Below are 288,358 nucleotides of genomic sequence, written 5' to 3' on the forward strand. Positions count from 1 at the left end.
CAATTTCAGTGCTTGTGATTGGTCTGTTTATATGTTCTATTTCTTCCTGGTTCAGGCTCAGAAGGTTGTGCTTTTCTGAGAATTTGTCCTTTTCTTCCAGGTTGTCCATTTTATTGGCATATAGCTGCTTGTAGTAATCTCTCATGATCCTTTGTATTTCTGCACTGTCAGTTGTTACTTCTCCTTTTTCATTTCTAATTCTATTGATTTGAGTCTTCTCTCTTTTTTTCTTGATGAGTCTGGCTAATGGTTTATCAATTTTGTTTGTCTTCCCAAAGAACCAGCTTTTAGTTTTATTGATCTTTGCTATTGTTTCCTTCATTTCTTTTTCATTTATTTCTGATCTGATCTTTATGATTTCTTTCTTTCTGGTAACTCTGGGGTTTTTTTTTCTTCTTACTCTAATTACTTTAGGTGTAAGATTAGGTTGTTTATTTGAGATGTTTCTTGTTTCTCAAGGTACATTGTATTGCTACAAACATCCCTCTTAGAACTGCTTTTGCTGCATCCCATAGGTTTTGGGTCGTCATGTTTTCATTATCACTTATTTCTAGGTATGTTTTGACTCCCTCTTTGATTTCTTCAGTGATCTCTTGGTTATTTAGTAGCGTATTGTTTAGCCTCCATGTGTTGGTTTTTTTTTACAGTTTTTTTCCTGTAATTGATATCTAGTCTTTTAGTGGTGTGGTCGGAAAAGATACTTCATATGATTTCAATTTTCTTAAATTTACCAAGGCTTGATTTGTGACCCAAGATATGGTCTATCCTGTAGAATGTTCCATGAGCACTTGAGAAGAAAGTGTATTCTGTTGTTTTTGGATGGAATGTCCTATAAATATCAATTAAGTTCATCTTGTTTAATGTGTCATTTCAAGCTTGTGTTTCCTTATTTATTTTCACATTGGATGATCTGTCCATTGGTGAAAGTGGGGTGTTAACATCCACTACTGTGATTGTGTTACGGTCGATTTCCCCTTTTATGGCTGTTGGCATTTGCCTTATGTATTGAGGTGCTCCTATGTTGGGTGCATAAATATTTACCATTGTTATATCTTCTTCTTGGATTGATCCCTTGATCATTATGTAGTGTTCTTCTTTGTCTCTTGTAATAGTCTTTATTTTGAAGTCTGTTTTGTCACTTTCTGGGTGGTGGGGACGCAGGTGGGCCTGGAGGGGTCTGCAAGGCCTCAGGGCTGGAGCCCAGGTCCCCGCCCACCCCAGCACCCGCCGCCAGCCGAGCCCCACATCCTGCACCTCCATCCTGGGTCCCAGTGGCCAGAGGTGCACCCAGGTCTGCGGGACAGGCAGGTGCAGAAGTTGTTTGTGTTGCAGGGGGGTGTGGCGAGGTTCCGGTGCCTCCGCGGAGCATCCTGGGTCTGGGGCTGAGGGCGCCGCAGCTTGCTATGCTCTCTGCACTTTCCTGGCTCTGAAGCCTCGAGAACACGTCTAGGCAGCAGTAGCATAATGGGGAGTTTGCCTGCTGGGAACTAGGGCCTGCTGGGGTCTCAGTTCTTGGCTTGCCCTGGAATATGAGGTTGCCAGGCATGTGAAAGCAGCAGGTAGGAGTCAGCCACTGGTGCAGTGATGAGCAGGAAAGGAAGGATGGTGGCTGTTGGCCTGTGAACCTAGGCAAGAATGATCAGCCAACAGAATCCAGACCAAGGACCGTGGGCCCAGCTCGGTCCTGTGCAGCTGGTCAGTGGAATAGACCTGCAGGTGTGGCTCTTGTCACTCTAGGACTGGATTCAGGACAGATCCTGCTGATGAGCCCAGGGCACCGTCCTCAGTGCTCCAGGAGAGTGCGCAGTAGTGGAGCGAGGGTGGTGTGCCCGACTCACGGCACAGCGGCCACGCACGTCCAGTCTGCTTAAAAGTGCAGTGGAGAGCCGGAGGAAGTCATGGCCTTGGGAATATCCTCTGATGAAAAAGAACCTACAGGCTTATAAAATAATTTTTGTGTGGAATGTTGGTGTGTTGAAAAGCAGTTCTGTGTGCTTTTCACCTCTTGGTGTGGATCAGCAGTGCTGAGGCAGCAGGAAGTGATACAGAAGTGTGAGCAGAGACCGTTTGGAATCCCCATACTTCAGGGAAACTAAAGGTGACAGCAAGCCTAGTGAAGAGGACAGGAGCTGGGGGCCAGTGGCGGTGGCAGCAGGAAGGTGCCCGAAGGCAGTGGCGTCCCATCTGTGGTGGCAGCAGCCCAGCAGGCACCCCTCGTCTCAGGGTCCTAATCCTGGTTCCAGCCGGGTGGTCAGGGGAGCTGCAAGGTCTTCTGGGAGAGCAGAGCCCACAGTCCTGAGCTGTTCTTTGCTGTGTTTGGGTCATCTCCCCCCTCCAAGGGGAGAAATCTAGATGAGGTTTAAGAATTAGTGCTTTAAGAATGTGGATCTCATAGTTGAAACCTTGGAACATGTGTTTTCAGCACAAGGTGTTAAAGTGAACTGAAGGATTTAATGCCTTTTCAAGGAGGGTATCTCCACATGGGCAGAGCTAGAGAATGGGTCTTGAATTAAAAAATAAATAAGTAAAAAATAAAGTCTATTTTGTCTCATGAGAATTGCTACACCAGCTCTCTTGTGATTTCCGTTTGCATGGAATATCTTTTTCCATTCCCTCACTTTAAGTCTGTATGTGTCCCTAGGTCTGAAGTGGGTCTCTTGTAGACAGCATATACACAGGTCTTGTTTTGGGATCCATTCAGCCAGTCTATGTCATTTGGTTGGAGCATTTAATCCATTTACATTTAAGGTAATTATCGATATGTTCCTATTACTATTTCCTTAATTGTTTTGGGGTTGTTATTGGGGTTCTGTAAAACAGAACCCCAATTTGAAAGAGGAAAAAAGAAAAAAAAGCCTTAGCTATGGGGGTGGAGTTTAGGCGGGGGTGGGACTTGGGCAGGGGCGGGGTTTAAGGTGGGGTGGGACCTAGGCTGGTGGTGGGGTGACGTTTGAGTCTGGGGTGGGGCCTTGGCTCAGGACACAGGCAGCCAGAAAAGGCCCTGGGGGCAGGGCCTAGGCAGGGCGATGTTCAAGCGTGGGGTGGGGCCTCTGTTTAGGACCTGTGTGGAAGGGGAGAGACAGCATGTCCAAAGGAGGGCCTCTGGAGTGTGGAGTTCGGTGAGGGCCGAAGGGGGCCCAAGGGGGCAGGGGAATCCTGGACATGCTCCTTTTTGATTCTCTGCCTTCCCAGTGGTTCCCCAATTTCCCCCTTTGGGTGTAGGATCCCTTCCCCTCCCCCAGCCACCTCTCAGGGGCACCAGTCCCGTCCCGCCTCCACTTCTCCTCCCCCTTCACTTCCCCCATGCCCCACGTCCTACCCGGTTGTTGCGGGTTCCTCCCGTCCCCTTAGGTGTCCGTGGTCCCCCACCAGTGCCTGGTAGGTGCCCTAGTCGTATGGAGACGTGAATTCCGCGTCCTCCTGGTCCGCCATCTTGACTCTGCCCTCCGTGCTCTTTTTACAAGACAGATGTGATTATGTTTGGTTTCTCATTGTTTGACATTGTTTGGACAGTCCAGAATGTTAATCATATGGAGAAATCCTGTTGTACATAATATATCCATAATCCCAGACACATAATATATATTGTATGTGTGTGTGTATATGTGTGTGTAAATTTCATTTCCGAATCTTCTAGAACAAAATAGTCAAAACTTTTCTCAGGATAAAATATTCAAAGCATGAAAATTGTAATTTCAAGCATACAAAGGATACATTTATAGTTGCTGAATTTTTTGAAATACCTTATAGAATATATACTTGTATTTCTCATGTCTTTAACTTTGAAGCTTTTATCAAAAGAGCCTATTTGTGGCTTACACTTGAGATTTTGAAAGCAGTTTTTCTCCTAAGACTTGGTTTCTTGTGTTGCTTCTCAGACAAAGCACCAAAAAGGAAGGCAAAGCTAGGATTTCTTCATGAACTGTACCATTCAAAAATGTAATGGGGAAAATGTTTCTTTAGAGCTCTACTGTGTAGACCATTAGCTAACTCTCTTGTGACATTTGTAAGTTTTTTGATACAGAAGAATTATTTTTGTAAGTACTTTATGAATAAAATAAATGTCTATGATTACTGAGATACTTTCTGACAAATATTTATTACAGTAATCTGACAAGTATTATATTACAGATATAACTATTCTAGCCACCTCAAATTACACAGGATGCTTATTTCTGAAATAATAATGGTTCCAGCCAGATGATTTTTTTTAAAAGTCCATTTATATATTTTCAGATTTCATATTGTAACTAGCCTTTAAGAAACTATTCGCTGTTGAGTATTGTATCAAAGAAAAATATCCTCGATTATGCAAAAATGTTATTAGAATATTCCTCACTTTTACAGCTACATATCTAGATCAGGCTGGATTTTCTTTATAAAATTCTACTAAAACAACATATTGCACTCATAGAATGAGAAGATATGAGGATCTTTGTTTAAGTTAGATATTAATCAAATTTGAAAATGTAAAACAATGCCACTGTCCTCACTATTTTTTTGTTTTGGAAAATGTAATTATTCTTCATAAAAATATGTTATGCATGGTAATATTTAATGAATTTATCACTGTTATTTTAAATGCATTAATAAATAACAGGATTTAATCATGACATACATATATATATCTATCTATCTATATATATATAACCTGATTTCCTTTGTTTCAACCATATTATTAAAAATTTTATTATGGGATATACTATTCTTTATGGTATTTATTATTTTCAGGAGAGAAATGGACATGATGTGTTATCAAACAAAGCTTCACCCTTTCTTTTAATTAGCTTTATCAGAGAGACAAATGTATAGCTCTGCTTATATACTTATATTGCTTTCTTTCTTTTTTACTATTTATTTATATTTATTTAGGCTGTGCTGGATCTTAGTTGTGGCACGCAGGATTTTCGTTGTGGCATCTTAGTTGTGGCCCTTAGTTGCGGCATGAGGACTTAGACGACCAGGGAAGTCCCACTTATATTGATTTAAAAATTTTTCTAAATTACTATTTGAATACCACATTTACACTTGAAGGTAATTTGCCTATTTACATATTTGAATATCCAATAAAAATTTCGGGTTCGTATATATTTATTATACGCCATAGAGAAAGATAAAAATTTGCTATCGGGCTTCCCTGGTGGCGTAGTGGTTGGGAGTCCGCCTGCCGATGCAGGGGACGTGGGTTCGTGCCCCAGCCCAGGAGGATGCCGGGTGCCGCGGAGCGGCTGGGCCCGTGAGCCGTGGCCGCTGGGCCTGTGTGTCCAGAGCCTGTGCTCTGCAGCAGGAGAGGCCACAACAGTGAGAGGCCCGCGTACCGCAAAAAAAAAAAAAAAAAAAAAAAAAACAACCAAAATTTGCTATCAAATGATTCTCCTTATATTTCCATTTGCTGCAAAGAACATTCTGGAATTTCTCCTCCTGCCTTCTGCCAATGTCATCAAACATATGGCTTGATACTGAACATCTTGGACTAAGGAGGAAAATTTTGAAATTGAAATTAAACATAATTGATTTCTCTGTCTTTTCCATCTCTTTTTCTTTTATCAAAGAGCTAGATAAGGTATCCCATGAAGCTGTATCCCATCCACTATTCTTTATCTCTATTCCTTGGGATGGTACTAAGTGGTCTTACTCTTTTTTACTGGGATTAAAAACCACTCTACGATAATCTCTCCGTAAGTTCCTAAAGTATACAACTAAAACAACTCAAAGGGGAAAAAACCACTAAAATAATATCAAATAATAATCATTTTCTATGTGCCAGGTGCTTTATATATAGTATTGTTAATCTCACAAGAACATACAAGGTGCGATTTATTATATTATCCATTTTTCAGATGAGGAAACTAAGTTTCAAAATTCTTCTTGAGTTCAGATTGCTAATAAGTGGTAGACCTGGAATTCAAACCCGGGACGCTATATACCTCAGTCAGAGATAATAAATGTGAACAGGACTTGAAATCAAGTCCCCTGATACAGTGCTCTTTCCATTACACCATGTACCTTATGGATAACTTATGTTACTGCAAGTAATAATAATAATCACAATATCAACAGAGTAAAAAAGGCAACCCACACAATGGAAGAAATACTTGTAAATCATTTATCAGATAAGGGATTAATATCCAGAATGTATAGAGAACTCCTAAAACTCATCAACAAAAAAACCATACAGCTCGATTCAAAAATCAGCAAAGGACTTGAATAGACATTTCTCCAAAGAAGATATATAAATGGCCAATAAGCACATGAAAAAAAAGATCAACAACATTAATCATTAGGGAAATGCAAATTAAAAGTAAAATGAGATACCACCTCCTATCCAGTAGAATAGTTAATATCAAAAAACCAGAAAATAAAAAGTGTTGGCAAGGATTTGGAGAAAGTGGAACGCTTGTGTACTGTTGGTGGGAAAGTAAAATGGTACAGTGGAAAACAGTATGGTAGTTCCTCAAAAAATTAAAAATAGAATTACCATAAGATCCAGCAATTCCACTTCTGGGTATGTACCCAAAAGAATTGCAAGCTGCGTCTCAAAGAGATGTTTTGTACAACCATGCTCACAGCAGCATTATTCACAGTAGCTAAAACATGGAAGAAACCCAAGTGCCCAGTAATGGACGCATACATTGTATGTAATATATACACACAATAGAATATTATTCAGCCTTAAAAAGGAAGAAAATTCTGACATATGCTACAACATGAATGAACCTGGAGGATATTATGCTAAATGAAATAAGACAGTCACAAAAAAACAAATTCTATATAATTCTACTTCCATGAGGTACTTAGAGTAGTCGAACTCAGAGAAGCAGAGAGTAGAATGGTGGCTGCCAGCAGCTGGGGGGAGGGTGGAATTGGGTGTTATTGTTCAATGGATATAGAGTTTCAAGAAGAAATAGAACTGTCTTTGTTCATAGATGACATGATTGTTTATACATAAGATGTGAAATAATTGCCAAAAACACCTTTCTGGGACTAATAAGCAATTATAGCAAAGTTGCAGCATACAAGGTTAATATACAAAAGTATATGGCTTTCCTGTGTACCAACAATGAACAAGTAGAATTTGAGATTTTAAAAGATAGCACATACATTAGCACCCCTCCCCACAAAATGAAATACTTAGGTATAAATCTAACAAAATATGTGCAAGATCTAGTTGAAGAAAACTACAAATCTCTGATGAAAGAAATCAAAGACCTAAATAGATATTCCATATTCATGCATAAGAAGACTCAATATTGTCAAGATGTCAGTTCTCCCCAACTTGATATATAGATTCAATGCAATCCTAATAATCTTAATAAATTATTTTTTGGATATCAACAACTGTTTCTAAATGTACATGGGGAGATAAAAACCCAGAATAGCCAGCACAATATTGAAGGAAAAGAACAAAGTCAGAAGGCTGACACAAGCTTACCTTAAGACTTACTATAAACTACAGTAATCAAGACAGTGTGGTACTGGCAAAAGAACAGACATGTAGATCAATGGAATAGACTAGAGAGCCCAGAATTATACCCATATAAATATAATCAACTGATCTCTGACAAAGAAGCAAAGGCAACACAATGGAGCAAACGTAGACTCTTCCACAAATGGTGTTGGAATAACTGCACATTCATATGCAAAAATGTGAATCTAGACACAGACCTTATACCTTTTACAAAAATTAACTAAAAATATATCACAGACCTAAGAGTAAAATGCAAAACTATAAAACTCCTAGAAGATAACATTGGAAAAAATCTATATGACCTTGGGCATGGTGATGACTTTTTAGGTATAACACCAAAGGCAAAATCCATGAAAGAATTGATAACCTGGGCTTCATTAAAATTAAAAACTTCTCCTCTGCAAAAAGACACTGTCAAGAGAAGGAGAAGACAAGCCACAGAGTGGGAGAAAATATTTGTAAAAGACAGATCTGATAAAGGTCTGTTATCCAAAATATACAAAGAACTCTTACAACCCAACAATAACACACAACCTGACTAAAAGATGGGCTAAAGGTATGAATAGACACCTTATTAAAGAAGATACACAGTTATCAAATAATCATATGAAAAGATGCTCAACATCACATTTCATCAGGGACTTGCAAATTAAAACAAGGTATCACCATACATCTATTAGAATAGCTAAAATTCAAACCATTTGATTACATCAAATGTTATTGAGGATATGCAGCAACAGGAACTCTCATACATTGCTTGCAGGGATGCAAAATAGTACAGCCACTCTGGAAGGCATTTGGTGGCTTCTGAAAAACGAAACATAATTTTCCACCCAATCTAGCAATCATAATTTTGGTATTTAGCCAAAGGAGTTAAAAACTCATGTTTACACAAAACCTGCACATGGATGTTTATATCAGCTTTATTCATAATTACCAAAACATGGGAGGAACCAATATGCCCTTTAGTAGGTGAATGGATAAATAAACTGTGGTACATCCAGAAAAAGGAATATTATCACTGAAAAGAAGTAAGTTATCAAGCCATGATAAGACATAGAGGAACATTTATCACATATTACAAAGTGAAAAAAGCTAATCTGGAAAGGGTATATCTTATATGATTGCAACTATACGGCATTCTGGAAAAGGCAAAACTATGGCGACAGTAAAAAGATGAATGGTTGCCTGGGGTTAGAGGGAGAAAAGGATGGATAGGCAGAGCACAGAGGAGTTTTAGGGCTACTATGTACAATACTGTAATTGCAGATACATGTCATTAAACATTTGTCAAAACTCATAGAATGTACAACACCAGGAATGAATCTTAATGTAAATTATGGACTTCGGGTGATAATAATTGTATCAACTCTCCATTTCCGAGGATTTGTTGTTGCTGCTTATTGTAGTTGTTATTGTTTAATGACTTTTCTAAACAGACAAATTCTGTAGTCTATTCTTTGTTTTATGTGGCTCCTGAAGTCTCTGTTATATTATCTTAGTGGTCAGCAAATGATTGGGCAGAGTCCTTAAACAAAGGAATACCTCAGAGAGATTGCAGGTTTGGCTCCACATCACTGCAATAAAGCAGATATCTCAATAGAGTGAGTCACATAAATTTTTTGGCTTCTCAGTACATACAAAAGTCATGTTTACACTGTACTGTAGTCTATTAGCATTATGTCTAAAAAAACCAATGTACATACCTTAATTTAAAAATTTTATTGCTAAGAAAATGCTTACCATCATTTGAGCCTTCAGCAAGTTGTAATCTTTTTGCTGGTAGAGGGTCTTGCCTTGATGTTGATGGCTGACAGATCAGAGTGGTCAGCAGGGTGGTCAGCTGAAGGTTGGGGTGGCTGTGGCAATTACTTTTCTTTTTTTTTAATATTTGTTTTTTGCTGCATCACGTTTTAGTTGTGGCACGCAGGATCATTTTTGCGGCACGCGGGATCTTTCGTTGCGGCGTGCGCTTCTCTCTAGTTGTGGCCTGCGGGTTTTCTCTCTCTAGTTGTGGCGTGCGGGCTCCAGAGCATGTGGGTCTGTAGTTATGGCGCGTGGGCTTAGTTGCCCCGTGGCATGTGGGATCTAAGTACCCTGACCAGGGATTGAACCCGAGTCCCCTGCATTGGAAGGTGGATTCTTTACCACTGGACCACCAGGGAAGTCCCGCGATTTCTTAAAATAAGACAACAATGAAGTTTGCTGCACTGACTCTTCCTTTCATGAACAATTTCTCTGCAGCATGCAATGCTCTTTGATAGCATTTACCCACAGTAGAACTTACAAAATTGCAGTCAATCTTCTCAAACCCTGCTATTGCTTTGTCAACGAAGTTTATGTAATATTCTAAATCCTATGTTTTTGTTCAACCAACTTCAGAGCATCTTCACTTGGAGTAGATTTCATTTCAAGAAAACACTTTCTTTGCACATCCTTAGGGAGCAACTCCTCATTCATTAAAGTTTTATCATGAGGTTCCAGCAAGTCAGTCACATCTTCATACTCCACTTCTAATTCTGGTTCTCCTGCTATTTCCACCCCATCTGCAGTTACTTCCACCACTGAAGCCTTGAACCCCTCAAAGTCATCCATGAGGGCTGGAATAAAGTTCTTCCATACTCCTGTTAATGTTGATATTTTGACCTCTTCCTATGAATCACAAAGGCTCTTAATGGCATCTAGAACTGTGAATCCTTCCAGAAGGTTTCCAATTTACTTTGCCCAGATCCATCAGAGGAATCACTATGGCAGCTACACCCTACAAAATGTTTTTTTTTTTTTTTGCGGTACGCGGGCCTCTCACTGTTGTGGCCTCTCCCATCGCAGAGCACAGGCTCCGACGCGCAGGCTCAGTGGCCATGGCTCACGGGCCCAGCCGCTCCGCGGCATGTGGGATCTTCCCGGACCGGGGCACGAACCCGTGTCCCCTGCATCGGCAGGCGGACTCTCAACCGCTGTGCCACCAGGGAAGCCCCAAAATGTATTTCTTAAATAATAAGACTTGAAAGTCGAAACTACTCCTTGATTCATGGACAGCAGAACAAACGTGTTAGCAGGCACAACATTAATCTCACTGTACATCTCCACCAGAGCTCTTGGATGACCAGGTTCATTGTTGATGAACAGTAATATTTTGAAAGAAAACTTTTTTTCTGAGCAGTAGGTCTCAACATTGGGCTTAAACTACTCAGTAACCTATGTCATAAACAGATAGGCTGTCATCCAGGCTTTGTTGTTCCATTTATAGAGCACAAGCAGAGTAGATTTAGCACAATTCTTAAGGGTCCTAGGATTTTTGGAATAGTAAATGAGCATTGGCTTCAACTTAAAGTCACCAGCTGTGTTGGCACCAGCAAGAGTCAGCCTGTCCTTTGAAGCTTTGAAGCCAGGCATTGACTTCTCCTCTCTAGCTATGAAAGTTCTAGATGGCATTTTCTTCCAATATAAGGTTGTTTCATCTACACTGAAAATCTGTTGTCTAGTGTAACCACCTTCATTAATGATCTTAGCTAGATCTGGATAACTTGCTGTAACCTCTACAACAGCACTTGCTGCTTCAGCATGCACTTTTATGTTATGGAGATGGCTTCCTTTTTAAACCTCATGAACCAACCTCTGTTCACTTCAAACTTTTCTTCTGCAGCTTCCTCACCTCTCTCAACCTTCACAGAGTTGAAGAGAGTTACGGCTTTGCTCTGGATTAGGCTTCGGCTTAAGGGAATGCTGTGGCTGGTTTGATCCACTAAAACTTTCTCCATATTAGCAATAAGGCTGTTTTGCTTTCCTACCATTCATGTGCTCACTGGAGCAGCACTTTTTTTTTTGTTGTTTTTTTGCGGTACGCGGGCCTCTCACTGTTGTGGCCTCTCCCGTTGCGGAGCACAGGCTCCAGATGCGCAGGCTCAGCGGCCATGGCTCACGGGCCTAGCTGCTCCGCAGCATGTGGGATCTTCCCGGACCGGGGCACGAATCCGTGTCCCCTGCATCGGCAGGTGGACTCTCTACCACTGCGCCACCAGGGAAGCCCAGAGAAGCAGTTTTAATTTCCTTCAAGAACTTTTCCTTTGCATTCACAACTTGGCTAACTGTTGGTGCAAGAGGTCTAGCTTTCAGCCCAGCATGATTTCCTCACTAAGCTTAATCATTTCTAGTTTTTGATTTAAAGTGAGAGACATGTGACTCTTCCTTTCACTTGAACACTTAGATGCTAATGAAGCGTTATTAATTGGCCTAATTTCAATATTGTTTTTTCTTAGGGAATAGGGAGGCCCGAGAAGGAGAAAGACAGGGAACAGCTGGTTGATGGAGCAGTCAGAACACACATGGCATTTATTGACTATGTTCTCTGTCTTATATGGGCATGGCTCGTGGTGCCCCAAAACAATTACAATAGTAACATCAAAGATCACCGGTCACAGATCACCATAAGTATAATAATAATGAAAAAGTTTGAAATATGGTGAGAATACTAAAATGTGACAGAGAGACATGAAGTAAGCAAATGCTGTTGGAAAAATGGTGCTGATAGACTTGCTTGATGTGGGGTTGCCACAAACCTTCAATTTGTAAAGAATGTAGTATCTGCAAAGCACAATAAAGTGAAATTAATAACATGAGGTATGGCTGTACCTGGAACCAAAAAATCTTCCAGTCTTTGCAGAGGGCTCATACGTGTTTGTTTTGGCCTGCTTTCAACACTTGCCAAGAACTTTACAATTCTACCTTAGCCATTATTTCCAGCTTTCTTAGACCCTTAAGGTCAGCGGGAGGTGAAATTTCTGTTTTTTTTGGTTTCTCCTGAACACGCACACAGCCCTATGCATGCATTTGGCTTTCTACATTCTCAGGACTTTGTCAGAGCTTTGTAAGCCCTTACTGGACACTCATTCCCCAGCCTCTCCTCACAAGCTTTTTGTTTAGTCTGTTTGCCCCTGCTGTTAGTGATCACCACAGGCAGTAGTAACCTAAGATTATTAGACTGTAAATATTTTCAACCAATACTCCAGGGAAGGAGATTTAGCACTAGGCTAGTTTGTAGCTAGGCAAAATAAAGACACGCCTTTAAGCCACTATTCTAGGAAGCCACCAGGCAGATGAGAACAAATAACTAACCACAATTCTTTACTCACTCTGGTACCAGGAATGCAGGCTGTTATTCTCACAGCTACCACTGATCTAAGGAGAGGGGGATGGGACTGGAATCACATTAGTACTTATTAAGAATCAGCTATTTTCCTTAAATAAGTATTTTTGCCAGGTTGTTGCAGGCCTTTGGCTAATTTCCAGAGTTCAAAAAATGTTGATTCTGACAGTTGTTTGCCCATTTTTCATTGGGAATTTTGCCTAATAATTTTAAAAAATGTTTGTTGAGATACAACTGATTAGAAAGTTCAGTTTTGTGGCCAGGATTCAATTGTTGGTGGAACCTCTATCTTTGACATCTTGAGGAATCTTAGTTTATGGCAGCTGTGCAGCTAAGAAGATGTCCAAAAGAGGTCGTACAAGTCTAGGCAAGGTCAGATCCTGAGATGGTTTAGCTCTAATATGACCCTCAACTTTTCAGATCCTTAAACTCTAAAGAGTTACCTCTAATTCTGAGAAATGATTCATGCTAACCAAACTAATAAGAAACTAATTTATAAATCATAATGTCAATAAATTATTTCATAATGCAAACTATTTCTGGCAAGATAACCAATATCAGACCATTTTTTGGTCTCTGTTTCCCAGTGTGTTAGTAGCCGTGGAAGAGACCAGGTCAAAAAATTGCCTGGGGGCTTCCCTGGTGGTGCAGTGGTTGAGAGTCCACCTGCCGATGCAGGGGACTCGGGTTCGTGCCCCGGTCCGGGAAGATCCCACATGCCACGGAGCGGCTGGGCCCGTGAGCCATGGCCGCTGAGACTGCACGTCCGGAGCCTGAGCTCCGCAACGGGAGAGGCCACAACAGCGAGAGACCCGCGTACCGCAAAAAAAAAAAAAAAAAAAAAAATTGCTTGGTGAGCACAGGGTAGAATAATGCAGTTGGGTGTTACTGTAAAATATTTCTTCTAGGCAGGGTACCAGGGAGAATTTCCATCTCTAATTCTGAGCCTCATTTATAAAATGTCAATTACAGTAACTACTTAAAAGTATTGGTTAGGATTAAATGAAATTACACATGTGCATGAATCATGATTTCACTATGACAGAAATCAATTCAACTTTAGCTTAGACAAAAAGGAAAACTTCATAATTCACAGAATCCAAGGAATGACTGAACAACCAAACCATAGGAAGAACAGGAATAATACCTTCCTCTCTGTCCCTGTTTGACTTTACTCTGTGTGTTGGCTCTGTTCCCTGCAACTGCAGCTTAGTTTCCTCCATATGGTGAGGAACATGGTCACTGATAACTCCCACATTTTACATCTTACAATTTGGCTACCAAGATTCTACTTTTTTTTTCCTTTCGTTCTCAATTCCTGTTAGAAGATGTTTGGGTTACGTCCTTAACCCTGAAGAAATCAATTGTGGCCAAAGGAAAGAACATGCAATTTTCCCACAGGTGCTACAGGGTTTAAGCTGACAGAGGAACAGTGTGGTAAATTGTATTATTGCCCCCAATTATTTGCTCCTCACTTTCCATGTATATGTGACTTGAAGCTTCCTTTCCTTGTGGAAAGAGTATATATCCCCTCTCCACTGAGGTTGAGCTTAGCCATATGATGTGACACTCGTGCAGAAGCTTTAAGAGGCACCATGATCCTCTGGCAGCTCCCTGGCTGCCCCACTCTGCCCTGAGATTGGGCAAGTCTCATGTAGGAGTTGTTTCTTCACCCTGGAATCCAGGATGAGACAGCACATGGTGCACAGCCATAGTCTTCCCAAAGCCTGAAGCAGCACTGTAAGCAACTTGTAGTCTACATGTAACATAAGCAAAAATTAGTCCTTTGTTTTCTAAGTCACTGAATTTTCAGAGCTGTTTGTTATATAGCATAACCTGGTGAAAGCTAATACAAGCAGTTCCCAGAAAAAGAGAGGGGAGATGCTGGCTGGTGAAACATTATTTAAAACAGTGCCTACAATACAGAATGCATTCAATATAGACTCCCCTGAGAAACATCAATAAATCCTAACTTTCCAACTCCCATGTTTAGTGAGTCATAAAACATTCTCATCATAAAGGTGAATTATAATATATTGAGAAAACATAATTTATTCATATTTCTTATATATGCTGGTTGCCCTGATTGCATTTAGGAGAGACCCTGGTCCTACTGGCAACTCATTTTTTAACCATTCCTTAGAATGATGATCCACTTTATGCAGTATCTTACTTTCTTCCACTCTCAATATTCAGAAGATTCTCCCAATCAGAGGCTTTGCTGCTTCCTCTCTGGTCTACATTTTTTTTCCCCAGTCTACATTTTGGTTTGCATATTTCCTCCCTCTGCATACTTTCCCTGGAGAACTATAATCGTTCATACAACTTCAACCTGCCAACGTAATTAAAACCTCCAAATATATTTCTAGGCCAGATCTTGTTTCTGAGCTCTAGACACACCTACCCATCTGCCCACTGGATACCTTCACTTCATGTCCCATTGAAACCTCAGACACAGCCACTTTACTCATCATCTTTCTTTTCAAATCTGTTTTCTTCTCCTCCTTCTTTGGGCCTGTACTGCCTATCCTGGTTAACGGCACCACCATGTACCTAGTTGCTCATGCTCAACATTTTGGCATCACCTTCATTTTCTCCCCTTTCCTCATGCCCTTGCTATTCCAATCATGTAACTGTTTCAACTCCTGTAGTCTGTTCTCTACACGTGTGTCAAATCGTCCTTTTCCTCTGGTTCTCCTGCCATGGCCTGCAGCTCAGTTCCATCAGACATTTAATGACTTCTTTAATACTAATTGCTATTCTAAATGCTGCAGATAAAGAATGAATAAGGCATACTCCCTGAGGCCCAGGAACTCACTTTCTAGTCAAGAGGATAAACAGATCATTTCATGTATACAACAGGGTAAATGCTAAAACAGAGTTATGGATAGGGGACTACGGGAAATCAGAGAAAGAATGCTTTACCTAAACTAGCCATTTGGAGAAGTGGAGAATTTTGAACTGAGAAAGGATGACATGGAGTGAGCAGAGCAAACTAAAATGGAACACATTATATACAGGGAGGGAGAACTGCCTTAGCAAAAGTGTGAATGATGATAGCGAGAAGGAAATATTGAAGACTGAGGCTAGAGGGAGGGGTTAAGTGGGAGCCAAATCATGTAACATGGACTTACTTAAGGAGCTTAGACTTAACCTTACAGGGCAGTAGTTTCAAACTGGGCTAAACAAAGCTCCTCAGGGTTCACTGAGTGGGCGGGGGCATGGAAGGCCAGCTGGGCTTCACAGCTTTGGTTCTGACACCTACTTCAAGGGGAACAGCTCAGCTAACCTTTATCCCATCATTTGCATAATAGTTCCCTGACCTAAAGGTGTTGGGTGTTTATCAAAATCACACACATAACGGGGTTGGAGAGGGTATCATTAGCTTGGAAAGCATGAGCGCTGAACAGTTTAAGCCAACTGCTCTGCAGACAAATCACAAGATGAGACATTCAGTTATTATTTCCACATAGCTTTCTATGATCTTTCACATCCAATCAGTACCTTGCACAAAAATTAGGTGACAGGAATCTTCTGTGATCACTTGCTTTCCACCAAGTTCAAAACACCTTCTGTGGGCTTGTTACCACAATTTAAGATCTATTGTACCAAGAAAAACACTGTATTTGCTCCCTTTCCTTAACTCAGCTGTGGGAGAAAAGAATTAAGCACTTATTGTTCAGCTCTGAAGGCAGATGTCAGTTTATTTGGGAGGCAGCAGGCAGAGGAGGAAAGACTTCTTGTCTTCTTTCCCCCCAGTTAGAGGTCTCAAAGTCCAAGCATTGTGTAAGGCTTCTGTAACTGGCAGGAGATACGGCTCCTCTTGGGTGGAAGCCTGGCTCCTCTGAGAATCATCAGAGTTCTGCTCCAGGGGGAGCTGGAGTAAGAACGGCAACTCACCGAGGGCTTAATATGTTCTGGGTACCATAACTGCATTAACTTATTTAACCATTACAACGAAGCTAAGAGATAGGTACTGTGTGATCCTCATTTTAAGTATAAGGAAATTCAGGTATAGAAGCTAAGTAACTTGTTCCAGATACCTAGGTGGTAAATGGCAGGGCCAGAATTCAAATTCAGACAGCCTGGCTCCCGTATTTGATCTCACAATCACTGAGCTAAAGCGTCTCCTTAAAAGTGGGTCTTACACAGAGTCCTTCAATGCAAAGGGTGTAAAAGGCCAACCCCAGCAAGCCTAGCCTGGGACCAGGGCTTAGTCTTTTTAAAGTCAATTTATCTCATCTCTACCATTTGAAAAGAAAGCCTGTACAGTAAGTCCCCTACATACGAACTTCCGAGTTGCAAACTTTCAAAGATGCAAACGTGCATTTGCATGTCCAGTCACGTAAGTTAGTTCACATGCCTGGCATACATTGTCACGCACGTGCATCCTCTGCAAGTGGTTGTGTTTTTGTGTACTTTACTGTACCGTACTGTATACAGTAGTGCAGTATCTTTATTTCAAGCCCAGGATGTCCGGAAGCAAGTGTAAAAGCAGTGGTGATGTAGCTGGTACTAAGAAGCGCCAGGAATTGGAGGCCCAGAGAAAGGACGAAGAGAGACAAGAGGAAGAAGGAACTGAAGAGCCAAAGAGACTCACGACGCAGGAAATGGCAAGGGGATTTTCTTTATTTGAGGAGGCACTGTTAGTTTTTGAGGCACAGGACTCAAATGTAGCACGGTACACGAAGTTTGCAGCAGCTGTTCAAAGTGCACCCAGTGCTACCGTGTCATCTATGATGAGAGAAAAAGAGCTACTACCCAGACATTATTAGATCGTTTTTTCAAGAGGGTAAATAGAATTGAATCCAGCAAGGAACCAGAAACTGTGCCATCAACGTCAGGTGTGAGTGAAATTGCAGCTTACCCTCCGTCTCCTATTGCTGACGATCCTTCAGCTCTACCATCTCCCACCTCCGCTCCCTCCTCCAGTCAGTAACTCTCTTGCCTGTTCATTTGATGCCAGCCCCTATATTCCAGCTGTTGTACTGTACTACTGTACCTTTCAAGGTACTGTACTGTAAGATTAAAAAATGTTTTCGTTACTTTTTGTTTGTTTTTTATGTGTTATTTGTGTGAAAAGTATTATAAACCTATTACAGTACTATATAGCCGATTGTGTTAGTTGGGTCCCTAGGCTAACTCTGTTGGACTTACGAACAAATTGGACTTATGAACACACTCTTGGAATGGAACTCGTTCGTGTGTAGGGAACTTATTGTACTTTGATGGTCCAGTTCCCCCAAGGTTGCTACAAAAGAAGTTGAGGCTGTGTCCTTATCAACTCGTTTACTAACCACGGGTCAATTCTAATTGGGTCAACTATTTTATTTTGCTCAGGGAGGACACTATAAGTAGAAATTCTTGGGTCTTTTAACCACTAAGGAACCCCACATCTTTAATACATTTTTTCAAATGTACATTCTAAACCAAACAACCTCAGTGTGTAAACTTACACATTCAACATGACTCTTGCTTCCCCTTTTCTAAGGGAAATCTTTAATTAGGATTTAGAATTATTCTCCACACAAATAATTTTTTTTAAGTTTATAATACACAGCTATAGGCGTTAGGGAGCCACTGAACGGGAAATTTGCTTTTTAGATTGTTCTAGCTTCAGCATGGAAGGTAAATTTAAGGGGTGCATGACTGAAGGCTCGATGATGAAAAGGCCATTATAACAGACAAGGTGAAAGATTAAAAGAAGATGAACGCAGGCAGTGGTAATAAGCATGGAGAGGAGAGGGCAGATTTTTCAAAATTTCGTAAGTAAAGAGGTAAAACTTGGTAATTATGTTGGTTATTCTCCATTTGCCCTACAGCACCATTTTCTACCTTTCTTTGCCCACCTCTGTGCCCTGGAGGGTGGCTGACTCTCTGGACTGTATCATCCAAAATCCCTTACTGGCTGGCTTTGGATTGGGTTCTGCTAGTAGGAGGCATTAGTAAGAGACTGGTGGGCAGGGGGAGAAAAAGGTCAGGGAATTCTCTCCTCTGCTTACGGCTATAGTTCCATCTAGGTGGTCCCTCTTCCATAACTACAACTTTCTGGTTCTGGTAATACAGTCCTCTCCTGCTTCTTCAGGTCTGTGGGTACCTCTCAAATCTTGCTGACTCCCTTAACTTCCCTGACCTCTGTAAAGAGTCCTTTGGCTAAACTCTCTTTAATTAATAAGCCCTCTGAGTCTTTTTCCTTCTGGGACCTGGACTAGCAGTGATTGATGGGGAATGGGGAGAGGAGTACAAAGAGTTGAGGTGACTCCCGGGTTTAGATTCTTTCCTCTCAAATGGATTTTTAGCGTTTTCCTGAGTGTCTTGTTAGGACATGCTCTATTCAGATTACTTGGAATCCATCCCTGGCACCACCACTTTGGTTGGCATTTCCAGCAGGAGATTCAGGCAGGTTCTCCAGAACCAAGCATGGTGCCTGGTGTAGAACGGCACTCCATACATGGATTTTCTCTCTCAGTGTCTCTGAACTTTACTGTCACATTATTATAGGCCCCCATACACTCAGAGTTTGAACTCAGCATTGGTCTGGCCATTCATTGTTAGTTTTATATCTAACTTTGAGTTCTAGATTTTGAAATGTACATGGGACAGTTAGAAAGGGCTATGTAAAACAACAACAACAAAATTCCCAATTATAGTAAAAGCTTTGAAAACATTGAAGAAACTGGGATTATTTAGCAGTGAGAATGCATTAGTGCACATTTTAATACCCAAGCAGTTGGCCTATGGCTGTAGTGTTCTGTTGATTAAATTATAGAATTTTCTCTCCAACAAGTAATTCAGTATGATGAACAATCTATTCTTCATCATATAACAATCACTCCAACTCACAAGAATTTAGTTTTAGTTGAGAGACTCTTCATAATGCTTGTATAAGTCATTAATTGTATCTCTACTCCCTACATTGCCTTTATGCCTATACTGCATACGCTAAATACTTCAAATACCCTAACAACCCCTATAGAAGACTGCCCCAAACCCGGCACCCCTCGCATGCACATTAGACTCACCAGGGAGCTCTTTAAAAATACTCATTCCCAGACTCCACCCCATGCCAATTAAATCAGCAATTTGGAAATGAGGCCCAGTTGAGGATATTGTTTTAAAGCTCCCCAGGGCATCCCTGGTGGCGCAGTGGTGGCGAGTCCGCCTGCCGATGCAGGGGACGCGGGTTCGTAATCCCGGTCCGGTCCGGGAGGATTCCACATGCCGCGGAGCGGCTGGGTCCGTGAGCCATGGCCGCTCGGCCTGCGTGTCCGGAGCCTGTGCTCCGCAACGGGAGAGGCCACAACAGTGAGAGGCCCGTGTACCGCAAAAAAAAAAAAAAAAAAAACCTCCCCAAATGATCCTAAAATGAACAAAGTTGAGAACAACACTCCAAACCATAAAATAAAACCACCAAGATCACACAAAAAGATATGACTCTCCACAGAATGTATAAACCCAAGATAACTTGTGTCTGTTTATCCCTTGTTAATGAACTTCCTGTGAGCCTTTTCCCCCCATTAACCTTCAGTTTTTGCACACTGGAAAGCTGATTGAGAGCCCCTCCGTTGGTTTTGCTTCCTTGTTTGACGTGTGTGGTTTGTTGACAAGCTGCCCAGAACATGGTGAAAGACAACCACAATTAAACCTACCTCTGAGTCAGCAGTGGTTTTCTCCATCAGTGAGGTTTTTCTTAGGACCCTAAAAGAGGGTGAAAAAAGAGCATATAAATGAAGGAATCAAATAGACTCTCAACAGTCGTTAAAGGTAACAGTTTGGGTTGGGGAGGGGGAAGGCTATTGTGAACAAAAGAACGATGCTTTCAATATTTTCAAAGAAAGCTTTGACTAAGGATCAAGAAGTAAAATGTGTATTCTGCATTGGTTTTGCATCATGCTTCAGGGTTCTTCGTGATCAAATATAGGGTTCTTTCAAAAGTGAAAGGTAATTGCAATAAATACAGTTACTTTCAATAAATATACATGATCTTGAGTAATTCCAAGTCTTAGTTAGGAATGAGGTAATAAGAAAATAGTTTTTAAAATGTTTTCTGTCTCAGTTTCTTACGGTGAGCAAATGTTCCATGTTATTTGTGTCAGTTCCATTTTTTCTAAGTGACTTTCCCTATGTAGAGAGTGTCCTGAGTTATAGATAAACTACACAGGAATGCAGAGAACCTGTGATTTCTCTATCTAGGATAATTGCAATGTAACTTAGTGAGGCCTAGTAGCTCACAAAGTTATCTGAAGTATTTCAGAAGGGACAGGAAGCATCCCTTGCACTTTTTTAGCAGTAGTCACTGCCCACAGGTTGATACTGTAGATGATGAAACAACCCAAGTTGGCTTCTTTTATTTCTTCTCTGCCCTTTCTCCACTTCCTGTCAAGTTTTCCCTCCATCTCAGCCTATGTTGACTTGGTAATAATATGTCCACTTTCAGTTTCATGCAGTCTAAATGCTTTAGGTAGTTTGGTTATCTCACAAACCAAACAGACCAAAAAACAAAACAAGGCAAAACAAGACAAAAGAAACCTTGCCCTGTGGAATGGGAAAGCAGACCCTGGAGTTCAAGATAATCTGTAAAATGTATTGCATAACTCAGAGCAGGGACTCAAAGAGGTGATTGAATGATGAAGTCTAAAGTGATTTCTCCAAACCAAAATCTCTGGAGAGAATGATTGGGAGGTCTCCCTCTGCTTTCTGGAAAGAGATTCCAGCCAATTACATCTGACTCTTAAAGGATATGAGTTGCATAGGGTTCTGATCAAATGATTAAAGGTGTTAGTGACTTAATTTTTAATAATCCAGCTAAGTTTTAAATGACTCTAGATAATAGTAATAACGCATAGCATTACATATGTATATATTATATATAAAATGCTTTTGTATATAGTATCTCATTTGATGGTCACATCAATCTTGTGTCCAAAGTAGGAAAGGTAGCTTTGTTAGGCCTTCTTACAAATAATGACTCTTAAGGAAATGTTCTTAAATGGGCCAGAAAGGACCAAGCTTGGACTAGAATGCATGTATTTTTTTTTTAAGTCTTTTCACATTCTACCACATCGCACTGGGACTCTCTAAGTCCTTAGCATTTCAGTTGTGTGAGGTGATGAAGGAAGAAGTTTTCATATACTGAGGTATGGGGAACACATTCTTGCTTACACGTGATTTAACTTAAACTTTATGCTAACCAGAACAGCCTGTTTTGTGGCCTATTAAACATACATTGTACATTTGCTTTAACCATTAAAGAAAAGGGTGCCTTGTCCATTAGTAATATGTCCATTTTTAAGATAGAGATAAATGTCTTCCTCTTCCTGGGACGTCAATGGTCAATGCTAGTACTCCTTAGATGACAAAGCTCCCTTCCCAGGCACAAGGCCATACTGACTCGCTGTGTGCGTGATGCTGTCTTTTATGAAACCTTGAAAGAATGTACCTCTCTCGCGTTTGATATTCTTTGTTCCGACAAGATATAAAACTGTGCTGAAACCATGTTTCCTTGGAACAGTTCCTCAGAGCTACCCAAGAGGCTGTTTGTCAGGCTATACTTCTCAGTTTGGCTCAAAACTCTCTTCTATTCTTATTATAGATCAGCTATTGATGACTTCCCTCTACACAGTGAAATAAATACAATTCAATCTTAAATTTAGTAAAGCAGCAATTGAGGTTGAGAAAGAAATAAGGACCTTAAATGGTTGGGAAAGTCTAAGTGCAAAACCTGGGAGTTGGGGGATGTAGTTTCCACTAAAATTTAAACATATGAGTACTTACTTTGAGCCAGACTCTGCTAGGTGCAAAGTTAAAAGATGGTTAAGAACAGATCCTGCCTTTGAGGAACTTTCTGACTAGGGCAGCAGGTCACAATCTAGTGATCTGGACTTTGAAGAATTGATTAGGATTTACATGTGTGCTCAGAGGAAGGGTGGTTCAGATAATCAGGTCAAAAGGCAAAAAGGCATATAAATGATGAACTTTTGAGAGTGAAGGAGACCCCAAAGTTTGTCAGTTTGATACGGAAAATTGCTCTATTATTTTGTTTCTTAAGTAAAATACTCACCATCAGCATGTATGAAACCAGGGGCAAAAGAGACTTTTTTCAGCCGTAATTCCTATGCACCACCCCCTCCATTTAAAAGTTCTCAATCTACCCCTTAGGGTCCACACTTGAATGCAAAAAAACTTTTAAAATGTAACCACTATACAGTGGTGATACACCAAACAGTGAGATAAACCCTAAGCTCGTTTGAAAGAAAACTGAACAGGGAGCCAGTGACTCGGGTTTGAGCTGTGCCTATGCTACGAACTGTTCTGTGATCTTGGGCAAGTAACTTCTCAGGATGTCCCTCTCGGTCTGTAAGATGAGTATGACCCAAAGGTCCACCTCACCGAGCTCTGTGAGGATGATTTTTAAAATGCCAGTGAAAGCATTTCCTCTACTCCATTTAGGGTGCTTTTGCTATCTCCGGGCTCCTTCCACTCTCGCCACTTTGAGATTTGGTGCGTCACGACCCAAAGGCCTTAAGCATCACCACAATTGCCTGACCGTCTCTCCTCATACACACCCACGTCCCTCGCGGTAACTGAGTCTGCCGAAGGAAGTCTCGTAGCTGAAGTCACACACTCCTAAAGGCCAGGAGAAAGGAACAGAAAGCTCCGATTCCAGCCGGAGAGACGTGAGGGACGCCAGCATAGTAGAAGGTCAGGAAAGATCCTCTACGCGCAAGCGCAATGGCCCCCCCGCGCCTCCCCTCCCACGGGAGGGGGCGGGCCACGACGTGCCCTCGTCGGACGCACTGCCGTTCGCGAAGCGTGCGTCGGCGGCGTAGGACACGCCCCTTGGGGAGGGGAGGGGTTTCTGCCTGGCAGAGGTGGGAGCTCTTGCAGTCGTAGGGGAATAGGTTTCCTGTTCCGGTTCTCGGGCTCTGGTTAGTCACGTGGAAGTGCCATCACCTAGACAGTTTGCGCTTTCCGTTCACCAAAGCATCTTCCCTTTGGAGATACAGGTGCAGATTTCGGCCGGTGACTCTGCCATGCCGAACTTGCGGCCCAGGCCCCGCCGAGGCGCCGGACGGGGCGCCAGGGCAGCCGGGCGGGACGAGCTGGTGTCGCGGTCCTTGCAGAGCGCAGAGCACTGCCTGGGCGCCCAGGACTTCGGCACCGCCTATGCCCACTACCTCCTCGTGCTCAGCCTGGCGCCGGAGCTGAAAGACGATGTGAAGGTGAGGAGGGCCCTTGTTTCTCTCGCTTGCAGGCAGATCCTGTGTTCTCGTATAAATAAATGAATACATAAATAAATTGGAGGGGGGTACTATAAGTGATTGGTGGTGGTTATTAATGTTTACTGTTCACCCTTGACTCTTCTTTTGTTCGTAACCACAACCAGCGTATCAGAAAATATTGTCTGCTGCACCATCGAAATATATATCCAGAATCGTATCCCTTCTTACCACCTTCTTTTTTACTGCCCTGATTCAAGCTTCAGTCATCTCCTTCTGACTTTTGCAATAGGCTCAGGCTCGAAACTAGGCTTTCTCCTGCAGCCTACCGCAACACAGCCAGTATGAGCTTTTCATAATAAAAGCCAGATGATGTCATTTCTCTATTTCAAAACTTCCATTTCATTCAAAATTCCGAAGGTTATATTGCATGAGGCCTCAGGTGATCTGCCACCTCCTATATCTAATTCTAGCAAGTCCCTGCCCCAGGCCCTTTGCACTTGTCTCTACTGTTACGTGGAACGAATGTTGAATTAAGTTTTGGATTAGCCTAAAGTAATCATTCGATGATGCATTCTTTAAGTTTCAGTTACTGGATTATTTGTGAGTTATTCTGTTGAAATGCTGTACATTTTTTCCAAGTTATTTCAGAATCTAAATTTCAAAAAGTGATTTAACTTAATTTTGCATTCAACTTTCAGCCTGAAGCTACTTTGCTTTATTTCACCCAGGGTTTCTCAACCTCAGTACTACTCATATTTTGGATGGAATCTTTGTTGTGGAAAGCTGTCTTGTGCATGGTAGAATGTTTAGCAGCATCCCTGACTTCTACCCAGTAGATGTCAGTAGCATATAGACATTTAAATTTCAGGATCAGCTGGCCTCAGGGAGGAGAACGTGTTATGCTGAGATACAGTTTGCTCTTTTAGGTAGGCAGAAGTAGAATAATGGATCAATCCAAGTGCTTTTTCTTCAATTCTTTGTTCGTTAGTTTCCTCTTTAGTAAAACAGGGAAAATATCTTTTTTTATATTTAGTGTGTATTAAAAGTATTATCTAAAGTTTGTATTTCTTTGCCTGGTGTTCAGTAGGGTTAAGTAACTAGCTCTGTTTCCTGCAGAACAGAGTCCCATATTTCTTTGCAGGGTCCTCTGCGAAAGACCTATCTCTTTAGTCTTATTTCCTTCTACTCTCCATCCTTACACCTCAGCCATACCAAGTTGCTTAGCTGTAAATTCCCTGATCCATTTAATATAATCTGTGTTTTTTCCCCTCACATCCTAGAGTCTTCTTCCTTTCCTTGACTCTCTAGTAAAATTTATCAAAATTCAGTTTCAGATATACACTCTTCTGTATAAAATATGTGAAGATGATATAAAATGTGTTCCTGACTACAGCCTTCTGTCTTTGCACTGGGTTGCAGTGTGGAAAATGTTTGGTGGAGGTGTAATTAGAGCTAGGGTGACAGTGGGAAGACTCTTCCTGTAGTCCAGCAAGTGATTACAAGGACCACGTTGTAACAGTGTGGGGGAGAGGAGGTGACAGATTTAACTATAATGAGAGAGAATTGGCTGGGTTTCAAATTAATTGTACTGGAGTTAAGGTGGCGTTCTAAGGTGACTTCTTAGTCTGAGGTTGGGCGGTACCTTAACCTTCTATCCTGTGTGAGAGAATACGATGGGTTCAGTTTAGAACATTTTGAATTTTTTCAAAATTGTATGTTATATTTCTCTCTATGAGGCCTCTCTGAGGATAGGAACAGGATTTATGTTATGTTGTTCTTTGATATTTGCACACCGATCAGGAAATATTTGGGTTGAGCTGAATTTGAGATGACTGAGGGTCCCTGGTTGAGATGACCAATAGGGAGTGGTAACTATGGGTCTGAGGTTCAGGAGAGAGGGTCTCAATTGGAGATGTAGATGTAGCATCCATTAACACATAGGTGATAGTTAATGCACTGGGGATGCGTGAGAAGAGAGAAGCCGGTCAAGGAAGTACCGCTGAAACATAGGAGCCCACAAAAAAGAGGTTGGTGGAGAATATGATATGGCAGCCAAGTACGGACAGATTTTGCAGAGTGGTCAAGCTGTCTTAATTCTGCATGTTACTGCCATGTAGGTGGTAAAATTTATGCATTTATGTATTTATTTAGCAACAGGGCCTATTACAGCTAAATTAAACTTATGGTGATTTTCAGTTATAACTAAGTTTTATTTTCTGTGGAATCTTCAACCAGTGTTGAATATTCTTTCATCTTTTTTTTTTTTTTTTTTAATGGCCGTGCCATGCGGCTTGCGGGATCTTAGTTCTCCGACCAGGGATTGAACCATGCCCTCAGCAGTGAAAGCTCAGAGTCCTAACCACTAGACTGCCAGGGAATTCCCTCTTTCATCATTTATGTTACTGACTAATTTACTGTTTTCTCTTTTGTAAAGGAAACTTTTCAGTATACGCTCTTCAGATGGGCTGAAGAACTTGATGCACTCAGTCGAACACAAGACCTACTTGGTTGCTATGAGCAAGCCTTGGAACTGTTTCCTGATGATGAAGTGATTTGCAATAGTATGGGGGAGCATCTCTTCAGGTAGGTAGTGGTTTCAGTATTACTAGTTAAGGATTATTCTGCATCAGTCCAGATCGGATAAATTGTTGTACACTAATTCGAACATGGGAAGTTTAATATAAACAATTATTAATTATAACAGGGGATCAGAGTAATGAAGGGTTGGCTAGTAAGAAGAGAACTGAAAAGAATATAGGAATAGCAGATATAATATGTAATAATATTATATGTTATACTACGTAATAGCCAGTGCCCCTGGGGCTGAGATCGAGCATCCGTGGAAGAGTTCCTCTCACTGGGCTGAGATCCACACCTTGTTGGAGAGGACATAGCCCTCATTCACAGGATGGCAGAGAAGTCACTGTGGTCCCTTGCCAGGGAATTTGTTGTAAATCTGTCCTCTGGAGCTTCCTGGAAATTTGCTGTTTCCTTTTGTAAGAGTGCCGTTCCCTGTTTGGGTTCCAGAACGTCTTTTTTGCTTAAACCATACCCAAAATGAATAGTCCAATTCAATCTTTAAAACTGGCAGAATGCTTAGAGGTGCTTGTGAAGAAGTATGAGTGTAAAAGGGTCCTACTAGCTTAGTTCTCTTCAGTGTGTGGACCACACACTGGTGTGATCCACAGATTACCAGTCAATGACAGAGAAGTATAAAAACTGTGAGTAAACAGTTAGAAATCTATGTAGCAGTTTGACATTGCTGTAAATCCAAGCATGTGGTCAGGGAACTCCCTTGTTGAAGAGAGCATGGACCACTCTGCTGCTGAAATCTGGTGTGGGAGTTGCACACTAACTAATCATGTGCAGTACAAGTATGTTGGTCTACAGATACTTAGATATTTTAAAAGGAAAGGGAGTTCTTTATCATAGATAGTTTAAGAAATACTGTTCCGGATGGTTTGATAGTTTTCTCCCCCTGTCTTTTATTATTGATTTGCTCACATCTAATTTAGTAGTAGTTTTTTGGGTGACTCACCTTTAACTTTTTTCCTTAGACACAATGCCTCTCTTTTTGCAGTCATATTTATTTGGTTTCTTTTGTATTTAATTAAAATATATAACAGTAACAAGTGCGACTGGTGTAAACTGGTCTGGCAGCGAATACAACTGACTTTTTTTTTTTTTTTAATTTAGACTTATTTATTTACTTATTTTTTACTGAAATATAGTTGACTTACAATATTATATTACTTTCGGGTATACAACATAGTGATTCTGCATTTTTATAGAATATGCTCAACATAAAGTTAATATAAAATATTAATTAACTATATTCCCTGTGCTGTGCATTACATTGTTGTGTCTTAATTATTTTATTATTATTTTTTAATAGATCTTTATTGGAGTATAATTGCTTCACAGTACTGTGTTAGTTTCTGTTGTACATCAAAGTGAATCAGCCATATGCATACAGATGTCCCCATATCCCCTCCCTCTTGCGTCTCCCTCCCACCCTCCCTATCCCACCCCTCTAGGTGGTCACAGAGCACCGAGCTGATCTCCCTGTGCTATGCTGCTGCTTCCCACTAGCTATCTATTTTACATTTGGTAGTGTATATATGTCGATGCTACTCTCTCACTTCGTCCCAGCTTACCCTTCCCCCTCCCCGTGTCCTCAAGTCCATTCTCTATGTCTGCATCTTTATTCCTGCTCTACAACTGACTCTTGATGACCATTCAACTCAATTGCTGAGGGAAAAGGTATGCAGGTACAGCGAAGAGGCACCTCTTAGCCATAGGCGTTAATATCTTTTACAGAGGGAGTGGTTTTTAGAAACCACTGGTGTTCTAGAAAGTTGTTTAAATGGAGGATGGCTAGGAGAGCCTCTACTCTACCATAGTAAAGTAGTAATTCATAGTCAGTCAGTTGTTAATGTCCTGGAATGCATAAATATAAAAGCGATTCAGAAAGGAAAGAAGTGAATGAGAATCGCAGTCCTCACAGAAGGCTTCCCAAGGAGATGGCGCTTGGGTTGGGTAGGATCTGGGGTGCTGGTGAGGGGTTCTCAGGCCAGATAAGCGGCACGAACGAAGGCACTGTAATTGATAGTATATAGTTGAATATCTTGTCTGTTATGTTTTACTCTAGAATGGGCTTCAGAGATGAAGCAGCCGGGTATTTTCGTAAAGCAGTGAAGCTAAACCCGGATTTCAGTGATGCAAAGGAGAATTTTTATCGTGTTGCAAACTGGTTGGTGGAGCGCTGGCACTTTCTCATGCTTAATGACACCAGGAGGAATATGATTTATAACGCAGCGATCCAAAAGGCGGTTCGTTTGGGCTCCGGAAGCGTTTTGGACATTGGAGCAGGAACTGGAATACTAAGGTTTGTTGGAATTGTGTTTTAATTATGTATACCTATATACTAATGTAAATTAAGGATTGTACCAAATATGGAAACTTTAACAGCAGAATTTAAAAGTAGAGTTTATTTCTCATAATCTCGTTATGATTATTCATGGAACTATTATTATTATATTTTTCACTATAACTTTTACTTAATTAAAAACTCGACATAACCACCAAGAAAAATTGGGGGTCATCATTGAAATTTTAAATAATGAATTTTAAGAGTACTTTTTACATTAACATTCTGGTTGAATCTGGTTGTTTAAAGTCTGTTAGCATCCTGCATGCCAGTTGTGTTTTAATAAGGTGAATGTCATGATTTATTGTGTGATTTATTGCTTGACAAGAATATTAGTTCATTTCTTAAAATGCAGAACGAATAATGGTTGTGTTAAAAAATAAAAGGAAAACCTCATGTTTAAGCATTATAATTCCACTAAAATTTGAAAGATTACAGTAGATTATTTTTTCCTGATGGAACACTTTTTCCTCTTGTAGCATGTTTGCTAAAAAAGCTGGAGCGCACTTGGTGTATGCCTGTGAGTTATCCAAGACCATGTATGAACTTGCCTGTGATGTAGTGGCAGCAAACGAGATGGAAGCAGGGATCAAACTCTTACATATGAAGTCGCTTGACATAGAAATTCCAAAACACATTCCTGAAAGGTATTATAATATGAACTAATTTTAGTTATTATAATCCACTATTTTTTTTAAAAAAATTAAGATATTCACATTTCTAGCTTCTAGTCCAAACAAAAATGCTAAAACCCTTATATTGTAAAGATGCAGATATAGGATAGTTTAGCCTAAGATTGATTTCATAGTAAGATCATTTTCTTGGTAAAAAAGATTTAAAGATCTTGAGAAAAATTTGTGGCAAGGGATTTAATACATAAACTTAAGCTTTAGCAAGTTACTTGACCTTTGTTAATTTCAGTGTTCTAGTTGTCCTTCTGTGTGGTCAATAACTATTTAAAAATTGTACTTAAAAATAACGCGTGGGTAGATGAAGCTTGATGGGCTTAATCACATTTGGTGTTAATATCCCTGGCTAAAATGAAGGATAGCCTTTGGCTTTGGAAGCGTCAGCTGTCAATGTATTTTGGCTTGGGCCCTTCAAATGCTTTGAATATTATCTCATAAGTCTTAGCTTTTTAGTAGTTATTTCACCTTGATCCATATCACAAGGGGATGGAATTTTAGAGCTAGAGGGGATTTAAAAATCATCTGGTCCAGTAAACTATCATTTTAGATACAGAGTTTTCTCTGAGTAGCACTTGCTCTACTACCTCTTCTGGGTAGTCTATCTTTTCATCTTAACTTAAATTCAGTTTACATTGAAACAGGGCTTTTTTATGCCCTGTCATCATTGAGACTATGATTTTAAAAAGTCTTTTGCCATATATGTATGATAATATTTATATTTACATAATAGTTATGCTTTTCAATGGTCTCTACATATGTTCTCATGAAAGAAGTCCTGTTAGATTGTTGAGGCAGATATTATACCATTTTATAGAAATAAACAGTGTCCTCAATTGTCTTAGTCTGCTCAGACTGCTATTAACAAAATACCAGACCAGGTAGCTTAAACTACAGACGTTTATTTTCTCACAGCTCTGGAGGCTAGAAGTCCATGATCATGGGTGCTGGCAAATTTGGTTTCTGATGGGCGCTCTCTTCCTAGCTTTGCAGATGGACTTCCTGTGCGTCCTTACATGGCCTGTCCTCTGTGCATGTGAGGAGAGAGGGATCACTGCTGTCTCCTCCACTTTTATAAGGACACATGCCCTATCAGATTAGGACTTCACCTTTATGACCTCACTGAACCTTAATTACCTCGTAAGGATCCTATCTCCAAGTATAGTCACGCTGGGAGTTAGGGCTTCAGCGTGAATTTTGGTGGTACACAATTCAGTCCAGAGCATGAATCAAAGTTATGTTAATTCAATCTACATTTTTGTCACAGATGGTGTTGTAGAAGGATCTATTGGCTTTGAATTAAGAGATACGGTTCAGTAATAATAATTAATAATAATTTATTTTGACCTTGAGCAAATCTAGAGACTTGAAGATCTTGGAATAGATGATTTGAGATACCTTCCATGTTCTAAATATTTGCAATCATAAATATTGAAAATTTTGTGAATATATATAATACTGGGCTTAGGCACTGTAGGGGATACCAAAGTCTGTCCTCAAGGCACCTACAGTCTAGATAGGAAGATAAGGAATATTCATGAAAATATCTTTACCTTCTAATTACACAAATGAACAATACTGGCAGTAAGTAGTAAAGAGGTTGAGAGAAGGGAGAAATTTTTTTGGTGTGTCTTTGAGTGAACTTTTCTAGAAAGAAAGAATGGACAGAAGATCAGAGCTCTGTGGATTAGGCTTTTGTGAAAACTCACAGGTGTGGGTAAAGCAAGAGAAGTAACAGGAGAGGGACACTCAGTGTGTAGAGGTAAACACACCAGAGGTAGAGGAAGGATTTTGAGGGGCAGGCCTCCTCACCCGCACTAAATGTTATTTACAGATCAAGGAAAATTAGAACCGAGAAAGAGTATTCATTTTGGTAAGTCGGGGAGTCACTGATGATAGAGAGTACTTTTATAGTGTTGGGGATAGAAGTCCAGTTACTCAGGGTTAAGGAGGGGGACTGGTAAAAAGGTAATGGGTATGAACCACTCCTTAGGATTTAGGCAATGAAAGGATAATCCGAGAGGCAGGGGGTCAAGTGAAGGTTGTGGACTCCCACTACTGTCCCCACCAGGAAGCTGCCGGTGGAGGACAGAGGAGCCTGAATCTTCCTCAAGATTCCAGGGTAGATATTAAACACAAAATGTATTAGAAAATTTTACATATGAACTGTTTCTATAATAAATGCTTCCTTTCTGCTCTCAGCTTTGACATCTTTTATATAAATAGCATGATATTTTACTTACATATATTTTTAAAAAATCATTCTATAGAGTGTCCCTTGTTGTAACAGAAACTGTCGATGCAGGTTTATTTGGAGAAGGAATTGTGGAGAGTTTGATTCATGCATGGGAACATTTGCTTTTGCAGCCAAAGGTAAGCAGCATGAAAACACTTACATCTGATTAAGAATTCATTATTCAGTAGATAATTTATTGAGCCCTTAGCATAATTGCAAATCAGTATGAGATACATCCCACTCTTGAGGTGCATACTGTACTGTTGGAAAGAAATCAGTGTGAAAAAACATTTAATAACATAGTGCAGTGTATACTTGTGTGCCCAAATGGTGTATATAGGCAAAAAACACTCCAGGACAGAATTCTTAGGAATTGAGATTACGTTATGAAGGGATTGACTCTGGAATTCTTGAGCAGGGTTGAGAAAGGGAAGTACTTTCAGTCTCACAGCCTTCACTGCTTGTATTTTTTGGCAGATTATCAAAAGGGAATATAGTGATAACTGGCATGGTATGGTTTTAACGTATCAGTTGGACCCAGGCTACTGCTTGGACAGGACTGATTCTTATAATTGCCAAGTTATATTTTGCATTGAAATCCTCTACTGTGGCCCAGTAAATTGTAGATTTGGTTTATATATATGTATTATGAATGAAAGAATTTTAACATTTAATAAGAATTTAATACTTACAGAAAATGATTTGGATTTAAAATAGCTAATGAAAGGTTGAAAGAAGAGCAGTTTGTTTTTCAAGTAGGTAATGGTGATTTTGGCCTCTAAGTTAAAGTCATACTGAATAGTCTTTTGTTGTATGCAGACTTAGAGATTTCTAGCTCCCCACCTCCCTCCCTCCCTTCCTTCCTATTTGTACTGGAAAAAAAGAAAAAAAAATATGTATACACACAAACATACATATAGCAATGAAAATAAAAGAAACTTTTTAAAGGAAAAAGACCGCTTAACCTGCTTATCTTTTTTTTTTATTTTAATAAACTTCTACCTTTCCCATGATGAGTACTTTATTTTTTAAAAGTTATTTATTTTGGGCTTCCCTGGTGGCGCAGTGGTTGAGAGTCCGCCTGCCGATGCAGGGGACACAGGTTCGTGCCCCGGTCGGGGAAGATCCCACATGCCGCAAAGCGGCTAGGCCCGTGAGCCATGGCGCTGAGCCTGAGCGTCCGGAGCCTGTGCTATGCAATGGGAGAGGTCACAACAGTGAGAGGCCCACGTACCGCAAAAAAAAAAAAAAAAAAAAAAGTTATTTATTTTAATTTATTTATGTTTGGCTACATTGGGTCTTTATTGCTGCACGCAGGCTTTCTCTAGTGGCAGCAAGTGGGGGCTACTCTTTGTTGCAGTGCACAGGCTTCTCATCGTGGTGGCTTCTCTTGTTGTGGAGCATGGGCTCTAGGCACACGGGCTTCAGTAGTTGTGGCACATAGGCTCAGTAGTTGTGGCTCACGGGCTCTAGAGTGCAGGCTCAGTAGTTGTGGCACACAGGCTTAGTTGCTCTGTGGCATGTGGGATCTTCCTGGACCAGGGCTTGAACCCGTGTTCTCTGCGTTGGCAGGCAGATTCTTAACCACTGTGCCACCAGGGAAGTCCTGCTTATCTTAATTATTATTTTTTTGAGTTCTTTTCTGATAAATTTTCATAGCTTGCCATCATACACACATATTTTGACATAAATATAACAGAATATAATTTTTATTGTTATATTTTTAGACCAAAGGTGAAAATGGTAATTGTGAAAAATATGGGAAAGTTATACCGGCAAGTGCTGTTATATTTGGGATGGCAGTAGAATGTGCAGAGATAAGAAGACATCATAGGTAAGTGATTATTTAAATAGTAAATATTAAAAAATAGTAATTTTAAGGCATAGACTGTACTCCAGAGGTTATTTAGTGGACATTTATTCAGATGAGAATGTGTAGTTTTCTGACCTTTAAATTCATGATGTTTATTCCAGTCTTAATTTTCTTTTTGCTTTTTTTAAACTTTCTTCGAAAATAGAACTCTAGGATTAAAATCAGCTTTCAGTTTTCTAGTGGAAAATTAATTTTGATACAACTTAGTATCCTTTCGATGTGTGATAGATTCATGAGAAAAATACTAAGTTAAGACTGATTTTAGAGAAAGGGAAGTAAAAATTTCCAATGTGAAAATAATTTTATTTCTCCCATTTTTCTCTTCTTAATAACTATTGACATTATAATATTTTCTGGTTGGGTGGGATGAAATTTTAGGATCTTTCTACCCTTGAGATTCTGAGATTTATCACATGTGATACAGGTGAAAAATTTTTTTAGTTATAGAAGTTTCTTGGTTACATGTTTTTCTTGAACATTAATGAATTTTTTTATTTTGCTAAAATATTGATCCATAGTTTTTTGGAACTTTTTAAGGAGGCCCTCCATCTGATAACTTGATAGTGTTAAATGTAACATATTTACATTTTAAGAAATACTGATGAGTATTTGAAGAAAATAAAAATCATCCTAAAGCCTCACTAGTAGGCAACTACTGTTCATCCTTGTTGTATGAATACACCGCAGTGCATTCCTCCGTTTTGCTGGTGATGGACATTTAGGTTATATCCAGTTTTGGGAGTATTGGAAATAAATAGCACAGCTATAAACATTCTTGAACATTCTTTTGTTGGTGGTATGTATGAATTTCTGTTGGTTGTGTTCCTAAAAGTGCAAATGTCAGACACTCTGAGGTTCCCATATTAAGAGTGAATCTAGAATAGTCATGTTCATCTTGAGCAGGAACTATGAAAGTCTTCCAGAGTGGTCTTGTTAATTTTCTATTCCTACCAATAGTGCATGAAACTATTCTTACAACACTTACTTTCCCCATTCTGGTGGTTGTGTAGTATGGCTTTAACTTCATTTCCCTGGTGACTAAATTTTCATATGCTTATTGGTCATTTGGATATGTTCTTTTGTACAGTGTGTAAGTCTTTTGCCTATTTTTGTGTTCTTTTATTGTGGGAATTTAAAAATATATTTTGGATATTTGCCCTTTGTTGAGTAATTTATTACAAATCTCTTTTCCTACTCAGTGGCTTGCCTTTTTACTTTCTTCCTGGGTATCTTTTGATGAGCAGAGTTCTTAATTTTAAGGTACACTTATTTATCATTTGTTTTCCTTTATAGTTAGTGATTGTGTTTATAACTGCGTTTAAGAAACCTTTGTCTATGAAGCTTTATTGCATTTTTATATTTATTTTTGCTGGATTCAGTATTAGATGGTGTTACTTGATTCTTAAAAAAACAAAAAACCAAACCTGTCTTTCTCCTTTTCCTCTCTTATTCCCCCTCTTACCAGGGTGGGTATTAAGGACATTGCTGGGATCTGTTTGCCAACCAGTGTGAAATTTCAGAGTCCAGCGTATTCTTCTGTAGATGCTGAAGAAACAATTGAACCTTATACAACCGAAAAGATGAGTCGAGTTCCTGGAGGATATTTGGCTTTGACAGAGTGCTTTGAAATTATGACAGTAGATTTCAACAATCTTCAGGTAAAAATGAAAGTTCAATTACTGTTTTTTTTAATATATATAAATTTATTTATTTACTTAGTTTTATTTTTGGCTGTGTTGGGTTTTCGTTGCTGTGCGCGGGGCTTTCTCTATTTGTGGCAAGCGGGGGCTACTCTTCCTTGCGGTGTGAGGGCTTCTCATTGTGGTGGCTTCTCTTGTTGCAGAGCATGGGCTCCAGGTGCACGGGCTTCAGTAGTTGTGGCTCGCGGGCTCTAGAGCGCAGGCTCAGTAGTTGTGGTGCAGGGACTTAATTGCTCCGCAACATGTGGGATCTTCCCGGACCGGGGCACGAACCCGTGTCCCCTGCATCGGCAGGCGGACTCTCAACCACTGTGCCACCAGGGAAGCCCCAAACACTTTTTTAAAACAAAATAATCTCTATTGCTTTGCCACTCGCTACCTTCATTCAACACTATGTCATGGACTTCTTTCTACATCAGTAATATGTGTCTGCCTCATTGTCTGTAATAACTGTATGGTACTCACTACCATATACCATATATCAGAGCTTCCCATCCAGCATGCCTTAAATGATTGTAGGTGTGCCAAGATACCGATCCCCTAAGGGCGCTGGGCAGGACTGAGAACTTACAGAAATGGGAATTGATATGATATTGGGGCAAGTATATAATGACTGTCTAAAATCCTCTTATTCCTTTAACATTTTTTCAGGAATTAAAAAGTCTTGCAACTAAAAAACCTGATAAAATTGGTATCCCTGTTATTAAAGAAGGCATACTCGATGCCATTGTGGTTTGGTTTGTACTCCAGCTTGATGATGAACACAGTTTATCCACAAGTCCTAGTGAGGAAACATGCTGGGAACAGGCTGTCTACCCTGTACATGACCTTGCAGGTATATCTTGTCTAATTTTTGTTGTTGTTGTTTTTTAAAACTTTTTGTTTTAACCCTCTAAGCATTTGAGTCAGTGTCAGAAAATTCACTATGAATATGAAGTTTCTAGTCAAGGGAGATTGGTTAAATCTTTCAGAATTTTCTTTTTCTTTTTTAAAAGTAGTTTTAAATAATTAATATATGTGGTTAAGAAGAGAGACTAAAATTGACATGTACACACTGCTGTATTTAAAATAGATAACCAACAAGGACCTACTGTATAGTACAGGGAACTCTGCTCAATACTCTGTAATAACCTAAATGGGAAAAGAATTTGAAAAAGAGCTAAATACATGTATATGCATAAATGAATCTGTCTGTTGTAAACCTGAAACTAACACAGCTTTGTTAATCAACTATATTCCAATATTAAAAAAAAAAAGACTAAAACACAACTCTGCTGCATACCACTCAAAAATATCTATCATTAAATCATTTCTTCAGCTCTGATTACTCTAGTTATCAGTAAATAAGAGAAATGCTAGTCCATTTTTTATGGAACACAGTGGAAAAATACTGCTTTTAGTGCAGGAGTTCTTACCACTTACAGAATCTGATAGCATCTGTGGAGCCCCAGGTCCTAGAAATATGCACACTCATAGAAGTACAGAATTTTGCAGTTTAGAGTTCATGAATCCATGGACTTACTTAGGGATGTCCTATATTAAAGATATTTTTTGTATAGAAATTTTTTACTAGCAATTTTATGGGTTTCAATATAGTTTACAGCAGTTGTATTACATAGAAAAATTCTACCTTTTTAAAACTGGAAGGTAATAAATATTTACTTCTATATAGTCTCTATTTACTTCTATGTAGTCTCTTAATCAGGGATCTAATTTGGCAAGGTCATTAAGTCATGGAATCAATATAGTATTGTGGCCAGTATGGGTTTTGGAGTCAGTTAGGTAGATTTCTTTTTTTTTTTTAACATCTTTATTGGGGTATAATTGCTTTACAATAGTGTGTTAGTTTCTGCTTTATAACAAAGTGAATCAGTTATACATATACATATGTTCCCATATCTCTTCCCTCTTGCGTCCCCCTCCCTCCCACCCTCCCTATCCCACCCCTCCAGGCGGTCACAAAGCACTGAGCCAATATCCCTGTGCTATGCGGCTGCTTCCCACTAGCTATCTACCTTACATTTGTTAGTGTATATATGTCCATGACTCTCTCTCGCCTTGTCACAGCTCACCCTTCCCCCTCCCCATATCCTCAAATCCGTTCTCCAGTAGGTCTGTGTCTTTATTCCTGTCTTACCCCTAGGTTTTTCATGACATTTTTTTTTTCTTAAATTCCATATATATGTGTTAGCATACGGTATTTGTCTTTTTCTTTCAGTCAGGTAGATTTGAAATTGGGTCTTGGCTACTTACTGACTTCCTGGCAGGCCTTGCTGGTTATTTCTTAGAGCTTTTGTTATGTGATTATAAAAATGGGAATGATGCTGGGAATTCTTTGTTGGTCCAGTGGTTAGGACTCTGCGCTTTCACTGCCTAGGGCCTGGGTTCAGTCCCTGGTTGGGGAACTAAGATCTTTTTTTGGCGTGGCCAAAAAAAAAAAAAAAAGAGAGAGAAGATGCTGCCTATGTTGCAGGATTGTTGTAGGAATTATTAGACATACTAGGTATAAAATGCCTACCATAGTGACTGGCACTCAATAAAGAGCACTTACTTTAAAATTTTGTTTATTCTAACTCTCTTTCAGTAACTTAGATGGTATTTTTTTAAAAAGTCCTTCTTTGGGAAAGGATATTTTAAATGTGTAAACACAAGAATAGCAACTTGTATTTCCAACTGGCTCTATGGCTAATGAGAAGGAATTGCAATTATACATTTACACTTTAAAGTTTTACCACGTGTGAAAGCTCATGGATAAGAGCATGATACAGTCTTTATTGTAGGACTTAGTCCTTCCTTATATTCTCAAATTCCTAAACATGCAAGAATATCTAAGTACTTACAGTTAAGAGATATTACTGACAAGGTGCTACTGAATGCTGCCTTGTTCTTTGGGAAATTTCTCTTAGAGAAAAGAATGTCCCTTTAAGCTAAAGTGAGTTTTGGTGCTGATCCCTGAGTTTCATCTATCTTTGTTATTGTTGGCTTCATTACCAAAGATTGAGAGTCCCCTGAAGTCCTTCCCCCACCCTCCAATTTGGGGACATTGATGGTACCTAGTGATTACGGTAAAAGCACTATAATAGTGATAGTTAAGTTCCAATAATGATCTCTTGAATCTATTATGCTGTAAGTCAATTGGATCTTCTAACCTCAGTTTCTCCCTATGTAAAGCTGGAGGGATTTTCCTAGTTTTGTTTTTTTGGGTTTTTTTTGAACTGAATAAATTAATTCACTTAATTCTTTTAAATCAATAGATGCAATCCTTCCTGTCATGGTTTAAAAAATGACAGGAGGACAGAGGTGTTTGTGTGATCCTCAGACTTATAAACACTCGTATTCATCAACTACAACTTTTTTTCTTTCTTCTTGTTTTATGAAGACTACTGGATAAAGCCTGGGGACCAGGTGATGATGGAAGTGTCTTGTCAGGATTGTTACCTAAGAATCCAGAGTATCAGTGTCTTCAATTCGGAGCATGAAATGGATGTTGGGAAAAGTTTTACCAAGAATAAAGACTTGCTGCCTTTAGGAAATGAGGCTGAGCTCTGTAGTGCCCTGGCCAATCTTCAGACCAGTAAACCAGATGCTGTGGAGCAGACTTGTGTTTTGGAATCCACAGAAATTGCTTTGCTTAATAACATCCCATACCATGAAGGCTTTAAAATGGCAATGAAGAAAGTGTTGTCTTCACTGACTCTGGAGAAACGGGGTCAGGCCATGGATACCCAGTGTCAGAGTAACGAGATGAGCTGTGAAAGTGGACAGAATAATTCTGCACAGAGCATCCCTGAACCTTTGTATGTGTTAGATGTGTCTGAGGGCTTCTCTATTCTGCCTATAATTGCTGGCACACTCGGGCAGGTTAAACCTTATAGTTCTGTGGAGAAAGACCAGCATCGTATGACTCTGGACCTCATATCTGAAGCCAATCACTTTCCTAAAGAAACACTTGAGTTTTGGTTGAGACATGTGGAAGATGAATCCGCTGTGTTGCAAAGGCCAAAATCAGACAAGTTGTGGAGTATAATTGTACTGGATGTCATTGAGCCATCTGGGCTCCTTCAGCAGGAAATAATGGAAAAAGCGGCAATATCCAGGTAAAACACAAAATACAACCTTTGGCTTATTTGAGCTTAGACTTCACGTAAGTTCTTTTAGTTCTTTAATGGTGTCACTGCACAAATGAGTCGTGATCATCGTGTGTTCCTCAAGCATTGCTTTTCAGGACCTGTGACTTCTTGTCTTTCTCTTTCTGTGCATGTCATTACTGAATTTTTTTTTTTTTTTCTTTAAAGGATCCTCTGCCCTGCAGGTGTGAAGAGAGCCTGTGTTGGGATTGGACTGCCTATGTATAATATAGGGAATTAATTAGAGCTCTGTAAGAACAGATAAGACATTCAAGGATAAATAAGGAAAAATCAAATTTCATCTTTATAAGAAAAACTGATGAGAAACATATAGTATGCATCTGATGGTGTATAGGGAGAGCAGAGTGCTGCTTGGGAACAAGTCCTAGTCCTTTTAGGTCCTAAAATCTCTATAGTACAGTTCTGTGCCTAAGGAATTTGCCCTTCAGTTTAGGTTACTGGCGACAAACTTGACCCTAGTATTTAAAATTGAAAGCAAATCTGGCTAAGCTTCCAGGTTCTTCAGTTGTGCTGCTCATATCTGAAAAGATGGCAATATTGAATATTTGGGGGCCCAAGTTTAAGTAGAATGAATTTATAGGTTTTAAATTGTGTGGTATATGAACAGGGCTGGTTTTGTAGTACAGGAGCAGTGGTGGAAATGCAGACCAAACTGCAATAGCAAAAGGCAAATTGTTCAGGAAAAAAAATTTGCTTATATAGTTAATTATATTTTAGGTTTTATATGCATTTTCTTTTGTTAACCACACTTATCTTTTCTTATGAGGTAACTAGTAAAAATCACTGCCATTTTCTAGTCTTTAAAACAATCTTGTACATATCACAAATTATGGGGATATAGAGGTCTGACATATATAAATAGAAACATACACTCTTAAAATTTTAAACAGATGTACTTTAGGTAGAGTATAGAACAAGGAGCTGGAAGGGTGTGTTTGAATCTAGTCTCAGATTTGTCTGTGAATTCCTGAAGTAGTAAAAATTTTTTTAAGTCATTTAATATCTCTCGTCCTCAGTTTCCCTCATCTATAAAATGAGGGATACTGGATTAGATGCCTTTGAAGGCATTTCAGCCCTACGAATTTCTGACACAGATGAGGTTTGACTTATTTGGTAGAATCACCTTGGAAAGGTGTACAATTTACCTAATGGTTTATTTATTTTTAGTTTTGATTTAATTCTTTTTCTAATTTTTTTTATTGTGGTAAAATGCACATAAAATTTTTTGTCTTATACGACTTGAAGTGGATAGTTCAGTGGTATTAAATATTTTTGTAGTGTGGGGCAGTCGTTTCCCCAGCCATCCTCGGAACTCTTTTCATCTTGTAAAACTGAAACTTTATACCCATTAAACAATAACTCTTCATCCCACCCCCACCCCCCCACCCCACCCCAGGCCCGGGCAACCACCATTCTACTCTCTGCTTCTATGAGTTTGACTCCTGTACCTCATATGACTGGAATCATGCAGTATTTGTTGGTTTTGTGTGTGTGTGTATGTGTGTGAGACTCTTACTTCACTTAGCATAATGTCCTTCAGGTTCATCCATGTTGTAGTATATGTCTGAATTTCCTTCCTTTTTCAGGTGGAATAATCTTCCATTGTATGTGTATGTCACATTTTGCTTATCCATCCATTGATGGACTGATTGGTTATGTTAGTGGGAAACAACTTATGTAAAGCTGCCTACAGTTCCCCTTCAGTGTTTCTCAGCAGAGGGAGGGGTCCTGTTGGCAGTTTGGGTGGGACGGTCTTTTAGGGGGTGGGGTGGGGTCAGTTCTTAGGTAGGACTATCCTCTATGTGTTGCAGGATGTTTGGCACCTCTGGGAGCTAAATGCTAGTAGCACCCATGATCACTGTTTCAGCCAGTGTTCTCCCAGTCCCGCAGAACAGCTCCTGAGCAACAGTGGAGAGCCAGTGCTCTGCCCTTCAGCCGAAGCTCCTGCACAGGCCCCTTACCAGGTGCTCCTGGAGGTGTCAGCTTCCCTTGCTTCTGGGGCCAGAGGTGTGCAGCGACTCCCACCCAAGCCTTTTATTATTATCTTTAGCCGCTGACAGTGGGGAGGCCTCATGACTGGTCAAAGAGGATGCACTTAGGGGTTGGGAGGATAGATTGTATTTAGGATAAGGATAAAGGGCATCTGTCTCACTGGATACCAACCCTCCCAAAAAAACGCAAGGGAAAAAAATAAGCCACTACACAAACTTAAGTATTCCGTTACCTTTGCTAACATTGTTTTAAAATGTTCATTATTAACTTTTATTCAGTCATACTAGGTTAAAATACAGGAGAAAGTTTAAAAGCCTGGTGAGCTTTTTTTTTTTTTTAATTTAAACCCATTTTAAAACACTTTGTGTTGGATCACAAGGCAACAGCAAAGAGTTTCTTCAGAATTTTTGCCATTTATGGTTAGAGTTTTGAGTTGGAACATATATATATATATATTTATTTCTGAAGGCACAGATGTTTCAGAGATATTACTTGGCTTTGCAGAGGATTCCGTTGAGTCTGGCAGCTGCAGTGGTGTAAGTGACAACAAACCACTCAGTGTCAGTAAAGCTAAGCGGAGTTGCAAGACGATTACTGTTTTATGACTAAGAAGCATTCTTGTTAGTAACGGTAACATTGAGTTAAGAAGGATTTGAGTTAAGATTTTAGATTAAAATAGTGTGAACACGGCCTTTTAAAATAATTTGCATACTTGCTTTTGTGTAGTATTTATCTCTGCATGGTTGTTAGTACTTGATTCACCTTTTCTGACTTTACAGGGTTCAGCAGATGGTTTTTTTTGTTTGTTTGTTTGTTTGCGGTACGCGGGACTCTCACTGCTGCGGCCTCTCCCGTTGCGGAGCACAGGCTCCGGACGCGCAGGCTCAGCGGCCATGGCTCACGGGCCCAGCCGCTCCGCGGCACGTGGCATCTTCCCGGACCGGGACACGAACCCGTGTCCCCTGCATCGGCAGGCGGACTCTCAACCACTGCGCCACCAGGGAAGCCCCAGCAGATGTATTTTTGACATCTTGTTTAGCCTGATTTCTGGTTACCCCCTAAATGACCTAATGGTATTTAGTAATACTAATAATACTAGTAATACTAATAATAATACTAATAATACTAATTAGTATTAGTAATAATACTTTATTAGTAATACTAATAAAGTAATATTCTTTATTGCTTTTTTTTCTCCCCAGTCCAGGTTCTAATCAAGGGACATGTATTACATTTTGTTCCCATGTCCTGTTGTTATAATTCAGTGGTTGTTCTGGTTTTAGACATTTTTAAATGGTTGAGATAATCAGTTTACTAAAAGCAGAATGAAGAATTTGAAACTAACTTAAGAGCAGAAGGGCCAAAGTGGTTTTGAGGAATGGGGTGTTTTTATAGTTTGTCAAGATTTCAGTGATCTATTCAGGGAAACCGCATGGCGTACAATTTTAGAAACTTGCAGCAACTATTTTTTTAGATACGCATTGGTCAAACATTTAGTCCTGTATTTTTATAAATAGATCCTTACTGACTAGAAATATTTAAGACTGAAAGCTTAAAATGAAAGATACATACGATAGATAATACAAAGTCCAGCTGTCTGTAGTAGCCTGTCCTCGAAGTTCAAGTGGAAACCGACTTGGAATGTTCAGTAAGAATGAGGGATTTAACGTTTGATTGTAAATGTGGCGAACGATGAAAGTGCCTTACAGTATCCTCCACGTCCGTTTCCTTTGGTGGCAGTAGGTGACCCACCCACCGCTCTCGTGCCTCCCACACAGCTCAGGTGTGTGGAAACAGCCCTGTGCGTGTGGGCGTGGGAGCTGCCTTGGCTCAAGAGCCTTACATCTCACATAGGAACTTCTCCCCGGGGCATAGCTTCCAAGTCCCAGCAATAGGAACACGTGGTTACAAGTCATCCCACACTCAGGGAAGCCCAGAGGTGGTGTGGCTTCCCATCAGGCATTTATAGTTTACAGTTCTCTCAATCCAGGTGCATCTACCTATTAAGAGGCATTTAAAAATTTTTTAAATCATAAGCAGTGTTGCTGATAACACAGCTGACATTCCACCTTTTTGGGATTTCCAGGGAAACAGAAGGTGAATCCAGGATCAACTGTAGGAGGAGAAAGGGTTTTGTTAGCCCTTTATTCATACTTTTAATAGAGTGTTTGGATTTTTAATCACTTTTTTTTTTACCCTTTCAGAGGGTTTAACTTTTTATTTTGAAAAAATTTCAAGCTTACAGAGATGTTAGAGAATAGTACAAAGAACCAAACATGTACCTTACACCCAGATTCACAAATTGCTACTGTTTTGCCACATGTGCTTTAGTATTCTCTCTGAACACTTTAGAGTAAGTTCCAGATATCGTATTCTTTTACCCCTAAACACCTTGGTGTGTATTTTGTAAGAAAAAGGACACTCATTTATATATTCATCACACACTTAACAAAATTAGGACATCTACATGGACACAGTACTGATATCTAAGGGAAAAATCTTACTCAGATTTCACCATTTGTTGGAGTAATATCCTTTACAGGCTTTTTGTTCCTGGTCCAGAATTCAATCTAGGATGGCACATTGCATTTAGTTTCTTTAGTCTCCTTTATTCTGGAACAGTTCCTCAGTCTTTTTTTTTTTTTTAAATTTTATTTTTTTATACAGCAGGTTCTTATTAGTTATCTATTTTACACATATTAGTGTTTATACATCAATCCCAATCTCCCAATTCATCCCCCCCACCCACTTTCCCCCCTTGGTGTCCATATGTTTGTTCTCTACATCTGTGTCTCTGTTTTTCCTTTGCAAACCAGTTCATCTGTACCATTTTTCTAGATTCCACATATATGCGTTAATATACGGTATTTGTTTTTCTCATTCTGACTTGCTTCACTCTGTATGACAGCCTCTAGGTCCATCCATGTCTCTACAAATGACCCAATTTCGTTCCTTTTTATAGCTGAGTAATATTCCATTGTACGCATGCACCACATCTTCTTTATCCGTTCGTTTCATTTGTCGATGGGCATTTAGGTTGTTTCCATGACCTTGCTGTTGTAAATAGTGCTGCAGTGAACATTGGGGTGCATGTGTCTTTTTGAATTAATGGTTTTCTCTGGGTATATGCCCAGAGTTCCTCAGTCTTTCATGAGATTCGCAGTTTTCTAAAGTGCAGGCCTTTTATTTTGTGGAATGCTTCTCATGTTTCTTACTAGAGTCAGATTACCCATTTTACAGAGGAATACCACAGAAGTTTTGTCACAAAGGCAAATGGTGTTGCTTTATCCCATATTGTTGTTGTGAATTTAGATGAGTTAGTTTAAGTTGTATCCATTAGGTTTTTCTACCCTAAGTTGCTATTTTCCCTTTGTAATATGTTAGTCATTTATGGAGGTGATACTTTGAGACTATGTAAATATCCTTTTCCTAATCAAACTTTCACCCACTAGTTTTTTGGTTTTTTTTTTTTTGGCTGCACTGCGTGGCATGCGGGATCTTAATTCCCCAATCAGGGATCGAACCTGTGCCCTCTGCAGTGGAAGTGCAGAGTCCTAACCACTGGACCACCGGGGAAGTCCCTCACCCACTAGTATTTTTTTTAATTTATTCATTTATTAAATTTATTCATTTAATTCATTTCATTTATTCATTCATTTATTTATTTGGTTGCACTGGGTCTCGGTTTTAGCAGGCGGGCTCCTTAGTTGCAGCTCGCCAGCTCCTTAGTTGTAGCACGTGGGCTCATTAGTTGTGGCAGGCAGGCTCCTTAGTTGTGGCTCTGAGGCTCCTTAGTTGTGGCATGCAAACTCTTAGTTGTAGCACGCATGTGGCATCTAGTTCCCTGATCAGGGATCGAACCCTGGCCCCCTGCATTGGGAGCGTGGAGTCCTATCCACGGTGCCATCAGTGCCCTTACCCACTAATTTTAATAGCCACTGATGATTCTTCCTTAATGTAAAAACTTGTATCCATCCAGCTGACCCGTTACTTTTCAAGCCGTCTGCCATTCTGAGCTACCAGCCAGCTACCAGTCTAAAGTGTGTTAGATTATATACTATCTGTAGCTCCCCAATTAGTCATGATTTAGTTATTGATACTTATAGAACGTGGAGAATCAGGATGCTTTTTAAAGCACTTTTCCTTCCTCCAGGTGTTTGCTACAGTCTGGAGGTAAGATCTTTCCCCAGTACATGCTGATGTTTGGGTTGCTCGTGGAATCGCAGACACTGGTGGAGGAGAACGCTGTGCAGGGAACAGAACGAACTCTTGGATTTAATATCGCACCTTTTATTAACCAGTTTCGGGTAAGTGTTTTGAAGAGAAGTTCAACCACTTGGCTGTCGCCCACAGTCTGCCTTATCTCTCTGTAGTTTTATAGTCACTATGTTTAGCTGGACTGGGATGGTAATCAGTTTTCTGTAGCAAAGGAACTTACTACTGGTAAAAATCAACCTAGGGGTTAGTATAGCTGAGGAATTCTGTTGTTCCTACTGACAAAAGTCTATAGATTTTGCTCGGAACCACTGTTGTAAATGGAAAATAGGGTACTGGGTTTAGTCTTATGAAAAAGTGTGCTCCTTGTCTATAAAAGCAGCCGCCAGAAGGAGACATCTGTTCTAAACATGAACCCTTAATCACAGTGAGACTTCCGGCTGGCAGGTGTCAGGTGTGAGCAGTTAACGTCTGGGCGGTCAGGCTGCAGCGAGCCGGAATGGAGGAGCCTAGGAAAGGGGTTAGTTGCTCTTTGGGAAACAAGGATTTAGTGCTGGCAGAGCTACTAGCAGCAAAATAAAATTTGTGAGTTATAACTGTGGGAGTGGATGGAATGTCTAGGGAAGAGGTGTGGGGTTGGAAATAGGTGGGATCTGCTGTGTAAGCCAAAGCGACATTTTGGGAAGTGGGATGTTGAGTACCGAATTAAAGGAGTGATATCTAAACCTTCTATCAAAAGGCTATAGATGGTAAGCTCTTGAATACGCATTGTTAGATCTTCCATGAACAATACTTGCTAAACAAATATAAATTTGTTGAGTAAATGATTTTTTCAGAGCAGACTAAGGTTTTAGTTTATTTACTTAGTTTTTCTGGAGAGTTTAATAAACAAAATACACTTAGCAGAAGACAGAGAAGTTTAAATTATTTCTTTGTGTGGTCCCAAAATACTACCATCTCCTATCTTTCTAGCTTATTCTCTCCCGATCCTGACATCAGCAATTCTTCGATTCCATCAGAATCTATGATATTTTAATCCTGCCATCTTTTCACCCTGCCTCCCATCTCATAGCCTCCTTTCCTTCACAGCTTATGTTTCATGGTTGATATATTTTTCACATATCATGGAGCTAACATACAAATTGCCGATAAAGAGACAAGAGATGGACAGTAAACAAAGGAGTAGAAAGATTAGTATGATAGATGGTGAGAAGTGAGAAGGCTAGAGGAGAATGGGAGTTGGAGGGATGGGATATTCTATTTTATTTAGGTAATGCCTAAGGAAAGGACTCAAGGATAAGTGATATTTAAGCAGAGACCAGAGAGAAATAAGGAAGCAAACCATATACAAGTCAAAGGATCAACAAGTGCAAAGACCTGAGGCAAGAGCATGATTGGAGTATTCCGAAACAGCAGGAAACCATGAGGGAGAGTCGGATGAAGGATGCAGTGAGAAAAGTATTAGGAGCCAGATCCTGTAGAGCCTCCTGTAGAGGTCGTGGTGAAGGTTTTGGCTTTTACTCTGAAAGGTGTGGAAAACAACTGGAGGGCATCGACCAGAGGAGTGATAAGGTGTGACTTGTTTTGAAAGGCTTGCTATGGCTGCTGTATTGGGAGTAGACCACCATGGAGAGCCGGCAGAGGCATACGGTTACTGCAGTAATCCAGGAGAGAGGTGGTAGTGACTTAGACTAGAGTGGTAGCAATGGATGTGTTGCAAAGGGGTCAGATGGTTGATGTATCTTGAAGGTAGGTTTTGTGATAGATGGGACATGGGGTATGAGAAAGCGCCTGGAAGGATAGTTGCCATTTACTGATATGGGGAAAATAACAGGAGGATCAGGTTGTGCTTCACGTTTTTATGGGGTCATTAAGCAGTTGGATAAGAATTCAGAGAAATAGCTAGCCTGGAGATGTAAATCGGGCAGTCAGATTTGGTAGATGATATTTAAAGCCAGAATAATGGGATGCAATCACCTTGGGGATGTGTAGAAAGAGAAGAGGGCTGAGAACTAAATTCTAGAGAACTCACAAAGTTATGAGCTCTACATTGGAAATCTAAGAAGGAATTAGCAAAGGTGACAGGAGTGTCCAGTAGGCTAGGTTAAGAAACAAGTGAGGACAGATTATGAGGGATGGGTACAGCTGTGTGGGGATTAGAGTGCAGGTGATGAGAGGTGACACAGGAATCTAGGGCTGTTCTTCTGGTGACTGATACAAATAGGGATACAGGGCAGGAGTCCTGGAAATGGCATGGCATTGCTGTTTTTATGTGGAGGAAAGGTTGGATGCCTTCAAGGATGCCCAGGGAGAGGTTGATATATGTGTCCTTTCTCACCATGAACAGTTGCTCTCTAATATTTAAAGGAAAGAGAACACTTTTTAAACAGTTTCCTTTCTATTTCAAATGAGAAGGCTAAAAGTTATTAGTAGGAAGTGTCCATTGCTACTAAAATTGATGGAACAGTTTATAGCAGTGGTTCTCAACCTTGACTGTACTCAGAACTACCGGTATCTGGATCCCAACTCCAGATGGATCTGAGGTGTGGCCTGAGCAGTTGGACTTTTTAAAAGCTCCTCAGGTGATTTTAATTTGCAGTCAAAGTTGAGAACCACTGCCTTCTAGATAAATAACCTATTTTCAAAATGAAATCCACTATTAGCTGTTTGGCTGAATTTGGCATATTTGCTCAAACAGTTCAATAATTAATGTTGTACAGTAAGTCCCCTACATATGAACCTTCAAGTTGCGAACTTTCAAAGATGCGAACGTGCGTTCCCATGTCCAGTCACTTAAGTTAGTTCATGTGTCTGGCGTACGTTGTCACGTGCGTGCATCCTCTACAAGTGGTTGTGCTTTTGTGTACTTTACAGTACTGTATAGAGTACAGTGGTACAGTATCTTTATTTCAAGCCCAGATGTCTGGAAGCAAGCGTAAAAGCAGCGGTGATGTAGCTGGTACTGTTAAGAAGGCACCAAGCGATAACGATGGAAACAAAAGAGAAAACAGTTGAAAGTGGAGTGAGGCGAAAAGATGGTCGACGTCACTCATTCTTATACCGTGAATCGTTCAACCATCAGCATGATTCTAAAGAACAAGGACAAGATCGTGGAACATGTGAGGTCTGCTGTGCCGATGATGTCAATAATATCGAAGCAGCAGCGTGGGAAAGTGATGGAGGAGATGGAGAAACTTCTCAGCGTGTGGAGGCAGGATCGGCATCAGTGTCGAGTCCCCCTCAGCTTAATGCTCATGCAAGAGAAAGTTAGAAGCCTTTATGAAGACTTGAAGAGGAAACATGGCGAAGAATCAGAGGGCACATCTTTTAATGCCAGCCATGGCTGGTTTCGTCGGTTCAAGGCTAGAGCCAACCTTCACAGTGTAAAAGTGGCAAGGCAGTGAGTACGGATACGGTAGCTGCCCGGGAATTTCCTGAATTCTCTTCGACCCAGAGAAAGGACAAAGAGAGACAAGAGGAAGAAGAGACTGAAGAACGGAAGAGATTCACAGTGCAGGAAGTGGCAAGGGGATCTTCTTTATTTGGGGGGGCACTGTTAGTTTTTGAGGCAGAGGACTCGAATGTAGAACGGTACCACGAAGGTTGCAGCAGCCATTCAGAATGCAATCCAGTGCTACTGTTCATCTGTGATGAGAGAAAAAGAGCTACTACCCAGACATTACTGGATCATTTTTTCAAGGTACTGTACTATAATATTAAAAATGTTCTCTTTATTTTTTGTGCTTGTTTTTTATGCATTATCTGTGTGACAAGTATTATAAACCTATTATAGTACAGTGCTATATAGCTGATTGTGTTAGTGGGGTACCTAGGCTAACTTGGTTGGACTTAACAAATGTGCTTTTGGAACGGAACTTGATCATATGTAGGGGGCTTACTGTACTATCTGCTTATTAGTTCATCTTTCACACATAAGCACATCCTTGGCTTAAACTTTTTGGAGCTGCCTGGTTAAGTAAAAATTTGCTTTCATCCAAGTGAAGAATCTATAGATAATTGAAATCACAGAAAATTATTTAACCAGCCTCAAACCTTGGTTTGTTCATTCTTCCTGTAAAACGGAATCATGGAAGTCCTTATGCCTTAAGGTTGATGTGGGAATTAAATGAGGTAATAGATGTCAAAAGCACTATATCATACTGAGCGAAGTACAAAGCAGGAAACTTAACGAGACTTGGTCAAAAAAAGAATTGAGTAAAGTGAAAATTTTATACTTTCTTTAGGTACCTATACGTGTATTTTTGGACCTATCCTCGCTGCCCTGTATACCTTTAAGCAAACCAGTGGAACTCTTAAGACTAGACTTAATGACGCCATATTTGAACACCTCTAACAGAGAAGTAAAGGTAATATAAAATGATTACTCTTGTCATATTCAGAATTATCTTAAACTATATACTACTTTACATACATAAAATAGTTTTAGCCACTTCCTTTGAAGACTTAAATTTTCTGAACAATATCCAAACATGGGCTTGGGTAAATATTAGTGAATAAAACAGGTTGGTATTAATTTGAATTGGGTGATTAAATATATTCCTTTATAAAATTTGGATCTAAAGCTACAAAGACAAAGACTTATCCAAGTCTGCTCTGTTTACTCTGATGAAATTTTCATGATTTCTTAATTTTCCTAGGTATGCATATGTAAATCTGGACAAGTGACTGCCATTCCCTTTTGGTATCATATGTACCTTGACGATGAGATTAGGTTGGATACTTCCAGTGAATCCTCCCACTGGAAACAAGCTGCAGTTGTTTTAGATAATCCCATCCAGGTGGAAATGGGAGACGAACTTGTACTCAACGTCCAGCACCACAAAAGCAACGTCAGCATCACAGTAAAGCAATGAAGAGCAGTTTTCTAATGAAAAAAGGTGGAAGTAGAGCAGCAAGTACACAGTTCTAGTCTGAATTAGTAGTGGGATTGTAATCATAAAATGGAGGTACAAAGATTTAAGTCCTTGTAATGGTCAAATATTTTTTAAAAACTGACATTAATAAAGTGTATTTAAAAGATCCTAAATTAAAGAGTAGCATGATTACAAAAATATTGCAGCAGACTTCCTTACTGGAAAAGGCTGTCATTAATTTTTCAAATTAGGAAACTTTTTATTGCTTGGTTTTACTTACTATAGATTAAATTTTGCCAAACCTGTTAGTTTGTACTCTAGAGCTATAAATATAAGGAATTTTGAGGCTCATTTTCAGTTTTTTCACATCTTGGCTATTTTTCTCAAATCCAAACTTATAGTGGGGATACCTCAAAAAGTTGGCTTCCACTTTAGATTGAGGGTTTATGGTTATCTGTAAATTCCAAGCTTGCTTCTTGTAAATAGTAAAATACTTCTGAACCTCCATCTCAGTTTTTGTGTTTTGGGTATGCAAACCTGAGTAAGAATTTAAGCTCTAGACCAAATGTAATTAAAAGAGTAAAAGAGGGACAAAATAAAATCTTAGGAGGCAGTATTTTTCGTGGTCTACGTTTGGCGAAGAAAAAATTTTAAGCTGATAAATTAAGTTCAAGGAAGAGTTAAACCTAAACCAGTTATTTTTCAAAGTTTTGATTTGAATACACAGAAAGAAAAAAATAATTAGTCCAGATTTTAAAGACTTGAAATAGGGAGATTAATAAGGAAGAAGATTATCATGCCTTGTATATACTGTGTGCTCTCTGTAGGTTAGCCACACAGAAAATAAGATGTACCTTCTCTTCACACTGCCTGTTCTCCTTGCCTCTTATACTGCCCAACTTTATTTTCAATAGAAATGTTTAGTTTATAATAATGGACAGAATAAAAACTTTGTATCTAATGACTGTGAACCAGTAGGTATGTTTGTGTATGTGTGTGTGTGTATGTATATGCGCTTAAATATATAAAGCATAGGTTTTGAGAAATGATACTTATCCTTGCTATTTGCAACATACCGCTCTGGCCCTTTCTGTATTTATTTTCAGTGTAAAATGTTAGACCCAATGGGCTGTGATTAACAATTAGAGGAACTCCATCCTAAGTAATAAATTTCTCCCAAATAGCATCTATAAGCCTTCTGACTGTGGTTTGATAAATAATTAAGACGACTCAGCTGAGATTTACATTTGCTGACACCTTTAGTAGCACTGAGGAAAAGCAGACTCTGTTTCTATCACAAGTTTCTTATTTATTCTTCCACTCTTCCATCCACTTTATTCTTTTCATCTCAAAGTCCTGGATAACGTATTAATCTGTTCACATTGGTGCAAATATGATTTTTAGACAGTAGTTGTTTTAAGATTAATAGATTAGGTCAGATATTTCTCCTAGTAGGAATGTAAGATATAGGCCTCTTTCATTGTAGGTATATGATTTTCAACCCTTTAATTTTTTGGACTTAATTTTTTTCTGCTGTGCCTCTCATCATGAACTTTTTGTGATAACATTAAGGGTCTATGTTGAAAGAATGAGAGATATAAAAAGTTGCAGAAAATAAATGATAAATTCTTATTTATTGAAAGACATCCAGTTGAGAAATAGAGAAATAATTGTTAGGTAAGCAGATATGGCACATGATTATGATTAAGTTCCACTAATTCATATTTCTGAATTCACTTTCTGCTAATTCCAGAGCATTATATTCATGCAGCGGTGGTAGAAAGCACTTTTTTTTTTTTAACGTCCTCCTCTTGATAGAGCACTGTAATGTCAAGAACGTTTAGTAGTCATTTCCTCCATTTGAGTACGTGATACTCTATAGTGTTAAGAAGTCAAGTCTAAGTCTAGGATATTTAGACTGGTTATCTGTGATATACAAAACCTAGTTGTATGAATCCAGTAGTTGTACCTGGTTTTCGCCGTTTTGTTGAAATTTTCCATCATTAACGGCTTGTCCCAAGCACAAAATCCTGAGCAATGGGATACCAGGTAATGAAATAACGTGGTAGTAGCACAGCTTCTGCACACTGTTCAGGAGGCCACGGACTTATCTGAAGGGTCTTTTTTCTCTCCTGTAGTATCATTACATATGTCATCAGATACATTAGCTGTAGTAGGTGTAGTCTGGGGAGTCACAGTGTGTCCAAACCCTTGATAGTGACCCATGGGTGAAGGTGGCACAGAAGAGGCAACGGAAATTGCATCTTGTGATGACGATGATAACAGGCTTGTGTGTTCATTTTGATCTTGATCCTCAGGAAAAAACTTTTTCCTAGAATGTCCCATGACTGTCCTTCCTTTAAAGTAACATAAAGGTTTCTGAGTTAGCCAAAAGTTTGGTTATTTTTACCACTATAAACTTGCCATGCTAAAAATAAGCTCCCCGCTTCCCTCCTCCCAATTTGGAGAGCCTTACTGTGGTACTGCTTTACACGAAGTCTTTTCACCTCTTAAACAAGACCTGATAGGAGAACTACAATAGCCTATTCGAATGAATTAAATGGCTGGTACTTACCAACATGCCTTACTTGTTCAGAAATATCATCCCTAATATCTGAAACATCCCACATGGCAAGAAAGGAGTCAAAGCATGAGCCCTCTTCTGCTTCTTGGACATACGGTTTATATGAGAAAGTGTAGTGATGAGCAATAGCAGCAAGGAACATCTCAATACAGATAATAAAGTCCTACAACAACAATATCAACAATGTCAGCCATGTTGGAGTTTAAATCTAGTTTTGCAGGTCAAAAGGGAAAGCACTATCTTTCTCTCTTTTCAAAAGTACTTAAGTACCAACAGCTGTTTTTTTCCCACAAGACTGTATTCATTTTTTCATTTTCCAAAATTATTTTTGACCTCTTCAAAAAAAAAAAAACACAAAACACCAAAAGTTTAACTCTATTTTGCACTACCTCAATCAAGTACTTCTTTGCCAAGTACAATGCATTCTCTTCCACTGTCCAAGGACTTAGAGGAGAAATGCATAAAGTGAAATAGAGTAGGAATAACAAAATCTAGGTTCTGTTCCTGGTTCTACTACAAATTAGTAACTGTGACCAATTTTTCTAGGGCTCCCCCATTTCCTCACATGTGAAGTGAGGATAGCAGTAGCTCCATAGCCTGCATGTGGTCAGGCTGAGGAGATAACATGTAAAAATGCTTAACAAATAGTAAAGTTCTGTTGAATTCAGAGAGAGCATTACTTACCTGGAGTCCTGTGGCCACAGCTTCTACTGTTTGCCATTCCCACGTATGCTTTTCAGAAATAACGCCAACTTTTACCAACAAAGCAATAACTACTGCTTGCCTATATGTTAGGAAAAGGTAAACGCCAAATCTATATCAAGCATAAAATGAGCAGTTGCTTTAAAAATATGCCATTTAAAAAGTTAAACCCCAGCACAACCTGTGGACCACCGCCACCCTGCCTTTACAGTGTATTCCTGAAGACACTGTGTACCTATATTAAATATACTTGTTTTACAAATTTACTTCTAGTACAGTTTCATCACATGAATTTTGATTATGTGTTCTTAGAACTTCAGTACGTGGTTTATAGTCGTTTTTTGTTTTGAAAGTGTGCACAGTAATTAGGTTTTAAGTTCTTCCTACACATAGACAATGCCTAACACCTTGTACAACTGGAATTTAAAATGAAATAAAGAACAGATACTTATATGTTATTTATGCATGTATCAACTGATTACTCAGATTATTTTAAAGAACATTTTGAAACCAGTCTTGTTTGAAGTCCTGGAACTAGAGACAAACTCAGAAGGGGTCTCTGACTCCAAGATGGGGAGTGATATTGAGCATTTCAAGCAAATCTAGGCATCTGCCCCTAGGTTAAATTTAAACAGCTAAAATGAGATAGATAAGCTTTCATAGATCTATATACAAGAATATTCACTTCAATATTGCTTGTAATGGTAAAGAAAAATTAGGAACAACCTAAATGTCAATAGGAGATTGGTTACAAAGTTCTATCCACATATCAGAATACTATATGAAGTGAAAACAAAAGACCCAAACAAAATTACATCCTCACTGTACTTACAAAGAACTATGACTGCAATCTACTGAATGTATCATTGAGTTCTACAAGTTTTTATAGTATGTATTTGTGTTTCTGTGGAGTTATATAAAATGATGGGGACTACAACGTCAATCATTCATGCTGGGTGGTAGGATTTCAGGGATTTTTCTTTCCCCCCTTTTTGTATTATTTGTATATTGTTAAATTTGGTGTATTTGTTTCTAGGCCCCTATCACCCACGCCTTTACTAAATTGGGACCATGTATAGTTTTGCCCTCTGTTTTAAACAGTATTTTTACTAATGAACATTTCCTCACATTAAATATTCTACATGATGTTTATCTTCCAAACTGTATTCTCTTATATAAAGAGACCATGATTTTTTTTTTAGTGTTGAGACATTTAGTGTCTCAAACTGTTTTCTTTTTATAAATGTTACAGTGACCATCTAATTATTTCTTTATGAAAAACCAAGAAGGGCTAAAAGAATGAACTTTTTGAAAGCTAAGTAGACATTTTAATTCATCTTCCATATTAAGACTTTTAAAAATCCTTCCAAATCAACAGTTTTATTGCCCTTTAGAAAATGAGAACATTTAAGAGAAAGCAACACTTACCAAAAAGAAACAAAAACCACCAGCTTTACACAAAGAAATTTGCCAACAGGTTGGATTGGACTCAGTTCTTCCTTCAGTACTTTATAAAACAGGAGGAGACAATACATGGCAAACTAGAAACAAACAAAGTTCTTAAATAAGAATAACTAAATATGGTATTAGAGATATTGATATTAAAGTTATAGACCAGAGACCTGGTACAGAGTAATGTTTCAGGCAAAATTTTCTACGCTTTATTTTGCTATTTTTAGATTGACAACAAGCTTTTATATTTTACTGTGGATGAATATATACAGTATGAAATTTCTCAGAAGAGATGTATAACATCTTCCCTGAAAATGGTTTTAAGTGTTCACTTACAGAAGCCCACAAAGAACACAATGAACAAGTGACTGCCATGAGTGGAAGAAAAGGCTCTCATTCAACCAAAATAAAAACATCTATCTGCTTGTTAATGGCTTTTATACACAAATTACCGTTCATTGTATAAGGGCTGAGCTTACTAACTACTAATTGTATGCATATTATTTATAAGTGAACACATTAAATAAGTAATACTTCAATAAAACTGTGACCATGAAATCAGAAAGTAAGGAATCAGGGAAACCATTTTTCTTGAGGGCAGTATGTTAATCCAGCTGAATTTACTTTTTAAAGATAAATGCTCAAGACATTAACTATTTTTAGAAATCAGTTGTAATTAGCGTAGTGTTGCATAACAATGAACATTTCCCTAAAAGTTTACTTTTTCCTATTATAAAATGCTCATTTAAATTATTTTAGAATATGAAAGCATGGTCCCATCATCCAACCATTTCTTTCTACACATAAGGTGGGTTTTAGCAGGTATAACCAACTAAATATGAAATTTTGTTGCCTGATTCTTTTTTCCACTTAAAGTGCCCTTTTCCATATATTTCATTAAATAACAGCCTAGTGTTTTGGCCAATGGAAGGTACATAGTATATTTAACTAGTTGGACTGTTTCCAGGCTTTTGCAATTAACAAACAATAGGCTTTATATACAAACACACTGAAAGCAAAAGTACTTCTGGCCATTTCTTGAGGCATTCCCAGAAGTGGAATTACTGGTTCCAGAGAATATGAACATATTGAAAAGCTTTGAATACACAAGCATTTGATTTTTATTATAAATTTCTAATACCACACATGCATGCCATTGCACCTAAACTATTATTTTGCTGAAAGCATTAATGAAAGATTTTCAATAAAATGCACATTCCTGTTTTGTTTTTTTTTTCGGTACACGGGCCTCTCACTGTTGTGGCCCCTCCTGTTGCGGAGCACAGGCTACGGACAGGCAGGCTCAGCGGCCATGGCTCATGGGCCCAGCTGCTCCGCAGCATGTGGGATCTTCCCGGACTGGGGCATGAACCTGTGTCCCCTGCATCGGCAGGCAGACTCTCAACCACTGCGCCATCAGGGAAGCCCCACATTCTTAAGTTGAAAGGATCCAATAGTTATATCTTTGGAGCATTTCAGTTTCTATAACATCATTTTTAAAAACTTGGCATTCTCAATTTTCAATTCCAAATATATGAGAGAATTTTATTCTCCCATTTTAATTCAAACCCTGTACTGTCATATACCAATAAAACATTTTTCTTACTCAATATGCCTAGGATATGTGCTTTTTATTTAAAAGGAGAGCACTGTGTTTTTATTTATGACATATCCATATAACTATGCAATGAATACCAGAATCAAATGAAAAAACATAATCAACGAGTCAGTGTATAAGTCACCAGATAATCAACAAAGATATTATATCTTTATATATGTATAAAGATACATGTTAAAGTTTCAAGTTCTTCCTACAGATGAAGTTCAATATTAAAGTTACAATTAAGCTTTATTCCAGAAGAGACTTTCCCTAAAAACATTTAGCACTATAGATCTAAATTTAGTACAGTTAAGATGAGTATTTACTTACCAACTGTGACATATTATTTATTATAACCAAGTAAGTCCAAGCATTTGAAAAGCTAAAGTTCCCTTCATCATATATACCAAGCAGCTCACAGATTCTAAAAAATGGTAAAAATGAGACAACTTTATGAATAACTAAATCAAAAATACATTTTAAAATACAGCAATGACAGCAATACTTAAATTTAGAAGTCAGTTTATTTCAAAGATCCTGTAGATAGTCACTTGATTTTGGCCATAGAGGTTGTTCAAAAATTAAAAGAAAAACATTTTTCTAGAAATGTTACCATATTACTATTCCTCCAATTTGAAGGAAATCCAAGAGACATAACATTGAACTAGAAAGGGTAATTATTAGATTCAAAAAAATGATGCTGCCTAATTTTTAAAAGATTGTTAAAAACATATAATGCAGGTCTATAACTACAACTATAATTTTTTCTCCCAAATTGTCTTGGAGGCAACTTTTATGATGACCCAGATCTAAGTATTAACTTGTCTTGATTACCCAATTTCTAAACAGCAGAGAAATAAAGCATGCCTTCATAAATAAGTGAATTAGTTTTAATTCCAAGGCAAAGTCACTAAAGAATTGCTAGCACAGAAGCAGAATAAAGAATGCTTCTTTCACCTTTCTTTCCATTCTTCCTCTGTTAACAGACAAAATGCTTGTATAGCTAGCAGATAAAATATATACTCTACCTGCTTTAAACTATTTGATGTTCTTAAATTTTTAGGGAATAGTTTTACCAGGTAGCTTAATGATACCCCATTTTACCTGAAGTGCTAAGACTTGACAGAATTTTTTAAAAAGAAAAATGTTTTCTTCTTTAGAATACAGTACTCATTTAGAAAATAAAAGCATGTAATGAATCTATAGTGGTATACTTTAACTTCATGTACTAGATGTTTCTGTAAAGCTGTGTGAACATTAATACTTGAAAAAGAATATTTGATAATGCTTTCCAGAAATCTCCAGAGAATATTATTTAGAATAATCCTGTGGTGATTCCTTGTCTATACATGGTCACCTTATTTATTATAATATAGTAGGATTTCTATATACTGTGTTTTTATACCAGACTAGATGTGTTATAAACAAGTAATGCTTTTTACATGCTTTTCTACTCAGTTGTCCCACTAAGTAAAAGCATGAGAATTTTTGAAAAATAAATAATAATATAAGTTCTGTGCACTTACAAAGCAACGATGGTGGTGAATGGTCTGACAACTGTATATTGTAATACACCCAGTTTGCATCTGAACAGCAAGACTCTGCCAAAGAAAAAGAACTTAGCATTTCACCTACTCATTTCACTAGTATCAAGCTTTCTCCAAAGCCCCCAAATTAAATCACTTTCACAAATGATGCCACATTTATACTTAATTCTTTTAATTTAGTCAATCTAAATGGCTACTTGAGAAGAATGGGGATGGTAGCATACAAATTATCTAAATACTATTTTTTAAATTGTGTAACAACTACATCTTCTGAAAGATCTCCCTTCCTATGTCCAGTCTCAAATTCCTGAATAGTGCAGCACAGATCAGGAACAAAAAGAATGAAAGTGGGTCCCTGTGTATTTCTGGAAGAAAAACCAAGTAACAAATAAATTACGTGTAGGGTTGAATATATGAAACCATATTCAGAAAATATTATTTACAGTTAGGATTCAGTTTCAAGTTTGGATTTATATATATATATATATATATATGTAATTCCAGAGAGTATCACTGACTAGATACTCTGAAAGAACAAAACAGAGAGCCTATCCTACATAAAACAGTTTTTATCACTGAGGTCACTTAATGTAGGGGAAAATTCACAAGGAGTAACAAACAGAAACAAAGCAAAAAAGTCCCAAAACAACAACTATCAAAAAAGGCTCTCTACGTGACCACCTTGTGTAAGCCTCCTTAGGAAACAATGATGCTCTGAGCGCAAATGTTTATTTAGCACTCCTCCGTCAAGTTTATGTATTATAAATCCCCTAATTTAAGAACTACATCTAGACTGAGAAGAATGAGCCTGACATACAGACCCTGAGGCATTGGGTTACTAGGACTGAATGAAAAACTGATCAGGTTCTATGTGCTGAGAGCCTTCTCTGTGCTGAAGCGGCTCACTCCCACTGACAACTAACTGTGCCCCTGTGGAGGTGGGTGTGGCAGCTGCACTTGGGCTTGTTGTAAGACCTTTTCATGAACATGCCTGGGCTACACTGTGCTTCTGGTCCCATACTCTTTACAAAGCTAAATTAAGTAGAAGTTGGGTTAAACCTGTAGTGTTCTATGAGCTGATTGTCAAATGAAACCTGAGACCAGTAGGGTGACTATGCAAATGTATTAAATAGTCAATTAGATACCTTTGAAAGCTGTGGAGAATTAATGAACTGGAAGATGTATCTGAAGAAATTGGCCATAATGTAATAAAGGCTGAGACAAAGAGACAAACATGAAAGAGAGTTACAAAGAATAGAACAGAATCAGAAGGTCTAACATACTTAAAAGTTACAGGAGAGTAGAGGAAGGGCAAAAGCAGAAGTTTATGGCTGAGAACTTTTCAGAACTGATCAAAGACACAAATCAACAGATTGAGGCACCCTGTAAATGAAGCTGGACTAAAAACAAAAAACAACTTGGTAGGGAAACTACAAAACATCAAAGACAGGGAGGGTCTTAAAAAATGCAGTTAGACTCCCTCTTGCGAGAGCACTGGAATCACAACTAACTGCTGAACAATCATCAACAGGAAGACACTGGAACTCAGCAAAAAAGTTACCCCATTTCAAAGACAAAGGAGAAGCCACAATGAGACGGTAGGAGGGGCACAATCACAACACAATCAAATCCCATAACCTCTGCGTGGGTGACTCACAAACCTGAGAACACTTATACCACAGAAGTCGACCCAATGGAGTGAAGGTTCTGAGCTTCACATCAGGCTTCCCAACCTGGGGGTCTGGCAATGGGAGGAGGAATTCCTAGAGAATCAATCTTTGAAGGCTAGTGGGATTTGACTGCAGGACTTCGACAGGGCTTGGGGAAATGGAGACGCCACTCTTGGAGGGCACACACAAAGTACTCTGTGCATCAAGACCCAGGGGGAAGGAGCAGTGACCCCATAGGAGACTGAACCAGACCTACCTGCTAGTGTTGGAGGGTCTCCTGCAGAGGCGGGGGGCAGCTGGCTCACCGTGAGGACAAGGACACTGGTGGCAGAAGTTCTGGGATGTACTCCTTGGTGTGAGCCCTCCGAGAGCCCTGCATTAGCCCCACCAAAGAGCCAGGTAGGCTCCAGTGTTGGGTCGCCTCAGGGAGGGGACCCAGTCCAACCCATCAACAGCCAAGCAGATTAAAGTTTTAATGAGCTCTGCCCACCAGAGCAACACCCAGCTCCACCCACCACCAGTACCTCCCATCAGGAAATTTGCGCAAGCCTCTTAGATAGCCTCATCCACCAGAGGGCAGACACAGAAGCAAGAACTACAATCCTGCAGCCTGTGGAACAAAAACCGCAATCACAGAAAGACACCCAAGATGAAAAGGCAGAGGGCTATGTAACAGATGAGGAACAAGATAAAACCCCAGAAAAACAACTAAATGAAGTGGAGATAGGCAACCTTCCAGAAAAAGAATTCAGAATAATGATAGTGAAGATGATACAGGACCTTGTAAAAAGAATGGAGGCAAAGATCAAGAAGATGCAAGAAGTGTTTAACAAAGGCCTAGAAGAATTAAAGAACAAACAAACAGAGATGAACAATACAATAACTGAAATGAAAAATACACTAGAGGGAATCAATAGGAGAATAACTGAGGCAGAAGAATGGATAAGTGACCTGGAAGACAGAATGGTGGAATTCACTGCCACAGAACAGAATAAAGAAAAAAGAATGAAAAAAATGAAGACAGCCTAAGAGACCTCTGGGACAACATTAAATGCAACAACATTCACATTATAGGGGTCCCAGAAGGAGAAGAGAGAGAGAAAGGACCCGAGAAAATATTTGCAGAGATTATAGTCGAAAACTTCCCTAACATGGGAAAGGAAATAGCCACCCAAGTCCAGGAAGCACAGAGAGCCCCAGGCAGGATAAACCCAAGGAGAAACACACCGAGACACATAGTAATCAAATTGACAAAAATTAAAGACAAAGAAAAATTATTGAAAGCAACAAGGGAAAAATGACAAGTAACATACAAGGGAACTCCCATAAGGTTAATAGCTGATTTCTCAGCAGAAACTCTACAAGCCAGAAGGGAATGGCATGATATACTTAAAGTGATGAAAGGGAAGAACCTACAACCAAGATTACTCTACCAGAAAGGATCTCATTCAGATTCAACAGAAAACTCAAAAGCTTTACAGATAAGCAAAATCTAAGAGAATTCAGCACCACCAAACCAGCTCTACAACAAATGCTAAAGGAACTTCTCTAAATGGGAAACACAAGAGAAGAAAAGGACCTACAAAAACAAACCCATAACAATTAAGAACATGGTAATAGGAACACACATATCGATAATTACCTTAAGCATGAATGGATTAAATGCTCCAACCAAAAGACACAGGCTCGCTGAATGGATACAAAAACAAGACCCGTATATATGCTGTCTACAAGAAACCGACTTCAGACCTAGGGATACATACAGACTGAAAGTGAGGGAATGGAAAAAGATATTCCATGCCAATGGAAATCAAAAGAAAGCTGGAGTAGCAATACTCATATCAGAAAAAGACTTTAAAATAAAGAATGTTACAAGAGACAAGGAAGGACACTACATAATGATCAAGGGATCAATCCAAGAGGACGATATAACAATTATAAATATATATGCACCCAACATAGGAGCACCTTGATACATAAGGCAACTGCTAACAGCTACAGAAGAGGAAATCGACAGTAACTCAATAATAGTGGGGGACTCTAACACCTCACTTACACCAATCGACAGATCATCCTGACAGAAAATTAATAAGGAAACACAAGCTTTAAATGACACAATAGACCAGATAGATTTAATTGATATTTGACATTCCATCCAAAAACAGCAGATTACACTTTCTTCTCAAGTCCTCATGGAATATTTCAAAGGTTAGATCATATCCTCAGTCACAAATCAAGCACTGGTAAATTTAAGAAAATTGAAATCATATCAAATATCTTTTCCGACCACACGCTATGAGACTAGATATCAATTACAGGAAAAAAAGTCTGTAAATAATGCAAACACATGGAGGCTAAACAACACACTACTAAATGACCAAGAGATCACTGAAGAAATCAAAGAGGAAATCAAAAAATACCTAGAGACAAATGACAATGAAAATACGTTGATCGAAAACCTATGGGATGCAGCAAAAGCAGTTCTAAGAGGGAAGTTTATAGCAATACAAGCCTACCTCAAGAAAGAAGAAAAATTTCAAATAAACAATCTAAACTTACACCTAAAGAAACTAGAGAAAGAAGAACAAACAAAACCCAAAGTTAGTAGAAGGAGAGAAATCATAAAGATCAGAGCAGAAATAAATGAAATAGAAACAAAGAAAACAATAGCAAAGATCAATAAGACTAAAAGCTGGTTCTTTGAGAAGATAAACAAAATTGATAAACGATTACCCAGACTCATCAAGAAAAAGAGGGAGAGGACTCAAATCAATAAAATTAGAAATGCAAAAGGAGAAGTTAGAACAGACACCACAGAAATACAAAGCATTCTAAGAGACTACTACAAGCAACTCTATGCCAATAAAATGGACAACCTGGAAGAAATGGACAAATTCTTAGAAAGGTATAACCTTCCAAGATTGAACCAGGAAGAAATAGAAAATATGAACAGACCAATCACAAGTAATGAAATTGAAACTGTGATTAAAAATCTTCCAACAAACAAAAGTCCAGGACCAGATGGCTTCACAGGTGAATTCTATCAAACATTTAGAGAAGAGCTAACACCCATCCTTCTGAAACTCTTCCAAAAAACTGCAGAGGAAGGAACACTCCCAAACTCATTCTATGAGGCCACCATCACCCTGATACGAAAACCAGACAAAGATACTACAAAAAAAGAAAATTATAGACCAATATCTTTGATGAATTTAGATGTAAAAATCCTCAACAAAATACTAGCAAACAGAATCCAACAATATATTGAAAGGATCATATACCATGATCAAATGGAATTTATCCCAGGGATGGAAGGATTCTTTAATATATACAAACCAATCAATGTGATACACCATATTAACAAACTGAAGAATAGAAACCATATGATCATCTCAATAGATGCAGAAAAACTTCTGACAAAATTCAACACCCATTTATGACAAAAACTCTCCAGAAAGTGGGCATAAAGGGAGCCTACCTCAACATAATAAAGGCCATATACAACAAACACACAGCAAACATCATTCTCAATGGTGATAAACTGAAAGCATTTCCTCTAAGATCAGGAACAAGACAAGGATGTCCACTCTCGCCACTATTATTCAACATAGTTTTGGAAGTCCTAGCCATGGCAATCAGAAAAGAAAAAGAAATAAAAGGAATAAAAATTGGAAAGGAAGAAGTAAAACTGTCACTGTTTGCAGATGACATGATACTATACATGGAGAATCCTAAAGATGCCACCAGAAAACTACTAGAGCTAATCAATGAATGTGGTAAAGGTGCAGAACACAAAATAAATGCACAGAAATCTCTTGCATTCCTATACACTAATGATGAAAAATCTGAAAGAGAAATTAAGGAAACACTCCCATTCACCATTGCAAAAAAAAGAATAAAATACCTAGGAATAAACCTACTTAGGGAGACAAAAGACCTGTATGCAGATATAAGACACTGATGAAAGAAACTAAAGATGATACAAACAGATGGAGAGATATACCATGTTCTTGGATTAGAAGAATCAATATTGTGAAAATGACTGTACTACCCAAAGCAATCTACAGGTTCAATGCAATCCCTATCAAATTACCAATGGCAGTTTTACAGAACTAGAAAAAAACAAATCTTAAAGTTTGTATGGAGACACAAAAGATCCTGAACAGCCAAAGCAGTCTTGAGGGAAAAAAAGCGGAGCTGGAAGACTCAGGCTCCCTGACTTCAGACTATACTACAAAGCTACAGTAATCAAGACAGTATGGTACTGGCACAAAAACAGAAATATAGATGAATGGAACAGGATAGAAAGCCCAGAGATAAACCCATGCACCTATGGTCAACTAATCTATGACAAAGGAGGCAAGGATATACAATGGAGAAAAGACAGTCTCTTCAATAAGTGGTGCTGGGAAAACTGGACAGCTACATGTAAAAGAATGAAATTAGAACACTCCCTAACACCATACACTAAAATAAACTCAAAATGGATTAAAGACATAATGTAAGACCGGACAGTATAAAACTCTTAGAGGAAAACATAGGAAGAACACTCTTTGACATAAATCACAGCAAGATCTCCTTTGTTCCCACCTCCTAGAGTAATGGAAATAAAAACAAAGATAAACAAATGGGACCTAATGAAACTTAAAAGCTTTTGCACAGCAAAGGAAACCATAAACAAGATGAAAAGACAACCCACAGAATGGGAGAAAATATCTGCAAATGAATCAATGGACAAAGGATTAATCTCCAAAATATATAAACAGCTCATGCAGCTTAATATTAAAAAAACAAACAACCCAATCAAAAAATGGGCAGAAGACCTAAGCAGACATTTCTCCGAAGCAGACATACAGATGGGCAAGAGGCATATGAAAAGCTGCTCAACATCACTAATTATTAGAGAAATGCAAGTCAAAACTACAATGAGGTAGCACCTCACACCAGTTTGAATGGGCATCATCAGAAAATCTACAAACAACAAATGCTGGAGAGGATGCGGAGAAAAGAGAACCCTCTTGCACTGTTGGTGGGAATGTAAATTGATACAGCCACTATGGAGAACAGTGTGGAGGTTCCTTAAAAAACTAAAAATAGAATTACCATATGACCCAGCAATCCCACTACTGGGCATATATCCTGAGAAAACCATAATTCAAAAAGACACATGCACCCCAATGTTCACTGCAGCACTGTTTACAATAGCTGGGACATGGAAGTAACCTAAATGCCCATCGATAGATGAATGGATAAAGAAGATGTGATACATATATACAGTGGAATATTACTCAGCCATAAAAAGGAACGAAACTGGGTCATTTGTAGAGACGTAGATGGATGTAGAGACTGTCATACAGAGTGAGGTAAGTCAGAAAAAGAAAAACAAATATTGTATAGTAACGCATATATATGGAACCTAGAAAAATGGTACAGATGAACCAGTTTGCAGAGCAGAAATAGAGACAGAGACATAGAGAACAATGTATGGACACCAAGAGGGGAAAGTGGCTGGTGGGGGGTGGTTGTATGATGAATTGGGATAATGGGATTGACATATATACACTAATATGTATAAAATGGATAACTAATAAGAACCTGCTGTATAAAAACATAAATAAAATTTAAAACTTCCAAAAAAAATGCAGTTGGAGATAGGTCACCTATAATGGAATGACAACTGGATTAACAGTAGAGGCTTAACAGTAACAATTGAAGCCAGAATTAGGTGGAACAAAATCTTCAAAATGTTTGGAGAAAATTCCTGTCAACAAAGGATTATATCCAGCAAAACTATCTTTCAAAAATGAGGGCAAAATAAAGATATTTTTGGTTAAGTATATCTGAGAAAAGTTGCCACTGATACACTGACACTAAATGAACTTTCAAGGGCCATACTTTAGAAAGAAGGAAATGATCCCAGTCAGAAGATCTGAGATGCAAGAGGAGTAAGGAACAAATAAATTGATGCACTACAGTGAAATCTATAAAAGAATTACCAAAAAAAAAAAATTCTATCCAAAAATTGATATCTAATTTTTAAGATTAAAATAGGGCTTTATATAATCACAATAAGACTAGAAATAGAAACTATAACTTCCAAACTAGTAGTGAGGGGAAAAAAAATGGAATAAGAAAAACAGCAACAAAATAATGTAATCAACTATCAGTGAGATTTGGAGTAGCACCTGTAACCCAACATTGATACAGCTGCAGTGTACTCCATAAACAGTAAGATAGTCACATTAAAACTACAAATAGTCAAAGATTATAAATAAAGTTTTATCACTAGATAAGCTATGAAAAAACTTTTGGTTTTCAAGGCTTTATGTACATATATATACATTCTTTAACAATTGCAAATATGGAATCACGGACCTGTAATGTATTAACTTTTGTTCAATGTGGGTGGTATAAAATAGATTTGTCTATTACATTTATTAAATTTATTTGTATCCCAGAAATGATTGAAAAACTTTAAAATTATTTATTAAATAATTAGAAGGACCTTCTCAAACTTCTTATAGCTTTTTCAAAGTATTAAATGAAAGTTTATATTTTTAAAAAGAGACTAAATGCAATCTGGATTCCTGGATTGGATCCTGGAACAGAAAAAGGACATTAGTGGAAAAACTGAGGAAATCTGAATAGTCTGCAGTTAATAGTATTGTACCAATGTTATTTCTTACTTTTGACAAATGCACCAGGATTACAAAAGATGTTAATATTAGTGGAAGCTGGATAAAGGGTAATAGCAAATCTCTGTCTTGTCTTTGCAACTTTTCTGTAAATTTAAAATTATTCCAAAATAAAAGTTTATTTTAAAAGTGTAATCAATGAAAAAAGGAAACTAGAAAAAGTGAGACAGAACAAAAAGTCCCCAAAATTATAAATGAATATATCAATAATCACAAAAATATAAATAGCATACCTTGTATAAGTGATGTATCATCAGATTAGAATTAAAGAAAACACTAAACTTAAGAAAAAAAGTTATACACCTCATAAGGACACAGAAAAGATGAAAGTGAAAGATAGTGAAAGGTAAGCCAGGCAAATACTAAACAAAGGAAAGATAGGATACCTGTTAACATCAGACAAAGTAACTTTAAGACAAAAAAGATTTTTTGGAATAGAAACTATCTAAACATAAAGCAAAAACTGACAGAAGTACACAAAGAAATTGACAAATTATCAGTGGCAGAATTTCAACGTCTCTTTCAGTAACTGATAGAACAAGTAGCCAAAATCAACAGAAATGTAGACAAACTGAATAACATAATAAAATAAGATTGACCTCATGGAGATAAACACTACACAGCCACTCACTAATACAGCATACACATTCTCTTCAAGCACACAGAGAACCATTATAAAAACTGATCATGTACCAGAGGGCATGAAACAAATCTTAACCAAGTTCAGAGACTGTCTCATACATTCTCTGACTACAATGCCAATAAATAAAATGAAAAAAAAATCCTCATATTTGAAGTTTTAAAATACTTCAAAATAACTTGGGTGAAGAAAAAATCCAAACAGAAATTTAAAAACCTTAAACTGGATGATGATGAAAATGTTAAATATGAAAATGGATTCATGGGGCGATAGATGTTAAATAGACTTATTGTGGTAGTCATTTATTGTATATACAAATATTGAATAGTTATGTTGGACAACTAAAACTAATATAATGTTGCATGTCAATTATACCCCAACAAAAATAGGGATTCAGTGAATGCAGAACATGAACAGAATTATATAGTTTTAAATGCAGTATTAAAAAAGAAGAAAGGCTAGAAATTAATGAGCTAAGACTCATGTTAGAATAAGAACAGAGTAAACCAAAGGAAATGGGAGAAATGAAGTAAAAATAGAGTATAAATTAATGAAATAGAAAACAAACATACAGATAATCAACAAAACCAAGAGTCAGTTCTCAAAAAGACTAGTTAAAAATAGGCAAACTTCCAGCAACACTGTTCAAGGAAAAAATAGAGATACTAGTAACATTAGAAAGGGAAAAGGAGTCATAATGACAGATTCAAAAGAGATTAAGATATAAACTAATATATGCTTATACATTTTATTTTTATTTTTTATTTTTTGGCCGTGCCATGTGGCACGTGGGATCTTAGTTCCCCGACCAGGGATCGAACCTGCGTCCCGCAGTGGAAGCATGGAGTCATAATCAATGGACCACCAGGGAAGTCCCTACCTATACATTTTTTTGGCTGTGTTGGGTCTTTGTTGCTGTGCACGGGCTTTCTCTAGTTTCAATGAGCAGGGGCTACTCTTCATTGTAGTAGGCGGGTTTCCTCATTGTGGTGGCTTCTCTTGTTGCAGAGCATGGGCTCTAGGCACACAGGCTTCAGTAGTTCCAGCACACAATCTCAGTAGTTACAGCATGCGGGCCTTAGAGTGTGTGGGCTTCAGTAGTTGTGGTGCGTGGGTTCAATAGTTGTGGCGCATGGGCTCTAGAGCTCAAGCTCAGTAGTTGTGGCGCACGAGCTTAGCTGCTCTGTGGCATGTGGGATCTTCCCGGCCTAGGGATCGAACCCATGTCCCCTGCATTGGCAGGCGGATTCTTAACCACTGTGCCACCAGGGAAATCCCCTAACTATACATTTTTAAACTTTGTCTATTCTGCTTAATTCCTAAATGCTATAGTTAAAAAAAATTTTTTTCCAGAAACAACGGGAAGCCTAAACAGTTCTATAATTGTCCTCCCACAAAGAACAGTCCAGAACTAATCTTTCAAGGTATAGTATATAATCTCTTTCTGTGATATATAAATAAAATGCAATAACTCCTATTCAGGCAGCAAAACTTGGATGTGAAAACCAGACAGGGCCAGTATAAGAAAGGAAAATCATAACCCAATCTTTCTCATGAACAAAGCTGTAAAAATTCTATAAAGCTTATGATGTAGAAAAGCTGATGATACATCATAACCACTTAAAATTTATCCTCTAAAAGCAAGGGGATTTTAATATTAGAAAAGCCATTAATCTAATTCACTATATTAACAGGGTAAAAGCAAAAAATTATGATTGTCTCAATAGGTATAGAAAAAGCATTTGATGAAATTCAATACATATTCATGATTAAGAACTCTTAACAAACTAGGGGTAAAAAGGAGCTTTTTAACCTAATAAAGGATGCCTACAAAACACCTTTAGAAACATTAAATCCAAATGTGAAATTTTATAAGAATTCCCTTTAAAACCAGGAATGATACAAGAAAGTCTAGAGGTACTCATCAGCACAGTGAGAAGGAAGAGAAATGTGTGGTATAAAGACGAGAAGGCAAACAAATCCTTCTTTTGAAGATGACTGGCTACAGAGAACTTATTAACATCTACAGAATAAGAAGACTTGACAAGACTTTTGGATATAGGCTCAATATGCAAAAATCAACTGCCTTTTTACACACTGGCAGCAATTAAACTAACTTTTAAAAAGATGTCATTTATAATAGCAATAAAATATAAGATGTTAATAAGGTCAACAAAAGATTTACAAGACCTTTATGAGAAAACTATACTTAATCAAAAGATAAATGCAGAGCTAAATAAGTGAGAGTAGACAATATTCATAGATAAGACTCAAAACCATAAAAATGTCAATAAACTGAAGATTGAATTCACTTCCAATCAAAAACCTCCAGGGGCTTCCCTGGTGGCACAGTGGTTGAGAGTCCGCCTGCCGATGCAGGGGACACGGGTTCGTGCCCCGGTCCGGGAGGCTCCCACATGCCGCTGAGCGGCTGGGCCCGTGAGCCATGGCCGCTGGGCCTGTGCGTCCGGAGCCTGTGCTCCACAACGGGAGAGGCCACAGCAGTGAGAGGCCCGCGTACCGCAAAAAAAACAAACAAACAAAAACTCCAATAGGGCTTTTCAAACAACCTGATGAGCTGATTCTAAAATTTATATGTAAGAGCATCGACCCAAGAATAGCCAAGAAAACAGGGGTGGGGCACCTGCCCTTCTATTTTAAGGCTTATTAATAAACTATAGTAGTTAATGTATGGAATTGGTCCGGGGATAGAGAAGTTAACCAATAAAACAGAAAAAACGAAGATCACAAATAGACCCATATATATGGAACCTTTATATACAGCAGAGATGGCTACATAGACCAGTGAGGTAGGAGACAGAATGGTGCTAGGTCAGGAAGGCAATGGAATAAAATGAAACTGCATTCCTCCTACCTCACACAACATATGAAAAAAAAATCAATATGTGTTTATAAGTCCTTTTTTTTTTTTTTGGCCGTGTTGCATGGCACACGGGATCTTAGTTCCCCAACCAGGGATCGAACCCGCACCCCCTGCAGTGGAAGCACGGAGTCTTAGCCACTGGACCATCAGAGAAGTCCCTGTTATAAGCTTTAATGGAAAAAATATGAAATGTTTAGAAGAAAAGCAGAGGAGAATGGTTTTATAATCCTGGGGTCAGGAAGAATTTTTTGAACAAGACGCTAAGTACTTACTATAAGATTGATAAATTCAACAATATAAAAATTCACAACTTTCATTTATCAAAAGATATAGTAAAAGTGCCAAAGCAGGCCAAAAACTAGAAAAAGATATTTTTAACATGCATTAAATAAAGAATTAGTTTCTAAACATATCAAGATCCTGTACAGACAACCCATTAAAAAATGAGAAACAGAAACAATCATTCCTCAGAAAGGAAACACAAGTGGCTAATAAACATATGAAAAGTTGCTCAACCTCACTACTAATCAGGGAAATCCTTTACACCCTCTTAACAGGCAAACATAAAGAAGTCCTGGTAATTCTAAGTATAGGTGAGGCTGTGGTTCAATTAGAAATCTTTTCTACTGTTAATGGGAGAGTAATTTGGTACTGCCACTTCAGCAATCAATTTATCACAAAGTTGCACAAAACCTAAAGACCTAGCATATCCACTCCAAGGTACATACCCTAGGGCAAATTTTTTCAAATTGTGTCAAATGTAATTCAGTAGGCTGTGACCCAAATTTTAGAAACAAGAGGGAGGAAGGGAATACATAGTAAGAGTTAGTACTGTTTCATGAAAACATTTGTTTCATAACGGTATTAAATCACTGGGTAAAATGTTCCCCTCCTCTCACAAACTAACATACATAAAATCTAAAATTCATGAAAAGAAAACTCATTATGCTCACTGCTTATGTCACAGAAATCAGAGTACAAAAAGCAGACTTAATTTTAACATCTAAGGACTAGAAACTTGCCGTGGCATTTGCATCTTAAAACCAAAGCATTATACTGAATTATCCTCAACAGCAATATTCTGAGTAATGATCATATATATAACACCAGTTATCTAACAGAAGGAGACTGGTAACCTAAAATGTACTTATATACGAGAGAATGAGAAGTTTTATATTACTAAAACCATACCCCCAAACGGCATGGATTTGGTAAATGCTTAATGTCTTCAAAGGAAAGAAAACCTGGGTTACAGTTATGGATGCACTGCTGATATTATTCAGGTAGCAGCTGTCAGAACCTAAGCGTCTCAGGGAAAAAAATGAAACCAACACAGAGTCTTAACAAGAATAAATGTAATTGCTTGTGTAGTTAGGAATAAATCAATTGCACAAGCACAGAAAAGGGAAATTCTGACCTATAGCATCATTTGAAAAAGCTCTGGGGTTGACCACCTGCTGTGATAAGCCAGCCTGAAGAGGCAGCTAGAGCCTCATCTCAGGTTCTGTGTTAATAGAAGAGTCCTGCTTGAAGCCAAGCTGCCGCTGCCACCACCACCACCACCATCATCATCATATTAACTGGACCACTGCAATCTCTTGCATCTATGCCCACGTCCAGTTCAGTCTACAAACAGTACAAGTAATCTTGGAAACCAGACCTCTGCTTAACATCCTATAATGGCTTCTCACTTGACAATCTCTCTCCTTGATCAAACTTTAGACAGGGCTCCTCTGAGCCTTCTTTTCAACTAGGCATCATCCTTAGGCCCTGTCCTTGGCCTGTGAAGTCAGTCTGAGCAAAAAATCCTGCTAAGACACCCATCACCAGCACACCCCACCCCCAGTTTCTGATTACCCTGGAAATGCGATCAAGCTCCTCTTCCCTCACCCTTGATGTTTACTTGGCCTGCCTTTAGTAGGATTCTTATCAGGCCAGTTTAGAGAGAATCCCCCTACCCTTGATGTCTCCTTAGTAATTTTCCATCCAGTGACCACCCCAATCTCTTTGGCTATAAATCCCTATTTGTTCTTGTTTTATTTGGAGTTGAGCACAATACCTCTCCCCTGATCCTCAACCTACGTTACTTTTTCCTTACTACCCTCTTTCATAGACTCCTGTTCTTTTTCCTTCATAGTATTTCCTGAAATAAGTAACTATATATTTGTGTCTTCATTTAATTCCTAACCAAGCTGTAAGTGCCATTAAGTTCCACATCTGTTATATGTATTATATCTATATACTAGCACATACTAGGTGCTCCATTTAGTGCTGATGTTGTAGAAATGGTTCCGTACTGCATGGAAGGCAATGGAGCTAACCCTAGGCCATATATCTACACTGATTCCTCCAAGTCATTCCAGTTACACTGGCTTGCAACTTCCACCTACATCCCCTTCTATCAGTGATCAAGTCCTGTTGATTCTCCAGTTGCATTCTCTTATTGTCTCCCTTTCTATTCCAATTTCACACTCCTCTTCAGCTTATCTCACAAATGAACTACTATAATAACCTCCTAATTTATTTCCCCTTCTGGACTCTTCTCCCCCTAAAGTATCCTGTATAGTATTGTAAAATTAATCTTTCTAAAATTCTGGCTTCAAATGTTTCCTGCCGAAAAATAAATTCATAGAGTAAATGCAATCTTAGTTTCAACTTAACCTTTTAGGCTTTATTTTCCTTTACTGTCCTACATGAATGTATAATAAGGCCAACTTACATATTACTAGAATAAACATTGCTATTTGTTGCTCTAATTTCATATCAAATGCTGTTTCCCCACCTAGACTACCTTCTCCTTGAGTTTTAGACCTGATTTTGCCATTAATTCACTGTGTGACTTGAATAAGTTAATCTCTGCAGACCCTGGTTCCCAACTGTAAGAGGATGTTGATTAAATGATTTCTAAGGTTTTTTCCCCACATTTTAATTTTCTATTTAGGGTGAATAATGTAAAAGAAACTATCTTATATGTGTGGGTTATAAAAATGTGTTTTCTTAGTCTTCACACTTGACTATGAACTACATGAGGGTACGGACTCTGTCTTATACTTTTCGTCCTGCATATAGTACTTAACACACTACTTTGCAGAGAAATGATAGTTAAACCCGCTTAAATAAAACCCAACATAAAAGAATTAAAACCAAACATACTTACTCTCCCATAGTCCATGGTGGACAGCAACACAAAGGAGGGAAATGTTTCTGCTGATCTTTGGCTTCAAGGATTAATACCAGATTTGGATACCGGTTAGTTAGGTAATTGGTAAGGAATCCCATAAAGTTGTAAATGACATAAGCTTCATAACATTCTCTGCAGGTATCCACATATATTGCAATGCTGGGATATTTCAATGCTATCCACTATGAAGAAGCACAGATGTTAAAAACAGTTGCAACTACGATAAAATGAATTACCACTCCAATTCATGGTACTCACATAATTAGATCAAACTTTCTAAATTTTATCATTACGAGGGCTACCAATCTGTGAAATGAATTTTTAAAAGCAATAAACATCTTGGATATTGGTAAACAAAAACATTTGTGTTGGGGGTAAATAATGAATATGAAGAGAGAAGTTAAATTATGTACTTGAGTTCTTAAATATAATCTGAAACTTCTTGACACAATCACAGAAAATGATGTTAAAGATATTTTCTTTATATTTAATCAAATTAAAGCAGTTATCTGTAACAACTGCATGTATTAGAATCCACTGGGGAAGATTTCTGTTTTGGTCCAAATAAATATTATAATAAATAATTATTTAAGTATTACATTCATTAAAGGACTAAGAGCTACTAATCTTAAATTTTTAATCTTAAATTTTAAAACATCTGCCTTTTCTATGATTATACTTTATCTTCTCTATTAATATTAAAAACAAGTGAAACTTTTCACGTATTAACCTAACTCCTTATTGCCAAATAATATTCCTTTTATTACCTTAATTACAGTTAGCATCATCAAACAAGTTCTTAGTTAATGAGATAAAATGAAGCATACTTACACTATCTAAACTGTATATGGGTACCATCCAAAGAATCCTATTTGGAAAGCAAAACATAAATTTAAAACAGTTTACATCATATTTATGAGATAAGCCAACACAACACTAGTAGAATCAAAACATATAAAGATTTACCTTATTATTGGTTTCTGTAGTTCAGGTTGTGTATAATGCACTAAATGCTGCAATATCACCCAAAGCGAGATAGGTATAGTCAACAGCAAAAAGATTCCAGCAATAAACCAAGCCTTGGTGTGTATTCCAACCTTAATCAGCAAAGAATATGTTAGTATAAGTTCTCTGATATTGAAACTAAATAAAATATTTGTATTTAAAACTTTTTATTTATTTGATTATTATCGAGGCTCAATATTTTCCAAATGACTAGCGGCTATTTTTATTACTTCTTCAATAAACAGCCCATTTATGCTTTTGTGGAAGGAGGGGGTGGATTTTTCCTCATGTGGCCTTTTGTAACAGCACTGTATGCATTAAGAATATTAACATCATGTCATTTCCCCCTAACTTGTTATTTGCCTTTATATTTGATTATTATGATTGAGGATGTACAAAAGTTTTAAAATTTTCTGCAAGTCAAATCTAAAAATCTTCTTCTGGTTTATTCCTCTGCTTTTATGTCTGGATAAAAATCTGCAAATCAATGTTTTCTGCAAGTTTTACTGTTACCCAACATGTTAGTAAAACAGTTACTGATTGCTGACTATTTGCCTGATAACTTTGCTGAGTTCTTTACATGCATCATGTCTTTTGACCCTCCCATTTGCTAAGCACTGCCACAACTCCTGTCCAAGGGACCCTTGCTAATAGAGGCTGCCCCTCTTATATACAACATTATCAACTCAGGACACTACATTTTCAAAAGATCTTTCTTTTTTTTTTTTTTTTGGCTGAGTTGGGTCTTCGTTGCTGCGTGCAGGCTTTCTCTAGTTGCCGAGAGCAAGGGCTACTCTTCGTTGTGGAGCACGGGCTCCAGGCACGTGGGCTTCAGATGTGGTGCGCTGGCTCGGTAGTTGTGGCTCACAGGCTCTAGAGCGCAGGCTCAGTAGTTGTGGCACACGGGCTTAGTTGCTCTGCAGCATGTGGGATCTTCCCGGACCAGGGCTCGAACCCGTGTCCCCTGCATTGGCAGGCAGATTCTTAACCACTGCGTCACCAGGGAAGTCCCTAATTTCTTTCTTAGGTCAATATCTGATCAACATTTTAACTTCTAAAATCTCAATTTCTAAAAATATACTTTGAATTACCTCATCCTAACATAGAGTTGAAGTAATCCACTCGCTTTCTGGTAAAAACAAATTTAGCTGAAACTCTGTTCTATCTGAGGAGCCCTCGGGAATGAATTTTATGCTAACTTGTACTCCTGCCTTGAAGAATGTGAATCCTTTTAATTAAAAAAAAAACCAGCAAATGCTAACTTTTTAAAGCAAAAAAGGTGGGCATTTATTTTTAGTACTTGAGGAGTTTGAACAGTTAATGGAAAAGGAACTTAAGTCCACAACTTGTAGTTTTTGCTGTTTTAAACAAGATTTTTTTTCATAAAGGGTCAAAGATTAAAGAAGTAGAAAACAAAGTATAGAGAACAAACGTATTTTTACAACAATGAATTTCTATATTCAACTGTATGGAAAACTTGAAAAGCAAATAAAAGTCTTGCTGAATGCTGGAGATTAATCAAAGCAGCAAGTCAAAAGCAAATACGCAGAGGTGAAGATTCTGAAAAGAACGTCTGAACAATAATTTTCCAGACATTTTTCCTTGGCTCAGTTTCATTTAAAATTCAGTACTCATTTTAATGATGACTTAATAATAATATATTCTAGATCTTCATTATAAGGTGATCATTAAGAACAGTAGTGCCAAGTACTTTTAATACCCACATTTGTTTTTATGATTGCCTTAGTGCCAAAAGTTCGTAGAACTTGGTGGTAGAGTTGAGAGAAAAATTATGTGCTCGTGACTAATGATGGTCAAGTGTCCTCCGTGTGCTATAAGAAAGAAAGTTCTTTTTCAAATGATCATAAAACAAGTGACTGGATAAAGAAGATGTGGCACATATATACAATGGAATATTACTCAGCCATAAAAAGAAACAAAATTGAGTTATTTGTAATGAGGTGGTTGGACCTAGAGTCTGTCATACAGAGTGAAGTAAGTCAGCAAGAGAAAAACAAATACTGTATGCTAACACATATGCACATATATATGGAATCTAAAAAAATAAATAAATAAATTAAAATGGTCATGAAGAACTTAGGGGCAAGACAGGAATAAAGATGCAGACCTACTAGAGAATGGACTTGAGGACATGGGGAGGCGGAAGGGTAAGCTGGGACAAAGTGAGAGAGTGGCATGGACATATATACACTACCAAATGTAAAACAGATAGCTAGTGGGAAGCAGCTGCATAGCACAGGGAGATCAGCTAGGTGCTTTGTGACCACCTAGAAGGGTAGGATAGGGAGGGTGGGAGGGAGGGAGACGCAAGAGGGAAGAGATATGGGGATATATGTATACGTATAACTGATTCACTTTGTTATAAAGCAGAAACTAACACACCATTGTAAAGCAATTATACTCCAATAAAGACGTTAAAAAAACCAAACCAAAACAAACAAACAAAAAAAGTGACCGGAGAATTGAGTCATTTCACTATAGTGATTCCAAATTTTAAAAATCTTGCATCATAGAGTTAGTACCAGTTTTACATTGCAAGTGATGAATCGGTTTCAGAAAAACATCACCTGTCCACATTAATGCCACTAATTTGAATCACTGGTCTTATAACTGTTTTGACTTTTAAGCTATTTAAAAAGCTGTGTGCATAAGAACTGAACCTATTTTACGTGTGTACATATTTAGGTGACATTATATATAATAGGTCAACTCTAGGTATCTGTAGAAATTATTCATATGATTATTACATTTATTTTAATTTACATTTATCTCTAAATAAATTATTCACATTTGAGACACACTGATAGAAGGATACGATTAATGTTAAACTTATCAGCCATGAGTAGGGTTTTTTTGGGCTGACAAAACAAGGAAGAGATAAGTAGTGTAGATTTTTTTTCCTAAGGTAACTTGAAGAAAGTAGAGAGGAAAGAAAAAGACCATTAACGACCAGCTTCCAGGAGTGAGTTAACTCACTCAGCCAAAGGCTTTCAGAGCAGAGAGTTAAAGAGAAACAGGAGAGTGCTTTCTGGGCTCACTTGTCCTGAGGGCAAGAAGGGAGCACTTCCACAGAGTAGCTACTTGGAACATAGGACCAGCAGGGCAGGGTGAAATGAATGCAGAGCAGCGTGACATCATGTGTGCATTTATTTTTTATTTTATTTTTTTAAAGATTTTTTTTGATGTGGACCATTTTTAAAGTCTTTATTGAGTTTGTTACAATATTGCTTCTGTTTTATGTTTTGTTTTCTTGACCCCGAGGCCTGTGGGATCTTAGCTCCCCGACCAGGGATCGAACCTGCACCCCCTGCATTGGAAGGTAAAGTCTTAACCACTGGACCACCAGGGAAGTCCCTGACGTGTGCATTTAACTTACATGACCTCACTTAAACATGCTCAACCAAGTAAGAGAATGAGAGAGATGGTTTAAGTAGTGCAGATGGTCACCTGGCCACTCCAGTCATGAGTATATGCCCCATGGACATGGGATGGGCTAGCCGAACCTCCAGTTTTCTACAACCTTAGTTCCCACTGACTTCTAACAGGGTGAGCATTGTGATTCTGATGTTTAAAAGACAAGTATTTTTCATACGAAACTGTCCCTAAACATGTCAATTACTTTTTCTAGTGCTCGATCAGATGCATTATAACTTTGCTTTAGGTGTTCAGCTGTGAAGCTAATCCCAATAAAAATGCTATCCGAAAATGCTATCCCACGAGAACAGAACTGTTGCCCCACTGCAACAATAGTGATGATATTTTAAAAACAATAGTGATAATTCAGGCTTACTGACCACCTATTATGTGCTCGGCACAGTGTTATGCATTTTAGAGACATAAACTCATCCAGTGAATAATGAGAATGATTGTATATTAAGTACTTAGCATAGTGTCACTTTAGCCACTTATCCGTCTCAGTTTTCACATCTGTAAAACGGGGATAATTCCTATGCTTCAGGACTTTTAAGAATATTAAAGAAAATTATGCCTTATCTTAGGGGCATGCTGTGGTTAGTGTCTCTAACACCTTAACAACAAAACACAATGGTTGGGTGGGGTGGGGGTGGGGGACCCTCCCTTAACCCACACTTCTATCTACTGTGCCACTCATTCTCCTGAGTCAAAAAATACTCAAAACAAACAAAATGAACAAAAACTTGTCTTCATATTTTTAAAATTAATTAATTAATTAATTTTTGGCTGCATTGGGTCTCCGTTGCTGCACGCAGGCTTTCTCTAGTTGTGGCGAGCGGGGGGTACTCTTTGTTGCAGTGCGTGGGCTTCTCATTGCGGCTGCTTCTCTTGTTGCAGAGCACGGGCTCTAGGTGCGTGGGCTTCAGGAGTTGTGGCACGTGGGTTCACTAGCTGTGGTGCACGGGCTTAGTTGCTCTGCGGCATGAGGGATCTTCCCGGACCAGGGCTGGAACCCGTGACCCCTGCATTGGCAGGTGGATTCTTAACCACTGCGCCACCAGGGAAGTCCCTGTCTTCATATTCTGATACCACTTATTCACTCCACATTTATTCTTCAAACAACTCCCTTTAGTTTCGGACCTGATACCTCCATAGAAACCATGACGAGGATCACAAATGACCCTCCAATGGATGGCTCCACAGCAGACTGTTCACTACTTTGTCCTTCTGTTCTGGCTTCCACGACACCCCTCTCCTGGCATCCTACTTCCCCACTGGCTGCTGCTGCTTTTTAAAGTTCCTATTCTTCCCTGTGACCTATAGATGTTGGTGCCAAATCCTCTGCTTTTTCTTCTTCTTCTTCCCCTTTATAATCTCATCCATTTTTATGGCTTTCAACACCATCTCTGTTCTGACAACTCATATTTATATCTGCAGCTCAAACATTTCTGAGCTCTAGACTTGCATTTCCAACAGCATATTTGACGTGCCCATGTGAATGGAATGTCTCTCATATACCCTGAACTAAGTGTCCCAAACAGAACTCAAATGCTTTCAAACCTGTCCTTATCTATCAAGTTTCCATCTTGGTAATTGGCATCACCATTTACCTTGTTGTTAAAGACATAAAACTCAGAGAGGTTCTTGATTTCCCCCTTTCTCCCAGTGCCTCTCTTCCCCAATCCAATCCAGTGTCAAGCCCTGTTTCTTCAATTCCAATGATACTTAAAATTCACTTTTCCATCTCTGTTTCTGCTATCCTGACTTGGGCCATAAGTCATCGTAGCCCAGGCACCCACCACCTCTGAACTACCTTAAAGAACTTTCTAACTTCTTCCACTTCAATTTTCCATAGGCTGGTAGAGTTGTCTTTTGAAGATGTGTAATAATGTTGCCCTGCTTGTTCGCTTTTTAGATCTTTTTTAGTTTCCTCAAAGCATTTTACATAATTTTATTTTATTGATTTGTTTTTGCTGGTTGTGTTTGTCTCCACCACCAAGTTCCATGAAAGCAGGTGCCATGCTTCTCTCTCTAACCATACAGAATACCAGCCTGATTTATCACTGGGACTCAAATAATAATTTATTAAGTATCCAATATTTGAGAAGAAGGAGAAAACAAGATAAAAAATGTATCCTGTTAGATGGTGGTGAGTCCTAAAAACTATAAAGAAGGGAAGAGGATATGAAGAGTTGAGGAAGTGAAGCTTGCGATTTTTAAACTGGGTAGCTGGGTGACATTGAAGTAAAAACCTGAAGGACACAAAGGAATGAGAATACCGTCTGGAGAAAGGCATATTATGACATGCAAAGGCCCTAAGGAGGGAGCCCGCCCTGCATTTGAGTAAAGCAAGTGTGGAGGAGACCCAGGAACTGAGGAGAGAGAGTCAGAGGGCGGTGAGGTGGGGGTGGTCTCAGATCATGTTGGGCTCCAATGCCATAGTCAGGAATACTGGCTTTTAATCCAGGACTAGGAGTGACTGGAAAACTTTCAGAGGACACACATAACGTGACTTCTGTTTTAACTGGACACTCTGGCTGGTATGTTCAGAATAGTCCAGGGAATACACGATGAGAATCTGGCTCAGGATGTTAGCAGTCGAGATTGCAGATTAAAATTGTCCTTAAAAGCCCGTACTGAAAAAGTACAGTTGACATCAGTGATGAAATAAAAATTTACATTTTAAGGCAAGACAAGAAATATTCACACATAGAACTTTTTCTCTGCCCTTTGGCCTCCTCCCTCCCCTCTAGATGCATCACGCATCTGCATTATGCATTAACCAGACCTCCTCAATGGCAGAAATACCTGCTCAACCATAGTGATCACTTTTTCTCCTTCTGGTACCAGCCACATAATTCCTTAGAAGATAACATTCCTTTTTCAATTCTGAAAGGTGTCACGGTGACCCACCACTAGCCTTGTCAGTGCAGACATCTCTGGTGAGCTTTATGTGCAATGCCAATATATCACTCCCCTTAAAGACAGCGATTGGTGCAGAACAGACTGGTCAGACGACCTGGGGAGATACCGGGCCATACCTAACGAAGTTCGTAGCTTAATACTTATTTATGACGTTATTAATGTTACTAGCTAAATTACTTGTCTTCTGCCTCTTTTACAAGATTATTGTTTCTTGCATTACCAAATGTGTGACTGAGACTCAGATAAAATTAATGATGATTAGGCCACTTGAAACAACTGACCAAATATATAGTTCTATAAGATCCATAACCGTAATCGTGTAACTTCTTCTATATGGGAAGAGGGAACAACAAGAAGAGGGAACCGTTTCCTGGACAGTAACAGTAAGATAGGTGGCCCAGAGGCTTTTGGTTATTGTTAACAGAGCCTCGTCCAGTAATAGCACATTGAGTGGCCTATCAACAAAATCCTCACCTGACCTGGGAATTGGCATTCCTAGCCACACGGGACAAACTGGTCGAAATGTCTCCCAAACTTTGGCTGAAATTAAGACCAAAAAGGAAGGGACTGTAAAATAAAGACTGCTGCCCACCATCCAGTTCTACAAGAATCAAATCACTAGCCACTGAGGCTATACACCCTGAAAGGAATAATACACCCTGAAAGGAATCTGGGGTGTGTGTTGGGGCAAGATCAGGATGAGGCACTCTGTGCTCTGGGAAAACTTGTCTTCAGGTAGATATTTTCAGGAGAAAATTTTTATGAACCTGGATTCTTGCATCTTCCCATACTTAGAAAAGCACTAAAATCATTAACTTAGATGTCTGTTCCTCATGACCTGTGACCTTCTACCGAGATGTGCGCTTGACTGCACATACCCCCTTTGCCAAAATCACGTATATACTGGTTTCCCCCTTTATCTCTTCAGAACAGTCCTCAGAGCTCTCTGAGAGACTGTCACCCGGGCTATAATCCTCAGTTTGGCTTGAATAAAATTTTCCATCTCTTTCTTAATTTTTTGTCATTGACACCAACAACTAAGAGAAGTCTTAAATTAGGTTATTATACATAGTATTAATCTTTAAAATAGTTCCTATATTTCAAAGTAAGAAATACTCCAAAGTAAGAAATCCCTATTTGTATTAAGATGTCTATATATGAATTCTGGTAGACAAATTATGGAAGTAACCTAAATATCTAACAAACTAGAAATACTTAATGTAGTGTAATATTATAGTAATATTAAGAATAACTATATGGACTATGCTAGTTTAGAAAAGTCAACCAAAAAAAATTGAGTGAACATACAGAAAACAAACATATATTAAATGCATTTCATTTAATTACATAAAGATTGTTCCCACACAAAAGGCCTAAAATAGCCATGGTCTTGTCATAACTCTTGTGAAATAGTTGTTTCTAAGTAAAAATACTTCCCTGGATTTTATGAACTTCAAACTTAAAAGCTCATTACAATTTTTATAAAGTACTTAGTTAAATATTTACCTTGGGTTCTTTCAGCTTATAGTACTTTACTGATGTCATAATAAGAATATGACATCAAAAAATATACAAGGGACTTTTTTCAAAACCTTTGTTAAGAGTTAATTTCTAAAGTAAAAACGAAGTTAAACCAACTCGAACCCTTTAATTCAGGAAGCTAGTTAAATGCTAATAAAATTCAACACCTGGTCTTTAGATCTAGTTAAGTCTTAATATTTAAACAGATCAGATTTCAGAAGTAAAGTTACCTTACTTTCAGGATATTGATGAATGTTTGCAAAACAGTGCTCTCCGAAGCAGCTATCTTAATATATTTTATTTTCTCGGTCCTACCTTCACGAGTAGCATGGTTTGAAAAACGGTTAACAACCAGAAACCAGACAGGTTATGTCACGGGTTCATTACAGGACATGGTTTTCAGGATATCAAGTCTGGAGCATCCGGGATAAAAATAGGCTACCTTAGCTGGGCAGGACGGTAGAAGAAAGGGTAGAGGCGGATGGTGCGGGACCCTCTTACCTCCAGTTTCTGTAATTCCCACACGCATAGGGGAACCGCAACCACTATGGACACCAGATAAATGACCACCGCTAAAGGTCGAATCCACTGTCTCCAGTTCCTCCAGGTACAAGTGCAAGGCATGTTTCCGCATAAATCAGCTCCGAGTAGCAAGGGAAAATAGCTCGAAGGAGATGGTATTGGGGTCTCTGTTCTTTGGCTGTTCTGTCGACTCGCATACTACGGAAAAACAGCCGTGGAGCGACTTCACCAGCTGGAACCGCCTCCTCGGCCCACGCTGTGCTTTCTATTGCTGCTACTGCTGCTGCTGCCACAAACGCGGCGGCTCAGGGTACTACTGGGGAGCAGTGCGGTCAGCATTCTTTCTTCCCCACCTTGCAACTACCCAGTTCTTCCGCGGTGGAATCCCCGGCAGAGCCGCTGCTCTCACCTAGGAATCGCCCGGAGCTCCGCCTGCAGCATGGCCTCGAGGGGAGAGGCGCCAAGCCGGACCGGCCTGTAGAGACCCTTAAATCAGTTCGGTTCTGCCCCGCGGCTGCCTGCCCGCTCACTCTTTTCTTGGGCGGTGAAGTTCCCTCCCTTCCGCGCTCGCAGGCGTCTGCTCGGCCGATTCCGCTGATAGATAAGAGATGAAAACTTAAACCCACCAGCCACAGGATTTCTTCACTGGTTCCCACGGGCCAGTCCCCCAAGGCGGAACCAAGGCCAAACCAGGGCTTCCGCTTCCGCCCCCGCTGTCTGAGGTTGGTGATTCGTGGACAGCGCCAAGATAGGCCCTCCCCATCCGGCTCACTTCCCACTCTCTGATTGGTCATTTTCCGGGGCGGGGCTGTTGGGATGGATACCAAGGGTACAAAGTTGGATGAAGCCGAGGTGTGTGGAAGTTGTGCCGTTGCTGCCGGGTGGCCGGGTGGCCAAGGAGGATTCTGCAAGCTGTATAGGTCGTTTGAGAACACATGAGGAACTCCTGCTACATTGTTCTGCTGACTATATTCCAGCTTTAAGAAAGCCTGGGTAAGAGGCCATTACCTTAGAGCTGAACCTTTATCTGCACGAACATCTCCGATTCTCCCTGGGAGTGGATAGGGGAGTCAGCTGGACTAAGAAGACAGAAAAAAAAAAAAGGGAAACGTCCACCTAGTTTTGTGTCAGTTGCCAGAATCTAGGGGTAGAGCCACTTAGTTATTTCGGGATTGTGCGGAAGGATCATTCTAGGGATAGCTTAATTTTAGAAGCAGTACTGCATTTGGAACTTGTTAAAAACTCGCATACGTTTAAGTTTCAGAGAGTTGACATTACAACTGACAAAGAAGTTTTATGTGCTTAAAGCTTTTAGCTGAACCAGAGCAAACAAATGGCAAATGGGATCTTAAAGCCTTCCTAAACCAATAGAGCAAACAAATATGTACCTCTCAATTAGATACACAAATACGTCCTATATCTGTCCTTTTCTACGCGCTTTTCTTACATTATATTAGTTGATGTACACAAAAATCCCCAAAGGTAGGCAGTTTTCCATGTTACAGGTGAGAAAACGGATTCAAGTGGTTAAGTAGTTTGCAAAGCTCATTGAGCTAGTTAGTGGTAGAGCTGGGATTCTAACCTTGATGTCTGACTCCAGCATTGGACCTGTCAGTACCTGCCACCTGAGAATTTCTGACTAATGACCATATATGGACAAGAAGGCTTGCAGTATTGAATACACCCAGACTAAGATTCTCACAGAAGCACTGAGGGAATGTTGTCTTCCCCAGGGTCCTAGCCAAAGTTTGGAGCTTGATAACATCTCCTTTTTAAAATTTGGCCTCTTTTAATACAAACTGATTTCTTAAAGGGAAATAGGCCTTTTGTTTGTTCTTTCTAAACTAACCTACAAAATTGAAGTCGTTATTTTAAAAAATTTCCTGATCATTAAATTAACACATACTCCATTGTTGAATTTCAAAAAATAGAAGAATAAAGAAGAGAAAAGTAACCCTTACTCTACAACTAAGTATATCCACTACTTACTTTTTTGGTACACAATATAGTCTTCCTTGGATATACTGCATACATAGATTGTCTCTGTGCTTTCAGCCACAGTCACTGCCATCTATAATAATCTTTCCCATTCTTTCTCATGGGCAAATCTTTTTCACGTAATTTGTGAAAACTTCCTTGATCCCCTGTCCCCCTCCCCCCGACCCGTAACCTTATGGCACTCACATGTTATAATAATTTACTTATTTGTCTGTCTTTATTTATTTTTAAAATTATTTATTTATTTATTTTTGGCTGCGTTGGGTCTTCGTTGCTGCACATGAGCTTTCTCTAGTTGCGGTGAGCGGGGGCTTCTCTTCATTGTGGTGCTCGGGCTTCTCACGGGTGGCTTCTCTTGTTGAGGAGTGCTGGCTCTAGGCGCGCGGGCTTCAGTAGTTGTGGTGCATGGGCTCGGTAGTTGTGGCACACTGGCTTAGTTGCTCCGCGGCACGTGGGTTCTTCTGGACCAGGGCTCGAACCCATGTCCCCTGCATTGGCAGGCCGATTCTTAACCACTGGGCTGACAGGGAAGTCCCTGTCTGTTTTTAGTTTGAGTTTCTAGGAGCAAGCTAAAGTTCTAGGACTATTAGAATAAAGCAAGGGAGCGAAGGGACCAGAATGTCAGATGCACAGGTGGTTTCCCACACCAGTGTGTGAACTGGGGTTCATTCATGATGAAGGTTCTACAGGTGAGCAGAGAAATAAGAAAAAAAAATACATAGTGAGTTTTTATTTGGTCAAACTTATTCATTCTAAAGGATTATGCTTTATTTTGAAATTGTCCATTCTATTTTTTTTTTAATGTGATGATAGTTACAGAGTAGTTGTTTTTTAGATGTTCTTACTTTGGAAAATAAAAAGTTGGTAACTTTATTTGCTCCCATTTGTTTTATTCCTGAAATTGTTCTTGGTCCGTGAAATCCTAAAGTCTAGTACTCACTGAGACAAGGATTGGCCGCTGATTTCAGAAGCCATAATGTTGGCATGATCCTGATCTACTTGCTTTACTTGCTCTAGGTGTTCTCTGTATTCTTTCTTAGGATATGACTTAGCCTAAGTCTGAGAGTGGATCTGAGCTTGATCGTGTTTGAAAAATAAGAAATGGTTATAACTAGCAGATGGTACTGGGGTCAAAAGCAAGCTGTTAGTCATTCTTGATGCAATTTACATAGATAAAATGAAGTTTCTGTTTATTACTGAATCACATGAAAATAGGTAGGTGAAATTTTGCCATCCATGGAGGATATGCTTGGATTAGTCTGACTTAAAATAATAGGTTAACAAAATTCGCTTTGAGGGATTCTGGGAGGTGGGCACTGTTAACCCCTTGGCATTTATTACCGTATCTCTCTATGGAAATATGTCTGTGATGGTTTTAAAATGTGGCTGCAACTTCTTTACTCTTCCCATAAAAATATATACTCTGTACCCCTTCCCCTTAAATCTGGGAAGGGTGTGACTGATTTGACCAATAGAGTACAGTGAAAGTGATCATCCTCACCATATGACCTTAGCGGCTAGGTCATAAAAGGCCATACAACTCCACCTTATCTGTTGGAACAATTGCTTTTGGAACTCTCAGCCATTGTGTAAGAAGTCTAACTGTCTGAGGCTGGTGTGCTGTGAAAAGCCCAAGACACATCAGGAGGGCCCTTGAAGGTATGCTGAGTGACAGTCACAGCTGAGCCCAGCCCTCCAGTTAGCCCAGCCCAGGTGCCTGTCATGTGAGTGAAGAAGCGGATTCTAGCTTCCAGCCATTTGAGTCACCCATCAGCATTTTGAGTTTTCCAAGATGAGGTGCTAGACTTATGGACCAGAGGAAGCCATTCTAGCTCTGCCTTCTCCTAATTCCTGACCTGATGAATCAATGAGCTCAAGAGAACTAGAAGAAAGACACAAACTGAGGAAAAAAGTTGGAAAAGACACATCTGTTAAAGGACTGGTATCCAAAATATACAAAGAACTCTTAAAACTCAACAACAAGGAAGCAAAACATGATTAAAAAAGGGGCCAAAGACCTTAACAGAACTCATCTAAGAAGATATCCAGATGTCAAATAAGCATATGAAAAGATCCTCCACATCATATGTCATCAGGGAAATGCAAATTGAAATAACTATGACATACTGCTACATACCTGTTAGAATGGCCAAAATTGAAAGCTGACAACACCAAATGCTGCTGAGGATTTCACCAGTGATTGAACTCTCATACACTGCTGGTGGGAATGTGAAATGGTATAGCTACTTTGGAAGACAGTTTGATGGTTTCTTACAAAATGAAACACACTCTTACCATAGGATCCAACAATCGCACTTCTTATTGTTTACCCAAAGATAGTTTAAACCTTATGTCCACAAAAAAAATCTTCTGCACATGGATGTTTATAGCACCTTTGTTCATAATTTCCCAAACTTGGAAGCAACCAAGATTAGATAATAAACAGTTTAATAAACAGTGGTACATTCAAACAATGGAGTATTATTCAGAGCTAAAAAAAATTGAGCTATCAAGCAATGAAAGGACATGGAGGAATCTTAAATTCATATTACTAAGTGAAAGAAGCCAATCTGGAGAGACTACATACTGTATGATTCCAACTATATGACGTTCTGGAAAAGGCAAAACTATGGAGACAATAAAAAGATCAGTGGTTGCCAGATGGGGGGAGGGGTAAGGTGAATAGGCAGAGCACAGAGGATTTTTAGGGCAGTGAAAATATTCTATATGATATTATAATGATGAATGTATGTCATTATAATTTTGTCCAAACCCAAGAATGTACAGCAACCAAGAGTGAACCCTAAGGTAAACTGTGGACTTTGGGTGATTAGCTGTGATCTTTGGGTGATTATGCTGTGTCAGTGTAGATTCATCCTTGATGAAAAATGTACCGTTAAGGTGAATAATGCTGATAATGGGGGAGGCTGTGTGTGTGTGGCTCTCGGGGGTGGGGGGGATATGGGAATTCTTTGTACATTTCTGTCGATTTTGTTGTGAGCGTAAAACTGCTCTAAAAAAATAAAGTTAAAAATATCCATGAGCATAATGAAAATGGTGTTTTTTTTTTCTTTACTGGATCCTTCCTTTCCATGGTACCAGCCTGTTGAGCTTTATTTAGTATCTTCATTTTTTAAATGGGGACAAACATACCTGTCTTACCATTCATAGGACTGATTTGTGGGTTTAATGAGATATCATCAACATACTTTATAATCTACAAAGCATACATTTATATAATGATAGCTACTTTGTATTGAGCATCCTCAAATTCTACTACCCTACAATTCTAGGAATAGTAGTGGAAGCTTTACGTATATAATTAATAGTATCTCTTAATCCTCAACACAACCCCCCACTGTTGTTATGATTACATTCAATATATAAATCAGTTAATAATCAGCTCAAAGAGGTTGGTTGGATTGGTTTACTAAGGTCAAACAAATAGAAAGGGGAAGAGAGGATTCAACTTAATATTACTTCCAAATAGAGGCCTTCCTTTCCTTTTAGCATACAGCTAGGAAAACATTTTATGTCGTTCAGAACAGTGGGCGTGATTAAGAAAAAGGGGAAATGGGGTTGGTGGAGGGTGGGTAGGGGGTGGGGGAAGAACCACTGAATAACCTGCCGCTATAGCAAAGTTAACAAAGAAAACACCCTGATAAAACTTGTGCTTGCGTTTTACAACAGACCACCTGAAAATCCCTGGACTTCATAATACACTGTTTTTTTTTATGTATCAAATATAAGGTGCAAAGTAAAAAATAGATGTTTTCGAAGCTAGAAGAGCCATCCATCCCTGCCAGATCCAAACTTAGTTACCACGCAAATACACAAGTCAAAAATGACACGAAACCAGAAAAACAGGACTTCCTCTGCTTTCAGAAAAGCCAAGAAGCAAAGAAAACTCTTTTTAGAAATACAGAAAAAAAATTTTTTCATAGTAGCTAATATGCCTTCCTTAGGCATTAAGACACGTTTCTGTTCATAACCTTGATACAGCCATATTTTTACTCTTTATAAAAATCAAGTCTCCCAGTAAAAATGGTATTTTACCACACTAATCTTTAAATTCCATCACTGAAAACATAATACATACCAATTTCTAACCTCTTGGAACATTCTGCAAAATGGATTTTAGTCACTGGAATGAATAATTGCTAGGAAAAGCAGCACTGCCTCAACTGTGGTACGATTCGGTAGTCAATATTCTTGTTTTCCAATAAAAAGGAGATCGCATAAGCAGAAACACTGGACTCCTTGTGGTTTCATCGATCGAGAGAACGTTTCTGAGCAGCTTCTGAGCAAACATTTCTTAACAGGTTGATCACGGATCTGGGGTCTTCACTCCTCGTAATGGCACTGGCAGATACAATCATGTTAGCTCCTGCCTCTGCACATTTATGGGTGGTGTCAGGACCTACTCCACCATCAACCTCAATGTCCAAAGACGGGAACTGGGTCCTCAACCAGTGAACCTTTGGCATCATACCTTGCATGAATTTCTGCCCTTCAAATCCAGGTTCCACTGTCATAACCAAGGCCATGTCTATCTGATTAGCCCATGGTGCCAAATACTCAACTGTAGTTCCTGGTTTGATAGCAAGGCCAACGTTCATTCCATTCTCCTGAATGTCTTTGATCAAAGCCCCCGGATTCTCAGTAGCCTCGAGATGAAAAGTATATTGATCGGCTCCTGCTACAGCCATTGGTTTTACCCACTGTTCCGGCCTGGACACCATCATGTGCCTGTCAAAGAAAGGGTCCTGGCCTAGCTGCTTTCGGAGACTTTCTACCACAGGGTGACCAAAGGTGATGTTGGGAACAAAATGCCCGTCCATTACATCCAGGTGCAGATAATCGGCCCCAGAGTCCAGCATCCGAAGGCACTCCGCCCCTAAACTGGCCAGGTCGCTGTTGAGGATGGACGGGCCAATCCTGCAGCCGGACACCATGGTGCTAGTTCTCTCTGAAAATGTTTTTTTTTACCTCACTGAGTTTAGGGTTGTTTGTTATGCATTTGTTCCAGTGAATGGATAACTGAAACAGTGTCTTGTGTCTATGTGTGTATATACTGTCTTACCTAATCTGAAAGAAGCTTCCTGCTTAGAGTGATTTTTTTCTTTTTTTTTGCTTAGAGCTGACTTTAAGTCTGGATAAATTGCCTCAAGCTTTTCTCCTTTAGGAATATGTTGCCTTCAGAGTCTGAGGTTGTGTCAACCAGTCAAAGAGTTAAGTGAGTTTTAGATTTAAATGTTGCAAGAATGCAGGGTAGAGCTCCTAGCAGATCTTAAACACTATGCTTAACTTTGTAAAGTGTAATCTTTTCTCCTACGCCCAAATGGAAGGAAAATTGTTTACTATGCACCAGATGAGTGGGGAAGAAGATAAAAGTGGTACAAGCTATAATATCAAACTTTCAAATTTGAACTTTGAGTATTTTCACCCATTAAGTTTCAGCTTTACCTACCACATCTTCAGGCTACATTTTAAGCTTTGTTGAAGATGCCATGGTTTATTGATCTCTCCCTCTCCTATACTTCTCTACATCTGTAACAGATAAAGCTGTAGATTCCTGGGTGTATCACCATATCTCTATGTGTCTAGATGTCTTTATGTACAATCTATCTTGTCTTAAAGAGACTCAAGTATGTTTTGGTAGATAAATACTGTAGTTGCATGTATAAGTTTTGGTAAATGTAATAAGTACATTAAATGTGAAACTCTAACATGTTCATGTTAAAATAGAAATAAATTGTAATTTAAAAAATTATTTTATGTCATTTTGTTTATTGGGTCTGATGATTCAGAGCAAACTATGGCCTGCAACCCAGGTGTGGTCCACAGTCTGTTTCTGTATGGCCCATGAGCTAAGAACGGTTTTTACATTTCTTTTTTTATTGTGGTAAAATACACATAACAGAAAATATACCATTTTGACTATTTTAAGTGGTTAAAATTCAGTGGCATTAAGTACATTAACATCGTTGTGCAACTATTACCACTTTCCATCTCTGGAACTTTTTCATCATCCAACTGAAAACTCTACTCATTAAACACTAACTCTCTATTACCCTTTCCCCCCAAGTCCCTGGTAACCACTATTCTGCTTTCTGTCTCTATGAATTTGCCTATTCTAGGTACTCTGTATAAGTGGAGGCATAGAATATTTGTCCTTTATTTGTCTGGCTTATTTCACTTAGCATAATATTTTCAGGGTTCATCCGTGTTGTAGCATGTATCAGGATTTCCTTCTTGTTTAAGGCTGAATTGTATTCCATTGAATGTGTAAACCACATTTTGTTTATCCATTCATCTGTCGATGGACAGTTGGGTTGTTTCCATCTTTTGCCTATTTCAAATAATGCTGCTGTGAACATTGGTTTCCACCTTTTGCTTATTGTGGATAATGCTTCTATGAACATAATTGTATGTACCTGGAGAAGGAGGTATGGATGTGATCCTCCTCTATTGCTGTTGACCTTGACCAGAGCACTCTCCTTCCTGTCCCCTAATGGTGTCCAATGCTGCTATATACACTGGTGTACAGGGGAAATGGGGAATTGTTAATTCAGCGGGGGTAGAGTTTCAGCTTTGTAAGACGTGGAGAGATCTGGAGATTGGTTGGTGACAATGTAAATGTACTCACTTCTTTTTGGCTTTTACATTTTTAGAGTTGTAAAAAAAATTAAAAGAGTATTTTAAAATATTTACTATCAGGCCTTTTATAGAAAAAGTCTGCCAACCCCTAATTTAGAGTAAATGTTTAAAATTTTATAATGGGCTATTATAAAGTTGCTAAATGAATCTCAGTATACAGTTCCCTCATTTCTTTTTCTTTCTTTCTTTCTTTTTTTAAAAAATTTTTGGCCGCACCAAGTGCCTTGTGGGATCTTAGTTCCCTGACTAGGGATGGAACCTGTGCCCTCAGCAGTGAAAGCACGGAGTCCTAACCACTGGACCACCAGGGAATTCCCAAGTTCCCTCATTTCTTCACTAGGAATGTATTTAAATTTCAGCAGACTTTCCCACACTAAGTATTTGGGGAACTCTAGTTCCATCCCAAAATCAACATCGAAAATCTCGGTTTTGTTTTTGTTATTAAGATTTACTGATTTAAAAGCAAGATTCACTGATTTTTTAATACAGGGATCCTGTAGTAAATTCAGAATAACAGGGCACAAGAGTTCTTTTCTTTAGAGCCAGGATCACATGAAAGAAAAGGCCCCACCATGTATATTAACTATGTAGAAACTGGAGATGCTGTCATTTCCACTTTTAATGTGCTTCTCTGATTCTCCTCTGAGCAGTCTCTCAATGTCCTTTGAACCTTAGCTTGTCCCTAAGGCAGAGATTCCCCAACTTTGTTTCACAGCACCCTTAGAATCTCAGTAAGTTTTTCATGGTGTCCTTAGGCCAAAGAAATTTCTAATAGTTCCATTTAGTAAATAATTAAGTCCAAACAACCTAATTGTAGACATTCATATAATGTCTGACAGATGTTTCTGTGTTTCTCTGAAAAATTTAAACTATCCAATCCCTGCGGCCTCTGAATCCACTCCAGTGCTCTGTGGCCCCTCAGCACACAATTTGGGAATTGCAGTCCTAGGGTCTCATGCCTGCGTTTCTGACTTGGACTAGCCTTTGTCCTTGGCTTTGCTTCTTGTTTTCAGATCCTACTCCCCACAATTCCAGGGTTTGCCTAACAATTTATTTTTTATTTATTTATTTTGCCTAACAACTTCTGATGGCTTTCTTTGCTTAACAGATTTAATTTTCACATTCTTGATTCGGGTCTATTCCCTCAGTACATTAACTTTTTTTTTTAATTTAATTTAATTTATTTTTTGGCTGCATTGCGTCTTTGTTGCTGTGCGCAGGCCCTCTCCAGTTGCAGCAAGTGGGGGCCACTCCTCACTGCGGTGCGTGGGCTTCTCATTGCGGTGGCTTCTCTTGTTGCGGAGCACGGGCTCTAGGTGCACAGGCTTCAGTAGTTGCGGCTCACGGGCCCTAGAGCACGCAGGCTTCAGTAGTTATGGCTCGCAGGCTCTAGAGCACAGGCTCAGTAGTTGTGGCGCACGGGCTTAGCCGCTCCACGGAATGTGGGATCCTCCTGGACCAGGGACCGAACCCGTGTCCCCTGCATTGGCAGGCGTATTCCCAACCACTGCGCCACCAGGGAAGTCCCAGTACATTAACTTTTATATTGGATTTTCTTAATAAAGGCTCTTTATTTAAACTACTGAAATAGTTAAATAGAACATTTGCCCTCCTCTTCAAAAGTGTGTTATTGGCATTACTGGATTAATGACTGTCAGGATCCCCAATTACCTCACAAGAAAGGTGATAAAGTAAAGGTGATTAAGCCACCTGTAATTCTTAGTAGTGTATGTTATCCTTTGTCATTCGAGTGAAGAGGATCCTGTGAAAGGTGCAAGCGACTCGCATAGTAAATAATAAATCACCTTTTCTATAAATTATTACTCAGTGGATGAACTTTCCAGTAACTCTGATGAGGAAGTTTTTTTTAATTGATATTTTATTTTCAGACTGATTTAAGATACTTCTGGCATATCAATTTACAGGCTAAAAGGAATATGAAAAACCTTAATAATTGTAACAGATTCAAAACTAGATAATTCAGGAGACTTGGGAGAGAAGGTATTTCTGGTTAGGAAGAAGATTCTGTGCATTATCTGTTAGGATGATCTGTGCACTGAGAAAGGAAATTATTTTTATACTGAGACAAATTCTTTTAGGATTTAAACAAAAATCACTGTGTCATTTAGTGTACTTTAGATGCTAGGCTGTGGTGATCCCCACAGAAAGAAGGCTTGACTTACATGAAGTAAGGAGAATTCATGGGAGGATTTCGCCCCTGTGTGGAGGAAGTTTTCTCTTTCACATGTGAGCAGAGCTCTCTATGGAGCTTGAGTTTTACCTCTTACTTTTCTCATGTGTTTTAGGCTGTCAGTTGCCCTGTGTAAACTCATGAGCACATGTCCTGCTTGGTTTTATGTGGGTCAGATCTGGGGGTGGAGTGAGAATTGATTCCTCTCTCGCCCCGTAGAGCGATATTCTGTGCATGCAAAGCTCTGATTGGAGCCCACCAGGCTTTACTTTGTAGATGCAGAACTAGACTTTTTTTTTTTAACTCCTTGGGTGTGAATCGTATGATTTGTGCTTTCCCAATTTTCTCATTTGGGAAAGGAGAGGAAAACAGGTGAGCAGTGTCTTTGTTTTTCCCCTTCCTCCTTGACACTCTCCCTAGGAGGGTCTCTAAGTCAGGATATAAGAATCAGGCAAGTGTCCCAGAACTAAGTTTTTTAACTCTCCTTATTCTCAGGAACCCTGGGTTTGTGATCAGTGATCCCAGGAAGGAAGACTTAAGTAGAAAAATACCTTGCCTAATGTATTTTCTTTTTTCTTTTTCTTTTTTGGCTGTGCCTTGTGACTTGTGGGATCTAAGTTCCCCACCCAGGGATTGAACCCGGGCCGTTGGAAGTGAGCGCGGAGTCCTTACCACTGGACCGCCAGAGAATTCCCGCCTGATGTATTTTCTGTTGCTACCGTAACAAATGACCAGAATGTTAGTGGCTGACATAGAAACACATGGCTTCAGGATGGTGGGCCACTGAGCTAGGAGTTCTTGGACTGTTAATATCTGTGAAGGGTCTGAGATTTGTACCGTATTTGCAAGCTAACAGGTTAGCCTGCCACAGTTTCATGGATGCTGACAAGACATGAGACATTTGAGTCAGAGGCAAAAGACTTTTCTACTAACAGCACAGCAGGCAGTAAGAGCTTCGTGTTTGCATTGATTCCTCTTGCCTCCCAAGTCCTATGGGGCGAGGTGGAGAGACCCAGGTGTATGCTGTGTAGGAAGGAGTTTGCACCACAGCCGAGCAACTCTGAGCTTAGAAAACGCTGTCTTTTATAATGACCTGAGAGTAAACCTGTCAACCTTTGTCCTGGAGAGAGACATTGTCTTTATCATCCTAGTCGGGAAACAAATGTGCTCTTTGCCCTAGAAGGAGAGGCTATCTCTACCTCTCAAGGCTGCTTGCTATATGAATATCCTTGAAAAGATATTCCAGAACAAAAGATAGAAAGATAGTATACAGAATTACCATGGGGATTGGCTCCCAGTAAACTGGATAACCAGGTGATTTATATCACCAAAAATTACACATTTGGTGAATGGAAGCCTGACTTGAGTCAACCTGACAGAGTTACTTGCTTTCCCTCCCTAAGACTGCTCTTAGACCCAGAGACATTTTAATAAAAGCAAGGCCACATACCCTTGAGGAAGGTCTGAGATAATATTGAAGGTACATTCCACGAATCTTGTCTCAGGTGTATCAAGGAAGCTATGCACAAGGTAAAGGGAAACAGCCACACCTTTTGTTATTATCACACAACTGTTTTGAATTAAGACTGTCAAATAATTCTAAATAATGATTACCATCATATGATTCAGTCAAGGTTACTCATGGTTGGTCAAGTTGGGCGATTTGAAGAGTGTTCAGTAGGGGACTTCCCTGGTGGTCCAGTGGTTAAGACTCCTTGCCTCCACTGCAGGGGTCGTGGATTCTATCCTTGGTGGGGGAACTAAGATCCTGAATGCTGCAGCGCGGCCAAGGGGGAAATAAAAAAGAGTGTTCAATAGAGGGACTGTTTACAAAGGTTTGGTCAAGGAGCATGGAAACCACTTGGGATGGTGAAGTAACAGCAAAGAGGAACACGATGATGGAGAGGCTGTGTGGAAGGAATGGGTCATCTGAAAAGAGCTATGAGATATATATGGTACATATATGTATTGTATATATATATATCATATATATATATATATACATGATACATATATCTAACTGAATCACTTTGCTGAGCCCCTGAAACTAACTTTGTAAATCAACTATACTTCAATTAAAAAAAAAGATTGACAAAGATATGACCATGACGATGTGAATCAACTGTAACTCTCATAATACATCATTTGATGGAGTGTAGAAGAATTCAACTACTTTGAAAAACTAGTTGTTCCTTCTAAAATCACTTACAGTGTTTTATTAGTTCCTTATAAAACTATGACCCAGCAAGTATTAGGATTTTATCCAAGAACAAAGAAGACACATATTCACAAAGAAACTCAAACATATGTTGGCAGATACATAAACAAATTGTGATATATCCATATAATGGAATACTAGGTAGAAATAAAAAATGAACAAAGTACTAAAACAACTTAAATGAATTTCAAAAATGCTGTCTTAGAAGGAGGTTAACTTCTGAATGGTAGAGTAATGGCCACCCCAAACCTGCTCCTCCATAAAAGCAATGAAAACGCTGGCAAAACTTGTCAAAATTACCTTTTCAGCATTCTGGATATTAACTAAAGACTTGCAACAACCCTAGGAGTGTTAATTCAAGTAAGAATATTGGAATCCTGCTAAAAATTAAAAAACATAAAAAAGAGCTATGACTGTCTGTGGAGGGATGACCCCACCAAGGGAAGCAGAAGCCATTAGTGCTGGACCTTGCTCTCTTCCCTTCCCTGATCTTGCGTTCATGTCCCCTATTGGCCAAACCCACTGGAAGCCAGAGGACAAAGGAGCCTTTTGCTGTAGTCCAAGCAGATCAGCTTCCCGGGGCACAGAATACAGCAAAGAAGGGCAGAGGATGGATTCAGAGTGAAAAAGAAAGCCAGCCCAGCATAACATAGCAGAAAGTATTCAAAATAATAGCTTAAAATATTCTGACTCCCCAATGCTTCCATTACTAACATTTTTATTATGAGAGGAAATGAGCTGGAAATTTGATGTTTGGGACATAAATCTGCCTACATTTCTATGAAAAACAGTATTGTTTATTTTTACTCCACACCCATATAAATACATCATCTACATCATTTTACTTGCTAGTGTCCCTCTGAAATTAGCTGATACTTCACTAGCATCACTCCTTTTTTACCTGCAGGGAATGATCCATTATGATTTTTGAATATGCCCTCATTTTTATGTGACCAGTGAATTGGCCTGCTGCAGATTTGACCCAATTATTTCAGCCATCTTCATGTTTGATTCTCATCACTATGGGTTGAATGAACTGTGTGGCCATCTATGCTGATAACGAAGGGGCTTGCAAATGATAGGATCAGTGGTGCCACAGCCTGGTCATGCTGCACAGAAACATTCTTCTCGAGAATCAGTTTTTAAAAATCAGCAGAAGGAAAGATGCTGACCCTTTCCAATCCTTTTACCATTTGAATTTTCAGCTACACTGTCACCAGCATTTTTAAAAGCTGATACAACAGGACAGGTGTCCTGAAATAAGTGCCCTGTCTTTGGAAAGAGCAAATGGTTGACAATATCCATATCTGAAGTCTACAGCAACACCGAACTGACCATACTAGCTATCCTCAGGGAGCCCAAGACTGCACGACATATATTTTCTGAAAAGAGGTGAAGCCAAGCAGAGTGAGAGCAAAATTTGCAACTGAAGACTAGTTAAAATTTTATGCAAAAATCTATAATACCAAAATGAGGCTTGGTGGTCTAGTTTTCTTTCCAATTATAGTTAATCCTTAAAATCTCTAATAAAGAGCTATCATCATATATTGCATCAGCTATATCACTGTCATCTTTACTCACAGTCTTAAAGAATTTCAGCTTTAAGGGGGGACTATAGTTTCTTAATCAGATTATTTTAATCTTGGGAGATGTGTGTGTGTGTGTGTGTGTGTACAGTTACAAATTCTTAGATCTAGCAGGATGTTGTTTTTGTTTATCCCCAAAGACGGTTTATAAAGCTAGACACTTTCTTATTATGGAAGCCTATTGATATGAACTCATATTTCTAACATTCATATTATTTATTTATATGTTATGTATTACATATATGTAATATATAATAATATCTATTGTGGAGGCCACATAATCCAGTTTACTGCTGATTTAATAAAAAAGATTTCTTTAGTCTTAACTGGCAACACTTTCTTCAAGAAAGAGTTAGGAATCTTACGATTTGTCTCTTAGCAGCTTTTTTCATCACTTTTCTTTTTCCTTTTTTTTTTTTTTAACTTTTGCTCAATAGGAACCTGTAAGCAGATAGGGCAGGGGGTCCCCAAGGGAAGAGAACCAGACACAACTTTCTTAACATAAGTTTGTGATCTAAGCCTGGCCACAATGCTTGCCCTTGCAGAAGAATAGGTCTCTGGAGTTAAAGATTTTAAGGAACAAAAGAAGGTAAAAAACAAACAGCTATTACCAGGCCAGGGTGATAACCCAATCAGGAGACAATGTATCAGTTGTAAAGACTCCCAGTTCTGTTTCAAAAGTAAAGATTAGCCTGAAGCTCATTCTTGGGCTGTTTTGCAGAATTCAAACCCCCTGGAGCGCTCAACCATCAGATTAACTGGAACCTAAGGAATGATGCTGCTGACCTTTATGACCCTTATGACTCCAGTCGACCCAAGCCTGGACTCTGTCAACCTTTGCCCCAGTTCTATACTGAATTCTCCTCTGATCAAGCTCCTTCATAATATGCATACACCACCACCCCCTCATGAATATGCATGTACCCTCAGCTTAAAACTTCCTTCTTAATCTTGTAAGGGGCCACCATGACCCGTGACCCACTAGTTGCTAGATTGTATAAACTGTCAAAAATATGTCATTTAATGTACAGCCCTCTGTCTCAAAAACTTATATAACTGTGGTTTGACCTCTGATGGACGGAACAGTTCTCAGAGTTTTGTGAGAGGCTATTCCCAGGTTGTAATCCCCAAATTGGTTCAAAAATTTTTCCATTTCTTTCTTTGATCAACTGATTAATTTTTTTGTTGACAAGTGGAATAGTATGTTTTATGATTCTCTGATACCTCTTATCCAGCCTGTACACCATTGCCTGTTTACTCTTTTAAAAATTTTTTATTGAAATATAGTTGATTTACAATGTTGTGTTAGTTTCAGGTGTACAGCAAAGTGATTCAGATGTGTATGTATATAGATATCTATATCTATGTAAAAAACGTTTTCTCATTGTTCCAGTCCTCAGTGATTATTCCCTATTCTGTATCATTCATGTAGTGGTTAGAATAGGCTATCAAGAAGAGTTGGTTATGTATGCTATGATTGTATTCTATACACTCAACCATATTTTAAAAGGGTAAGACTGAGACTTCCCTGGTGGCCCAGTGGTTAAGACTCTGCGCTTCCACTGCAGGGGGCGTGGGTTTGATCCCTGTTTGGGGAGCTAGGATCCCACGTGCTGCGAGGTGAAGCCAAAAAAAAAAAAAAGGGTAGGACTATGTTTTATGCACTCACTTTTTTCTGTTATGCCTGGTACAGTGCCTTATAATAGCATGCTCAATATATATTAGTTTTTGTTGATAATGAAATTCTGAAAGGAAAAGAAACAATGATCTTCCAAGCTATTGTTCCATTTTGCTTTGACCTTTCTTTCTGGTTGAAGGTTCTTAAGTCTGAAATAGTGTCAATAGCAATTTACATGATTCTATCAAGTGTGGGTTTTTGTTTTGATTCTGTTAAACTAAATGTACTTGAGAGTGAACACAGATTTTTCTCTTGCCACAAGTAAGAAATTAGAAGGAGCTTTGATCATATTTACTGCAGTGGATGATCAAGCGTGCAGGGCCAGTGTTGCACAGGGAGAAGAGCTCTGTACCAGGAGTCAGGGCGGGCTTTTCTCCAGATGTACAGACTGCATCGGCATTTTGTGTGTTTTCTAAGGTCCTAGTCATTTAGGGCATGCCAAGACATCCCTCCTAAGGTGAAGGGCAAATTGTTGCATCTAATCTGTATCAGTTTTCTATTGCCAGCTAACAAATTACTAGAAACTTAGTGGCTTACAACAATCTGAATTGATTATCTCATAATTGATGCTGAAACTCGGCCTCTTTGCATGGGTGCTGAATCGAATCTCGGCGACAGAGTTTTGGGTGAATTAGAAAAGGAAAGCTTTATTGCTTTGCCAGGCAAAGGCAGGGGACACAGTGGGCTAATGCGCTCAAAAATGTGTGTCCCAGCACCAGGGGGATTTGGTGAGGAGTTTTATAGCACTGGTTCAAGGGTAGGGTTGCTGATAAGGATCAGGGTATGTGCAGGACCTGCATTCCTTTGATCTGGCCTCACACGGTCTCCTGATGAGTTTCTGTGATTCTCGAGGTTATCAAACTGTGACCTTCTCTCTGGAAAGAAAAATGCTTCATCCAGTAGTTAACATCTTCCATTTGTTGGGGCTTTTAGTTCTGCAGATAAGCTGAAAAATATTATGTATCCCTTGAGGTGGAACCAGGACCCTGCTCCAAGGCTGCACTATTGTTCCTTTTTTTTTTTTTTGGCCACACCGACCCTCCTGTGGGATTTTAGTTCCTCCACCAGGGATCAAACCCATGTCCCCTGCAGTGGAAGTGTGGAGCCCTAACCAATGGACCGCCGGGGAGTTCCCTGCACTACTGTTCCTTGACTGCTCCTCCCTTGTCTCCACATCCTCTCCCTTCCCTGATTAGCAACTGTTTGAACCTGCTCTTTGGAACTCTGGGAAAAGGTCATGGAGGCTGAAGCCTATTCCCTACAAACAGGAAATGGGGGACACAGAAAGGCTTCCATGCCCAGGAGCCCCACAGAGTCCTGCTCGGTTTCATGATTTCAGTAGGTCAGATGGTGGATTCTCTGCTTGGATTTCCCTGGGCTGAAATCAAGGTTTGGCTAGGACTGCAGTTGTCCTCTGGACCTGGTCATTTGCTGCTCTCCTCGTTTTGGAGATCCTCCTTTGTTAGTGACCACATAAGGGAGGGTGTGCTGCTAGAGCCAACTTTTAAATGTTTTTAAAGTACATCAGATACGCTGGATGTGGGAGGCAGAGAGAGGGGAGGAACGGGTGGCCAAGGAAGGAGGAACTTTAGTAAAATGATTTTTAAGATTGTGGGGGCTGTTGGCACAGGCAGGACAGATTTTAATAAAAAAGCTAATAAAATTATCTGCACAAAGACTTTTTTGGGGGGTAGCAAGTGATTGGAAATCTAATTGTATTTTTTTAAAGAAAACAACATGAAGAGAATTTGTTGATGACGTAGTTGGAAAGTTCAGAAGTTCAGGGAACCTCAGATATGGCTGGATCCAGGGGTTCAAATGATTTTGCTAGGACTCTGGTTCTCTCCTCTTAGCCCAGCTCTTTCCTAGCCTTTATGCCACCCTTTGATTTTTTTTAAAAGTAAATTTATTTATTTATTTATATTTTAAATTTTTGGCTACGTTCGGTCTTTGTTGCTGTGCGCGGCTTTCTCTAGTTGCGGTGAGCAGGGGCTACTCTTCGTTGCGGTGTGTGGGCTTCTCATTGCGGTGGCTTCTCTTGTTGTGGAGCACGGGCTCTAGGCGCGTGGGCTTCAGTAGTTGTGGCTCACGGGCTCTAGAGCGCAGGCTCAGTAGCTGTGGCGCACGGGCTTAGTTGCTCCGCAGCATGTGGGATCTTCCCGGACCAGGACTTGAACCTGTGTCCCCTGCATTGGCAGACGGATTCTTAACCACTGCACCACCAGGGAAGTCCCATCCTTTGATTTTTAACCCTTAATTGATTATACAACACCTAACTCCTCCTATGGACTCATTGTAGCAGAATGTTATTTCTGTTATTTCTGTTATTCCTGTTATTTCTCAAGAAGGATTTCATGGATAAGGATTGTCTTGGCTTCAGCCACATGCCTCTTCCTGAATCACTGCAAGGGGGCTGGGGTGGCCTAATCGGCAGGTGGGGTTATATGCCCATTTTTGTAGCTGGGCGAGGGGTGGGGGGGTTGGTGGGGGTGGAGTGGTACAGGGCCAGCCCCACCTGTCCTGCATGGAATGAGATCCCTACAGGAAAGAGTGCTGTTACCAGGTGAAGGGGGTGGCTGGTGTCGGGCAGGCAGAAACAACCAATGTCCTCTATAGCATTCCTCTGGGCTTAGGTACAGGCAAGGTCATAGGGTGGAATCAGGAGGGTGGAGAAGAGATACTGACTCATCCACAGGTTTGAGTTACTTCCTTCTGGCAAGTGGGAACAGATCCACGGTTCCAGATTGTTCAGAGTATCTTGAGTATAATTTTTAGAGGAACAGTCTAACACCCTGGGAGAGTGATTCTCTTCATCTTCCTATATCCAGCTTTTCAGTATATTGTTCATGGTGCCATTTCCCTCATTACTCTGGGGCAGTGAGTGAGCTTTCTTCATTCTTCCTTCTCTTTGACTCTTCAGTGACTCGGGTTTGAAAACCGCTTCTTTGTACCATCGTCTACACCTTCCTGTTTGCTACTCTTGGTTGGGTCTTTATTGTCATGGGCAGGGACTGTCAGGTGTCTACTCACCAATCTCTGCTTCGAGCCACTGTCAGATGAATCTGATTAAATCTTTTTTGTTTGTTTGTTTTTGTTTTTGTTTTTTTGCGGTACACGGGCCTCTCACTGTTGTGGCCTCTCCCGTTGTGGAGCACAGGCTCCGGATGCGCAGGCTCAGCGGCCACGGCTCACAGGCTCAGCCGCTCAATGGCATGTGGGATCTTCCCGGACTGGGGCACGAACCCATGTCCCCTGCATCGGCAGGCGGACTCTCAACCACTGCGCCACCAGGGAAGCCCTAAATCTTATTTTGATCATGTCAATTTTCTTCTTTTAACAACCTTCATTTGCTGCAGATAAGTATTTAGATGCACTCCGTATTTCTTACTTGGCATTCCTAGTCCTCTGTGATATGGCTTTGTCTCCTATATCCTGTCCTCAGGCCACCTGTCTGTGTGTAGTCAGTACACATGCCCAGCCCTGCTTCTGCACTGTGCTCACCCCTCCTTCTCACCCAAAACTGTCCCCTGCCCTCCTTCCCACCCCTGAATCCACCACATCCACTAAGACTCACCCCAAGTCCAACCTCTCCCTTGAAGACTTCCCTAATTTTTCCAGTTTGCTATTATTTCTTCAGATTGTTTCAGAGAAGAATCATGGGACTTCTTTTCTGAGCTACCTAGTATACACTTCAGCCTACTCTCTTGAGTTGTTAGTTATCTTTTCATGATAAATATTGTTTCTCAACTCACCTCAAGGCAAAGGCATTTGCCATAGCTGTGTGACTTCAGAAAACCTCTCTGAACATCCATTCCCCCCCCCCCCCCCCCCCCCCCCCGCTTTGCAATGTGAGAGATAGCTACCATGCAGAGTGGTTGAAAGGATTAGCCAGGATGCCTGTAAAGGGGCTCTCCCCGTGCCTGGTACACGAATCGAGTGTCACAATTGTTAGCTGGAGGCATTGCTGAGCAAGGGAAAGAAGTCCCATCCCGATGCACCTCCACACCCTTCAGCATCTGGTATGTCCCCTGAACCTCGTATCTGAAAACGAGGATTTAATTCAATAAGCATTTTGTTTTAGGTTGAGTTCCCTCAGACGCAGATCCTGAGACAAGGATGTACATGTGAAGGTTTATCTGGGAGGCGACCCCAGAATAGCAGAAAGGGAGTGAGAAGGGGAGATACTGAAGGAGAGGAAGCCAAGGCGGGACACATTCACAGACAGGTTACCACTGAGGGCAGCTGGGCTCCAACCCACTGGGAACCTCTGGGATGCTTTGTAGAACATGTTTAGGGTTGTCTGCCAGAGAGAGAGGAAGCTGATACCTTTGTCCACCAGAGTACATCCATCATTGACTGCTGGCTGCTAACAGGGGCCCTAACTTCCCCACACTTCCGGCCGATTCCTGCCCGTGGCTGAGTTGCTGCAGTGGAGAGAGTTCTCAGGCAGGGAAATCCAGGGTGGGGTTGCCAGATTTAGTGAATAAAACTACAGGATGGCCAGTTAAATTTGAATTTTCGATAAAAGACAAATCATGTTTTAGTGTGTGTTAGGGGCTGAATTCTGCCCCCTCCCTAATTCATATGTTCAAGTCCTCAGTCTCTCAGAATGTGACGGTATTTGGAGATAGGATATTTACAAAGGCAATTAAGATAAAATGAGGTCACTAGCGTGGGCCCTAATCCAATATGTTTGGTGCCCTTATAGGAAGAGATTAGGACACTGTTGCACACAGTGGGAAGACCACGTGAGGACACAGTGAAAAGATGGACATCTATCTACAAGCCAAGGAGAGAGGCCTCAGAAGAAACCAACTCTACCAACTTCTAGCCGTCAGAATGGTGAGAACATACATTTCTGTTGTTTTTATACCCCCTAGTCTGGGTTACTTTGTTATTATAGTCCTAGCAAACAAATACAGTGTGTTACAATATTGCGAGGGATGCAGTTATACTAAAAAACTACTTTTTGTTTATCTGAAATTCAAATTTAATTGAGCTTTCTATATTTTATCTGACAACCCCAATTCAGGGGCTTGTTTAAGGGATAAGAACAGAGCAGTGTCTTCATTTATTGAGTATCTACCATGTGTCTGGAGTGGGGTTTATTGTGGGAATATGGAATTAATGAATGTCTCCAGACCCTGTTTGCTTACCTCTCAGTGTTGTAATTAGGCTTAAATGAATGAAGGAGGTGTTTAGAACTGCTTTGAAAATTATAAAGTACTACACAAACAAATGAAATAAAATTATTCATTTTTCACCTATTTCCTAAAACTCCCAGAATAGTGTCTGGTACATAGTAACTGCTCAACAAATATTTGGTAAGTCAAAAGGAATTATTATTATAGGTCATCAATAAATAATTATTTATTTCTTGATGAATGTCCTAAGACTCAGGTAAGACTATTTTTTAATATCTTCCTAGGTCTTAGGCATGCTTATTTTTAGAGCCTTGCCTCACATCACATCATTCATATTGAAGTGAATATCTCATGTGTGAATTAAGGGATTTTATATGTATATGATGTATATATTTGCTGTAGGCATTTTTGAATTAATTTTATAACTTTTTATAAATTATGATTTATAATTTAATTTTTGAAAAGATTTGTCTATGAGTAATTCACTTCAGATTGATTTTTCAATTTAAGAGGGTGAGGGGCCCATGAACCTGGATGAAAAGAAATTCTTATTTTCATTAACTTCAAACTGAAATTTGGCATTTTCTTTAATTATGAGTATAAGCTACATATTAACATTAACAGTATCTCTCTCACCAAAAGAAGTCACAGATACATTAAAAGCACATTACAGGGGTTACAGATATCTCAAAATATCATTTATATTTATTGTTACTTTAAAAATATAGTAGTTATTAAATCTACTGCTACATCTCATCATTTAACACATTCATAAATGAGCACATAAGTTGCAAAGTAGTTCTTAAAAATATTTTGAAAATTTTATTTGAAAATAGTTGATTTTCCTTGTAATATGCTTAAAAGGATTTTTTTTGGCAATGGGTTCCAGAAACTTCACCAGACTTCCGAAGGGATATATGGCACAAAAGTTGTAAAGATCCCCTGTTAGTGCTTCATGGCTGAAACAGCCTAGGTGTGAAGCTCAGGTGACTCCTGCCTGGCTTTTCTTCTTTGTTCTTTTCTGGAACAAAGGAGGCACTTATCGGACTCAGAAGAATTGCATGCAGAAGCAAGAGAAAGTCAAAGTATGTCTAAAGTTTACTGGAAAAATTACTGGGTGTGGAGTAAAATGACTTTGGCTCCAGTCCAGGCTTAACTTTACCATCCTTGCATCAGGTGCATTTGTTCACTGTCAACAGTGATTTGCTGAGGGCTGATCATCCGCCAGACCCTGAGCATGGGCCTTGGAGAAGGGTTCAGTCCCTCTGTCACTCACCAGCTGAGTGACTTTGAATAAGTTATTTCATATCCCTAAGCCTCAGTTTTCTAATCTGTAAAATGGAGACACTGATCCTTAATTTATAGGGTTGTTGACAGGATTAGATAAGAGAATGGGTGTAAAGTACCATAAACACATAAAAGATGACAAGTTACTATGAATCACCATTTTGTCCAAGTCCTGCATCAGTGGTGTTGCTAGATGTGAAAGAAAAGCAGATAAAACTGTCTTCTCTTTTAGGGAAAAAAAAAGCCAAACATGTCCTTTCAAAGAATGGAACTGAACTTAACTGAGTTCTTGTTAGCTAAAATTTCAAGGTTAGGAGGAAAAGTCTTATGACAAATGCATCTTTTTTTCTTTTGATGGTGCTTGTTTTACCTGAGACACAAAGAGAAAAAAATCCTCAAAAGACTGATAAACTATTTAGTTTACTTTCCTTTATTACTTATTGAAGATATTTAACCTCTTAAATGCTTTTGAAACATTGTTCATATAATTTCATAAGTCATGATAGGGATTACTGTGAACATATATGAAGGCTAAAATTTGTATCCCTCATCAGCAACCTAACTAAACTTTTCTTAAAAGGTATATTATATTAAAAAATATAAAAAGCTCTACTCGCAATTATGATTTAAGAGAGCCACTCCACTGTTCTTTTTCTTGATAGTTTATTTTCTAAAAGCCTAAATACAAGGCATTCTTTTATTTCCATTTGTATTGTAACTTCTGCCCTTCACAGGTGTAAACCGTGTTAATTACAGTAATCACCACCAGGTTGCGCTGTAGTTCCACAATGGAAACAGACTAGGGTCTATGAAGAATTCTCGGAGGTCTTAGTTAACCATATTGTTTCTGTTTTTTGAAGCGAAGAGGGGTGGAGACAGATACTTAAAAGGAAAAAAGGAAAGACTATGCTGAAAATAAAGAATTCCAAATTCACTATGATTAAAAAATGTGATATTCAGCAGAAAAGATTTTCTCTGAGAATATTGTTAAGGTTCTTTTTAGAAAAAATTGCTCAGTACTGTTAGTTAAAACTATTTTCCTGATGGCAAACAAAACAAAACAAGACAAAGCAAAACAAAACTCTGTAGAAAGTTTTGTTTCCTATTTTCTCTAGTTGATGGATAAGACTATTTTTTAACATACCAAGATAAGGTGTATTTTATTTAAAAATCATAATGGTATCTTTGATATAAATCAGGCTTTGGAAAATATATGTACATTCCAACTTGAAACAACTTCAAGAAAAGTAAAGCTCCCCCCCCCGCCCCGCCCCTTTTTCTTTTCTGCTCTTGTTTTTCCCAAATGTCAATATTTATGAGTCAGGGGTTGTGGGAAATGTTACCTAGAGTCACAAGGGTCCAGAGTTTGCCCTCTTTTATCCCCGGGGAGTTGAGTATGAGTGCCAGAGGGCAACATTTGGCTGGAAGGACCCAACCCCTTCTTTCTTTGCACCCTGTAGTATGCCCTTTGAAGTGAAGGAAAATTCTGTACTCAGCTCTGCTTTATAAGATGTCAACTCAAGATGAGCAATGCATACAGGTTTCTGTATATCCCTTTGGCATAAAAACAGATGCTGATGCAGACGTACAGAAAGCAAAAATGCCAGAATTATGCAAGTAATTTTGAGATTTTGAGAACTCCTCAGATAACATATTCACAAGTCTAAATTTCTGGGTATTGCCTGTCAAATTTATGCAGTTAAAAAAAATATTCTGAAAAAAAAATTCTGGATAAGACCTTTTTTTTTTTTTTTTGTCATACCGCTATCAAAACATCAGTCACTTTAGGTTTAACCCCTTTTAGGATTTGGGTGGCGTTAGTTTTAGCAATGGTAAAGACAGAAGGCAATGACAATGAAACACTCACAGAAATAAGGTAAGAATCTCAGAAAATATTAGGAAATTGTGGAGCTTATATTTATCATATAGTTGAGTTGCTATCCATCAAGATGATGAAAACAATTCATTATTTAGTCCAATGCCTTCTTTTAGTTGGTTTCCTTTCAAATTGTCAGTCATTAGGGGCTGAACAAGAAAATAAAAGCTGAAAATGAACAAGCTTTAATAGGCAGAATACACTGGGAGATAAACTGGAAAATTGGGGCCATTAACAAATGAAAAAAAAATCAAAAACAGTTTTAAAAACAAAAAAGTCACCAGTAAAATATGTTTCTAAGGTCAATTGAAATGCCCTGACATTGATTCTCAGCTTCCTCTTTGTTTTATTTGAAGGCTCTTCTCTTTATTTTTTTCCTAATTTAAATCTTTAACTTATTACCTCCATAGGTGGTTAAGTCTCCAAGTATCTTTTAACTAAGGTTCATTTTTTTGTTTATTCTATTTATTTCAACAATTCTTTATTTAGCTTGCTTTATTTTTACATGTCCCACCCAAACACTTAACTGGTTCAAGCACTTAACTGGTTTCCAAAGGCTCCTTGTAAAAATAACAAGATAAAAATTCATAGAACATTTTATTTTCCCAGATTGGGAGATAATTACACTTTCATTTTGGGGAAAAGTGTGGCAAAATAATTATTGAGATTAATGAAAAAAGTGATTGGGGGGTATGTTAACATCAGTTTTTTTGGGGAAAAAAAATGGCTCTCTGTGGAAGATACTTAACATTTCATTTTCCAAAAGCTGTTGGCTTTTTTCTCAGTGGTCAGCTAGTTCTGAATGCATTTCTCCCACTTGCCAGTGGTGTGCCAGTGTTCTGCTGTTTAAATTCCTCACACCTCAGTTTCTTTATCTATAAGTGGGGATAAACTATTTAGCTCAGAGATGCTGAGAGAATTAAATTAGTACCATGTTCAGTTTTTCATGAACAGTAGGTGCCCAGTGTTTGATGATTTCCTTCTGCCTTTCATCATCAACAGGAATACAAAAAACAAAATGCAGGTTTATCCACATATTAAACACCTCTATGGGGGCCAAATAGGAAACTTGTTTAAAGTAATTTGTATGGCACCTAACATTCCAGGACATGCCATGCTTGCAACCCCATCATAGACATGCCTAATGAAATTAGCTTTGGAAACAAGACTTTGAAACCAACATTATAAATTCCCATAGGTAGACTTAGTATTTTAATATTTCGTTAATATTCATGTGTATGTTTAACGTATGTTTATCTGTTGTGCATAGCATATATGTTACCAAACTTAGGTTTGGCTGCTTGTGGCTCGAAAGCCCATACTTGAAGCCCATAGCTTTATTCAGGAGGCTGGCAAACTGGGGAGAAGGTGGACTCGTGTGCAAAAGCCAACTCTGAAGATTCTGTTTGACCATGAAAGTTTTTAAGGGGAGAATCATTTGGGGAGGGAGGGGTCAAAGTCTTCATTATCTTCCGTTCTGTGCATACTTTATTCTGATTGGCTCGTGGTAAGGTAACAGGATGGTGTCCCAGGCATAGTGTGCTCAGCCTGAAGTTACCATCCTCTACCTGGGTAGGGACTTTAGATCCGGCAGAAGAACTCAAAGGTATTTTGTGTATATTCCTTGAGGAGGAACCAGGACCCTGCCCCAGGGCTGCAATAATGTTTCTTGACTGCTCCTCCTTTGTTTCTGCATCCCCTCCCTTCCCTGATTAGCAGCTGTTTGAATCTGCCCTTTGGAACTCAGGGAAGATCAAGGAGGCTGAATGAAGCCTATTTCCTAAACAAGAAATGGGAGAGAGAGAAAGGATTTATACATGGGAGGGTCCCACAGGGTCCTGCTCTGTTTCATATACACTGACTTCCAGATTGTATATCCATGTGAATGTTTTAAGTTTGTTTGGGGAGAGATCAGTAAAGTATAGTTCTAGGAAGTAATTTCAGATTGCTTCAAAAATGGGATTGTTAAATAAAAATGTATCGTGTAGCAAGCTAAAGAACAGCCAACTCCCTTCATCTGGTCACCAATAGCATGGAATACCTGTGGAAAATCAAAGTGAGGATAGCCTATTTTTCTTTAAAAAATAAAATAAAATAAAAATATATATTCTAAACATATTTAATTAGAAATAAATGTAAATAAATTTATTTATTTATATAAAATATATATATATAGAAAAAAATATAAAATATATATATTCTAAACCTTTTAAGAACTTCTTTTGGAATTACCTTTGGGACTAATTAAGGAATCATATTAAAGAAAAAGCTAGTCTTATTACATTGTAGTCACTTCTTACTTAGGCTAAAGCAGTTCTATTCAGTCAATTACCATCTGCCTTATTGAATGACTTGATTGTTTCTGAAAATGAAACTTACACAGATGAGAAAAAGATTTTCTTTTAATCGTTCAGGAAATTTAAAGTAATTCCCTCAGCGTGAGGAGGAAGGCAGTTACTAACTGGAGTCCCAAAGCTGTTTCAAACAATAGCAAAGTCCTTGGAATATTCCTACCTATTTGAAGGGGAGAGCGTTTAACAGCATGGATAAATTCAGGAATGTTTGTTAAAAGCCATTGGCCTTGCCTTGTAGTCAGGTCTTTTGAATGTAAATATCTATGGGGTCAAACAGGGATCCTTTTGGGTTAACGGACTTCGTTTAAAGACAAATGCCTTTATTTAAAAAGGAATCTGTGAATTTTTAACCAGCGTCCTGTGTTCAGTTGTACACTTTAGAAACTTCTGAAAAGGAGAAAAATATAAAGGCCTTTGTGCCCAGACCAGTCTGCCATATTCCTTTTACCCACACATGGATTTGTTTAGCGAGTTGCTGAAGCTCTGTGTATATGATTAAATCTAAACTGGTCACCAGGGAATAAAAAAAATAAGGACTATGTGGTCCATATTTTGAAACAGAAGCAGGAAAACGACATGAACGCATCTGAGGATGAATCCAGACTTTAATCTTAGCAAAAATATTAATAGTAACAGGATAGAAACAAAGACTAAAAATATTTACAACCTTTTTGTGTTTGGTTATTAATAAAATTGCGAGATTGGTTAAAAAAAAAAAAAAAGGAAGGGCTGAAAAGGAAAAGTAAAGCCTCAGCATAGGTACGTATGTCAGATTGTATAAAGCTGAGGAGTTGGCAGCATATAAAATCTGTGCCCCGGGCTGAAGCCCTGAGTGGGCCTCCAGGGTTTGGGTGTTTTGAAGCGGCCCCTGTGCCCTTCTGGCTGCCATTCTCAGACCCTTTATACTGAGGGCTGCCAAGCTGCTCCTTTCCCACAAAACTTCAGCAGGCTTGCAGTCTCGGCTGGCCATCTGTGCAGGACAGTCCCTATAAAGCTATGCCTTCTTTCAGATTACCCTCACTGTAGAAACCAGCATCTAGCAAACCTGGGGTCCTTCCATAGCTCTGGAGCTGTGTCGTGCGAACTAGGAAGGGAGTATCCTTGACTCACATTTGATTCAAAATCTTCTTCTTCTGGAAGTGATTTTTGGAATTGAAATGGCGTCCATTTTTTCCCCTATAAATATGGTCTCTCTTTTTAAATAAAGTCCATGAATAATTTACTTTTCTGCCAGAGACATGCTTGCTTTTTATTTTCCTCAAGACCTAACGTGTTGGGAGACAAACATCTTTGTGCCCCTCAGGGCTGCCTGACCTTATGACCCCATGGTCCTGCCAGGTCACTTTCAGGGAAGGAAGGCCTCCCTGATGGGTGGGGGAAGAGGGTCCCCTGAAGTGACTTCACATTTACCACCCTGTCCTGATGCCAGCTTGTGTCTGGCTGCCTCAAACCTCCATGGAAAGCAGGAATTAATAACATAAAGCACAATGTCTGGGGCAGAGGAATCACAGATGAGTTCTCCAAATCTTGGTAAAACAACGAAATAGGTAGTTGGTGTGATTTTAAAGATACCTCAAAATGTTTACTTCACAAAATATAGTCTGCTTTCCATTTTTCACCTTCCCTTAGCTAAGGAGGCTAACATTCTTCCTTAGTTACGTGAAGGAAGCCAGATACCAAATGCCACATAGTGTATGATTCCATTTATAGGAAATAAGAGAATCGGCAAATCCCTGGAGACGGTTGCCAGGGGCTGGGGGAGGGGGAGTGGGGAGTGACTGCTTAACGGGTATGGGGTTTCCTTCTGAGGTGTTGAAAAAATTCTGGCGCTAGATAGTGGTAATGGTTGTGCAACATTGTGGAGGTCCTTAATCCTACTGAACTGTACATTTTTAAACGGTTAAAATGGTAAATATTATGCTATATGTATCTTACCAAAATACAAATTTTTTCTTCCTTAAGTAAAGTGCAGGTTAAATGCAGTAGTGAGAATAATTGTTAAGTCATTTGCACTTACCAATATCTTAGCAGTAATTTTTAGAGCAATCAAGCAGTCTCTTAGAAAGATTCTGATTATTGGACAAAATCAGAAAATTGTGGTGAACAGGTGAGATTAGGGTTAGACATGTGAGGAAAAAACAGGAAAGCAGGTCAAGGCAGATTGACCTGGTGTGATGGTTAATTTTATGTGTCAATGTGACCAGACCATGGGGTGCCCAGGTATTTGGTTAAACATAATTTGGGGGCATGTCTGTGAGGATGTTTCTGAATGAGCTTAACATTTGCATCAGTAGGCTGAGTAAAGCAGATTGCCCTCCTCAGTGTGAATGGCCTCATCCAATCCACTGAAGGCCTGAATAGAATAAAAAGTCTGAGTAGGAAAGAATTCTTTCTCTCTGCATGACTGCCTTTGAGCTGGAACATGAGTCTTCTCCTGCCTTTGGACTTGGACTCTGTTGGCTTTCCTGGGTCTCCAGTTTGCTGACTGTAGATCTTGAGACTCGTCAGCCTCCATAATTGTGTAAGGCAGTGCCTTATAATAAATCTCTTTATATATTTGTTCTGCTTCTCTGGAGAACCCAGAGTAAGAGAGATTTGGGTACTGAGAAGTGGGGTGTTGCTGTAAGAAATACCTAAAAATGTGGAAGCAGCTTTGGAACTGGGTGATGGGCAAGAGGCTGGAAGAGTTTTGAAGTGCACACTAGAAATATGGACATTAAGGGCAGTTCTGGTGAAGTCTCAGATGGAAGTGAAGAACACATTATTGGATATTGGAGGGAAGGTGATCTCTGCTATAAAGTGGCAAAGAACTTGACTGAGCTGTGTTCTAGTGTTCTGTGGAAGGTAGAATTTATGAATGATAAAACTGGATATTTAGCTGAGGAGATTTCTAAGCAAAGTGTTGAAGGAGTGTCTTGATTCCTTCTGACTGAGGAATGAGAGAAGAGAGGGGAACTGAAGAGGAAATTGTTAAGCAAAAAGGAACCAGAACTTGAAGATTTGGAAAATTCTCATCCTGTCCATATTAAAAAAAGTGAGAAAGCATGTTCTGAAGAGAAGACTAAGGGTGTGGCTGCACTGTCACTCAATCGATAAAAGTTTATGGGATTATAGGAGCGAAACACTGTCGGTTTGAACTGAAGGGCACAGAGTGAAGGAAGGCTCTTGGCCTTCTTGGATCCTACAAGACAGGGACATAGACCTATCTGGCTGTGAGCTTGTGCTCTTCCTGAAGGAAAGGGAAAAGGACACCAAATTAGATTCTGAGTTCATGAGGACTGCTGCTTCCACTCCCAGGGACCCCTGCCCTAGTAGGTTCTGAAGACAGAGCACCAAACCAAAAAGGATTTTTCTCATGCCTTAATATCTGATGGAGTTTGCCTTGCTAGGTTTTGGACTTGCTTAGGACCTGCCACCCTTTCCTTTTTTCCTATTTCTCCCTCCTAGAATGGGAATTCTGTCCTATGCTTGTCCTACCATTATATATTGGAAGCACATAACTTGTCTGTTTTCATAGGTTCACAGCTGAAGAGGAATTTTGCATCAGGACGAATGATCTCTCAAGTTTCACCTGCATCTGATTTAGATGATGTTTAAATGAGCCTTTGGAATTTAGAGTTGATGCTGGAATGAGTTAGGACTTATAGGGCTATTGGGATGGAACGAAGGTATTTTGCATGTGAGAAGGACATGAATTTGGGGGTGGGGGCCAGGGGCAGAATGTTATGGACTAAATGTTTGTCCCCCACATTCACATGTTAAAGCTTTAACCTCCAATGTGATGGTATTTGGAGATGGGGCCACTGGGAGACAGTTGAAGTTAGATACAGTCACGAGGGTGGGGCCTTCATTATGGGATTAGTGCCATTATAAGAAAGAGAAGGGGGGAGGGGAGAGAGAGAGAGAGAGAGAGAGAGAGAAAGACAGACAGAGACAATATCTCTCTCTCTGGGCAAGCACAGAGGAAAGGCCATATGAGGATGCAGCAGAGGCAGCTGTCTGCAACCCAAGGAGAGAGAACTCTCACCAGACACTGACCCTGCTGGCACCTTCATCTTGGTCTTCCAGCCTCCAGAACTGTGAGAAGGTTAAACCATCCAGTCTGTGGTATTTAGTTATGGCAGCCTGAGCTGCTTAAGACACGTGGTGAGTCTCAGTGGGGAAGAGACAGGACAAGAATGAGGTGGGAGTATACTGAAGGCAGATCTGCTCTCTTGTTTTATTCCAGGCTGGTTGTACCTTGGAGCAGGAGATCATAGATTCAGGCAACTGTGTGAGTTTATCAAAATGGCAGTCCTTCTTACCAATCCTCTCCTCCTCATAAGTTCAGCAGGCACAGAGAGGCACGCTGCAGCAGAGAGCCCAGTGCTGATGCTGAAAACTTGGCCTCTGTGCACCGGTGCCAAATTGAATCTCAGAGACAGAGTTTTGGGTAAAGTAGAAAAGAATGGCTTTATTGCTTTGCCAGGCACAGTGGGCTTGTGCCTCTCAAAATTGTGTGTCTCAACCCGGGAGGAGTTGGTGAAGAGTTTTATAGCAATAGTTCAAGGGCGGGGTTGCTGATAAGGTCAGGGTGTGCACAGGGCCTGCACTCCTTTAATCTGGTCTCAGGTAATCGCTTGATGAGCTTCTCTGTTTCCTTTAATCTGGCCTCAGGTGGTCTCCTCTGGAATGAAGAATGCTGACATCTTCCATTTGTTGGGGGTTTTATTTCTGTAAAGAACTTAAAGATATTGTTATGTGTATCCCTTGCACTGTTGTTTCTTGTCTGCTCCTCCCTTGTCTCTGCTCCCCTCCCTTCCCTGATTAGCAACTGTTCTAATCTGCCCTTTTGGAACTCAAGGAAGGTCATGAAGTGGGGGGTCTGTTCCCTGGAAACAAGGAATGGGAGACACAGAAAGGCTTCTATGCCCAGGAGGCCCACAGAGTCCTGCTCGGTTTCAGTGCTAGCCAGGAAACAAGGCGACTGAAGCATCATCACCTGTCCATATGTCCCGCAAGAGACCAAAATCAAAGTGAATATGTATTTGAAATTCTCTGACGAAGAACCATCATGTGCTTTGACCCACATTCCTGAGTCATGAATGTACCATAAAGTATTTGGAGTTATTGCAACTATGCTTGTTTACTTCTATTAATGGTTGCTCAATGACTTCTTAATACTGGAGAGAGGGTGGGGCATGGGGAGAGAAAGATCATCACCCCCATATGTTTGCATGGAGAAGAGCAACAACTCCCAAATAGGCATCCATTTTCCATAGTTGTGCTTTTCAGCAAACATGAGGGTCCAGTGACTTCTTGGTGTTGTGTGTGGGGAAACGCTCTTAGTGTGAATGAGTACCTCGAAGGGGAAGTTTCCTAAGTCACATCTCCATCTTTTGTTGGATTATAAAGAGGCCCATCTGAGGGAGGCCTCCTTTTGTGAGCTCCCTCGTGGTGCGGGGGCAGTTTGGCCCTTGCAGTCCGGCTCTCACTTATCTCTGCAGACCTACCTCCTCAGAATCCCCTTCCTTTCTCCCTCCTCCACCCTACACAGCCCCTTGCTGCAGCCACATTGAACTACTTACTCCCCCTGCCAAGAAAAGTGGGGTCTTTGAAGAGTCTGTGCTTTGCATATGCGTTTCCTTGGCCTGGAAGTCCCTCTCGCCTTCTTTGTTTGGCACAATCTCTCCAACCTTCAAACATCCCGATATTTTATGAGCTGTGAGAAATCTTAGACATCACATCACACTGGCCTGCAATTAAATGTTAGAAACAACTCTTGGGAGAATCAAATTTGGTTTTCCCCCCGGTCTTTTCTTTAGATAGAAAAGGTACCATCTGAATTCTTAACTGAACTTGGTAGAAAAATATACAGGAAAGCATTTTGTAAGAGCAGATTCCCTGAGGGTGGTTGACCTTGAGGACTCTTGTTCTGTTCTGTGAAATGCAGGAAAAGGATCAGGAACTCCTGAGTCTTTGCCATTTCAGGCCTGAGCAGTCAGTCATCTGCTACAAAGAGATCCTCAGAATGTGCATTCTCCTGACCCAGCTGAGCAAGGGAAATGGTAGAGAAGAAAAAAAAAAGCTCATTACTTGTGCTATTATTCATCTAGCTCTGGGTTAAACTGAACAGTAAGATCCAAGTGGTTTGTTTGTTCAACTGGTTTGTTTTTTGGTGAAGTACTTGTTTTTTTTGTTTTGAGGTACTTTCTTTGGGGGGGCTTAAAGGCAAAGCAGAGTGGAAATGATTTGTTTCTACCGTGTAATCCTGTAATAAGTACAGGTTTGTTGTAGTCTTTTGGTTCCCATAAAGGGGTCTGCACCCGTGTGTGTGTGTGTGTGTGTGTGTGTGTGTGTGTAGGGATGTGGGGAGACACGAAGCTGAATACAGGGGAATTGTGCCTTGAGAAAGTAAGAGAAGGAAAACAGGGAATGCTGTGGTGGAAAGTGAAATAAATACAGCAGAACCTGGGTAAAGGGGTGAGAAACTCACCAAGGATAGTGGGGAGAAAACATAAAGGTATGTAACACAGTCAGAAGGAATTAGAGCTGAGTTGGCTCTTCAGAAATATTGGATCCATTCTCTTTATTTCAAAGATGAGGGAACTGAAGTCCAGGGAGGCTATATGAATTAATGAATTGGTTAAGGTCTGAGCTAAAACCAGCACCTGGGTCTCCTGCCCCATGAAGTACATGGCTGTGTGCAGAGGGCAGAGGTCACGGGTGGGGGAGAGCTCTGAGCTAAAGACAGGACAGTGATGTGATTTTCCTGTTCACTATTGTTAGAGAATAGTATTTTTAAGTGGCAAAATCATGCCTCTGATACAAATGTAAGATGAACATGCATTATAGATTTTAACTCATCAGTTGTTGAGGGAACCAGTAGGATGTTATAGGCTGAAAGAATTCAAAGTAACACACATATACATAGGCGGATAAGGAATGCTGAAATGAATTAACAAATAAATGCAACATGGCACAGATTTTATTGAACTCATTAATTATTCAGGAAACTTGATAAGAAACTTGATAAGAAGTTACAACTGTTTGAAAGGAGAATTCAAAGTACCACACACTTACACAGCAACATAAGGAATGCTGAAATGAATTTTAACATTAACAAACACATGTAATACGGATCTATCCACAGGCAATAATCAATTGCTTCTATCTGACACAACTAATTTGCATTTGTGTGGACAAGAATCGTTTGTATTGTTTTCAGCTTTCTACAAATTATAGAGTTGTATAGCTCAGAAACAGTAAAGGGCAGATATAATCAGGAAAGGTACAATGAACAGGACACACAATAATCTTACTTATTTTTTCCAGTCCAAAGTCTTGCATAATTTCTCCCAACAGAAATGTATAATGGGAGCTGAAAAACATGCTCCTTCATGTCTTTCGGCTCGCAAAATTGTTAGCAGTGATGAAACCAAGCTGGTAAAATGGGAGGAGTCAGCGCTCCAGCCAAGGTCCTGCTGCAGGCGCTTTGGATCAGGGTGCTGCTGCTGCCACTGCCACTGACGGACACTTGCCACCAGCATTGCTAGACGACCCATATTGGACTACCCCTCAGGATTTAAAGTCTAGGGCAGGGGCATCAAGTTGGCCCAGGTCCCACGCTCTCACTCCCGCTGCCACAGGCGAGGGAGAAGGAATATCTGGTCATTTGGTTTCACTCTGGCAAGCCGAGGCTCACAAGTGGGGATTTCTCTCCAAATAGGAAGGATATGTGATACGTTGGATAGTAAAAAAAAGGCAAATATTTATTGCAATTACTATACTAGGGATACACAAAACAATTGGAGAGGCTCTAAGCTTTTTCCGGAGAAAGATAATACGATGAAGTGGAAAGAGCAAGGGTGTTAGACCCAGATGTACCTTGGGTCCATGCTGGGCTCCACCATTTACTAGCTAAATTATTGTAGGAAATTCACAAACCACTCTGAATTCCAGTTATCTCATTTACACCACTAGTACTATCTGTCTCACAGATACCTAAGACTCTACATGATCTGGTTAATTGCTGTTTCAGTGACCTTATCTACTACTGCTCTTCCCTTGCTAGCTCTGCTCCAGCCCTACTGGCTTCCTTGATGTTTTTTGAGCATACAAACACCCACCTGCCTCAGGCCCTTTGTGCATGCTGATTCCATATATCTCCCCACATGACTTGTTTCTTCACCTCTTCATTCAGCTCTGTTCTCAAATGTCGTCTTGGCTACAGGAATGCTTTCTCTGACAACCCTATTGAAAATTTCAAAAATTATAATTCCTTCCACCTAGTACTACCTATCCCTTCTTTTGGCTTTCTTTTTCTCAGTAACATTTGTTACTTGTCTGTCTCCCTTCTCTAAACCGTAAGATCCACGAGAGCAGGAAAACAAGTCTGTGTTTACACAGCTGTATCCCCAGCACCTTGAACAGTGTCTGGCACATAAAAAGGTGCTCAGTAATATCTGCTGGATGAATGAATGATTGCAAAGTGCATGGCATACAATAGGCACCAACAGACTATTTTTTTTAATCAGGCTTTTCTTTCTTTTCCCTTTCCTTGGCCAACTACCCACAAGCTGACCTGCTTTCCCAGAGGGCTTCTGATCTAGTAATAGAATTTTACCAGTCCAGGACCTTAACCTCCAAATTTCCCAGCTAATCAACGTAAGACAGCCAGAATATTACAGTACTCATTTTAGCAGTGATGTCTGGGGGTTCATACTCATTCTGCCCCTTTGTCCATTAATGTATCTGAACTATGGTGGTGGTACCAAATGGTTTATATGGAAGCTGTGCAAAAGCTTGTAAAATCACCTTGAAAGTGTATTTTGAGGCACCTGAGAGACACAACATCTGAACATTAGGAAAGCTCACATATTAGTCAGGATTCTCCAGAGAAACAGAATCTTTCTTTTTTTCCTCCCTCCCTCCCTCCCTCCCTTCCTTCCTTCCTTCCTTCCCTCCATTCCTCCCTCCCTTTCTCTCTCTCTCTCTCTATTTATTATAAAGAATTGGCTCGCATGTTTATGGAAGCTGACAGTCCCAAGATCTACAGGGTGCGTTGACAAGTAGAGGCCCAGGAGAGCTGATGGTGTAGGTTCCAGTCTGAGTCTGAAGGTCTAAGAACCAGGAGAACCAGTGGTGTAGTTCTAGCCTGAAGGCTGGCAGGCTGGAGACCCAGGAAGGGCTGATGTCTCAATTAAAGCCTAAAGGCAGGAAAAAAGCTGTTGTCCCAGTTCAAAGGCTGTCGGGCAGGAATTCTTTTCTTAATTGGGAGACGGTCAGCCTTTTTGTTCTTTTCAAGCCTTCAACTGATTGAATGAGGCCCACCCACACTAGGGACAACCACATGAGGGAGGACAATGTACTTCCTTCAGTCTACTGATTTAAATGTTAATCTTATCCAAAAAACTCCCACAGAAACCCCCAGAATAATGTTTGACCAAATATCTGGGCACCCTATAGTCCAGTCAAGTTGACATATAAAATTAACCATCTAAGTCACTCTTTTATATCCACCATTAATTCTTTTTTTTTTTTTTTTTTTTTTTTTTTTGCGGTACGCAAGCCTCTCACTGTTGTGGCCTCTCCCGTTGCGGAGCACAGGCTCCGGACGCGCAGGCTCAGCGGCCATGGCTCACGGGCCCAGCCGCTCCGCGGCATGTGGGATCCTCCCGGACCGGGGCACAAACCCGTGTCCCCTGCACTGGCAGGCAGACTTTCAACCACTGCACCACCAGGGAAGCCCCACCATTAATTCTTTAGTGTCATGGTACAGCTGTTATAAAGAAACTGTGATGACGACAATATCCCAAGTAAAAAGAGATATAGGTCAGCTACCTTATGTAGGTAAACCCTATTTAGTATATGTGTAAAGGCTCTTAACGTTGAAATTAGCACAGAGAGACTACAAGCAACATAAAATCAAGATTGCAACAACTTTATTCTAGTTACTAACTAGAGATTTGGTCTTCAGCAATTCATTTCACCTTTTGGGAATTTGCTCTCTTCTTTTGAAAACTAGGTGATTTTTACTTTTTTATTTTTTATTTACTTTTTAAAAATCCCCATTTTATTAATTTATTTCATGTTCTATTTAAAAATTTTTTTGTTTTTAAAAAATATTTTTATTGAAGTATTAGTTGATTTACAATATTGTATACGTTTCGGGAGTGCAGCACAGTGATTCAGTCATACATATATACCTGTATATTTATATATATTCTTTTTCCCTTATAGGTTATTACCTAACATTGAATAGAGTTCCCTGTGCTATACAGTAGGTCCTTGTTGGTTATCTATTTTATACATAGTAGTGAGTATATATTAGTCCCAGCCTCCTAATTTATCCCTCCCTCCCACCCTCCTGGGTGATTTTTAAAGATCCCCAGTAGCCCCTGGATCTTGGGTTCTTGAAGAATGAATAAAAGGGGTAGTCCTGTGTGTCGGCCAGCAGTGTCACACACAGTGACACATCCTTGAAGTTGTGTGCATGGTGTTACCTGTATTTGCACCCGAATGACAAAAATAATTCAGCCTGGCCTTTATTTGTTCCCAGTCAGTGGAAAGTAAACAGTTCATCCTAGGAAATATCATGTCTTCTTTATGAATGTCCTCACCCCGAGTCTCTTCCTGCCCCAGTTACCCTGCCCTCACACGGAATCCGAAACGGCTTCCCACCTCACCTGATTAACTTTGATCAAAATGTATTTATGCCGCAATATTACCTCAGCCAGACTTTGGAAATTTAATCTTGTCATTTCCTTTTTTGAAGTGAAAGACTTAGCCCTGGTCTGTAAGAAAATGTCGAACTCTGCAGTCCCCAGAATTCACATTTTATTTAAATCAATGGATCAGGAAGACTTGAATACCAGTTTTACTTTGCAGAATGAGAAGAAGGAAGGTCAGAAGGAATGGGGCATAGCTTTCCCACACTGCTTTCCCCAGACCCACAGTGAGGATGGGGGTGAGGGGTCAGGTCCAGATTGCTGGTGGGAGTGCAGGAGCGCCACCTGCAGGCCCTGGGAAACCACACCCTGGGACAATTGAGCCACCCCTCTTTTTTTTTTTTTTGCTGTACGCGGGCCTCTCACTGTTGTGGCCTCTCCCGTTGCGGAGCACAGGCTCCGGACGCGCAGGCTCAGCGGGCATGGCTCACGGGCCCAGCCGCTCCGCGGCATGTGGGATCCTCCCGGACCGGGGCACGAACCCGCGTCCCCTGCATCGGCAGGCGGACTCTCAACCACTGCACCACCAGGGAAGCCCGAACCACCTCTTTTAACTGACTCTGTCCTCCCCTGCCTCTCCCCAGGGTCCTCGGATATGTTCTGTGTTTTCTGATACAACAAAATTCCTTTAGTTTGAGTTTGGGATGGTAACTTAACTGTTTTAAAAAAATGCATCCATGGATCTCTTATATTATTAATCCATTGCTGCATAGTTGGGTCATTGGAACATATTCCCTTTATCAGGAAAGATGTTTTTGCCATATATAGAAAGTCAGTGCTGCTAAATCCGCTAAAGAAGCCTGATTGCTAAGAGGAGTCAGAGTTCAAAATAGAGGAGTGAATTTATTGAAAAGTTTAAAAATTGGCCTAAAAGTTTACACAGCGTATTAACAGTGGTTGTCTCTGGTATTTTAATTTTCATCTGCATTTATCTTCCCCCCCCCCCAAGTATGAGCAGGTGTTATTTTTGTAAACAGGAAAAAACAGCATTAAAACATTTACAGAACAAACCATTTTATTTTAAGCAAATGCACTTCAGTGAACACCAGCACAATGAAACCTTTTGGGAAGAAAATCAAGAATAAGTTTGCAGTTGAGAAGAAGTTGCACGTCCGTTTTCACAGATCTGCTGCCCAGGAATTGTGAAAAATTTTGCCCCCTTGAGTAAAGCTTACATCTCACCTCAGTGCTGAATAAGATATTTCCTTATCACATTTGGAATATTATTAATTTTATTACTTTTCTTGTTTTGCTTTACGTAACTCCTTAGAAACTAAATATTGTATTAAGTGGGACTTAGTTTGCAAATTGTTTTCCTTATTAGGAGAAACCCAATTTCCTTGAAATAATAAAGCAATGATCAGGAAAAAGAAGAATATATTATTTCCCACATTACTGTAACATAGTTATCTTCCTTGCTTTGGCTCATTTATTGTAGAATTGTCTAGATGCCCAGGATTTCCGATGAGTTCAGTTTTACTGTGTACCAAATTTCTGAAGATGGTAATAACAACAAGGACATGTGATTACAACAGCAGTAACATGTGCTTAGTGTTTTACAGTTTACGGAGCACTTGTATACATATTCTCAGATGATCCACAATATTGTTATATCCCAATAAGGAAACTGATTCTGAATGGTCAAAAGGTCGGCCCAGTGTCAGCAATGCATGGTAGGCTGAGAAAAGATTGTGCACTTTAGAGTTAGACAGACTTGGATTCAAAACCAAGGCCAGGCATGGACTAACTGGCAAACAAACCATTTCTCCACTTAAAGACCCGTTTTCTTCCTTTTTCCTAAGGACATCTTGAGATAATCAACGTTAAGTGCCTACAGTAGACTTCCAGGCACAGAGTGGATTCTCGATAAATCTTAGTTCTCCTGCCTCTTTCCTTTTACCAACTGCATCCTGGGTTCAGAGCATCATTTGGGAAATGGACCTCTTGGTCATGGAGTGTCTGGCCTCTCTGTTCTTTCTTGTTAATTATACTGAGGGACTCTCGGGCACCTTCACGCTCTGGTAGACCAGGACCCTAGGAGAACCAGGTGCCTACTCTTGGCACCTTGCACAGTACCTAGCACATAGGTCCTTGATACACATTTGTTGGGTGAATTATTGAGCTATTGAGCCAATGCATGTTTAGCTCCTGGAAACAGCACTTGGGACACCCTAGGGTGCCTGACCCACTTAGGAGTTTGCTCTGGCTGGTTAGTTGCACAGTGGCCAGTGAAGCAATCCCACCCCCTTTCTGCCTGCTTTCTGCCTTTCCAGTAGAGGTCAGATAATTTCTACTCTCCATTCCGTCTCCATTAATTTGAATCTCTGATACTGGTGACAACGGCCCTCTTGCCCATGCCCCAGGGATGGTAGCCCCTGACATGGTGGCAGAGGTGGGATAGATATGAATGTCCTCCATTAGAACAGCCATGAGCAGGAGCTGTAAGAGTAGGGGTTTCTGAGGGTATGTTTCTTCATCCAGGTCTGTTGCCCCTTGTGAGCACTGAGGAAAGGAGAACGTTTTTTGTTGTTAGTTCAATGCAAATCTTTCTTCATTTGCCAGTAATCTCCTCCCATTTTCCACTTCAGGATCACTTTATCAGTTTTGAGACCTCTAATTGAATTACGTCTGCTTTCAGCACAGGGCAAAAGGAGTTGGCACAAATACTGATGAAGTCTTGACAGGGACAACCCAAGAGAGAGACCACTAAAGAGGACAGGCTTTATACAACTCGTTTCGAGATCCTTCTGTTGATGTCTTAAATCTTGCCTCTCTATTTAAAAAAATGTAGTAAGACTTTTGGAACCACTTTTCAGGCTTCTGTATTTAAATGTCTATCATAATAACAGATTTCTATAGCACATTATAACTTATAGTGTACTTTCATACACATTATCTTGCTTATTTTTTCACAGCAGCCTTATGTGTTAGGTAAAGCAAGTGTTACAAAATCTTCACATCGTTGGTGAACAATCTGAGCTTCAGAGAAGTTGGATTATTACCCAAGTTCATTCCACTGTTTTGTAGAGCTTAAATTTGAGTTGAGGTATTTTTCTCCTAGAACCAGGATTACACATCATGCTGTCTCATGTAGTATATAGTACTCAGGATGCATTATCTGTGTTGTTTTGAGATGGCCACCCTTCCTTGTCTTTCTGCCCAAAGTAAAACTAAAGAAAAGTGATAGAACTTTTGAAATCATAGAGAACCTTGTGGAGGAGTTCTGAATCTGGGGGGGGGGCTGAGTATGTGAATGGGAAAAAAACCGCAATTTTATATTCACTCACTTCAAACTAGACAATAAGCATTTCCTTCAATTATGAACATAGGCAACACACCTCCGTAGTTAGCCAAACCTATGATTTTGTGATTAACAGAAATCATGGATATTTTCACGTCATATTACAGTTATTGGTAGATCTTTCAATATATCACCTATACTCATCACTACCTTGAAGTGTTGAAGCCCTAACCCCAATATGATGGTATTTGGAGGTGTAGCCTTTGGGAGGTAACTAGGGTTAGATGAGGCCTAGAGGGTGGAGCCCCCGTGATGGAATTATCGCCTTTACAAGAAGAGGAAGATGGCCCTCTCTCTTTCCACCATGTGAAGAAACAGCAAGAAGGTGGCCGCCAGCAAGCCAGGAAGCAACTCTTACCAGACACTGAGTCTGTGGGCGCCTTGATCTTGGACTTCTCAGCTCCAGAACTGTGAGAAATAATTGTGTTTTTTTTTTTTTTAGCCACTGAGCCTATGGTGTCTTATTATAGGAGCTCAGAGCAAGACAGCCCCTTGCACCAAAAAGAATTAGTCACACAGGTGGAGTTGGTGGCACAGCGTTCATTGGACGAAATAGCCTGTATTCAGGTCTCACAAGATTCTTGTAATACTACTTAGCAACATTTTGATATCAGAATTGTTCCCAACTAGCTATTAGCCCTATATCAGACTCAGCTAGTTCTAAGATATGAGAATTAATAGGTTAAATTATTAAACTATTTAATACAACAAATTAAAGTGCTTTCTTGGGAGCAGGACTCTAGAAAAACTTAACCGAGACCCATTGCCTCATAGGCCTTGGCGTCTTGACAGATAATTCCCCCCTTTGGTAAAGACGCTAAAGCCACAGCGAATGGCTTATGTCTCACTTTTTTTATGTCCTGTGGGTTTGTGGGGAGGGATGTTTCTTCCTTTAAATGTCATTTTATTTATTTTTTTTCCGCACATAAACATTTCTCTTTGGAGAGATCAAAAGATATAAATTATATTGATTTATTTACATTGAATGCTTTTATTTGGCCTTGTATGCATGCTGAGTGCTCACAGAAGTTATTAGATTAATGAGTCTGGAGACTAAAGTCTTCTGTTTATCTGCGTATTTGGGAAACAGAAGATCTCTAAGACATTTAGTGTAAACTTGCCTGCACTATGTAGCTAATTGCCTCAAACTCGACCCAGGAAACTCTAGAGCTTCATCTATAAGTCTATCATAGGGCCATAAAAACACTAGCTACCACTCTAAATCATTGTATAAGGAGGCCCTTCCTTCTCCTGTCATCCTTTTACCCTCTCCCCTGGTGTTACCAGGAGGCCACAAATTGGTATTTTGTGACTTTCCCTCTCCCAGATACTTACGGTGGCCATACCATCTCCTCTCCAGCTCTTCATAAATTCATTTTATTCTTCCCTTTACCTCTTCTCTTAGTCCTCATGTAGCTATTTTGCTCTATATTCATGGTATTTATCCATTGCTTCCTGAACTAAACAGAAAAGTAGAGAAGTGCCAGCTTACCCATAATAATAATAATAAATAGTTAACATATGTTAAAAAAAAAAAAGTAGATAAGTGGATTTCCAGTAACATTCTGTGACGCTCCTTTCCTCATAATCTGATCCAGGATGAGGAGACCCTGGTCCTTCTAGCTCCACTTCTACCAGAGAAATTTTATCTGTTATATTTGTCTGAACACTCCTAGTAAAACTTCATTTGAACAGAGGGTTCTGTGGGTAAAGGAGTTTAGAAACCATTGAACTAGAGAATGTTCTTAGCAAAGTTTACCACTACACTTTGACTCTGGTACAGGCTAGGGGAAAACTTTAATTGTCCAGTTATCCAATGATGTACACCATGATAAGTGTGTAGTAATACCTACTATGTTGGCCCCTGAAGCCGCATGTCTATGTGGACAAAAGGACAGAGCTATCTGGTTAGTTATTCGTCTTTGGGGACTGTACTGGGCTGAATAGTGTCCCTCCAAAATCCATGTCCACCAGGAACCTCAGAGTGTTACCTTATTTGGACATAGGTTTTTACAGATGTTATCGAGTTAAGATGAGCCCATATTGGATTAGATTGGGCCCTAATCCAACAACTGGCATCCTGATAAGAAGACGGAAGTTTGGGCACAGACACATAGACATACAGAGGGAGAACACCATGAGAAGTAAAGATCTGGGGAAAGAAGAAGGTGGATGGACCTATGAGTGTAGGCACAAAAATCTTTGGACTTATAACAGTGTCTACTAGGAAGCATTTATGGCAGAGAAGGCACCGGGCAGTAAGTTGGACAAAATGATGCATCTGGTGGATGTCAGCCAGACGCTGTTGGTGCTTGTGCACTGGGCCCATGAGTGCAGTGGCCATGTGTTCCAATGATCCTTTGCGACGTAACAAACCACACCAAAATTTAAGGGCTTAAAACAAAAATGATTGTTTTGTTTTTTAATTTCTCCTGATTCTGTGGATTGCATAGCTGGTTCTTCTGCATGATTGATTCTGGTTGAGCTAGGCCTATTGTCTAGGGAGCTTCGGAGCTCCTCCACAAAGCCCCTTGATTTAGCCAGAGTGGGCTTCCTCATAGCGTGATGGTCTCAGAGTATCTTCTGGCTTTTTAAATGGTGGCTGGCTTCTGCGAGAAAGGATTCCCAAGAGCATGAAAATAGAAGCTACTGGCTTCTTGCTGCTAGTAAGTCATCCCAAAACTTAGTGTCTCAAACTAAAAGTGATTTATTGTTTTTTATCATCCTGTGGGTCAGGAATTTGGGCCAAGCTGTGATGGATGCTTCTTCTGCTCCCTGTGATGTCAGCCATGCATTTTGCTGCATTCAGTGAGAAGCTGGTCTGGTTTTGTGGTCCAAGAAGTCTTACTACTTGTCTGGCACCCCAGTGCTTTGGTGCTTCTCTGTGGTCTCTTATTTTAGTTCAGGCTCATCATTCATTCACCTAGATCAAGTTTTGTTTAGCAGAAGATGGGTTTACATTCACTGCCATTAGTAGTGTCTTATGACCTACAGTACCTGATTTACTGACATGGATTCTCCGTAACATTGCCTTGGACCAAGTGACCTAATTTGGGGGCAAAGGACATGTGTCCATGGGCTTATGACCATAAGATCCATGAGTACTACAATAGACCACATCACTGGGAAGCAACGGTCTGATAAAATGTTGGAAAAATGTATTAAAGGATCAGATAAGATGAGAGCTTGGAGACAACACCCTGTGGGCTTGGGGCACTGTCCCCCAATTCTGAGATGCATACTACCAGGTTCTTCAGAGGGTCTCCAGCAGGACCAGATTCTAGTTATCTACAGATGTCATGAGCTTAAAATAAACCATTTGCTGACTTTTCTTTCTTCTCTCTCTTAATTTTCCATCTCCTATATTATGTTTACCAGAGTCACCTTTCAAATAAGCCACCTGTCCAAGTCTGTGTCTCAGGCTCTGTTTTAGAGGGAAGCCATATTCAGACCCTACTTAAGATGTATTGCTTTTTGCTAGCATGAAAAAAATGGAAATTGACATTGTTGGTATACAACTTGCTTTTCAGATAACTTTTTGGGTAGATTCCCAGAATTGCAATTGTTGGATCAAGATGTGTAGATTGCACTTAAGGCTCTTGCTATGTCCATTGAAAATAGTGTTATTTCTAGAACAAATTTGATCTGTTATGTCTCGCTTTCCTTGTCAATTTTCATTTCTGAAGTTGCAAGAAAAAAGCTTGGGAAATCACTGGCTTGCTTCAAAAGTCATGAAATAGGAGTACTTGAAATAATGGTTCTCATGCCATGTTTCATTAGTCAAGTCCATTTCTCACTAATTGACAAAGTACAGCGAGAAACAGCTAAATACAGTTGTCCTTCACAAAAGAAAATTCTCAGAAAAAAATATGTTCACATGAAAGGAAATTCTGGGACTCTGAACACTTTCTGGTAAATCATTTCAGTAAAATTGCTGTGGGTGTTAGGGAAACAAATGAAAGTCTCTTCTCACTTAAAGGCTTTACCAGGTAATAAAGTATCACTTAAACCTTTCGTCTTTTGATGGGGGTGGAGTTTATGAAGATAGAAAGCAAAAAATAATAAGCTAAATCAGAAAATTCCTTTCCCCCCTCAGATTTATAGTGTTCATTTATCTCTCTCTATATAAACCACATCCTTTGGCTCAAGAAAAATGGACCTTAAAAATAGTTGACTTTCCTGGTAAGTGATGTTTGTTTGTGCAATGGAAAACTCCACTAACTTTGAAGACTGAGAACTTAATTGATATCAAAGTTGTTTTTAATATGAGTTCACATAAGAAATAATGTGAAAATTTTAAGGGGAAGTTCACAAGTGCCCCAGAAGTGTATTATGTTAGTGTGTAACTTAAGCTCTGGTGGCTATGACTAAGGTTAACAAATTATAGGGGACCAGATTGTTTTAAAATGAGTATACCACTCACATATTTCTGATTACTTAAACATTTGTCATTAAAAGAAACAAGATTTTGGTTCAAATGGACACTAAGTCCTCTTCTTCTCAAAGTTCCAAAATAATAGAAAATATACCTTACAAAAGAATAAGACCAAAAAAATCACTGAAAAGTGAGGACAAGTACCATAAGCAGCAAACTAGAAGAGAATTCCTGGAGAATTCCTGATTGAAAGCAGAAGGTGTTTTATTGATGGAAAAGGCACAACAGAGGAAAAACAGAAAAATGCAATGGCAAAGAGTTTAAGGATATTTATTGGTAGAAAAACTTGGTAAAATGCCCAGTGGGGAGTCAGGGCTGTCTCAGTGGGCATGTGACCTGTACAGTGGCAAAGTGCCTATGCTTGGAAGAGACCTCTACTTGGTTTAATGCTCTGACATTGTCTTGAAATTCTTGATAATTTTTAAACAAGGGACTTTGCATTTTTGTTTTGCATCAAGACCTGCAAATTATACACTGGGTCCTGTTACTACTGTTCTTCCACCTGCTAAATTGGGGCCATGAGGAGCAGTTGCTTTACTCTTAGGCCCAAGTTAACCACGGCTTTTAGTTAACAATGGGCTTGCATGAGGCTCCTAGAGAGATCATTCTGAGCAAAAAGTAGCACAGAATTTAAGATAACTGTCAACTTGTGAAACAAAACAAGATGAAGAAGAATGAGGAGGAGGAGGTGGAGGAAGAAGTTGTTTTCTAGGAGTAAAATAAACTAAGCAGCCCTTCATAATTTGATATTTGAAAGTGTTCTTGGCTGCTCACCCATATTGGCTGCCTGGAAACACCCCTCTGTCCACTTACCTACTGTCAGATTCCAAGGGAGAGCCCACTGGAGAAAGGGACCCACACAACTAGAGAGAAAAACTGTCTCAGTTCCCTATGTTAACTAATGTCATCCACCATTGATAAATATGAATAGATAACAGCTCAGCAGACACAGGAGGAAAACAAACAACGGGCAGGGGAAGACTAAAGTTGAAACAATAACCAATCCTGGAGAAAACAGATAATTCAGGGAACAGAAGAGAATTTTTAAAATTCTAAAGACTATCCTCAGAGATATTTAAGAAAATATTGTGTCTGTCAAAACCAGGCTGCTATATAAAAGGAGAAAGCAGAGTTTAAGAAAGAATACACGTAAATTAGAGAAAGAATGCCCCCCCCCTCAAATGTATGGACTAGCTGAGTTATAAAATTAATGGGGAAAAAGATCATGTTGATAGTTTAAGGATAAAATGAGATAAGCTCTTAGAATTTAGAACCGAAAAGAAAAAGAGATGGAAAATACGCGAAATCTTTTCCTTTAACTCTTATGCCCTGCTTTCTTGAGTAAAATAAAAATACGAGTAAATTATAATTAATACATTTCCCTGAATCTTAAGACTCTATAGTTTTCAGATGGCAAGGGCTCACAGAGCTCCAAGCAAAGAAGAACAACAACAACCAAAACAGAACAGAAAAGAACATTAATCTGTTTTGTTCCCAGCTATATTGCTTGCACTCCTGTATCACTTGTTTGGTAAAAACTTGTCAAGTGAATGAATGAACAGATGAAAATATCCCCATAAAGCCTCAAAATTCCAAGGGAAAAGAGAAGAATCTCGACTGTGACCAGAGAGAATAAAAGAACATCTTACTTCAAAAGAATAAGCATTTGATTGTTAGTAAATGTCTCTTCAACATCTATGGATACTGATGACACAAGCGATACCTTCAGAATTTTGAGGGAAAAAGATTTTGTACCTAGAATTCATTATACGGCAGAATTATCATTCCAATATGAAGAAAAAATAAAGACATTTCCAATACTTTGAAAAGAAAGACTTTTTCTCCCATCTGAAAAAATTACCTAAGGATATTCACTAGGAAAAAAAAAAAAAAAAACGAGAGGAAGATACAGAAGCAGTGGAAGCCAGGAGTTCAATGATAAGTGATTGCAGGATGGCACTTGTATAGAGGCTTAGAAAGCAATAATCCATAACAGAACAGGAAGACAGAGGCTCTGTAAAGAACATCTTTAAGAAGAAAACTATTTCTCACCACAACTAGTGTTATGAAAAACACAGAGCATCTTAATATCATGAAAGCATATTTCTCTTCAGCTGTCAAAATAATAAAAGACAATTAGAAGGTAAAATGCTTTATCCCATACATAGTCCAAATATATACCGAAGCAAATTTTACTCCTCTTTTGTCTTGTAGGGCAATTTCTAGATAGTTCTGCCTGGTCCCATCTTGGCTGGAAGATGAGGCTTTCTCATGATGTTACTGTCATCCCAAAAAGTATTAAAGTCTCCAAAGGTTGATGAGCATTATTGCAACTTGATAGTCACTGATGATGAATGGCGAATGCTCCTCGGTTCATGGCCTGAGTGAATTCATTTTGCTAATATTTTGTTGAAAAATTTTGCGTCTATGTTCATCAGGAATATTGGCCTGTAGCTTTCTTTTCTTGTAATGTCCTTGTCTGGCTTTGATGTCAGGTTTTGCTGCCCTCAGAAAATGAGTTTGGAAGTGTTCCCTTCTCTTCAATTTTTTAGAAGAGTTTGAGAAGAATTGGTGTTGATTCTTTAAATGTTTGATAGAATTTCACCAGTGAAACCAGCTGATCCTGAGCTTTCTTTTGTTAGCAGGGTTTTGATGATTGATTCAAGCTCTTACTTAGTAGTGATCTGTTCAGATTTTCTATTTCTTCATGATTCGTTCTTGGTAGGTTGTATGTTTCTAAGAATTTATTCACTTCTCCTAGGTTATCCAGTTTGTTGGTATATAATTATTCATAGTCACCTATAATGATCCTTCACATTTCTGTTGTATCGGTTGTAATGTCTCCTCTTTATTTCTTTTTCTTTTTCTTTTTGGCCACACTGCAAGGCATTCAGGATCTTAGTTCCCTGACCGGGGATCGAACCTGTGTCCCCTGCAGTGGAAGCATGGATTCTTAACCACTGGACCGCCAGTGAAGTCTCTCCTCTTTCATTTCTGATGTTATCTACTTGAATCTGCCAAAGCTCACTCTCACTGCTGTTGTGAGCATGCACAGGGAGCTGGCCATGGGGTGGAAGGTGCGTGTGTGGGTGAGGTGTGTGGCGTGAGGCATGCTGGGGGTGTCTGAGGGCCACTTGGGGACATCTGAGGCAAGGTGTCCCCGAGTGCGTGTGGGCAGGCTTCCTGAAGGAGTCTGTGACATGGGTGGTAGGATCTGCTTCCCTTTCATGCCCTCTGAGAGTCTTATCTGCCTCTCTTTCTGTCACTCCCCACTGCCCCCAGTCGTGCATCTCACGATTCAGTACTCTTTTGGTGTGAGCAGGAAATGGGCCTCTTTGGCAGCATCCTGCACAGCTGGAGAAGCCAGGTGCTCACTCACCCATTCCCTCTCCCTGCACCGTCCCCTCCCACCCCTCCCCCACCCCTTGTGGGAGGAGTCACAGCCGAGGGCTCTCAGGGCCTTAGGCTGTGCTATTTTCTGGGAGAGGTGGTGCAGATAAAGTCAGGCTGTTCCTCTTACCCTCTCCAGTATGTCCAAACTCGGATTTTTTTTTTTTTTTTTTGGCTTCAGTGGAGTGCTGGCCCTTCTCTGCTGAAAACTTGGACTTCCACGAAGACTCTCCCATCTGTGGGTGGCTGTCTAAGGCAGCGTTCTCCAGGGGCTCCCAGACCGTGTCTGAGAGCAGCTGGAGCTGGTTCATGGGCCACTTCAGGGTCCACAGCTGGGACCAAGATCTACATGCCTATTACCCAATGCAAAGTGGTGGGAGGTGGGGCAAGAGTGTCCCTGGGTCCCTTGGCCTATGGTGCTGAATCCACAGCTCCCACAAAGGCACTTTTGTCTGAGGATGAGTGCTACATTGTTGTTGGAGTAGGCACTAAGAGTGGGGGATGGGTTGTTTGGCCATCTTGCCGATGTCATTCCTAGTTTGAATAATTTTGGAGAGCTCTGGAGCTTAGGGGCTGTCCCAGGTGGTTTGGTACTTGGCTCTGGGATAATTAGGGCAAGGAGTTAGGGTCCCTGAGTGCCAGAGCCAGATAAAGGTGGTGGTGGAGTGTGGGCTTGGGATTAGTTGGCTCGCATATGAAAGGTGTGCTTTGCAGGCCCGTTGTTTGCTATTTCAGGAATTAGCTAACACTAAGAGGGGCAGTAAGAGGAGAATAAAAAACCTCTTCTTTTATTTTACCCAATTAGGTTCATCCTGTTTAGTAAACTGATGAATTCATATGGTGTTGTTTGAGTCGTGGGCCTGGGTTGGGGAGGAAAGGTAGACTTTAATTTTTCCTTTTATACTTTCATAATTATTATCATGTTCATGTATTCCTTTTATAAACCAACAAGTATCATTTCAAGAAAAAAGATAATCTTGCAAAAGAAAGAATAAGAAAGCGAAGGAAAAGGTTGTAGAATCCATATTTTTGGGTTTCCCAATGCAAAAGACTTCATAAAAATTGCTACTGTGTGTCTTGGATGAAAACTTTGCATCTGATCTTTCACCGCTATTTAATTTAGCATTTATCAAACTCTGCAGGATGGAAACTAGTTCATTTCTTTTGCTCTCTCTCTCTTCCTCCCTCCCTCCCTCCCTCCCTTCCTTCCTCCCTCCCTTCCTTCCTTCCTACCTTCCTTCCTTCCTTCCTACCTTTTTCTGCTATTTTTCACTTAAGCAGATTTCCAATGACCTGAGTACCATTGGAAGTAGATCTGTCATACCTAGAGTGATAACTAGGGTTATCATTCTTAACCAGGACACATTTGAATGTGAAAACGAGCACTATTAATTAAGAATTACCCTGGGGCAACAGGCATAAACGGGAATAGTCTTGGTCAAAGTGGAACATATGTTCACCCTAAGTAAAGCTCTTCTTCATTGGATCCCCCTGAGTGGAGGAAGAAACTTCACACTCTGCAGAAAGGCACACAGCCCTGTATGATCTGGCCATAGGCTGTCTCTCATGTCAGTCCGTGCTTCCAGTGCCTACTTGGGCATCATATAACTGCTTGTAGAGCCATCTCTGACCATGTACCATCCCCACCTGCAAGCTACACTCAACTCTATGCTTGCTTTGGGACTTTGCCCATGCTGCCCTTCTCCTGGAATGACCTCTCTCTCCCCACCTACGATGCCTCTTCCTACTTTAAGATTTTATTAATTTCCTTCATAAAAGCTTTGAGTGCCCTCCTCCATGCTACAATGTGCTTATTTATTTATTTTTATTATTGTCTGCCACATTGTTTATACTTGTCTATTGGATTCTTTGTCCCTACACTAGAGTATGAGCTCCTCCAGGGCCACAGCTGACTTTGTCTGCTCCAGACACACTATCAGACACTTAAATATGTGTTGAATGAACGAATGAATAATACACTTCAGATGCATTTTCTTAAAAGCACAAGAGTCTTTAGAAGGCAGTGTGACTTATTCTTGCCCAGAAATCCATGGCTGTATCCACCTAGAACATCCTTTTTACTTTTTCTTTTGATCTTAATGATATCATTGATGTAAAACATGCTACTCAGATTAAATAATTATTTTGGGGAGGATGGGTATTGGAAGCATTGAGATTTGAGACCTAGTTTTCAAGATCAGTTCTTTCTTTCATATATCTGTGTTCTTTATTGGTTTCACTTTTTCTTTTCTTTTCTTTTCTTTTCTTTTTTTTTGGCCACGCTTCGGGGCATGCAGGATCTTAGTTCCCTGAACAGGGATGGAACCCGGGTCCCCTGCAGTGGAAGTGCAGAGTCCCAACCATTGGACCGCCAGGGAATTCCCTGGTTTCACTTTTTCTAGAACCCCTTCAAACAGGGTGACTCAGGACTGGGACTTTGAGTTTTAATTGTTATGTTTTTTTTTCTGACATCTAGCAGCTTGAGTTGCAATATGCTACCCAGAAGCTGAGTTAGCTATGCACATATATGTGGACCCTTCCTGGATTTAAAAGCAGAAGGATTAATGATTCTATAACTGCTTATGGAAGTTGTAAAGATAGGAAAGGAATTATCATAAGAAGGGTAGAAATAACTCCCTTCAGTTTAGAGTAGGGGGAATATTGCCATGTTGCCTAGCCTCTGATTTTATGACTCAGGGAAATTAAAATTCTGACCTGATAGAGTACACAGTCTCTAGAAAGAACAACAACCTAAATATCTATCAGTAATGTGCTACCTAAATAAATTATAGTAAATCCATACAGTGGAATATTATGGAGTCATTTAAATTAATAAGCTTTATCTTTAAGTGCTGACTTAGAAATAGGTATGAATACAAAATGTATTAAATGGAATGTAGATAATATGTAAAGTATGACACAATTTTTGTTAAAAATATATAAATGTGACAAGATACAAACATTCAACTCTTCAAGTTATTTTTTAAAAATTTTCATTTTGGGCTTCCCTGGTGGCACAGTGGTTGAGAGTCCGCCTGCCGATGCAGGGGACACGGGTTTGTGCCCCGGTCCCGGAAGATCCCACATGTCGCGGAGCGGCTGGGCCCGTGAGCCATGGCCGCTGAGCCTGCGCGTCTGGAGCCTGTGCTCCGCAACGGGAGAGGCCACAACAGTGAGAGACCCGTGTACCGCAAAAAAAAAAAAAAAAAAAATTTTCATTTTTAGGTTACTGTAGAGTCTTATGCAGTTGTAAGAAATAATAGAGAGGGACCCCACATGCACTTCCCTCCATCTTCCCCAAAGGTAAAATCTTGTATAACTACAGCACAGTATTGAAACCATGACATTGACATCAATACAATCCACTGACCTTATTCAGATCAAACTATTTAAAATTAATTTCTATTTTAATGAAAATTATACATGTACATTTAAAACATTGGCACTAAAGACTTGCTACTCTTTAGTACTAAAAGACTTAGGTTCTAGTTATCTATCACTGTATAACAAACTACTCCAATATGTAATAAGTTAAATCAACTGTAATTTTATTATGTCTCATGATTTTGCCCATCAGAAATTCAAGCAGGGCTTGGCTGGGTGAGTTTTCTGTTCCACATGGCGTTAACTGGTTGTGGTCCTCTGGTCTGGTCTGGTCTGGCAGTTTGAAGACAAGCTTCATTCACATATCTGGTGTCTTGGTGGGGTGGGTAGAAGGCTGGGCTTAGCTGGTTATTTCTCTCTTAATACCGTCTCAGGGCCTCTGTATGTGGCCTCTCGAGGGAGTGGTTGGTCTTCTTACATGTTGGTTCAGGGATTCATGAGCCACAGTGGAAGCTTCTAATCAGTTATAGGCCAGCCCAAATTCATTCATGGGGATGTGAAATAGACTCCACCTCTCCATGGGAAGAGTGTCAAAGAATTTGTGACCATCTTTAATCCACCAAAGCTAATAATGAAGAAAAGAAGATCCCTGCCCCATCCTTTACCTCTCCTGAGACCTGCTCCCCAGAGGCAACCACTTTCAACTTTTTAACTGTTTTTACTAGTATTTAACTCCATATTTTTGAACAATGTGGTTACACTGCATTTCCCTAGATTTGTCAAATTTATACATTATCTTTTGGCTTCTTTTCAGGGTAAATGAGATCTTACCTCAATCAATCTCTGCACCCCCACCCCGCCCCCATCTTACACACACACACACACACACACACACACACACACAACTATATTTTTCCTTTCTCTGATTACTACAATGGAGCAAGGTCATAATTTGGACAATATTAGATCATCTACTAATTCTGTCTTTTTCCTCTGGAGACAAGACCCCCTTTCTGTCCTCCTGCTGTCATCTGGACTGGTTGCTCTAGGCCAGCTGCTGCTCAGCTGTCATCCTGGGACTTCTCTTCATCTTATTCTGGGACATCTCTTTGTCTCTCTACGGTGTTGGAGCCTCTGTTTTTCTGGATTCCACATTTTATCTTGGTTAACCATCTTGTTTTACTAGTGTCAATCTCTCTTGTTCACCAAACTGTCTTAGGTTTATCTTTTCTATTTGGCATTGGTAGAAGTCATTTGTCTTTCTGGGGATGGGAATGTTTGCGTGACCTTCTCCAGCATGGGAAGCAAAGCTCTCTCTTCCCTTCCAGGAATGGGAGATCTGGAAAAACTGTTCCTGCTCCTGAAAAAAAAGAACTGGTGCTATGGGACCTAGGTTCAATGGATGATCATGACTCTACCTATTAGCCGTTAATACTGTGTTAGAAAAAGAGAAGAGAGAACTTTTCTGTAGTGGCAACAGGAGAAGAGGGAAATAGGTTAAACTGGGAGAGGCTAAGGAAGGGAGAAGAAGTATATGGGGGGTGTGGAGGTGAACACAGGGCTTGGAGAGCCCTGATCACTGCCAGAGAAGTTCAGGGTCACGCCATCAATGGTCCTGGTCATTGGGGAATTTCACATTGCCGGCCTCAAGTGTCCTGCCCGTAAATCACACAGCCACTGTGGGTGTGGAAGCAATGCCCAGCCGAGTCTCCTCTCCTTGACTCCACAGCACATAGAAGAAGCAACTCTCTTATCTGCACCATACCTCTGCCTCCAGGACAAGTAAAGATCAAAGGAATCCTAGGGCTCCCAGTGAGGAGGTTTGTCAGTTGAACTAAGCATGCTTGAGCTTCTCAAGCTGGAACATTAGGAGGGGACACTTGCACTGTACATACAGAGTATGGTTAAACTGGAATCAATCTAAAGTCACTGTGTGACAAGTTTAGCTTCTCTGTTTCTATACCTGACTTCATCTTCCTCTGCACCTACTTAAATTGCTGGTGATTGTCGAATATCATTTTTTAAAGCTTACGATCAGAAGGTAATTTACTCATATTCAAGCAATTTAAAATTCAGACTCCCTCCCAGAGTTGTTTCTCTTCTGGAGAGTTTCCCTTCCTTCTCCTTATACCCAAGATGGTGTCTGGGTGCAAAAGGGAGCTTGTTTATCTTCATAGCTTTGGGGAAGGTCTCCTTGCCCAAGTGTTACCGTTCTCTCTGTTTTCCTATTGCTCACCCCTTGAGACACAGCCTCACCTCTGCAGGGAGTGACTTCTGTCTTCGCTGCGTCCACTGCTGAAATGTCCAGCCTTGTCCTCCTGGCTCTCTGGCAGACTCTGTCTTACCTGTGGTCTTCAGTGTCATTGCAACTCTCTCTAGTGACCCAAGGGCAAGCTCCCTCGTCTTGACTCTTGGCTAGCTTTCGTGACATTCTCTGGGAGCAAGTGGAACTTCTGTGTCCTTTCTGCACTACATAGGAAAGTATGGGAGACTTGAAGATAGTACAGTCCTCTCTCTCTAATAACTCATGCTTATCCCTCCTTTGCTGCAGATACCCATGTTGATTTAGGTCAGCAGACACTCTGTGAGGTGGTCTGTTTATGTGTTCCAAATAGGAGCTGTAATGCACTGGACCTTTTTTCTACACAGGGCACGATTCACCATCCTGAGCCTTCTAGCTTGTCTCTCTTGGCCTGGTTTCTGTCTCCATAATCAACAAACCCCTCAACTGGCTAAGTCTTAGGAGTGTAGGGTAGGAGCATTGAAACCCTGAAGAACCCAGGTGGGATGTGCACATAGTTCCCCCCAGACTTTCCCACTGCTCATCAGAAGAGCATGTATTCTCCCTCCTCTGGTGGATACTTCCCTCATCATGTCTTCCACGTGGTCTTTTGTTCTAGATGGTATCTGCCATCACTTCCCTTCAGTTGATTAAGGCTTAATGGTGGAAGGAGCTTCAGGGACAAAGGAAAAAAAAAATCTGGAATACTACAAAGGAAAATACTCTGGGAGGCATTGAAAATGATTTCTCTCATGACCTCTTTTTAAACCCACTCTGTAAGTTCAGTCCTATACCTGTTCTGTTGAAATCTTGGGTCAAGTCCATAATTTTTGGGGTCACTCTTCAACAGTTAAAAAGCCCTTTGTTAATAAGAACAGTCTCATATCAAAGTAAAAATGAACAGGCCAGTGTAATAATCAAAACCTTTTTCTTTTTTTTGGCCGCACTGTACGGCTTGCGGAATCTTAGTTCCCCAACCAGGGATTGAACCCAGGCCCACGGCAGTGAGAATGCCAAGTCCTAACCACTGGACCGCCAGGGAATTCCTGTACTCTTATCAAATTGTCATTATGTAGGTTTTAACTCAAAAATCGTCTCCCCAGAAAGACCTTCTCTGATCATCCTATATTAAAAGTAGCCTTAAGGTGGTCTCCTAGCCATTTTTTTATTGTTTCGCCTTGGTTTAATTCATTTAACATATACATACTGGGGGCTTCCTCTGTGCCATCCAGAATTATTGCAGGCACTGGGTATATTACAATCAACAAGATAGACCAGATCCTTTATATAATGGAAGGGACTAGACAGTAGGCAACCTTAAATGAGCAGGAAAAATATCATTCAGCGATATGTGCTGTGCAGAGAATTAAAACAGACTGAACGATAGAGTGAGGGGGTGACTAATTTACATTGTGCGGTCAGGAAAAATCTCTCTGAGAAAGTGACCTTTAAGCAATCAGAATGACAACCTTTTTCTTGTTGCATCCTGTGTAATCAACAGAGGCAAGAGCTGGTAAGATCGTACGTCATGCAGCATAAATTTCAGATGAGAGTACTCGAGTGTTACCACACAGTGTTCCCTGGAGTACTGGGACAACCTGGTGGGATGATGACTAATCCCAAGTGTGGTCAGAAGTTATGCCATTATTTTGCCTGAACTAATTCATTGTTCAGTAGAATAGTAAGTTCCCGTGACCCTTCAACTTTTTGATTGTAAGAGACCATGGGATGCTGGGCTGATGACAAAAGCGTGTGGCTGTACCAACTAACTAAGCCCAAGGTATTGTGCAATTTACAGTATAGAGCAATTGCTGAATACCTTCAGGTGATGCGGAATCTGAGAAACAGAGGGTCAACGTGGAAGAAGTACTGAACTCCAGGTCGAATTAATGAATTGTGAAACGGAGCATTCAGTGGAGTGGGAGGAGTTACAAAAAGTCTAGCATTTTATAGATTCTCCATGGATACACAGATGAAGGGGAGGAAAATGTGTTAGACCACTTCAGGGTTTAATCTCCACCAGCCATCCTGACTGATCTATTTGGAAGACTGAGAGAGACTCTTTAATGTGGAACAGCTATGAGATTAGGAAATGTTTGTAAAATAAAGGCTTTAAGGCATAGGTATATGGATAGTATTATTATCCAGCTTAATGAAAACTTATTTGCCCTGATAGATTCTCTGAGAAAGCATGTAATAAAATGATTTTGATTTATCTTAAATATTTATTGCATAACTGTGATGATTAATTTTATTTTTACTTGATTGGGCTAAGGGATGCTCAGATAGTTGGTAAAATGTTATTTCTGAGTGTGTCTGTGAGGGTGTCCCTGGAAGGGATTAACATTTGGTAGACTGAGTAAAGAAGGTTGCTCTCAGCAACAAGGGAGGACATCACCCAATCTGCTGAGGGCTTGAATAGAACAGAAAGATGGAGGAAGGGTGAATGTGTTCTCTCTGCTTGAGCTGAGTGATCCATCTCTCCTGTTCTTGACCATTGGAGGCCCTGGTACTCGGGCTTTCAGACTCAGGCCAGGACTTATGCAATCCCCCTTGATTCTAGGGGCTTTGCACTTGGACTGAATTATACGACTGGCTTTCTTGGTTCTCCAGCTTGAAGTTGGTAGATCGTGGGACTTCTCGGCCTCCATAATCATGCAAGCAAATTCCTGTGATATATCTCTTATGTGTAGCTATGCATGTATGTTCTATTGGTTCTGTTTCTCTGAAGAACCCTGACTAATACAATTGGTAAATTGAAGAAAGTTTAACACTATCATCACCAAAAACCAAAGATAAATTTTCTCTCTTTCTATGTATATGCTGTTTACAGAGCAACACATGTTCATTACAGGAAAGTCATACAGTTATGGTTTCCACTGGCAGCTATGGACAGCCTGGAGTGTGGATGAGATGGTCTGACTCTAGCTGTAGGTCAGTCTTCCCTGAGTCCATCTAGCGAGGAGCTGACCTAGCTGAAGAGTTCATTCAGACAGTGCACTTGGGTGGGTATCTTTCCAGGATGTTCCTGTAAGGTACGATTTAAAAGGGACACTCTTCTACGTACAGTACAAGCAGGCCTTTTCTTGTTCTTAATATGGACAAAGGACATTCATGAGTAGAAACTCATAGGAAATCACATGCCTGAAGAAACAGATGCCGTTGATTATTCAGTGAGGAAGAATCCTTCTTCCTTTCCAAGGCTGCTGTTTGCATCTCCTCTGGGACCTTGATCCATCAGTTATCTTCTTTTTTTCATCCATCTGTGATCTCTTCCTATCACGGGCCTAATTCTACTGTCCTAAAAATGCTGAGGTTGTCTTTCCCTTGAAGAGATAAAAACCTTTCCTTCGGCCCTGCCTTCCTCACGCTGTCATCTTAGCTCTTAGTACCCTCACGGGCAAACCCTTTGAAAGAGTGGCCTGTGCTTGTGACCTGCATTTCCCAACCCACAGCTGACTAATCTTGTTACCTGTCTCATTGATTTCCAGCTTCATAAATGACCTAAACCTTCGTTTGGCGGCCACTTGGGAGAGGCACGTTCTTCTAAGAGCAATAGCAGTGGAATTCTGATATGAGGAATGTTTGGATACACAGAAAAACTTAACAGCCATGCTCCAAAGAGCCTGAAATGGAGTTCCTAAAGTGGTCAATTGGGCCTTCACAGAAAATGGGACTGAGGCTGAGGAAGTCTGGATTGCCGGTTAGCAGAGAGCTCTCATACACGCTCAGCTGCCCCAGACAGAGAAAACCTGAAAGAGTGGTTTCAAATCCCAGATGCCATTTAGTTTGCTAAAGAACCTGACACGTTCAATGTCTGCAATTTGCCATTTAAGTTCAGCAGTGAGATAGAAATGTGTGCCGTCTTTGGTCAGGTTCTTCCAGAAGGAGACCTTGAGCCAGGGATTTGGGTGTCAGTGGTTTGTTAAGGCACAGCCCCCAGAAGAAACCAGTGAGGGAGTAGAAGAGGCAGGCTGGGGAAAGGGAATAAGCTCCCTCACCTTTCTTAGGGTGAGGTTTCAGGTGAGGCTGCTCTCCGGGCATGCTTGCTGTTTACCCCACCAGAGACACAAGAGCTGGGCTTTTGCACTCACACGTTGGTAAGTCCTTGGCCACAGGTCATGGTGGTGATCGAGGTGGATATAAAATTCCCAGTCTCCTCTTCTTCTCCTTACAGGCTAGAGGGCTCCAGCGTCCAAAGGCAGGCCACTGAAAGTTACAGGAGCAAATAGTAGCAGAAACACTGAAGGTGGGGATGGGTGAACAGAGCTGGTATAAAGGATCCAAGAGAATCTGGTCAGGTCTCCAACAGTGTCTGCTACAGAGACCTAGAGGTATGTCCCCCTCCAATGTGATGGCGACCGTGTAAAGAGGAGCAATATCAAGGCACCCAGAGCCCTGAAATCTTTACTAATGGATCAATCCAGGACTGGTGGGGCCATTGTGGAGACAATCTGGCAGGATGTATGATTCAGCTGCAATCCTGCTTCTCTTTAATTTTCCTAAAGAAATCACACACGTCTCCATGGAGACTTGTAAACAGATGTACAGTCAGTGTAGCTTGGCTGTGGTAGCAAAGAACTGGATAAATTAAATGTAAGATATTGAAGGGTAAGATATTATATATATATAAAATGCCCCATGTAGAGGGATCTCTCCCCTTGCATATATGGATCATTCATTAATTATTGTTTTGTTCTGCAAGGACTTTAAATATATCCTACATCCATTTTATATATTATTTTTTATAATTTGAACAGCAAAAATTATTTTTAGAGAAAAGAATACAAATCAAGGGATTAACTGAGCTAAAAATGTGAAAAAGCAGCAGAAAATAAGGAGGAGCAGGATATATGCACAATATCCTTAAAGATGGAGAAAAGAAGTGGTGCAGCTGTTCTCCTTTCCCCCTTTTTCAAAATTAATTAATTAATTAATTAATTAATTAATTTCTGGCTGTGTTGGGTCTTTGTTGCTGCGCGCGGGCTTTCTCTAGTTGTGGCGAGCGGGGGCTGCTCTTCATTGCGGTGTGCGAGCTTCTCATTGTGGTGCCTTCTCTTGCAGTGCAGTACGGGCTCTAGGCGCGGGGGCTTCAGTAGTTGTGGCACGTGAGCTTCAGTAGTTGTGGCTCGCGGACTCTAGAGCACAGGCTCAGTAGTTGTGGCACACGGACTTAGTTGCTCCGCGGCATGTGGGATCTTCCCAGACCAGGGCTCGAACCCGTGTCCCCTGCATTGGCAGGCAGATTCTTAACCACTGCACTACCAGAGAAGTCCCTCCTTTCCCCTTACTAAGGCCACATGGGTTTTCCTTTGGGAAGTTACTCCCCCCTACCCTGTCCCAACTTCAGCTCCAGGAGTTGTCCTTTCTTGGCCTAAGCTGGTCAGCAGAATTCCATCCCTCCCAACAGGGGTTTGATTGAGAGTGAGTGATCCAGGCCTAACCCCATTGGGTTGCCTAAAATAGAGAAAAGACTGGACCTGGGAGATCAAATTTTCATTATGCGCGAATGTTTGCCCTGAAAAGCCTAAAAAGGCACATATGTTCCCCTTACTTGATCGCATTTAGTAGATTTTCTCATTTCAGGATCCTTTAAAAGACAAGAATTTAATTGTAGTGAATCCCAATTGTCATATTCTGAGAGAAATAGAGAGGTATATGTCATGGAGAAATGGCTTATTCTGTAAAAACTTGTGTCAATGGAGGGAGACAAGCTGTGCCTTGTAGGTGCCTGGGGCCTGTGGTTTGGCTGATCACGTGATACTACATAGTCTGGGCAGCATCCAGTACTCTCTCCCATCTGGGACAAATCTGTCACACAACGCCAAGCACACAGTTGCATCCACTGTCATGGAATCAAATTCAAATAAAAGATGATCAGTTCCATGTACATAAATTAGGTAAGGAGACTGTGTGGATTAGGACCAAAAAGGAAAGATCTGTGGAGTTCTCTACATTCCCTTAGGAAGATTCATGACTCTTCTGATTCTATTTAGGGTGGAATTGCTGTTCCTAATTTATTACCTCCCAGGAAGAAACACGGAATCAACTGAATATTATTGATGCTAAAAGCTTGGGAATCCATGAGATATTAGGACTTCTGGCTTCATCAAATCAAAAGTGAACTCTGTTAGCATGCTTCATGGGGAAAGCTGGCTTTGCAGTTATAATGTTATTTTCAGTTCTTGATTATTCCCTGATTCTAAGAGCTGTGGCCTGTCTCCTTTCAGTTTTAGAAACAAAAAAGTAGAAGTATCAGTGCGGACCAAATATAGATGCTGGGTTTTTTTTGTTACTACTTAGAGAAGAGTGTGACAGAAGCTTCTCAAATGTAGGATTATTAAAAAACACTGCGATTTTTCAATGTGAAGACTCCATTGGAATTTCAGAAAAGATCAACTGCATGTGGTGGACTTGTACCTTGATTTAATTTTGCTTGTTTAAAGTATGGAGAAAAATCAATAAGTACAGTACTGTGCTAGGTTATGTTATAGACAAAGGAATAAGAATTTCAGGCCAAAACCTAGAAAGGTTTTGGAAGACTGACTGCATTTTCTTCACTCTACACATATATAGTGTTTAATACACTCTCATGGACTAACAATACTACTAAAAATAACAATAGAGGTAATAGACTAGTGAAAGATTCACATGTGTCTTGGCTGTTTCTTGGACTTAATCTCCAATTTGTTTCACTACTGTAATAATTTAAAATTTCCTGGGTGGGTTTATTTTTGGATGGTGAACAACGTGTATTTACAGACTTTTAAAAAGCTCCTAATGTAGAGACAATGCTATGTTGCTTATTGTAATGCCATTGTCTCAGCAGTGACATGATTATATTGGCTAAAATAAGAACTGTAGAAGCAAGAGCCCTCACACTGTGCTCATTGATGTCACTCGCTGAAGTTTAAAGAATGTTGACTGCTTTTGCCTTTGTGCTATTACCGTCCCCGATGCTGATGGCTACAGATTCACCACTAAGCACTTCAGTGCATGTATTTATTTATACATTCGGTTTTACGTTCCCAGCAACTAGCACAGGGTAATATGCTGTTGCTACATCTGTGTTGAGTGAAAAGATAAATCAAGAGGGAGGGGAGGAGGGAAGGGAAGGTGGAGCACAGGGGATTTTTAGGGCAGTGAAACTATTCTGAATCATACTATAATGGTAGATTAACTGTCACTCTCCATTTGTCAAAACCCATTGAATGTACAACACAAGGAGCGAACCCTAATGTAAACTACGGACTTTAGTTAATAATATCGTTATCAACATCGGTTCATCAAATACACCACACTAATACAAGGGGTAGAGAATAGGGGGGACTGTGTATGAGGAAGCAGGGAAAAGAGGGCATATGGGAACTCTCTGGACTTTTCAATCAATTTTTTTTGTAAACCTAAAACTACTCTAAAAAACATAGTCTATTAATTTAAACAACAGCAATAGGAAGAGATAAATAAAAATAACTTAGATGAGATGTTCTTAGACCATGTGATTGTAAGCAACAGAAAACCAAATTTAACTAGCATGGGCACAAAGGTAAATGTGTTCGTTGGCTTACTCAAGCCACGGAAAAGCAGCAGGGCAAACTAGACCCAGGGACTTAAATGTGCTTTCTCATCTCTGTTACACTCTAGACTGACTTTCTGCACAATGCCCACCCTCCCTGCTTGCAACAGTGAGAAAGGGCTCTTTCTTACTTTAGTTGTTAGTAGAAAACTCCCTAGGGGTTGCTGATCAGCGTAGCTTGGAAATGTGAACACCTTTAGACCACTTATGGGGGTGGAGAGAGAGGCTCCAGTTAGAGTATGGTGTTTCCAAGGCTGGAAACAAGTAGGCATGTAGGATCTGATTGCAGTTATCCTGGCAAGAGATGTTGGTGGCTCAGAAAAGGGAGGTGGGAGGTGTGTGTGTGTGGCAGCGGCAGGGGGTGGGGGGGAGAGAGAGAGAGAGATAAAAAGAGGGAGGGAGAGGGAGAGTCAGATTCTGGAGATAGTCTGAGGATGCGCCTGTCACAATTTATTGAGGAGTTGGGTATAAGCTGTGAGAGGAAGAAGTGGGACAGGACTTCAAGGCTTTTGTCCTGACACCTCAAAAGATGGGCTGTGATCGTTCATTTTCTGTGTAACTTGGCTGGGCTGAGGGACAGACACCCTGTAGCTAGGAATATGTTCTTTCTGGGTGTGTCTGTGAGGGTGTTTCTGGAAGAGATTAGCATTTGAATCAGGAGACTGAGTAAAGCAGATCTGCTCTCACCAGCATGGGCAGGCATCACCCATCAGTAGACGGCCTGAAAAGAACAAAAGGAGGAGGAAGAATGAATTTCCTCTGTCTCTTCTTGGGCTGGGACATCCATCTTCTCCTGCCTGTGGACATCCATCTTCTCCTGTCTGGTCCTCCGGCCTTTGGACCCTGGGACTTAACACCAGCGAGCTGTTCACGGTTCTCAGGCTTTTGACCTCAGACTGGGAGTTATACCAGCAGCTCCCTTGTTCTTCAGGCTTTAGCATTTGGACTGAATTATATTCCTGGCTTTCCTGGTTCTCTAGCTTGTAGATGGCGCATCATGGCATACATATCTCAGCCTCCATAATCATGTGAGCCAGTTCTCACAGAGAATCTTCTACGTATGTATGTATCTATCTATCATCTATCTATTCATCTATCTATCCTATTGGTTCTGTTTCTCTGGAGAACCTTGACTAATACATGAGCAGATGAATATTACAGCAGCACAGGTTAGAAGGATATCAGGACCTTAGTTTCAGATATAGTAAGTCTATTAGTCCTCCAGTTGGAAATGTCAAATAAGCAGTTGTATGTAGACGAGCCTTTCCTCCAGGTATCCACCTGACACATTGTTTATTGATCCTAATTGTTTATTGTCCAACTCCTTCTTCTAGAACACAAGCTCCATGAGAGCAGGCATTTTGCCTGTTTTGTTCCCTGCTATATCCCCAATACCTAGAAGAACTCCTGGTGCATAGCAGATGCTCAGTAAAATTTACAGGAAAGATGAAGGAAGGAAGGAATGGGAGAGTTAAGTGTTCAATACAGCAAAGTTGGTTCAGAGTAGAGTACAGTTAGGAAGCATCTGTGTGAAAGTAAAACTGCTCACCTGGCTATTACTAGGCAGAGGTTTGCAATAGGTATTGTGTAACAAACGTTTCCTACATAGAACTATATACAAATGAAGAGACACCTGCAAGGCTTCTGTAAACTTTTATTTTATATTTATGGGCCACTGCCAGTGCAGGGCCTTGGCTTCTGGCTCATTTCTACAGATTTACTTGAAAAGCTGTGATAAAGGTAGAAATTGGAAATATTCCTACTAGTCAACCACGGTCACTTACTGGTCCATAAACAAAATGCCCATGGAAGCCTGTGTGGTTATTCAGAAATCTATGACTTTTTGAACTTGTAAAATGCATTTTTAATATGCAAGAGACAAAGCATCTTTAAAAAAAGACATCTGTCTAAACAAAATGGTGTGAACATATGGCTTACATTATAGGGATATATCACTGCATGTGACACACCAGTGGGCTAATGGAATTTGACTGCTAACACGTAAAGGAGCCCTGCCATTGGATGGCTGGAATCTGATATCATTTTATACGTGACTGTGCTAAAATACAGCCCAAAGAATCGGCTGAGCTCATTTATCATCAGCAATCTTTCTGGCAAAGCCTGATAGAAACATCTGCCCACTTGTCAGTCTCATCACCACGCTGAGTTGGGAACTGGGACCATATAATACTTCAAATGTTAATGACTTTTGCTCCAGCACAGGAAAAAAATATAACCCCAAATACTGCTTTCTCCTAATGAACCAACCAACGAACCAAAACCCCATTGTCTACCCGTGGCTCGTCCTTTTTCATGCTGCCTGCCACGTTCCATTTGTAATAGTAACACTGTCTCAAGATTTACGAACACAGACAGATTAAAACTGACTGAGGCTGGTTGTCGAGAGGAACATCTACCTAGATTCCACTTAGAGTGTGTGCTTTGGCACAACTGCTGGGCATTAGTATTAGATTACGTGAAGTCCATACAACCATCCCACCACGTGCAAACACCACACCCACGAGTGCCTTCCATAGAGACAATCACAGAAAAATTGGCTAAAAGAACTGTATGGTTGTTTATATATATATATATGTTTATATACACACAGTAAAAGATTTTCTGCTGTACTCACAGTCTGTAAACATCGTGGAAAACGCCCAGCAGAAATCACTGTGGGCCTCTTGAAATGGTGACTATGTGAGGAGTTGGGGTGAGGGAGGTGTTTAGGTGCATACTGGAAATCCAGAGAACCTTAAGTTCATGGTGGCAATTATATTTCACTGACATGATAAACTCAGCTGGCCTCTTTGAAATTATGTTTCCTATATTCCTATGTGAAAAAGGGAATGACCAAAAAAGTCTTACTGCCAGTTAACATTTTAAAAGCAATCAAGAGACGATGAGGTGATTTGCATACATATATGTGTATATATGTATGTACATTTGCATACATACACACACGTATACATGTTACATAAACCTCCATGAAAATTTCCAAATCTTCTAAAAATACTCAGTCCTTTTCTCCTGGCTGTGCTTTGGACTTCTGTGCATTGCACTGAAAGTCTTGGGCATAGTTAAATGACACATACATTTAAATTTTAGTATATGGTATTGATTTTACATAACATGCTTCCATTAAAAAAATTGGGCTCATGAAAAATAGAACTATTTCATTCAAGCATTATTTTTAAATTTAACATAAAAATATGCACAAGGTCTCCTGTAATGAAACACCATTAAAAAAGAAAATACAGATTCTTAAAAGTTGTTTGAATAGCAGCTATTAAACTGCCGTATGTGGATATCGGTCTGTGCTTTAAGATCTTGTAAGCTCTTGCAGCTTGAGAATTTATGTTTTAAAAATAAGCCAGTGACATGAGAAACATTAACCTAATTGCTCACCTGAAGTCCATTTTATGTCTTCTTCTTTTCTGGGGGCAAAATATGTGTAAATAAGCTCAAATCATCATTTGTATAGGCAACTATGCAGTTAAAAAATACTGGCACTGAAGGACATTTCAAATAAAAGAGACTTAAACCCATACCATGTTTGGCCAAAAAAACAAAATTACTTTAAAAAAATAGAAAACCTTGTTATAATTTCTAAGCTTTTCATGGTGACCAGTTCTTACGGAACATTCTACAGAACCGCCATGAAAGCTAGCCACGTACTTGAAAACTCTATTTTCATGCAAAGATAGTATATATCCTTCTGGTTTAACTGAACAATCTCCTTTCCCCCGCCAACTCCCAACATTTTTTAGGGCTGAATATAACATGCAGAATATGTAAATTAGGTAAATCAAAGTAAGATTCGTTGAATTTGTGGGTATAAACCAGTCAACCCTTCAATGTTTTGGAAAACATTTTTCCAGGGGGTGGTACTGAGTCATGGGAGAAGGATGGAAGAAGAGATTTCTGGAGATGCAGTTGTTGTGTTGATTTTTTTTTCTCCAATAGTATTTGAAGTATATTGATGAATGTTCCTTAAGATGTTTAGTTTATACTGTCCTTGTGGCTGCTCCTCTCTGTGTTATGGTTGTTTTGTTCATGGTTCTTCCATTGGATGCTTGTTCCATTCATGGGGACTGAGGTCATCAGACTCTTGGACTGGTAACAGCAGCAGCAGAGGCAAGACTGGGAGAAGGAATAGACTCGAATTAAGACGAGGCTACCAGGGCTTCCCTGGTGGCACAGTGGTTAAGAACATGCCTGCCAATGCAGGGCACATGGGTTCGAGCCCTGGTCTGGGAAGGTCCCACATGCCGTGGAGCAGCTAAGCCTGTGCGCCACAACTACTGAGCCTACACACCTAGAGCCTGTGCTCTGCAACAAGAGAGGTCACTGCAATGAGAAGCCCGCGCACTGCAACGAAGAGCAGCTCCCGCTCACTGCAACTAGAGAAAGCCCACGCTCAGCAATGAAGACCCAACGCAGCCAAAAATAATTAAAAAAAAACCAAAAAAAACAGATGAGGCCAACAACCTGTTCCCTGCAGAACCTGGAGGCCTACCAACAAAGGGTGAATGTCTGTAGGCATTTGAGGACAGAGTGTGAGCCTTACTAGTAATGTAGGGTAGGGAGTTTGTAACCTCTAGGGAGAAGTTAAACAGTTTATTCTACTGCAAAGCAACAGATCCCTTGTTTCTTGTTTTAATTTATTCACCAAGTCAAAGAGGAAGGGAAGGCAGTGTTGGTGGAGGGAGAGTGTTCAATGATTTGGGGTGGGCATGAGTGGAAAGGGCTGGGAGGGTCCTGGCATTTCATTTTTTTAAGTGTTTTTAAAAATCATTATTATTTAAAAAAATATCTATTTATTTGGTTGTGCTGGGTCTTAGTTGCGGCACACAGGATCTTTCAGTTGCAGCATGTGGGAACTAGTTCCCCAAACAGGGGTTGAACCCAGGCCCCCTGCATTGGGAGTGTAGAGCCTTAGCCACTGGACCACCAGGGAAGTCTCCGGCCTGGCATTTCTTCAGTGTGTACCACCTACTTGGCTCTCTGCATTGGCCACCTCACCTGATGCTCTTAACAGCTTTTGGGGGTAGGTGCTATTTTCCTCATTTTATGAATGAGAAGAGGGAGGCTTAGAGAGGATAATAAGAGGCAGAACTGAACTTAGAACCCAGCACTCTCTCTATTGGGCTCTTCCGCCTGGGTATGCTGCCTTTTTATGAAGATCAGTCAAAACTGTGTTTAATGTCTGAGGGTTTGCACCTTGATTTTTTCCCTTCCCCTCTAGTTAATGTGTAAACTAATTAGAAACTGATATTAACTCCAGATTACGTCATGTATCTGTTATGACCTGCATTTTAGTCAATCTTTCTTAGGGCAGAATCTTTCTTAGGGCATTTCATGACTTGTAAACGTGACCCACTAGACTTCAAAAGTGTGGCAACAAGAACTTCCACACCAGGTTTCATCGATTTCTATGATTTTTTAAAAAATATTTGTCTGTTTCCTTCTAGATTATAAGTTCCACAAGGGCAGTCGCTTGTGTTTTTCCTCTCTTCTATCCCTAATAATAAGAAGCTTGTACTGAGCACTCTCTGTTGTCTCAAGCACTTAACATATATTAACCCACTGCATTCCACCTTATGAGATAGATACAGTGAGCATCTGATTTTACAGATGAGCAAACTGAGGAAGCAGGAGGGGTACCACTTGGAACTGATAAGACAGTTAGCTAGTGCAGAGCTGTGATCTAAATCAAGATTGTTGGCTTCCAGGTCCTGCACCCTTGAACTCTATGCTACTCTTTCTAATACGTACCATAAACTGAAGTTAAACATCCTGGCCAAAGATAACAGAATCCAGTTAGGATTAACTTTATGCTAAAATCATTCTAGGAACTGGAAAAATGACACCTCAATAGGAAGTGCTTGGAGCTTTGGGAGGACATGGGTTGGCTTAGCTATGGGGAACTTTGAAGAACGGAAGGAAATTGATTTCAAATTAAATTACATTAGTTCAGATTTCCAGATCCATAAACATTTACTTTCCTTGAAAAGGCTATTATTAAGTGTACTGTTAAATAGCGTTTAGCAAGAGATTTCTTAACAATGAGTTTATGTTTTGTTGAGATCATGAATAAATTTTATCTATTCTGTTGGCCTAGAGCTCAAGTTGGAGTATTTCTTTTTAAAGCAGGACACTAAATTGGCATGTTATTAAGTTAGCTCTTTTTGCTTTAACCTCTGAATATGTTGTTGTCTGAATAGATATTGCTTTTCTGTTATGCTGACAACTTGACCCTCTTTCTGGGTAACAAAATGTGATTTTTCACTTCTCTACTGAAAAGTACAGCTAGTGAAAGTGATATTTACCACTGGAATGAACCATGCCTGTTGGTTACTTAATATACTCATTTGGTTGTTCTTAAAAAATGCTTGCAAAACGTCTTACCTGGAAACAATTTTTAAATTTCTTGCTCACAAAATATAGAGCTATTGGGTTTATACATGAATTCATGGTTGCCAAGTTAATACCGATGTAATCCATGAGCAGCAAGAAACTAGAACAAAAGAAAATAGAGGAGATAGATTAGAACATGTTTTCAAATCTGCTAACTAGCATTTATCTCTAGAATAAGCATTTTTCTTGCCCAGAAGCCATTTCTTATAGGTGGCAGTCAGATTTTTTTTTTTTTAAGTCCTTGTTTTTTTTGTTTTTGTTTTTTTCGGTACGCGGGCCTCCCACCGCCGTGGCCTCTCCTGCCGCGGAGCACGGGCCCCGGACGCGCAGGCCCAGCAGCCATGGGCCACGGCCCCAGCCGCTCCGCGGCATGTGGGACCCTCCCGGACCGGGGCACGAACCTACATCCCCTGCATCGGCAGGCGGACTCCCAACCACTGCGCCACCAGGGAAGCCCTTAAGTCCTTGTTTAAATGGTAATTTCAGTTCTGCAGAACATTTACACATATACCCAGCACTTGGTTAACCCAAACTATTATGCACAGCCCCAGGAGGGGAGCAGCAAAATTACTGATATGGCTTGCGCAAATTTTTGAGATCAGTTGTGGGCTATGTCAGCTAAAGAAAAACAATCAACTTTGCAGTTTTAATTTTCAGGGCTATTGAGAATGTAGAGTAGGTGGTTTTGTAAAAGTCTTATAAATATGAAATCAGAGAAACTCCAGTTTCCTCCTGAGTACAGAGGATCATACCTAAGTAATTCACATCGGTTCGTGTCCATTTCATCATACACGGTTTTCTTCAAAATACGGCTTAAATGAAGAGGGAACCAGCACAGAGCGAAAATTACGACCAAACAGAAAACTGTTTTTGCCACTTCTCGACGCTAAAGGAAAGTGAGAAAAAAAAAAAAAAAAAAAAGACAATAAGTTTAGTGTTTCTCTACTAGAGGAAAGAGCTACACAAAAGGAAGTAGTAAATTGGGGAAGAGTAACTCGAAGAAATGCCAGAGCAGCCTGCCCCTCACCATGCCTCCACCTCTTCAAGATTTGGAGTCCAGGGAATTCCCTGGAGATCCAGTATTTAGGACTCTGTGCTTCCACTGCAGGGGGCACAGGTTCCATCCCTGGTCGGGGAACTAAGATCCTTCACGCAGCACAGTGTGGCCAGAAAAAAAAAAACAAAAAGAAAAGAAAAAGAAAACATTTGGAGTCTAATTTCTAAGCAAGGAGCTGCTAGTGATTCTTTTGGGGCAGCTGCCAGGAAGGATGTTGGGCTCAGGCTGGTCAACAGGGCCAAGACAGAGGTTCGATGGTGGGCAGAGGTGGGGACTGGCTGGGGTTGAGCCAACACCGTGGCTGGGTCTGTGTGTGTGTGTATGTTGAATATGTGGGGTGAGGGTTAGTTAAAAGTCTCAATAGCAGTTAATTCACCAGCATTAATGACAGCATGGCAGTCAAGGTGACTGACCCTAGCATGATAAAAAATGGACAAATCTAGGGAATTCCCTGGTGGTCCAGTGGTTAGGATTGTGTACTTTCACTGCCGAGGGCTGGGTTCAATCCCTGGTTGGGGAACTAAGATCCCGCAAGCCGTGCAGCATGGGGGGAAAAAAAAAAGACAAGTCTAAAAAGATATTTGGAAAGCAAAACAGGAGTAGGAAACAGAAAAGAAAAAGGAAGAACAACGTGTTTTCTCCATTTCTTGATCTTGGAGAAACCTGGCATTGGGATTTTTTTGCTTTTAAAATTCTTTCATTAATGACATGGACATGTAGTTTCCAAGGATATATTGTTTACAAATAGAGGGATGAGGGTAAAGGATTATCAGCAATGACGATTAGAAAAACTGGGACATGTTGACCCTGGCTTGACTCCAATGGCAGGTTTACATGCTTTGGGGTCTGCATAGGATCAGCAAAACCATAGGTTAAGAATTATCTGCAACCAGTCATTTGTGTGCATTGTACTTGAGTATTACAGGGCATGCGTTTGGAAGCCCCACTGGGAATGTAAAATGCAACTTGTCTGTAACTGGAATCACTTAATGTCAAAATAAAACTGATTGAAAACAGGGTTTGGAAGGGTAATGCTGGTTCAACCTGAAGCATATAGCGTTAAGTATGGGAAGCCTACAATAAACCCACATGATTAATAGAGCCATTTAAAAAGATTTCAGGGCAGTTGTCACAAATTGTGGCTCTAGTCCCAAGAACTGGGAGTTCTTTAATCTTTCAGAGTTAGCTGGCTAGTTAGCTGGGCTATGACTTCAGAGAATGTATAAACTGAACGATGATTGAGAGAAATAAAGGATTCCTTTATTTATTAATCTACAGGAATGGGGGATCATTTTAAAGGGCCAATTTTGTATACACAGAAAGACAGTGTGCCCAGAAAAATAGAAAAGGAGGGTATTGGGGAGAGGTTACATCCCCTGTGCACATCCTCAAAGAGGATAACTTTTTAATACGTTGCCATGACAGTCTGATGTTTGGTTAATCAATATCCATTCTTCTGTTTTCCTTACTATCAGTCAGATCCTTGCTTTTGTCATGGCAGCACGGGAGCCTGGCCTCCTCATCTGCATAGTTCTTACCAATTACATTAAGTAGATATCGTTGTGTGGAGTTTCTGGAAAAGTTACTTAAAAGTGGGGGATAGGACTTCCCTCGTGGTCCAGTGATTAAGACTCTGCTCTTCCAGTGCATGGGACACGGATTCAATCCCTGGTGGGGGAACTAAGATCCCACATGCCGTGGGGCGTGGCCAAAAAAACCGTGGGGTATACTCCTTTGGCGCACACACACTAATGTGATCGGTGTTCTTCCCTTTCTTGTGCCTGGATAGAAGATAGAATGGTAGAGCTGTAGCGGCTGTCTTCCAATAAAAATGGAAAGGTCAGTACACCAGCAGAACCCTGGCTTCTGAGTCCCTTGACCACTGAGCCAATGACATCTGAACTTCTTGCCATGGGAGAAAAATAAACCCCTACTTGGTCTCCTCCCTGTTATTTTGGGTTTTCTGCTACCAGCATCCAAACACAATCCCTAAGTGATAAAAGGTATCGTTGGTATAATGAAGAGAAATTTGAGAAAACCACACAAGAAGCAAGACCAAAAGCCATATTGGTTATTGGACAGAGTGGCAGGGTCTTTCACTGTGAGCTAGCTTCCCTGCCATCCCACTTGAAGGCCTTCCAGCCAGGCTTGCTCTCCTGCTGTTAGAACCTGCTCTAGCTTTGAGTGAGACACGAGGGAATATCTATTGCATGGGGACCAAGTCTTGGGTTCTGATCTCCATTTGGTTGAGTCAATCTCTTAAACACCTGTATAATAAGGGTAATGCCTGTCCAGCTTATCTCACAGGGTGTTTGGAGGAATCAAATACCAAAAGGACATGGAAATGCTCTTTAAAAACTTTAAAAAATGCTATGAAAATGTGAAGCAGCAGCATCTTATTACCGCTCCCAATCCCCATTCAATTATTTTTAGAGCAGTTGCCACTCATAGCTTAAATAGGCTCAGTCGTGGTGCTTGTGCAAAATCAACATTTTAAAACACTGTTTTCCACAAATCTATTCTAATTAGTTATCTTCATTGCAGGAATGAGCCATAATAATTGCTTAGTATGTTTCACATCTGGAGTACTTGAAACATTCATGCCTGGATGATGTCATACTAAAGTTTCTCAAGATAATTTTCCTGTTAAATTATAATAAAAGATAATAGCTACCATTTGTATAACATGTTAGATTTTATAAAGTATGTGTATGCACATTAATTCCTTTGATTCTCATAATAACACTGATTCATATATTATTATGTCCAATTTATAGATAGGGAGCTGACGCTCAAAAAGAAATCAGTCCTCTAGCTGAAAAGTGTTGCCAATGAAGAATGATGCTTGTTGTATGGTCATCATACAGGGCAGATTTCCAGGCTCCATCAACAACTCACATTAACTTTTGGTATGGTTCATCATCCTTATATACTTGTCTGTTGAAACTGAAAACTTACCCATAGTCCTAGTTTTACTCTTTGAATTAATATATATCAACATTTTCTGACTAAACTATGAGTTGGGTTCTATTAGACACTGCACATGCCTTAGGTCATCCCTTTGATGTATTATTCTATACATTTCATTAAAAATTTTTAAGACTCAAAATTAAGTTGGTATTTGTACAGAAAAGTGCAGGTATTATTATATACATTTTCTGAAGAACTAGAAGTTCAGAGAGATCAAGCAATTTTCCCAGTGTCACAGAGCCAGCAAATATAAGCTTCACAGTTTTATCTGTTCTGTTTCCTGCCTGGGAAGGACCAATAGCGTCCTAATGACACGTTCAGATTTCTTCTAGAACTTTGAGCCCTCCAAAATGTGGCTTCTTATGTACCCAATCCCGTTTCCTACCATGACTCTTACCTTAGATGTTGCTCTAATGAGGTCCATCTTTTTTTCCAGTTCCCCAAATGCATGGTGCCCATGCTGTGTTCTACTAGACCCCTGTCCACCCACCTGAAATGCCCCCTGTCCTTTTCTTCTTCCCCATGGAACCCATTTATCCTCCATGAACAGTTCAATCCCCCTCATACAATTTCTCCATGACTTTACTCATATCCTCCTTGGCTTTCTATAGCAAAGGCTACTTTTTACCACAACTTGTGATTCTATTTTCCAATTATTTCATGTTTGTGTTTTATTTCCACAACAAGACTGCAAAGCCTGCCCGTGGAGAAAGTCATATACTTCTTTTTTTGTCCTGGCACAGTTCCAACCCCAGTTCAACGTACTGTTAATCACAAACACGCATGTTTGATACACTCTAGGCAAAATAAATGAATAGTTTCTCTCTGTTTGGGCCCTGCCCGCAGGGCCACCATACAGACAAACAAGACAGTATTTTTTTTTAATTTTTTGCTGTACGCGGGCCTCTCACTGTTGTGGCCTCTCCCGTTGCGGAGCACAGGCTCTGGACGCACAGGCCCAGTGGCCATGGCTCACGGGCCCAGCCTCTCCACGGCACGTGGGATCCTCCCGGACCGGGGCACGAACCCGTGTCCCCTGCATCGGCAGGCGGACTCCCAACCACTGCGCCACCAGGGAAGCCCTGACAGTATTTTTATTTTTAGGAAATCAGGCTAAATCTGCGAAATACAGTATTCATAGGCCTTTTGTTGTCAAGGACAAAACAGTCTTGGTCACATCTTCACGATCTTATTAGATTTACCTGTTTCAGGTGTTCACTGAGGGCAATTCTCAGGCTGCCGTTCCTTCTGTTTAACATCTCACAAGTCATGAGGGTGTAGAAGATCGCGGTGCACACCAGGGGCATGCAGAAGTAGAACCCAAACAGCCACCAGTCCTTAACATCTTGGTAGAACTGGAAAGAGAAGAGAAGGGAGAGAGGAAGAGGAGCATTATAATGAAAATTAGCTGTACAGCACCTCTGGTGGCTTCAACATTTTCACGCTTGCAGATATGTTTGTATATTCATGCTCTCTGGTTGTGGTAATGGGCTTGGAGGTGGTAGTCAAAACAACTAAATTGGAAACTCCAGACATTATCTTGGCTTTATAATAGCACACAAAGAAATTGCATTAAAAATTGTCCTGACAAACAGCGCTATTCACCATAGCCAAGACACAGAAGCAACCTAAGTGTCCATTGACAGATGAATATACAATGGAATATTGCTCAGCCATAAAAAGAATGAAATAATGCCATTTGCAGCAACAAGGATGGACCTAGAGATTATCATACTAAGTAAAGTAAGTCCGAAAGAGAAAGACAAATATCATATGATCTCACATGTGGAATCTAAAATATGATACAAATGAACTTATCTATGAAACAGAAACAGATTCACAGACATAGAGAACAGACTTGTGGTTATCAAGGGAGGGGAGGGAGGGATGGATTAGGAGTTTGGTATTAGCAGATGCAAACTATTATATATAGAATGGATAAGCAATAAGGTCCTACTGTATAGCACAGAGAACAATATTCAATATCCTGTGATCAAACATAATGGAAAAGAATATGAAAAAGAATGTATATATATGGATAACTGAATCACTTTGCTGTACAGCAGAAATTAACACAACATTGTAAATCGACTGTACTTCAATAAAATAAATTTAAAAAATTATCCCAACAAAGATATTTTGAATAAACTGAAGTTGGTTTTAATTACACAGGGCAAGAGCCCTAATCAATAAAAAGAGCTCCCTTCCAAAGCTCATAAAACATGATTTTGAGACATACAGACTCTTATCTTTGTTCGTGATTCTCAACATTTTGCTAGTGCCTGGCTTACTTCTGACTATTGTGGTTCGAGTGTACTTAATGTGCCTATCTAGTCTGGAAACAGTGAGGGTTATGAATGGCTTATCTGTGGAGTTCCGGTTACTGGGAATTAACCCTTTGTCTGGTATGTCTGCTATGTGACCTCGCAGCCAGCCAGTTTGAGCCATCAATAACTCTGCCCTTTCTCGCTCTCTTTTAATACTTACCACCTGGAAACCATTGAGGCAGTGTAGCTTATCTGAAGGCACACTGAGCATTATCTTCCTGAGGACAGGATTTGTAAATACCAGGATGACTCAGTTTTATGAGTTCTTGAAAGAGAAAATATAATACCCAATAAAAATGGAAATTAGAAAATTACATCTAAATTCTTCGTCCCACTAAATTAATCACCAGCTTGGGAAGAAATGCTGTTCCTTTTCTTATGCTGTTTCTCCAGATTGTTTATTTACTAAGGATAATGCAGCCTCCTGTAATATCTCAGTTCCCACAGTAAAAAATAATCACACTGCTCTGTGAAAAACGGGAGAGTTTCTGAATATAGAAAGAGGCCCAGTGGGCTGCATTTATAACATGTCTATTAAAATATTCTTTAAATGGTTCCTGAGGAAAAGAAGTTCTGGGCAGGGGTTCTTAAATATTTTTATGCCATGGATTGCCTTCTGGTGTAGACTATAATTCTTTCTGAGAATAATACTTTTATGTGCATGAAATAAAATATGTAAGATTACAATGGAAACCAATTACATCCAAACACAGATATCAAAATATGAAAAAGAAAGTTCTGATGTAGTAATATATGTGTTTATTAACAAATTAAATCACAGATCTAATGGTGGTTCTGTCAGAATGTAGAAGCAATGATGAATGTAAATGATATTTCGAGATTATACAACTGTTATGTGGTATGAAATGTCTGTTATTTCTATTAGTGAAAAAATCATGGTAGTGCTAAATACTACTGTGGTTTGTTGCCTACTTTCATATTAGAAGGAAATGATAAATTTCAGTTAGAAGTTAGTGAAAATAAACATGTAATTTCCTTTCCATTCAAGTTTACAAACCTCTGAATTCTAGCCTCAGGTTAAGTGCAGACTCCCAAAGGAGTTGGTTTATTCAAATCTGTTTATACAAATATATTCCTATTCACATCACACTGTAGAAAGATTTTAGTACTGAACTTAAAAAAACAAACAAAAAATCAGAAGAACTCTCTCTTCATTTAAGTGCAACACAAACACTCCTTGGAGGCCCCCCTTCCTTTGTACCCCCTTCTTCTGGGTGCACTGCTGACTGGGTGTGACTGCCTACAAGCAGCTGCGGAGGGCCTGGAAGCTGACCCTACCCTACCTGGGACTGGATGGAGTTCCTGCCCCTTCCATGGTAGAGGCCTGTTGAGAATGGGGTCACACATTTCTTTTGAACTGATGTCACCAGCAAGGGTATGGAGGGACCTCCCTCCAGTCTAGGTTAGAGCAAAGTTGAGGAGGAAAGAGTGGAAAAAGAGGGGGAATCACATTAGAGAAAGAGAACAGGAGGGGAAAGAGAATCCTAAAACTTTAGACTTGGAATGAAACCTTCAAAATCATCAGTTCAAACTCATACCCTATACTGCAACCCTCCGGGCGCCCGCCAGCCACAACGCTCCCGCCAGCCTGAAGGGCAGCTACTCTTAGCTTCACCTCTAGAAAGGATATGCATCCTTGTGAAGAAGCCCATTTCATTTTGTCCAGCTGGAATGGTCAGTAAGTTCCTCTTTTTTTTTTTTTTTTTGGCCACACTGCGCGGCTTGCGGGATCTTAGTTCCTTGACCAGGGATTGAACCCATGACTTCCATGAGTCCTAATCACTGGACCGCCAGGAAATTCCCAGTGAGTTCCTTCTTATGTTGAGCCTCTTCTCTCTAATGTTTTAGTCAGGGTTTTCTAGATTGCTCATTCACACTGCCCAAATTCTGATAGCCTCCTACTACTTTGTTTTTCACTGTGGAGGTTGACTTCATAAAAAAGTCAGTGGATCAGCAGAAGACTTTAATTTTAAGGTTGCTAGTTTGGCTGTGTTCATGAGCACTTTTAATTTTGAAACCAGAATTTCCAAGCAGGATAACTGGTCAACTGTAGAACCACTAATTGTGTGAATTTTCCATGGAAGGAAAACATACCTTAAGAGGTCTGTAAAGGATTAAATGTGGAATCTGAACTGCATGAAACTTACATCAAAGTACTCAGTTATGCTGATTTAAGAGAAATAGTTATTCTTGGTTTTCCTCCTCGTTCTACATGTGACTAGTTTTGCAGAGGAAATGTGCATTTTAAATGTGTTTCCTAATACTCTCAGTTATGTAATTAAGCTTTTCAGAAACATTAATGCAGTCAGGTGTATTAAGCAACAATTGAATTTGTTAAACTAAAATGCTTTTTAAAAAAGTTCTGCAAATTTATATTATTTGGGGCTTCCCTGGTGGCACAGTGGTTAAGAATCCGCCTGCCAGTGCAGGGGACGCGGATTCAAGCCCTGGTGCAGGAAGATCCCACATGCCGCGGAGCAACTAAGCCTGTGAGCCACAACTACTGAGCCCACGTGCCACAACTACTGAAGCCCGCGCGCCTAGAGCCCATGCTCTGCAGCAAGAGAAGCCACTGCAATGAGAAGCCTGCACACCACAACGAAGAGTAGCCCCTGCTCTCTGCACCTAGAGAAAGCCCGTGTGCAGCAATGAAGACCCAATGCAGCCAAAAATAAATATTTTTTTAAAAAGAGAAAAGACTCCAAATAAAATAAAAATTAAAAAAATTATTTATATATTAGACAGAATCTGTACTAACATAAGCACACATGAGAATGACTTCCTACTTTGAATTAGTAAATCTATCTTTAAAAACTGTGTGAGCAATGTGCATTTCCCCAAGTAACATCAAATAAGCATCAGCGTGTCTGTCAGATGGAAATTGTGCTGTCCTCCTTATTATCAAAACAAATAGCACGACATGCATACATATCAATCTCTCTTTCTTAGTAAATCGGTTTCAGAATTCTGAGTTGTTTGGTGCAGAGCAATAGTTGTATCTACAGTTGTGCTATAATACAAGAGTGAAAACAAAATAGTTGTTTTATTCAAGAAGCTAAGCCCTGGTTTAACATCTGCTTTTCATGCAATTAAAGAATATTTGACTGAACTAACAGAGTAAACCACACTCGGCAGTGTAGAGATATCAACAAATCTTGGTGATGGTAAATGAAGACCTTCTCCCCTCCCCAGTTAATTTCCTTTAAACTTTTCATACCTCCATGAATTTTGACGTGGCATTGAGCATACAGGTTTTGTGCTGTTCACCCTTGTATTCAAAGGGCACCATGACGAAGCCGATTGCTTCGGGGATGGCCAGGATAAAAGAAAGGATCCAGATGGAGACAATCTCAATGGCTGTGACCAAGGGAATCCCAATTCCCTGAACACGACTCCAGGAGGCAACTGCTCTGTACCTAAAAAAAAGGGGGTGATGGTACCAAGTGGTTAGGAAATTTTAAGTTTATTTCAATTAAATGAAAATTATAAATGCTGGAAAGATCCTTCCTTTGGCCAGTGACCAACCATTAGCTTTTTAGGAATTTTCTGTGAGTCCTGGTGTGAAAAACAAGTGGGGCTATTAAAAGTTCTACCCATTTGGAGTTCAACTGGCTGGCAGGCCTGAGTCTGAGATCTTCACTTGGGGCCCATCGAAATCTCCTGAGAATTTAGGATGTGGCAGCAGAGATGGGTGTGCTATGTTTATTAAGCTGGGGGGAAAATTGGATGATGGAAGGGGTAGTGAAAGCTGCTGGTACTTGTTATGGTAATGTCTTATTTCTGTTTCTATATTAAAAAAACTCGAAATATTATCTATGAAGTGGATCTAGATATCCTTAAGTGAATAGTGACCATAGATATTCCATTGTTTTCTCCCTTCCTCTACCCTCGAAATATGATCACAAGTGGGCTTGTACCAGGTGGCTGTTTTAGTAAATAAATATTTCTAATAATTATATTTGAAAATGTCAAAGAATAACTATATCTCTCCCATATGGCCCTGTGCTAGACTATATAAAACTGAGCTAAAGATAGCTTGGTTCCTAAACTTTAGGGTTTACAGTTTAATAGGAAAGAATGGTTCATACAGAAGCATAAGATATAAATATAACTGAACAATCATGCCAATCAAAGCACTAACTGGGGGACTTCCCTGGTGGCGCAGTGGTTAAGAATATGCCTGCCAATCCAGGGGATACCGGTTCGAGCCCTGGTCCGGGAGGATCCCACATGCCGCGGAGCGACTGAGCCCGTGCGCCACAACTACTGAGCCTGCGCTCTAGAGCCTGCGAGTCACAACTACTGAAGCCCGTGTGCCACAATTATTGAAGTCCATGCACCTAGAGCCCATGCTCTGCAACAGGAGAAGCCACCACAATGAGAAGCCCGCGCACCGCAAAGAAGAGTAGCCCCGGCTCACCGCAACTAGAGAAAGCTGGCGTGTAGCAACGAAGACCCAACGCAGCCAAAAATAAATAAATAAATAAATAAATGCATTAAAAAAAAAAAAGCACTAACTGGCATTAAGAAATTGTGTTTGCCTTATATTTTACCTTAATATTTTATGATAATAATCACATTTACATGTTAAGTCTAAAGAAACTTTGGTTTCAGAAACTATGCTCTTTGACATGAGATGATGGTCTGGTGCTGCTTTCAGACTTACTATTAAGAAGGGACCTGTGGTACAATATTTTTGTGACTTCATTCTTGAAATTTTTGCTGCTGTTGTAATGGAAAGGAAACATTTTCTTTTAATAGCTTTCATTAGATAGTGCCAGAAAAAGGCTGTAAAACAGACCAAGGCGTTGAGACAGGTGCACGTGGGTTTGCAGGCCAGGCAGCTTAATGGGAAAGATTAGTTAGCAGCACCAAGGCAAGATACAAGCTACCCATAGCCACCAAAATGAGCCCCTATTATTTATAGTTAGTGTTCTGTCTCAGTACAACTAAAACGTACACCTGTGAAAACACAACTCCTAGGAATTATGCTACCTGTTCTTCACTGTAGATTAGAAACTATAGTTTTGGTATGCACGATGATGCCACGTGGCATATATACAGCACACTTTGCTGGAGAAATGTTTTGCAAAAGATTTTTAGGATAAATAAGATTGGTGTACAATAAGAATCTCTGAAAAAGTCCAGATTAGTTCAGAATGGAATAAAATACAGCTATGCAAACAGACCAAGAAAATCCTTTTACAATGTAGCCAACACTGCATTTGAAAATTTATGGTTATTGCCAGTGGGATGAAGACTGCTATATATTCTGCTTTCTATTTCTGTTTACTTTTCTTTGCTGCCTTATTAGACTGGCAGCCTGATGTCCAGTAAAAGCTAAAAGGAACGGAGACAGAATGTCTATATCCCAAGGCTGTCCATGAGTTATATCTGTTTCTTCTCCCCTCCTCTTATCAGGAAAGGTGATGTAAATAAAACACTTTATCTCTTAAGAGAGAAAGCCAGATTTCTTAGGCAGGATTGGAGATAGAAGGTGGTTTAGTAAGAAAATGTGATCTACACGTTCTAATGATAAATATATTCACAGACCAGCTTCATTTTGTAATGTGCCCATGAGTTCCCAGAATATGACATATCTATAATCCAGTGTGAATTCAACATTTAAAAATAAATAGAAGTAATTTTTAGTGCCTAGTTGAGCAAATGATTCATAATCAGTCTGCTCCTTCATTAACCCACATGACTGAGAATTAGAATATTTCCCATTTGTAATCACACTGATCTTAATAACATCTCCATGAGATGAGAAAACAACCATAAGAGCGATTAGAAACACTCACGTGTGATGCTGGAGGTGCAGAAAGGTGTGGAAAATAAGAAATACTGGATGTTCCCAAAATGATTTCTATTTGGGTGATAATGACACAACAGATCATACACAATATGTTCTCCTTACTAGGTGTGATTATGAAGAGCCTGCCAACAAAAACTATTCCGGAAATAATCCCTCCTCTTTAAAATGCTTTCTTCACTTGGCATTGACCACATTCTGCTAGTTTTCCTCCCGCTGATGGGATTGGCCACTCCATCTCATCTCCTTGGCTAGATCATGCCCATGCCTCAGATTCTTAGTGTTGGATTTCTCCTTAGTCCTCGCACCTCTTTTCTTTTCTATCTACACCCTCTCTCTTTGTGATCTCATCTAGTCTCATGGCTTTAGTATCATTTAAACTCTCTATATGCTGATAATTAATTCTCAAATTTATAACTCTAGCCTAGAGCCTCACCTCTAACTCTAGATTTGTATATCCACCTGCCTACTTGAGGTTTCCACTCGGATATCTAATAGGCACTGAAACTCACCCAAACCAGACTCCTGGTCTTCTTCCTTGCCCCCTTCCTTGCCTTCTCTCTAGTCGTTACCATCTCAGGCCCAGAACTTTGAAGTTAGCCTTCCCTCCTCTTTTTCTCTTCCACCACACATCCAATTCTTTAGCAAACCTTGCAACCTCTTCCTTCAAAACGTATCCAGATGCAACCACTTCTCACCATCTCGCCAGTTACCACCTGCCTGGATTATTGTAATAGCTTCCTAACTGGTCTCCCTGTGTCCACTTCGCCCTCCTGCAGTTTGCCCTGAACACAGCAACCGGGGTGAGCCTGTTAAAATGTAAGCCAATCATGTAACCCCTCTGCTCAGATCCCCCAGTGGGCTCCCACCCCAGTGGGAATGCCTACAGGTGTCCTCAGAGCTGCCTCCTCACTTCCTTCAGATCTTTACGCAATGGTGTCTTTTCACAGAGGCCTTCCCTGAATACCCTATTTAAAACTGCCAGATTCCCCTCCAGATGTACCCTGTCCCACTCAGCCTGATTATTTTTCTCCATAGCACTTACTACTATGGGACCAATCAAATATGTTACTTATTTATTTTGTTTATGTTCTATGTCCACCTCTCCCTTTTGAATATAAGCTCCATAGGGCAGACATCTTGCATGTTGGTCACAAGACCTACAACGATAGGTGCTGAATAAATATCTGTTGAATTAAGAATATTTCTTTGTTCGTTTCCTTACCATGCATTTGTCTTTATTGGCCAAAGCCAATATACATTCCAAAGAGTTTCTTATTTTTCAAGCCAGCCCTGAATTAGGCAACAGATAAAGAGCTAATACTTTCAGAATCCTAGAACACAATAATTTAAAACCAAGCAGGACCTCTGGGCTGAAATTTCTCCCTTTGTGTTCTCTTTGGGAACCTGAGGAGGGGTGTGTCACCAAGTCCTCTGCCTGGTCTCCAGTGAATGTGGGGCGCCTGGGCCAGGGCTCTGGTCTGCCAAGTCCCAGGGGAGTCTTTTCCCATGACACCACCGTGAACTCTGTCATGTGACATGCCAAAATACAAGAATAAATTACATGTTTTGTTTATGTAAAGATGTTTGTTACTGTATGTGTCTATAAATAGATTTTTACATGTTTTCAAGGCTAGAGGCATTAAATGCATGTCTTTCAATCTTTAAGGTATGATCTGGGAAACTCATTAAACTGAAAATAAATATTATTGAATGTACTTTAAAACAGTGTAAAAGAAAACTTCAATTCAAAAGATCACTTCAGCAAAATCTATTTTCATTTCTTCTTATTCTTTGCCCATTTCTATTCTCATAAGTGTAGTTTGAATATAATTATATTATAATCTTGTCAGTTACAATTTTGTTTTTGGCTTTATTTGCTTTTCATGTTTCTACATAGGCATGGCATTTATTAATTTCAAGGCTACCCAGTATAACAAGATATTGATACAATTTACCTAAATCTTCCTCCTATGATCACATCATTTCTAGTGTTTCAAGGTTGTGAATAACATGCCTATAAATATGTTTGCACGTACAGATTTTTTTTTCTTTTTGAATGATTTTCCTGGGTTAATTATCTTGAGTGAGATTACTAAATCAAGGGAATGAAAAAGTAGCTTAAGTACCTTTAAAAAATGTTTCTCCTAAGTGCCTGTCAATGCTTGCCTTCATTAAAATTTATTTTTCTTCAGTTTTGCCACTTCCATAAGGTAAAGTGGCACTCATATCTTTATGTCTGCATATCTTTTTATTTTATTTTATTTTGCGGTACGCGGGCCTCTCACTGTTGTGGCCTCTCCTGTTGCGGAGCACAGCCTCCGGACGCGCAGGCTCAGCGGCCATGGCTCACGGGCCCAGCCACTCCACGGCATGTGGGATCTTCCCAGACCGGGGCACGAACCCGTGTCCCCTGCATCGGCAGGCGGACTCTCAACCACTGCGCCACCAGGGAAGCCCTGCACATCTTTAATTGAGAAAACGTGACCCTTTGTAATGTTTGTTTATGATTCGTGTCTCCTATGTGTTAGGCAGACCAATTGCCATACAGAGGTTTGGGAGCAAAATGCCAGCATGAAGAACTTTATAGAGAAGCCAGGTGAAGTGGATTAAAAGATAGCTGCAGGAAGGAAACCATAAACAAGACGAAAAGACAACCCTCAGAATGGGAGAAACTATCTGTAGACGAAGCAACTGACAAAGGATTAATCTCCCAAATATACAAATAGCTCATGAAGCTCAATATCAAAAAAACAAACAACCCAATCCAAAAGTGGGCAGAAGACCTAAATAGACATTTCTCCAAAGAAGATATACAGATTGCCAACAAACACATGAAAGGATGCTCAACATCACTAATCATTAGAGAAATGCAAGTCAAAACTACAATGAGATACCACCTCACACTGCTCAGAATGGCCATCATCACAAAACCTACAAACAGTAAATGCTGGAGAGGGTGTGGAGAAAAGGGAACCCTCTTGCACTGTTGGTAGGAATGTAAATTGATACAGCCACTATGGAGAACAGTATGGAGGTTCCTTAAAAAACTACAAATAGAACTACCATACGACCCAGCAATCCCACTACTGGGCATATACCCTGAGAAAACCATAATTCAAAAAGAGTCATGTACCACAGTGTTCATTGCAGCTCTATTTACAATAGCCAGGACATGGAAGCAACCTAAGTGTCCATCGACAGATGAATGGATAAAGAAGATGTGGCATATATATATACAATGGAATATTACTCAGCCATAAAAAGAAACGAAATTGAGATATTTGTAGTGAGGTGGATGGACCTAGAGTCTGTCCTACAGAGTCAAGTAAGTCAGAAAGAGAAAAACAAATACCGTATGCTAACACATATATATGGAATCTAAGAAGAAAAAAAAAAGGTCATGAAGAACCTAGGAGTAAGACGGGAATAAAGACACAAACCTACTAGAGCATGGACTTGAGGATATGGGGAGGGGGAAGGGTAAGCTGGGACAAAGTGAGAGAGTGGCATGGACATATATACACTACCAAATGTAAAATAGATAGCTAGTGGGAAGCAGCTGCATAGCACAGGGAGATCAGCTCGGTGCTTTGTGTCCACCTAGGGGGGTGGGTTAGGGAGGGTAGGAGGGAGATGCTAGAGGGAGGAGATTTGGGGATATATGTATATGTATAGCTGATTCACTTTGTTATGCAGCAGCAACTAACACAACATTGTAAAGCAATTATACTTCAATAAAGATGTTAAAAAAAATAAAAGATAGCTGCAGAGAATGAAATAATGCCATTTGCAGCAACATGGATGGACCTAGAGACTACTAAGTGAAGTAAGTCAGAGAAAGACAAATATCATATGATATCATTTATATGTGGAATCTAAAAAAAATGATACTAATGAATTTATTTACAAAACAGAGACAGACTCACAGACATAGAAAACATATTTATGGTTACCAAAGGGGAAAGGGGGGGAGGGGACAATTTAGGAGTTTGGGATTAGCAGATACAAACTACTATACATAAAGTATATAAACAACAAGGTCCTACTGTATAGCACAGGGAACTATATTCAATATCTTGTAATAACCTATAATGGAAAAGAATCTGAAAAAGAATATATATTTATATATGTATAACTGAATCACCTTGCTCTACACCAGAAACTAACACAACATTATAAATCAACTATACTTCAGCAACAAAAAAAGAAAAATTAATAATAATAAAAAAGAAAGATAGCTGCAGATATTTGGACATTTCTTCAGTTGGGTCCTTCATCTGGGCTGGCCTGTGGCTCCTTTGACCAGCTGGGCACAGCTGGAACGATGCTTTGTCAGTTTCATGCCTGGCCTCTGAATGGAGCAGCAGGTTCCACCCTGGAGCCCTGAGCCCGCTGGAGGGGTGTTGGACAGCCCTGGACTTCATGGAGAGGGAGATGGGCTCCGCTGAGCTCAAGTGTCCAGCTGTTCTTGCCAAGGGGCCAGTCATGTGAGTCTTGGACCCATGAAGCAAGCTCAGTGGCCAACTGAAATCCACCGTGAGACCGCAGTCGAAGTAACAAGGAGCGGAAGAACCGCCCAAATCCCTGACCCACAACATGGTCAGATAATAAGTAAATGGTGGTTGTTCTAAACCACTAAGTTTGGGGGTAGTTTGTTATCAAGGAAAAATGAGGTAGCAAGATTAACCAGTCACCTGATCTTGACAATAGAAATAAAAGAACGAATAACTATGTGCGACAGGGAACAGACCCCCAAATGAGATCCCAAGTTGCCCTACACCCAGCGTGAAAGGAAAATCATAGCACCAGGAGAATAAGGAGAAACCAAGCCCGAGTCTAAGTAAAAATGAAGTTTTTTAGAAAATCACTTCCATGCTTTCTTGAGTTAGGATAAACCTTTGAGAAGATCATAGAGACCACTAAGCAATTACTTGAAATGAGGAATGAAGAACTGGCTTTGAGTTTGAGGCAAATCAAAGTGCGTTAGTAATGGATCCTTACAACTTTCCCAGGTATCTAATTACACATCATCTGGAGTAGTTGTTAAGAGTTATATCTTTTTTACAGCCTCTTTCCCTAGGCAACTTTTAAGTACAATCTGGAACTGTACCCAGACCTTTTTTACTGGTCTGACCCCCATCATTTTCTGCTTTAAACATGACTGTTAACCTTACAAGGAATAGCATTGAATTCCTCTTCCCAATCCCTGCCGCTTCTTTTTCTCCCCCTGAAACAAACTCAGAGTAACTTGTAAAGCTTGTCACTTATGGCAGGTAAGAATACCTATTTGCACTATTGGTAATGGCTGGTTATTCTTGTTTTGTTGGGAAAAATTCATTCATTTTAGAAGTATACTGCTTTAGCATTAGACAAAACTATTTCACTGCTAAAGCTTGGATAGAGGTCAAAATTTGTTTCTAAATTTCCCCAGTCTTTTTCTAAAATTCCTGTTTTATCTTATTCTTAAGTAACTAATGATGTGAAATAAAAATAAATAATAGATTTGAGGAAGAATTAGTGAAAAGCTTTAATAAGACAAGTCCATAGTTGAAATGAACAATGGGAAGTCATCCCATTCTGGTACAAGGGATGCCTTGTAACCTTATTCAGATTAAAAGCCTGGAGTAAGGAAGCTAGACTTTTTCTTTGATCCTAAAGTATTAGTATTCACTGAGCAATCAATGAAGTAATGGAGAAATTGTATAAAACTTGGATGAATAGTTATGTTCATTATTTTCCCTCAAAAACAACAACTCTGAAATGAGACGTAATCATCATATTTAAAAAACAAAACCAAAGAAATCACGGGAACTCTTCCTGGGCCGTAATTTGATTCAGCTCATAGAATGAAAGCAGGGATTCCCAAGTTGCAAATTGATTCATAACAGGTTCCAATTTCCCTCTTTTTACTCCTTGTTTTTTTGTTTTTTTAAATAAAGGCATTTTCTTATTTTTAGAAGAATATAATGCAACTGAATCAAGATTGAAAGCAAATTGTATCTTACCTTCAGAAATCAAGTGTGAATGATTCATTCTCTAGTGTGAAAGCTTTTGAAATAGAAATGTCAAAATAGATTCCCTACATACCGGTCCCAAAGTTGAGAGTCAGTACCAAATGAAATGTAAAAATAATAAAGAAAGGACCCAGGGAACAAAGGACGGTGAGTTGATTACCCAGAAAAAACCTCCTGGATTCAGGCAGATTTTTGCGAAAGTGGAATTTTAAAACAGTTCTTCTCGTTGATCTAAAACTGAGGTTAAGTCTTAATGAAATAAATGCTTGACATTCTTTTTTCTTTCTTTCTTTTTTCAAACCAAGAACATTTCATGTGCTACATAACTGACAGCTTGTGATTGAACAGTGAGTTAATTTTTCTCCATGCATGAGGTAGGGGAGGACATGGTGTGGGTGAGGTATTCCTACACCAGAAACAGGAATCTATGACCTAATCCCTCCATTTCCCCATCCCATCATCTCCCACCACCCCCTTCTCCCTGCCTAAAGGTAGGGTTTACACTGGGGAGATTGAAGCTCAGGAAAATCATCCTCTGAGGTTCCCCCAAGGGAGAAAGAGGCAGCAGAACAAGGTGAGCTAGAGAAGGAATGGAGGATGTTGATGATTTAGCTGGCTGGGGAATCCAACTGCCTGAACACTTCCCTGTGCACTTCTTTCTCCCTGGTTCCCAGGTCATTGTCTTCACAACCATGGAAACTCCTAAAGAACAGCAGCCGGGCCTGATTCTTCATGTCTGTACCTCATACCCTTCTTGCCAAGTCTCTCTGTTGAACTATATTATGAATTATGCTTCTCAATCTAGGGATAATTCATGATACAGTATATCACTGAGGAATAAGTGCCCTAAAGTATTTTTCAATCAAGAAAAAAATTTATTAAATAGATTCATACGAACTACAAAAGGGACCACTATACCATGGCACATAACACTACTCAGAGCATACACTCTAATTTTTGTAACAAGAAAATATATTGCAGGGATGAAAAGTTGCCTATATTTCTTATCAAACCAAGCAAATTCTTTCCTCTCCTTGGCCTCTCTTTTCATCAATGCCTCTCTTCTCAGAAGATTATACCCAGCTGCCTTAAAAAAGGTTTTACTATTTATAGGAGCCAAGCATCTTCCTTGTGTTCCTTCTCCTGTTTTTCATTCTTGTTTGTCATGGGCTGTTCTTGTCTGGGTTTGGTTAGATGTTTCCTCGGAGGTGCAGTTTTCTTAGAACACTGAGTGACCCTTTCCTAAAACTCGTTATCATCCTATTTTTACCTAAACTTTGGGACAAAGTTTAATTTTTTAAATAAAATGCTGTTTTCCCAGATTTGATGGTGCTTTTGTAAAGGCAAGAGTAGGCATGGAAGTAACTCTGAGCTGGGCATGTACCTGTATTTCTCCACACACACACAGGCCTACATATGCTTACGTTTTAGAGCTACCCAGTCATAGGAAATTAGTGTTAATTTAAAATAAAGGTCATAGGAATGAGCTGGGCAGATGAGAAAAATAAAATGTAGGGAATAGCATGAAGTAAATAAGGAAAATGGGTCACAGAAAATAAAATAAACTTTCATAAGTTTTTTTCTGCTTGCAGAAGAATGTTACATCTGTTACTCTATCCCTTGACATAACTAATACTAATATTTATCATATTCCTTTCAAGGAATTTTATATTCATATACTTATACATATAAATTGCATTTAACATCCCTATCCATTTCCCTAATACAAGGCTGCTTTCAACTTTTTCTTTAAATGATCTTGTAAAGCATGGGTTCACAACCCCTGGGCCACGGATGGGTACCAGCCCGTGGCCAATTAGGAAGAGGGCTGCACAGCAGGAGGTGAGTGGCGGGTGAGCGAGAAAAGCTTCATCTGTATTTACAGCCGCTCCCCATCGCTCGTATTACTGCCTGAGCTCCACCTCCTGTCAGGTCAGCTGTGGCATTAGATTCTCATAGGAGTGCAAACCCTGCTGTGAACTGTGCATGTGAGGGATCTAGGTTGCACACTCCTTATGAGGATCTAATGCCTGATGATCTGAGGTGGAGCTGAGGGGGTGATGCTAGCGCTGGGGAGCAGCTGCAAATACAGATTATCATTAGCAGAGAGGTTTGACTGCACAGAGATCAATTGCTTGCAGACTCATATCAAAACCCTATCAGTGAGTGGCAAGTGAAAACAAGCCCAGGGCTTCCACTGATTCTGCATTATGGTGAGTTGTATAATTATTTCATTATATATTATAATGTAATAATAATAGAAATAAAATGCACAATAAATGTAATGCGCTTGAATCATCCCGAAACCAAATCCCCCCCACCCCGCCTCAGTCCATGGAAAAGTTGTCTTCCATGAAACCGGTCCCCGGTGCCAAAAAGGTTGGGGACTGCTGTTGTAAGGAACATCTTTGTACCTGACTTCTTTGTTCAAATTTTGGATCATTTCCATAGAATTGATCGTAAAAACTGTAATTACGGGGTCAGAAGGCAAAAACATTTGTAGGACTTTAGTTTCTGGAAGGGCTGTTCAATTCCCTACTACTGCCAGATTTTGAGAAACATGCTTTTTAATGAGAATTTCTTTGATAATATGAACATGATTCATATGTTAGTCATTTTAGTTTCTTCTTTGATGATTTTTATACTCATGCCCTTTTTATATGGAAGTAGTAAGATTTTAATTACTATTTGTATGGCTTCTTTAAATACCAAGAATATTAACATGTAGTTTTGCTGCAAATATTTTCCCTGGATTATTGCTTTATTTATTTGTTTTTTAATTTTATGAATGTTTGATATTCATGTTTTAAAATTTTATGTCCTGAAATGCATTTATAGTTTTATTCAGATTTTCTACCATCCACTTTAGGTTCAAAATGTCTTCCTTTTCTAGAGATCAAAAAGATATTGGTTTATTTTCTTCTATTGCTCTATGGTTTGAGTTTTTGCATGCTTGTGCATAGTGGTTAAGAACACATACTACTTTTGATTATGGCTCCAAAACTTAGTAGCCAATTGGCCTTGATTAAGCCCTTTCGACCTCGGCTTCCTCATCTGTAAAATGGGGATAATTATAGCACCATCACAGGTGTTGTTATAAGGATTAAATAAAATAATTTCTGGAAAGTATTTTTAACAGGGCCTGGTACATACTAATACTCAATAAATGGTAATAATTATAAATATTATTACTGATATATAGTACAAAATAAGACTTTAACATGTTTTTTCCCCCAGATGGTACATAGCACTGTTTATTGATGAATCTTTCCTTTCCCCACTAAAGTGATTTCAGCCTATAATATGTTCTTGTACACTCTGACACCTGTTTCTGTTTTTCCCATTGATTTGCCAATGTGTTTATGTGTGTGTACCACATTGTTTCAAAACTGTAGCTTTATAACATTTAAGAATATCATATAGGAAGAATATGTGTATAGGAAACGTAATTCTTTTAAAAATTGTCATGATCATTTTCTTATTTCTTTTCCCCATATGGGTTTTAGAGTTATATTATAATTTAAAATTTTAATTGGATATTATAATGAAAATACCTAGCTACATCTCTAAATATACAACTCGATAAATACAGGTAGGAAAAATTTTTCATGTATTAGTAATGTAATAGATATAATTTAATGACTTTAATTTTTAGATAATACAATACTTTAGTTACAAGACAAAATGATATTATTGGGGTGCTAGGAGTGGGAACAACAGAATGAGAATTCATTAGTGAATAAAGTCCAGATTATAAATGCTTGCTCAATTTTTTAGGACATGGTCACAGTAGCGTAATCTATTATCTGTCAAGTGAAAGTGATACAGTGGCCATCTATTGTATGTAAATATTTTTATGCAGCAGCCCTTAACATCTGATATGATGCAGAAGAAACCTATGTAGACCTCAGGTTTTCCTGGGAATCACTGTGAATCCTACTAATAGGTGATGAAATTATTTCTGATCTTTGTGTTTACCACTGCAGTGGTAGCATTTTTGTCAATAGCATTACTGCAATTTAAACTACTAATGGAATTTTTTGGTTTTAATTTCAGCAATAAATTTATTTTTAATAACACTACTAAACCTTTTGTTTAGTGTTTCACAATTATTATAACCATAAATTTATAACAAGGATACCATTATAATTTTCTACTACCAATGGAATGAGTATTTTTATGTTTTAACAGTAACACTTTTGGTCCTGAAAATTAATTGTTAATGATAAATAATGAATATCTGTAAACACTAAAATGTTCTTTAAGAAAGTGGGACTTTTATTTCTATTTTGATGGGACTTAGGTGCTCTGATAAAGTGATTGTCAGAGTGTGAAAGGAAAAATGAAAACCTCTTCTAAATTGTAGGTAAACCACCTAAATAAGACATTAAACAGCATTTGCAAAGGATTATTTTCAATATAGAAAAGCACCACAAAACGTGTTATAGAGTTCCTAACTTCATTTTTTATAATTCCTGCTATGAAAATTAGAAGGTATAGAAAATACCTTCTAGAAGTTCATGGAATTCAGAAGGACTTCTTTCTTGACGCCTTGACATCCATGTTTGAGAAGAATTCTGGAAAGACTCTGAGATACTTGATGGTTTTTTTCAGAGTTGGATCAAGGGGTGCTTCTGTTGTCCTCTTTTTAAAAATTAGGAAGCATTTCAGGTATTCAGAAAAGCATAGATTAGAACATAATTCTGAGTACTCACCACTCAGTTCAACTAATCAAGCATTAGAAACACAATTGAACAGTATCTTCTTTTTTCTAATGAGAAATCTACCATTGAAAATACAGAATGTGGATGTCCTAGAATTTCCTTTTCCAACATTCATTCCATCTAACATGTTCCTTTTTCCTTCGTTGCCATAAGGATGTCAAATGGATATAGTTGGTGAAATGCTCTCGGTACAAGTTGCCTGAACCAAAGATGGCTGGTAATCAACAACTGTGGAAAGCAATTCTAAACAGTAGAGCAAGATCGCTAGTATTTTCATTGCTGGGAACTAATGAACAACTGTCTTGAACACCAATTCTCAAGGCTCCTCGAGTTCTCTTCTTTCTGACAAAACTGCTTTTCTCAACCCAACAACAGAGTAAAGGGAAAGAACCACGTTACCTGTCAACGCTGAGAGCGCAGAGATTGAGGACGGTGATCCCCACTGAGGACTTCTGCAAAAAGGGGAACAACTTGCAGAGAAATACGCCAAAGTCATTGTGATCAAAAGGCCAGCGCCCAGCCAGCAGCTGAAAAAAGGAAAGAGCATGGTAAGAAATGGCAGAGCCAGCATAGGATACGCGGACACTTATATTTCTAATTAGGCTTCCAAACTTCTAAATTGTATCGTTCACTATGCTTTTCAGTTAGTGTGGTAGCAATAGACTATGATCATCTTTTTTTTTCCATATTTTAAAGCCTCAGCAATTTTTAAAATCCTGAACAATGTGAAGAGTGGTAAATATCATAACAAGAGATGAGACTTTGATCTTATAGGAAGTAGTCGTGCCGCCTGATTTTCAAAGAGGAGCAAAATTTGGGGGTTTGGATGACGGCTTAACTGAGAAGCGGGCAGTCATCTCTGATCAAGTCTTACTAAATCATGAGTGAAATGAATCATTTTCAGCTAGTGGCATTGGGAGATTATATTATCTCCTGAGAAGCAGCCAAAGCTCTGAATAAGATGTTCTGGAGAATACTGGGAAAGTGAAGTGGTTTAGAATGCACTGGCCTTGCCAGCTGGTTAACAGCTAAAGCCACTTGAAACTCACCTTTTCCTCCATGCTTAACTTGCTGCCCTGCTTCAGCAGGTGTGACACCAGTGGCCTATCTTTATTTAGGCTCAGATTTTCCTCTATCATACAAGAAAATGTGGTTACTGTGACCCGTTTGTAGCATTCGCAGGGACATCTATTCTTCCATGTTGACAATTTGAAATTTTTGCTCCAGGGAGAGGGTGATGACCCTCTAGTGGCTGTGGTGAGTAGCAGGAACATAAATCCTCTGTGAATTGCTGATATCTAATTAGAGATATCTAATTAGGTATCGTACTAGAAGCATGGCCTTAAATAATAGCTCAGCTACCTAAAAGGAGGAAGCCTCTGCTGAATATCTATGATGCCTTTTCACGAGTAAAAATGGTATTGATGTCCTTTCTTATGTTTGCTTAGTGACTCAGAATTTAAACGTACTCCACTCAATAGGAGATAATACTGTACTAACTTGACAAACTTCTTTTTTTTGCAGAGTACCTATCGCCATAGTAACTCTAAGTTGACCTTCCAATTTCGTTCTACTATTTCTAAAAGAGTAGGTTTAATTTCATGGTTGGCGTGGTCATTCATATAAGTCCATGGAAAGAGGATAGGAAACTATTACCCGAGAAATACAAAATCAGAACTAATGCATTTTGTGAGTTTAGTAACATAGGGCTATCTATAATTCTATTTTTTATGGCTAAGATCCTGTTTGATTTAATTTCTGATGTTCTCTCTTTTTGGTTTTCAAACATATTTCCCTTCTTCTGAGTAGTTTTCTAAAAGACCTTTTCCTTCAATCCAGCCCTACTGCTGGTCTCTTCTTCCTCTCACTCTAACTGGTCTTGGTTGGTGTCTTCTCAGAATTTCCATAAATACCTTTGTCCAAAGACAAGCAGTAGGCTCTTCACAGAAATACTGCCCTAAACTCTGACAGTTCTCACGAAGCTAAAAAATAATTATACCATTGCTGATTGCTAGTTATGAATGCCTGATGCAAGTAAACACATAAAACATTATTTCTGAGATGAATCACCCCCTAAAAAGAAAACCTGAAAATTACTTTTTACACAGTGGGAGTTTAGTATTTTGTCCCAGAACTGTAATTCTCCACTAAAGACTAGAGAGATGTAATTAAAATGGGTAAGGATTGTTATAAGTTTTGGAACAGTTGAATTGTTATGGTTGGTTCATTCCCAGAGACAGACGATCCTGAAATCTACGTGGATGGATTTCCCAATTCACACATCCAACAATGAGGGAGAAGAAAAGAATGTTTCTGGCTTAACAGGGGAGACTCTGAAATCCTGTGCAGGTCTAAGTAACAAGTGCTAAGAAAAATGATCTGGGAGAACCCACAACAGAGCATGTATTGTTTCAGGCCCTTCCAATCTCAATTGAAATATTTTTTTTTTCATGCTTGCTTAAACTTTTAATTAGGATTAGGTATAAAGGAAGCACCCAAGAGAAAGATATCATGGAGTTGGTGAGCACCAAATAGATCACAGAATTGTCTTTCTTGGACACAAATAGGTGTTTGGTTATTTTTGTTGTTCTTTTTTTTTTCTTCTTCTTTGCCAGCATTGATTCTTCCTGGGAATTACTGACAAAGGAGAATGAAAGAAATCATTGGAAAAAAATTTTAGGTACAATCACAGTGTAGACATCCCTGACGTATATCCACTTCATTCTCAAGGGATATATGGATAGTAACTGTTCGCATGCTGCCAGCAGGAAATTAGGGTCCTACCTGCAGGCAACTTCTCTTTCTGGTTAAAGCTGGCTTCCTCAAAGAGGCCCTGCTTAACTACCCAATCTCAAGTAGGACCTGCTTGTTAACCTCTTTAATGGAACCAGTATTGGAGTAATCTTAGATTCAAAGACTCCTTTCAGCCCACTCTGTCTTAGCAAGAAAACATATACAAAAGGAAGACATCAAAGAGACATAGAGTATAGCTCACCTATTTTTCTCTTATTTAGAAGAGGCATTTTGGAGCTTATGAAGGACTATGGGAAATGTATCCTTTCTGTTATTTACTAGCGTTTAAAATGGAAAATAGAATATTTAAAATGGTAAAAGTTAAGCTGTATAAAAACTTGTATAATGAAAAGTTAAGTCTCCCTTCTATTCAAGACCCCTTAATTCCCTGCCCAAAGGCAACCACTGTTAATTATAAATTGTGTTTTCTTCTGGAAAACTCCCTATGTACATAAATCCTGTTTTTTTTTTTTTAAAGTCAAAACATTATGGAAATAATACCTTCCAGCAGTCTTTTATGATTTTGTTTCCTAGAGCAGACTTCTGGGAAGCAGTTCTATTGCCTAATTAAAATGTTTTGATTTTTTAAAAGCACGTTGAGGAAAACCACTTAGACTAGAATAGGAAAAGATAAAGAACTGCTTAGCATAAAGAGACCATGGTAGAAGAACTAGTTGAATTCATTATTGTTAACAAGCTAATATCAATTCAATGAAAGAAAAACCAAACCATTCTGACAAACTAACAAGTCGGATTGGTTCAAGGGTAAATCTGGCACCTTGGAGCAGTCATAGCTTATTTTTGCCATGAGAGGATCTGTGCTTTTATGTAACCCTCATATTTATAACTGCCAAGGGCATCACACAGTACCTCGTATGTAGTAGGTGTTGAACAAATTAATGATTTCAACTCACTAATTCAGGGAAATATTTTCACATTTTGAAATTCGATAGCACCAATTTTCCACAGAAAACACATTCATCTTATAATTTACTTTCTATTTAAAAGTCATTTAAAAGTATCTGAAAGTAGTATTTCCACTCTTTATGTTGAAACAAACAATGTACCGTTCAACTAGTTGTTGGAGGAGGTGGGAGAGTACCGTTCTGTTGAAAAGTCCACGGTAAAGAGGGGTTGCCAAACACTTGCTTGGAGAGCCCTCCCTTTGTGCTGAGACCGTCCAGCTTGATAAGAGCCACAGAGCAGGCACCTGAAGATGACGCCCGTCCTATGGTCCAATCGGGTTCTCAAGTGGACCACAGAGGAACAGCACAGGGCAACCTAGGCAGCAGAGGGTCATCTGCTGAGCATGGATTTTGCTTTAGGACTTTTCTTAGGGGAATTTTCTGCAGCTGAAACATAATTAAAGTCCTGATCTCCACCTGAAAACGAAAGCACTACTAAATGGCACAAATGAATGGAGAAATTCTCTATTTGTGTGGCTGATTCGGATTGTGGAAAAATCAACATAAAATTGACAGGCTGCGTTTTTTAACCTGTCGAAACAGATTTACCTAAGGACTTCTACCACATGATCCACCAATAGGCACCCTGTTTTTAGAATGACTAGATTCAAAAGCAGGATGTCTGGCCACTACTATATTTGGTATAAAGCAATTTCTACTTAGTTGTGATCTTTTATTGATGGTATGTACAACGTACCTGCTTATGTCAGCTTTCTGGAACATACCTGACCACCAGAAAGTAAGCAAAAATGTAAGGCGCCAAATGGTTGCTGTGAAATGTATGCCCTGAAGTTCACGTCCTTGACTTACGGGTGAACGGTCTGAGTCTTCCCCGCAGGTTGATTTGTTTTTACTTTACACCCATTTTTACTGTTCTTTTTAAGTGGTTCTGTTATTTGTGCATTGCACATCCAAAGCTACTCATTAATACGAACCCGCCTGAGTAATGGTTCTCAGCCTTGGCTGTACATTAGAATGATTGAGGGAGCTTTTAAAAATACCAATGCCCAGGCCATGCCCCTAGATGACTGCTCTTCATTGTGGGGTGCTTTGTCTCCCAGGGAACATTTGGCAACGTCTGGAGACATTTTTCGTTATTACAAATTGTTGGGAGGCTACTAACATCTGGTAGGTAGAGGCCAGGGATGCTGTTAAATATCTTGCAATGCACAGGCCAGGCCCTCTAATGAACAGTTATCTAGCCCAAAATGTCAGTAGCGCTGAGGTTAAAAACCCTGTCCTAGGGCTTCCCTGGTGGCGCAGTGGTTGACAGTCCGCCTGCCGATGCAGGGGACACGGGTTCGTGCCCCGGACCGGGAAGATCCCACATGCCGCGGAGCGGCTGCGCCTGTGAGCCATGGCCGCTGAGCCTGCGCGTCTGGAGCCTGTGCTCCACAACGGGAGAGGCCACAACAGTGAGAGGCCCGCGTACCGCAAAAAACCCCCAAAACAACAACAACAACAAACCTGTCCTAGGCCAATTAAATCAGGATCTCTGGAGTTGGGACACAAGCCCGGAAGTTTTTAAAGCTTCCAGGTGATTCTAGTGTACAGCCAAGGTTGAGAATCACTGCTTTAGCACACTTGTTTTCAAGCTTCAGCAGGTCCAGCATCATCTGGAGGGCCTATTAAACCACACTGCTCCACGCCCCCCGCCCCCGCCCCACCGAGTTCCTGATTCAGTAGGTCTGAGGTGGGGCCTGAGACTTTGCACTTGTTTTTTTTTTTTCTTTGACTGCGTTGGGTCTTCACTGCTACACGCGGCGGCTACTCTTCGTTGCAGTGCGCGGGCTTCTCATCGCGGTGTCTTCTCTTGTTGCGGAGCACTGGCTCTAGGCACACGGGCTTCAGTAGTTGTGGCTCGTGGGCTCAGTAGTTGTGTCTCGTGGGTTCTAGAGGGCAGGCCCAGTAGTTGTGGCACACGGGCTTAGTGGCTCCGCGGCATGGGGGATCTTCCCGGACCAGGGCTTGAACCCGTGTCCCCTGCATCTGCAGGCAGAGTCTTAACCACTGCGCCACCAGGGAAGCCCGTGGCTTTGCACTTCGAATGAGTTCCCAGGTGATGCGGATGCTGCTAGTCCACCAACCTCTGCTTTGAGAACCTCTGCTCTAGAGATGCCATGATCAGTAAAAAAAATGATGGCTAGTTGACAGCCAGATAGTGCAGGATGAGCAGAAAATAGAATATAATGTAGACATGACTAAAAAATCATAATGGCTTGGGGCCGCGTAGCTTGCATGCCTCTCATGCTGATAGTGCCTAAAGCCATCAGTACAGAAAGGCAGGTGCCCTAACTGGTGTGCATGACTCTCATGTCCCAGGCCTAATGTCCCAGGCCTCACCAGCTTGGCATTATGAAATAAGGCTGTTCTTTCCTTAAAATCAACTTAGATTGTCATTTCGTAAGACTTACGTTCAAATACAAGATTTATCTGTTAGCAACAGTGACCTGGGGTAAGCCACTTACCCATTGTTATGTCTCATTCCTGTATTTGTTAAATGGGGTGGCTCTCATACCTGCCACAACGGTATGATGACCAGCTGGGAGGCTCAAATGGGACAATGCTTACGAGAGAATCCACAAGCTGAGCGTACACTGCACAGACGTTAGTTATTTTGAACTGCTATAGTTTGTAATTATAAACTGAAATGTACCAATTATTCATGACCATGAAGAAAAGGATAATATAAATGAATTTACCCCCTCTTTTTATCCATTCCAGATGCTAACGCCATTACTTGGATATTATCTTTGTTGTTGTCATGGCATCTTCATAATGCGATAAGTAGAACCAGCGGTGCATTTTCCTTTGTGCTAATTTTCTTTCTAGCCCATCCGGTGAGGATGAGGGCTTCTTCTCCTTCCCTTCATCCCACCCCACCCATCTCAGGAAGGAATAAGGGATTTATGAACATAGTCTGTAATAGCTGGAACCCTCAAAGTAAATAACATGTTCTCTTCCCCTCAACGTGGATTATTGTTGGGTCACTTGAAGCTGGACATGACGGACCAGGTACCAGTCTTCAGAAAGTGGGGTTCTGAGGTTTTCTTTCTTTCTGGGGCAGGGGCTGGGATGTAGAAGTTGGTACATAGTCGAATCACCAGTAAAGATGTTCTACATCTCCCAACAGTACAGACTGGGATGGTAATAAAGCCTGCGGTGCCCAGGACAGGCCTTCCATGAGAACATGTTTTCTGGCTGTTGCAAATCTCAAATTGGTTACAATAAAATAAATCACTTTGCGTGACTGAGAATGAATTTTGCCTTTCCCTTATGCTTTAATTGCTTCCGGATTGAGGCAGAGTTTTCACAGAAATCAAATCAAATAAATAGAACAAAACCCGTGGCTTCCACCCTAGCCATACACTTTTTCCTTTGACAGGTTCCTCCTGCCTCCCGACCAGCCCAAGAATTTGGAAAGCATGACGTCCTTAGAGCAGAGCAGACACTCCACAGATGTTCTCGACTCTGGGTGCCCTCCGTGACCTGGGGGGATGGAGAAGCACTCCTTTTGATGAAAGCAAGTGGCTTGGTGTAGCAAAGAGCGTGGGCCCTGAAGCTCGACTTCCTGGGTTGGACTGAATCCCAGCTCTGCTATGTTTCACACCGTGTGACCTTGGCATGTTGGTTATCCTCGCTGCTTCTCAGTTTCCTCCTCTAGAAAATGGAAATGGTGATGGCAGCTACCTCACAGGGTTACTGTGTGTAACAGAAGAGACAATCCATAGAAAGCAGTTAGCAGAAGTAAGTATCTGGAAGTGTGAGCTATTTGCACGGCCTGTGGTTATCAGTCTCTACTTTCTGTCTGTTTTTTCCAGTGAGATTGTGAAGGACGGTCAGCCAGGTTACCAGGTACAGGGGGGTGGCAGACCCCACAGGTACAAAGGGCCCCATTCACAAGGAAATGACTACCCAGAAGATGAACAGGTGTGACGGTCCCTAAAGGAGCTGCAAGCAACATTCTGTGGGAACTCAGCCAAAGAAGGCTCCGGAACCCGGAGGCCTTGTACCCTACATGACTTACGCGAGTGAACTGTGCCTCAATGAAAACTGGAGATGAAAACTATGCCATATGGTTGACGGGAGTGTGAAATGAATTAATCCAGGCAAAGCCCTTAGAACAGGGCCTGACCCATCTCAGGCTGTGAATGTTAGTTCCTGTAAGAGATGGGTTTTGAGGAACTGCTCCAGCTACTCTGCACTTAGATTAGAAAACTTGAGGTTGTTGCTACTACCCACTATTCATCTATTTCACCATTGAATATTCAGTGTTTCGGTGTTGGCTGAGGTCTTAACTTTTTAGAATCTGAAATACATAGATGTTAATAACAACCAGGTGAAGGAGAGAAAAAAAAAAGGGGAAAAAATACTTTTAATTTTTTAAAAATTTATTTATTATTTATTTTTGGCTGCGTTGGGTCTTTGTTGCTGCGCATGGGCTTTCTTTAGTTGTGGCGAGCGGGGGCTCCTCTTTGTTGTGGTGTGCAAGCTTCTCATTGCAGTGGCTTCTCTTGTTGCGGAGCACGGGCTCTAGGCGAGCGGGCTCAGTAGCTGTGGCTCGCCGGCTCTAGAGCACAGGCTCAGTAGTTGTGGCATGTAGGCTCAGTAGTTGTGGCGCACGGGCTTAGTTGCTCCGCGGCATGTGGGATCTTCCCGGCCCAGGGCTTGAATCCGTGTTCCCTGCATTGGCAGGCAGATTCTTAACCTCTGCACCACCAGGGAAGTCCTGAAAAAATACTTTCTAAAACCAAGTTCCAAACCCAGGAAGGTTATTTCCTTAGAGGAAAGATGGTTCACCCAAGATATGGGCTTATTATCCCCAAGAATGTCAGTCACCTGAAGGCTGGGAATCAAAAGAAATATCTCTGATAAAGCTGCTGTAAGGATGCCAATCTAGAATCAAGGGATTTATGACTTCTACTTTTTTGGTATGCCTAAAACCAAAGGATCATTGGATGGAGAAGAATTAATTGTTTTTCAAAAAAAAAGTTAGAAGCACTCAGTATCAAAATTGTATAGGTTAGTGCCAAATGTGTGTGTCAGTATTTTAGGATTTAATTCATAATGGAGAGAAGAGTTACACTGGAAAGAATGAACCCGGCTTTTCCTGGATGGAGAAAAGACAGTTAATTATAGAAAATAAGTGCTCTGACCTGGACACACAATAAGACCCAAAACCTATTGAAAAAACGTTACTGTTTATTTTAATCAGCACTCTCTATGGTAGTACATGCTAGTGCTTATTTAAAAGAAACATGCAGGCGAAAACAAGCAGAACAAAACAAAACAAAAAACAAACTGGTAATGATTTCCACATGTAGATTTAGGTAGTAGCCCCAAAGCACTTATCAGGAAGGTGGTAATAAGTAGAAAAAAGCAAAAGCCAACGGCATATTTGAAAGCATGCTGCCTATATAATGATGTAATGTGTGAAATCTTAAGAACTGAGGTTAGTTCTTCATTGTAAAGTATGTCATGTGGTCACAATTATCCTGTGTTGATGGAAACGATGACCCAACTAAGATACGGTATGCGGCATGAAGAAAATGATACCATATGTGTCTTTTGGGGAAAAAAGAACACTATTGATGCTGAAGCTGATGTGTTACAGTAAATAAGGTTGAGGTGATTTTGAATATTTAATAACAAATTCATTAGGAAATAAGACAATTTGCAATAGCTGAGGTATAAAGTGAATTAGGAAGACCTGCTCAAGATGGCTGAGTTACCAGTCATGTAATGATGCTTCACATAAGAATGACGTGCATGTAAACAGTTCACCCACTAAAGTTTCAGAAGAGGGAAGGATGTAATATACTGCAGGGAAGTTAGAAATTCTGGCTTCCAGCTCTAGCCCTGTCAGAAATCTTTGGGCTTTGCCTTCCTCCTCTGCCATATAATCTCGTTCTGGCCCAACATTTCTTATCTCTAAATTCTCTGCCAGCTCTTAAATTGCACGATTTTTTTTTTCATATCAGAACTCCAGTCTGCAGCTGGTTTCACTGAAACTATTAGCAACTCCATTTATCCCTAAACTCGCTTAACCTCAATCCCTCCCTTCATTTTATATGAATAATTTTGTCTTCCCAATTTCTCTTTTATTCTTCCCAACTATGAGTATTTAGTCCTTTTTGCCTTTCTTTTTTCTACCCAGTAGGATGAAGGATGTCAGTACCTGTGGAATCTCACAGGTGAAGTCTTGAGACTATTTATTTATCTCGAATGTATGAACAGTATTTTATTCCTCTCCAGGGAGAAGCTAAGATATATGGAAAATTTGCCCAGTGAGCTATAAGCACCATACTGTAAACCCGGACTATAAGTAAAATGCAGGAGAAAACAGTAGGTAAGTGGCTATTTTAAGCTTCCAGTCAAGGGTCTGTTATAAATCATAGTGTAAAATTAAGAATTAAAAGATTTGAAAATGAGTTTGATCCTACTTTGTCTTATTTCCAGTCATTTGGAAATGAGATAACATTAAATTGTATAAGTCAAGAATAACAGATTTTAACCTAGTTTTACTTCTCAGTCTTGATATTCGACACATACTGTATCTCCATTATAAGTATTTTGTTTATTTTTAGTGCTACCTAGAACAGAAAACATACAAATTTGGGGGCTAATGTAATTAGCCTACTAATTAGCTGGGCTTCCTTTCCTAGACACTTGAGTACTGAGAGAGACTTGTACCATTTCCTTGAGATTAGGGCCAATGTTCTATTTCCTTTTCATCTCTCTCAGAACACCTGGTACATTGTTTTACATGCAGCAATTGTCTAAGGAATATTGACTGCCATGAAAATCAGTGACTTAAGCAAATGTTATTAAGACAAGTTTGGTAAACAACATTTATCTTAGATATGAAAAATTACAGCATTTTAGACTTTGGACGGGTGCTTAGGGACCATCTAGATCAGTGGTTCTCTAAGTGTTGCCTGAGGACCCCTGGAGATCCCTTTTCACAGTTCAGGAGAACCTTTCATAGGACCTGCAAGGTCAAGATAACGCTGAGATGATTGCCTTTTCTACTGGTTGACATTTGCATTATTGGTGCAAACTGTTCTAAGAGTCACTGCATTCTTCGCCATCACACACTAGCTGTGGAAAAAAGTTGATGCTGCAAGTATAATGGTGAGGACTTCAGCAAGGTCATAGGCTACCACAGCAATATACAAACATTGGTTGCATTTGTATATACTAGAAATGAAAAATGAAATTGAGACAATTCCATTCAAAATAGCATCAAAAAAAGAATAAAATACTTAGGAATAAATTTAACTAAAGAAGTATAAGACATGTTTGCTGAAAGCTACCAAATACTGGAGAAATCAAAGACCTAAATAAATGTTTTTGCATTGGAAGGATGAGCATTGTTAAGATGGCAATTTTCTCTAAGTTCATCCAAAGAGTCAATACAATTCCTAGGTAAATTCAAGGAAATTAGCAAGTTGATCTTAAAATTTATATAGAAATGTAAAGGACCCAGAATAGCCAAAAATTTTTTGAAAAAAAAAAAATCCAACAAAGTCGGACTTATAGTACCTGTTTAAAAACTTACTATAAACTACAGTAATCAAGGCAGGATGGTATTGACATAACAATAGACACATAAGTCATTGGACTAGAAAAGAAAAGACAGAAATAAACCCTTACATTTATCATCAATTAAGTTTTAACAAAGGTGCCAAGGCAGTTCTTTGAGGAGACGATAGTCTTTTCAGTAAATGGTGTTGGGACAATTGGATATGTGTATGCAAAACAGTGAACTTAGAAGTTTACCTCATATACTACACAAAAATTAATTGTGATCATAGATCTAAATGTAATGGCTAAAATTATAAAACTGTTAAAAAAAATAAGAGAATTTTTTGTGATTTTGGCTTAGGTAAAGATTTCATAGATATGACACAGAAACATGTCCATAAAAGAAAAAAATTTGATAAATTGGATTTCATCAAAATTTTAAAATTTTGCTCTTCAAAAGACAGCATTTAGAAAATGAAAAGAAAAGCTACGGAGTGGGAAAAATATTTGCAAATCATATATCTGATGAAGGATTTCCGTCCAGAATATGTAAAGAACTCCTACAATTAAAAAATATAAAGAGAAATAACATAATTAAAAAGAGTAAAAGATTTAAATAGACATTTCACCAAAGTAGAAATACAAATAGCTAAGTACATGAAAATGAAAAATGCTCAGTATCATTCATCATTAAGGGAAAAGTACATTAAAGCCACAATGAGCTACCGCTACACATCATTAGAATAGCTATAATAAAAAAGACTGACAATAATAAGCTGGTGAGGATGTGGAGAAATTGGAAGCCTCATATAATGCTGGTGGGAATGTAAATTGGTACAACCATTTTTTTGACATTGATATGATCCAGTGATATTATTCAGATTTCTCCCGTGTTACTCATTGATTTATTTGTATTTATGCAGTTTTATCACATGTGTAGGTTTGTGTATCGACCTCCAGGCAAGACATGGAATAGGTCCATCACCACAAGGACCCCTTATAATGACCTCTTATAACCACACTCCCTTCCCCTCTCCCTTGAACTCCCTAGCCCCTGGCAACCATTAATCTGTCCTCCATCTCAATAACTCTGTCAGTTCAAGGATGTTATATAAATGGAATTATAGTATGTAATCTGTTGAGATAGGCTTTATTTTTTTTCTACTCACCATGATTCCCTTGAGATTCATCCAAGTTGTTGTGTGTATCAATAGCTTGTTCCTTTTTATCACTGAGTAGTACTCTATGGAATGGATGTACCATAGTTTATTTAACCACTCACCCACTGAAGAACATCTGGGTTGCTTCCAGGTTCAGGCTATTACAAATAAAGCTACTATGAACATGCCTGAACAGGTTTTTGCATGAACATAATTTTCATTTCTTTGGCATAAATGCCCAAGATTGCAATCGCTGGGTCTTATGGTAATTGCATGTTTAGTTTTATAATAAACTTGCAAGGTCTTTTCTAGAGTGCTTCTACAATTTCTCAGTCTCATCAGTGATGTATGAATGATTCAGTTTCTTCTCATCCTTGCCAGTATTAAGTGTTGTCACTATTTTTAAATTTTATCCATTCTGATAGGTGTGTAGTGATATCTCACCAAGGTTTCAGTTCTGCATTTCGCTAGTGGCTAATAATGATGAACATCTTTTCATGTGTTTATCGACCAGCTTTATATCCTCTTCAGAAAATTTTCTGTTCATGTTTTTTTTGCCCATTTTCTGCCTGGATTGTTTGGTTTTTTGCTGTTGAATTTTGAGAGTTTTTAATATGTTCTAGAAACTACTCCTTTGGTTAGACATGTTGATTGAAAATATTTTCTCCCAATCTGAAGCCACCGTAATGATGAGAAGCCCGCGCACCGCAACGAAGAGTAGCCCCCGCTCGCTGCAACTAGAGAAAGCCCGAGCACAGCAACAAAGACCCAAGGCAGCCAAAAATAAATAAATAATAAACTTAAAAAAAAAAAAAAAAAAAAGTAAAAGCAGGGCCAGGGCAGCGGGTGAGATGCCGCAGGGGTGGATAAACTTTTTCTGTAAATGGCCAGATAGTAAATATTCTGGGCTTTGCAGACCATCTGGTATCTGTCGAAACCATTTATGTAAGCAATGGGTATGGCTGTGTTCCAATAGAACTTCATTTATAAAAATAGGCTTTGGGCCAGATTTGGCTCATGGCTGTAGTTTGCCCACCCCTGGGTCAGAGAATCAGACAGGATCAAGCCGAAGTGGTGAGTACTCAGTGCTTGCAAATTAGGCCCTGGAATATTACCTTAATGTGCAAACTTCCCCCTGGATTTACTTCCCCTCCTTTACGGTAACCCAGGAGCTGGAGGCATTTTAAGGTCACTCCATGAAACCAATAAAAATATTATTGTGAAGGTAACTATTTCCTCAGAACAAAAAGCAGGAAAAATTTCAACAAATCCTGTAAGTTTAAAGGCACAATCGTAAGACTGCAAAGCCCAGTGTTCACACATTTCACAAAGTTCTGAATAACTTCTTGGCAGTATGTATTCAGGGCCTTGTAAGACCGCCATCGAATTCCATTTAAAATCTACTCAGTGGTTTTGATACATAAAATCTCTTTTATGTGATGTTGAAATGCAAATTTTGGTGTTGATGTTAGGAAGGATTTTCTTTTAGATCTGTCTTCATATGCTACAATTTGGTAAATTCCTATAACAACCCTCCCTTACCGTTTTGTCTTACAATAATGTGGTAACCAGATTACAACTAAACCTCCAAGTTTTACCTAGCAACTGGCATCCCAAAATATGTCATTTAACAAAAATAACCTCAGAGAGATTGTCTGGAAAATTTCATCAATCCAACTTAAACTCTCAGAACATTTACTGTCTGAAATCAGTGCTTTTTAATCTGTGTTTCGTGGGGTGTTTTAAAGTTTTAAAATAAATGGCCATTTACTGCAGCAGTAATGGAAAATGCTGAAACCTAATTTTATTTCTGTGTCTCTTGAGATTAATTGGATTAATTTTGGTTTAGCTGTATATATTACTTTAGGAGAAGGAGAGATGACAGTTTTTCTGTTTTTAAAGAAAATGTTAATAGGTGTTTTACATTCAAAATGTTATTTTTTTCAGTAAAATTGTGTTCAATGGTCTCAAAAATTTCAACAGAACACTGGACTATAACATTCGCCTGGCATTCAGGCTAACTTGATGGAATATATGTATCCTCACACAGAATGCAAGCCACTCAGAGGCACAGCTGTCCTAGATTTCTTTGTGTTTTCTATAGACACTTAGTAAATGTGTGAGTTGATTTGGGGATTATCCAATATGAAGGCAGATAATAGATTTGCTTGAAAGGCCAAGAAGAATTATAATGAACAAAGTTCAGACATATGCCACGCAAGCCTTTAGAGCTTTTAGAAAAGAATTCTGTCTAGGAAATTCTGCCTAGTTCCCAGTACTGTACCATGCCCTGGTGGTTCTCCAAAATTACTGATCAAAATATAAAAAGATTATGATAAAGATTTATGTTAAAAGCATATATTTAGTATATAAATATATGTGTTGATATTTAAGTATTCATGATCAAGATTTATATTGAAAGCATTTATTTAGTATATAGGTATATATGTTGATATTTAAGTGTTATATATATTTATATATACATGTTAAGTTTTATATATCTGTATATATTTATTTTTTCGGCAATCTATATGCACACAAAAAGATGCATGTGAGAAGGTCCATAGATGCACTATTCATATGAGCTCAAAATTGGAAACTATTTAAATGCCTACCTAAGTAGAATGAATAAACACATTGTGGCATTTTCAGACAGTGAAGTGCTATACAATAATGAGAATGCATAAGCTACAACTAAACTCAACAGCATGGGTTACTCTCACAAACATAGTGCTGATCAAAGGAAGCCAGACAGAAAAGATCATACGTCATATGGTTCCATTTACATAAAACACAAAAGTAGGCAAACAAATTCATGCTGTTAGAAGTCAGGAAAGTGGCTGCCTTGGGAGTTTGGGTAATTAGTGACCGAGGGACTTCTGGGTGCAGGTAATGTTCTGATTCCTGATCCTGGATACACAGATGTGTTCATTTGGTGAAAATTCATAGAGCTGACACTTAATGTACATTTTTTTTGCATGTATATTACATCTCAATAAAATGTCGAAAATGTTTACAAAGTATTATGGCACTTAAATGATGTAACACTACCCTAAATTTTCATAAATTTACCTTCTATAAGAACATCAAATTTGTGGAAACAGAGGAAATAGGCAGAGAAACACAGCATTTGTGACATACATGACATCATTTTGAAAGAGAAACGCTGGAGTATTCTAAACATTTTTGTTTTGTGAAACTAAGCTAAAAGTTCACAGTGGCCAGATTTTTAAAAATACACATTCTACAGAATTGCTTTATCTGACATAAAACTCATGTGGGATGGGGCATAGTATGCTATTCAATATTTGGCAAAGAGATGTATGCCCATTACCTTTTATATTTTGAAAGGAATGATTTTGGATATTTTGAACATGCTCAATATAGTTTGCTTTTAAAATTAGGGATATTAGGGACTTCCCTGGTGGTCCAGTGGTTAAGACTCCACGCTTCCAATGCAGGGGGCACGGGTTCAACCCCTGGTTGGGGAACGAAGATCCCACATGCCGTGTGGCATGGCCAAAAAAAAAAAAATAGCGATGTTAATAAAGTTCCTTATTCAAATAGCTTCAGATTTAATGAAACAATTTCATTAAACTTCATTGTAATTTTTTTTTAAATTGAGGATTTCTAGCTTATTTTATTTTATTAAAGTATAGTTAATTTACAATATTACATTGGTTTAAGGTGTACAGCATAGTGATTCAGTATTTTTATAGATTATACTCCATTAAAAGTTATTACAAAATAATGGCTATAATTCCCTGTGCTATACAATATATGCTTATCTATTTTATACATAGTAGTTTGTCTCTCTTAATCCAATGCCCCTATCTCCCCCCAAACCACTGGTGACCACTAGTTTGTTTTCTATATCTGTGAGCCTGTTTCTGTTTTGTTATATACATTCATTTGTTTTATATTTTAGATTCCACAAATAAGTGATATCATACAGTATTTGCCTTTCTCTGTCTGACTTACTTCACAAAGCATAATATTCTCTAGGTCCATCCATGTTGCCACAAATGGCAGAATCTCATTCTTTGTTTATTGCTGAGTAATAATCCATTGTATATATAAACAACATCTTTTTTTTTTTTAATTTATATTTATTTATTTATTTTTGGCTGCATTGGGTCTCCACTGCCGCGCGCGGGCCCTCCCCAGCCGCGGCGAGGGCCACCCTTGGTTGTGGCGTGTGGGACCCCCACTGCAGTGGCCTCTCTCGTTGCGGAGCACAGGCTCCAGGCTTGCGGGCTCTAGAGCGCAGGCTCGGCAGCTGTGGCACACGGGCCCAGCTGCTCTGCAGCATGTGGGATCCTCCTGGACCAGGGCCTGAACCCGTGGCCCCCGCATTGGCAGGCGGATTCCCAACCACTGCGTCACCAGGGAAGCCCTACAACATCTTTTTTATCCATTTATCTGCTTCCATACCTTGGCTATTGTAAATAGTGCTGCTATGAACATTGGGGTTGCATGTATCTTTTCAAATTAGTATTTTCATTTTTTCCAGATATAAACCCAGGGATGGATCATACGGTAGTTCTAGTTTTAGTTTTTTGAGGGACCTCTATACTGTTTTCCATAGTGGCTGCACCAATTTACATTCCCACCAACAGTGCACAAGTGTTCCCTTTCCTCCACATCCTTGCCAGTGTTTGTTATGTGTAGACTTTTTGATGATGGCCATTCTGACAGGTGTGAGGTGATCTCATTGTTGTTCTGATTTGCATTTCTCTAATAATTAGCAAAGCTGAATATCTTTTCATGTACCTGTTAACATATGTATGCTGTCTTCAGAAAAATGTCTATTTAGGTCTGTGGCCCATTTTTTGACTGGATTGTTTATTTTTTTGATATTGAGTTGTACAAACTGTTTATATATTTTGAATATTAACCCCTTGTTAGTCATATCATTTGCAACTATTTTGTCCCATTTCATAGGTTGTCTTTTCATTTTGCTGATAGTTTCCTTTGCTGCGCAAAAGCTTTTAAGTTTACTTGATCTCATTTATTTATTTTTGCTTTTATTTCTTTTGCCTTAGGAGATAAATCCATAACCATATTGCTATGATTTATGTCAAAGCATATTCTATGTTCTCTTCTAGGAATTTTATGGTTTCAGGTCTTACATTTAGGTCTTTAATCCATTTTGAGTTTATTTTTGTATATGGTGTGAGGAAATGTCCTAATTTCATTGTTTTACGTGTATTAATAGCTGCCCAGTTTTCTCAGCACCACTTATTGAAGAGACTATCTTTTTCCCACTTTATACTCTTGCCTCCTCCTTTGTCAAAGACTAATTGACTGAATATGTGTGTGGGTTTATTCCTGGGCTCTCTATCCTGTGCCATTGATCTGTATGTCTGTTTTTGTGCCAGTACCATACTGTTTTGATTACTGTAGCTTTGTACAGTAGTATAGTCTGCAGTCAGGGAGGGTGATACCTCCAGCTTTGCTCTTTTTTCTCAAGATATTTTTGGCAATTCAGGGCCTTTTGTGGTTCCATATAAATTTTAGAATTACTTGTCCTACTTTTGTGAGAAATGTCATGAGTATTTAGATAGGGATTACATTAAATCTGTAGATCACTTTGGGTAGTATGGCCATTTTAACAATATTAATTCTTCCAATCCAAGAGCATGGGGTATCTTTCCCTTTCTTTGTATCATCTTAAGTTTCCTTCATCAGTGTTTTATAGTTTTCAAAGTATAGGTCTTTCACCTCCTTGGTTAAGTTTATTCCTAGGTATTTTATTTCTTTCTTCTTTTTAAATATCATTTGAGACATATTCCCAAATGTCATCCATTATGCTTTCACATTACCTTTTTAATTCCTATGCATCTGGTCAACTCCTAAGGAGGAAGATCTAGAAATGCAACATTTAGTTTTATCAATAAAACCAGGTGTTTGTACGCCAACTGAAACCTTGGGATAGCCATAGACACTCACTTTTCTGTCTCATGCCACAAATTGCCTAGCCTTTCCAATGACAACTGGATGAGACACCAATTTGGCAAAAAAGTGTTCCTCTGGGAAGATAAGCAGATGTATATGTCTAGGCAATCAGTCCATCAAAGAACTTAACATTTCTTTTCATTTTTAAAAACTTTTATTTTCTGGCTCCCTTCCGTCGATTGATCTCACCAACATGACAATGAGTATGGAATACAAAAATCTGTTTGACAGATGTTCCCATGCAATCTGCTAGACTTACAACGTAAATGCTATTCTGGAGAGCAACCTCTGTTTCATACACATCTTCCTTTATAGTGTGTCACTTCTGTCTTAAATAAGCAACTAAAGAAGTATTGGGTTTAATGCAGGAGAGAAAAGGGGATGACTATTTTTTTTTTTTAACATCTTTATTGGGGTATAATTGCTTTACAATGGTGTGTTAGTTTCTGCTTTATAACAAAGTGAATCAGTCATACATAAACATATGTTCCCATATGTCTTCCCTGTTGCAGGGATGACTATTTTTGAACACAGTCTTTGAAAATATATTTCTGTACTAGGGAGGACATCTGGATGACTATCAAGTTTGCCTTATGAGGCATATGGAAGAGAAGCAATGTGGCAGCTTAGCTAACAGCATGGCCTCTGGGATCAGACTGGATCCAAATCCTGGCTCTGCAACTCGCTAACTGTGTAGCCTTGAGGGTATTCCTTAAACACCATGCCTCAGTTTATTCATTTTCAGGCAACAGTCATATAGGATAAGTTTACTGTGAGGATCAAATGAGTTAGCTTGGTACAGAGTAAATAGTAATTAGGCTTTAGGTCATGTTATAAATTGGTATACATAACATACTTTAAGACTGCATATTTTTCCTGCATCGATTTAGGAAATGCTTCTCAGCACAGTAGCCAGCATGTTTTTGTTAAAATGTAAACCAAATCATGTCACTCATCTCCCCATAAACTTCCTTTTTTAAAAAAATTAATTAATTTCTTTTTGGCTGCTTTGGGTCTTCACTGCTGCGCATGGGCTTTCTCTAGTTGTGGCGAGCGGGTGCTACTCTTCATTCCAGCGCATGGGCTTCTCACTGTGGTAGCTTCTCGTTGCAGAGCACGGGCTCTAGGCACGCGGGCTCAGTAGTTGTGGCATGTGTGCTCAGTAGTTGTGGCTTGCGGGCTCTAGAGCACAGGCTCAGTCGTTGTGGCACACAGGCTTAGCGGCTCCGCGGCATGTGGGATCTTCCCAGACCAGGGCTCGAAACTGTGTCCCCTGCATTGGCAGGTGGATTCTTAACCACTGCGCCACCAGGGAAGTCCTGCTCATAACCTTCTAAAAGCTTCCTATCTCACTCAGAGAAAAAGGCTAAAGGCTTTATACAGGTGTATACACAGGGTGACCACGCTTCCTATTTTTTCCAGGAGTCTTGGTTTATGCCTCTTGTCCAGATGCAATTATTGATAGTGTCTACTTTCACTCTCAAAGCATCTTGGTTTGGACAATAAATTATATGGTCACCTATTGTTAGGCCCCACGTTATCTGCTTCTCCCTATCACCTGCCCTACCCTAGTATCCCTGTGATCTCATCTGTTACTATTCTCTTCCTTCCACTCAACCACCATGGTTTCCTTGCTGCTTCTTTAACCCTCCAGGCACATTCCTGCCTCTGGGCCTTTGCACTTGCCATTTCCTCCAGCTGGATGCTCTCACTTTGGATAGTGGCATGGTTTGCTCCTTTTAAGTTCAGTTTTTATTCAACGTCACCTTGTATTGAGCTCTTCTTCAGCCACTCACACTAAGATGAATACCCTCTTCCTCTTCTTTTATTTCTCTTCCCTATTTTACTTTTCTCCTTAGCAGTTATCTCACATACTATATATTTACTTATTAACTTGCCTGTTGTCTTGTTCTTCTACTAGAATGCAAACTCCACAAAGACAAGGATGATTGTTTTTCTTCACTGCTATTTCTCCAGTAACTGGTATATACTAGGAGCTCAATAAATATTTATGAATGAATAAATGAAGAACATTCAGAGAAGAGAGACCTGATGTAACTGAGTAACCAAATAGCCAATCAGTTGCCCATCCGCATTAATTTCTAGTATAAAATTTGACCTAAAAAATATTGGGTTGGCCCAAAAGTTCAGTTGGGTTTTTCCGTGAGATGTTATGAAAAACCAAAATGAACTTTTTGGCCGGACCAATAATAGGACTCCCGTGTTTAAGATAAGTGTTGTGAGAAGCATGATTTGAGTAGATTCTGTTATCTATCCTAGCCTCCAAGTAAGTCGTGATGGCAAAAAATGTGGATGAAACTTTTAGAGAAGTTTAAATTATACAAAGTAACCTCTAAATTTGCACATCCACAAAAACGGTATTAAATCTGAGGGCACACTTGATTTTTCTTCTTGAGTTCAGGAGCACTGGGGATTTCAAACCTTGCGAATTTAAATAAATATTTTAGAGCATGTGGTTTTGTAAAATCTTTGATGTTCAAATTTAAAAATAAGGCTATCAAATATTAACATTGAATGATACGTTCAGTTCTATTATTGAGTTTAATTTCAACTATTAACTTTATAATGAAGGAAAGTTTTTCCAAGAAAAACTAGACCTAGTTAAAAATAAAAGTGTAGCTATAGAAAGCAGTTACTCTAGCTCTCAAGAGAATATGGTAGCTCCAGAAAGCAGTTGTAGAATTTCTGGCTGTATATCAAATTTATTTTGACAGAATTTCTTAGAACATTCCTTATCTAACCACTCTAGTCTTCAAATCAACTTCAGAGACAGTAAACTTCATACCTCTTTCATTTTAGTTCACACACGCTTTACACGAACTGTATAAACTTTGTGTCATAATAAAAAAATAACACTCACATGCTAGCAACTCAAAAGATAAAGACACTCTAGAAATATTTCAGAATAAAATAGCCAGGACATCTGCTTTTACTGCACAGAGTGCTGGAATTACTGCAACATTACACACACACACACACACACAGTGTGTATGTGAAAATTCTTTTCTCAAAAGTAAAACATTTATGCATCACTATTATACAGCAACCTCTTCTGTGATCTGAAGTGTCTGATGGAGGAATATCTTCAACCACGATGCTTTACACAGCCCAACACCTTCCTAATGAGAAGGGGACTGAATCCATCTCTCCCTCCTCAGCCATGGGAACGATCTTGCAGTTACGGATGGTTTCCATCCCCCATCCCTGAAACGGGAATAACTGTGCTGTGAACCAAATGCTGAGGGTTAGCCCAGTAACCTCACATGAGAATAATTACTTAACAGGACCATGAGAGAAAGCAATGAGGTTCCCAGACACAGGAAACGAAAAGTCAGAAGGGGAGGTAGAGTTGGAGAGGGTTCTGAAGCCTTTCCAGACAGCAACTTCCTTATAACAAACAGCAAGTTGGGTAATAAATGTATCACTCTGTTATTTTATATGTACATATATCCTTAAGTCAGCTGGTTAGCATAATGAACTTTTGCAGTGTGCTTGTGTTTTAGCCATGCTAGAAAATCAACATGTTTCCTGTTCTCTAAATTAGTAACTAAAATCGTCTGTGATATGAATGTTCATTTTGATATTCCAAATCACTTGTAGGTTTAATATTTCAATCAAAACCACAATTACAACTATGCTCAAAAAATGCCTATTGCACAGAAATCTTGAAAAGTGACTCTTCAATTGGTTATATGTACTGGAGAGAGAGGAAATTAAACAATATAATTCCGGAATCACAAAACAAGAACTCTTGACTTCTAAAGACAAAGGGACAAGGGGAAAACAACTCTAGGTTGACAGATTTTTCACAGATTTATGGACCCTGAGACATCCCTGGTCTGCAGGAAAAAAGTAGAGATTCAGTGAATTCAAAAAGCAAGTCTGCCTTTAGATCCGGAATTGCATGGGAGAAAAACATTCTTACAGAGGCAAATAGAGTATTTGAGCAAAATGAGTATTTTGCTCATGCATCAAATATTTTGAAAGCTGGGCACAGTGCTGGATGTGGAGATACAATGATAAATGAGAATCATGGCAGTGTGCCTCAGGGGACTTGCAGTCTAGCGGGGCAGACAGGCAAGCGAATTGGCAGGCACAACAGAGCGTGTGTTAGATGCTCTTAGGGGGTTACTAGAGGGTGTCATGGGAGCACATGAGAAAGGCACTGACCTAGTCTATGTTAGGGATACTTGCCAGACAAAGAGATGCTTCAGCTGAGATCTGAAGAATAAAGTGGAATAAGCCAGAGAAGGCATGAGGGAAGATATTCAAGGTAGAAGGATCATCTTGGTACTCTTGGTTAGCTGGAGTGAAGAGGGGTAGATGAAAAACATGAAGAGAGAGGTGCCTGGAGATGAGGCAGGGTCAGAGCTATCTAACAGGACACGATGAGCTGGAGTGCAATGCACCTTCAAGGGACAGAGAGCTTGGTGAAGGGACAACATTTTCTCTCTTAAAATTCAGGGAATACAGTTTCTATACCTACTTTTACGATTATAGCGCTATTACTGGAATACCTGAGAAAGGCTTGTTTTTATTTGCTTGATGATGAGTAAAAGGCAAACATCTATCACATATGCAACGGTGTGTAATTGGATCAGCTTGGGGGAGTAGTATGTGCAGACCACAGATAATACCCTATGCCTTGTCTGTAAACAAAGAATCCCTCTGACAAATCAACATCATCACCATCATCAATATTTTAATTTGAAGGTCTCAGAAAAATCTGATTACAAGTATATTTTAGTGCTCCCTTCAGGAGCACATATACTAAAATTGGAATGATACAGAGAAGATTAGCATGGCTCCTGGGCAAGGATGACATGCAAATTTGTGAAGTGTTCCCATATTTTTTACTTATCTATGAAACAGAAACAGACTCACAGACATAGAGAACAGACTTGTGGTTGCCAATGGGGAGGGTGAGTGGGGGAGGGATGCACCGGGAGTTTGGGGTTAGCAGATGCAAACTATTATATATAGAATGAGATAAACAAGGTTCTACTGTATAGCACAGGGAACTATATTCAATATCCTGTAATAACCTATAATGGAAAAGAATATGAAAAAGAATATATATATATAAATGAATCACTTTGCTGTACACCAGAAACTAACACAACATTGTAAATCAACTCTACTTCAATTAAAAAAAGAAGTTAATTTTAATCATATCAAAAAGCATTAATTGAACAGCTACTATGTTTGAGGCATACAACTTATATGTTGTGATATGTGTTTATCACAACATATATATGTGTTTCTTGATGTGTCAAGAAACAACTTTTGTATGGCTGCCCCAACAGGATGGATCCCAGTTGCACAAGATGTCAAAGGCTGTGTGAATATGGAGATAAACTGGCTTTGTGTGAATGTCTCTGGTTTCCACATTGCTCAGATCCTCTGCCAGAGCAACATATTGGGAATCTTGGCTTTTCATTGCAAAATATTCCTGATAATTTCATACAGAAATTTTGTTTATTTTTCATTGTTGTCCTCAGGAAGAGGTGGTTGCTTAGAGTGGACTAAAATAGTCAACAGCTGATTACTGGATGTATCACTGGCTGCTTCCTTTGTTCTCAGAGATCTGCTTTACTCCACACATTAAGTGGAGACATTATTCATCTACAGTATTATCTATGACGTCACTGGTTCCACCTCCCTGCTGTGCCAACATTTCTATGTCAAGTCATTGGACTCAACTGCCTCTCTCTTCCCATGACCATCATTCTCATCCTCTCCATTCTACTTCTCTCCTACATATATTTCTCCACACTTCTGTTTCTACTTAAGAGGCTAAGGTGCAGTGGTTTATGGGCATATCCGTGTGCACATCTGGGTGACAGTTATCTTGAAAGCACATGACACCAAACTTTGGCCCACCCATGCACAAACATCACTTTTAGGGTTTCCACTCTATTCAAAATTAAAACCCATCTCCCTATAGGTGACACTCTAGGGCATAAATAAATCATTAAAGAATATGATTATTAAATTCTATACTTCTAATCTATATTGGCATTTAGTCATTGGGGGGCATTTTTGGATTCTAAACACAGATACAATGCTTTAATTATTTTGCCATTGTAATGAATGTAAATATTTTGTATACAGATTAATCTACTTGCCTAACTTTTTGCATTCCTTGAAAATTCAGCATATCAGATAGTGTAATTTCTTGACAAATTGAATCCATCATCAGTTTGGGTTACAAGTGTGAACATTTGAAAGGGTCTACTAACTCCTTTTCCTTCCTCTCTCCTGGTTTTGTCAGTCTGCTCATGAAATTAATGATATGTTTTTTGCACAATTCCAAATTAGAGTAATCCTTTGATAAATAATACTGTTTCTTTAACATTGCCATTTGAAAACCAAGAAGGTAATTGGCATTTATTTGCATCTTTTGGTTCCTTCTGTTTTACATTTTATTGTCTCAGACTGTCCGATTTTTATCACCAGGTAGTGTATGTATGTGTGTGTGTGTGTGTGTGTGTGTGTGTGTGCACGTGCACGAGTGTAAACAAGGGCTAGAGGAATTTCTCTCCACTTTCTGGGTTATTTCTTCTCTATGAAATGTATATAACTCCAGACCTAATTCATTTTTTAATTTAGGATCTGTACATGCTTCAGCAGCAGCAATTTGGCGACTATATCCAGCCTCTCTGAGAATGACATTTAGGGCAGAGAATGTTACTTAGGGGTAATGATGACATTCGGACAAGAGCTGCACATGCGTGTTAGGAACCAGTAAGAAGCAGGAGCTCTTGGGGGTTTCTGAGCAGAGCAGCACTCGATAAGTACAAGCAAAGTCCAGTACAGCCTGGCAGAAGAAGTCCTGAAGCTATAGAGATCAACTAGGAAACTTGGAAATTCAGATGTGTAGTGAACCCCTCTTCCATGCCCACAGACGATCCAAAGCTACCCAGCACTAACTGCACGGGATAATGACAGAACAGAAACAGCCTAGCCGTCTGATATACTTGCTGCATTGATTTTCAGTTGTGTTTTACAGCATATCAATATATGAAACAGTTTCAGTACAACTCTTTCAAAGTGAGAGAAAGATAATAAAATGTGAATAGAAAGAACACTTTGTCATGTGCTCTCCTTTTTCTTGTAATATTACTAGAGTCTAATCAGCAAGTCTCACTTGCCCCAAGATTCAATCTTCATACTACTTTCACTCACTCTGACTCTAACCTAGCTCAGTGCAATGTTCTCCCTCTGGAGACACCTTAAAACTGAGTCTAAAAGCAACTGATAGAATTGTTAAACACAACGACCTGTGCGATTTGAAAACTTATCTTTCTTTGACGAACATAGCAGATCTTTTAAACCATTCTTCTTTCACCCTAATTCTAATAATACGGGAGATAAAGAAGCTTCATGCATCCCTTTAATAGAATGTTCTTCAAGTCTTTGCATTTTTCATCAGTACCTAAACATAATGGTAAAGTGAGACTGGATGGCTACTACTTTGCCCTGCAATGCAGAGGTAGCTTGACATGGTCAGAGGAATCCACAGGTCTGATATATGAGACTCCAAAGCATCAGACTCTTAGAGCAGGAGGCAGCTGTGGAGAAAAGGCATGAGGACCTAGAGCACACATTGCTTAGAAGGATTTCTCTTGACTCTCCCGGGCAGAAGTCAGAGAAACAGTAACATCTTATGGTTTCCTAACCTAGAGGAATGGACTGCCAGGAGGAAATAGAAATAACGCTCAAATATTGTGAGGCTTTTCTGTTCGCTCCAATGCTTTTCTCTTTTCCTCTGGAAGAAGATTGAAATGACTAAAGAGTATTTATTTCTTTAACCCCAAAGGTTTACTTTCTAAAATTAATGTTGGTTAAAGGACTCATTACATGAGTTTTAGAAAAACAGGAATTATACAAATGTACTCCTGCTATGAAAAAACACATCAAACTGTCCACATTGTTGAGAACTACAATAAGGTATATAAAGTATTGGATTCCCAAGATGGAAAAATCATAAGGTCAAATAAGGAAGTGTCAGTTTTTTCCCATTGTTGTATGAATGTAAAACAAAGTTTTATTGGAATTTTCACCGAATTTGGAGATATTTCAGATGATCTGACTTAAAATGTTGCTACGGAATAGAAATGAAGTTTAGTCTCGTGAAGAGCAGGTAGCACCTCAAAGAGATAAGCAAGGCTCCTTCTCAGCAGATATGGTTATGTCAAAAGCTGCTTTTGCACATGGTCAAATGGGAATTATTAATCAGAGATGGTTATGTTATTTTCCTGAGCCATAATGGGTTGGTTAACTAGTTGTGTAAGTGTGAACAAAAAATGTTTAATACCCCGCACCGTGATTGTGAATGAGTCAAGTCAACATTTTCAAATCTCTTATTAAAGAGAGATGTCCCGAGGAAGTCGTGTTGAGTATGTGTAATATTTCACTAGGAGAAAATCAAAACCTTTTTAAAAGAAAAAAATTCTGTAGCATATGCTAAATATTTAAAATTATTTACATATTTTCAACTTTGCCTCCTAATTTGGTTCTGAAATCCTGCTTTGAGTTCAAACAGAAAACACATGTATTCATGCTCTTCTGTGGAAAGAGATGGTATGTGATTTAAAAAAATTTTGGCCATACTGCGTGGCATGTGGGATCTTAGTTCACCGACCAGGGACTGAACTCATGCCCCCCGAGGTCACCACTGGCCTGCATTGGAAGGTGGAATCTTAACCACTGGACCACGAGGGAAGTCCCTTAATTTCCCCATTTTGTCTAATTTCCCCAATTTTGCAAACAGTGTATTGGAGTAATTTTGAGATGATTTTTCCTTGTAATGTTCAAAATTTTCATCATTGTTTTCATCTTTATGGTTAGACCACTGCTTTTTCTGGTAGGCTAGTATCATTTCACCACAGTTGGAGTGTATCTACTTGAAACCAAGATGCCACTATTTCACTTAAAACTAATCATGTCTTCAACTGACAAACTTTCCATTTCAAGTCATATTTCAGAATATTCTTGCTCAGAATAGTTTTGTTTCTACAGATAATACATAGAAGACAAAAAACTAACGGCTGAGGAAAGTGCTTTCCCTGTGCTAGGAATAAAGACATTCTAAAACATCTGACACAGATGATGAAATTTCATTTGAATTTTAGCTCACTTGAATTCTTGCAGCAATTTCCCCCACATAACCACTAGACCAAATATGGAATAACTGATTCCTTTTGGCTTTAGTTGTTTTGGTACTAACTAGTCCCTAGAGCAAGGTGATCACACCAACAGGGGGTGAGTTCTCTTCCTCTCCCACTCAGGCTCTAACTTTGATTGTCTTTGGATCCTTGTTGCCTAGCTCTGCAGCAGGCACACAGTAGGTGCTCCTTGAATGTAAGCGGAAGCAATGCGGGAGGCAACAGTAAACTGATGCTTAGTAATGCTGCTCAATGAGGTCACCACTGGCCTGCCATCTCGTGCACCCGTTATCCCTCAGTTGCCCTAACTGCGGAAGCCAGCATGACCTTTGCCTTCAATCATCCAGACAGTCAAAATAAAATAAGCCCTTCTCATTTCAAGCCGTACTATGGATATCGGGCTTCCGAATAGCATCACATTGAAAAGGTAACCGAAACTGAAGATAAATTTATTTTAAGTACTTTTTGGGCTCAGCAGGTCTTACCCTGGAAATGGAATGTCAGAAAAATCCAGTGATCTTCCCCAGATTGCCCATCTACCCAGCAAGCTCACGGCTGGCATGAGAATCCCATTCATGCAAGACCATGACTTTGAAGAGTCATCCCTGAAATACTATTTTGTTAACAATTAAGTTAGAAAGTCAGTGTCACATTTAACAAACAATAAAAATTTCAAATGTCACCCAGTTTTAAGAGAGCAGAAATGGCTCTCAGTAAAAACACAGACTGAAATTCCAAAGGACAGAAAAGTCTGCAGCACCTCTCTCAACTGTGGAATCAGAGCATATGTTCCAACCTGCAAACGCATTTGTGGTTACTTCCTACCTTAAATACATTGATAGGGAGATCAATGACCACATAGATAAGGTCTCCGAGGGCAAGGCTGGCTATCAGTGCGTTGGGGCCATTCCTCATGCACTTGTTCTGGTAAATGATCCTGAGCAGGGTTGCATTCCCCACCATTCCCACGATGAAAATAGTACACGATATCACAGTGTTAATGTATTTGAAAGCTGAAGTAATCTTAGTCTGCTGTGGGCAATAGTTGTGCATTGAGCCATTGTTGGGGAGGGCCAAATTCGTGGGTCTATGTGTGGTAACCATGAAGCTGAGTTCTGTCCCACGAAAAGTGGTGAAATCGTCCACACGGGTGCTTAGATTTGTGCTGTAGCTCTCAGGATTATCACTGACGACACATCCAACCAGCGCCAACCCAAACAACACCCTGAGGCAAAAGGTTTCCATCTTGATGCAAATTTGAGGAAAGGTCTCTTATCCTTTTGCTTTGACACCCCCCTTTTTTTTTTTCTACCTGAAAAGAGAAAAGAGAAAAAATAATTTTGGTTACAAAATCCAGCTGCCAATAAGACTGTAGTCAATGATAATTACTGCTTCAATTAAAAAGCAGGATGTATCTGGTAATTAGATAAGATATATCTGTGTCAGGTTACCCCATGGAAGAACAAAAGAAGCAAAGATCAAAGCTCTACTAGGGCAAGTTATATCTCTGTATCCTGCCTCTATCTCTGTCTCTGTCTCTCTCGCTTTTGTCCATAGCTATACTTACATCTAGATTATAATATGAGGACATGGCGGTTTTTCCTTCGAGTAGTAGAGAAGAAGTTACGTTACACCTAGGCTGATAGCCTGAATTACAAAAAACCTTCACGAGTTGAGATAACAATATTTTAGTTATTAACAGAAGAGAAGAGACATTATATGCTGAGTGAAAGTTATGTAGTATTAAGGCATAAAATCACCAAATTCTGTAATTAACAATTCAGTATTCCAACATGTGTGCTGTTTTGCCAATGGCAAATAACGAACATGAAAATAACATGCAGCTCAGGTAGCCATTTGAAGTGTTATGAAATGTTCATTTAAAAACAGAACTCTGATTAACACCATCAATACATTTAACAATCTTAGTCATTTAAAAGTGAGATAGTTGATAAAGACCAAATATTTATTTTATTGAAAACCTGGATGATTACTGTGTACAATCAACATCTTCTGACAGGAGTTTTTCTGCTTTTCCATTCGTCAGAAATTATTATCAGGATATATGCCAATGAATGAAACTAGGAGTAATAGACTTTCTCAGGCCAGGCATACTATTTGGTTTTCCAAACATCCTTTATACATCCTTTAAACATCCTTTATAGCTACATTGATTATGACCAGTCACTGTGCTGAGCACTTCACATGCGTGATGCCCTCTATTCCATACAGTGACCCTCTGAAGCAGTTACATGGTTCCATTATAAACACAGGGAAACACAAGGTCAAGTAGCTTGTCAAGGCCGTAGCTGGTGTGGTGCTTCTGTGATTCAAAGGCAGGTTAGTCTGACTTTGAGCCTGAGCTCTTAACCACTAGACTGGACTGTCTCTCATTCTCATGACTTCTTAGCATCTAAAGTGTTTTAACAATGTTTCCAGCGTTTTGAAGAAGCAATAGACTTTGGAGGTTGGTTAGATATTTTCAAAAGACCATTTCATTATTTTGTTTTGTTTTGTTTTAGTCACTTGCAGAGAGCAGTGGTCCTTCTTGTTCAGGAAGTCTAGGTTTCTACTTGAAGAAAAGATGCTGGGAAAATGAGGGAGGTTGGTGGTAACACAACAATTAAAGGTAAATAAAAACGGCTCTTCCCATTTTAATATTTTGTATATTTTCTGTGAATTTTTGTGAATCTTTAAAATGAAGGCCATAAGCTCATTTATGATGATGTGGTGTGTGTGTATGATGAATACACCCAGGTCACAATTTAAATTTTAAGAATTGTGTCCTTTTGAGTCTATTCATGGTTGATATGAATTTTGATATGAACTTTTAGGAATTTTGACAGTTATCTTGGTTATCCACAAAGTTTAGGACTTAGTCAATATATGGATGAAATAAGATTTATTCAAGTTGTACAGAAGGTCTAAAATAAATATAAGGTGCAAATACTGCATACTTCTGCCTTCCCCAGAGATTTCCCCCCAGGAACCTGAATTAATAATAACATTTTACGTATAGTATTAATCTATTATATACAGTATTTGTTGTCAGACTTGAACTTTACAACTCTAGGTAAGCAGGGACAATATCATGAAGATACTGAGCCTTGAAGAAGTTGTCACATTTTTGTGGCCAAGAAATGGCAGGACAGGTAAAACACCTCACTCTACTTTGCTCATAAGACTTGACTCAGTCAAGTCTTAAAATATCAATTTTTCTAAGCTAGGGGCATACAGTTCTGCCTAGACTTAATTATAAGTAGTTTGCAGGTTTTTTTTTTCCCTGCTTCTTACAGTTTGGAGTATTTGACCAAATGTTGATAGACCTACGACACGCCGCTATTTCCATTCCACCGTGGAGACCAGAACTCTAAGAACAAAGCATATTGTCATCCACCCCTTCAGATCAGAGATGGTAAAAAGGAAATCCTTCAGTATTTTGTGCTGTTTAATGACTAAAGCCTCCCAGTTGCCCAATAGGAATGAACCTTCAGAAACAGTTTTCTTAAAAGTAAAAGAGAGAAGGCCTTTTCCAGAAATGGAATGGCTCTTTGCCCATCAGTCTGCTAGGAGGCTATTTCATGAACTGACCTGGCTATCTATGGTGGGTTGACACCACTCACAAAAGTACCACTCGTGTTTGAACGTCAGCACATTGGTTTGCTTGGTGAGCTGATTACCTCAGGGGCTGAGAAGTCTTATCAAAGCTGTGGGTTCTTATCAAAGTGTGCGCCAGCTACCATGAAAACCACTTTCTTTCTCCTCCAATAATGACGCCACCACAGAAATCATTTCTGAAGACATCTCTTTCAGCTCTCTACACATATGAAGCTGCAGAACTAAGGGATACCTGGCAAAGGCACGTGGCCGCCATGCCATCATTGGGTGAAAAATACAAAACCAAAGGAAAAAACCCTTTCAAAGGCATGTTCCTCCAAGCTTATTTCTCTAAGTCACACTGCGCTTCAGATCATCAGTCATAATCAGTCATAGCTCTAGTGAAGCACCTCAGGTTCAGACCTGAAGGACATGGTTTATAGATTCAGCATTCTTCATATTTGGGGTCTAAGGATTTGCTGGAGTTCAAAAGCTACCATTAAGGGCTTCCCTGGTGGCGCAGTGGTTGAGAATCCGCCTGCCAATGCTGGGGACACAGGTTCGAGCCCTGGTCCAGGATCCCACATGCTGCAGAGCAACTAAGCCCGTGCACCGCAACTACTGAGCCTGTGCTCTAGAGCCCACGAGCCACAACTATTGAGCCCACGTGCTGCAACTGCTGAAGCCCGCGTGCTGCAACTACTGCCTAGAGCCCATGCTCTGCAACCAGAGAAGCCACCACAGAGAAGCCTACACCGCAGTGAAGACTAGCCCCCCACCCGCCTGTGCACAGCAACAAAGACCCAATACAGCCAAAAATAAATAAATAAAATAAATAAATTTATTTTTTTAAAAAAGCTATTATTAAGCAAGAGGACTGAATCCTTTGTGCTTTAACAGGATCTCAGACTCCCAGGATCAAAGTTCACTCGTAATTAGCAATTTGGAAATTCCGACCTTACCCACAAGGCAAGCGTTTAGAGCAGGTAATTTACAAGAAACGACTGCCAAGGTGTTTCTCAATTACTTAACACAAAACAGAGGGAATGGGAGGAGTCGTAAATATCTACAAGAGGAGGAATAAACCAAATAAACTAGGAACTTCGAAATAAGTTTTTTTGGTGGGTCTTGCTCGGTGGGTAAGAAATTAGTAACTCTCCTGACTGACAACGCCTGACTTTAATATGCCTCCCAGGCCACCCCCCTCCGCCGTCTGGTCTATCCCGGAACGCCATTAGGATGGTGTAAACGGAGGGTGATTATCGGGAAACAGCCCTTGTTCTCGGCACGTGAAGGGCAACAAGTGTCCATGAAAGGAGGGCACAGAACAAAACGCCCAGACCTCCAAGGGCAGGTTTCCAAACTCATTGCCCTGGGGGTTTTCCAGACACATCTGTTCCTCACACCCAGTGTCCTTGGCTACCCTTGGCATGCCCCGGGCGTGCGGGAGAAGCAGGCTGCGGGGCAAACTTCACAAGTAGGCTCTAGAGTCAACAACAAGGGCGTGAGGTTCCACAAAGTTCTCGCAAGCCTCGGGGAAAGGGAGACCCGGGGAGAACTGCTGGTTTTCTTTTGACTAAAAATCCGACGCCCGCCTGGGAAGGCTGAGGCGCTTTGGATCAGTTTCCCAAACCCCCAACGTACCCGGAGCGCACCCCGACCAGGAAAAGCGCCCGCGCCGCCTCGCGCCCTCTGGCAGGTGATGCCAGCCCTGGTGCAGGAGGTGCAGGCGCCGGGCTACAACGCTCCAGGCTCGCCTCTCCTCCCGACCGAAGGGCCCGCCGGCGTCTCCCCTACCCAGCTCGGGACCCCTAAAGAAAAAGAGTTGCACCGACCGTGGAGCTCGGCGGGCGCGGACGGCTGCCCGGTCCGCGCGCGGCGCCTGGGCGAGAGGAAGCCGAGACGGCGAGGGTGGGTGGCGAGTTTCCCGGGCTCCGGCGCTGCAGCGGCCCCGGCTGCACCGCTGCCTCCGCTTCGCAAAACTTCCTGGGCACGGCTTCTCTGGGGAGGTCCTCCCCGAGCCGCCCGCCTCCGGCCACCCGGTGGGATGGAGCGTCTCCACCTCCCGTCCGCAATCGCCAGACCAAAGGGATGACTGTGCGCGCGCACGAGGACTCGCAAGAAAAGGAAAACTCCGGAGGAACACGCCTCCCGTCTGTCCTCCCCTTCTCCCAAGGCTCCCAGACCTTCTACTCCACTCTAGGGCGGCAAGAATGTCCAAACCTTCCAGCCCTCCAGGGATGCAGCCACTATAAAGCACTAGGCTGCCGCCCCCTCCCAGGCCCTGAAGGGTAGGAGTCTTTTTAACTATTTCCTTCCTGAAATGAAAGTGGTTGTGAGGGGACGGTGATCGAGGAGGAGGGTAGTTTAACAGACAAGACTCAGAACTGAGGAAGGCCTTTCAGAGAAAACTTTCCTTTCCCATTAAGTGCAGGCAGATTTGATCTGGAGGGAGCGACTGCAGAGTCAGGATCCGAGCATGGTTTCTGCTCTGCGTTCCCTGCCCCTTTGCTTGTCTTGTACGTTCCCCCTTAAGCTTATAGCAAGTAAAAGAGCCAACATGGACAGCAGTTTACTGGATCAAGGACGTTTTGTTTCTATCTTGTCCCTTGAAGCCAGCACCCCAGGGCTACCTAGTACCGGCCCAGGGCAAAGCAGGAGCCCCTGGAGAGATTGTTGAAAGGTCCAGTATGTTGCTCTGAGAAATCCATGATTCCTCAAGAAATCCAAGCAGGGAGGATGCAGATGCTGCAGAAGGTGGGTTTCAACATGTCTATACCATAGAGAGTTTATCCTAAATGGGGTCGTGGGAGAGGAGATGAGGGACAAAGGCCATTGCCTTGACAGGTGAGAAAAAATCAAGGCCCCTTGAAAAGGAAACCCTTGTACACTGTCGGTGGGAACGTAAATTGGTGCAGCCACTGTGGAAAACAGTATGGAGGTTCCTCGGAAAATGAAAAAATAGAACTACCATATGATCCAGCAATCCCACTCCTGGGAATATATCTGAAGAAAACTGAAAACACTAATTCGAAAAGATACATGCACCTCAGTGTTCATAGCAGTGTTACTTACAGTCACCAAGATATGGAAGCAACCCAAGTGTCCATCAATAGATGAATGGATAAAGAAGATGTGGTATATATATATATATATATATATATATATATATATATATATATATATTATGGAATACTACTCAGCCATAAAAAAGAACAAAAATTTGCCATTTGCAACATGGATGGACTTGGAGGGTATTATGCTTAGTGAAATAAGTCAGACAGAGAAAGACAAATACTGTAGGTAATCACTTATATGTAGAATCTAAAAAATAAAAAAAACTACTGAATATAACAAAAAGGAAACACACGGAAATAGAGAACAAACTAGTGCTTACCAGTGGGGAGAGGGAAGAGGGGAGGGACAAGATAGAGGTAGGGGATTAAGTATAAACTACTATGTATGAAATAAATAAGCTACAAGGATATATTATATAGCAGTATTTATATATTATATAGCAGTATTATATAGCAGGGAATGTAGCCAGTATTTTATAATAACTTTAAATGGAGTATAATCTTTAAAAATTGTGACTCACTATGTTGTACACCTCTAACTTATATAATATTGTAAATTAACTATACCTTGTTAAAATCACAATATGAGACAATATTTAATAACCTGAGTAAATGTTCAATATCAAGAAAAGAATAAAAATAAAACATTCTATGGAAAAATATAATCGAGGGCTCCTTAGAGAAGGCCTTGCCCGGGAGTCCTTCAATGCATTGCTGGTAGGAGGCACATTGTGCAAATGTGAGTTTGGAGTCACATTATATTACAGACTGTTCTGATTATCAGCTGCAGCTAAAGAAAATCACCCTAAAATGGTAGTGGTTTAAAACAACATACCTTAGTCATCAATCTGCAATTTGGGCGGGACTTGGCCGGAACAGCTCGTCATCTTTGCTGGGCCTGGAGACTCCACTTCCAAGAGTTTGCTTTCTTGGTAATGAGTGTTGGGTTTTCTCTCTGTGTGTCTCCCTACAGAGTGGTTTATGTTTCCTCACAGCATGGTGGCTGGGTTCCAAGAAGGAGTGTCCCAAGAGACAGGAAATGGTGGCTGCCAGTTTCTTAAAGTCTGAGCCTAGAAACTGATACAGTGTCACTTCTGCGAATTCTATTAGTGAAGCAGTCACAGATCCTAGATTCAAGGTGAGGGAATACAGACCTCACCTGTCAATGCAAGGCGTGTCAGAGGATTTGAGGGGCATTTTGTAATGCATTCAAAGAGATCCACAGAATACCATTGTTGAAAGGGACCTTAATAGTCACCTAGTCCAATGGGCTGGGTATTACCCTGTGTGTTAATCTGTTCTATCTACAGCTCCCTCACGTTGAAGAGTCGGCCAGAATAATTAATAGCTTTTATAAGTGCCTTTGTTTGCATTTAAAAAAAGGTGCCCCTTTAGGCACAGGGCTTGGCAAGCTGACAATATTTTCAGGGAAGAAGAAGTCCTACACCAGGGTTCAAACCTTGGCATGTGAAACGTGTGCTGGTTTTTAGCCCCCATTCACCCTATGACCAGACACACTTGGACAGTACAACCTGCACAACTGAACATGGCAGTCTATCCAGTCTTTGGTAGAGCACATCTATCAGCCTCTACCTCCTGGGACAGCTCATCCCACTGTGGTGCAGGTCTAATTGTTCAAAGTCTTTTCTTCATACTCATTAGGATGGCTATGATCTAAAAGCAGAAAACAAGTGTTGGTAAGGATGTGGAGAAATTGGAACCCATGTGTGTCGCCGATGGGAAAGTAAAATAGTGCGGCAGCTGTGGAAAACTGTTTGGAAGTTGCTCAAAAAATTAAACAGAAAATTACTGTATGATCCAGCAATTCCATTTTTGAGTATATACCCAAAATAACTGAATGCAGGGACTTGAACAGATATTCATATACTTATATTCATAGCAGCGTTATCTACAATAGCCAAAAGATGGAAACAACCCAAATGTCCATCTATGGATGAATGGACAAATAAAGTGTGGTATATATATGTAACCTGAAATATTATTCAGCCTTATAAAGGAAAAAAATTCTGATACATGCTACAACATAGATGAAACTTGAAGACATTATGCTAAGTAAAGTAAGTCAGATCCAAAAGGAGAGCTATTGTATGAATCCACTTATATGAGGTAGTTAGAATAATAGTCAATATCTTAGAGACAGAAAGTAGAATGATGGTTACCAGGGACTTGAGGGAGGGAGGAATGAGGGTTTATTGTTTAATGGGTTTCAGAATTTCAGTTGGGGGTGATGAAAAAGTTCTGGAGGTAGATGGTAAGGATGGTTGCACAGCAATGTGAATGCACTTACTGTCACAACCATACACGGAAAAATGGTTAAAATGATAAGTTTATTTTAAGTATATTTCACCACAATAAAAGATATTCTTCCTGACATTAAGCTGAAATCTGTCTCCCCATAATATTACCTTTTGATTGGCCCTATAAGTTCATAAAAACAGTTTTCTGTCTCTTCTGAGAAAGATCTTCAGATATAAACAAACATGTTTATGTGCATCACCAGCACAGATCTGCCTTTGTAAGACATTGGGGTTGCCTCATTCTAGGTGAGAACAACGTGAACTTTAGTTGTTGAAGATTTATTTTCTCATCTTCTCCACTTTACTTTCGGGAAAATGACTCCAGTGGATTTAAACCAGTGGTCATTCAAAGTAACTACCTCCAGTAACCCCTCTCCCTATAGCCAAGACTTTAAATACTTGCCTCACTATTGTATTCCCTGCTTTGTACTTTTAATGAACATATAATTCACATATTTGACTAAGTTTCTCAACTCAACTTCCAAAGGTTATTTCTTTTCCCTGAAAGGTGGGTTGGAAGCAATCTGCAGGTCTTCTGGGTTTCAGGGAGACTTTCTCAATCACACTTGACTTCTAGTTCATGCAGCTCATTAAGTGGAGCATTATGGTAATGGTATTTACAATGGTTTTTCTCAGCATCACATTATCATTATTGATTTCCTGAACAATAATTGCAGAAGATTAAGAAGTACTCAAGATACCACTTAAAAGCCAACTTTTCATGGGTCCTTGGGGGTAAATGTTCTTATGAATTTAAGTTTCTTGATTCAAATGTGCAGATCCATTTCACAATCGCTAATTCCTTAGCTCCTCATATCTGAACTGCAATAAAGGATCTGAATTGCACAGTATTTTCTAGGAATGTTGTGTTCACTTTAAGGCTCCCTGGGGGCAATAAAACATGATAGGTTCAGGGAAGAACCACAGAGATAAAGAAAGACTGGACAGCTGGTTGTGAGAAGAAAGATGGAGAGATTGGGGAAGTGTACACCAAATCCTGAACCTGTCACTGCAGCACTGGGCAGTATCATGGCTGAGACTCACTATTGGCAGAGAACATCACTGACCTGGAGGAGAAAAAGCAAGCCTTGTGATTTGAAGGTCCATTTTTACTTAAAATTCACCATAGGCAGTTTGTTTCCAAAAGGAAGTATTCCAAAATGCTAGGTTGTAGAGGGGTTGCTGAAGATTCTAGAAGTTTTCTCACCGCAACAATGTTGCACCTGGTGGTCAAGACTGCAGGGTATCTCATCAAAATATACCGAAGGCATAATTATGTAGCCCAGTGTTTTGTAAACTGCTGGCGGCCTCACAGGAGGGCTGAAAAATCAGTCAATCTTAGCATCACTAATGACTGGATGAGCAGATATTAGGTGTCCTCTGATTACATATTCCATCTGGCCCGAAATGTTTAACTTGAATCAAGACTTTAGCTATTCTTGTTTCCAGGAAAGATAGGAGATAAACATACAAGTTAAACAAATACCATGAAGAAGCAAATAGATAAATCCAGAAAGTATGACATTTTACTCTTCAGTGAATTAATCAATAAAAAAAGCGATATTTTTCTAGATTATAAGAGACTTAAAGGAGCACAACAACCAGTTACACCATCCTGGATTGGATCCTGGCTTGGAGAAACCAATTATAAAGGACATTTTTTTTGAGAACTGGGAAAATTTCGATTTGGACTAGGTATTAGATGTTATCAAGAAATTACTAATTTAATTAAATGTCATTATTTGGGGCATATAGAAGAATGGTCTTATCTTTTTGAGATTCTTTTAGGGGAGATATAATTTACTTTTAACTACCAAAGCAGAAACAAAAATGACAGGAGTTAAAAAAAAAAAAAGAAGAAGAATAAAAAAGTACCTGAAGTCTTGGCACATAACAGGAGGTCAGTAAATGATAGATCTTTTCACTTTCATTTCTTCCTGCCTTGTTTGTCTGTGAGGTGACTGGTAGAGCAGAATAAGCAGCATCACGTGACAACCTGGCTGACTTCAGGAAGGTGTCATAGCAGTAGGACTAAGGCTAAGGAGACCAGTGGTATCCAAGGAGCTAAAAGGTAAAAGATGGAAGGGGATCTGATGCCTTGCATTGGCCCAGAGGAGACCAACCATCTACAGCAGAGTTTAATGTCGATGCTGCAGCAGGGATCCTTAACAAGATGGAAGGGGCCTGGGACTTCCCTGGCAGTCCAGTGGTTAAGACTCTGTGCTGCCACTGTAGGGGGTGCGGGTTCGATCCCTGGCTGGGGAACTGAGATCCTGCACACTGCGTGGTGAGGCAAAAAAAAAAAAAGGAAGGGACCTGAGAGTTCCAGAGTTTGTTAGTGAGGACAGGCCAAAATGGGTACTATCATGAGGTCATTATGACTCTGACTCTTGAATGTTCCTTAGGCTGATGTGGGCTTGGGAACTGTGGGTTGCACTTGCAATCAAAGAAGACAAACAAACAGAAAGCCTGATCTTGAATGAAGGAGACAGTGAAAAGAGGTGCATTGGGCTGCTCCCCCCAGGCCTGCAAGCCCTGTACTTGCCCAGCCTTGAGACCGAAGACAGAGCCTGGAGTCAGTGACAGAGACATCAATAGTTTAATGATGGGAATCTTACATGTCTGAGCAAAAGGGTCCTGGAGTGATACCCCACCGTGGACAGCAGACAGCAGGCAGGACACGGCAACAATCTTCACTCCTGGGAGGAATAGGGAGACTACTACTTATAGGGGGAATTGACTCATCGGTTACCAGGTAAATCAGCAGAGGGACATGGCCCTCTTAGACCCTCAGGCTAAGTACCTTCATGGGCAGAGGTCTTCCTTTTGATAAACTTGTTAAAATTTTTAAAATATTTATTTATTTGGCTATGTCAGGTCTTAGTTGAGGCACATGGAATCTTCATTGCAGGGTTGGGGATCCTTCCTTGCAGCGCGAGGGCTCCTTATTGCATGGCAAGGGCTTCTCTCTAGTTGTGGTGAGGGCTCTAGAATGCAGGCTCAGTAGTTGTGGCACACAGGCTTAGTTGCCCTGTGGCATGTGGGATCTTAGTTCCCCAACTAGGGATTGAACCTGCATCTCCTGCATTGGAAGGCAGAGTCTTAACCACTGGACCACCAGGGAAGTACCTTGGTAAACTATTGTAGGGGAGCCATTCTGATCTAAAGACTAGAACAGTCACTAGCTCAGGCTGGGGGCAAGTATGTAGGTATTTACTGATTAGGCTCTATGATTAAGAGGGAAGTTCAGTTATGTGAGTAGAGTGTAAATGAAACAGGGATGGGTCGAACAGGGGATGTACAGAGAGCAAGAGAACAGCCATCTTGAATGGCCTGGCCATACAAGGTGACAGCAGGTCTCATGTGTAGTAACTTCAGATCAGAAGAGGAAAAAGCCATTAACTTATAATTTTTGTTTAGATATGTCAGGGTAACATGAAAGACCCTGACATTGGCAGAAAAGATTGGTAGGTGTCCTGTCTAGTGCACTCTTCTGTGTTATCTATGCCTTTCCTCATCTTTGAGCTATTTTATGACTCTGTTAATTGTAGAAAACTGACAGAAATGCAAGTGATTCTTGTCCATAGAAATGAAAATTAATTTTGACTGGTAGAGATGTAAGTGATTCTTGTCTTGTGGATGTTGATGTTGTCAGCTGGGCTGCCGCCATAAAATACCCACAAACTGGGTGGCTAAAACAACAGAAATTTATTTTGTCACAGTTCTGGAGACCTGGAAGTCTGAAATCAGGGGACCATTATGCTCAAGATGTGGTGAGAGCCCTCTTCCTGGCTTACAGATTACTGCCTTCTTGCTGTGCCCTCACATGGCAGAGGGAAGAAAAGTGAGATAGATAGATAGAGTACTCTGGTATCTCTTCTTTTTTTAAAAAAAATAAATTTATTTATTTATTTTTGGCAGCATTGGGTCTTTGTTGCTGTGTGAGGGCTTTCTCTAGTTGTAGAGAGTGGGGGCTACTCTTTGTTGTGATGCACGGACGTCTCATTGCAGTGGCTTCTCTTGTTGCAGAGCATGGGCTCTAGGCACATGGGCTTCAGTAGCTGTGGCACGCAGGCTCAGCCACTCTGCACCATGTGGGATCTTCCTGGACAAGGGCTTGAACCCATGTCCTCTGCATTGGCAGGTGGATTCCCTACCACTGCGCCACCAGGGAAACCCTGGTGTCTCTTCTTATGAGGGCACTAATTCCATCCTCAGGGCCCCACCCTCATGACCTCATCTAATCTGAATTACCTCCCAAAGCACCATCTGCAAATACCATTACATAGGAGGTTAAGGCTATAACATATGAATATGGGGGGGGACACAGACATTCAGCCCATATCATTCCACCCCAAAATTCATGTTCTTCTCACATGCAAAATACATTCCTTCCATTCCAACAGCCCCCAAAGTCTTAACTCATTCCAGCATCAATTCTAAAGTCTAAGGTCCAAAGTTTCACTTAAACGTTATCTAAATCAGATATGGGTGAGACTTAAGGTTTGATTTGCCCTGAGACAAAATTCCTCTCCTGCTGTGAATGTGCGAAACCAGACAAGTTATGTATTTCCAAAATACAATGGGGAGATAGGCATAGGATAGACAGTTTACTCATATGTAAGAGGAAGTTGTAAGATCATATTAACTATAGGCTTTTTTTAAATGCTTTATGATTCTATGATTATCTTATAATGATTTTAGGATCAAAATGGATATTTAGGATATAAAATGGACTTTATATTTAGGAAATAAGATGTCTTTATTTATCATTGATCAGGATATGTGAAAGAAAAGCTTTTGGAAGATTAATTTGGCAGAAGTGTTTCACATATCTGAATAGTAACTAGTGGCAAGAAGACAGGTTAGGTTGGTGTATTATTTTAGTATGAAGCATGTGGTAGAGAATAAAGTGGTGATGAACACTGCTTTGGTGGTTTGGGGATAATGTTTAAGGCACAAATCCTAGAGACATTTAAAATGAAGAAGACTGATGTAGCAGCTAGCTTATGCTGTATAACAAATCACCCCAAAACAACACGTTGGCTTAAAACAATTTTTTACTAGGTCATGATTTTGTAGTTCAGCAATTTGGGCTAGGCTCATCTGGGTGGGTTTTTTGCTGGTCTTAGCCAGGCTCATTCATGCCGTAGAGTGACCTCACGTATCTGCAGTCACCCAGCTTCTATGGCCTTGCTAACATATTTGGCTCTTGGCTGGAGTAAGGGGTTAGTTATCAGTGTCATGTGTCTTTCATCATCCAGCATGTTATCCTGGCTCATTCGCCTGGTGGTATCAGTGTTTCAAGTGCAGCAAGAAAGGGCAAGCCCCAATGCTCATGTACTTTTCAAGTACTGGCATCATGTTTGCTATTATCCTGTTGACCAAAGCAAGTAACATGGTCAAGCCCAGAGTCAGTATTGGTGGAGACTAGCCAAGGGCATGCAAAGAGAGAGAGACAATTATTGCAATCATTTGTGCAAACAATCTAATGCAACCCAGAATTTTTTTTTCTTGCGGGGTTGGGGGGGTGTGAGGAACAGATTGGATCTATGGGATGAAGTTAGAAGAGACTAAAAAATGACTCTAAAATTTCCTGGAGTGAGCTCAGAACTGTTCATCAATATTTATTTAGTAAAAACTGTGTATCAGGTTCTGTGCTAGGAACAGAGATTTGAAAAAGCAACAACAGATAAGACATGACCCTATCCTAAAGAAGCCTCGGGTCTAATGGGTAAAAGATAATCAACAGCTTAAAAACAACACAGTAAGTGTTAGGATAGACCTATTTTCTAGATAAGGGGCTGGGAAACATTTTCTGTAAATGGATATCTAGTAAGTATTTTTGGTTCTGTGGACCCTACAGCCTCTATCACAACCAGTGAACTCTGCTGTGATCGCACAAAAGGAGCCCTAGACAATATGTAAGCAAAGTGACCAGGTGAGAAAGATGGACAGTGAATCCATTAGGGTGCCTAAAAAGGGAAGCCAGGTTTGGGGGGCCAGAGGCATTTATGTGGGAAGAAGAAGAATTCAGTTTTTAAATAGCTTGAATCTAAGGGCATATGAGGGCTTCAGGCTTGAAATTAAAGCATGTAGAGATCAGTAACTGAAGCCAAGGGTTGGATGCATTTCATTTGGAGACAGAATGTGAAAAAGAAAAGGGCAAAGAAATGAGGATGAGCTTTGTACAAAGCATTCAGTTAGAAGCTTGTCAATCAGAGAGAATCACCCGAGAAAGAACCAGAGAAGAAGGACAGTGTCTGTGACACAAAGAAAGAGGAGAGTTTTAGGAATGAATGAATGGTCAAGAGAGGTCAAAGGGAATGAAGAGTGGGAATGGGTCATGGAGATCGGCAATAAGGGGGATATTGTTCTAAGGCTGTCAAGCTGAGCCTTTAGGCAAACTTTTCTGCTTTACACACATTCAAAATACCTTAGTAATTAGAAACAGTGCAAAAAGACATGCAGAAACATTGCTAAGTAGTGAGTATAAATCTTTTTGCTAAGTTTACTTTCATAATAGGTGGAAGAAAAATCAACACCATCTGAAATTAGCATTGCTACATTAGCCTTTATTTCAAGACTTCTTGGTAACTTTTGGAAAAGGAAAATTATTTTCTTGGGAAATAATTTTTCTATTTTTATATGGAGGTGAACAATGACAAGGAAGCTTGCATGTCAGGTAAAGCCTTTTATTGATGCTAATTTCTAATTTACATTTTTTAAAGGTGAATATGTTTTCCATGGCTTTATCTGAAGGCTAAGTTAAAACAGCCTACATGTCCATCAACAGATGAGTGGATAAAGAAGATGTGGTACATCTATACAGTGGAATATTAATCAGCCATAAAAAAGAATGAAATAATGCCATTTGCAGTAACATGGATGGACCTAGAGATTATCATACTCAGTGAAGTAAATCAGACAAAGACATATCACATGATATCACTTATATGTGGAATCTAAAAAAATGATACAAATGAGCTTATTTACAAAACAGAAACAGAGCCATGGACTAAGAAAACAAATTTATGGTTACCAAAAGGGAAAGGTGGGGGGGAGGCATAAATTAGGAGTTTGGGCTGAACATGTACACACTACTACATATGAAATAGATAATCAACAAGGACCTCCTGAATAGCACAGGGAACTCTGCTCAACATCCTGTGACAACCTAAATGGGAAAAGAATTTGAAAAAGAAGAGATATATGTATATGTACAACTGAATCACTTTGCTATACACCTGACACTAACACAACATGGTAAATCAATTATACTCCAATATAAAATTAAAAGTTAAAAAAAAAAAAGAAAGAAACAATAACTGAGAGAGGGAGAAGGCCAGCAGGCAGAGGCGGGAGAAGCAGCCAACGAAGGTGGAAAGACTGGGGCCCCAGCGGTGATGAGAAAGGGCCCTGGGAGAGCCACAGGAATGCCCTGATAGAAAGACGACGCAAGGTCCGGACCTGCACGGGCTTCAGGGAGCCAGAGGGACGCGCGTGCGCGGTTGAGCAGGGAAGCGGCACTCCCTCGCCCCCTCCCCACGCACCGTCTCCTCGGGTTTCCCTCCATTTCTCGCATCTCCTTTCCATTGCCGGCTCCTCCCGCCGCCTTCTGTGAGGGCTCCAATGGAGGTTCTGCCACCACCCCTGCCTGCCCTCGTGCCAGACTGCAGATTTCATGGTTTCTGAAGTCTGCCACCCACCATCAGCCCAGAGGAACACGCCAGGTCAGGACCAGAGCTCAGGCGTGAATCCTTTCCCGAACTGCCTGCTCCAGATCTCCAAAGTGTGACCTCAAGTTCAGGGCCCGGGTGGGTAACAGGGTGAACCATCTGTCTGTAGGCTGTAAACCACAGCTGTAAGACAGGTCCTAGTCTTTGAGAACCTCACTTATATGCCAAGAGCTGAAAGAAGGTTTCAACCCTCAGAAAAGGAAGTGGGAGAACTGCACACCCTGCCTTCCCCGACATGTGTTTGGTGCCTTGGTTGGATTTTGATTCTCAGTGTAAGGTGCAGCTGGGGCTTGTTCCCAGCCACCACGCCCCACCAAGGTTAACAGTTTCAGTCTCTAGTTACGATTAGAAAGGCACCTGAGATAGGACTTTTTTGTTGAAATTGATGCCGAATCTGGCCTCTATACCCCGACACGGAAATAAATCTCTGAGACAGAGTTTTGGGTGAAGTAGAAAAGGATAGCTTTATTGCTTTGCCTGGCAAAGGGGGCCACACCAGGCTAGTGCCCTCAAAACTGTGTGTCCCTACCTGGAGGGGGTAGTGAAGAGTTTTATAGTAATGGTTCAAAAAGGAAGGTATGATCAGCTCATGGACATTTTTCTGATTGGTTGGTGGGGAGGTAAGTGGGAGTCCGCATCATCAACCTTCTGGTTCCAACTGGTCTGGGGGCTACGTGCCTGTGGGCAGCATACCTGTTACTTCTCTTACCTGGTAGGCGGTTCAGTATCTGCAAAATAGCTCAAAGATATTATGTGTATCCCTTGAGGGGGAACCAGGACCCTGCCCCAAGGCTGCACTATTGTTTCTTGACTGTTCCTCCCTCGTCTCCGGATCCGCTCCCTTCCCTGATTAGCAACTGTTTGAACCTGCACATTGGAATGCAGGGAAGGTCATGGAGGCTGAATGAAGCCTATTTCCTGTAATCAAGAAATTGGTGGGGGGGAATTCCCTGGTGGTCCAGTGGTTAGGACTCAGTGCTTTCACTGGGAGGGCCTGGGTTCAATCCCTGGTCAGGGAACTGAGATCCCGCAAGCTGCACAGAGTAGGAAAAAAAAGAAAGAAATGGGGGACACAGAATGACTTTTGTGCCCAGGAGCCCCACGGGGTCCTGCTTGGTTTCAAAATGAGGAAAAAGGAGCCGTTAGATGGGACAGTGAGTTGGGTTATGGAGTGTTAACGGCTGGATCAAATAGATGTGGGCGATTTACCAGTGAACAGAATATAGAATCCAGAAATTGCTGTGTACGTGTAAGTGTTTAGTATAATCATAGTAGCTCACATTTGCTGAGTGCTTGTGTGTCAGCTACTGGAGCCATTTCTCAGGTTATCTTACTTAAGTCGCTGTAAGTTAGGCCCAATGACTCTCTTGGTTTTACAGCATTACCCAGAGCCATTACCGGTAAGTGTTGAAGCAAGGCAGTCTGACTCCAGAAGTCTCAGTGGTATTAATAAATTATCTGTTACAGATCATTCATCAGTGGGAAAAAGGTTATCTGAGGAATGACTAAACACTGGGGACAGGCTTTACACCTATTTCATTTGTTAAATAAATACTGGATGAATCAATAGTTTAAATGTAAAGAATGAAACCATAAAAAATACTACAAGAAAAAAAACAATAATTGAGACTTCTGGCTTTTCATGTATATTTATTGATGACATTTAAGTATCTTTAATGCAGAGTGTATTCTGTCACAAAGCTTTCCAATTTTTTTCATCTTAATTTGTCAATCAAGGCTTTAGGACTACTACTTACATGTCCAAAACTGGGTGATGGGTTTTGTGCTGTAAATAATTTAGAATTCAGATTTCAGAATTCTCTCAATGTGCCATTGCCAACAGCTCAGTCATCTCTCATGGATGAGGTCTCCTTCCCAGGTACTCTTGTTATCCCTCAACTGGAAGACTTAGAGGTGGCTTCGCCTAAAGGAGGGTGGATGGATTAGACAGCATCTCAAGGACATTTGTCTACAGCTTTCTGATTTGAATATTCCTGGGCGGACATCTGTATTTGTTTGCTAGGGCTGCAATAACAAAATACCACAGACTGGGTGGCTTCAGCAACAGAAATTTATTTCTCACAGTTCAGGAAGCTGCAAGTCTGAGATCAAGGTCTTGGTAGGTTTGGTTTCCTGAGGCATCTCTCTTTGGCTTGCAGATGGCAGCCTTCTTGCTGTGTCTTCACATGGTCTTTTCTTCTGTGAGTATGTGTATGTCTTAGTCTTATCTTCCTACAAGGACACTGGTCCTGTTGGATTAGGGCCCACCATATGATCTCATTTTGCGTTAATTACCTCTTTAAAGGCCCTATCTCCAAATACAGTTGTTGGGAGTCAAGAGTTCAACATATGAATTTTAGAGGGGACAAAATTCAGCCCATAAATACATCTAATGCTTGCACTCTGTGTCTTGGAATGGCAGCATGATTTTGCAGCCATGGAACCCCTGCATTCCAGGCCTTGCTCCCACTTGCTGCTTCATGTACTGCCCTTTGGGTTTGAGTGATTTAAAGAAAAATGTTCACAGTTTGCTTTATGTGCTTCACAAATGTATATATTTCTGTGGAAGTATTTTAAAGTAAATTATAGACATCATAACCTTCACTTCTAAATATTTGATTATCTCAACTATAAGAACCTTTTCCTATTATTGGAAGAATTTATTTCCAATTTTATTAAATGTTTATTTCTTCTCAAACATATGAATTCAATTTTGATATTTTCCTGATGCACTTATTTTTAGCTGTCCCCTTTTAGTCAAGTGTGCAGAGTATCCTCTAGGTTGGTGTTTCATCAACATTTTATCATTGGCCAAGTGTTCTGTGGTTAAGTAGCATTTGGAAATGCTGGTGTTAGGTGAGTCTCAAGGATGTGGTGATGTCATTAGTCACCATTTTAGTCATACTATGTTGCTGGTAGTCACTACAGGGAAAGTTTATTCATGCTATAGTTTTGTGATTTCTGTCCATGTGAGATTTAAAAAAAATTATGCCTTGAGGGTATTACATTTTAGACATTGCTTTTTTAAACAGCATTTTAAGCTCTTTTATATTGAGCCCTTGCCTACTTTATTCCTTGGAGATACTCTTTTGTTTTTCATTTCTGGGCTGTGGTACTATTTCCCCAGAACATTAAAAAAAATTTTTTTTGATACCTGGTAGGAACTAACTGAAGAGTCATATAAACGACTCCACCCCATCCACTCTTCCTGTCTTTATTCAGAGCCAGCTGTGTATCCTTAGACCCACATATATCCTTAGACCCACATATAGTTTGTGTGAGGTGATATCTCATTGTCCATCTATCAAATGGCTCTTTAATATGTTAACATACTGAATTCTGTGAATTAATTTTCTAATGATAAACCAGTCCTTATATAAGCCATATTTAATTATGATGCTTTGTTCTTTTACTCTATACTAGAATTGATTCACTAATATTTTAGTAAGAATTTAAAAATTTACATTCACAAGTGAAATTGGTTTATGGTAAGAGCTGTAGTCTCAGATGCCTAGAGGAGACAAATTTGTCTAAAAAAATTGAGTAGATGAGGCTCTCAAAGAGAAGTGGAGGCTGCGGTAATAGGAGAATGGATGTTGGGTCTCATAACGTCTATTCAGCATTAAAAAACACTATTTAACATAATCATTGGCAAGAACAGGTATGGCCCATAGAACTCAGCTAGTAGCATTTAGTATTTGTGTATGTGTTCGTGCTAGCCTTACAGAATGAGTTAGGAGGCTTTTAAAAAAATGTATAGAAACAATTTAAATTAAATAGAGTTTATTGGTTTTATTGAGACAAATTCACCCATAAAATGGTCTGGACCCAGGACCCTTTTGGGGGCAAACATATTTATTTAATTTGTCCTAAAGTTATTATCTAATTTGGGTTTACAACTGGAACTCTGTATATTTATGTTTTCTAGGAGCATAGTGTTTCATATAGAATTTTAAAATTTCTGTGTAAGCAGACATGCTTTCTTTTAGACTAAGTTAGCTGGGAGCAGCTGTGCAAGCTGAGACCCCAGGCTTGCCAGTGCAAGAAATGTTTGGGTGCAGAAGTTGCCCCCTTTCCTGGGTGTGTGTGTGTGTGTGTGTGCGTGTGTGTGTTGATTGTGGGTGTCTGGAGTTACCTCAGCCTTGGCTGTGCTTCTGTTTCTTGCCCTATGCTAATAGCCCTGCTCAGTTAGATCTTCTGGAAGCAAATATCCAGCCAGAAGATTTCCATAGACAGGGAGATTCAGGGACAGAGCTGGCTCAGGTATTTTATAGGTATTTCTTTAATTGCTTACCTTGATAATCTCCTCATCATCCACTCTGCCCCTCACATTTGTGGATTCAGAACTTACAATTTCTCTGTGACGAGGCCTTAGAGATGAATGTCTCTTTCATGGTTGCCTTTCCCACACCTATTTTGTGTTTCAGTTTTCTCTGGTTTGGATTTCCATCAGTCTGATCTCATCTGCTTTTTATTTCCTCAAAGTTTCTGGTCTACTGATTATAGTTTTTCTTGTTTCCAGTGCTGTTAGGGATTTATTCTTTAAAAAAAAATCTTTTTATATTTTCAAATGGGTTTTGGGAAGGAATGAAAAGTAAACATATGTGTTTCTTCTGTCACCTTGAACTGAAAGCTTTGTGGGTTCTGTATAATTGCTTATTACTTTATTAGACTCTTATTCAGTCTCCATCCTAACAAACATACACTTTTTTTCTCTAACTGTTGGGAAGTTAATATTAGATAGGGTTTTTTATATGGTTTAACATTATGGTATGAAGTATTGACTAGAAATATTTCTTTAAATCACTTCTAAATCTTTAGACTCCTTATTATGTTTGAACCATGAACTTATTTGAGCATTACAAGTTTTGTGGTTTAAACATTTTTTTAAAAAGTTATAAATGCTATGGTCTTTGCAGTAGTCCATTCAGTAAGGCCAGTATGGAATTCAGTTACTAAATCAGCTGAGAAAGGATTGATATATAACCCACTGGAAACAGGGACTGTACAGTTGGATTCACTGTCTTCTGCTCAGATACACAAAGGGGGCATAAGTGATGTCATGAAAGGCTGTGGAGTTGGTGTTTGAAGTCATATAATTGGGTTTTGCCTCTAGCATTCTGAATTTTGGGACCTCGAGCAAATCCCTTAAATTTCTGAACCTCAGTTTCCCCATCTGCAAAATGGTAATGATTGTATCTGCTCATCCTTATCTCGAAGGTTTTGAGAAAATGAAGGTGAAGCTCCTTTAAGAAACCAAGTTAAGTAAATGTGAGTCAGTTATTAAGTGTTCTTATACCTTACCAATGACTATCTTCAAAGATGTTTTTAAAATCATAAAATTCTTGACTTCCTTCGAGGTGATGACAACTTGAATTCAAACATTTATTATTTTTTATTATGAAAATGAGACCTTTTGTCTGGGAAAACAAATGCAGAATAATAAGTTCTTTGTTTAATAAAGTGGAACCATTCATTAGATCTGATGAAAAATAGAGGTTTCATTTCTAATAGAGGTTTCATCAGTGTTTCAAAATTATGTTTCCCAAAAGGAACCAATTTGGAGATGTTTTCATAGAAACATCTGGATAGTGGGTTAGAAATGTTTAGAATGTGCCTTGTCTAAGTGTACTTAATTTATTTTGGCTGGCTAAGCCTTTTCTCTAGAATAGATATTTAGGACTCACCTTTTCTTGGTTAGTTTCTCCCAATAACCAGTGTCACCTGAAGAGACTCATTCTTTTAATCAGAATGCCCAGTCTGGCAGCCTGTGTGAGTCAGTCTTCAATTTGAGAATTCTGCCAGGCAGAGAATTGTTAAAGGAAAAAAAATTGAAGTCAGGCCATGAAAACTCAGGATTCATTTGTACCCAGCTAATTCACCAGGGAAAATAACCTTGGGGTATATTTATTGTAGAAGAAAATTAAGCACTCTAATGGATCTGGATCAAGCCTTTGGAAAAAGAGAGGGGGGTTCATTAACAAAAAGTCCCTCTCTCCTATCCAACCTTCCTGTGACCTGAAGTTATGGAAACAAAATGCTCCAAAGAACAAATACTGTTGAAAGTTTGTTTGTGGTGGTTGAAGGGGAATGGCATGCCACAGAAATGGAACTGAATAACAGATGCCTTATGGAAAGTCCAAGACTGTCCTCTTCGTGTAAGACAATCTTTTCTAACATACGTATTTAAGATTATAATTGCCACTTTAAGTATCACTTTACTGGCATTGCACAAGTTTTATATGTAGTATTTTTGTCAACATTCAGTTCTAAGTATTCTGTAATTTCCAGTATACTTTGTATTTCTTCAATTAATTATTTAGAAGCATGGTTTTTAGTTTCTCATTGTATTTTTTACAGGCTTTTTGTTATTAACTGTTAACTTCGTTGCATTGCTGTCAAAGAATACTATCTCTGTATTATCAATTCTTTTGTACTAGATGAAGCTTCCTTTGTAGTATAGGCATGGTTAATTAAGATTTCCATGAGATCCTGGAAACATTTAAGGCCTCCAGACATCTTCTCTACTTAGGTCCTTTCTTTCTGTCTATTCTATGAGATTCTTCACCAGTGGTTCTTAAACTTTAGTGTACATCTGCACCACTTGGATGACTTGTTAAAACACATATTGCTGGGCCCCAGTGCAGAGTTTTGGGTTCAGTAGGTCATGTGTGGTTGAGAACTTTGCATTTTTAAGTTTCCAGGTGAGACTGAAGCTGCTGGTCTTGGGACCACACTCACAGAACTGTTGGTACGGACCATAATGCCTCCTCTATTTCTCATTACTTTGCTGTCCACTACCCCTGATGTTCAGCTGACAACTCATTTTTGATCTTTGCTAGACTAACAACTCCACATGTTTGCTGGGACTGTTTCACCCAAGAAACTGAGCTCTGTTCTACAGCCTGACTCCAACTTCTGATTGTTCCGTTCCCTTTTTCCAGACCTTGAGCTGTAGCTCTGCTGATCAATCTCATCATGGGTTAGTAATTTCCAACCCTCATTTCACAATAGAAAGACCTTTCCAAAGATATATGTTCAGGTTCTCTGCTAGAGATTCTGGGGTATGGACTGGACATGTATGAATACTAAATGCTTCATAGTTCATTCTAATGTGTAGCAAGGATCAAGATTCACTGACCATATGGTTTGGCAGTAAAGGCTTGCATTTTTGACTTTGTTGCCTGCTGTGCCATTACTTTACTTATGAGAGAACATATTCATATGTGATGTCTCAAGTGTCTCCAAGTGGAAGCCTTAGCCCATTAGAGGAGATGTTGAAGTCAGGAGACGGACTGAGTCTGGATATAGATGTGGAATTAAGGAATTATGAACATACAAATTAACATTGAAGCTATGAGAATGGATGAGCTGTCTGTAGGGTAAAGGATGGGAAAGAAGAAAAGAGGGTCAAAGACTAAGCCTTGGGAAATAGAAACATGGAGTGTCAGAGACAGAAGTAATACAACGAAGAAACCATTTGTGTAGGAGAACCAGTGACTTCAGGGAAATGGTCAATTTAATTCATCATTGTCTTTGTAAAATCAACTCTACAATTTGTCAATATGACACCATATTCCTATTTGTCTAGGTTGAGTTCAGAGTCATCTTTTGTTCTTCATTTTTTTTCTGACCCCTCAGGTTCATTCAATGAGATCTGACACTTTTTTTTGTAATGTTTCTCATTCATTTCTTCCTTCTCATTACTGCTTGTCCAAGTCTTTATACCTGCAAACCTGACTTATAATGAAGGTGTGCTAACTGGTCCTTCAGCTGTTTGAATCCATCTTGAACATAATAGTCAGTCATCTTTCTAAAACGTCATTTTGATTTTTCTGTTTCTTACTTAAAAGTCTCAGAGGTTTTGTTGTTGTTACCAATAGCTAATCTTTCCATTCTTATATTTCTCCACTTCTGGCAAACTGTGACTTTTCTCACCTTTTTGCTTTTGCTCATCCCTTTCCCCACCAATCTCCCCTCCATTTAGTGAAATCTTATCAGTCCTTCAAGACCCAGATGAAACCTAACTTTCTTTGGTTTTGTACTTTGAAGCCAGAATGTGTGGATTCAAATCTCAGCTTTGGTATAGTACTTACTAATTTTGTGATCTTGGATAAGTCACTTAACTTTTCAGAGCTTCAATTTCCTCAGCTGTAAATAAGGATAATATCACCTGTCTCACAAGTTGTTGTAAATATTAAATGAGTTAATACATATAAAGTACTTAAACTAGCCAGTGCACATGATAAACACTTTTCACATGTTAGATATCTATATGGTGGTGATGGCGAGGTTGATGATGACGATGATGACACGATGAAAAACAAGTCTTTGAGCATTTTACATCACCCCTCTTAACTCAGCATTTATTGACTAAATTACTCATTGGCAGAATGATGTCTTTTCTTGTGTTGGTAATTATCTTTTAAATTATTTAAGTATAATCTCCTCTTTTAGATGCTAAACTCCTTCAAGAAAATGGGAGAATCTTCCTGACACTACTCTGTAAAGATTTAAAAGGGTCTAAAAACATCTTATAGCTAGTGTTTGAGGACTGAAAGGAGATTGATAATGGTCACCAAGTGAAAAGTCAAGAAATCTGGTTAAAAAGTAGAACCAAATACCTCTGCCATTTTCCTAAGTAGATCTTGGGGCATATGCTGATGTCAAAAATAAACATAAACCAAAACCCCGTTCCAGGTATTTTTTTAGTGACTTTTAGTGACTTTTTAATTTGAACTTTGAAGCAATGAAAGAAAGAACTGAAACATATTCTTATATTCCCTGCAAGTATTCAACAATAGGCCTCATTGGCTGGAACATATAATTTTTTTTTCACAAAAAAAGGTTTGTGTATTTTTTCATTTGAGAAATACACTTCCTGGCTGCAATTTAAAAATAACAACCAAGGGTATAAGGCATTGAAAAGGATCTATGTTATTATAGCTGCTAGGATTTGGCTAGAATAAGGGAAAATGTATCAAGAAGCACTGGTTGCCAGGAACTAATGATTCTGGTATTAATTGTCATGTCTGGGCTAAATTGTTTTCAGAGACGGTGGTTACAGTAACAAAGAGGTAATACTTATTTACTCCGAAGAGTAACATGCTCAGTCTTGACAGTCTTATAATGAATAAAATGTTCAAGAGATTCTTTAGGTTTATATTTAAATAGAATCTGAAACACTATTCATTAAATTTAGGAGAAAGTCTTCAAGTGACTAGGCCAAAAGCAAGTAAAAAATTCAGGTAATACATTTTGGAAATTTAGGTCAGCCAGGGTTGTGCTTATCCCCTGTTTATCGTTATAAGTAATCACCCAGCCTTGCCTGACATGAGTTTTCTTTTCTAAAATGACTATAATAGATTTTTTTTTTTTCCCAGAGAAGAGGTCTATTGCAAACACGCAGTGTGATCTTGAGTTAGAACCACTTTGGGCCTCAGTTTAACTATCTATAAAATTGGAGTTGAATTCAATAATTTCTGAGGGGCATGGCTACTCCATTATACTACGTCCAATAGTATATAACAGCAGGGGCTTTCTTTGCTGTTTTATTTGGCTATCTATATTTCTTTTCGAGCTCCCTAAGTAGAGATTCCTTTCTTTCTTTGCTTCCTTCCTCCTGTCCCCATGTCTTTTAGTTTCTTTCTCTCCCTTTCTTTGTTTCTTTCTTTTCCTTTCCTTCCCTCCCTCCTTTCCTTCCTTCCTTCCTTCCTTCCCCTTTTTCTTCCTTCCTCTCTCTCTTTCTTCTCCATCCCTCCTCTCTCCCCCCACTCTTCCTTCCTTTTTTCCTTCTCTCTTTCTCTGTCCTCCCTGACCCCCAGTCCCTGTAAATGCCTCAGTAGTCTTTTTTTTTTTTTAATATTTATTTATTTGGCTGCACTAGGTCTTAGTCGCGGCATGCGGGATCTAGTTCCCTGACCAGGGATCAAACCCAGGCCCCTTGAATTGGGAGCACGGAGTCTTAACCACTGGACCACCAGTGAAGTCCCTGCCTCAGTAGTCTTTGTGAAAGGCACTGTGCTAGGTATTTGTTTGTATTATGCCACTTACCTCTCCTCATAACTCTGTTATCCTTATTTTATGAATGAGGAACGTGAAGCTTGGAGAAGTTTTGTAACTTGTCCCATATCACAGAACAGTGAGTGGTAAAAGGGGATTTACATCCAAGTGCGTCCAACTCCAAATCCAGGCTCTTCCTATCTGCTTTTCTATGCTGCTGCTCTGCACGTTGTCTTTCTCTCTTCTTTCCTTATTTCTATACCTAATCACCTATCCTGTCTATCCCTTTTGTTTCCACTTTAGCTGTGTTAGCAATAGTCACAGGCTTTAAATCCTCATGTGGGTGTAATTATTCCTGTTCTTACACAACATACACTTGATCTATTATATAGTCTAGAATTATGCCCCTAAACTCTAAGTAACCCCTTGGATCTCCAGAATATCTGTAGTCTTTGTAAGTTTTTCTTCTTATTGGTTCTTGAGTTCTGCTTTTAAAGCAGGATTTTCAGCAACTTTCATTTCTAAAATTTACCTTTTCCTTGAAAATCTACCTGCATAGGTTTCTTGTGTCCCTCATAGCTGACATCCTTTCCCTTGATATCTGCACTCCCTTGTTTTGTCTCTTGCTATAAGCCTTTATTTTTCACTTCTTAATCTTTTCTATAATGCTTTTCCATGTGCCAGTGTTAGGCTCTGATGGAAACACTTTTCTCCATCATTCCAAGGAAGAAGAATAAAACCATTCCTCTACTTCTGACATTAAAATGGAAACAAACCCACTGTACTCCAAAAAGCTTTGGACTATAGTAAAATATCTAAGCTATTTTAAAATCCCATTGGAACTATTATTCTCTGGAGAATGCTCACTTATTTATGAAGGTAGAGATGGTTCCTTGTATCCCTTAGTAGCTTTGAAGATGAAAACCAGTTCTACCAGGTGTCACCATGGACTGGCATCTGGCTTTGATTAAAATGGTAAAGTTTGCTTATAAAAAACTAAGAGAAGGAAAGACTTTAACATATTGTCCACGTTCTTATACATTTTTCTACAATAATTCAATTGTAGCATCAGTCACAGACATATTAACCTCTCATAAGTAAGAGATGAATTATACATTTATACCAAGATAAAAAAACAACACTCTCTCAGAAATACAAATGCAGGCTCCTTCCACGAGACCTCAACTGTTACCAATTATTGTTTAATCTAGTGGTGAATGCCTTTGGAAAATTTATTACCAGAAACAAAGGTTTTCTCCCTTGAAGCCTTTGTATGCTTTCTTTCATTGCCATTGTATAAATCACTGTGTTTTCCTTTTGGTCTTGACTGCCAAGAGGCTTGGGGCCAGGCATGGAGTTCAGTCACAGTAACTGTATTATCCTTTGTGGTTAGGATATTTGTTTCTTTCTCCTTTTCTGGTTTTAATTTCTATTCCAACAGTGTTTATGCCCGACTTTACCAAAAAGCTATATCAAATCCCCACACCCTCTTTTGACTAGGCAAGAAGTAATAATACATAAATAACAATGGATTTACTTCTTTAGATAAAGTACAGTCCATTTGGATTTTTCTTTCAGAGTCAAAACTGTGCTTCTAGGTTCTACTTGTCTGACAGTCATTTAGAACTTGATTTAACTTTGCAGTATAACACACATGTGCACACACTATACAGCAACCCTGTAACCAAGTCTTAAGTTTCTTCTTGATCAGGAAAGGAAGAAGGGGTTTTTCTGTTTAGCTCTTTGAATTAGCCATGGCCTCCAGCTTTTCAAAGACCTCTCTTCTGAGTTGAAGGGTGACACTCTTTTCTGCTTCACTTCCTAGTGGCTGACATCTGGGGGTGGTGGGTATGCGAGTAGGTGAGGGCAAGTTCCCTCTTTCAATCTTTCCCTTTAGCTATCTTTTTGGACCAGCCAGGAGAAAATTCCCCTATCAGCGTAGTCATTTATTCTTCCCCAAATTTGTTTCTTTAGCTAAATTATTATTCTGTTTAGCCTAGTGAACCCAAAGTTCACAACCTGCTTACAATCTCTGAGTCTTTGCCAGTATTCTTAAAGTATATATATATACTTTTATATTTTATTTCACATAATATACAAAATGCATATAATATAGGTGTAATGATATATATTACACACACACTTATACATACTCACACATACATATTCCAAACAATATTAGAATTATCTAAACTTAAAAAGTGTTCCCAGTCCTACCATCTCAGTAGATTATACTATATTTCAATATTTCTATTTAAAAAGCCAAACTTTTTGCATACTTTAAACCTACTGAAGCAAAATGGAATTATATTTAAATAAATTTATGAAATAGTACTCTTACAATCTATGTTAAAGAGTAAAATCTTTTTTTGATGAGCAGATGTTCATATTTATAGAACCTTGCTTTTTTTCTGTCTCAGTTTTCACCTCTTTCCATCATCTTGGTTAGCGTTTTTTCTCTCTTGTTATCAGCTGTATCATTTACATTTGTTCCATGTTGGCTTAATGTATACGTTAATGTTGGCTTCATACCAAATGCCAAAGTCAAAAAGTTTTGATAAATAACCTTGCCTTGCATTGTGGAACACCTTTCCTATCCAGCCTATCACTAGCAGATAACCATGGTATTGGGCTAATTCCCATGAAATGACACAACATTGAATTTGGCATCCTTGTCAGCAGCTCTTGTCCACGAGAAGTGTCTGCTGCCTGTGGTTGACTGTCGTGGACTTTAGTCAAGGAGATACTTGCACTCTCAAGATCAAATGTCTCAAGATTGCATATTTTGAGAGGTCAAGGGACCCTGACCTTTTCTTTCTTCTTGAGAAGTGGACAGTCCCTTTTCCTCCCTCTCTGGGGCAATGACTCCTGGATGGGTCCCAGGAGCTCTCTCATTCCAGCCCCACCAGCTGGAATAGAGTCCTTTACTTTAACTTGACTTGGATAATTTTGATGACTGATTCTCTCTTTTTTTTTTTTTTTGCTGTACGCGGGCCTCTCACTGCTGTGGCCTCTCCCGTTGCGGAGCACAGGCTTCGGCTCCGGACGCGCAGGCTCAGCGGCCATGGCTCACGGGCCCAGCCGCTCCGCGGCATATTGGATCTTCCTGGACCGGGGCACGAACCTCCGTCCCCTGCATCGGCAGGCGGACTCTCAACCACTGCGCCACCAGGGAAGCCCGACTGATTCTCTTTAAAGGGTTTATCTTAACTTAAAAGAACAAAGTTTCTGCTTCTAGAGGAAAAGATCCAACAGACTATCTGAACTTCCCTGATAGAATAAACCCAAATCTCGGGGCTCACCCTCTTCCCTCCTCCCCCCTTATTGCCTTGCCTGAGCCTTTCCTGCTTCCACAGCTGAGCTGCTTGCTCCTCTCCTCTCTGAAACCCCCAAACGTTCAGTGGTAGTTAAGGCTTGGAAATCTTACTTCTACAAAAGTGGGAGTGTAGACAGCACCTCCAATTCTAAAACAGGGATAAAGGAGACCTGACTTACAGTCCCTGCTCTGCCATAAACTGCTTATGGAACCTCAGGAAAATTACTGAATCTCTGAGATTCTCTTTCTTCATCTATAAAATGAGTAAAAACTACCCTCGCAAGGTACATAAGAATGGAATGTGGAAGTGTGTGCAGAAGAGCTTTAAACTCAATTTATTCTTTTATTATAGTCTGTGATGGGGGAGGTGGGGAGTCATAGTTGACCGCTGCACTTGGCTGGGGAAGATTCAGTGGCAGAGTTAGGAGATTCTTCTTGCAAGAATGAGGAATTTGAGGCAATTCTGGGAGAGTGAGTACACCTTGGTTCTTGCTAAATTATCCCCTTCACTGGACCCCCTGTCCTTTTCTACTTCTCTATGTCATTTTTCTAAGGACATTTTCTCCCTGGTCTTTAGGGTCCCATGGGCTAATGACATTGTGCTATGCTACGGAATCCCTGAGCCTTCAGAAAAGTTGTTTTAGCAACTTAACCTGGGCTTGTGAAACTGTCCTTCTTTGGAGCTATTGCCTTTTCCATCCCATGACATCTTAAACATTTATTTGGGCGTGGGGCATTAGGTGTTGGACAAAAATGACACACAGTAAATTTTTTGAGTCAGAGCTCACAAATAATGAGAAAGATACAAGGAACCCCAATCTGAAATGTGATAAAGGCTCTAATTTGGGTAAAGACAGTGCATTCTGAGAGTACAGAGGAGGAGAGATTAAAGTCTCAGTGATTAGAGACATGATAGGGAAATGATCTAGAAGGCTTATGGAAGATATGGGATTTGAGTGGTAAGTACGTAGCAGACAGGACTTTTGATGGGTCTAAAAATGGGAATGGGTTGGATTAATTCAAAGGGAAGGATGAATTTGAGAGGGTAGGTGAAGGTAGCAGGAGATAAGTCTAGAATTTAGAAAGGTGGATAGAGGGCCAAGTTGTAGCATGGGCATATTCTATTTTTTTTTTCACCCCATATGAATGAATTTACTACTAGTTTCATTTCAGTGAATTTACATTGACTATTGGAAACTAAGTCCCTTTAATCATATACAATTCTTATACTTCCTATGAAACCCAATTATGGTGGCATTTGGTCCATGGAATCTTTCAAAGTCTGCATGGAGTGGAAACAAACCGACGCTTTTATGATTTAAGATAATTGTGCTTTTGCTAATCTTTTCTCATTAGCAACTGAGGGTAACTGGTAATCATAGATTTTAGTGGTGTCTTGTGGAATAAGCAGATGCAAGGAATATGGCTTGTAATATTCCAAGTGAGGCTCTGTCTCTGACCAAAATGCTTAGAAAAAAAAATGCCCCAAGGATTATGCCAAAGCATGGCAAAAAAATTGCACTTGGATTGCAAGTTGGATATTAGAACCTGTGATTCACAAAGTTTATGGTTAGACTTTGAAATAAGTGGTAAAGGAAATCAGTCCAGAAACCTGCTCCCTCAATATTTAATATCGTGAGGAGGAAGGATTTCTATAGATTTATAACTTAATTTCCTCTTCTCAGATAATACCACTGCAGTCTATATATTCATCAGTTCTGAATAAAAAATTAGGAATAAAGGCAGAAGGAACTTTGTAGTGGGAGTATAAACTTATATCTTTCATAGACCATGAATTCCATGGTCTGAAAGAATTATTTTTTTTTCTAGAAGATGAGCAAATTCCCTTCTCTTCCATATACCAAAGCCAGGGACAAATTCAAGTTTAGCAGGCTGGAAAGGCTGTTTTAATGAAAACCCTTTTTTCCTTTCATCAGTGCTTGTTCTTTGAGATGCTCAGAGTAGTTGACAAACATTTATTTTCCAGATTTCCCAAGTGATCATATAATCAGCAAAATGTAATTTCAATTTTCAGTGTCTTGGGTGGGCTTTGGCAAGGGAGAGTTTGGGGAAAAGAGAAAGGCCAACACTTTCCATTCTCCCCTTGTCCTAGAGCAGTCTCAGTGCTGACATCAGGTGTCCCCACCTGAAAGCTCATGGCGACTTTGCGATTGTCCACAAACTGAACTGGACAGGTGACAGGTGGCCCCCAGAGCTGAGTCTGCCTTGATTACAGCATCACTATCATTACAGTTTCCACTGGTGTTGCTGTTGAGTTGGAGAAAAGAAGCAAGAAAGGGAGCTGGTAGGGAAGCCTCAAATGCTAGGCACCCAGAGCTAAAGATTTTATATAACCTCTGTGCCCCTGTACTGGTTAATTTTCTGAGTCAACTTGGCTAGGCTATGGTGCCCAGTTGTTTGGTCAAACATGAGTCTAGATATTTCTGTTAAGGTAGTTTTTACATAGGACATTTAAATCAATAGCTTTTGAGTCAAGTTGATTTCTCCATAATGTGGGTGGGCCACATCAAATCAGTTGAAGGTCTTAAGAGTAGAGCCTGAGGCTTGCCACAGAGGAAGGAATTCTACCTTCAGACTGCCTGCAGACTCAAAACTACAATATCAACTCTCCCTGGGGTTCTAGCCTGCTGGCCTACCTTGCGGATTCAGACATGCAAGTCCACACCATCACATGCACCAACTCCTCAAAAGAAATCCCCTCTCTCTAATAATAAATCAATTATTAATTAATACATATTAGAATATAAAATTTAAATTTCATATATATAGTTCTAGCTCCCTATATATCTATCTATCTCCTATTTGTTCTGTTTCTCTGGAGAACCCTGACTAATACAGTCTTTTTTTTTTTTTTTTTGGTGGTTGTTACTTGTATTAAATAGTCAAGAGTTGAGTATTTCAGAGAGAGCTGAACATAATGTGGTGCTCCACATACCTAGACTTTTTTTCTCACTGGTATTAGTTTCCTCATCAGGTCATGAGATAGACTGATAAAAGTTAAGGGTAATGAGAACGGCTTTGGAATGAAGCATGCAGAGTATGGGGCCTATTCTGTTAAGCTTCAGCTGCTCTCTGTTACCCATCTTTCCCTTTTAGCCCATGAATGTCACGTTCCATTTGAGGTTGAGCTGTACTGCTCTTTGCTGGGAAGAAAGAATGTAAGCTGCTTTTATTAATGGGTATCATGTTGTCCTGACCTATCCTTCCTTTTTTTCTTTTTTTTCTGAGCAAAGGTGGCTGGAATTTTAGATAGTTCAAGATTTCACTTTTTGATTTGTTTTAAAGTGGAGTAAACTTTATAGTTTATTCTTTAAATTTTTGTTTGGTAACTGAACCATCTCACTGTTCGAGATTTCTATGGTAATGGAAATATACTACCATGCTCTCTGATATGGTAGCCACTAGCCATATGTGGCTATTGAGTACTTAAAATGTGGCTAATGTGGCTGAGGAAATTAAATTTAAATTTTATTTCATTTAAAGTCATTTAAATTTAAAATGAAATAGCCACACAAGGCTAGAAGTTACCATATTGCACAGCACAAATCCAACTGAGTCTTCATACATCAATTTCCAGTATTTTTTTTTTTTTTTTTTTTTGCGGTACGCGGGCCTCTCACTGTTGTGGCCTCTCCCGTTGCGGAGCACAGGCTCCGGACGCGCAGGCTCAGCGGCCATGGCTCACGGGCTTAGCCGCTCCGCTACATGTGGGATCTTCCCAGACCAGGGCACGAACCCATGTCCCCTGCATCGGCAGGCGGACTCTCAACCACTGCACCACCAGGGAAGCCCTCCAGCATTTTTTTTTTAAAGAAAGAATTAGAAAATTTTATTTGAGCCAAATTTGAGGATTATAACCGGTGAAGAGCATCTTGGAAAGTTGTGAGATCCAGTTTTTTTTTAATTAATTTTTTAAAAGTGGAGTATAGTTGATTTACAATGTTGTGTTAGTTTCTGCTGTACAGCAAGGTGAGTCAGTTATACATACAAGACTCAGTTTGTTTTTACTCAAGTGTATTAGTTAGGGTTCTCCAGAGAAACAGAACCAGTAGGAGATAGAGAGATAGAGATAGATACAGGTAAGAGGAGATTATTATAGGAATTGGCTCATGTGGTTATGCAGGCTGAGAAGTCTCATAATCTGCTGTCTGCAAGCTGGAGAACCAGGAAAGCCAGTGCTGTAATCTGAGTCCAAAAACCTGGGAATTGAGAGGCTGATGTCCAAGGGCAGGTGAATATGGATGTCCCAGCATAAGCAGAGAGAGCAAATTTGTCCTTCCTCCACCTTTTTGTCCTATCCAAGCCCTCAACAGATTGGATGATGCCCACCTGCCAGGGGTGAGGGGTGATCTTCACTCGGTCTTACTGCTTCAAATGATAATCCCTTCTGGAAAAATTCCCACAGACACACCCCAAAGTAATGTTTTTCTAGCTTTCTGGACATCCCTTTGTCCAGTCAAGTTGACACATAAAATTAACCATCATACCAACTAAAATCAAGTCTCCTTCTACATATCAAGTTATTGACAAAAATATAATAAATAGCCTTACTCCTGTAATTGAGGTCCTCGGACCAGCAGTGTCAGCACCATCTATCAGTTTCTGTTAAGTGTAGAATCTTAAGCCCCACCCTAGACCTTCTGAATCAGAATCTGCATTTTAACAAGACCCTCAGTTTATGAGCTCATTAAAGTTTGAGAATTACTGATTTAAACCAACCATATAGTCTTAGTTCACAGATGGAGGTGGGGGGAAAGTGGTGAAGATTTTACCCAGATCATTTGTGTGACTTCTTCTGAAGACCCTCTCTACGTGCCTCCCAAACTCGATTTTGGAGTTCAGGCACCTCCAACCCTGGTTCTGGCATGACCTTTTAAGGGGAAGTATTAGAATCTCTCTACACATGTTTTTGATTTTTCAAGATGCTACATCTGCTCACAAACATCTTTTTTTCTTGCTGTCTTGGAGTAGGGGGTGGGTAGCATGTTTGAATCTTAGGACTTTCCTGAAGTGAAAAATCATTGCTTCTGAATCAGTACCTACTTGTGCTATGTGATATCTTAAGCAATGTATCAACAGTTCATTGATAAAAGAACTCTCCAAAGTACAAATCAACCTCTGCATTGGATTTCTGTTTACTATCAAATCAATTATATCTTATTAATAGCATTACATACAATACATGTTGAATGCTCTATGTTTGTACTGTTCTATCATTATTTTGGGGAGTGAAAATTGTAGCATATAATTGAGGCTGGAGGTGGTGAATTTAACATTTACTTGATTTTAAATTAAATCTTTATCCCCTGTAGGCACTGGTAACCACAACCAGTGTGATAGAAAGGTCAGATAACTGCTGTTATGAGTCCCGCAAGGTCTTTTGGTCCACAAGCCATGTTAATGTATTAGTTAGGTTCTAAAAACTATTCTGAACTACTAAACTTTTCTGACCTATGATGGGTGTCATGTAAAGCAACTTATACCAAAGCTGTCCTGTCTTTTTAGGACATAATGAGATACTAGGTAGTAAATCACGCTTACTTCGAGTTTTACTGGCACAACTCTAAAACGCCACTGTAACTTTATAAAAGAACGAACGCCCAAGCGCAAAGAAGGATGTTGTGCTGTGATTTTGTCTTGGCCTCAATCTTGGTACCTTTTTGTGTCCCTACCTGTGTTCACTTTTCTTTCTCACCTATTTCTAATTCATATTATTTTGCTACACTTTATGCATCTTTGTAAGCTATTTTTTGGTCACAAAGTGGGGCTAAAAATTAACAAATGATAGTTTGGATTACAAGTCAAGATTTAGTTAATCTGGGTCAAAATTAGGAATTGCCATCAGGCCCATGGCTTCATCCACTCCATTAGGTTAAGCACACTCTGTATGCAAATATTAGTACAGAGCTTCCCTGGTGGTGCAGCGGTTGACAGTCCACCTGCCGAGGCAGGGGACACGGGTTCGTGCCCCGGTCCGGGAAGATCCCACATGCCACGGAGCGGCTGGGCCCATTAGCCATGGCCGCTGCGTCTGCACATCCAGAGTGCTCCGCAACGGGAGAGGCCACAACAGTGAGAGGCCTGCGTACCGCAAAAAAGAAAAAAAAAAATTAGTACAATGCTTTCCTTCCATAATCTTAATAGGGAGCAGATGGGGAGAAGACTGAAAGCCTAGGTTAAAATTTAGCCCGAGGTTTGCAGTCTGACATTTTGAATCCTGGGTTGTTCATGTATTTTTACAGACGAGATAACAACACTGACTCAGAGGTAGCTGTCTCTCAGAAAGGATGAGGTCTCCTATTCTCCTCCTAGGAGGTGGCTTGGCAGGTTAGAAGCACCCACAATGTAAGATTCTGATTACTGTAGCCACATTCAAGGTGAAATGTTATGATTTGGCCCCAGATTTTTTTTTTTAACATCTTTATTGGAGTATAATTGCTTCACAATGGTGTGCTAGTTTCTGCTTTCAGATGTTTCATATAAACATGTGTCAGTGGCAGGTGCTGTGGGTGATATTCTTTAATAGGTCCAATTCCAAAACGACTTAACACATGGAAGGAGCTTAAAAAGACTCTCCTGTGCTCTGACTGGGGGTCCAGTATATATCTGACTCCCCTGAAGTACCTGTAGGTTTCCTTGTGAGTTCCTTTCCTTGAGAATTTCAGTGATATAGGTTCTTTAACTGTAGTGTGGTTCTACTCATACCCACAAAACTTCTCCCAGCACTTGCACCTGTGGTGGCCTTCAATGTGCCATGATTCAAATGTGCAGTGGCTGCCCAGACCAAGAACTGGCCCCGAGAGCCTGACCTTGAATGTGAGTAACCTCTGTGCCTCTTAGTATCAATTGATTTCAACATACTTATCCTAGGCACTCGACAACTATGCAGCAGAAAATTGAAGTTATCTAAAATGCCACTACTCAGAGATAATGGTTTAAATTTTTGTGTATTTAATTTCAAAGGTCTTTGGCGGGGGGTGGGGGGGAGTGTTTACACATATACACACACATATTCACTTCCATATGAATTATATTGGTATTTACCAATATTCTACTCTTTAATATGAGAAATAAAGTAATATGGGATAATGAATGTTATTAAATATTTTCTGAAAACAGGATTTTTATTTATTTTTATTTTTTTTTTTGTGGTACGCGGGCCTCTCACAGTTGTGGCGTCTCCCGTTGCGGAGCACAAGCTCCAGACGCGCAGGCTCAGTGGCCATGGCTCACGGGCCCAGCCCCTCTGCGGCATGTGGGATCCTCCTGGACCAGGCAACGAACCCGCATCCCCTGCATCGGCAGGTGGACTCTCAACCACTGAGCCACCAGAGAAGCCCTGAAAACAGGATTTTTAATGGCTGAATTCTTTCCTATTAGATGGATGTTGCATTACCTTTTGAACCATCTTCTTATTGTTGGACTTGGTGTTTTTCAATTTGTTGCACTATAAATAGTACTTCATTGCTACTGTTTCACATGATGTGAATTCTTTCTTGATACATATTGCTAAGTTTAATTCCTGGAAGGCTGTGTCAATAATGTTCCCAGTGGCAGTAGCTGAAAATAGCATCCCAGGACCCTAGCAAGCACTGAGAACTAACATTTAAAAGATGCCCATTGGGTGAAAAAGATGAATTGTTTTAACTGATGAATTATTTTAGTTGATTGTTTTAGTTTGTACTTTTTTCTTTTTTTTAACTGGAGTATAATTGGTATATAACTTTATATTAGTTTCAGGTGTAGAGCCCAATGATTCAATATTTGTATATATTGAAAAGTGTTCACCAAAATAAGTCTGGTTAACATCTGTCACCAGACATAGTTCCAAAACAATTTGTACTTCTTTACATGGTCACGTGGGAATTTATTTTTAAATATTGCAGTGTTGAAGTTTTTGTTTAAATACAGTTGTCTCTTTCCCATAATCAGAGTTACAAATGTTTATTGCAGAAAATCAGAAAACGCAGAAAACAATATAGAAGAAAATAAGTCACTTATAATCCACTCACTCAGGAGTAACTGCAATTGACACTGATGCCCAGAAGGCCCTTCATATTCTTTTCTGCGCTGACATAAACCCATGCCGCAGCCATCCCCGCTTTCTTTTCTGTCACCAAAATGGAAGCAGGTACAATTTTTGTAATCTGATCTTTCTCACAGAAAAATATATTGTGGGAAAAACCAACAGCATGGTGTGGTTAGGAACCTGGCCTTGGAAGTTCAACTCCCTGGGTTGGCATCTCAGTTTTGCCACTTATAAGCTATGTGACCTTGAACAAGTTGTTTAATTACTCTGCATTCATTTCCTTATTTGTAAGGAAATGGGGACTGGGAATAACTGAGAATAATAATCAATGAAAATAATTTACAGTCTATTCACACGGTTGTCATCAACAGCAAATGAAATACAGCATGTAAAAAACACCCAGAACAATGCCTGACAGATAGTGACACCCAAGTGAACTTTTATTAACTTCTCATCTCAACAATAGATGATGGCTAGGAGGATACTTGCATTCTATTCTATCATTGGTGGTATTTGATTGTATCATCTTTTGTGTCTGTATGATAATTTACCGAAACAATCCCCTGGATTGTTTAAAGTACTTTTCGGTTGTTTATAATTTCTCATTTTTAAACTTTACAACGATGAATGGTGAGTGAAGCAGAGTGGAAGAATGCTGGCTCCTAAAATTGCTATATCCCTGTGAATCCTGGCTCTGCCACTTACTAGACAAACTACTTAACTAAGCCTAAGAATCCTCACGTATAAATTAGATGTAACAAAACTCTCATAAGGTTATTATCTATTTCTGCAGAACAAATTAGCCCCAAACTTGGTGGTTTGAAACAACCATTTCATTTGCTCATGAGTCTGTGGGTCAGCACTGGGGCTGGGCTCAGCTTGGGGGGGTCTTCTGCTTCTCTCACCTGGGGTCACTCCTGTGGCTAAAATCATGTGAGAGCTCAGCAGTGGCTGGATGGTCTCAACTGGCCTCCCCTCGCCACCACGTCTGGTGGTTGGTACTGGCTGTTGGCTGACCTTGAAATCTTCAGCGGGTGAGGGTTTCTTAACAGTGTGGCAAGATTTCAAAAGCAGAGAGAGGGAAATCCTCTATTTGTGATGTGTGCTTTATATCTCATTCTCCAAAAGCAGTGACATGGCCAAACCCAGAGTCACTGTGGGAGGGACGATGCCAGGGCATGGACACAGGGAGACATGGCTCTTGGAGCAGGCCATGGCTGTAATTAATACCTTAGTTTGGTTGTTACAAGGATTACAAATTAGGTTTCTCATCCTTAAAATGTAGATGATCATAATAGTATCTACCTCATAGAATTATCATCACGTGATCGAATGCATATGTACTATTTTTCAGTGTCTGGAACATTGTAAGTGTTCAATAAGTATTAGTTATTATATTGAGTACTTGCTTGCTTCCTTAGGAAATGAATTGAAGTATGTATTTGATAAAGACATTAGATTCTATTGGCAAATTATATATTTTCAGTGTTGAAGTTTTTGTCTAAAAAGAGTCATATGTTTCCCATAATCAGAATTATAGATTTTCATTGCAGAAAATCAGAAAATGCAGAAAACTATATAGAGGAAAATAAAAGTCACTCATAATCCACTCACTTTTAAGGAACTTTGGGTGTTATCACTTTTGAAAATCATTGTCACTCTGATGGGTGAAAACTTATTGTTATCATTTACACTTCTTTGATTATTTGTATTTTTTAAATTCATAATTTCCATATATTTTTGACCATATGCAATTTTTTAGTGATTTGCCTATTCATTTTCCTTGTCCATTTAAAGGAAAATAAGTGTTTATTTTGGAACAATTTTAGATTTACAGAAAAGTTGCAAAGATAGTACAGAAAGTTCCTGCATATCCCATGTAACATTTTGCCTCACCTTGGTCCATGTGTCACAGCCAAGAAACCAGCATTAGTACATTACTGTCAACTAAATTGAAGGCTTTATTTAGATTTCACTAGTTTTTCCACGAATGTCCTTTTTCTGTTCTAGGATCCAGTCCAGGGTATCACGCTGTATTTAATCTTCATGTTTCTTTTGTCGCCTCTGATATGTCGCAGTTTTTCAGTCTTGGTTTTTCATGATCTTGACTGTTTTGAGAGTACTGGTCAGATATTTTGTGGAATATCTTTCACTTTGGGTTTGTCTGATGTTTTCTCATGATTCAACTGTGATGATGGGTATTTGGGAAGAACACCATAGAGGCCAATGCCTTTCCCATCGCATCCTATCAGGTGGCACACACTGTCACCATGACTTAGTACTGATTAGTACTGAGATATTAACCTTGATCACTGTGTTCTGGTGGTGGTTGCCAGGTTTCTCCATGGTGAAGTTATTATTTTTCACTTTCCATACTCTATTCTTTGGAAGCAAGTCACTAAATTTAGTCTACTCTCAAGGTGGGTTTAAGTGCCACCTCTGAGAAGGGAGGTATATTCATTTGCTAGGGCTGCCATAACAGAATGCCAGGAACTGAGTGGTTTAAACAACAGAAACTTACTCCTCACGGTTCTGGAGACTAGCAGTCCAAGGTGTCAGCAGGTCTGGTGTCTTCTTGCCTTCTTGCTGTGTCTTCCTTGTGTGACTACATGTAATCTTCTCTTCTTACAAGGACACTGGTCCTATTGGATTAAGGCCCACCATATGACCTCATTTTGTCTTAATTATCTCTTTAAAGGCCCTGTCACCAAATACAGTTACATTCTAAGGTATTGGAAGTTATGCCTTCAACATATGGATTTTGGAGAGACACAATTCAGCCTATATCAGAGAGAGTATCTATATATATTATTTGGAACTTTTCTGTAAGGAAGATGATTTGTTTCTTTCCCTCTATTCATTCATTTATGAATATATATATATATATATATATATATCAGCCTGGAATCATGTACACTTATTTTATACTTTGGATATAATTTAATACCATGTTAATAATTTTGTTGCTCATATTCTTCTAGCTTTGCCACTGGGAACTCTTTCAGCTTGGCTCATGTGCCCCCATCCTTTGTTTCTGAACGTTCTTACTTTCTGGTCCTACAAGATGATACAAGCTCATCCTGTATTCTTTTGTGCTCCAGTCTTGGAATCAGCCATTTCTCCAAGAAGTTCTGGCTCCTTTTATGGGAAAATAATATTTAAACACCAAGACCTGGGCATTGGGTCTGCCCATTTTTTTTCTATGGGAATGAAATAATATTCTTATTCATCGGGACACTCTATGTTAGTGATATTAACTTTTTGTCTGTCTTATAAGTTACAAATGTTTCTCCTTTCATTAATCAACAAATATTTAGCACTTGCTTTGTGTTTGGCATTGGTCAAGATGCTAGATATACTGAAGTAAGTAAAACAAAGTACCTGACTTCATGGAGCTTGTACTCTAGAGAAGGCAATCAGTCGATGAACAAGTAGGAAATGAAAAAATAAAATAATGCCATAGCATAAGACCTACAGAGAAAAATAAAGCAGGGTAAGTGCTAGAGAGAAACTGAGGGGATGACTATCTTAGATAGACCAGCTAGGGAAGCCTTCTTAGATCAGGTGACATTTGAGTAAAGACTTGAATGAAGAGAGGAAACAAGCCATGGGGAGAGCTGTGGGGTAGAGTATTCTAGACAGAAGAAATAGGACGTGCAAAGGCACTGAGGTGAGTGCATGCTGGCTGTATTGTAGGGATAGCGAAGAGGACAGTGCATCTCGAGCAGAACGAATGAAGGAAGCAGTCATGAAAGATGACATCAGAGGTTGCGAGGGGCCAAATCATGCAGATCATGATAAACACTTTGGCTTTTCTTCCGAGTGTAATGGGAAGCCATGGCGGGGGTGTGGATTCTAAGCAGAGATGTGACATGATCAGATTTATATTTTAAAAGTTGTACCTCTGGCATTTGTGTGAACAATAGACTAGAAGGGGCTGGGAGTGGAGGCAGGAATCCCAGTTGAGAGACTGTGGCAGCAACCCACAGGAGGGGTCTTGTGGGCTGGGTCAGGGTCATAGTGGCGGAGATGGAAGTAGTTGGATTCAGGATACATTTTGAAGCAGAACCAACAGAATTTGTTGGTTGACTAGATGTGAGGTAAAAGGAGGAAAGGAATCAAGAATAACTTGAAGATTTTCACCTTAGCCACTGGGTGAATTAAAGATTCTTTTTTATTGAAAAGGAAAACTCTAAAGAGGACCAGGTTTTGCAGGGGGAATCCAGAGTTTTCTGTTGGATATTGGATGCCTAGTGACATCAGAGGGGAGACATCCAGTTGGCAGATGGACAAATGAGTCGGGAGTTTAGGGGAAAGGTGTTGGAAGTCATTCACAGGTACACACACACACACACAAACACACACACACACAGGGCTTTAGAGATTAAATGTGGTTTTAATATGCACATTTAATTTATACATAATATCAGTCACTATTTCTGAATAGTGACTTTAGCTTATTATTATTATTTTTTTTAACATCTTTACTGGAGTATAATTGCTTTACAATGGTGTGTTAGTTTCTGCATTATAACAAAGTGAATCAGTTATACATATACATATGTTCCCATAACTCTTCCCTCTTGCTTCTCCCTCCCTCCCACCTTCCCTATCCCACCCCTCTAGGTGGTCACAAAGCACCGAGCTGATCTCCCTGTGCTATGCGGCTGCTTCCCACTAGCTATCTATTTTACATTTGGTAGTGTATATATGTCCATGCCACTCTCTCACTTTGTCCCAGCTTACCCTTCTCCCTCCCCGTATCCTCAAGTCCATGCTCTAGTAGGTCTGTGTCTTTATTCCCGTCTTACCCCTAGGTTCTTCGTGACATTTTTTTTTCTTAGATTCCATATATATGTGTTAGCATACGGTATTTGTTTTTCTCTTTCTGACTTACTTCACTCTGTATGACAGACTCTAGGCCCATTCACCTCACTACAAATAACTCAATTTTGTTTCTTTTTATGGCTGAGTAATACTCCATTGTATATATGTGCCACATCTTCTTTATCCATTCATCTGTCGGTGGACACTTAGATTGCCTCCATGTCCTGGCTATTGTAAATAGAGCTGCAATGAACATTTTGGTACATGACTCTTTTTGAATTATGGCTTTCTCAGGGTATATGCCCAGTAGTGGGATTGCTGGATCATATGGTAGTTCTATTTGTAGTTTTTTAAGGAACTTCCATACTATTCTCCACAGTGGCTGTATCAATTTACATTCCTACCAACAGTGCAAGAGGGTTCCCTTTTCTCCACACCCTCTCCAGCATTTATTGTTTCTAGATTTTTCGGTGATGGCCATTCTGACTGGTGTGAAATGATATCTCATTGTAGTTCTGATTTGCATTTCTCTAATGATTAGCAATGTTGAGCATTCTTTCATGTGTTTGTTGGCAATCTGTATATCTTCTTTGGAGAAATGTCTATTTAGGTCTTCTGCCCATTTTTGGATTGGGTTGTTTGTTTTTTTGTTATTGAGCTGCATGAGCTGCTTGTAAATTTTGGAGATTAATCCTTTGTCAGTTTCTTCATTTGCAAATATTTTCTCCCATTCTGAGGGTTGTCTTTTGGTCTTGTTTATGGTTTCCTTTGCTGTGCAAAAGCTTTGAAGTTTCATTAGGTCCCATTTGTTTATTTTGTTTTTATTTCTATTTCTCTAGGAGGTGGGTCAAAAAAGATCTTGCTGTGATTTATGTCATAGAGCGTTCTGCCTATGTTTTCCTCTAAGAGTTTGATAGTGTCTGGCCTTACATTTAGGTCTTTAATCCATTTTGAGTTTATTTTTGTGTATGGTGTTAGGGAGTGTTCTAATCTCATACTTTTACATGTAGCTGTCCAGTTTTCCCAGCACCACTTATTGAAGAGGCTGTCTTTTCTCCATTGTATATTCTTGCCTCCTTTATCAAAGATAAGTAGCTTATTATTTTAACTTATATAACATACTATTATAATTTTTCTGTATCTCCAATTTCGTTTAGCACTGCTAGTCCTTGAAAAATAATGATTGTATCTATTTTTTTAAGAGAAAGGGTACTGTATTATACTTTTCCATTTTCTCAACAGTTAAAAACAGATGTAAAGAACTAAGAAGGAGACTTTGGTATCAATGACATCTTAATGTCCACTACATTGGTTAGGGCTATACATTGCAAGTGACAGAAAATCCCATACAAACCAAATATACAAGGGGATATTTTGGTTTACTTAAGTGGGAACTTCAAATGGTAGGTCTGGTTTCAGACACAGTGGGATGCAGGAGTTCAAACCATCTCATCAGCTCTCTGTCTGTTACTGTTTCTGTCACTGTCTCTGTTGTCTGTCTCTTCTTGTTTCTCAGTATTGCTTATCACTACTCTGTTTTATCCCTAGACTCTATGGCAACATATCCCTGGTGGCCACAAGTATTCTTACAGCTCGGGATCAAAGTGCAGAAGAGCCACTCGTGTTAATCCCTCAGAAAGGACTTAGATGAACACTTGTTGGGCTGCCATGTGAGGAAGATAAATTTTTCAGATTGGTCAGCCGGAGTGACATGTCCAACATCTATGACAGGGGATATAGAGCTTTTTGATGGATGGATTCAACAGAATCACATGGAGAGCCAGGGGACATTTACCAAAAGGAAGCCATGCTGTACTGCTAGCCTGCCCGCAGCTCTGAAAATGATTCCACCAGAGAAGGGGCTGTGTAGTATTTGTAATATAGATGGTGAAGTTCAGCAGTGAGATGACTTTTATATCCCTGGAGTGACTCTAAACTCCCAGGATTTTTCATTATTCAGTCGATTTGGTTTAGTAATACTGAAATATTTTCATGCCTGGATAAAATTTTTTTGTCTTGAAATATCTCCACGTAAACATGAAAACACACACACACACGTAAAACCACAGAAACAGAGACTTAATGAAGACCAAGGAGGTAGTTAGTAGCAGAGGTAGGACAGGAAAAGAGGCCTTATTCCTGGCTCTTTCATCGAAAAGCTAGAGGAGAGCTTACCCTGAGGAGCAGGGAGCAGGCAGTCACGTTGGATATGAACCTCCTTGGTGAGTCAAAGCCTCTGGGACTGTCAGGATTGCTTCAGGAGTGATGACTCGGTACCTGAGCAAGCTGTTTATGTAGGGAGGCAGGAGGGAGTGGGAAGGGAGCAGAGCTGGTTTCTGAGCACTTCATTCTTCTCAAAAGCATCTCATAGAGGTCATGTTGGTACAGATATTACGGTGACAGCATACCCTGCTATTTATCAAATTACACACTGTTCAGTGCAATGTAGTGGTTAAGCTGGTAGTCTCTGGGTCAGGGCAGTTTTGTCCATTTCCTCCATTTCCTAGCCCTTGGATCATTGTCAAATTACTTAACCTCATAAAGCCTTAGTTCCTTTATCATTCAAACGGCAGACAATAATGAAATTGACCTCAGAAGGTTGTGGAGAGGATTATAAGAGATAACACACAACAAGTGTGTAATACACTGCCTGGAACAATAGTAAATACTCAATAAAAGTTGGCATTTCTTGTTATCATTATTCTTATTACTGTGACTATGTAACTGCTCTATATCGTCATCATTGCCACCACACTTGAGTCACCTAGGCCTCATTCTAGCCCAGAATTTAGGCATTTCTTTTTTTTTGGAAGTCTTCAACCTTTATTTTTAAATTTTAATTTAATTTTATTACTATTATTATTTTTTAACATCTTAACTAGAGTGTAATTGCTTTACAATGGTGTGTCAGTTTCTGCTCTATAACAAAGTGAATCAGCTATACATATACATATATCCCCATATCTCTTCCCTCTTACGTCTCCCTCCCTCCCACCCTCCCTATCCCACCCCTCTAGGTGGTCACAAATCACCGAGCTAATCTCCCTGTGCTATGCGGTGGCTTCCCACTAGCTATCTATTTTACATTTGGTACTGTATATAGGTCCATGCCACTCTCTCACTTTGTCACAGCTTACCCTTCCCCCTCCCCTTGTCCTCAAGTCCATTCTCTAGTAGGCCTGTGTCTTTATTCCCGTCTTGCCCCTAGGTTCTTCGTGACATTTTTTTTTTTTATTTTTTAGATTCCATATATATATGTGTTAGCATACGGTATTTGTTTTTCTCTTTCTGACTTACTTCACTCTGTATGACAGACTCTAGGCCCATCCACCTCACTACAAATAACTCAATTTCATTTCCTTTTATGGCTGAGTAATACTCCATTGTATATATGTGCCACATCTTCTTTATCCATTCATCTGTCAATGGACACTTAGGTTGCTTCCATGTCCTGGCTATTTTAAATAGAGCTGCAATGAACATTTTGGTACATGACTCTTTTTGAATTATGGTTTTCTCAGGGTGTATGCCCAGTAGTGGGATTGCTGGGTCGTATGGTAGTTCTATTTGTAGTTTTTTAAGGAACCTCCATACTGTTCTCCATAGGGGCTGTATCAATTTACATTCCCACCAACAGTGCAAGAGGGTTCCCTTTTCTCCACACCCTCTCCAGCATTTATTGTTTCTAGATTTTTGATGATGGCCATTCTGACTGGTGTGAGATGATATCTCATTGTAGTTTTGATTTGCATTTCTCTAATGATTAATGATGTTGAGCATTCTTTCATGTGTTTGTTGGCAATCTGTATATCTTCTTTGGAGAAATGTCTATTTAGGTCTTCTGCCCATTTTTGGATTGGGTTGTTTGTTTTTTTGTTATTGAGCTGCATGAGCTGCTTGTAAATTTTGGAGATTAACCCTTTGTCAGTTGCTTCATTTGCAAATATTTTCTCCCATTCTGAGGGCTGTCTTTTCGTCTTATTTATGGTTTCCTTTGCTGTGCAAAAGCTTTGACGTTTCATTAGGTCCCATTTGTTTATTTTTGTTTTTATTTGCAATTCTAGAGGAGGTCAAAAAGGATCTTTTATTTGCAATTCTAGAGGAGGTCAAAAAGGATCTTGCTGTGATTTATGTCATAGAGTGTTCTGCCTATGTTTTCCTCTAAGAGTTTGATAGTGTCTGGCCTTACATTTAGGTCTTTAATCCATTTTGAGTTTATTTTTGTGTATGGTGTTAGGGAGTGTTCTAATTTCATTCTTTTACATATAGCTGTCCAGTATTCCCAGCACCACTTATTGAAGAGGCTGTCTTTTCTCCATTGTATATTCTTGCCTCCTTTAGCAAAGATAAGGTGACCATATGTGCGTGGGTTTATCCTTTTCCATTGATCTATATTTCTGTTTTTGTGCCAGTACCATACTGTCTTGATTACTGTAGCTTTGTAGTATAGTCTGAAGTCAGGGAGCCCGATTCCTTCAGCTTCATCTTTTTTTTCTCAAGATTCCTTTGGCTATTCAGGGTCTTTTGTGTTTCCATACAAATTGTGAAATTTTTTGTTCTAGTTCTGTGAAAAATGCCAGTGGTAGTTTGATAGGGATTGCACTGAATCTGTAGGTTGCTTTGGCTACTATAGTTATTTTCACAATGCTGATTCTTCCAATCCAAGAACAGGGTATATCTCTCCATCTTTTTGTATCATCTTTAATTTCTTTCATCAGTGTCTTATAGTTTTCTGCATACAGGTCTTTTGTCTCTTTAGGTAGGTTTATACCTAGGTATTTTATTCTTTTTGTTGAAATGGTAAATGGGAGTGTTTTCTTAATTTCACTTTCAGATTTTTCATCATTAGTGTATAGGAATGCAAGAGATTTCTGTGCATTAATTTTGTATCCTGCTACTTTACCAAATTTATTGATTAGTAGTTTTCTGGTAGCATGTTTAGGATTCTCTATGGATAGTATCATGTCATCTGCAAACAGTGACAGCTTTACTTCTTCTTTTCCGATTAGGATTCCTTTTATTTCTTTTTCTTCTCTGATTGCTGTGGCTAAAACTTCCAAAACAATGTTGAATAATAGTGGTGAGAGTGGGCAACCTTGTATTGTTCCTGATCTTAGTGGAAATGGTTTCAGTGTTTTACCATTGCGGACGATGTTGGCTGTGGGTTTGTCATATGTGGCCTTTAATATATTGAGGTAAGTTCACTCTATGCCTACTTTCTGGAGGGTTTTTATCATAAATGGGTGTTGAACTTTGTCGAAAGCTTTTTCTGCATCTATTGAGATGATCATATGGTTTTTATTCTTCAGTTTGTTAATCTGGTGTATCACATCGATTGATTTGTGTATATTGAAGAATCCTTGCATTCCTGGGATAACCCCACGTGATCATGGTGTATGATCCTTTCAATGTGCTGTTGGATTCTGTTTGCTAGTATTTTGTTGTGGATTTTTGCATCTATGTTCATCAGTGAGATTGGCCTGTCGTTTTCTTTTTTTGTGACATCTTTGTCTGGTTTTGGTATCAGTGTGATGGTGGCCTCGTAGACTGAGTTTGGGAGTGTTCCTCCCTCTGCTATATTTTGGAAGAGTTTGAGAAGGATAGGTGTTAGCTCTTCACTAAATGTTTGATAGAATTTGCCTGTGAAGCCATCTCATCCTGGGCTTTTGTTTGTTGGAAGACCTTTTTTTTTTTTTTTTTTTTTTTGCGGTACATAGGCCTCTCACTGTTGTGGTCTCTCCCGTTGCGGAGCACAGGCTCCAGATGCACGGGCTCAGTGGCCATGGCTCACGAGCACAGCCGCTCCACGGCATGTGGGATCTTCCTGGACCAGGGCATGAACCCATGTCCCGTGCATCAGCAGGCAAACTCTCAACCACTGCACCACCAGGGAAGCCCTGTTGGAAGATTTTTAATCAGTTTCAATTTCAGTGCTTGTGATTGGTCTGTTTATATTTTATATATTGGTCTGTTTATATTTTCTATTTCTTCCTGGTTCACTCTCGATAGATTGTGCTTTTCTGAGAATTTGTCCATTTCTGTCCTTTTAATTGGCATATAGTTGCTTGTAGCAATCTCTCATGATCCTTTGTATTTCTGCAGTGTCTGTTGTTACCTCTCCTTTTTCATTTCTAATTCCATTGATTTGAGTCTTTTCCCTTTTTTTCTTGATTAGTCTGGCTAATGGTTTATCAATTTTGTTTATCTTCTTAGAAAACGAACTTTTAGTTTTATTAATCTTTGCTATTGTTTCCTTCATTTCTTTCTCATTTATTTCTGATCTGATCTTTATGATTTCTTTCCTTCTGCTAACTTTGGGTTTTTTTGTTCATCTTTCTCTAATTGCTTTAGGTGTAAGGTTAGGTTGTTTTTTTGAGATGTTTCTTGTTTTTTAAGGTAGGATTGTATTGCTATAAACTTCCCTGTTAGAACTGCTTTTGCTGCATCCCATAGGTTTTGGGTCATCGTGCTTTCATTGTCATTTGTTTCTAAGTATTTTTTGATTTCCTCAGTGATCTCTTGGTTATTAAGTAGTATATTGTTTGGCCTCCATGTATTTGTATTTTTTACACATTTTACTGCAATTGGTATCTAGTCTCATGGCATGGTCACAAAGGATACTTGATACGATTTCAATTTTCTTAAATTTACCAAGGCTTGATTTGTGACCCAAGATATGGTCTATCCTGGAGAATGTTCCATGAGCACTTGAGAAGAAAGTGTATTCTGTTGTTTTTGGATGGAATGTGCAATAAATATCAATTAAGTCCATCTTGTTTAATGTATCATTTAAAGCTTGTGTGTCCTTATTTATTTTCATTTTGTTTGATCTGTCCATTGGCGAAAGTGGGGTGTTAAAGTCCCCTACTATGATTGTGTTACTGTCGATTTTCCCTTTTATACCTGTTAGTATTTGCCTTATGTATTGAGGTGCTCCTATGTTGGGTGCATAAATATTTACAATTGTTATATCTCCTTCTTTGATTGGTCCCTTGATCATTATGTAGTGTCCTTCTTTGTCTCTTGAAATAGTCTTTATTTTAAAGTCTATTTCGTCTGATATGAGAATTGCTACTCCAGCTTTCTTTTGGTTTCCATTTGCATAGAATATCTTTTTCCATCCCCTCACTTTCAGTCTGTATGTGTCCCTAGGTCTGAAGTGGGTGTCTTGTAGACAGCATATATACGGGTCTTGCTTTTGTATCCATTCAGCCAGTCTGTGTCTTTTGGTTGGACCATTTAATCCATTTACATTTAAGGTAATTATTGATATGTATGTTCCTATTACCATTTTCTTAATTGTTTTTGTTATTGTAGGTCTTTTCCTTGTTATTGTTATTGTAGGTCTTTTCCTTCTCTAGTGTTTCCTGCCTAGAGAACTTCCTTTAGCATTTGTTGTAAAGCTGGTTTGGCGGTGCTGAATTCTCTTAGCTTTTGCTTGTCTGGAAAGGTTTTAATTTCTCCGTCGAATCTGAATGAGATCCTTGCTGGGTAGAGTAATCTTGCTTGTAGCTTTTTCCGTTTCGACAGTTTAAGTATGTTCTGCCACTCCCTTCTGGCTTGCAAAGTTTCTGCTGAACGATCAGCTGTTAACCTTATGGGGATTCCCTTGTATGTTATTTATTTTTTTTCCCTTGCTGATTTAAATTTTTTTTTTGTATTTAATTTTTGATAGCTTGATTAATATGTGTCTTGTCGTGTTTCTCCTTGGATTTATCCTGTATGGGACTCTCTGTGCTTCCTGGACTTGATTAACTATTTCCTTTCTCATATTAGGAAAGTTTTCAACTATAATCTCTTCAAATATTTTCTCAGTCCCTTTCTTTTTCTCTTTTTCTTCCTGGACCCCTATCATTCGAATGTTAGTGCTTTTAATATTGTCCCAGAAGTCTCTGAGACTGTTGTCAGTTATTTTCACTCTTTTTTCTTTATTCTGCTCTGCAGTAGTTATTTCCATTATTTTATCTTCCAGATCATTTATCTGTTCCTCTGCCTCAGTTATTCTGCTATTGATTCCTTCTAGAGAATTTTAAATTTCATTTATTGTGCTGTTCATCATGTTTTTTTGCTCTTTAGTTCTTCTACGTCCTTGTTAAACGTTTCTTGTATTTTCTCCATTCTATTTCCAAGATTTTGGATCATCTTTACTATCATTAGTCTGAATTCTTTTTCAGGTAGACTGCCTATTTCCTCTTCATTTGTTAGGTCTGGTGGGTTTTTATCTTGCTCCTTCATCTGCTGTGTGTTTTTCTGTCTTCTCACTTTGCTTAACGTACTGTGTTTGGGGTCTCCTATTTGCAGGCTGCAGGTTAGTAGTGCCCGTTGTTTTTGGTGTCTGTACCCAGTGGCCAATGTTGGTTCAGTGGATTGTGTAGGCTTCCTGGTGGAGGGGACTAGTGCCTGTTTTCTGGTGGATGAGGCTGGATCTTGTCTTTCTGGTGGGCAGGTCCACGTCTGGTCATGTGTTTTGGGGTGTCTGTAGCTTTATTATGATCTTAGGCAGCCTCTCTGCTAATGGATGGGGCTGTGTTCCTGTCTTGCTAGTTGTTTGGCATAGGGTGTCCAGCACTAGCTTGCTGGTTATTGAGTGGAGCTGGGTCTTGGCATTGAGCTGGAGATCTCTGGGAGATTTTCTCTGTTTGATACTATGTGGAGCTGGGAGGTCTCTTGTGGACCAGTGTCCTGAACTTGGCTCTCCCAACTTAGAGGCACAGCCCTGATGCCTGGCTGGAACACGAAGAGACTGTCATCCACACAGCTCAGAATAATAGGGAGAAAAAAAAGAAAGAGAGAAAGAAAGAAGGTGAAATAAAATAAAGTAAAGTAAAATAAATTTATTAAAATAAAAAATAATTATTAAAAAAATTTTTAATGTAATAAAATAAAAGGAAAGAAAAAAGAGAGCAACCAAACCAAAAAACAAATCCAGCAATGATAACAAGTGCTAATAACTATACTAAAAAAACAAAAAAAAAACAAAAAACGGACAGACAGAACTCTAGCACAAATGGTAAAAGCAAAGCTATACAGACAAAATCACACACAGAAGCATAAACATACACACTCACAAAAAGAGAAAAAGAAAAAAATAAATATATCGTTTCTCCCAAAGTCCATCTCCTCAGTTTGCGATGATTCGTTGTCTATTCAGGTATTCCACAGCTGCAGGGTACATCGAGTTGATTGTGCAGCTTTAATCCGCTGCTCCTGAGGCTGCTGGGAGAGATTTCCCTTTCTCTTCTTTGTTCGCACAGCTGCCGGGGTTCAGCTTTGGATTTGGCCCCGCCTCTGCGTGTAGGTCGCAGGAGGGCGTCTGTTCTTCGCTCAGACGGGACGGGGTTAAAGGAGCCGCTGATTCGGGGGCTCTGGCTCACTCAGGCCGGGGGGGAGGGGAGTGCGCGGCGGGCCTGCTGCGGCCGAGGCCGGCGTGAGGTTGCAGCAGCCTGAGGTGGGCCGTGCGTTCTCCCGGGTAAGTTGTCCCTGAATCCAGGGACCCTGGCAGTGGCGGGCTGCACAGGCTCCCCGGAAGGGGGGTGTGGAGAGTGACCTGTGCTCGCACACAGGCTTCTTGGTGGCGGCAGCAGCAGCCTTAGCGTCTCAGGCCCGTCTCTGGCGTCCGCGCTTTTAGCCGCGGCTCGCGCCCGTCTCTGGAGCTCCTTTAAGCAGCGCTCTTAATCCCCTCTCCTCGCGCACCGGGAAACAAAGAGGGAAGAAAAAGTCTCTTGCCTCTTCGGCAGCTCCAGACTTTTCCCTGTACTCCCTCCCGGCTAGCCGTGGCGCACTAACCCCCTGCAGGCTGTGTTCTCGCCGCCAACCCCAGTCCTCTCCCTGCGCTCCGACCGAAGCCCGAGCCTCAGCTCGCAGCCCCGCCCGCCCCGGCGGGCGAGCAGACAAGCCTCTCGGGCTGGTGAGTGCCGGTCGGCCCTGATCCTCTGTGCGGGAATCTCTCCGCTTTGCCCTCCGCACCCCTGTTGCTGTGCTCTCCTCCTTGGCTGCGAAGCTTCCCCCCTCCGCCACCCGCAGCCTCCGCCCGCGAAGGGGCTCCTAGTGTGTGGAGACCTTTCCTCCTTCACGGCTCCCTCCCACTGGTGCAGGGCCCGTCCCTATCCTTTTGTCTCTGTTTATTCCTTTTTCTTTTGCCCTACCCAGGTACCTGGGGAGTTTCTTGCCTTTTAGGAGATCTGAGGTCTTCTGCCAGCGTTCAGTAGGTGTTCTGTAGCAGTCGTTCCACAGGTATATGTATTTCTGATGTATTTGTGGGGAGGAAGGTGCTCTCCACGTCTTACTCTTCCGCCATCTTGAAGCTCCTCAGTCCAGAATTTAAGCATTTCTTCCAAGCGGACTAAAGATTTAGGGCCTTTGAATTTTTCTGAGATTAGGAAGTGTGACACTCTGAGTCCAGTAGTTTGGATTTCTTGCATCTGATACACTGACCTTGGTGTATAGCTCTGAGCTCTCATATTTCCTGGCTAGATGGAGGTTATGATCATGAAGACTGTTCCAAAGTTGTAAGGATGCCCAGTGGCCGTTCAGATCATTAATTAAGAGTCAGGGCTCAATGCCTCCCACTCACCAGGTGGCTGTCAGGAAGGACTGGCTCATGGAACTCACGAAAATTAAAATAAATTTCCCAGTATTTCAGATTAACACATCCTAGCTTTGATGTATTTTCAGGGAGGGAATATGTAGCTCCCTGCCCTCTGTTTGGATCATGCCCATCGTGATTTCTAGTACTTACACCAAGACAAGAGTTTAAACAGCAACAGACTTTCAAAAGAACTTGGGGGAAATTATAGCTTGTAATGATTATGAACTAGATTTGTCAAGGTCATGTAATGGCATGGTACTGGGTCTTTAGGGTCTTTGTTTTCCCAGAAGGACATTTGAAGACACTTGTCCCTTCTGCATAGAGTTCATGCCCAGAGGAAACACTGCCAGGCCATGAAGAGCCCCGTATGCTAAGTTTTCAGGTGAAATACAGTTTCCCAAATGTGCTTTGTGTTTGCAGAGCTCCAGGTCCCTCTTCTGTCTAGACCATTCCAGCTGGAAGGTGTCTCAGTACTCAGGGTGCCTGGAGAAATCTTCTAGAAGACAGGAAATTAAGGGCTCTGGGGAAAGTTGCTTCCCATGTAGTACTAGTAAGGAACTACTTCTGGTCAATTCTTTCAGAAAATGATGGGCCCCTATGGGCTGCAAGGAATTCGCCCAGTTACCCAAAGTAGCTATTTGTCTACCCTTCCCTCCGCCCCATCCTGGCTTCAATTCAACATTTATACTTGGAATATAGGATGAGCCATCTCCTTCCTCTCTTACTCTCTCCCTCTCTTCAAGACGTTTTTTTCAAATTTAATTTTAGACCTAGGGAAGAATTGCAGAGTGATTACTGAGAATTCCCATAGTTTTCACCCAGCTTCCCGTAATGTTAAAACCAACCATAACTGAGATATAATTGGCAAAACTAAGACATGACATTGATACAATATTCTTAACTAAGCTAAAGACTTTATTCAAATTTCTTCAGTTTTCCATCAACGTCCTTTTCTGTTTTAGGACCCAACCCAGGATCATATGTTACATTTAGTTGTCATTCTGCCGTAGTGTCCTCAAATCTGTGGCAGTTCCTCTGTCTTTTGTCTTTTGTGACCTTGAAACTTTTCAAGAGTACTGGTGTTTTGTAGGATGTGCCTCAGTTTGAATTTTTCTCATGTTTCTTCATGGTTAGATTAAGTTTATGGATATTTCCTTCTCTCTTTAAACAACTTCTTTCCTGGCTACTCTTTCAGAAATACTGATGTAGAATGTTGTAGAATCAGTATATCTCTATCAGTGAATGAAAGGTACGTTGTAATTGTATCCCCTTGCAGGAGGAGAATGGATTGGGTTGGAAAAAAACTTAATGGTCTTAAAAAATTTTTTTAAATGAATGGAAAGCTCTCCTTAAGGAGAATCAGCAATTCAGCAATCAGTGAAGTTGTTTTGGATGTTCTCCTTTGTAAGAATCTCTGGTATCAAAGCGTGGGTTGGCCTGTGAGAAACGGAGGTTAATTGCTATTGCAAGCAAATGTAGCCCAGGCAAAGGAAGTTTATAAAGCCATCACGCTTGAGGTTTTTCAGAAAATGTACCTAAATGTTGGATTAAAAACAGGTGTATTATGACATCTGTTATTTCTATTTAAGGCAGCATTAAGTTTATTCAACAGATATTTATTACCCGTTTTTCTTCATCCTAGACACTGTGTTACATCTAGCTCATGATGCATTTAATGTAATATTTGTGGAAAGCATGAGTGAATTGTATATTCAGTCAGTTCTCATTATTCACGGTGGTTATGGTCTATAATGTTGCTGCAAACAGTAAATTAGCAAATACCACAGCATCACTCCTAGGGGAAATACAAGGTTGGCTTCCTCTGAGCCTCTGGTGGCAGCATTTTTGTCAATTGATCAACATGTAATCTTGTTTTATATGTGCTTCTGTTTAAAAACACCTTATTTAATGTATATCATTGATTCATTACCATTGAACTCACAGCCAACAGCACTGTAACTCATGCCTCGATGAAACATATCTTACACGTGTATTTTTCCCTTAAGACACATCACAGCCTTCTTGCACTTAAGAACACTAGATGACAATTCAGCACTGCACTAGGTGGCCATTTAATTTAATTAAATTAACGAATTTATTATTTTAATTTAACTACAGTTGATTTACAATATTGTGTTAGTTTCAGGTGCACAGCTTCAGATTCTTTTCCAGGTTATTACAAGATATTGAATATAGTTCCCTGTGTTATCCTTGTTGCCTATCTATTTTATATATAGTGGTGTGTATCTGTTAATCTCATACTCCTGATTTATCCCTCCCTCTTTTCCCCTTTGGTAACCATAAGATCGTTTTCTAAGTCTGTGAATCTGCTTCTGTTTTGTAAATAAGTTGATTTGTATTATTTTTGTAGATTCCACAGGTAAGTGATATCATATGATATTTGTCTTTCTCTGTCTGACTTACTTCACTTAGTATGGTAATCTCTAGGGCCTGCCATGTTGCTGCAGATGGCAATATTTTGTTTTCTTTATGGCTGAGTAATATTCCATTTTGTGTGTGTGTGTGTGTGTGTGTGTGTGTGTGTATACATATATCACATCTTTATCCATTCATCTACTGTTGGACACTTAGGTTGCTTCCACTATTCTTGGCTATTGTGAATAGTGTTGCTATGAACATTGGGGTGCATGTGTATTTTTGAATTAGTGTTTTCATCTTTTTGGGATGTATGCCTAGGAGTGGGATTGCTGGCTCCTATGGTAACTCTATTTTTAGTTTTTGAAGGAACCTCCATACTGTTTTCCATAGTGGCTGCACCAATTTACATTCTAGGTGGCCATTTTAAACAGTGAAATCACTGACAGCAAAGAGCATGAAAATGTGAAAAATGTGGCCTTAAATAGACCATGGAAAGGACACTTGTTCACAGTCTAAGAGCTGAAACAAGAAGGCAGGACATGATCTAGAGGTTTTACCTTAAGCTGCTTTATTTGAGGAATATATAAATGCCTTCAAAAATATATGTGCTCGTACTTTATTTGAAAAAAAAAAGGAAGATTTAAGTTTTTAGAGTGCTCTCTATCTGAAATGCGTTATTCAGATTCCATTCCTCCCAGTAGTAGGCTATATGTCCATGTGGTTATATGTACCATATAGTGAGAAGACAGGACCACTGAGATGGGCATCCCAGGAAACACCATAGTATGAGTCGGGGTTGCGGGGGGTGACAGGGAAGATGCACCCAGGAAGAAGACAGAGACAGAGAAGCAGAAAGGGGACAAGAGAACCTGGGGAGCAGGATGCCACTAGGACTGGGATGAGGCAGTTCCCAGAAAGCTGTAAAGTTTCCATTACACAGCAGTGTAAGTGCTTCAGAAAGTATTCAAAAAGTCAAGTAAGACAAGAGCTAAAAAAGTGTCCAAGGGCAAAAAGGGAGGACAGACATCTGGCCAACCGTAGGCCAAGGTGCATGCATCAGTGACCTGTTTTTCTCATGGGCCCGTTTCTGTTTAGTTCCTGTTGGACTTTTTGGAGTGTGTGTGTGATTGTACAAACATGGATTATTCTGGAAGCAGCTGGCATGATTTGCTTCAGGCCACCTGCTTTGGGGAGCAGCAATTCCATAAATGCAAAGAAGCAAATAATTGCAGATACTATCTGCCTGCTTTTGAATTGCCATAAAAGGCCAATTCCAATTTGTTCTAAAAACGGGCAAAAGTTTTCAATGGCCCCATCTGGCACGAGACATTTTAAAGAAGACTTTTCGTCCTTTCAGTAGCAATGTAAACCCTTGGCAGGAGGGAGTTGGTTATTCCAGCAGTGAGTTCGTGGTCTTTCATTTTAGTACCACCCCTGACCTGTGACAACAATTGAAATGGCATTTTTTGTTTCTGTGAGTGGCGCAAATTTGCATTTGGGGTTGAATCCTTTCTTCACAGGCCCGTTTAGAAAGAACCATGAGGACTTGTGCTTTAGTAGCGATGGAGCAGGCGGTACTAAGATTAAGAGCAATGACCTAAATCCTGGTGCCCGCTTTGATGCTTCCTGGTGGCAAGGACATCCAGGTGAAAGGAACACCTTACCCTCCGAAGTGTCTCTTGGGACTAACTTGGAAGAGCTGACTTAGATCTTAGAGTTCTTCCCATTCTGAGCTTTCTCTGACTTTGCTTAGGAAGAGAATGTGAAATAATGCAACAATGATAATGGCAGTGCTGCTATTAATAGCAAACACTCACTGAGCCACCCCTCTGTTCCAGTCTATGTGCAAAGCCCTTGACAATGTTATGTAATGCAATCCTCACCATGGTCTTTATGAGATATGAGCCATTAGATTTTACAGATGAGCAAAGTGAGGTACAGAGTGGTTAAGTACCATGCCTGGAGTTGCTCAGGTGATGAGAGGTGAAGTTGCATGTCACACCTTGGTCTTCCTGACTCCCCGGCCCTCCTTCATCCATTGCTACTTCTATGTCTGTAAAGTGCCCGGCACAGTGCCTGGCACTTAGTAGGTATTCACTGGATGGTCCTTTCCTTCTTTTCTGGGTGGTGGTTGGTTGGAAGGGCAGGCCTACTCTCTTTTGTCAGACGGATGGCGACACACCATGAACACCGCCCAGACACTGGTCATTCAGGCCGGAATGACAAACATGAGGGCAAAAGTTGCAGGACTCTCTGGTTCCCCTAGGGGATTCGAGAACATTATATAACCTTCTGAGTCACTCTTTGTCATATTGTGGTATTTCTTGATCACATCCTTAGCAGTGGTTCATGATATTTGCTATTAAGTATCTCTGGGCTTCCCTGGTGGCGCAGTGGTTGAGAGTCCGCCTGCCGATGCAGGGGACACGCGTTCGTGCCCCGGTGCGGGAGGATCCCATATGCCGCGGAGCGGCTGTGCCCGTGAGCCATGGCCGCTGAGCCTGCGCGTCCGGAGCCTTTGCTCCGCAACGGGAGAGGCCACAGCAGTGAGAGGTCCGCATACCACAAACAAACAAACAACAAAAAAAGTATCTCTTAAAATTAAAAAACAGCAACAACAACTAGTTTTTCTTTACCAGTTGAAGACTAATTGCTGTGGTTTGGGGAGAATGAGGAGGTGTTTGAAAGGAATGTTCTTTTTATCTAAAATTCCAACATATGCTGTGAGGTCAAGGAGAGGATTTTTTTCCTATCAGTTTGGAGCTGAATCAGGAACTGAGTTTCAAGGTCCAGAGGTAGAGGAGAAACTGGCTCTTTTTCTCTTTACACAGAGACACGAAATTTTACTGCTGCTTTCCGTGCTCAGAGGCCTGAGGGAAAATGGAGAGGGTCCAGAGAGGAAAGCTGAAGGTTATGGTTTCTTTCAGCCCTGCTCAGATTTTGCCTCTGTTCATGGTGGAGGTTGGTGGAGACATTCAGAGTGTCAGAGCTGAATCCTTGCTGGATGGTGGGCATGGAATGGCGCCTCCTACAGGTCTTGGAGGGAGCAGTATTACAGGTAGCAGGAAGCCACCTTGGCTTCCTAGGGCCTGACCATTGGACCCTCCCATTACCCACCCAGCAGGGATGAAGGGTGCTGGACCCTTACTGAGAGTGGAAGTGCATTCAGGGGCACATATAACAACAGTTGTTTTAAAACAAAGCACTAAAAGCCTAATCACACATTTATATTTTAAATACAGCATGAGTGCCTGAGTTTGAACTCTGTATTGTAATTAAGTTACATTAACCAGGTTTATATCTATCTAGAAGGCCTCTGGGCTTCAACTACTTTGGGGTACAGCTGGCAATGAAAGAATAAAATGAACTCCAGTGTCAGACCAGCTGGGTTTGAATCACAGCTTCAGGATTTACTGGTTGTAGAGCTTGGACAAGTCACTTGCGATCTTAGTGCCCCAGTTTCCTCATCTGTAAACTGGAACGAAAAATAATACCTACCTCATGGAGTTGTTGTGAGGGTTGAGTCTTAATCAAATAAAACATGTAAAGCAACCAGAACTATGTAAATATCAGCCAGTCTCATTTTTATTATTGTTGTTATGGTACAAAATGGCATATGCTTGGAGGTGGGGAGACTCCCTGCAAGACAACAGCAATAATTGTTTGTTAAGGAAATTAGTTGATGGATTTCTCTGCGTTCAAGCTTTGTGTAAAAACAATGGAAAGTCCACAATGATATCTCGCCTCACATCCACTTGGATAGCTATAATTAAAAACAAAAACCAAAAGCAGAATGAAAAATAGCAAGTGTTGGCAAGGATGTGGAGAAGTTGAAACCCTCTTAACATTGCTGGTGAGAATGTAAAATGCTTCCACTGCTGTGGGAAATAGTCTGGCAGTTTCTAAAAAAATTCAACGTAGAATAACTCTGGGACCCAACAATTCCACTCCTAGCTGTATCTCCAAAAGAAGTAAAAACAGTTACTCAAACAAATATTTATATGTGAATGTTCACAGAAGCGCTATTCACAATAGCCAAAAGATGAAAACTCTCCAAATATTCATCAGTGGGTGAATAGGTGGACGAATTATGATAGATACACACAATGGAATAGTATTCAGCCATCAAAAGGAATTAAGTACTGATCTGTGCTACAATACAGATGAACTTTGAAGACATTATGTTAAGTGAAAGAAGCCAGATACAAAAGGTCACATATTGTATGACTCCATTTATTGATATGTGAAATATCTAGAATAGATAAATCCATAGAGACAGAAGGCAGATTGGTGGATGCCAAGGAATGGGAGAAGAAGGATTGGGGAGCATCTGCTTAATGGGTACTGGGTTTTATTTTGGGGTGATAATTTTTTAGAATTAGATGGAGTTGGTGGTTGCACAACATTGTGAATTTACTATATGCCACTTTAAAATGATTAATTTTATGTTATATGAATTTCACCTCAAAAAAATGAGATAAGCTCTTTCGGATTATAGGAAACAATAATCTGGTTCACACTATTTAAAAAATTATTGTTAAAATTTCTTTCCTTACGGTTACCATAAAAATCAGGAAAATGTTTTATTTAGGTGGTGATGGAATTGGTTGGGAATGCTATTTTTTGACCTGTATGGTAGATACATAGGTATTTTCTGTATAATAACTTTTTAAGCTGCAAATTTTTGTTTTATGCACTTTTCTTTATTTGTGTTTTACAATAATAAAGTAAAAAGCAAACTTTGTTAGACTGTTCTCTGAAAGAGGACTGAAACTTTCCCCCTTCTATTGAGTAAACACCCTTACTTCATAAACTTATTAACTAGTAAATATAAGTATAGACTTCTTCCTAGTTTCTCTTAGAGATATATTTTGAAACCTAGGAAATGGACCTTTTCTCAGACATAATGCTCATTTGAAGAATTCTTTAGGGTTTAGCACAGCGCTAAAAGTTTTGCTGAGTAAATGAATTAATGAATGGGAAAGTGACCAATGTAAGAATATAGAATGAAGAGAAAGTAGAGAGCAGACTATGTGATGAGTCAGTAATGCTTTGTTTCTTTCGATTGGGTTAATTGAAATTCTGTGCTGTCTACTTCAGTGTTGCCTACTCTGTGTTTAGAAGGTAGTTAAAAATTTTTAGAAAGGGTTGAATGGGATCTTAAAGTCATCCAGTCCAACCAATTACTGACACACAACCCAAATCGGATGGCTGTGCCCCTTATGAGCACTGCCTTTGAGGCAGTCCGCACCTTCTTTGGACAGCTTTAGATATTTTCATGTTCTTTTTGGCATACAGCTGCATTCTATCCCTGGATTTCCAACCAAAAGAGGTTTTGAAGGTATGAGGAAGGAGCACCCTTACTATGAAAATATATTTGGGAAAAGGCATGTTCTCTTTTAGCATCATTTTTTTATAAATCTTGTGAGCAGAGGACCCTGCATAGCATGTTCATCATTGTGTGAGCAACTCAAAATACCAGATACTCATTGGAATTGAGTGACCAAATTCTTGACTTCAGTAAAAATATAGACTGTCACATTTATGTGTGCCTTCCCATCCTCCTAATTGTCCTAATATTTGAGTAAAAGTGATAAAACTTAGCAGAGTGCTTACCTGAAAGGCAGGGTAGATTTTGTATTTAAACACAGACGCACATACAGGTAAAACTGTGGCAAGAAGCCAAACTCATTCCTCTATGTCTAGTGGAAATCTTCCCCACAGGAATATTCAACCAGGGATACAGAGGCTCCTGTCCTCAGTTAACTCAAGACGGAGCAAATGCCCAACAACACACACACACACACACATGCACGCATGCATGCACACACACACACATTCATATCCATCCCTTCAAGCCAGTGCGCCATGTAAAACCATAACACGAGTGGTGATCTAAATAATGCGCATTGTTGTGATGACTGCTAATAAAGTTGACCTGTTAGTGAGGAAAAACAGCTGTCAGTTACTCTTTTCGTTTCTTAACACTATATTAAGTGAACTTGGATTAAATGCCAAAGAACACACTTTCATAAAGTATTGAAAAGATTTTGGATATCAGCCCTGTGAGCTATCTATGTTTTAACTTTAGAGCCTGAGCTCTCCCTTTAAAAATAATTTTAGACATATATAATAATGTAAAAACTTTTTACTCGGACATTTATTTATGGCAGTTTAGTTCTACAGCTCTTTTTACAACATGTCCTGTCCTTCTTCAGAAAGGTAAACCTGTAGTAAGTGCTGAGTCAGGACACTAACAAAGAGCTAACAGAGTTTTATTGGCAAAAGAAATCAGTCGCTTGAAATATGTTAATGTATTTCTGTTCAAGTGATAGCCAGGAATGTCTAGATTAATATTAACCTCAATGAAATTGGAATTACCCAAGAAAGTTGATTCTGTTTTCAGAGAAATATTTTGTTTGCTCTCTTTAGAGGCTAGGCAACCGTAGAAGTTACTATCTTAGAAAGTCTCCCTAGACTAGAGCCAAAAACAATTCCAAGATTTTTGACTCTGGTTTTCCTTTTTAGTGTCTTACTCTATGTAACATCCCAGACAAGCACTTATCAAATGAATCCTCTTCTGTTCTATGTGAAAGAAAAGACATTATGGACTTACATGGGAGTGAAAATCTCATTATTGCCAAAGTTGGCCCCATTTTCTGTGTTGTTAGACTAATACGACAATGATCGACTCAGTCTTAAATGTGTATGTGTTGGTTGCACCTCTGAGGAAAAATAGGCACATAGGGTCTCACTGGTGAGGGTTAGGGTCATCATGTCATTTTTGCAATACAATTTTTAAAGATCAAAGTATAGTTGATTTACAATATTGTGTTAGTTTCAGGTGTACAACAAAGTGATTCGGCATATGTGTGTGTGTATATATATACACACACACACACACACACACACATATATCCATACATATATGTACACATATATATTCTTTTTCAGGTTCTTTTCCATTATAGGTTATTACAAGTTACTGAATATAGTCCCCTGTGCTATACAGTAAGTCCTTGTTGATCTATTTTATATATAGTGGTGTGTATCTGTTAATCCCTTACTCCTAATTTATCCCTCCCCCACTTTCCCCTTTGATAACCATAAGTTTGTTTTCTGTGTCTGTGAGTCTGTTTCAGTTTTGTAAACAAGTTGATTTGTATTACTGTTTTTTAGATTCCACATATAAGTGATATCATATAATATTTGTCTTTCTCTGACATATTTCACTTAGTATGATACAGTAATCTCTAGGTCCATCCCTGTTGCTGCAAATGGCATTATTTCATTCTTTTTTATGACTGAGTAATATTTCATTGTGTGTGTGTGTGTATATATATATATATATATATATATATATCTATATCTCCACATCTTCTTTATCTGTTCATCTGTTGATGGTTGCTTCCATATCTTGGCTACTGTAAATAGTGCTGCTATGAATATTGGGGTGCATGTATCTTTTCACATTATTAAAGTTTTCATCTTTTCCGGATATATGCCCAGGAGTGGGACTGCTGGATCATATGGTAACTCTCTTTATAGTTTTTGAAGGAATCTTCATACTGTTTCCCATAGTGGCTGCACTTATTTACATTCCCACCAACAGTGTAGGAGAGTCCCCTTTTCTACATACCCTCTCCAGCATTTACTTTTTGTAGACTTTTTGATGATAGCTATTCTGACAGGTGTGAGGTGATACCTCATTACAGTTTTGATTTGCATTTCTCTAATCATTAGCGATGTAGAGCATCTTTTCACATGCCTTTGGCCATCTGTATGTCTTCTTTGGAGAAATGTCTGTTTAGGTCTTCTGCCCATGCAGTACAATTTTTAAAGCAACAGAAACTAGCCATGTACATTTGAGATGAGGTTGAGAGGGTCAGTTTGCCTGCCAAAGATTAAGGGTATTGGAAGATCAATCTGAGTCACCAAATTACCGCATTTATCTGAATATTAGCTTAGAGTCAGGTTAAGCATTTAGCCTGTAAATGGGGGCATAAGGCATGTTGAAGCTGGAGAAATCCATTTGGTAGAGGAGAATGCTAGTTAATGAAAATGTTGACTTCCTTGCCCATAATATAATGTTTTTTTTAATCCATTTACTGGCTAAACTTTTTTCCATGAGGCAATTTGTCAACTTTCCCTAAATGTGAAGACATTTACATCAGTAGAAACTATTTCTCTTTTATTTATTTTATCACCGTTATTACTATTTGTTAAATGCTGGTCATTAATTCCTGAATGTTTTAAATTCTAAATAAAGGGGAATTTCAATTTTTAGATGATTATTTTTAGTGTATGTGAATAGCCATTTTAGATAAATCATATTTAAATTTTCCTCTTCATAAAGTAGCAAAATGTATTATATATATGAACACAGCGGTTTGAATGGTACTGAGTTTCAACAAAAATGGCATTTAGCTTTAAATTGGATGGCATATGTTTTGGATTATTGAATTTCTATATGTGGTATTCAATAAAATAAAAATATTTTTGCCTCCATAAAATAAAAAGTCAGGTAGCCATCATGAGTGGCTTTTCTTTAAAGAAAGAGGCATCTTTCTAGTTCAAACACTTTGTTATATAACATGCTTGTTTTCTTTGTCCTTCTGGCTGGGGCCATGACTCAAGATATGCCCATTCTGCAGCCTACAAATCCTTATGTGTATTTTTATGTTAGGCATATATTTCCAGAGAGAGAGAGAGAACATGGGAACACGCAATAGAAATTTTCAGAAATTAATCAAGATTAAGTAGAACCAAAGAATGTAAACATTCAATTTTTATACCTGGTGAACTGCAAAAATAGTCTTTGGAATACATTAAATTGAGCAAACTAAGAAGTGCTTTCTTATGTAGAAATCCCTTTAATTATGAAGGGAGAAAGTATGTTGTTACTATATTATGGATTTCTATTTGTTGGCTTCTATTCAGGAATATCATCTCTTGGCACAAAGAGGGAAACCTAGAAGTGGCAACATAAAGAATTTTCTCACTTTTTCATTAGCTGGAGTTTGGCTAAACTTAAGGTTGAATATCAAGGCTAGAACCTTGTTCCCAGTGTCATTCATCTTTGCTGTAGAAGACTGCTGATTTACCATAACTCCTGGATAGGTTTAGAAGGCGGGGCTTTGCTATAACTTTCCTAGAAAGCATTCATTCACTCATTCATTCATTCATTCATATAGTTATTTATTTATTAATCCATTCAAACATCAAGTATTTATTGAGAACTCTGCATTAGGCAAACGTTCAGTTCTCTGGAGATATGTTACTGAACAAGACAGACGAGGTCCCTGCTCTTGGAGTGCTTATATTAGACAGGGAACACAGACAGAAAACAACTAAACAAACAAATGAGCAAGATATTTCAGAGAGGGGAAAGTGCGGTGAAGAAAACACAGCTGCAGGAGAGAGGGGTTGATAGTTGTGGAGGGAAAGTGCCATTTAGGAGAGTGACCTGGGAAAGCATCTCTGAGGAGGTGACTTTTCAGTTGAGTCATGAATGCCAAGTCAGAGCAAACTGTGCATCTAATCTGGGAGCAGGGTGTTCTGGGCAGAGGGAGCAGCAAAGTACAGTGACCCCAACAGGAACAAGCTGGGTTTATTAGAGGAACAGAAAGAAGGTTGGTGTGGGTGGAGAAGAGCCCTCATGTAAAGGAGTGTTAGGAGGGAAGCCCAAAGGAGGCTTGGCCTTATCACATGGTATCTGCAGGCTGTGCTTCATTTAAGACACAAACTGTATCCTTTGTATTTTGCCAATATAGCATCAGCATACACAGTTGTAGAGTGAAAAATATGCTCCCTTCATGGTTTCTTTCATTCAAGGAAAAATAATCAGGTTATTTTTCTCTCATTGATTAAAAAAAAAAACCCAATTATTTATGCTTCAGGTGGGCAAAGCCTGAAGGACCTAAATAAAAAGTAAAGAGTACAAGTATTTTAAAACTTCATGCATCACCACGAGGAAACTAGGAGGCTACAAGGCGTTCCTTCTTTAGCTCCCCTGAACTTGAGGTGCACCTTTGGTCAAGTCCACGTGGGCCAACTGTAACATAAGGCTTAGCACGTCTTGCTCAGGAATGTTGGAGAATCTGTAACTTCATCATGTGTCATTCATGTTCTCACGATGGAATTGCCATTAAATTTTGAGGCTCGTGAAACATGGACAAAAGCCCAGGAAGGTTCAAGTGTGGGCGTGTCCCACACAGGTTCTCACCTGTCACGTAGGGAGAGAAGTTCAGAGGAGCAGCAGAGGTCCACCCTGCCGCCAGGTGTTCAGTTAACAGCATAAGCCCTGGGCTGCTCAGGGGTCACCTTCTGGGGATAGTGAAAGTACCTCCTTTTTATATAGAATCTTTTTGACCTCAGAGCTTGGAGAGGAACCCGTGACTTGTTTAAGTGTGATGTGAAGTTTGACCTTCATTTTCCTCAGAGTAGCTCTACACTCATCTCTTTTCTTTTTTGTTGACTATGCATGAAAAATATAGGAAGTCTGTGGGGTTTAGTAAAAGGATATACTTTCAACTTTGAAACAGTCAAAAGGAGTCTTTCCCTAAGACTTGTTCCATTTAATATTCCAATAGCTTGATCAACAAATATTTATTTTTAGTGACCAGCTCCATGGCAAAATCCACCTCCAAGATCACTTCCTTCGTGAAGCATTGCTTTATAACATGTGGGGCAAAGGGCTCTCCGAATTACAGTCCAGCACAGCACACTGTTTGATGTTTGATGGCTGTGTTCCCCGTGAGACGTTTTGGTGGATTCCATACAGAAAGTCAGTGTGGGGTGGTGGAAACTACACAGGGCTAGTTCTCAGACAGCTCCTTACACTTGCTGAGGAGCCCCTGCTCTGACATTAGTAAAATGGCAATAATACCAATCTGAGGGGTTTTGTGAGTTTAAACCAGGTTATGTGCGTATAGTGCCTGGTAAATAGAAACCATTAGAAAAAAGGCAGCTGTTAATTTATTCTGGGTAAACTTGATTGCCAGTATTAGTGACCAAAATCTTGAGGTCTTTGGTGGGGAAAGATAGCTTCTCTCTCTCTGATCTCTTTTTCTCTTTGTAAGGTAATATTTCTCTGCTTCTGCCTTCTTTAAAAAATAATTTCACATTTAAATGGCAAGTCTCAGGCATGTGTAACTTCTCACTAGAGTGGATTTTTCAATCCAGTACGAATCAGTCAAGATGTTTCTTAAAAATTGATCATGTAATTGACTAGTTATCAAATATATTGCTTCTAAATTCACTATCTTAAAGGTAGAAATGATAATTAATTACACACAGTTTTCAGAAGAATCACATAAATTATTTTTTGTTGTTGTTTTTGGCTGCGCCGTGAGGCATGTGGGATCTTAGTTTCCCAACCAGGGATTAAACCTGTGCCCCCTGCAGTAGAAGCATGGAGTCTTAACCACTGGACCATCAGGGAAGTCCCTCATGTAAACGATTTACTTGAAAATATCCTATCTCGCAGGTAGAAGTAGGTGGAGGATCTGGAAACATTTTTCTCTCTGTGCTTGGGGTTAAATTTCACAGTGAGATGTGTGAAGATCTTCCTTTTTTTTTGAAAGATTCTAGCAGGTCTGTATGTTAACCTTGTCTGATAAGCAACCAGCTAAATCTATGACCCTAGGAAGAAAGAGAGTGAGAGGGGCCGTGTGGTCTGGTGAGTTATACGGACAATATCGTAGATATTTTGCCATCTGTCTCACAAAGTCTTCACTTGTGCAAAGAACACTGATGAGTGTGTCTGGAGAGTGGGGACAGACACATTTTCATTTAGTAAGGATAAATAATTGTTATGGACTGAATGTTTCAATGCCTCCAAAATTCCTATGTTGTGATCCTAACTCCTAATGTGATGCTATTAGGAGGCGGGAGCATTTGGGAGATAATTAGGTTGTGAGGGTGGAGCCCTTGTGAGTGAGATTAGTGCCCTTATAAAAGAGACCCCAGAGAGCTCTTTTACCCCTTCTGCTTTGTGACAACACAGGAAGAAGGCAGCTGTCTATGACCAAGAAGCAGGCCCTCCCCAGATATTGAATCTGTCAATGCCTTGATCTTGGACTTCCAGCTTTCAGAACTGTGAGAAATAAATATTTATTGTTTAAGCTACCCAGTCTGTGGTATTTTTGTCATAGCAACTTTAATGGACTAAGATAATGATGTGTACCTATAATTGTTTTATGAGCTGTGGGATCCTTATCTAAATTTTACAATGGATAACAAAAGGACTTGTATGTAGGAATAATAGTGAAGAATCCTATTTCATTGAATAGCACCATCATGTATCCAGTCTCATAAGCCCCAAATCCTGTCATTCTTACTTCCATCTCTCACAGCTTTCATATCCACAGTATCATGAAAATCCTGTCTTTTTTTTTTTTTTTTGGCCATGCCCCACAGCTTGCAGGATCTTAGTTCCTGCAACCAGGGAATGGGCCCAGGCCCTTGGCACTGGAAGCTCAGAGTCCTAACCACTGGACTGCCAGGGAGTTCCTGAAAATCCTGTCTTTTTTTTTTTTTTTTTTTTGCGGTACGCGGGCCTCTCACTGTTGTGGCCTCTCCCGTTGTGGAGCACAGGCTCCGGACGCGCAGGCTCAGCGGCCATGGCTCACGGGCCCAGCCGCTCCGCGGCATGTGGGATCTTCCCAGACCAGGGCACGAACCCGTGTCCCCTGCATCGGCAGGCAGACGCTCAACCACTGTGCCACCAGAAAAGCCCCAAATCCTGTCATTTTAATGCCTGTATATCTTTTCTCTCCTCCACCACTACCACTAGTCCAGAGTGCCATTACTTCTTTTTTAAAAAATTGAAGTATAGTTAATTTACAATGTTGTGTTAGCTTCAAGTGTACAGCAAAGAGATTCAGTTATATGTATATTTGCAGATTCTTTTCCATTCTAGGCTATTACAAGATATTGAGTATAGTTCCCTGTGCTGTACAGTAGGTCCTTGCTGTTTACCTGTTTTATGTATAGCAGTGTGTATATGTTAATCCCAAACTCCTAATTTATCCCCCTCCCCCTCCCCCACCCTGGCTATCCCCTTTGGTAACATAAAATTGTTTTCTGTGTCTGTGAGTCTATTTCTGTTTTGTAAATAAGTTCATTTGTATCATTTTTTTAAGATTCCACATATAAGTAATACCATATGATGTTTATCTTTGTCTGACTCACTCCACTTACTATGATAATTTCTAGGTCCATCCATTTGCTGCAAATGGCATTATTTCATCCTCTTCTTATGGCTGAGTAATACTCCATTGTATCTTGTTCAAACTCCTCATTAGCCTCTGGACTTTTCTATCTTTTCTGTCACTCTTGATTCAGAATGTTCCAGTTGGATATCCACATTGTAGCCCTGTGATCTTTACAAAAGGCAAATATGAGCATATTATTCAACACCCTGTTACCACCCCTTAAAACACTGTGATTGAGTTCCTGCGCTTCTGGGATAAAGTGAGAAACTCTTTAAAATAGCCTATACAGGGGCTTCCCTGGTGGCGCCGTGGTTGCAGGGGACGCGGGTTCGTGCCCCGGTCCGGGAAGATCCCACATGCCGCGGAGCGGCTGGGCCCGTGAGCCATGGCCGCTGAGCCTGCGCGTCCGGAGCCTGTGCTCCTCAATGGGCGAGGCCACAACAGTGAGAGGCCCGCGTACTACCAAAAAAAAAAAAAAAAAAAAATTAAAATAGCCTATCCAGCCATGGACTACAGAGCCTTCCCAGCTTCATCTTCCTCAGCAATCCCTCTCATTTTTCAATCCACTCACAGCGGCTGTCTTCACATTCATAAAATAGACCCAGCTCCCTCTCTTTTCCTGTGCAGTTCCCTCTGGAAAGTGCCTGTCTGATCTTTGCCCTTAATTTCCTTTTCTTCTAATCATCATTCAGAATTAAGTTCAAGTGATCTCTCTGTTGAGGTGAAATTCCTGTAATAGCAGAGGGCACCTCCCTCCTTCCTGGCACTTTTTCCCATTTCAGTTTTACACTTACTTGTGTGGCTTGTGTACTTTGTATTTGTTAACTTCTCCAGTACACTCTAAGAACCTAGACAACAAGAATTTGCTCACCATTTATCCCCAGTGCTCATCTCAGTGCTGGGCACATAAAAGTCACTCAATAAATACTTGTTTTCAGACTATAAGCTCCATGACGGCAGAGGTGATGCTTGTATTATTCACATGTGTATATCTGATGCAATAATTGTTTCTTGGATGAATAAGTAAGTTTTCAAAGCATTTTCCCATTTGTTATCTTATTTGAGCCTCCCAGCCAACCCTTGAGATTAAGGTATAAGTGAACAACTCAAGTTCGCACTTCTCATAATTACGTGGTACTTGACCTTGAACACAATACTTCTCTAAACCCATTTCTTATTTATTACCTTGTTCCCATCAAAGGCATCAAATTCTGTTTTCCTGATTTTCAATTCATTCTGATATTTTACTATTATATCTGAGTCCAAGTCTTTTTGTTACGTATTGTAAAATGTAGATAAGCATTCTGCATCTCATAAAGCAGTTGTAGGTATACATCATTCGTTCTTATTAAGAGTCTGTTCCCATCGGATACACTCACCAGAGTGTTTCCTTACACTGATGAAAGTTTCACAACACACATGACAGAACATCTACAGCGTTGTCTGTGTAACTCACCAAACCACATGGCCTCCTAACTCATTTTCTCTAAGACCACAGTTTCAGCTCATCAGACAAGTTTAACGTATAAAACTGCAGTCATCTTTCAAAGTGAAGGAAGATCTTCCCACATTTGACTGCAAAAATTAACACTAGGCCCAAAGAAAAAATTTTTCCAGATTCTTTTGCATCCTTTTAGGTGTGAGGGAAGAAGTATTTGAGCCTTAGTGGTCTCCAGTTACCAAATGAGGGTATTAATAGCCATCTCATAGGGTTATTGTGAGGATTAAAATGAATATGACTAAAGTGTGTGAGATTACTTTACAAATCATAGTTTATAACTATAAATTATTATTTCAGGGGTATGTACAGAAATCAGCTAAAGTTTGTTTGTTAGGTAAATCATTATAAAGTTGAGGATCATTTCAGACTATTTCCAAACCTTTTTCTATTCTCTCTTTCTTCTCTCCATTCTTGTCATCACCCAATGCCTCCTTCTTGGCCAATTTCCCTAACTTTATAACTCTACCCACTAAAATCTCTCTCCTTTTCTCTCTGATCTATTCTACTTTCTATTTCCAAAGTAATCTCTCTCTCTTTTTTTTAAAAAAATATCTTTATTGGAGTATAATTGCTTTACAATGTTGTGTTAGTTTCTGCTGTACAACAAAGTGAACCAGCTATATGTATACATATATCCCCATATCCCCTCCCTCTTGAGCCTCCCTCCCACCCTCCCTATCCCACCCTCTAGGTGGTCACAAAGCACTGAGCTGATCTCCCTGTGCTGTGCAGCTGCTTCCCACTAGCCATCCATTTTACATTTGGTAGTGTATATATGTCAATGCTCAAAGTAATCTCTCTTAAACCTTTTATGTTCTTTCCTGCTTTTAAACTTTCTTCAAGACTAGTGACCTGACCTTGTCTTATTCTTTTTATTTTCTTTTCTGCACCCATCCCTAGTTTCTGGAGTACAGTAAGTGTTAAATGCAGTTTTAGTTTGTTTAAACAACAAAATCTTGTGGCCTAGAGCACAGTAGTCTCCAAATTTGGACTCATCATCCCAGGAAATGCTTAAGACCATCCACTGGGAAATGGAAAGACACTATTAGGACTTTATTCCTAATTAGTTTTCAGATCAGACCTTTCAAAATTTTAATTTATATTTTGTGTGTATTTTGTAGTTGTACATCCAAATAAATAAGTATACGTGTGTTGGGAATGTATGCTCAAAAGTTTTTCTGATTATATTGAATTGTTTTTTGCTGCGATAAGGCGGTGACACAAATAATCCCACAATCTCCGTGGCTTCCAATAATAAACATTTACAGTAAGTCCCCTACATACGAACCGTCAAGCTGCGAACTTTCAAAGATGTGAACCAGAATTCAATCCTCTACAAATGGTTGTGCTTTTGTGTACTTTACTGTACAGTACTGTGTAGAGTAACAGTAGTACAGTATCTTTATTTCAAGCCCAGGATGTCCGGAAGCAAGTGTAAAAACAGTGGTGATGTGGCCGGTACTGTAATGTACTTTTCAGGGTACTGCACTGTAAGATTAAAATTGTTTAGTTTTTGTTTATTATTTGTGTGAAAAGTATTATAAACCTATTACAGTACAGTATTATATAGCCAATTGTGTTAGTTGGGTACCTAGGCTAACTTTGTTGGACTTACGTACACATTGGGTTTACGACTGTGCTCTCGGAATGGTCCTCGTTTGTATGTAGGGGACTTACTGTACTTCTTACTAGGTTGGCTGGGATTAGCTGTGGGCCCCTTTGGTTGGTTGTGAGTTATCTGAGGCTCTGGTTTGGATTTCTGCATTGGATTTAGGGCTGCTAGATGTCTCTCTTATTCTAGGACTATCAGCTAGTCAGGGAAACTCTTCTTGTGGCAAAGCACATGATTGCAAAAAGCCTGGTAGAATCTCACCCTGCCTCCTCAATCCTCAACCAGGACTAGTACTCTCTTTCTTCTGCCCACAGTCTATTGATCAAAGCAAGGCACATGCCTAAGCCCCATGTCAGGGAGGGCAGGATCATATATTCTCCCCTGGAAGGAGAGGAGAGAGTAAACATTTGCTGAACAATAATCCAATTTACTGCACTTATAAAAAGCATGCAGTAAAAGACTGTGTGTGTGTACATTGGCTTTGCCCTGGAGGATGAAGTCCAAATGTCATATGGCAGCACTCTGGGACAAGTCTACCTTTCCAGTCTCATCTGCCAGTGCTGGTCTTCATATACACTGTGATCTTGGGTGTCTAGGCCAGTTGGGTGCTATCCTCCAAATGTGCTCTGAAAGTTTCCACCTGTGCCTTTTATGATAATAACCCTGACTGTGAAGCAGATTGCTACTGGTAGGGAAGAGAGAGTTCAAGTCACCACTTCCAAGGGTTACAGCAAGGGGTAGTCTGGGCAGGGCCAGCATCACGATCCTGGAGGTCAATTTGACCTGAGAGCATCAATGAGGGATACTTTGGAAGGGGCCGCTCTCAGTTTCAATAGAGTTTGAGTCATTGGTTAAGGAAGTCCAGAGTATCCATGCAAGGGATTCAGGCCTGGCTCAAGAGTACAGTACTTGGCATCTGGCAGGCACTTGGGAAATGTTTGTTAAGAGCTTGATGTATTCATGAATGGGCACTGCAGACCATCTCCACCGCTGCCACTCTGGTCTGAGCCACTATCATCTTCAATCCAGAGTTTGGAGGTAGTTGCCTCTAATTGTTTTCCTTTTCCCTGGGAGATAGCACCCTCACAATAGTCTACAGGTCCTACGTGATCTGGCCGCTCAGTTTCTTTCTCCCCATGTCTCCTACAACTTGGCTTCCTCTTCACTCCAGCCACTGGAGTGGCTGTTCTCTGAACGTGTAATGCCTGCTGTGCAATTCCTGCTGTTCTCTGAATGTGTAATTCCTGCATTCCACCATTCATACTCTCACACAGGCAGTTGGCTCAACCTGTATGAGATTCACAAGAGTCACATGAATCTTTATTTACCTCCTGGCCTCCTTCAGGGCTTCCCTGAAATGTGGCCTTCCTATGGAGGCCTTCCCGACTACCCGATCTAAAATTGTACTTCTCCAGTACAACTCCAGTTCTCTGCCATTACTGTTCTCCAGAACACTTTGCACCGTGTGAGAGATGTTTTAATTTTTAGCTGTCTATGTTCTGCTTCTCTCCGTAGAGGGAAGCTCTGTGAAGGTGATCGTTTTTGCTGTTTTGTTTGCTCTAGTACTAAGAATAGTTCTTGCCCATCAGATCCTCAATCCGTGTTTGGTCAATATCAATTAATGAAAATTTCACCATTCTTCCTCTTTTATTTCCTCACAGCACTTTCTCTGTACCCATTTCATAGTATATGTCATATCCTAGCAGTATAGAATTAATCTGTGTGCTGCTTCTCTCTCCCACCAGGATGGGTATCCAGTGCTGAATTCTGCATGTGCTTAATACATTTCCCCCTCCCCAATTTATGATGGTTTATTGAAAGCAAAACAATAATGCAAATGTAAAACTTTTTCACAGTCCTCTTGAAAGGCCGCTAATGACATATTCACCAGGAGCCATAATTTCTCTCTAAAAGAATCCTGATAGGTGTCATTTGCCCATACAGAAACAATTCACCTTACCTTGGTGATGCTTTTTATTTTATTTTTAAAAATTTTTATTGGAGCCTAGTTGATTTACAATGTTGTGTTAGTTTCAGGTGTACAGTAAAGTGAATCAGTTATACATATATCCACTCTTTTAGATTCTTTTCCCATATAGGCCATTACAGAGTATTGAGTAGAGTTCCCTGTACTATACAGTAGGCCCTTATTAGTTATCTGTTTTACATATAGTACTGTGTATATGTCAATCCCGATCTCCCAATTTATCCCTCTCCCCTTTTCCCTGGTAACCATAAGTTTTAATACTTTTTAAAAAATGAATTATTTTTATGCTTTTAAAGACATTGCATTATCATTTTCCTTTCTCTTGCTGAACGACTATTGTTTCACATTCAAAATCAGTCATTTCTTAAACACCAAGTAGTTGCATTCTAGCTATTTATGTGGACAGCCCATCCAAATACAGAATTACTACATTTCTAACCTTTCCATATTTTAAAAAGTTACTCTTTCTTTGGGCTTGGATGACCATCTCGTTGAGAGGCACAGAATGCTTGACATTGCTCAGAACAGTCTCACCTTTCAATAATGATTTAAGTTAAATGAAGAAGGTTTGGGGATCCAAGTTCTATGTCATAACATTTAAAAGTGACTTTCACAATGGGAAAAAAAATGAGAAAGATGGTGGGGATGGGAAACAGAAAAAACAAAAAGTAGACATAGGTTAGGCACCAGGTGCCTTTCATTCAACGAATACAAGGGTGCCATAGCAAATGGGATTGTATACACATATAGGCATCCTTATTATATTGAAAATATAAAATGGTTTTATCCTAATTGGTGACTCTAAAGAGGAATGGCTGCATATTAATTATGACAAATTTCTGGCCTGTATATTAATTATGACAAATTTCTGGCTTTGACAGGAGTTTTTCCCTATCAGAACCAGCATAGTATGACAAATTTCCACCTGATGGATGTATAGTGGCTTACTATACACAACAGAGAAAATATGTATCATTCTGCTTTACCTTACAAAAGACGAATGAGTTTAATAATAAAAAAAAACCTCTTTGATCCAGTAACCTGGGCCTATAAACAAGAACCTTCTTGTTAAATATCTTGGTGAATATCTTTAAAAAAGTCCCCTATTGGTTTTAGTACACTGGCTTAATTGGGTATCATATGTTACAGTTTATACTATCTGCTATTTGTTTCCCGGACCAGAATTGTACTGCCAAATTGCCAGTGAATCTACAAACTCCTATGTTATGACACAAATTTTTAAATAATGATTCAATTTCCATTAATAATCTACAAAGTTGTTTTACATAGAGACAAATAGACACAAATTAGAGTTTACCATGTAACAATTTGCTAATTATGTTATAGTATTGGGTTTTTTGTTGTTGTTACTATTGAAATGTTGTTACAAAAATTAACTACTTAAGATTTGGAGACATATTATTTTTAAATGTTACAAAATTTTGAAAAAGATGCTATTTTCCTTCAGATATTGAAAAAAAATTTTTAATTATTGGTATCAGAAAAGATATAATTGGAAAGTTGTTAGAAAAAAAAGTAAAGAGAAACTTTGGCTGGTTAAATAAATTTTTTGGAGAAATAGGTGGAATGACAGAACAAAAAAGAAGAGTTTCAGAAATAGAATATTCAGCAGAATGCAGCATAGATATGTCATTAATGGAGCAGTATGTAAATTTACCTTCCATCTCAATGTCAACTCTAAATGAAGAATTTTAAGAACAATTTGAATGGGGAAAAATACTAAAGAATCCTTTAAACTGAACATTCTATATGCCATCCAGGTTCATGGCCATCTAATTTGAATATGCAACAAAAGGACATGCCACTCTTGTAGAAAATTATCCAATTTTTATAAGAAAGTATAACATTCCAATAGAAACTGCTAGGCAAGAATATTTCAAATATGATTATGTACAAATTCTCCCAAATGTTTAAACTGATTAGATTATGGTTATTTTATCTCAAAAGATTCTATTTTTTGTCTATATTATACGTACTTGGGGATGGAAAAAAATCCACTAATGAATGAGAAAGTATTCAGTGACTGACAGCTTTTATTACATATTCTTACTAAGAATGAAAGTAAATGAAATGCACATCAACAGTAATGTAAGTATTCAAAATTGAAATCTTATATAGAAAAATTTTATAACTATCAATGCTACCAGAGATGATTTGGAAAAGAGAAAAATATTGGCGTACTATGAAGGCTTCTTAATATACATGATTCAGTTTTTGGCAAAGCTATGCTTTAGCATTAAGAAGATTATTCAAGAAACTTTGTGAGTTGAGATAATGGTAATTTGCTGAATTTTGCAGAAACTATAGCAGAGTTTTATATTATGGAAGACATTTGCACAGAATACAAACTTCGGCAACATAACATACTTCTTAGGGGATGGAATGAAAAAGCCAAAATTGTAAAATTATAACAATAGCTTGGATAAAAAGAAAAAAAAAAGAAATGTAAAACATAATGTAATTATTATAGATAAAATCCCTAATGTAGGCCAAGTAGAGTAAAGAGAAGTTATTGTTAGGTGTGTGGATTATAGAAATGCATGTATTTCCATATGTGAACTCTTGGTTGGAATTTCCCATGTAAATTAAATAACTGAAGAAGAATTATGTACATTTCTTGTGGACTAAACCACTTGAAAAAACAATAATAAAGGTAAAAACAGTTTGAGGGTCCAGGGATATACATGTATATAGAAAACATAACAGATTGCACAAAAGTGCCTTTATTTCTTGATTTGTACATTCTTTATACTTGATAGTTAACAATGCAGTTGAAAAACATTTTTTGGCACCGTTAAATTTTCTATCTTTCGAGAACTAACTACTTTCTGACTTCAACCAAACATTGAATTGTATTTAAAACACATTTACTAAAGATTAAAAAACTTAAAAACCTTTGTCATATATGTGATGGGGAAGAAAACTGATAGCGTTATATCACTAAAAACTAAATTACAGGCAGTGTGTTGTGCACTTTTAGAAACTGCTGATGATGTAATTAAAGATACATAAATACATAGATATACTAATAGTATGATCAATAAAGAATAACATGCAATATGAATACAGTAAATCGAGATCATAATAATACACAATAATAATTTGTAATAATGATGTCATAGTATAACCATTACTAGTGATACATAATAATGATGTATACGTCTCATTTTAAAAAGTTTTCAGTATCAAAAGACTATCTCAGCCATCTTCTAGTTTCAGATCAGGGGTTTGCAGAAGGGTTAGACAGTAAATATTTTAGGCATTGTGGGCCTTTTGGTCTCTGTTCAATTACTCAGCTCTAATGCTGTAGAGTAAAAGTTGCCATAGACAATACGTAAGCAAATGAGCAGGACTGTGTTCCAATAAAATTTTATTGGTGGATGCTGACATTTCAATTTCATAAAATTTTCAGGTATGATGCGATACTGTGAATATTTTTTCCAGTCATTTAAAAATGCAAAAGCCGTTCTTATGGGCTGTACAAAAACAGACGGTGGGTCATATTTGGCCCTGGAGCCGCTGTTAGCTGACCTCTGTTCTAGATGACATATACACTTTGAAATCTGTAGAAATGAATTAGTACAAGTACATAAAAATTTACAACTGAAATTTACTGACGAACATGCTAACAAAAACATATTGATGGGACATCAACATGCAGCATTAATTTATTGCACACAGTTCCAAATACTTATCTGGCTGTCAGTTTACATTTAACTCTGTCAATATCAGTGCCAGTGGATAATTTATTCTCAAACTGAAAATTTATTAAACATGATTTAACGTCTACAGTATTACAAAAAGTGTAGTCTAGTCCAGCGGCCATTTCTATAGAATGAGACACAGTTACAAATAAATATTGGAATTGCTGTAATAAATTTATTTGCCATGGAAGAATGATGTGTAATTATTTTAAACAAATTACTATATTATAATTAGTTAACATTTTTTATTACTGGGATTACAATTTTGAATTTTGTATTTTATGTTCAGTAGTTTGATTTGTGAATTTTATAAAGAATGACTTTAAACCTGTTGCAGTTGTTATAACTGGAAAATAAACACTATACTGACTTAAAAACTTTCACATGAGTAAGAGATGTCTTATTTTTTTTTCGGTACGCGGGCCTCTCACTGTTGTGGCCTCTCCCGTTGCGGAGCACAGGCTCTGGACGCGCAGGCTCAGCGGCCATGGCTCACGGGCCTAGCCACTCGAGATGTCTTTTTAAAATTTGTATGGGTGCCCTGTGTGGACCAATGGAAGCCAGTCCTTGGTAGGGATGGAGAGTCCCATCCAGGACAGTCCTAAGGGAGATAGATTACAGAGATGAACAAAACATGACTCTTGGCCTTACGGTGCTTCTGGCCTAGGCTGAAGCTATATGTTTTGCAGTCCTAACATTTATTTTAAAACATCCCTCCCTGTTATTGTTTTCTTCCATTGCTGTATTGCAGTGCAGTCCAGGGTTTTACTTTAAAACAAAAACAGCGATGTAAAATTTACCCTACCTAACAGCAATAAAGCAAAAACGGATGAAAAAATGGAAGCCACTCTGTCAGTATGCTGTGATGTTTAAAATGTTACATTGTGTGAGTTTTTGGTTGTTTATTCTACCTCTTATCTTTAACTGCACTTGGTAGAGTCAAGAAACTTCACAGACCCTGCTGCGATTAGCCTCATGTCTTAAGGACAAAGATTAGTCAGATTGACAACTTGTTATTTTTGACAGGACCTGTCAGCTCTATGATCAGCAAAATTATACACTGAAGATAACTTCAGGTACAAAAAGAAATTCCTCAAAGCCGAAGCTCATTGGCTTTTAGACAAAAATACGAAATCCTCTAGAATTGTAGAGTCAAACAAAACTTTTCTTTAGAAATAAACTTTGAAACTCGTGGAGGCTGTTTGAAGATAAAAGAAGAGTTGTTTATGAGCCAGTGATGAAAGTGTGTAAAGGGCCACAGGTATTTTGCAATGTCTATCTGGAGATCTCATTAGAATTTGAAAGCACCTTGAGGGAAAGAAGTTCTTTAAAGTATGAGAGGTTGGCTGAGCTTGAGTGAGGTGAGTCACACCTGGAAGCAAGGATCTGAGGGAAGTTCTTGCCCTGGTGGTGGTGTGTAGACTGATAGGAGTCAGTCCTGTATGTCAATCTAGTTATTGGTTATTACTACGAGCCTTTTGAAAGCATGACTATATGAAAGGCAGAGACCCAATGCAACCATGCCTTTTATTTAAAAAAAAAAATTTATTTATTTTATTTTTGGCTGTGTTGGGTCTTCGTTGCTGCACGTGGGCTTTCTCTAGTTGCGGCGAGCAGGGGCTACTCTTTGCTGCGGTGCGTCGGCTTCTCATTGCGGTGGCTTCTTTTGTAGCGGAGCACGGGCTCTAGGCATACGGGCTTCAGTAGTTGTGGCACGCAGGCTCCAGAGCACAGGCTCAGTAGTTGTGGTGCACGGGCTTAGTTGCTCCACTGCATGTGGGATCTTCCCAGACCAGGGCTTGAACCCATGTCCCCTGCATTGGCAGGCGGATTCTTAACCACTGCACCACCAGGGAAGCCTGACTGTGCCTTTTAAATGTTCTTGGCATTTCCCTGTATATTTGAAAGCTTTTTTTCTGTTCCAGAACTTGTATGATAAATAGGTCAGTGATAGAATATCTAGTCTGACAACTGTTTATTGATTTGTAGTATCTTTTTCTCCACCCTGGATAAATTCATTTTCACATAATATGATGAACTTGTTGACCCTTACAGGATAAAAAGACAAAGCTATACGAAGCATATTGGAGCTATTTGGCTTTCTTCCTACGGAAATGGCATAAGCTACCCTTAAAATATGATCTTCTGTAAAACTCCATGTAATTGCAAAAGATGCTGAAATAAAAGTAAGGACTGAAATAGATAAAATGAAAGATTAATAAAACAACATTAAGATCAAAGTTAGTTCTTTAAAATAACGAATAAATTGAGTAAACTGACATGATTTATTTTAACAACTTGTTCTACTTGATAAGAAAAGAGTAAATATTACTCAAAATCCAAAAGATCATTGAGAGCATGTTTTAAATAATTTCTGTATTATTATTCCTGTTTTATACTAAGAACTTTGATGACCAATTTAAATGATTAATTATAAAAATGATATAACTCAAATAAGCACAAGAAGTAAGGAATGTAAACTATTAAGAGAGGAAGAAATAGAAAAGGTTTCTATGTGATTTAAAATTGATATTTGTTCCCAAGTGTTATGAAACTGTGAAATTCCAAATTTCCAAAATTTCCAAAAATACATTCTTAGGAAGATACAATTTTCTAAAGTATGTTACCTGATTTATTTAACAGGGCAAATATAGTTTTGACTTTGAATATAAGAGCACTATTAAAATGTAAAAGAAAAAAGTAAACATAGGCAAATATTAAAGATAAACTATAGGAAACTTAGCAAGCAAAGTATAGTCATACAGCAGATGAATAATATGCTCTAATCAAACAGGGGTACTGCAACAAAGTGAGGAGTCTGTGTCACAAAGATACCACTTATCAGATTAACAGGAAAGAAAACAAAAGCCCACAGTGTAAGCTCAATTAATTCCAGGAAGGTATTCAATAAAATTTACCATCTTTTCTTAAGTCACATAATAGGTAACTAAACTGTTAAAATTTTAAATTTATTTATTTACAATTTATTTAAAGTAATTAAAATAGTTTTTTAATAGTATACACTTAGAATGAATAAATATTACATTCACTTCAGAAATACTAAAGCTGTTTCTTGAACCAGGAGTAAGATGAGGATACACCCTTGTCACCACTGCTATTTAGCATAACACTTGAAATGCTGGCAATAGCTCTTTGAGATGAAAACAAAATCAGACATTAAAATAAAGACAAAAATATTTTAGGAATAATTTTCTTATGAAAATATATATAAATTAGAAAAGTCAAAGAAATTATGGAAATAACTGACACTATTAGAAGTCACAAATGAATTTAGCAAATTTTCAGAATATAAGAAAGCTCCAAAAGTATTGCACATTAATTACTATTTAGCTATTACTTATTTTTATATATAAAAATATATATACTCCATAATGAGGAAAAGATGTACTAGAGCCTTATCCCACCTGGGGGAAGTGCATTTCTCCTACTCTAGCCCCTGCAGCCTTCCTTTCTCCCCTCCTCATATAAATATGTACATGGGGATAAAGAGACAAGTCTTTCATACAGAAGAATTCCAAATAATTTATGTAGATATTTTACCCTCAAAGAGGCAGACTCTCACTCCTTACTCCTTAAGTGTGGGCTATGCCTAGTGACTTCCTCCCCAAAGGTACAGTATGGAAAGGGAGAAAATGATAACTTCACTGTAGAGAAACATGACAAACACTGCTTTATCCAGGTGATCAAAGTCATATCACCAGTGATGTTATGTTGATAGTATGTACTCTTGATATGATGTAGTGAAAATGGCATTTTACTTCTGTGGTCTGGTTCCCCCAAACGCAAAACATGAATGTAATATGAGAAAAAAAACATCAGACAGATCACACTTGAGGGATGTATTAGTCAGCTTGGGCTGCCATAACAAAATCCCATAGACTGGGTGGCTGAAACAACAGAACTTTATTTTCTTACAGTTCTGGAGGTTGAAAGTCTGAGATTGGGGTGCCAGCATGGTCAAGTTCTGGGAGGGCTCTCTTCTTGGTTTGCAGATGGTGCCTTCATGCTGTATCCTTACACAGTGAAGAGAGAGATCTGATGTCTCTTCCTCTTTATATAAGGGTGCCAGCCCTTTTAGATTAGGACCCTTATGACCTCATTTAACTTTTATCACCTCCTCACAGGTCCTATCTCCAAATACAGTCACAATTGAGGGTTAGAACTTCAACACATGAATTTCAGGAAGATATAATCCAGTCCATAGTAAGGGACTATCCTACAAAATAACTGACCAATACTTCTCAAAAGTATTAAGGTTATCAAAAACAAGGTAAGCCTGAGAAACAGTTAAAGTCAAAGAAGAGTCTAAGGAGACATGATAACAAATGTAATCTGGTATCCTGGATGAGATCCTGGAACAGAAAAAGGACATTAGTTAAAACTTAGATTTAAATTATGAAAAAAAATAAAGTATGGACTTTGGTTGATAATAATGAATTGATATTGGTTCATTAATTGTAACAAATGTACCCTACTGATGTAATGTATTATAATAGGGAAATAGGTATGCAGGAACTCTGTACTATCTCTGTAATTTTCTGTACATCTAAAACTGTTCTAAAAAATAAAGGTTATTATTAAAAAAACCTTTATGTCATTGGATTAAAAAGAGAAAACATAATTACATTGAAATTTCAGAGGAATTCACAGACTATTTTAAAAGAAGAAAGATGACAGATCAGAAATACTAGAACAATAGAGAATGACATCACTAATTACTAAATATATCAGGGACAACTGACAACTGGTATAGAGAAGAGCTGAATTATTGACAAAAGCACCACAGATTACAATAAGAAACTCCAGATTTATCGAAGAGTAAGGCACTAGATGGATAAACAACAAGGTCCTCCTGTATAGCACAGGGAACTATATTCAATATCCTGTGATAAACCCTAATGGAAAAGAATATGAAAAAGAATGTATGTATAACTGAACCACTTTGCTATACACCAGAAACTAACACAATATTGTAAATCAACTATACTTCAATTAAAAAAAGCAAGGCACTAAAAAGCAGAAAGGACACAAGATACTTATCCTAACTCCCTTTAGTTTTTTTTTTTTTAACCTGATCTTGATTTACCTGATCTATTTCCCCTTGGCCTAATTTCCAAATTCTATTTCTATTTTGACATTATTATATTGTGTGTATTCCTATGTAAACTTTTACTACTATTTTTGGAACAAGAGAGGAAATTTATAATTGCAAAATAAATTCCCAGCTATTGAAGAAACAGAATATCATGATAGACGAGATGGAAGGTTCTGATATGGTTCTGCCTTTTTTCTGACCTATTCCAAGCTTTTTTTTTTTTCCTCACAAACCACACAGCAACCACATAAAGGTAAGAACTAGTGGTAGTGCAATTCATCTAGGACTGGCCCAGATCACTCTCAATTTGATCCACCTCTGACTCTTCCATAGCAATCTGACCTCAGTGGACCCAGCCCTTCCAGTGTGCACTCTGATCGGCCAGATTCAGTGGTTCTCTCAGACTCTCTGTCATCATGTGTTGTGTGTGTGGCTGTCTGCCTGCTGAGAACTGCCCCAAGGGCAACCCTGTTGACCCTGTTGGCTGTGATGAGCACTCTCAGCCTCTGCCTGCATCCCCAAGCCTAGACCTCAGACAAGGGGAGTTAAATACATAACGCTAAAAATGTTCTATATAACATGGGCTGCCCTGGTGGCGCAGTGGTTGGGAGTCCGCCTGCCGATGCAGGGGACACGGGTTCATGCCCTGGTCTGGGAGGATCCCACGTGCCGCGGAGTGGCTGGGCCTGTGAGCCATGGCTGCTGAGCCTGTGCGTCCGGAGCCTGTGCTCCGCAACGGCAGAGGCCACAACAGTGAGAGGCCCGCGTACCAACAACAACAACAAAAAAAAAAAGTTCTATATAACAATAATAGGACAAAATTTCAAAGAAAACCACAGAATAACAAAACAATAGGTAAAATCTGTTAGAAAAAAATATATGCTATGTATAAGAAAAATATGATACAAAAGTTGTAGAGGTGCTATGTGAATTTATATGTATCATACCAATACTAAAGGCCAATTCAATATGGAGATGAGAAGACAGTATATGTACTCATAAGAAAAGGGAGAAAATCAGCACGTGCGTGACAAAATGCTTTGCTCAAAATGGAGGGTATGGATTTTAAAACAGCATTGGGGTACCATTATATACCTATTTAAATATCATAAATCAATAATTATAGCAAAAAAACCCATGGTGGTTGGTGGGCTTTGGGGAGGGCACAATTGTAAAGAACCGCCAGCATTGTAAATTGCTTAAGTCCTTTTGGAGAGGAGTATGGCGTAATTAAAAAAGAAAGTTTTAACACCTTTCCTTTGTTTTGTTGTTGTGGTTCTACTTCTGGGCCTCTACCCATGGAGGTGATGTGGTGATATTCAGACCAGGCTCTAGGGAGTTCTAGAAGAAAAGAGGGTGGGGGAGGTTAGGGTTTAGGGATTTTCCTTTTTTACTGCTCCTGTGTGTGTTTTAAACTAAAATTTGGCTAAACAAAGGGTTTAGATGAAGCTAAAATTTAGTTGAAGCTAGTGCTCTATGGAGGTATCCCTAAAGAGAAAAATGTAAATTACATGACAATATTAAAAATAACTCAATTTAAAATAGGAGAAAATAGGACACCAAGCCAAAAGCCAAAAATAAAAAAAAAAGACTAACAGCAATAGCATCACAAAGGAGCACTCACCACATAATTTATTCTATGACATGTAAAAGGCATATTTTGTGTGCAGGGTCTATTTAGTCACAAAAGAATATTAATAAAGTGAAGAAAAAACAGAATACAAAACAATGCATGCATGATACAATGACATAAAAATGTACTTATGTATGTACAGTGACAAAAGTTAAAAGATAATTTAGAGAAGTATAAATAGAGCTTAATGTTCTTTAGTTCCCTTTTTCTACAAAAATAAAGTGCAAAAAAAAAATGCAGAGCAAACTTAAAAAATTATGCTTTACATATATAGGAGAATATGGGTTATTTGGACCAAACCTTCTTAGATGAGTGATCCAATTAAAATTATCACAATATAGTTCTGTACAAGGGCAGTATACCTGTTTTTGTAAATTTCTATAAAATTAAAGGCCTCTGGGCATGTTGGTTGAATTAGCTTGGCACTGTAAACCAGGTTCTACAGACATTCACAAGCATATGTTTGTGTACTCAGATGCATAAACAACAAAATGATGGATCATTTCCATGTGGGAGTGTTTTAGCATTTCAAAGTCAACATCCAAAAAAATACACAGATGTATATGCAGCTGGAGAACAGTCCTATTTTTCTTTCCTGTTCTGTAATGACATTTAAATTCTCAGTTTTTGTCTGCATTGGTTGTTGGTTTCCAGCGTGGTCTTGATGAACCATGATTTTAAGGTCTTCAGAAGGGTACACATGGTGACAAATTAATCTGACATTTGAAAATGATGAAATGCAGTGGAAAAAAACCTACTCAAGATAAAATAGTGAAAGCTGTGATAAGATAACAGAATAATGGTGGTAGAGGGTAAGGTTCAGTCAGAGCCTTTTTTTTTTTTTTAAACTAAAGGAGTCTGAAAGCTGCAGAGGACAAGATGATTTGGCAAGTGCCCAGGTTAGGATTCAAATCTAGGTTTCTTTGTAGAAAGAGACTGAGGTATAGTCTGAGGACTTCATTCCCACATTCAGGAGAGCACCCTGATGGAAAAGAGAAGAATCAGGTGAAAGCTGCCAGCAGAGACTGTGGACTCTTGGTGGAGAAGAAGGAGAGAAATGTTCATTCATTCATTCACTTTCTGGCTCTAGGATCCATGGCGAATTACCTAACTTCTCTGTGCATTGGTTTCTTCATTTGTAAATGGACAAAACAATTGTACCTACCTCACAGAGTTGTTGTGAGGATTAAACGAGTTTGCACAGGCCAGGCACAAAGTATGTTTTCAATAAATGTTAACTATTGTTATTATTGGCAGAAATGGGGATTGCAGGACTTCGCAACAGACTGCAAAATTCCATCATAAAATTGAGAGCTCTCTAGATAATCTGGGTTACAGAAAATCTCAGAGCCTGCTAAGTGGGGCTACATTCCTACTTAATTAGGGCATGCAAGAGATTGGTGGAACACAACAAAACTGTTTAACCAGATTGCAGAAGTCAAGTTCACTGAGATGCAAAGGCTGGCTACAGGTGTATTTCACTGCGTGTAGCATCTTTGTTATGATTTATGAGGGTCCTGGTTTGGTCTTGATCCTGACCCCAGTGACTTGCAATAAAAATGAGCCCAAAGCACATGGCTGGCCATTTGATCCACTGTTAGTGTTCTTTTGCTAAAGCTGGGGAAGGAGGGATGCAGAAGGGGAAGGAAAAAGGTTTGCTACCATTTCTTCCTTGACGTTGGAAAGAAAGCAAAGCAACAGAGAGAAATAAATGTTCAAAGACTTAAAAAAATCTTAACTATAAAAGAAAATAGGAAATATTTTTTTAGCTGGCAATTTAAATTTAACCCCAAAGTTCCTGCCCACATTCTAATCTTGGACAGTAAAACTGACAGTTGGAAAACTCACAGCCGGACCAGTGGTCAGTG

General features: G+C 39.5%; 4 protein-coding genes, 2 long non-coding RNA genes and 2 other non-coding genes across 12 annotated transcripts; 3 read left to right on the forward strand and 5 right to left on the reverse strand.

Annotated features, from left to right (window-relative positions):
* Positions 1–6,092: 6,092 nt before the first annotated feature.
* Positions 6,093–23,316, reverse strand: LOC132597365 (uncharacterized). The gene is made up of 3 exons (XR_009564058.1): positions 23,180–23,316; positions 20,264–20,312; positions 6,093–9,045 (listed from the first exon to the last, which is right to left on the reverse strand). It is a non-coding gene; the product is annotated as an uncharacterized lncRNA (long non-coding RNA).
* Positions 23,317–23,474: 158 nt separating this feature from the next.
* PRMT9 (protein arginine methyltransferase 9) lies at positions 23,475–53,224 on the forward strand. 2 transcript variants are annotated; one of them, XM_030878171.2, is made up of 12 exons: positions 23,475–23,836; positions 26,271–26,419; positions 28,488–28,724; positions 29,246–29,413; positions 31,723–31,825; positions 33,416–33,522; positions 35,027–35,219; positions 35,913–36,096; positions 38,641–39,358; positions 45,555–45,708; positions 49,861–49,983; positions 50,275–53,224. In XM_030878171.2, the coding sequence occupies exons 1-12, from the start codon at positions 23,648–23,650 to the stop codon at positions 50,488–50,490; spliced, it is 2,541 nt and encodes an 846-aa protein (XP_030734031.2). In that variant the 5' UTR covers positions 23,475–23,647; the 3' UTR covers positions 50,491–53,224. The 2 variants fall into 2 exon arrangements, 1 of the variants encoding a protein (XP_030734031.2); XR_009564059.1 differs by lacking the exon at positions 50,275–53,224 and having other exon boundaries at positions 45,555–49,316; positions 49,861–49,962.
* TRNAG-UCC (transfer RNA glycine (anticodon UCC)) lies at positions 44,905–44,977 on the reverse strand. The gene has a single exon. It is a non-coding gene; the product is annotated as a tRNA-Gly (tRNA).
* Positions 52,106–83,552, reverse strand: TMEM184C (transmembrane protein 184C). 2 transcript variants are annotated; one of them, XM_060299705.1, is made up of 12 exons: positions 82,833–83,552; positions 74,412–74,542; positions 74,277–74,313; positions 73,422–73,627; positions 60,302–60,366; positions 59,521–59,590; positions 58,355–58,429; positions 57,159–57,252; positions 55,205–55,317; positions 53,759–53,858; positions 53,066–53,237; positions 52,106–52,847 (listed from the first exon to the last, which is right to left on the reverse strand). In XM_060299705.1, the coding sequence occupies exons 1-12, from the start codon at positions 82,953–82,955 to the stop codon at positions 52,582–52,584; spliced, it is 1,452 nt and encodes a 483-aa protein (XP_060155688.1). In that variant the 5' UTR covers positions 82,956–83,552; the 3' UTR covers positions 52,106–52,581. The 2 variants fall into 2 exon arrangements, with proteins under 2 accessions (XP_060155688.1, XP_030734033.1); XM_030878173.2 differs by lacking the exons at positions 59,521–59,590; positions 60,302–60,366 and having other exon boundaries at positions 82,833–83,551.
* A 143-nt stretch (positions 83,553–83,695) lies between these two features.
* Positions 83,696–174,727, forward strand: LOC115864463 (uncharacterized). Its single transcript, XR_004043962.2, has 3 exons — positions 83,696–83,846; positions 103,893–104,026; positions 174,588–174,727. It is a non-coding gene; the product is annotated as an uncharacterized lncRNA (long non-coding RNA).
* On the reverse strand, positions 89,120–89,806 carry LOC115864462 (ribulose-phosphate 3-epimerase-like). 3 transcript variants are annotated; one of them, XM_060298807.1, is made up of 2 exons: positions 89,435–89,806; positions 89,120–89,329 (listed from the first exon to the last, which is right to left on the reverse strand). In XM_060298807.1, the coding sequence occupies exons 1-2, from the start codon at positions 89,804–89,806 to the stop codon at positions 89,120–89,122; spliced, it is 582 nt and encodes a 193-aa protein (XP_060154790.1). The 3 variants fall into 3 exon arrangements, with proteins under 3 accessions (XP_060154790.1, XP_060154789.1, XP_030734030.1); XM_060298806.1 differs by having other exon boundaries at positions 89,120–89,242; positions 89,330–89,806; XM_030878170.2 differs by having other exon boundaries at positions 89,120–89,806.
* On the reverse strand, positions 146,569–203,105 carry EDNRA (endothelin receptor type A). The gene is made up of 7 exons (XM_030878168.3): positions 202,632–203,105; positions 174,612–174,739; positions 160,874–161,072; positions 156,511–156,663; positions 152,034–152,167; positions 151,273–151,381; positions 146,569–149,004 (listed from the first exon to the last, which is right to left on the reverse strand). The coding sequence occupies exons 1-7, from the start codon at positions 203,049–203,051 to the stop codon at positions 148,864–148,866; spliced, it is 1,284 nt and encodes a 427-aa protein (XP_030734028.1). The 5' UTR covers positions 203,052–203,105; the 3' UTR covers positions 146,569–148,863.
* LOC115864527 (U6 spliceosomal RNA) lies at positions 197,383–197,489 on the forward strand. Its single transcript, XR_004043984.1, has one exon. It is a non-coding gene; the product is annotated as a U6 spliceosomal RNA (small nuclear RNA).
* Positions 203,106–288,358: the final 85,253 nt, after the last annotated feature.

This window comes from Globicephala melas, chromosome 5, assembly GCF_963455315.2.
Source record: "Globicephala melas chromosome 5, mGloMel1.2, whole genome shotgun sequence".
NCBI lineage: Eukaryota > Metazoa > Chordata > Mammalia > Artiodactyla > Delphinidae > Globicephala > Globicephala melas.

Coding starts and splice junctions, on each gene's coding strand:
- LOC115864462 (XM_030878170.2), bottom strand. CDS start 89,806: ATGGTGTCCGGCTGCAGGATTGGCCCGTCCATCCTCAACAGCGACCTG.
- PRMT9 (XM_030878171.2), top strand. CDS start 23,648: ATGCCGAACTTGCGGCCCAGGCCCCGCCGAGGCGCCGGACGGGGCGCC. Junction 33,523..35,026: donor GAGATAAGAAGACATCATAG/GTAAGTGATTAT, acceptor CCCTCTTACCAG/GGTGGGTATTAAGGACATTG. Junction 39,359..45,554: donor GAAAAAGCGGCAATATCCAG/GTAAAACACAAA, acceptor TCCTTCCTCCAG/GTGTTTGCTACAGTCTGGAG.
- EDNRA (XM_030878168.3), bottom strand. CDS start 203,051: ATGGAAACCTTTTGCCTCAGGGTGTTGTTTGGGTTGGCGCTGGTTGGA. Junction 161,073..174,611: donor TGCGCTCTCAGCGTTGACAG/GTAACGTGGTTC, acceptor CCTTTTTTTTAG/GTACAGAGCAGTTGCCTCCT. Junction 156,664..160,873: donor CCACGTCAAAATTCATGGAG/GTATGAAAAGTT, acceptor TTCTCTTTCCAG/TTCTACCAAGATGTTAAGGA.
- TMEM184C (XM_060299705.1), bottom strand. CDS start 82,955: ATGCCTTGCACTTGTACCTGGAGGAACTGGAGACAGTGGATTCGACCT. Junction 73,628..74,276: donor CCATATACAGTTTAGATAGT/GTAAGTATGCTT, acceptor GCTTCTTCATAG/TGGATAGCATTGAAATATCC. Junction 55,318..57,158: donor TAAATAATATGTCACAGTTG/GTAAGTAAATAC, acceptor GTTTGTTTCTAG/TTTGCCATGTATTGTCTCCT.